The following is a 288,358-nucleotide window of genomic DNA, read 5'->3' as shown; positions in this document are numbered from 1 at the left end:
GGCACCAGCATCACTTACACACGGTGCAGGGCCCAGCTCCTCGCTCCGGCCCCTGTTGCACACGGTGTAGCCAGAAGAAGTGGCCCGAGGTACTTCTGTCTCCTGAGATGGCCGCAGCAGCCGCGGCGGCTGTTCTCCCTTCAAAGCCTGTGAGAGCAGGACCCAAGCCAGGGAGGCCTGGGGAGATCACCATCCTATCTGTCGGCAGGTAAGCAGTACTGAGACATGAAGAGGGCATGGGGTGGGGGGAAGAGTTTAGGAGATAAGGGTAGCAGAAAATGTTTTTTCCTCCTATTTTGTAACTATGTTCGTGGGGCACCTTTAGACTTTGGCTTTTCAAAAGGCATTTGACGTACTGTGTCCTAGCATGGCTTGATAGCTGCTTACAAATGCTGGAGAGTGCCTCCAGGGTCTCAACTGGGACCTGTGTTTAATGTAGTCGTAAATTGAATGTGATGCACACAGGGGAACATCACTGTACCAGTAAAATGACCACCGGAGGAAAAGATCTTGATGTCTTGAGGATAAGAATGTTTGTTTTCGGTCCAGTGTGCTGTGGCTACTGGAAAGGCAATCTGAATACTGGGAATTATCCAAAAAGGGGATGGAGAACAGTATGGCTTAGACTTCTGTATGTCCTTGGTGTGTCTACATCTTGAGTATTGGCTGCCCCATCTCAAAAGGGATATAGTAGCTAAGTAAGGTGACAAGGAGGACAGAGCACCTCCCTTATGAAGAGCCTAAACGGGTGAGAACCCTTCTCCAGCTTGGAGAGGAGACTTGAGGCCATGATTTATAAAATTGAGTTGGCGGTGGAACAGTTAAAGAGGGGATGTTTGAAACGCTGAAGTAATAAACAGCAGAATGAAAACAAATTGTGAACAGTTCATGCAGCACATAATTAATAAAACTCCTGGAGGAAAAGTCCAACAAACTATTTGCCTCAGACTTGGAGTCATTATCCCTGGGAACAAATCAAAATCTCTTTGGTCTTGGGGGGGGGGGGGTCTGTTATGTACTTGGAGACAAGTTGGTGGGCTCAATGGATCTGGTCTGACTCAACATGGTCAATGAGGAGTATGAGTATTGCATGAATATTTTGGCCAGAGGCTGAAGTCCAGTCAGTGAGGCCCATCTACAAATCATTGTAACTAAAGGGGTGAAGGGTTATGGATTTGATATACTGCATTCCTGAAGTACAGCCAGAATGGTTTACACTTATTATATACAGGTCCTTTCTCTGTCCATAGTGGACTCGCAATCTAAGTTGTTTTTTTTTGTACGTTGGGCAATAGAGGGTTAAATGACTTTTGATTTTCGGAGTGTTTATTCAGGTGATGGTTCTGTCAAAAATAGATTACTGCAATTCTCTCTATCTGGGTGTTCCAGAGCATAGGCTTAAAGCGTTACAAATTGCTCAGAATGCAGCTGCTAGACCAGTTGCTGGAATTTCAGAATTTGAGCATGAAACAACATCACTGGTTGCCTGTGAAATATATAGAGTACAGTATAAAACTTTGACCCTTATTTATCACTAGTAAAAAAAGGCCCATTTCTGACACGAATGAAACGGGCACTAGCAAGGTTTTCCTCAGCGTGTGTATGTTTGAGAGTGTGTGTCATAAGAGAATGAGAGAGACAGAGATAGTGTGTGTGTGTGTCAGAGAGTGTATGTGAGAGACAGTGAGTGTGAACCCCCACCTCTCTGGTCTCAGGATCCCCTACCCCGCCTCCAGCCATCCATGTCCAGCGACCCTCCCCCCCAGCACATCAAACCCCCTCGCTACCCGCAGCTGCCAGTGGTAACGGTGTCTGGCCGCTGCTGCTTCCCCTGTTGAGCAGCAGCGGCCGCTACAAAAAGAGAAGAAGCGATAAATGTTTTTAAACCCAGCCCAAATCATTCGCAAATGCCCGAGTCTTACAACGCAGTCTCTGCAGCCGCTCCTCCTCTCGCCTGTCAAGTCACTGCCCCTGGAGTAAAACCCCGGAGGAGCGCAGTGTTTCCCTACTCCGCCCCCTGCCTGGGAATCAGCTGTTAGTGATGTCATCCTGGCTACTGAGCCTAGCTCAGCCACTCCAGGAGCCACGGACACAGGCAGTCCCACATTAGAACGTTGGTGGCGAGAATTATTATATAGGAAGGTGGGGGGGTCATGAAAAAAAATGCCATAGTATTTTGGTAGGGTATGCAGTCTGTTCACTTCTGGAAGGTCTTTAAGATCTGACTTTACTAAATGTTTGGATTTGCATTTAGTGTCCTTGGTTCATTATGCTACTACTCGAGCTTCGGCATTCTCAATTACAGGACGCTTATGTGGAATGTTTTTTGCCTGACCAGTTGCGTAGAAGTACTAGCATTCAGCAATTTAAGAAAATGTTGAAAACGCAGCTTTTTTTTCTGATGGGCAATGTAGGGTTGGAGGGTTTGTGATGGCAGCACTTTGTGTACGTTAATTGAGGATTTGTTTGTTTTTATTTTGTATTTTAATATGTATGTTTGTTTTATGGAAACCGCTTGGCGTATAATTAGGTTTGGAAGTGTTCAAAATAAATACATGTATCTAGACTGATATGGGGGGGGGGGGGGGTTAAATATCCATGTACCCTTTTGTTTCCTGCATGCTAATGCTCTGCGCGTTTACAGGTTCCGAGTTGCTCGTATCCCTGAGCAGAAGACAAATCCCTGTGAAGTGAAAACTGTCTTGGAACCAGGTGGTGATGGATCAGACAGCCCCTGCAACAGTCCCACAGAGCAGAAAACCCTGCTGGGCGCTGGCACAAAGACCAAGTGGCTGAAGGCAGCAGACAATAAACCAGAGGTAGGTAAGGGAGGGGCCTGGGCTCATCCAACTGCGCCAAATTCTCTCTCTTCCTCTTTCAGAGCAGGGATTTATCATCCTGCCCTGGGGCTCTGTATCTGTTCCCAGGCCTGGCTGGGAGCAAAGCATTCATGGCTGAGGAAATTTAGAAAAATGTAGGCAGATATAGACCATAAGGCATATCTAGTCTGCCCATCCTTGCCATCTGTTCTCCCTATCACACCCTTATAGATCCTATGTACTTGTCCCAAGCTCTCTTGAATTCACACTTTTTTTTTTTTGTTACATTTGTATCCTGCGCTTTTTCCCACTCATGGCAGGCTCTATGCGGCAGGCAATGGAGGGTTAAGTGACTTGCCCAGAGTCACAAGGAACTGCCTGTGCCTGAAGTGGGAACCGAACTCAGTTCCCCAGGACCAAAGACCACCACCCTAACCACTAGGCCACTCCTCCACTGTTGCTACTATTTGAGATTCTACATGGAATGTTGCTATTCCACTAGCAACATTCCATGTAGAAGTCGGCCCTTGCAGATCACCAATGTGGCCGCGCAGGCTTCTGCTTCTGTGAGTCTGACGTCCTGCACGTATGTGCAGGACGTCAGACTTACAGAAACAGAAGCCTGCGCAGCCTTCTACATGGAATGTTGCTAGTGGAATAGCAACCTTCCATGTAGAATCTCCAATAGTATCTATTTTATTTTTGTTACATTTGTACCCTGCGCTTTCCCACTCATGGCAGGCTCAATGCGGCTTACATGGGGCAATGGAGGGTTAAATGACTTGCCCAGTCACAAGGAGCTGCCTGTGCCTGAAGTGGGAATCAAACTCAGTTCCCCAGGACCAAAGTCCACCACCCTAACCACGTTTTCATCTTCACCGCTTCCACCAGGATGGCGTTTCACAAATTCACCACCCTTTCTGTGAAAAGTATTTCCTCAGGTTACTTCTGAGTTTATCCCTTTTCACCTTCATCCTATGCCCCCTTGTTCTAGAGCTTCCTTTCAATTGACTCATCTCCTGTGCGTTTATGCCACACAGGTATTTAAATGTCTCTATCATATCTCCCACCTTTCCTGGTCCTGCCCTCATTTTCTGTTTCCGCAAGGGCAGGACCAGAGCTGAGAGAGAGAAGGGAAAACAACTAAGCGCCGAGCCTTTATGCCTTTTACCGCTGCTGCCGCCCTAACCCCGACGAGGTAAAATAGATGACTTTTAAAATTTGGAGGGAGGGGGCCTGGAACTCGATGGGAGGGAGGGAAGGAACGAACTTCCGGTGGGTGAAATATTGGGGGTGCTCGAGCACCCACGGAGTCGGCGCCTATGTGGAGCAGGGCAGTGGCAGGTGTTGAGTTTTTTAACTTTGAAAAAGTTGTCAACCCTAGGCGTACCATTCACGTAGCTGGTAGGGATCTCCAAGACATCTGCAGCCCACCAAACCCTCCCATCAAAAAAATCATGGCAGTCAGTGGTGCTGCTTCAAACTGCTGACACTGGCATCGTGTGCATACTCTGTTCTCATGCCTGCTCAATTCATCATGCGTGAGAACCGAGCGTGCCTGGGATGCTGAGGTCAGTGGCTTAGAGCACTGCCTTTGACTGCTGCACTTGCTAAACGAGGGTTAGTGGGTTGTGGATGTCTTCAGTTGGCAGGGTTGAAGATCTCCACTAGCTATGGGATTTAATTTTTAAAATTGGGGGGGGGGGGGGGGGGGGAGAGGAATTGCATGTCCGCCCAACCTACCTATTGGCTCGCCCAAAAATTGCCTTCTGGCTATGCCACTGCTGTTCACTGGTGATCGACGCCGATTTATGGCAACCTTCAACCTGAATAATTAGATAGTCTGTGGTGCACTCAAGAACCTTTAATCCAGATACTGGAGGGGAGCCCCTTGATGAGGGTTCCTCATGTTAGAGCCCTCTGGGGGTAGCATCTTTAAGACAAAATATAACAGGGCGTGACTTGGTGGAGGTTAGGAAGACTAAGTAGAACAGTTAATACACCTCTCCCTACTGTTGGAGGAGTGGCCTAGTGGTTAGGGTGGTGGACTTTGGTCCTGAGGAACTGAGTTCGATTCCCACTTCAGGCACAGGCAGCTCCTTGTGACTCTGGGCAAGTCACTGAACCCTCCATTGCCCCATGTAAGCCGCATTGAGCCTGCCACGAGTGGGAAAGCGCGGGGTACAAATGTAACAAAAACAAAACAACAGCACTGCTCGGTTATGTAGATAAAGGTCACCAGACAGGAAATGCTCTTGTCTTCCCAAGCTCTGCACCCTTCTGAATTGTGTGCCTTGTTCCTTCCAGGAAAACTTGTTTGCCCTTAAGCTGGGAGAGAGCAATCTCATTATCTGAAGGTAATTAACATTTCTTTTCCACAATGGCCATGGTGACTTTTGTTGCTTTTGGTGCTGAGGGTGTTAATGGCCTTCTGGTAGCCAGTTGGTGCTTTGGGGTACATGGGTCTGCTACTGCTTGTCAGCTTCTTCTCACCTTCTCCCTGGTGCTTCTATCTACCCACCTGAGAATCTATGCCTCATTGTTAGTGAGTGCGTGCCATGGGGAATACTTACAGGGGGCCTGCAAGCAGCAAGTTAGGTTGCATTTTGTTTAGAGCAGGGGTGAGCAACCACACTCCTTGAGGGCCACAATCCAGGTGGGTTTTCAAGATTTCTACAATGAGTATGCATGAGATTGATTTGCATTTCATTGTATTCAGAGACCTCCTGCGTATTCATTGTGGAAATCTTGGTTTGAGGCCCTTGAGGAGGGTGTTGTCCACCTTTTTTGGTTTAGGGGAGTGTGCTGGTCTTTGGCACAAGGGGGAGCGCCTCATTTTGGCATTCAGCACGTAGCTGGTCTGGGAAGAATCACTATGGCAAACAGCCTGCTAATAGCCAAGACAGACCTAGAGGAAACTGGACTGTTCTTGGACTGGGCCAGAATTGCCCAAACCCTTTCCTGAAACTTAGGGATCACAAGTACAGATAGGGGGGGGGGGGGGGCTACAGTCTGGAAAGTTCAAGTACCAGCTAACCTGCTAGTTCAGTGGCCATGCTGCTGTTCAAAAGGACCTGGGTTTGAGTCTTGCTCAGGGCTGAGGCTGCTTGCACGCCATGAGGGTGGAAGGGGGCCAGTCGTGCAGTGGCTGGATTTAGGAATCGTAACACATGCAGCTCTTGTAAGCTCCAAGCAACATCTGTGCTATTTAACATATTTATAAACGATATGGAAATGGGAACGACAAGTGAGGTGATTAAATCTGTAGACGATACAAAACTATTCAAGGCTGTTAAAACACGTGCGGACTGTGAAAAGTGGGCCATTAATAATTAAAACTATGGTGGCATATGTCTTACACGAGGACAGAAACCTGAAAAACAATCAACAGATCTACCAATATTTTTTATTTTATTTTTGTTACATTTGTACCCCGCGCTTTCCCACTCATGGCAGGCTCAATGCGGCTTACATGGGGCAATGGAGGGTTAAGTGACTTGCCCAGAGTCCCACCAGCAGCATTCCATGTAAAGGTCGGCCCTTGCAGATCACCAATGTGGCCGCGCAGGCTTCTGCTTCTGTGAGTCTGACGTCCTGCGCAGCCTTCTACATGGAATGTTGCTAGTGGAATAGCAACATTCCATGTAGCATCTCCAATAGTATCTATTTTATTTTTGTTACATTTGTACCCTGTGCTTTCCCACTCATGGCAGGCTCAATGCGGCTTACATGGGGCAATGGAGGGTTAAGTGACTTGCCCAGAGTCCCACCAGCAGCATTCCATGTAAAAGTCGGCCCTTGCAGATCACCAATGTGGCCGCGCAGGCTTCTGCTTCTGTGAGTCTGACGTCCTGCACGTACGTGCAGGACGTCAGACTCACAGAAACAGAAGCCTGCGCAGCCTTCTACATGGAATAGCAACATTCCAGGTAGAATCTCCAATAGTAGCAACAGAATCTCAATAGTAGCAACATTCCATCTAGAATCTCCAATAGTATCTATTTTATTTTTGTTACATTTGTACCCTGCGCTTTCCCACTCATGGCAGGCTCAATGCGGCTTACATGGGGCAATGGAGGGTTAAGTGACTTGCCCAGAGTCACAAGGAGCTGCCTGTGCCTGAAGTGGGAATCGAACTCAGTTCCTCAGGACCAAAGTCCACCACCCTAACCACTAGGCCACTCCTCCACTCACAACTCCTCCACATCTGTAACACTGAAGTCTACTCTCTAATATACGTTCACCATTCATGATGTATTGTAAGCCACGTTGAGCCTGCAAAGAGGTGGGAAAATGTGGGATACAAATGCAATAAATAAGTGAATTTTCCTCTTGATGATCCCTGGTTCTGTCCACGTTCCTTGCCAGGAGCCATCAGATCAAACATTGTGTTCAGCATCTGTCAGCAGGGATAGGGGGGCCTGCCAGGCAATCTGTTTTCACGTAGCCCTCTGCTGCAGGTAGCTCTGATTTTTGCCTCTGGGAATCATCCCGCATGTAGCTCTTGTAGGCTCCAGGCAGCAGAACTCGGTACAGTTCATAGCAAGCAGTTTTTCTAATTCAGCTAAACGGCAGCCCAGACGGAAGCTTTCATTGTCAAATGGGACCAAAACCGTTTACAGCTAAGGCCTGCAGTCACCCCTGGGAATGGCAGATCCAGCTGTACCTTTCTGACAGCCAGCCTGTAGAAACTCAGGGCGAGGTGGGAAGAATTTAATAAATAATTGTATTAATCTGAGGCACAGAGGGAAAGGATCTGCCGCATGAAGAAAGGGAGCCTTGCTCCTGAGGTTCTTTCTCCAACCTCCCACCTGTGCAGACTGTCTGCTTGTTTGTTAATAGGCTCTTTCTGGGCTCTTCAGCTTGTAGAAGAGATATGATAGAGGTTTATAATACTGAGTGAAGTGGAATGAGTAGATGTGAATCACTTGTTTACTCTTTTTCCAAAAATACTAGGACTAGGGGGCACGCAATGAAGCTTCTAAGTAGTAAACATAACAACAAGCCAGAGAAAATATTTCTTCACTCAGTGTGTAATTAAACTCTGGAATTCATTGCTAGAAAATGTGATAAAAGCGGTTAGCTTAGCAGGGTTTAAAAAAGGTTTGCATAATTTCCTAAAATAAAGTCCACAAGGCGTTAAGATGATTCCCTGCTTGCTTCTAGGATAAGCGGCATAAAATTGGTTCAGAGCTGCTTGTTTAGTTTGTCAAATCTTAACGGCTGACTGCTGAACTGCTGACTAAGACCACTTCGCTGCATTTGGTCCAATCTAACAGACTGAAAGAAGTGATGCTAGCATCACTGTTTCAATAGGAAGATTTTCAGCTCTTTTCCCTGTATTTGGAGTTAAAATATAGAACTCTCTACCTATTGCCATCGGAACAGAAAACAGCTACCTTAGCTTCAGGAAGAGGCTGAAAACCTTTCTCTTCCCAAAGACGGCTTCATAACAGTCCATTGACTTCTACCTCCTGGTATCATCCACTATCCCCTTCCTATAATGTTTTTGGTCTCGTGCATTACACCAGTGGTCTCTAATTGTTCTCAAACCTCACACTAACATTATCGGTTTTTGTCTCACCTAGAATGTAAACCGCACTGAACCCTGGAAAGATTTATTTGTTACATTTATATCCCACATTTTCCCACCTATTTGTAGGCTCAATGTGGCTTACATAGTACCGGAGAGGTGTTTGCCGACACCGATGTGAACAAACACAAAGTGATGTTGTGGTAGGTAAAGTTCGTGTGGCACAGCCACATTAGGGAATCGTACAACGGAAGAGTTTTGTTATGTCCATTACATACTTTGGTTTTGTTGTGTTGCAGAGATCAGGCATTTAAGTTGAATCGGTAGGGTATGCCTGTTTAAACAGGTTGGTTTTTAGTGATTTCCGGAAGTTTAGGTGGTTGTACGTTGTTTTCAAGGCTTTTGGTAATGCGTTCCACAGTTGCGTGCTTATGTAGGAAAAACTAGATGCGTAAGTTGTTTTGTATTTAAGTCCTTTGCAGCTTGGGTAGTGCAGATTTAGATAGGATCGTGTTGATTCGGATGTATTTCTGATTGGTAAGTCGATCAAGTCTGCTATGTATCTCGGGGCTTCTCTGTAGATGATTTTGTGAACCAGGGTACAGATTATGAAGGCGATGCGTGGGAGCCAGTGTAGTTTTTTTTGCAGAGGGGTTTTGCGCTTTCAAATTGCGTTTTACCAAATATAAGCCTAGCTGCTGTGTTTTGAGCGGTCTGAAGTTTCTTCAAGGTTTGTTCTTTACATCCCGCATAAATTCCATTGCAGTAATCCTAAGTGGCTTAGTACCAGTGATTGTATCAGGTTGTGAAATGTTTCCCTTGGGAAGAATTGCTTCACGCGTTTGAGTTTCCACATCGAGTGGAACATTTTCTATATTAGCAATATACAAGAATTGATTTGATTTTTATCTTGCCAGGCACCTGTCGCCTGGATTGGCCACGGTTGGAAACAGGATACTGGTCTTGATGGACCCTCTCTCTGTCCCAGTATGGCAATGCTTATGTTCTTACGGCTGCCACACAGTGGATGGTAGTGTGGGTGGGAGGGGGGGGGGGGTCTTTAAAATCTTCAGAATACAGCAGCTCAGATTGAAGTGGAGTCTGCTAGGAGGGGTTTCCTAATTAGGCTCTACTCTCAAGAAAGAGACCAAACGTTCTCGCAAGCCTTCTGATACTCTGGACAGCGCTGACGCAAATCTCTTTCAGCCTTGTGCCTCTCCTGCTTCCTGCACCTGTGCTGTCCTTGGAAAAAGTCACAGCCTCCATCTCGTAACCCAGCAGCTCACCTAGTGGAAAATGAGAATCAGCTATTTTGGGTCCAGCTGACTCATGCCCATTTGTCAGCATCCTGAACAAGGAGCACATGAGTCCTGTTCCGTTCCCTCGGCACTCAAGCGAGCAGGTCGGGCAAATTTGTAGTCAGCAGTTCTGATCTTGCTCGGGACTGCTTCTGTCTTGCCCTTTTTCTCTGTGAAACATAACTTCTGTATAGATTGAATGTGCTCAGGAGGCATCTGCCCGGGAGAGTTTTCCACTTTCTGGTGGATTGGGAAGTGTGTAAGTGAGCAGCTTAGACTGTGCAGGTCCCCGGTGTTGCTCAGGATATTAACTGAGGCCCAGGGACCAGCACAATGTGCAGAAATGAGATCCAAAGTGTCTTACCGTACAGAAAAACTGGCTTAACGTTGCAGTTATCAACACAGTTGATTTTAGCAGCAGAAGCTCTGAGTTACCAAAGCAGGGCAGACTTAACATCCCAGCTGCAACTTAGAGTAGTGAGTAAATAATAAGTGGAGGAGTGGCCTAGTGGTTAGGGTAGTGGACTTTGGTCCTGAGGAACTGAGTTCGATTCCCGCTTCAGGCACAGGCAGCTCCTTGTGACTCTGGGCAAGTCACTTAACCCTCCATTGCCCCATGTAAGTCACATTGAGCCTGCCATGAGTGGGAAAGCGCAGGGTACAAATGTAACAAAAATAAAATAGATACTATTGGAGATTCTACATGGAATGTTGCTATTCCACTAGCAACATTCCATGTAGAAGGCTGCGCAGGCTTCTGTTTCTGTGAGTCTGACGTCCTGCACATACGTGCAGGACGTCAGACTCGCAGAAGCCTGCGCAGCCACATTGGTGATCTGCAAGGGCCGACTTCTACATGGAATGTTGCTAGTGGAATAGCAACATTCCATGTAGAATCTCAAATAGTAGCAACAGTGGAGGAGTGGCCTAGTGGTTAGGGTGGTGGACTTTGGTCCTGGGGAACTGAGTTCGATTCCCACTTCAGGCACAGGCAGCTCCTTGTGACTCTGGGCAAGTCACTTAACCCTCCATTGCCCCATGTAAGCTGCATTGAGCCTGCCATGAGTGGGAAAGCGCAGGGTACAAATGTAACAAAAAAATATATATATATAACAGGCTCAGACAAGTGGTTTCTCCTTCCTATATCCATAGCACGGGTGGACTTTACCACCCAAGGATGACTCCTGCACCCTTTGGCTTTCACCCTCCGCCCATATGGAGGGAGGGAGGAAGGCTGCCCCCTCTAGAAATAAACAGGAGGGTTTTTCTTGTCCTGGCGTCTTGTATCCCCAGGGCTTTAACCTCATCCGGTGTTATACAGGTTCTTGATCTCAACCGGCAAGGCAGTAGCTCGGTCCTTGCATTTTGGTGTTAGCCCAAAGGAGACTGATGCATAGAACACCGTCCTCTCCCTTCCTGCCATGCTAGCCTTCTCTCCCAGTCATCCCTTTCGGGCTGCTTTCCTGCCAGTCATACTTCGTACCCACTCTGGTGTACTCAAGTCTTGCCCACCTCAGTCACTGTCACGTGATCTTCTGGTATATTTCTGCCGCTGTGGCTTTCCATTTCCTGTTTTGGGCCTTTTCATTAACTCTTCAAGTTTGAGATTGAGAACCAGGAGTAGGGGGCCCTGTTCCTTTGGATTTGAGACTGAATCTCCTGTTGCCCTTCTCCCTTTAGGTGGATTTAGCTTACCTGAGCTCTTAACTGAAGACAAGTGTATCTGACAGAGGGGGCACAGGATGCAGCATGACCGACCTTCTGCTCTCCGATAGCAAAAACACTTTGAGGGGTGTTCTTTAAACTTTTGAGTTTGCAAGTCTTCCTTCAGACTTCTGTACATTAAGCAGGTTATTTTTATAAAGGTTTTGTACCCGTGCCACATGTGAACAAATGGCCTCTTATTACACCACAATGATGTGGCGATGTGTATTGTGCCAGTTGGGGCCTGTACAGGGACGCTTTGGGTGGAGTTCTCAAGTACACATGTAGAGGATAAAATAGCCGGTGTTACCCATGTGCTCACATTGTTTAGGAGCAGATACTTAAACCTACTTAAGAGAAGGGTGTAGGTGTCAACACCTACAAGGTAGGCTTGATTTCTTCCACTTTTATAAAGGCAGTGAGACGCCTACTTGGCCTATTATATAAAATACCCTCTGGTCCTTAAAATTACATAACCTGAGAGCTGAGCATATTAGATCTATCTTGTCTTGGAACATTCTGGAAGTTTTTCCAAGTGCCCAGCTCCCTTGCACACAAACAAGCTTCCCCCCCCCCCCCCCCTTTATGGTACGTGGTTACCAGTGGCATAGCTATGAGTGGGGTGGGCCTGGGTGGGCATAAGCCCACAAGCAGAAGTACCACAGTGCTCTCTTCCTTCTCCTTCACGGTGTCCCGGCATCTGCGCTTGTGTCTCTGAATCCCTTCCCTCACCGGTGTCTGTATAAGCATCTTCGGCACCTACAGCGATTCATTCTCGCTGCTTGCACCAGGCCCCACAGACTTCATCTGCTGTGTTCTGCCAGACGGGAAATGGGCAATGACATCAGTGAGGGCAGAACATGGCAGATGGAAGCTTGTGCGACTGGCACAAGCAGCGAGAATGGGCTTCCTGCAGGCACCGAGGACGCCTGTACAGACACCGGGGAGAGACGGGGTTCAGAGACAGGAGCGCGCAGATGCCGGGACGCCATGGAGGGGATGTGGGGTAGGTGTGACAAAATAATCTGTGTTCTTTAAAGCTATTTGTGGTGTGGTGTGTGTGTGGGCGGTATGTGCGTGTGGAAGGCCTATCCAAAATTATGGAGTCCATGAAATGACGGTGCTGTATCTGGTGGTTATTTTTACAATTAAAATCAAAACTAAGTAAGCTCTAGTTATATCAAAAACTTCCTAAACAAGCAACTCATTTTAGCTGGCAGTTTTCAAACGATTTGGCATTGTTGTCCCCTCCACTGCATTTTAAAATATCCCTCAAAACCCCCCATTCACATCATAAAACCACTTCTGCAGCCACCAACCATACTAGGCCTAGCGCTTCTTATTTCTGTAAACCCTGGATCTCGGATTCTCACTCTGTACAAGTAAATAACCAGGTCTTTAATCCCTGTCAAGGTTTCGGCAGACCCAATCTCTTCAGGTGGACTGTTTTACCTGGCACTGCATAGGATAGGGCAGTAGTTCCCAAACCTGGTCCTGGAGGCACCCCAGCCAGTCGGGTTTTTTGAGAGATCCACAATGAATATTCATGAGAGATTTGCATGTACTGCCTCCACTGCATGCAAATCTCTCTCATGAATATTCATTGTGGATATCCCAAAAACCCGACTGGCTGGGGTGACTCCAGGACCAGGTTTGGGAACTACTGGGCTAGGGATTTATCTAACAAGTGTTCTGTTCAGGTGTGGATTCCTGGACTGGGTATATTTTTATAAGTATGACACCTGTCACTTTTTTAGAAGACCAATGTTGACCATACGGGAGAGGTTCCCAAACCTACATAAGTATTGCCATACTGGGACTGACCAAAGGTCCATCAAGCCCAGTATCCTGTTTCTAACAGTGGCCAATCCAGGTCACAAATACCTGGCAAGATCCCAAAAAAGTACAATAGGATATCCACAATGAATATTCATGAGAGAAATTTGCATGCAGTGGAGGCAGTGCTTGCAAATTGCACTCCTGAATATTCATTGTGGATATCCTGAAAACCTTTACAAATTTACTCAAATAGGGTGTGAAAATATCAAATTGCTGGAGTACGGAACCTCAAAAAATTCCCACAAACAGAAAAAATACTGATTTGGCTCTGTGAGTCCCAACAAATCTTAACCAAACAGCTTAGGACTGGACGGAAAAAGGCCTCAAAGAGCTCCAGGATAATGTATATCTTATAGAGCTAACTAGATCAACTTACATAGTAACATAACATAGTGGATGACGGCAGAAAAAGACCTGCACGGTCCATCCAGTCTGCCCAACAAGACAACTCATGTGTGCTACTTTTTGTGTATACCTTACTTTGATTTGTACTTGTGCTCTTCAGGGCACAGACCGTATAAGTCTGCCCAGCACTATCCCCGCCTCCCAACCACTGGCCCTGGCACAGACCGTATAAGTCTGCCCAGCACTATCCCCGCCTCCCAACCACCAGCCCCGCCTCCCACCACCGGCTCTGGCACAGACCATATAAGTCTGCCCAGCACTATCCCCGCCTCCCAACCACCAGCCCCGCCTCCCACCACCGGCTCTGGCACAGACCGTATAAGTCTGCCCAGCACCAGCCCCGCCTCCCAACCACCAGCCCCGCCTCCCACCACTGGCTCTGGCACAGATCATATAAGTCTGTCCAGCACTATCCCCGCCTCCCAACCACTGGCTCTGGCACAGACCGTATAAGTCTGCCCAGCACTATCCCTGCCTCCCAACCACCGGCTCTGGCACAGACCGTATAAGTCTGTCCAGCACTATCCCCGCCTCCCAACCACCAGCCCCGCCTCCCACCACTGGCTCTGGCACAGACCATATAAGTCTGCCCAGCACTATCCCCGCCTCCCAACCACCAGCCCCGCCTCCCACCACCGGCTCTGGCACAGACCGTATAAGTCTGCCCAGCACTATCCCTGCCTCCCAACCACCGGCTCTGGCACAGACCGTATAAGTCTGTCCAGCACTATCCCCGCCTCCCAACCACCAGCCCCGCCTCCCACCACCGGCTCTGGCACAGACCGTATAAGTCTGCCCAGCACTATCCCTGCCTCCCAACCACCGGCTCTGGCACAGACCGTATAAGTCTGCCCAGCACTATCCCCGCCTCCCAACCACCAGCCCCGCCTCCCACCACCGGCTCTGGCACAGACCATATAAGTCTGCCCAGCACTATCCCCGCCTCCCAACCACCGGCTCTGGCACAGACCGTATAAGTCTGCCCAGCACTATCCCTGCCTCTCAACCACCAGCCCCGCCTCCCAACCATCTTCTCTTCTCTTCATCATTGGCCATCAAAAAAACCTTCCAGATTTTCTCTAAGGTATTCAGCTGTTATTTATTATTTTTCTTTCTTTGCTTATCAATACTCTCGATGCTCATATACAGCTTAGGTATCCAATATACGGTAGCTTAACTCAAAACATACTGAAACCACGGGACCGCACTAGCGTGCCTTAATATTAGGTAGTAAGATACGGACACTTATCTTTTCAAAATCTTCCAAATTCAGTGTTTCTTATCAGACCTGGAACATCTTGTGCCATGTCAAGCTGTCTTCACCCTTTAACGCCCCCAAGCCGACGGTGGCCAGCGTTTCGCTCCGTTGCCGCTTCAGGGTCTTGGGCGACAGGGCTACTTTTGGAACAATCACAGGTTCTCTTCACAGTGCCTCACTCGAGGCCCGTAGCTTACTACCTAATATTAAGGCACTCTACTGCGGTCTCGTGGTTTCAGTATGTTTTTGAGTTAAGTTACCGTATATTGGATACCTAAGCTGTATACGAGCCCCAAGAGTATTGATAAGCAAAGAGAGAAAAATAATAAACAGCTGAATACCTTTAGAGGAAATCTGGAAGGTTTTTATGGCTAATGATGAAGAGAAGATCAAGTTGACCTACTTAGCTCTATAAGATATAAGCTCTCTCTATATAACTAATGAACATCTACCCTTCCGAAAGCTGCTGAAAACCTACCTCTTCAAACAAGCCTATCCCAATGACCCGACTTAATTTACGAAACTAATCCACACCACTAATAGTACCTATACCTCAATCCCCCGCTCCACATCTCTTCCTCTCGTCCTACACTATATAATCACACCATAACCCTTCTGTCCTTCAACTGTGTTATTTCTGTGATACTCTGTAACCCATAATTTGTAAGCCGCACTGAACCTGCTATTGAGCGGGAAAGAGCGGGGTATAAATGCAATAAATAAATACATTATCCTGGAGCTCTTTGAGGCCTTTTTCCGTCCGGTCCTAAGCTGTTTGGTTAAGATTTGTTGGGACTCACAGAGCCAAATCGGTACTTTTTATTTTGTTTGTGGGGAATTTTTTTGAGGTTCCGTACTCTATCCTGAAAACCTGACTGGCTGGGGTGCCTCCAGGACCAGGTTTGGGAACCACTGCCATACAGTGATCCATGTGGCCTTATCCTAAGTTAGGGGTTTTCAACCCAGTCCACTTAGCCAGTCATGTTTTCTGGATATCCGCAATGAACAATCACTCGTACTCAGCCACCTGGATTATTGCAACTCATTATACACAGGCTGTAAAGAACAAATACTAAGGAAACTTCAAACAGCCCAGAATACGACTCATCTTCGGAAAACCAAAATACGAAAGTGCAAAACCCTTACGGGAGAAACTACACTGGCTCCCACTCAAGGAACGTATCACTTTTAAAGTATGCACCTTAGTCCACAAAATCATTCACTGTGAAGCCCCTGCATACATGTCTGATTTAATAGACCTGCCGCCCAGAAACACCAAAAGATCGTCCCGAACCTTCCTCAATCGCCATTTCCCTATATGCAAAGGCATAAAATACTAAGTACTGCACGGATCAACCTTCGCCTACATGAGCACACAATTCTGGACTACACTACCACGCAACCTGAAAACGATCTACGAACTGACCGACTTCCGCAAACTACTGAGGACTTATCTATTTGAGAAAATCTACTGCAAGGATCAAAACACATGAGGTCCATACACACCAATAGATACGCATCAATACACTCTTCTGAATTCTCTTCCCCCGTATATGTTAGACCTCTGTATTCCCTTGATACTGTTTTTCCCCCTCCCAATTCCCCACCACTATACTCTGTTGTTCTATCCCATATGACATCCTGAATTTACTCTGTCTTCCCATAACTTTTCACAATGTAACCCATAATCTTACTGCAACTGATTGTATTTCCATCACTCATAATGTACTGGAAGCCACACTGAGCCCGCACATAGGTGGGAAAATGTGGGATATAAATGTGCACAACCTCCACTGTATACCTGCCTGCCTCGTATATATTCATTGTGGGTGTCCTGATAACATGACTGGCTAGGTATCTGAGAACTGGGTTAACACCTGACCTGGAGGTATAGCCACTGAGCTGAAATTGTGCCCTGTTCAACGCATCGTTCGCTGCCCACAGCACCATGGCCAAGAAAAATTATTATTATTATTAGCATTTGTGTAGCGCTACCGGACGCACGCAGCGCTGAACACCTGACACAGAGAGACAGTCCCTGCTCAATAGAGCTTACAATCTAAAATAACACAGACAGACAAGACAATTAAGGGCGAGGGAAGTACTGGGTGAGAAGGAACAAGGGGGGGGGGGGAGGGCAATTGAGTAGTGGCTAGGAGCCAAAAGCAGCGGTGAAATGGTGGGTTTTCAGCATAGATTTGAAAACAGGTAGAGATGGAGCTAGACGTATAGGTCCAGGAAGTCTATTCCAGGCATAAGGTGCCGCGAGAGAAAAGGAACGAAGCCTGGAGTTAGCAGTGGAGGAGAAGGGGGGGGGGCGACAAGAGAGGTTTGTCCAGTGACTGGACTGGAAGCAGTTTTGGAGGAGTTCACTACTCACACGGCCCTGGGTAGCGCGCATGAGGGACCACGGAACTTCAGGGTCTTCCCGTCGTGTTAGGCCGCAGTTCCTGGCCATGCTCCATTGATTTCTTTGGGACTGAAATGTAGTGGATTATATCGTAGTTCAGCTGAGTCCTGCATTCTAAGCTCTGTACCTGTAGTTCCTGAAAATGTGCTTTCTGGTTATTTCATTAGACTGTGGGGAGAAGGGGGGAATGCATGTACCTTTCTACGGTGCCGTGTTCAGAGTGATGCTCAACTTTTTCTTTTTGTTCTGGTTTACTGTAGGTTGTCAATTGAACCCTGTGTCAGCTGGGAAAAGCTGAAAATCAGTCACTTTTGAGGCAGCTGTTCCAGCGCTGAACTCGGACCTGCACAAGCCAAGGGAGGGACAAAACTGCGGTGGAAAATGGGACACATATTCCAAAGGAAGGTCACAGGAGGCGGCAAAACTGGAATACATGGCCTGTCCGGGCAGGAGTTAGCAAGCAATGCATTTCACATTTTAAAACAAAGTTGTTTTTTTTACTGAAAAATTAGGCTTCTATTTATTGCTGCAGAGGATAAAATTAAAATCCCCACACTGCGTTCTTATCCTGTGGTGGTTTTGCAGGGAATACTATTGTAAATTTATAAGAGGAGAAATGTCCCTTTTGTGGATGGATGAAAGAACTGAACATGCTCACACCTGCCACCCTTCCACTGGGGCAGGAAAACGAGGGGGCTAGACTTGGCCTCCTATGCTAGCTTGAAAACAGGACCCAGTGCCCTTCTGACAAGTGACTCCCAGCTTCAGCATTTCCCCAGATCTTTCCATGCTGAGGCAAAGACTTTTTTTTCTTAAATACCAGTGTCCTGTAGCCAAGAAGTAGCATTGGGATTCTGTTACTGGTTCCCTTTTCCATGGATTCTGTGTCTACCGTTTCTGCAGTATGTCTGGCTACGAATTATTCCAAGACTCGTGTCCTGTCATGGCGGAGAACAACCAGCAAGCCCCAGAACCTTGATTAAAAGCTACTGCTGCCCTAATGGACGTTTAAGCACAGATTAAACGAAGTTCAGGCTAAGTATATTGAACAAAGACGTCTTAAGATGCTCGGAAGACTGAAAGTTATGGACAAATGTATAATAAATTCAAACTCAAAAGTGCTGAGCCGTAATGATGGTTTTAGGCCATAAGATGCTCTGTTGCATGTAAGGTCATGGTTAAGGCCAGTAGAGCAAGTCTGAGCCTGGCCTACTTCCAGTCCTTGCACCTTGAACCAACTTGCTGTATTAAAGGGAGAAGTCACTTCTATTGATACAGAAAAGTGCAGCATCCCCTTATCTGGAGTCTGTTAGAAAAACACTCTTAACCCATACCGCACCGCAGTCCTGCCTCACTGAGTTGCCACCAGCATGAGTATTCGGCTCTCATGAGTGGGTTTTTGTCTCCCTGTCCATATTGACTTTTACCTCGTCACGCCCCGGCTCTCTCTATTATGCCCCATTCCTGGTATCTGCTCCCATTGAAAGCATTGGACCTGCGTCACTGCCTTCTGTGGGAGTCCGACTTGGGGGTCTGTGGGTGCTGAAGGGTTAGAGCAGAACTGGATCCAGACTTTGTACCTGTGGGCGGGAGGGCACATTCACAGCTCTGCTCTACTGAAACCCAACTCGCCTTTTAAATATTTGGATGAATAGGTCTGATTTTACTAGTGAATCTTTTTAGTGTGTTCCGTAAAGCCGAGGTGACTCTGAAAACCTGCACTAATAATGATTTTAAAAAGGACTGTGAAACTGCGGCACCCGTTTTCAAGCCGTTACCAGCCGGATTCGGGTCTTGCGAACAGGCTGAACCGGTTCTAGGTCTTGTCGCGTTGAGTACAACGCTGGAGTTGACAGTGTACCACAACCCTGGGACCGACTCAGCCTGTCTTGCCGATACGGGATTCGGAGGGAACCACAGAAGAGTTTAAACCAGTTATGTACTGTCCCTAGCCAGTCTGGATTTCATGAAAGCCAGACCAGCTCAGGGCCGCTCTGTGGAGTGAATGCATACAGGGCATGGGGAGGTGTAAGCCCTCTGACCCGGTATCGGGGTTGCTAGCCAGTTCTCGTTTGTCCAGTAGGTTGATCAGGTCTGTTTTACCCCACTACATGCAGGGAAATGTAACGCTGCTTTTCCTAAGGAAAATGAGTGCTGTTGACTGTAATTCTGTTGCACCAGCACTACGTCTTGACTGTAAGATTTCCAAGGGAAACTAGTGCCCCATGGAAGTGGGGCAGGATGGACACAGCTGAGAAGCCTAGTTAGTAACTACGTTCCAACTACCCCTTGGCTATGTGGATAGATCAGTATACAGGCATATTCTTAAACTCCAATCATTTAATGGAGAGCAACAACCCTTCCCCCCCCCCCTAACAAACAAAACTGCTCATCAGGGGAGACAAGGGGAGGGGGGAGGCCCCCATATCTTTAGCAATCGTATTAGGCTGCCCAACCTGGTGCTATGAGGCTGCAAGGCTCAGCTTCCATCCTCTGCCTCTTGATCTGGAGTACACCCACGGTGCTCGTCCGTGATCTTGGGCATCAGTTACGCTTGGGAGTACCAAGTACTGGAAAGGACAATTTATCCAACCTTCCTTCCACTACATTTTTAGTCTTTAATTTATTGATGTAAAGTTTACATTTTGTTTAGTGTTTACAGTGTAGCTTTTTTTTTTGTTTGTTTGTTTAATTTAAATATATTTATTTATGATCTTGTACACAACCCTGTCTTTTGGACAGATGAGTTTTTAACATCTAAAGCTGCTGTCTTGTCTTAAAAAAAATTTCATGAACTGTATTTATTTGGGTCATTGTGGCCTACGGCTCTTATTTCTGTATGTTGATAGATTAAAATTATGGAAATGGAATGCTTTGTGTTGGGTTTCCTCCCCCCCCCCCCCCCCCCCCCCCCAGGGTATTAAGCATTTTCTGTTGTCTTAAATTTCCTTCTTTCCACTTTGTGCCCTAAATGTATGTCTCCTGAGTTTAAAGTGACTTCCACAGTCCAATCTGGAACATCCTTGAGTTGGTCCTAGGGAATGATCATGCTAGAGTACTGTTACTGCCTCTCGGGGTGGGCCACCATGGTCCTCAAGGGCCACAAACGGGCTTTCAAGATTTCCACAATCACTATGCAGGGGATTTCTTTGCATGCATGTACTGCTTCCAATCTCCTGCATATTCATTGTGGAAATCTCGAAAACCAGACTGGGTTGTGGCCCTCAGACTGTGGTTGCTCACCTCTGCTCTACAGAGTACCGTTGCACTGCTCTAGGGTTCAGATGGTAGGTTCTGAACCCAGTCCTTGGGCCACACCTACCCAGTTGGGTTTTCAGGATACCCACAATGCATATGCAGGATGAGATCTATACACGTAGAATAGAAGCAGTACATGCAAGTTTCATGCATATGCATTATGGGTAGGGTTACCATATGTCCGGATTTAACGGGACATGTCCTCCTTTTTGAGGACATGTCCGGGAAACCGGGCGGGTTTTGCCAATCTGCCTGTTTGTCCGGATTTCTGGACAAACGGGCAGGCTGGTGGGCGGGCCGTATAGGGTGGTCCGCCCACCAGCCTGCCTGTTTGTCCAGAAATCCGGACAAACGGGCAGATTGCTAGCCTCCCCCTCCCCTTACTTACTACTGCCCTGGTGGTCTAGTGACCTCTTCCTCCTTCGGGGCAGGAAAGAGCCTCCTCTTTCCTGCCCGGAGCGCTGCCCTGCATGCATCCTTTCTGTTCCTGATCTCGCTGCTGATTCAAAATGGCCGCCGAGAGTTGAAGTGACCTTGTGAGACTTCAACTCTCGGTGGCCATTTTGAATCGGCGCCAAGATCAGCCACAGGAAGGATGCATGCAGGGCAGCGCTCCGGGCAGGAAAGAGGGGGCTCTTTCCTGCCCCGAAGAGGTCACTAGACCACCAGGGCAGTAGGACGGGGAGAGGGAGTGATGGGGAAAATGTGACAGGGGGCGGGGCATGTGTCCTCCTTTTTGGGGGACAAAATATGGTAACCCTAATTGTGGGTATCCTGAAAACCCTGCGGCCTGGGTTGAGAACCCCTGCTCTAGAAGTGGAGATCACTTATGACTCGGTATGTGGGAAGCTTCTAAAACTCTGAAGAGTCTTGGTTTGGTCTATCTATAGCTGAAGAATTTCCCCTTTTTTTTTTAAAGTTCTCTGAAGACTCTTACCCCAGAATTCTATCAAGGTGCCCGAATTTGAGCACGGATTCCAGATTCACATGCAAACTAATCAGTTTAATGAGCTATTAACAATTATTTGTTGGCACTAATTAGAATTCGTGAGCAGATCTGCCTATGCTCTAATCCAAGGGTTCCCAAACCTGGTCCTGGAGGCATCCCAGCCAGTCAGGTTTTCAGGATCCCCACAATGAATATTCATGAGAGATTTACATGCATTGCCTCCACCGTATGCAAATCTCTTTATTTTTGTTTTGCTGCACGTACAAAAAGTAAAGAGAAACTGGAAAACAGAACTTATCAGAGCACCAAATAAACCGAAAGTCTCTGTTTATTCACAAGCATATGCTATGCCTGGCTTGGAAGAGCTGGCTTTAAACCTTGACTGGTTCACCAGGTGACATAAAACTTACACTGCCTGTGCTCATACAAAACGGTGCCTTGACGTGAATGAAACCCATTAAAAGTGTACAAAAGTTGTTTAAAAAGAAAAACCTTCAAAATGCTCGTTTTTGAAAAAGGAAGACAAATTCTTGAAAGGCAAGCTGTCCCCAATAAGCACATATTTAAAAAAGGTGTACATTTGTGGGTGTTTTTTTTTTTTTTTAAGGATTTTATGGTCATGTTCTTGACATAGCAGCCATCTTTGTTTGCTGTTTTTAGTCATCAAAAAACATGCGCATTCAAAACTTTAAAAATATGTGCTTATTGGGGACCGCTTGCCCTCCTATAATTTTGTCTTCCTTTTTCAAAAATGAGCATGTCTAAGGTTTTTGAGGGTTTTTTTTTTACACAGCAGCCATTTTGAATTGTAGTTTTTTAATTTTTTTTTTTTTTTAGTTTCACTTTTATTTTTAACTGATGTGCTAGACAAGAGAAGATGTCCCTCAGAATATGAGGTTTTTATAAATTTTGTACACTGGTTAATGGGTTTTATTCACTTGGATTTTGCTCACACCTTTTTTAGTAGAAGATCAAGGTGATTTACATTCAGGTACACTGGGTAGTTCCCTGGAGGGCTCACAATCTAATTTTGTACCTGAGGCAATGGAGGGTTAAGTGCACTACATCCATACTCCAAAGAGCTTACAGGTTAAGTGGATACCTGAAAGTGTCTCATTCAGGATCACCCTGGCTCCCCTGTGTCTCAGCTTATTGACATACCCCTCAGGCTACCTCCAATTATGCACTTTTAGAAAATTGTTTAGGGAAGAGTGATATTGGGATGATCTGACTATTGACAGGGGAGGGGAGGGGTGCTTCTGAGCCTGAAAGTTAATTGAGGGGGTGTTCAAAGCTGAAGGTTTGCCTAGGGTGCCCAATACCCTTGCAGTGGCTGTGAACACTAAGCACTTCTATAGCAAAGTTGCCAGGCTGGAACAGTAGCAGTCAACCAGACACGAGTGGAGGAGTAGCCTATTGGTTAGTGCAGCACACTTTGATCCTGGGGACCTGGGTTCAGTTCCCACTGCAGCTCCTTGTGACTCTGGGCAAGTCACTTAACCCTCCATTGCCCCTGGTACAAAATAAGTACCTGTATATATGTAAACCGCTTTGAATGTAGTTGCAAAATACCACAAAGGCGGTATATCAAGTCCTAGTTCCCTATTTGAGATTCTACATGGAATGTTGTTGCTACTATTGGAGATTCTAGATGGAATGTTGCTACTATTTGAGATTCTACATGGAATGTTAATGTTGCTATTCCACTAGCAACATTCCATTTAGAAGCCTGCCCTTGCAGATCAGCAATGCGGCCACACAGGCTTCTGTTTCTGTGAGTCTGACATCCTGCATGATGTCAGACTCACAGAAACAGAAGCCTGTGTGGCCGCATTGCTGATCTGCAAGGGCAGGCTTCTACATGGAATGTTGCTAGTGGAGGAGTAGCCTAGTGGCTAGTGCAGCGGACTCTGATCCTGGGGAACTGAGTTCAATTCCCACTGCAGCTCCCTGTGACTCTGGGCAAGTCACTTAACCCTCCATTGCCCCAGGTACAAAATAAGTACCTGAATATATGTAAACCGCTTTAAATGTAGTTGCAAAAAGAACTCAGAAAGGTGGTATATCAAGTCCCATTTCCCTTTCCCTCACTCAAACAGCAACAACACTACCTATGAAAAGGCAGCACTGTAAACACTCTAAATATGCCCTAAATTGGAACTTCCTATGGGAAACTGTAGACTGGCAGAACAAGCAGGACTGCTGTCCAGTGGCACTGGCCCCCTCCAGAACTACAGCACCCCTTGGCTGGCAGGTATGCCAAAGCTCCATCAGCCCAAGATCTACACTTCTCCAGCTTTAATGAAGAAGTCAGGGGCTTGCCTCCAGTCACCGACTCCAGGACTCCCTGAGCATGCTGCACATGAAGGAGGGGAGCAGCTGGAGAACTGTATTTCTTCGGAGGGCAGGGCCTCGGCCAGCAAAGGAAGGTTGAGCATGGGGGGGGGGGGGGGGGAAGACGAAGTAATGAATTGACACCCCCCCCCCCCCCCCCCACCCTCAGTCCAACCCTGACCATCTCTAAAATTGGAGGGCTGGCTACACCCCTGCTGCTGTCTATTGCCAGAACGCCTCACCTCGGTCTCGGTCATGAATGCAGAATTAAAAAAAAAACAAAACACACAGTTCAGAAACAGATTTAAAAAAAACAAAAACTGAATGTGAAACCCCAGGAAACCAAACTCCATACATAATGCAACACCGCTTCCTCCTTTGCTGGGCAAAACACAAAGACAAAGGAGATGCAGGTTTCCCCTAAGTTGCTGAAGAGCATAAAAGATTTCCCCAGAAAAGAATGAGCAGGAAAACACTGTACAATCCTCAGAGACGTAAGTACAGCCCTAGAATCAGCATGTGTTATGTCCTGCCACTTGGCTAGAAATGTACTCTGCAGACCTGTCATTAGTTACCTGTAACCTGTTATTAAACTCAGCTACAAGGCCTGAGGATTGGAAGGCGGTTGGAGTAACCCTAGTTTTTAAACAGAGCCCCAGGGGTGATCTGGGAAACTATAGACCAGTAAGCCTGATGATGGTGCTGCTGGGCACAATGGCAGCAGGCTATTCTGAAAAACAATTTTTGGCCGCATGGATAAGCAGGCCTTAATAGGTCAGAGCCAACAGGTTTAGCAGAAGGCAGTCTGGCCTTACCAACCTTCTTAAAAGAATAGGGAGAGTTTTCAGGAGGCATCTCCTTCACAAGAGATCCTGCAGGAAATGTAAACATCACTGGACAGGAGGCGATGCCCTATTTTGGATTGGTAAATGATGAAAAGGTAGGAAACGAAGGGCCTGATGTACTGAGCTGTGCAATCCTTTAGCACAGCATTTACGCCTGCTTTTCCTGTGCTAATATTACGCCTGAAGCAGTAAGACATTTTACTGTGGGGAAAATAAGTGTGTGTGTGTGGGGGGGGGGGGGTTAACTTTTCTCTTAGTAACGAATCTTTACACTAGCTCATGGCTGAAGTGAAAATTAGAGCATGACATGGGGACAAAGTTTGTCCCTGTCCCATCCCCGTCCCCACAGCCCCTGACGCCATCTGCAAACGCCTCGAACACTTATGATTTTATATTTAAATCTTTTTATTGAAGTATAAAAAGGAACAATAGGCCGCACAACTGTTGTTTGTAAATCAGAAATCGAAAACAACAATACCGAGCAAATATAATAACCCACCACCACCCTCTACCCTTTCAACCTCAACAATAGCTGATTTCTACTAACCCAAGGAATCCTAATCCACCCTGTTAAAATGTCCAGGGGTACAAAATACAACCTGCTCTGTATCCCCTAGAGGGGAGAAATATACCCTATGAAGCACTGTTGTGATTTTTTAATCTGGGGGTGAATAAGAATTCATCAACAATCTCAGGATTCAGTCTAGCTCTCCTGACTTCCACAGTCCTTCCTGCAAAAGAAGATGTCTTCTTAGAAGATGTGCTGGTAACAGGATGTACAGGATCCCCCATGCAAATTTTGCTAGTTGTGGCCAGAATGTTCGCTTATTTTTCCAAAAAATCAAAATACTGTTGTCTCCATCACTCAAACATAAATAACCGTCCAGTTCATTAACAGGCTTCAAAGTAGAGCATGACACAGGAACAAAGGTCATTCCTTTTCCCACGGGCTCTGTCCCCATACCTGCCCCGTCCCCGTGTCATTCTCTAGTGAAGATGCAGCTTGGGAGCAAAAGGGTCATTCCCTGGTAGCCCAAGATGGTCCCTCAGTCTCCTACCCCCTCAAAGAGCTCCCTGGTGGGACAAATGGAGCCCCTGCCCCCCTCTCCACAGTGGCAGGCTGACCACTAGGGGTGTGTTCCAACACACTGCTAGGATTTTGGGCACTGCCATTCTGGAAAATGGCAACATTGGAAACAGGAGCGAGTGGGCATCGCTCCTACCTCCCAACTGTAGAGTCAGTGGGGGTCCAGTCCATTCTTAGATGTTCAGGCAAGGGCTGCTCAGGGGGTGGAGGGTCCAGGCCCACTGGGTCACCAGGGAAACTTTTGCAGGGTGGGGATAGAGGATGAAAGTAGAGATTGGGATCCAGGGAGCCCAGCAAGCTTGTTTTATTAATGTCAGTGTACAAACCAGTCCCCAAGCATGAGAAAGGGAAGGGGTTAGAAACCGCTTTGATCTATCTTGGTTGTAAGGTGGTAAATACAATTTTACAAAATAATCTTCCTCTCAGTGCAGCAATAATACTATGGGGGGGGGGGGGGGGTGGTGCTGGTTTTGTTTCCTGACAGACACCTTTCTAAAAATGGTTTATTGTTTTTATTAATATTTGGATTGGAATTCAACAGTAGTAAACTCAATCGTCACAAAAACATCATCCCGCTGTGTAATGGACACAATCATAATTGTAACTTCATTCCATCATTTTTATTTTTCCCACTGCCTCCCCTCCCAGACCACATCTTATGATACTGGAGGATCTGTGGTTATTCCTCTGGGGGAACTTGCTTGCCAACAGTTCACTGCATCTGAAGTACAATTTTTATATGTGTATATCATACATCAAAACGCTGCACCAAAAAGCTTGAGTGAAGGATCAGCCTAACGGGTAGTGCAGTGGACTGAAGTCGGAGAACTGGGTTGGATTCCCACTGCAGTTCCTTGTGACACTGGATAGGTCACTGAGGGGTCCTTTTACAAAGGCGTCTATGCATGTCAAATTGACACTACAGCCCAGCTACCGCGTGCCCAGGGCGTTAATTCAATTTTTAGTACACGCCCAAAACACATAGTAGAAAACATTTTCTATTTTCTATCACTTGGTGCTTACTCGGTGGTAATCGGCAGTTGATACACAGTGGACACCTACCACACCCGGTTAGCGCGTGAGACCTTACCGCTAAGTCAATGGCAGGCGGTAAGGACTCAGGCCGAAAATGGACACTCATTGGTTTTAATTTTGCCACACATCCATTTTCCGGCACAAAATGCTTTTTTTCCAGGCGCCCTGTGGAAATAGACCAGCGCGTGTCCAAAACATGCACCTACATCAGCGCAGGCCACTTTTAGGCGTAAAAGGGCCAGGGCCGCCGAGAGCGGGGACAGGGGGAACAAAATTCGCCAGGCCGCAGTCCCCTCCACCCGCCCCCCTCCATCCACCACTGGGCCGGGCCCCCCTGAATTTAAATCATAGCGCCTCACCTCGACCTCGCTCCATGTGAAAGAAGTGCAGCAGCGGCAGTCTGCAGATCGCCTCCCTTCAGGCCTTCCCTCCCTGTGTCCCGCCCTCGTCTGACGTAACTTGCGCGAGGGCGAGACACAGGGAGGGAAGGCCCGAAGGGAGGCGATCTGGTTTGAATTAAGGGGGGCCCGGCCTGGTGGTGGACAGAGGAGGGCAGGTGGAGGGGGGGTGGCGATGACGATGACCTCGTGGTGGGGCGGCCTTGCCCCGGGCCCGGCCTAGTCTCTCGGCAGCCCTGAAAAGGGCTTGTTAACCCTCCATCACCTCAGGTGCAAAATAAGTACCTGTATATAATAGGCAAACTGCTTTGATTGTAACCACAGAAAGGCAGTATATCAAATCCCTTTCCCTTTTAGAGCAGTGTCCTCACATGTTACGTTGAGGCCAGAGTATAATTTAATGATCAATGAGAAGGTCAAACATTAATTTTGTTTAGTCATCCAGGTTGTTTAGGGGATTTTTTTTTTTGTTTTATTTAGGTTTTTGCCACTTGGGGAGGAGGAGGGGGGCTAGTGCACCCAATTTAAATGTGGATTTAATGACCCCTTTCTATCCCTGTACACATGGTAACATTTTACTTATTTGTGCTTAGCTCACACCTTTTTTCAATGGTAGCTCAGGGTGAGTTATATTTAGTTACACTGGATGGCTCACAATCTAAGTTTGTACCTGAGGCAATGTAGGGTTAGGTGACTTGGCCAAGATCACAAGTGGGGATTTGAACTGGCCACCTCTGGATATCAAGACTGGTGCTCTAACGACTAGGCTACCCCTCCACTCCATCGGAGTGACACATTTCTTTCTTTCTTGTTTTTCCTTCAGCTTGAGATCATTTGAGCAATACAGGTTCTAGGATTGCAGTGCTAGAGACCTTTATCTATGTTTTTGTATAGATTTTATGAGCGTCCTTTCTGTACTCTGCATTCTTTTAAATACATTTTTTAAAATGCGCACTCTCTTATTTAATACGTGGAGGGACATTTTTGATATGACGTCTAAATCCAACTTTGGACGTTTCGTTGAAAATGCCCAAAAATCAAGTAGTGAAAATGACCATTTTCAAACCAGAAAAAAACATCTATCTTTTTTTTATTTGAAAATGACAATTTCCTTGATGTTGTTGTGCCTAGTACATTTATCTTTTTGGATCATTCCCCCCCCCCCCCCCCCCCCCAAAAAAAAAAAAAGTCCAAGTGAAAAATGCACAAAACCAAGCCATTGGGACATAGGAAGAGCCTGCTTTCCTAGTAGACTGGCCCCACAGGAATCCCAGCAGAGCGGTGGGGCACCCTAGGGGACACTGCAGTGGACTTCACATTAAAGCTCCCAGATACAAATCTCACTTTTACCCAGGGCCGTGCCGATGCGGTAAGCGAGGTAAGCATGGCAGGGGGGCGCCCTGCCGCACCATGCTTACCTCGCCCTCTTCTCCCCAGATCCTTTTTTTTTTTTTGTTTAAATTTACCTCTCCGGCGCGTGGCAGCGTAGGCAGCGTAAGTGAGAAGGAGGCGGCGCTCCCCCGGCCGCCCCGACGTGTCTTCCCTTCGCTCGGTTCCGCCTTCTTCTGACGTCATTTCTGACGTCAGAAGAAGGCGGGACACAGCGAAGGCAAGACACGTCTGGGCGGGAGACCGCTGCCTCCTTCTCACTAACGCTGCCACTTGCCGGAGAGGTAAATTTAAACAAAAAAAAAGGATCTGGGGAGAAGAGCGCGGGTAGTGTAGCGCTCGTTTTCGGGGGGGGGGCGCCGGAGAGGCCAACTGGGGGGGGGGGGGGCGCCAGAGAGGCCAACTGCAGGGGGGCGCCGGAGACCCTAGGCACGGCCCTGCTTTTACCCCCCCTTATATTGTATGGTGAGCCCTTTAAAACCCACAAAAAAAACCTTCTATACCCAACCATACACCTCTACAATAGCCCTTATGGCTGCAGTTATCACTTATACTAGTAAAAAAGGCCCATTTCGGTAGGCAATGAAACAGGCGCTAGCAAGGTAATCCCCCACCCTCCCTCGCTGTCTCGCTCTGTCCCCTCCGAAACCCGCGCCTCCCTCCCTCCCTTCCTTCTGAGTTCCAGACCCCCCTCCCTCCCTTCCAGTTCAAGGCCCCCTCACGCGCCTCCCACCGAGTTACAGACTCCCCCCTCCCTCCGATTTCAACCCCCCCCCGTTACTGACCCCTGGACCCCCCTGCCGCAACCCTCTCGACCCCCCTCTTTTCCGCCAAAAACCCTCCCCCGCCACCATCGCATACCTGTGCTGATGGGGGACCCCAACCCCCCAACAGCCGATGTCCTCTTCTCGTCTGCGCCGGCGTTGCTTGCTGAACGGTCTGATCAAGTTTCTGTGCGTGCGTCTGACATCAGACGCACGCCTAGAAACTTGATCATTCAGTAAGCAACGCCGCGGCAGCCGAGAAGAAGACTTCAGCTGTCGGTTGTTGGGGTCTCCCGTCAGCACAGGTACGCGACGGAGTTGTCTCGCGCTGCTATGTTGTGATTGGGCACTGTCGCTGCTGACACACCCGGAAGTGGGAGACGTCATCATTTCAGGAGATGGATACAGAAGCACGAATGCCTCAAGGCTTATGTCCACGCAGTCAGCTTCAGAACGTTGGAGGTGCGTTTTATTATATAGGATGAGTGGGTGCAGTAGGGTTTGAGTTTTTTTATGGGGGGGGGGGGGCTGACACTTTCCACCACAAATGTAATAGTTAGAGTGGATTATGGGCCTGAGTCACCTTCACTAAATGCACTGTACCGACCACTAGACTATTCCAAGGACCTGCTTGCTGCTATCATAGAGACCAGGGGCGTATCTGGACTCGGGCGGTAGGGGGGGCCAGAGCCAGAGGGAGGGGGCACATTTTAGCCCCCCCCCCCCCCGGCGCCACCGATCCCCCCCCCCCCGCCACCAATGACACCCTCCCCCGCTGCTGTCACTTACCTTTGCTGGCGGGGGACCCCAACCCCCCGCCAGCCGAGGTCCTCTCTTCCATGCAGGCTGCGCCACTGCAAGTTTCAACGCTTCCTGTTCTTCTGAGTCTGACGTCCTGCACGTACAACGCGCAGGACGTCAGACTGAATTCCAAATTCTGAGTCTGACGTTCTGTACGTTGTACGTGCAGGACGTCAGACTCAGAAGAACAGGAAGCGTTGAAACTTGCGTCCTGCACGGAAGAGAGGACTTCGGCTGGCGGGGGCTTGGGGTCCCCCGCCAGCAAAGATCGGCGACGGGTTGGTGGCGGGCGGGCGGGAGGGGGAGGTGGAGAGGGTCTGTGGTAGGGGGGTCCAGGGCGAAATCTGCGGGGGCCCAGGCCCCTGTGGCCCCACGCAGATACGCCCCTGATAGAGACTGGTATGTACAGTTGCATTTACATCTTTGGGGGGTGAGAGGGGAGTCAATGACCATTGAAGGACTAAGCGGATGTGATTCTTTTATTTCTGCAGTGGTCAACTGGTCATTTAGGGCACATTTTTGTGGCTTATTCGTTAATAAAACAGGTCTAGACCAAAACGGTCCAACTTACAGCCCTGGATATTTTTGTTTTGTTCCATTATGGCAGAAAAATGTCCACGTGTTAGGAACGCCCAGATCCCACCTTTAACACGCCCCTGACACCCCCCCCCCCCCCCCTTGTGATCTGAACACACTTCTGACGGACTTCGTAGAAATACATCTAAAAATTTGTTTTGGAAATACCAATCTGGACGTTTTTGTGAGAAATGGATCCAAATGTAGATTTCTGCCGCCTTTTGGACATTTTTTGTTTGAAAATGATCCCCAAAAACTCCCGTGTAACTTAGCAGAAATGAAATCCAGTACTCAAAAAAAGGGAAACTAGTCATTATAATACAACCTACTTCTTAAAACATTTCAATTCAGATCCATTCTATTAAGCCATTGTTAGAAGTGCCTTTAATGTGCACTATTAAACGACAAGGCACATTATTCGAGTGACAGTGCTCTGAGGACACGGGGAAAATAATTTCAGTTATGATGTTGCTTCACGTTAAAAATGATATCAAACAGAGAAAACATTTATAAATCATCTGAAGAAAAAAAAAGCAATGAGTGAGTGGATCAAATTTGCAGGTGTCTCAAAATAATTCAAAATTTGTTCAATCCCAAAAGAAGGAATTGATGAGATGGGTTATCACAATGGCAGATGATATTTTATGCGGACAAATGCAAAGTGATGCATATAGGGAACAATAATTCTATGTATAGGTGCACAATGAGAGGATCCGTGTCATGAGTCGCTATAGGCAGTATATTGAATACTTCGGCTCACTGTGCTGTGGCAATCAAAGCGTAAACAGAATGGGTAGGAATTATTAGGAAAGGAATTGAGAATACAATATACACTATCTGCCCCTCTCTTTCCATGGGGTGGCTACATGTTGAGCATTATACATAGTTCTGGTTGCCCCATCTCAAAAAGGAAATAGAACAAAAAGTTAAGAGAAGGGGGCAGGGGTGGACTGACCATTTGGGCGCCACTGGTGATCTAGTGAAGTCAGCGGGGGGAACATGTTCTTTCCCGCCCAACCCACTGGACTGCCGCTATTCCCCCCCCCCCCATCCGGCACCACCATATTTTAAAAGTGGCGGCCGCAACTGTCGAGACCCGCGAGACTCTCATGGGAAGTCTCGGCTGCCATTTTGAAAACACGGCAGCGCCGGCAGGTGGGGGAATAGCAGCAGCGCAGGGGAGAGGAAATAAAATTCCCCCCCCCCCCTCAGAGGCCACCAGACTACCAGGACCCCTCAGGTAGGAATGGGGCAGCAGAGGCGTCAGTTGCGTCAGGCTCATCTCTGAGCACTCTACCAGAACCCTTATCCACACTCTTATCACCTCTCGTCTTGATTATTGTAACCTGCTTCTCACTGGCCTCCCACTTAGCCATCTCTCTCCTCTTCAATCAGTCCAAAACTCTGCTGCGCGACTCATTTTCCACCAAAGTAGCTATGTTCACATTAGCCCTCTCCTTAAGTCACTTCACTGGCTCCCTATTCGTTTCCATATTCAGTTCAAGCTTCTCTTATTGACCTATAAGTGCATTCATTCTGCCGCTCCCCAGTACCTCTTCACTTTTGTCTCTCCCTACGCCCCCCCTTGGGTACTCCGTTCTGTTGATAAATCTCTCTTATCTGTCCCCTTCTCCTCTGCTGCTAATTCCAGACTCCGTTCCTTTTATCTCGCTGCACCTCACGCCTGGAATAGACTTCCCGAGCCTGCGCGTCTAGCCCCGTCTTTGGCCGTTTTCAAGTCCAAACTTAAAGCCCACCTCTTTACCAATGCTTTTGCCTCCTAAACAATACTCACTTGCCCTGTCCTTTATCCTCACCTATTTTTTTCCCTTACCCTTAATTGTTCTGTCCGTTTACCTGTCTTATCTAGATTGTAAGCTCTTTGAGCAGGGACTGTCTTTTTGTGTCTGGTGTACAGCGCTGCGTATGCCTTGTAGCACACTATAGAAATGATAAATAGTAGTAGTAAAGGGGAATGTCAGGCAGTGGCTGGGCAGGGAACCCAGACCACCCTCAGTACCCGGGGGCCGACCACCCTCAGTCCGCCCCTGGAAGGGAGAGAAAATGGTAGAGGGAATGGAATGTGTCTCTTATGAAGAGATATCCAGTTTCTTTAGCTTGGAGATAGTTACAAGAGGTAGGATAGAAGTCTAAAGGAAGCGGTGCATAAAGAATGATTATTTACCCATTCAAACAGTATTAACACTATGGATTCTGGGAAGGAAACATTCACACTTGCCCAGAGTTTTTTTTTTTTTCCTTTCTTTTTCTAGTTTCTTCTGGACTTTGAGAGAGAGGGTCCCAGTCTGCAGCTGTCAGGATGATGTCAAACCCATATGTGTGGCTGATTATATCCTGCTTGCCCATGTGGAAAGTATTTCTACTCAGCATACAATTGTGCTGTTGAATTTGTTGGCATAGGATGCGGTCAAGACGGTTTCATAATTAAGTTTAAAAGAGATTTAGACATGTTCCTGGAGGGAAATAAACCATTATTAACTGGGTAGATAAGGGAAAACTACTGCTTATCCCTGGGCTTAAGAAACAAGGAAGGGATCTATTCTTTGGGATCCTGCCAGGGGTGCTTGTGACTTGGATAGGTCTGACCCAGAAGGCTGCAGTTTATGTTCAGAATCTGACCAGGGGCAGAGTTCAAAGTTATTCAGTTAGTGGCAATATTCAGTCCATCCTAACAGAAAGTGAAAGTGCCTTGTTGCTTTGTAGCTTTTACTATATGAGACGTGGGGTAAGGAATAATAATATATTGTAGAGGAATATATTTGAGTTATTCCCCGAGTTTTCCACGTCATCACTGTGGCCCCTGACGCAGGTGCTAGTCACCGAAACACGGCCCGGGTCGGGTCTTTTTGTCAAGGCTCATTCATTAAAGAACTGTGTTCCATTTTTAAAGGCCCGTGGTGCTGTTTTTTTGTTTGGACTTTAGTTTGTACTTCGTTCCCTCTCTTTTGCTACATATTAGTATTATGCAGACATTGTATTATAGCTCTGTTATTTCAGTTTCAGTGCTGTTAATTGTGTATATTTTTGATCTTGTTTCATGGTAGTTCTATTATTAGGTTTCAATTTGCTGTTTTCAAGTTTACCTCATTTACTCTATTTATAGAAACACAGAAACATGACGGCAGATAAAGGCCACATGACCCATCCAGTCTGCCCATCCTCTGTAACCCCTAATTCTTCCTGTTCCTAAGCAATCCCACATGCTTATCCCATGCCTTTTTAAATTCTGGAACAGTCCTTGACTCCACCACGTCCACTGGGAGGCCATTCCACGCCTCCTCCACCACCCTTTCTCTTCGATCCCCATTTTGCCTGAACCTTAATCGACTACAACATCACCATGTATTTGTTTCTCTACCGGACTTGGCGAATGCCTTTACGGTTCTATGTAAGCCACATTGAGCCTGCAAATAGGTGGGAAAATGTGGGATACAAATGTAACAAATAAATAAATAATACCGCCTTAGGTTACTCCTAAGCAGTGGTGTGCTGGAGCCGGCTCGCAAGAGCCGGTTCTTACATTTTTAAAGATCTTGCGAGCCAGTTGTTCTGCAGGGCGAGCCGGCTCCGGTAAACAAGGTAAGCATGGCAGGAGGGCGCCACAAGCCATGCTTACCCCGTTTACCTCATCTCCCACCACTGCCCTTGTTTGCCTGCGCCGCCCTGGGGGGGGGGGGGGTTAAATCATTTTTATTACCTCCGTCGAAGCAGCCACATCATTGAAAGCCCTGCCCATCTCTAGCCTTCCTTTCATGAGTTCGTTCTGAGTCTCGCCTTCTGACATCATTTCCTCTTTCCATGAGGGCGGGTCTCTGAGGGAACGAACTCACGAAGGGAAGGCAAGAGACGGGCAGGGCTTTCAATGACGCAGCCACTTCGACGGAGGTAATCAGGGGAGAGAGGAGAATTGCTGGGTATGGATGGCTGGAGGGGGGCAGGGGAGAGAAGAGAATCGCTGGGTATGGATGGCTGGAGGGGGGGCAGGGGAGAGAAGAGAATTGCTGGGTATGGATGGCTGGAGGGGGGGGGGCAGGGGAAAGAAGAGAATTGCTGGGTATGGATGGCTGGAGGGGGGCAGGGGAAAGAAGAGAATTGCTGGGTATGGATGGCTGGAGGGGGGCAGGGGGAGAGAAGAGAATCTCTGGGTATGGATGGCTGGAGGGAGGCAGGGGAAAGAAGAGAATCGCTAGGTATGGATTGCTGGAGGGGGGGCAGGGGAGAGAAGAGAATCGCTGGGTATTCACTTTAAGGGGTGAAGTTGTTCAGATGACGTTTAATGTAAGCAAGCGCAAAGTGATGCATGTGGGAAAGAGGAACCCGAATTATAGCTACGTCATGCAAGGCTGTCTTCAAATCTAAGCTAAAAGCCCACCTTTTTGATGCTGCTTTTAACTCCTAACCCTTATTCACTTGTTCAGAACCCTTATTTTATCATCCTCACTTTAATATTCCCTTATCTCTTATTTGTCCTGTTTGTCTGTCCTAATTAGATTGTAAGCTCTGTAGAGCAGAGACTGTCTCTTCATGTTCAAGTGTACAGCGTTGCGTACGTCTAGTAGCGCTTTAGAAATGATAAGTAATAGTAGTAGTAGTAGTCTTTGGGATTCCGGAATCTTGCTAATATTTGGGTTCCAGAATTTTGCTACTCTTTGGGATTCTGCATGGAATCTTGCAACTCTTTGGGATTCCGGAATCTTGCTACTCTTTGTCCTTATCCCTTATTTGCCCTCTTCTCCGGCACGGCCGCGTTGCTGATCTGCAAGGGCAGGCTTCTGTTTCTGTGAGTCTGACGTCCTGCACGTACGTGCAGGACGTCAGACTCACAGAAACAGAAGCCTGCCCTTGCAAGCCCACCTTTTTGATGCTGCTTTTAACTCCTAACCCTTATTCACTTGTTTAGAACCCTTATTTTATCATCCTCACTTTAATATTCCCTTATCTCTTGTTTGTCTGTCCTAATTAGATTGTAAGCTCTGTGGAGCAGGGACTGTCTCTTCATGCTCAAGTGTACAGCGCTGCGTACCTCTAGTAGCGCTATAGAAATGACAAGTAGTAGTAGTATTCAAAACTTTCCAAACAGCACCAGATAGCCCCATAAAATTACAGGAAATCAAAGCCCACCTCCACACGCTAGAGCCCAAAACAAGAATTTGGACCTGATCAAGTGTTTGATAAAATGAACAGTGTACGAATTCCAGGAAGCAGCAGCGAAATAATTTATGATGATTCTTTCTGACCTTCTCCCTAAGACATGATCAGAGGATTTAATTGCCCAAATCTATAAACATGGGGATACCATTAATCCAATTAATTATAGAGGGATCTGTATCAACAGCAACATTAGTAAACTGCTCTGTGATGCCCTCAGCAAAAAGAAAAGTGCAAGGGGTTCCTATGAAACCGAAAAAGGTCTGGAGAGAGGTCAGATTACACTTCTCTCCAAGCACCAAACCATTAACCACATTTTAGCCTTACACAGACACTGGTTAATAAGTATGGGAAAACATAGCCCCACCCTGGTGAAAATATTTGCAGGTTTTATTACTTAAATGATAACTGCTGGTGCCATTGGGTACCTCGGGCCATGAAACTGTAATATAATTAACTCCAGGTTGTATGCATCCATCAGCTGTATGGTAAACAACCTGCAGACAGACAGATTCAGGCAGGAGTGGAAGTGAGACAGGGATGTGGTTTCAGCCCTAGGATCATATTTAACAGCTGCATTGTTGTCTGGCTGAAGGCAGCTGTTGGGTCTACCAGCATGAGGCAACCCCTAAAGAGAATATTTTAGAAATGCTCTAGTGGGTCATTTGGTGTTGAGGATGTCTTGTTAGTCTCAAGTTATTGGGTCTAGAAATGGGAAAGGTGTTAATTAAAAGGTATTCTGTGGGTAAAACAATGTTTTACTCAAGGAAAATGAAGCCTTTAGGTAATAGTGGGCATGTTTTTCAACAATGCATTTATTTTTAACCATGGACTGTAGAGGGGAATGGGACTTGATATACCGCCTGAGGTTTTTGCAACTACATTCAAAGCGGTTTCCATATATTCAGGTACTTATTTTGTACCAGGGGCAATGGAGGGTTAAGTGACTTGCCCAGAGTCACAAGGAGCTGCCGTGGGAATTGAACTCAGTTCCCCAGGATCAAAGTCCACTGCACTAACCACTAGGCTACTCCTCCACTGGAGCTGATACTGTGATGTCATAATGCCTCATTCCACCAATGCCTGAGCCAACCTCATCAGTGATGTCACAATGGCTTGATTGCCCGATACTTGGCTCACTTCTGATATTGTGATGTCATAAGGGAAAGGGGGAAAGGGAAATGGGACTTGATATACTGCCTTTCTGAGGTTTTTGCACCTACATTCAAAGCAGTTTACATATATTCAGGTACATATTTTGTACCAGGGGCAATGCAGGGTTAAGTGACTTGCCCAGAGTCACAAGGAGCTGCAGTGGGAATTGAACTCAGTACCCCAGAATCAAAGTCCGCTGCACTAACCACTAGGCTACTCCTCCACTAGCAACATTCCATGTAGAATCTCAAACAGTAGCAACAGAATCTCAATAGTAGCGACATTCCATCTAGAATCTCCAATAGGGAAAGGGAAATGGGACTTTATATACCGCCTTTCTGTGGTATTTTGCAACTACATTCAAAGCGGTTTCCATATATTCAGGTACTTATTTTGTACCAGGGGCAATGGAGGGTTAAGTGACTTGCCCAGAGTCACAAGGAGCTGCAGTGGGAATGGAACTCAGTTCCCCAGGATCAAAGTCCACTGCACTAACCACTAGGCTACTCCTCCACAGAGGTGGTCATGGAGTGGGGGAGGTCAGGAGATTGAACTACACATGCAATTTTGATTATTAAAAAATAACACGGGTAGTTTTGTGCTGGAAAAATTGCATGCAGAGAAAGCAGGTGCATATAATTTTCCCTTGGACATCAATCAAAGCGAAGTTACTGCTGTACGTTTGCTTTTTTTCTGCTGCAAACCCAGAGGGTAAAAAGAACCTTGGAGTTAGCATTAAGAAACACACTTTTCAATATTTTAGAGGTACAAACATTTAGCAAGAATAAAACATTTACTCTGAAAGAAATTTCAGATGCCTTAAAAACACAGAATATGACAGCAGAAAAGGCTTACTGATTATTATTGTTTAGGAAAAAAAACATTTGCTAAACCACCTGTCAAAAAAAGTCAAAGCAGTTTACAGACTAAAACGAATTGCATTCAATTAATATAAAACACATTAAAATGTAACTTTCAGGGAGTGGATTTGCTGCTCTTTGAAGTTGTTAGGATGCCGAAGAGGAGGAGAAAAGTAAGGGCTGCCTTGCTTATTACCCCCTCTCTGTTTCAGACCTCCATGTTTGGCAGATGACATTTAATGAGAGCAAGTGCAAAGTGATGCATGTGGGAAAGAGGAACCCGAATTATAGCTACGTCATGCAAGGTTCCACGTTAGGAGTCACCGCCCAGGAAAGGGATCTAGATGTCATAAGTACATAAGTATTGCCATACTGGGAAAGACCAAAGGTCCATCAAGCCCAGCATCCTGTTTCCAACAGTGGTCAATCCAGGTCACAAATACCTGGCAAGATCCCAAAAAAAGTACAAAACATTCTATACTGCTTATCCCAGAGAAAGTGGATTTTCCCCAAGTCCATTTAATAACGGTCTACGGACTTTTTCTTTAGGAAGCCGTCCACAACTTTTTAAAACTCCGCTAAGCTAATCGCCTTTACCACATTCTCTGGCAACGAATTCCAGAATTTAATTACATGTTGAGTGAAGAAAAATGTTCTCAGATCGTTTTAAATGTACAGCATTGTAGCTTCATCGCATGGAGAACAGAATTATAAACAAACATATGAATAATGATGAATGGATGATGGACGCCAACAGCCACAACAGAAGAGGTGTACCTCTTCTGTTGTGGCTGATGGCGTAACCAAGAGAGGTATAGCTGTATGGCTTCTAGAATGGAAAATCAAATTTGGATGAATAAAAACAAACTTGCTGCCTTTAATTTAGATAATGTAGAGGAAGGTGTTGAGGGACAGCATCAGATTTTAGTAGAGGTTTTGGATGAGGTGGCTTCTATTTGTGAGCATGTAATGAGGAAACATGTCCGAGCACCTTGGTATAATAAAGTTCTGTTAGAATTGAAGCAAAAGCTGCATCGTTCTGAAAGGCACTGGATGAATAGGAATGCAGAGGATTGAAAGATTTGCCTGATGAATCTTAAAGAGTATAAGAATATGGCTGATAAATGTAGAGCAGGATGATATGCAGTAGTCAAGATTTTAAAAAACCCCAAAACAAGCAGAGAGGTCATCCACTTAATTATAACTTTACAGGTGATGATTTTGCCTACTGTTTTGATTCAGAATGATTTATTCAGCTTCCATGTGTTTAGAATTTATGTGCTAAATGCTATATTTATTTATTTATTACATTTGTACCCCGCGCTTTCCCGCTCATCGCAGGCTCAATGCGGCTTACATGGAAACAAGAGAATACAATCTGTAGTATCAGAATCAACAAGGGAGGTGTGTGATAGGACAAATGAACAAGGAGTACATGGAATAGAATATGCAATACCTCATGCTTAATTAAATGCATGGAAGAAGGTAGGAAAGGGGAGGAGAGGGTTAAACTGTGTTTTGACTGTCTACAGGCTATTTCTGTGGAAAGTTTAACCACACCTCTAGGTTTGTCTTTATTTCTTTAATTTGAATTTGACTCACGCCTTTGTCAGCAGTAGCTCAAGGTGAGTTACATTAAAGTTCAGCAGACAGGTGTGTAGCTAACACTGTGGTTGTCATTGCAGAAAAAAAGTTATCATGCTGGCTGTTTCTGCCCATAAGCTGGGCTCTTCCCCTTTACCTAAAAATATTAGCACAGCGGGTTTGCCACTAACCCACGCTTAGTTTTTCAATTAAATGAGTTGATGGCAAAGTCTTTTCATGGGTTAGTAAACAGGTCCCATAATCACAGCATAAATTCACACAGTGATTTGCCATTAGCAGTAGCCACTGACAGCCGTATTAGTATTTATTACAAGGTCATTATGGAAATAAATACTGCTCCCTTGTGCCTGTGGTAATAACTGTAATGCCGGGAATGTTATACCTCTGTGTAGGTCACAAGCACAATTGCAGCTTCAGTATTCTGTGCAGTTCTGGTCGCCCATCTCGGTTCAGAGAAGGGTGACGATAACGGGGATAAACACCTCTGTTATGAAGCTAAGCAGGTTAGGACTCTTCAGTTTGCAGGAAAAAAAGGGGCGATATGCCAGTTTATAAAATCATGAGTAGGGCAGAAAAGTTAAATAGGGAACAGCTGTTTAACCTGTCAAACCGGATGACAGGAGCCACACTGTGACATTAATGCTGAGCAGATTGAAAGCAAATCATATGCAGATCTTTTTTAGGCTGTGAAATCTGTTGCCAGAGAATAGGATCAAGGTGACTAACTCAATGGGGTTCCAAAAACTGGGCAAGTTCTTGTAGGAAAAAATCATCCAACCTGGGCCACAAGGTTTAGCTAATCCACTGGCTGTCTATGGTTAGGATAATCATCATTCATTACTGTGCAGTAGGAATGGATCCTCAGAAGCTTAGCCAAAATTGGGTGGCAGAGCAGGTGGGGGAAGAGAGGTTGGTGGTTGGGAGGCGAGGATAGTGGAGGGCAGACTTATACGGTCTGTGCCAGAGCCGGTGATGGGAGGCGGGACTGGTGGTTGGGAGGCGGGAAATACTGCTGGGCAGACTTGTACGGTCTGTGCCCTGAAAAAGACAGGTACAAATCAAGGTAAGGTATACACATATGAATTTATCTTGTTGGGCAGACTGGATGGACCATGCAGGTCTTTTTCTGCCGTCATCTACTATGTTACTATTACTGACTGAGGGACAATGATAGGCATTGAATATTTGTGCCTAAACACTATCATATGCTTATTTAGTTTACATGTTTCTGGGCCACTGATCCTGAACGTTTTGCTCCTAGAATGTACCGGATGAAAACATGAACTACAGATACAAAAAAGGGGGAAGTTATCAACATTAAGACGTGTTATTTTACTGTTAATCTCAGATATTAGTAACTAGGTCTCATTGCATAAAATGGGACCTGTGCTAAAATAGTACATCTTAGTGGTAAAATAACATGTCTTCATAGTAGCCCACGTTGATAACTTCTCCCCTTAGTGTGAAGAATTTCAGTCTCTGGTAACCAGAGCTGAGACTGTGATGTCATAATGCCTCATTCCACCAATGCCTAAGAGCCAACCTCATCAGTGATGTCACAATGGCTTGATTGTCCTATACTTGGCTCACTTTTATTACATATAGCACTGATTAAACCAGAGCTGATATTGTGATGTCATAATGTCTCATTCCACCAATGCCTAAGAGTGATGTCACAATGACTTGACTGCCCTATACTTGGCTCACTTTTATTACATATAGCAGTGCTTTCAATTTCTAGAGACATTTCTTTTTTCTTTAATTAAGGGGGGAGTTTAAGTTATCAACGTGGGCTGCCATTAAGATGTGTTATTTTACTGTGAACCCCAGTTATTAGTAACTAAGTCTCATTGTATCCAATGGGACCTGTGCTAAAATAGGACAAGGTGTGGTAAAATAACACATCTTAACATTAGCCAACATTGAAAACTACAGCCCAAGACAGAAAGATAATTCACAATACATTAGAGGCCTAATCAAATGCCTGTAGAAAAAAAAAACCCTGTGTTTTCTTTCTGAACGTGTTCATAGAGATACAGTGTAACTATGGAAACAGACATTGATTCTCAGTCCACATGTCCCTACTGAGGTAACAATGCGCTAATTGAAATCAATCTGAAAAGTACTGGGACTATGGTAACACAGACCGCTGAGATTCAACAAACATTGCATTTACCTCTACTCCCTGGTCAGTTATGGTAACTACAATTATTTTTTAATCAGACGTCCTTTCAAAGGTCTTTAATGCATCTGGTCTCAGAGTGGCTGAGCATAAGGATGCAAATAGCCTGGCAGTGATATCTTGTTAGAGAGTCCCTTGCCTGTTTGCCTTCTCTGCTACTGGAAAGATCTCAGACTAATCACATAATCGGCACACTTAGCTAGACTATACTAGGATGGAAATTCTGGTATCATGGCAACTGAAAACCAGCTTTGTTAATAAGAAGTTAATGGAAGGAAGCACACATCTGAAAGGCTAAATATTGACTGTCATCTAAGTTCACCCCCCCCCCCCCTTGCATTCAGTTGATAAAGGGCTAATTGCAAATTTCCCCTGGTTCAGAGATTGAAGTCCTTGAATCTGCTGCAGAAATTTTTTTGCTAATGCCACAATTTTAGGTAGGGGTGAGCCAGGAGCCTGCAAGGTACAGAGGAACTTGGAAAGTCAAACTGTGTTGTAGCTTCTTTGCTGAGGACCAACGGGAAAGGAGAACCATAGGGAAAATCAGTCACCAGAACAGGCCAGATTTAGGCACAAACAGGGGCGTAGCCAGACTTCAGCAATGCAGCCGCTGGCTGATCTGAAAGGCTTCGTTTTGTTTCTGTGAGTGTGACGTCCTGCACGTACAACGTGCAGGACGTCAGACTCAGAAACAGGACGAAGCCTTGCGCCGGAAGAAGAGGACCTCGGCTGGCGGGGGTTGGAGTCCCCCGCCAGCAAAGGTAGCCCACGGTGACGGCGGTGAGGATTGGCGGCGGGGGGGGGGTCGAGAGGGTCGTCGGCAGGGGGGTCCAGGGCTAAATCTATGGGGGCCCAGGCCCCCGTGGCCCCACGTAGCTACGCCATTGCCCCTGGTACAAAATAAATACCTGAATATATGTGAACCGTGTTGAATGTCACTGCAAAAACCTCAGAAAGGCGGTATATCAAGTCCCATTTCCTTTTTCCTTTAACACCGGCTCTTCCTGGACTTCAATCTTTCTGTGTGAAGAGTGGTTCATGAGTAACCAGTGCACATCCAAAGGAATTCAAAGTAAAGCTTAGTCTCCATTCAAGAATGCACCACCCTTTTTTAAAAAGGAGATGGGAGGGGGTAGCACAGTGAGATCAGGGATCACTAATTATCTTTTTAATTTGTATAATGTTTTTGATGGAGTTTGTACATTTGTTTTATAATATTTTATATTCTACTCCTGTGGTGCTGTTATGATAATTATCAAACACAGTTTGGATATCAAATACTCTCCAAGGTACCCATAAATCCAGAGAAAAAGAACATATATCAGTGTGTTGGTTAATGCACCTCGGTAGTAACGCAGCGTGCAGTTATAAACTTATGCACAGTGACTTCCATACTCAAATCGTCATCGGTACAATAACCGCCACCGCCTTAAACACTTTTTAGTTATTAAACAAACGTTTTTAGAAGTAAATGGCTTAATGAACTGCTTTGTGCTACATTATACTGCTTAGTACTCATTTTTTAGATGTAACATTTGATATAATAGCTTAGAGGGACTTTTCTCCAACACGGCACGTGTTTCGCTGGAACGCTTTTTCAAGGATGTCCCTTAATATCTGCCACCCTTCATCCTGCCGACACTCGCTAAGCACGGCACAGTGCGTTACAACTGAGGTAAATTAACCAACAGTGGAGGAGTGGCCTAGTGGTTAGGGTGGTGGACTTTGGTCCTGAGGAACTGAGTTCAATTCCCACTTCAGGCACAGGCAGCTCCTTGTGACTCTGGGCAAGTCACTTAACCCTCCATTGCCCCATGTAAGCCGCATTGAGCCTGCCATGAGTGGGAAAGCGGGGGGTACAAATGTAACAAAAATAAAATAGATACTATTGGAGATTCTACATGGAATGTTGCTATTCCACTAGCAACATTCCATGTAGAAGGCTGCGCAGGCTTCTGTTTCTGTGAGTCTGACGTCCCACAGAAGCAGAAGCCTGCGCAGCCAAATTGGTGATCTGCAAGGGCTGACTTCTACATGGAATGTTGCTAGTGGAATAGCAACATTCCATGTAGAATCTCAAATAGTAGCAACAGTGGAGGAGTGGCCTAGTGGTTAGGGTGGTGGACTTTGGTCCTGGGGAACTGAGGAACTGAGTTTGATTCCCACTTCAGGCACAGGCAGCTCCTTGTGACTCTGGGCAAGTCACTTAACCCTCCATTGCCGCATTGAGCCTGCCATGAGTGGGAAAGCGCGGGGTACAAATGTAACAAAAAAAAAAAACCACATTGAGTTACGTTCTTTTTCTCTAGATTTGTGGGTATCTTGAAGAGTATTTGATATCCAAAGCATAGGAGCCAGATCTGTGGGTGCTTGAGCACCCCCAATATTGGCAAAACTTCTTGTCTGTATCTAGGGATGGGGTCAGTCCCATTGGGTTTAGCACCCCCAATCATTTTGAAAAGTTGGCACCTCTGATCCAAAGTGTGCTTGTTGAACACCACCAGGGCTCGGTTTAGAGGGAAGCCATATTTAAATTGGTTTATTAGACGGTTATTATAATTATTACACATCACTTTGTTGCTTTTATTGAAAGACATTCTATCAGGTTTTCAACCCAGTCCTTGGGGCACAGCCAGCCAGTCCAGGTTTTCAGGAATGGGGATATCGTGAAAACTCGGACTGGCTGGGTGTGCCCTGAGGACTGGGTTGAAAACCCTCTAGTTTGTAAGCAGAAAAGCCCAAAGGACAATGATATTCTGGCTGTAATCCAGCAGTTAGAGACGCTGGCATGTTACTTATTCTCAGCATCGCTCACATCTGCCTTTCCACGTTCAACACGAAAACAGATTAATGAATGTAAATCATTAAAACAATTTGGGAAGCTGTATTTATATTCTAAGACTAATGTGGCTTGTTTTTTAGTCATGTCTGCTTTAAGCAAAATACTCGTTTTACTCATTTCAAATAGATAACAATGAGGTGTCTGAAACCAATAATCAAACCTGCTTGGGAAGGATAATTTGTGGATTGCATGAGTCAGGAAAAAGACTTCAGTCTCCAAACAGATCACAAATCATAAATGTGGCAGGACCAGTGTGTGTGAGAGAGAGAGAGACGAGGAGGGGAATAGAACCCCTGCAGAATTCTCTGCTAAGACAGAGTCAGACTGGAGCAGCCAGAGGACTTTTGGCCAGTTCAATATTGGAAAAATGTCTGTGAAATGCAGGGAGTTTAAAGAGAAGCAACAACGTTTATAAAGGGACTACAACATTTGAAAACAATTAAAAGCACAATAAGGGGCCCACCGTAATTCCCCACACCCAGCAACACCACATAACCAATGATCGTACTGGACAATATACAATCTTCATTCCCTCCGACCATCATGGTGCCTGATACACACCGATCTCATTCGACCACAATATAACCTTGTATTTGTTATCAACTGAAATGGCGAACGCCTTCTTGGTGCTATGTAAGCCACATTGAGCCTGCAAGTGGGTGGGGAAATGTGGGGTACAAATGTAACAAATAAATAAATAAATACATCTATGCGTGCCTAATGCATGCCAAAATGGAGTTACTGCATGGCTACCGCGTGGGTCTTGCAGCAATTTCATTTTTGGCACGCATCCGAAAAATAATTTTTATTTTCGGATGCGTGCCAAGTGGCATTTGGCGTATGTAGGTTATTACTGTCCGTGGTAAGGTCGCAGACCCAAAATGGACATGCAGCAATTTTGATTTTGCCACACGTCCATTTTTGGCAAAAATTTTAGAAAGGCCTTTTTTACAGGCAAGCTAAAAAATGGATTGGCGCGTGCCCAAAACCCGCGTCTACACTACCACAAGCCATTTTTCAGTGCACCTTAGTAAAAGGACCCTTTAGTTAAGAAAGCATTTACCAATATTTAGGTTGAACTCTAGCCTTTCAAGACTCCAGGTATCTGAAGTGTGAAATTAATAGGTAGATTTTAATTTGTTTTGTCTGATTGTCTCCCCAAGTCCTTTATTAAATGGACTTGGGGAAAATCCACTATTTCTGGGATTAGCAGTATAGAATGCTTTGTACTTTTTTGGGATCTTGCCAGGTATTTGTGACCTAGATTGGCCACTGTTGGAAACAGGATGTTGGGCTTGATGGACCTTTGGTCTTTCCCAGTATGGCAATACTTATGTACTTATGATTTTATGTTAAGAATTTGTTGTATTGTATTGGTGTTTTATGTTATTGAAGAAGAACAAAAAAAAAAGCACACAAGGGCCTTCAAGACTGGGACAATAGAAGAAATGTATTCAAAATACGACCCAACACGGGCCGTGTTTCAGTGTGCGTCAGGGGTCAAACGTCTAAATAGTCTTAGTATTTTTTTTTTTCAAATAAATGGTGAAACTAAGTAAAAAAAAGACCAAACAAAACATCTGGTCTTACTGGAATCACAGGCGATGTCAACGCAGTATTGATGCTCAGTATATCAAAACAAACGCTGGCAGTAGGAAAATACCATCAGCCTTATAAAGAGGGCTTCTGTTTTTAGGTGTTTATGAATTGTAAACTTAGGTGCTTATTTTTCTGCTAGTTTGGGGGGGGGGGGGGAGATTAAGGATATTTTTACATCACAGGCGCTCTTCCTGGTACATTTTCTGCTGGAATCAAACCTGTGTGTCTGTGTCACTCAGAAGTCGTGGGTGCAGAAAAGGCCCAAAATCTGAGGGGTCGATTTTCAAAGCAATTTAAGTAGCCAGGAGAGGCTCCTGGTCAGCTCAATCACCCGTGCGGAGCTATCTGGGGATATTATTGCTGCACTTAACTGAGTGGAGGAGTAGCCTAGTGGAATGTTGCTACTATTTGAGATTCTACATGGAATGTTGCTACTATTGAGATTTTTTTGCTACTATTTGAGATTCTACATGGAATGTTGCTATTCCACTAGCAACATTCCATGTAGAAGCCTGCCCTTGCAGATCAGCAACGCGGCCGCGCAGGCTTCTGTTTCTGTGAGTCTGACGTCCTGCACGTACTAACGGAAGGGAAGCCAGCCAGGCCAGCCAGAAAACGATGAGGTGCAAAGGAAGAGAAAATCGCGGCACATTGAGGGGAGGGCAGGGCAGAGCAGAATCGATAGACATGGATGGGATGGGATGGGAGGAGAGGACAGGAGAGGAGAGAATCGCGGGACACAGATGGGAGGGCAGGGAAGAGGAGAACGCTAGACATGGAGGGGAGGGGATGGAAGGGAAGAATCGCTGGACATGGAGGGGAGGAGAGGGGAGGGCAGGGCAGGGGAGAAACAAAAAATCGTTTACAAGACAGCCTTTCTAGGGCCCGTTTCATTGTTGAAGAAACGGGCTGGGTTCCATTAGTCTGTTCATAAATAAATACATTTCTTCTCTTGGAAAGTACCTACCACTTGTTCCCTACTCAAGTTTAAATGCTACTCTAATTCTAATTTGCATTGTTTTTCTCTTGGTTGGTTGTACCAAAGTTTTCTGTAATGATGCTACTGCTTTTATCACTGTGTGAAATTATATATAGTAATTAAGCCGATGGCCAAATGGGATTTCTAAGCAGAATCCTGCCTGTAGAGAAAATAGTTTTTGTGGTCCACCTCAAAATGATTTCAAATGATAAGTTACAAGTCCTGGTCTGCTCTTAAGAGTTTTGAAATCATGTAAATATGTTTATGTTTACAGACATTAAAAAACTAGCATGCTATTGAAAGTTAATTATTTGAGGCGGCCAGGTAGGTTGACTGCACTGCCTTTGCGATGGAGATGAGTAACTTAGGAGCACGTGAGGAACTTCAGGGCTGGAGGCTTAGGAGCAAGCTCTGTGGGTGCTTGAGCACCCCCAATATTAAGTAAACTCCTTGTCTGTGTCCGGGGAAAGGTTAATTTGGGTTGGACTTGGCATCCTCAATCATTTTAAAAAGTTGGTTCTACGGCAGGAGGTGCAGCTAAGATGCTGATATCAAGGTGGCGAGTTTCCTGGATTTCAGAGATTAGCGATAAAATATGATCCCCAACGTCCCTCAGCTGTGATTCTCTTCCATGTCTGGAAAATGCCTCCTTCCACTGGCAGTCAAAGAACAAACCATGGGATACACCTCTACGACAGGAAACCACAGCAGACAAAAGTAGAGGCTAAACAAGGACAAATCCAACACTGGAGATGTTCTCCAACAGTCTTTAATTGATGCAGATAAAAAGGGACCCGACACGGTCCGTGTTTCGGCGTATATCTACGCCTACATCAGGGGTCAAATTACTAACTAGTTAAAAGTGCTGGTATTCAACTCTGCACAAATCGAAGAGTTTTGAAAAGGGTCAAGGTATTCGGAGCTCAATCGCACTGGTGGTCTACTTGCGATTGAGCTCCGACTAGCTTGACCCTTTTCAAAACTCTTCGATTCATGCAGAGTTGAATACCAGTACTTTTAACTAGAGTTAGTAATTTGACCCCTGATGTAGGCGTTGATATACGCCGAAACACGGACCGTGTTGGGTCCCTTTCTATCTCCTTCCACTGGCAGCCAGATATAGATGCATATTTTATTTGCATTTCAAAAAATGAAATAGGAAACGCCAAGTCAATTCCAATCTCCTTAGCTATTATAGATAAAAGCTCCAGCGGAGAAATGAGAAAAATCATGAAAGCTAAAAACCAGCAAAAAGGAAGAATGAATGAATTTACAGCTAGAGTTTTAATGCATGTTGCTGTGTTAGCACATGCTAAACGCCATTAATGCCTGTTATTAGAACTAAGTCCTGTTGCATACAATGGGATTTGTGGTAAAATATGGCATTAGCTAACACACATTTGTAACTCAAGCTGCTAGAGAAGTGTATATATATATATATATAGGCTGATCTGCTCACCTGCCTACCCCTGGGTTCTAAATAGCATGACTTAAGTTACACGCACAAAGCCGGTCATATTCTGGGTTTGCATGTGCAACTTAATTAGTTAACAGGCCAATCAATGCTGATAATTGCCACTTAAGCAATGATTGACATTAATTGGCGTTAATTAAACTTTACATGTACAACTGTCAAAGCATATTCAGCAAAGTGATGCGTGTAAATTCTAAGTTGCATGGTTGAAAAGGGGGTGTGGCCATGGGTGTTTCTCAAATCTATGCACGTTGTTATAGCCCAAAACACAGCTGCCAGACTGATATTCAACAAAAAAAAAGGTTTGATAGTTCTAAACCTCTTCGACTGTAACTACACTGGCTCCCTATCAAGGACCGCATTACTTTCAAAATTTGCTCTCTGGTCCACAAGATTATCTACGGTCTGGCCCCAGGATATATGATTGATTTAATAGATCTTCCAGCCAGAAACAGAATCAGTTCATCGCGTACTTATCTGAACCTTCATTATCCAAGCTGCATTGGACTCAGATACAAGTCAACCTACGCATCCAACTTTTCTTACTTAAGTACGCAAATGTGGAATGCATTACCAAAGAGAGAGAAAATAACGCACGCACATCAAGACTTTAAACGAACTTTAAAGACGTAACTGTTTCGCAAGGCCTACCCTATTGATCCTACTTAATTACCTCAACCCTACAATGCATCTACATATACATTGCAATGAATATTTTATTTTTAATCTCCTTGTCCCTTATTGTATCCATTTAACCCTACCTTACCTGACTCTTTTAATTATTGTATTTGTTTAAAACCTACCGTACTTGACGTCCACCATTACGGTATTTTGTAAGCCAAATTGAACCTGCTAATATGTGGGGAAAATGTGGGATACAAATGTTACAAATAAATAAATAGAATATACCCAGCCCATGCTAGTTTAAGTGTCGGGATTTACACCACACTTTACTTAGCGTAACTGCCTGCGACTAATTTAGTTGTGTGTTCGGGTGCTCAGCGTATTCTATAATCCACACATAAATTTAGGATTATTCTATAAAGCACGCCTAAATTAAGGCATACTTTATAGAATATGCCTAGGAGTATTTGTTTCAGTGCTGATTTCCAGCACTAAGTACATAAATATTCCCATACTGGGACAGACCGAAGGTCCATCAAGCCCAGCATCCTGTTTCCAACAGTGGCCAATCCAGGTCACAAATATCTGGCAAGATCCCAAATCAGTACAATACATTTTATGCTGCTTATCCAAAGAATAAGCAGTGGATTTTCCCCAAGTCCATTCTAATAATGGCTTATGGACTTTTCCTTTAGGAAGCTATCCAAACCTTTTTTTTTAACCCTGCTAAGCTAATTGCTTTTACCACGTTCTCTGGCAATGAATACCAGAGTTTAATTACACACTGACTGAAGAAATATTTTCTCACCTATTGAAAAAATATTTCCACAGGAGGTTACCTGGCGGTAATCAGGCATCACGCGCTACCCCTTACTGCCACCTCAATGGGTAGCAGTAAATTTGCTCCCCCCCTCCCCCACCCCCCAAAAATGGCCATGCAGCAAGTAGGAATTTACCACATGGCCATTTCATTTTTGGTTATTTTCACCTGCTGTGTTAAAAGGTGCCCCTTAGTGCCTAAATATCAAACTGAGCAAAGTAATCTCACCCCCTATATAGGTTCCTATCCCCTGCTGTTCCTTAGAGTCAAACTTATGGTACCACAAAAACTCTCTGATAACCATGGTTACCATAAAGGGTTTGCGCATTACCACTAAAAAACGAGGAAAGGCTATCGGTGAAAACCAACATGAAAAACGTGCCACCTACACCTCCATTAGATATGTCTGATAAATCTTGAGTCTTTATTTATTTATTACATTTGTATCCCACATTTTCCCACCTATTTGCAGGCTCAATGTGGCTTACATAGTACCGTAACGGTGTCTGCCATTTCCAGTATGAACAAATACAAGGTGATATTGTGATAGAATGTCATGTATCCCGGGGCTTCGCTGTAAATAATTTTATGAACTATTGTGCAGAATTTGAATGCAATACGTTCTTTGATTGGGAGCCAGTGCAGATTTTCTCGGAGGGTTTTGGAGCTTTCAAAATGCGTTTTTCCAAATATAAGCCTGGCTGCTGTGTTTTGGGCGGTTTGAAGTTTATGATTTGTTCTTTGCATCCTGCATAAATTCCATTGCAATAGTCTGCGTGAGATTCTGCTTGTCCATACTTTGTCACATCATCAAGCTTTCCTTGATGTGCATAAACGTGTTAACACCCTTTGCGTCAAATATGGTCATAATTGTAAGCTGATTTTCAATTCACTAACATATATTGTCCTCATTACTTTTGAGCATGCCACAATAATCTTTCGGCAGTAGTTTCATGGTAGAGTGAATACTCTACCACGAACCTTTGAGCATTGGCCTCAAAGTGAATAAAGCCTTCCTTGATTTCACACACACACACACACACACACACACACACACACACACACACACACACACACACACACACACACACACACCACACACACACACACACACACACACACACACACACACACACACACACACACACACACACACACACACACACACACACACACACAGTAAACCTTTCCTACAGGAAACTTCCTGGAATAAGGGTAGAGATAACAATCATAATGATAGATCAGTTATTAGGCCTGTGTCTAGTAAAAATCTGAAAACCTCTAAATGCATGTCTGTGTGGTCCGGGGGGGGGGGGGGGCAGGGAGAAAGAGGGTCAAGAAATCACAAATATTGATGCTGAATGAGCCCTGCAGTACAAGTTCTGCTCTTGGTAAAATTAAAGGCAGGAAAAATATTTTATAACCTACCACAATGTTGAAGAGGAAGGGGAAAATTCATACCTACCCCAAATTGTCCTCAGCACATTGATCTGATCCAATGGACTTGTTTGTGCAGCATTCATTGGGAAAGGGAGCCTCAGGACAGCTGGGAGGAAAGCCACAGACGAAGGAAGTGTTGGCGGCTTGTCTCATCCTCAAACTTTCCCGAGTTCTGATGGAAGAATTTTCCATCCACCCCACCACCGTATGTGGAAAGATGACATAAGGACAGAGACAGGTGGAGTTCTATGATTATTCCCAGAAACGCCAAAGAAAGACCATAATCAAGTATATAATATCACGTTCATTGTTGGTTTGATTATGAATTGATAATGAGCGTGACTACTGGGCAGACTGAACCATTCAGATTTTTATCTGCCGTCACTTAACTATGTTACTATTAATCCTGTCTGAGAGACAGAGAGCCAACATGAATTTTTTAAAAATGTATATATGTATATATATATATATATATATATATATATATATATATATATATATACATACATATAGTAACATAGTAAATGACGACAGATAAAGACCTATACGGTCCATCCAATCTGCCCAACAAGATAAACTCATTTTAAATGGTATGTGATATGTATACCATTAAATTCTTGCTGGGACGGGTGGGGATGGGTAAGATTCCAATGGGGATGGGGATGGACGTGTAAGATTTCTGTCCCTGTGCAATTCTCTAGTGTATACTTCGCTTATCAACCCTCTCTTAGCACAAGGATATCGGCGATAGGTTGGCAGATCCTGACTCTACTTGGAACACCCTAGAGGTCATTTCCGTTGTCTGCGTTGGTCCCAGACCTCTAATACCACAGTATCTGTTGATACTGTCTGCCTCTTCCCCAGCTGTTGGATGCTCTCGCCTTTCTGTTTTGCTGTATATATTTTCTTAATGAGTTCCCTTCCCCTGCAATGTTTTCCTTTTTCTTGTTTCCTTTGTCCCTCTGTTCTTGCTGTAGTCTCAGTTGTTTTTCTTCCTTTTATCCCCACTGGGGCAATCCAGTCTCCAACGGGCTTCCACCGCTGTGAAACATTAGTCATCTTTTCCACAGCTGGCAAGGCATCAGACTGCTTGAAAGCGTAACTCTGATCCTTCAGGGCCACAAAATGTCTAGATAACGAAGCTGTGCAAATTAACCTGGTTCTCAGACCAAATCTGTATAAATATTTTGGAGATCCTGTCTGCAGCCTTCAGAAATCACAGATAGGATTTATCTCTACGCAGCCTAGCATCCTTCTGACCACGGCCGTCGCCTTGTCACATTGTTTCTTCACCTTCAGATCCTCCGACACCAACACCCCAAGGTCTCTCTCCTGAGACGAGCTTACTAATCTCTCCCCTCCTATTTGGTATCTCTCTTTTGGGTTTCTGAACCCAAAAAGGTTCGAAGGTTCGTGGTGGTGAAGCCACCAAAATCGCTCCGGGCCCCGCCCTCGAGGGAGGAGCAATGGCAGAACAACCAAAGGGTTGGCAGGGAGGGAGGCAGGGAGGCGGGGGAGGGGTGGGTGGGAAATTGCTATGGGCCCCGCCCTCGAGGGCGGAGCAATGGCAGAACAACCAAGGGGTTGGCAGGGAGAGAGGGAGGCAGGGAGGCGGGGGGGTGGGAAATCGCTACGGGCCCCGCCCTCGCGTCAAACGTCATGACGTTGAGGGCGGAGCAATGCCAGAACAACGAAGGGGTTAGCAGGGGGGGGGGGTGTTGCCGACCAAAACCTTGCTAGCGCCCGTTTCATTTGCTCAGAAACGGGCCTCTTTTACTAGTATAATATAATAGTGCTCAGAAATAGGTGCATGAGATAAGCTATAGGGCAGCTTGTAACATCACCACCAGTACCACCATCATCGCACTATCAGGCCCTCCCTTCCTACCTAACAGGTGGAGCTAAGAAAGATCAAAGACTACAACCTGTAAGCCGTAGTTAATGTTAAGTAGTACTAATGTAGGTAATATATCTTAGACCCTACTGATACTTAGCTCCTCTGCAGCAATTGTGTTCACTTAAGGTGCTAGGTGCGTCCGGGGGTGAGTAAGCCCCTCATTTTTTTCTTAATCCTCATTACTTTTTTTCTTTTTCTTTGCTGGTGCTGTGATTCAGTGCTGATTAGCCCTTAGTGAATGCTTTTACGCTCTCAACATGCATAGCATGTTTCGCCCTCTGGCGTCCTCAGGAGAACGAAATCTAAGTGTAAAAATACAAAATATACATATTGTTCATTACTGTATTGCTTATTGCTCAGTTATCATTGACAATCAATTTTATAAACAAAGTTTTTACTTGCTTTTCACGGAGACTACCAAGTGACGAACAGTCAGCAGTCCCGTCTCAGATCGGCTAAACGCCGGTGCATAAGCAATCACCTGTTATATATCCACCATGATTGCACTTTCACATGTGAGTAACCGCCCACCAATCTATCGCTTTATTGAGTCCTATAGGGTGTGTGGTCTGCCAATTATAGATGTATTGCACCTCCCTCCTCAAGAGACTAGAGACAACATTACTGTTATGGTATAAGCCAATCATCAGAATTAAATGTGTAGCATGATATTTTGCTGGATTATATATACACCAATATATTTGTGCAGCTTTTATATATTTGACGCTGCAGCAGAGAGAATAGTTTCATTTCAAGCCCCTCTCTCCCCATCCCTTTTTCTGGGAACTTCTGATAGCAGGGATAGTTAATTACAAACATTTAACAAAGACAAAAGAGAGATATATAACTCTCTCTGCCCTCCCACCTAAAAAGACTGAACAAAAGCTTGACTAAGGTGGGTACCTGGACGCTCATCAGGACATCTCTGAAAACCAAAGACCCAAGAGACAGAAAGTCTGGAGAAGCCATTGAAGACAAAGAACTCAGAAGAAAAGCATAAACAGGACATTTGCTTGTCAAAGGTATACCTGCCCCTCCCATCAGCTTTCAGACATGTGCAGAAAGGAAGGACTTGTAATGTGTATCTGCTCCAGAGACTGAGCAGGAAGCCTTTTCACATCAAAAGACCATTTGTCAGCAAGATCCAGACAGCAAGTCTTGTGATGTCATAAGACATGAGACCAAGATACCACAATGCTTTGCAAATGCCCAAGGGTCGTGTGGAAACCAGGAAAAAGATCCACATGGCATATCCTTCTGCAGCTTGCAAGGTATAAAAGGACAAGCTGTTTCCCCAAGAAGGACTCTCTTCTCTCTTCAAGACTCTCCCTCCAGGAGATTCTCTCTCCAGCACCAATCCAGATGCCTTGCTCCTGATCTGCAGTCCACCTGCCTCATGGCTCTTCAATGGACCACAAAATGCTTTGCAACAGACTGCTTTGTAAGTTATAACTTTTGATCTAGACCTGCTACTCTACTTTACCTTACTTAAGCACAGATTATCTGTAAAGATCTCTTCAAACCTACCTCTCGTGTGCAATTGTATATTAAATCAACCTTTTTGAAGCTAAAAATACGGTCTCTTTGTGTTCTGAGTATATGGTATCTTTTATATATACTTAATTTATTTAATTTATTGCAATTATCACCTTTGGTGATTGGTGGAGAAATTAATATCCTAAAACTTATAAATACAGCACCTGCTCTTAAATTATAAACAGTAGCGAGTGCTCTAGAGCTCTTTCCCCCAAGATAAATCATTTCTTGTAACATTACCACCAAGCGGTTGCCGTAGATGAGATAGTACTACAAATCGCAGATCTTACTCATGGTGTCCCAACAGGTCCCAATGCCCCACTAGCGGTGCTTCCTTCTTGTGGGTGCAGAGGTTGCTAAGGTGTTCCCCTATGCGTTGTTGGATCTTCCTTTTAGTTTGCCCTATATACCACTTTGCACAAGGGCATTTGATGCCGTAGATGACTTGCGCAGTCTCACAGTCTGTCCGATCCCGCAGCTCTATTTTGCGATTGGTTACCGGATGTGTGATAGACTTGGTAACCCATGCATAATGGCAGTAAAGGCAACCGCTGCATTTGTAATGCCCCCCGTCATCATGGGGAACCAACCCTAGCCCACGATGTTTTAACAGTTCACCAAGATTACGTGATCCAGTGTACGCAAATCGAGGCATGGTGGGGATACCGTGCAATTGCATCATAGGCCAATGTGTCCTTATTATATTCTTGATCTGAGATACTCTTGTGGAGAAAGGCAGTACACAAGTAATAGTATCATTATCTGTGGATTTGTTATGACCGGGTGCTAGCAGCCACCGCCTATGGATATTGGCAGCCCTTTTGTGTGCTCTTTTAATGGCTTTCCTCGGGTATCCCCGCTGTGCAAATCTGTTTGTCATATCTTCTGCATGGTCGAGGAAACCACCTTTGGTGTCACATAGCTTTCCAACTCGTAGAAATTGACCAAAAGGGATAGCTTCTTTCTGAGATAAAGGGTGGAAGCCGGAGTAATGTAATATGGAGTTGGTATCAGTAGGTTTGCGATAAAGTTGAGTACTGAAGCGACCTTCCTGTCTTTCAATTTGGATATCCAAAAAGTTCACTTTATTAATACCTACATTGATCTCAAATTTAATGTTGTCGTTACAGCTGTTAAGATGATGACAGAAACCTCTGAGTTGTTCCAGGTCTCCCTTCCATATAAGGAAAACGTTGTTGATGTACCTCTTCCATTGTATAATATAAGGGGTAAATGCTGAACTGTATACGTGCTGTTCCTCATATTGTGCCATAGGCATGCTATGGTAGGGGCTACCGTAGCCCCCATAGCTACCCCTCGTGTCTGAAGAAAATAATGAATCCTCAAATTGAAAATAATTGTGCAAAACAACTCTCTCCGCCATCGCATTGAGCAGAGACAACTTGTGATGGGATATATCCAATTTCAACAGGTAGAGATCAATGAGTTCCAGAGCTGCGTGATGTGGAATCATGGTGTATAATGATCTGACATCCATCGTAACCAATATGAGCTGTGTACTGTCTAGGTCAACATCATTCAGCATCGACAACAGATGGGCTGCGTCTCTCACGTACGAAGGAATGTTTTCAATAGCGGTTGTAAATGAAAATCCAGATATTGTGATAGGGGCACATGGGGGGAACATCAGAGAGGACCATCGGGAGGGGCCGCCAGGGAAGTGAGCCTGGAGGAGCTGGAGAATGCCTTGGGTAAGGTTGCTGGTGTGAAGGGAAGTGTAGGTCTACGGGGTGGGGGGGGGGGATGTCAATGATTGAGGCTGTTTGATGTGCAGCTTTCTAATATTGTTGCTTTCTCTGGACATGGAGGAGTTGGGATATGTAGCCCTGCTCCTATTTTACAAGAGGCTGTAGGTCTGCCAGAGTCCCTTCCCTCTGCCTCTTAAAAGGATTCCAGCATGCCCATAAAGTTTGTTGTTCAGCTCCCACTGTGCAGATAACCATTGCTGGAACTGCAGAAATTGTATTGGTGCTTGGTTGTATGCACATACATGCGCCCTTATGCTGGAATGCTGTTCTGTGCATAAATATTCATATTGCAAAAGGTTCCACATTAGGAGTTACGGACCAAGAAAGGGATCTGGGTGTCGTTGTCGATAACACGCTGAAACCTTCTGCTCAGTGTGCTGCTGCGGCTAGGAAAGCGAATAGAATGTTGGGTATTATTAGGAAAGGTATGGAAAACAGGTGTGAGGATGTTATAATGCCGTTGTATCGCTCCATGGTGCGACCGCACCTTGAGTATTGTGTTCAATTCTGGTCGCCGCATCTCAAGATATAGTAGAATTGGAAAAGGTGCAGCGAAGGGCGACTAAAATGATAGCGGGGATGGGACGACTTCCCTATGAAGAAAGACTAAGGAGGCTAGGGCTAGGAGAAGAGACGGCTGAGGGGAGACATGATAGAGGTATATAAAATAATGAGTGGAGTGGAACAGGTGGATGTGAAGCATCTGTTCACGCTTTCCAAAAATACTAGGACTAGGGGGCATGCGATGAAACTACAGTGTAGTAAATTTAAAACAAATCGGAGAAAATGTTTCTTCACCCAATGCGTAATTAAACTCTGGAATTCGTTGCCGGAGAAAGTGGTGAAGGCGGTTAGCTTAGCAGAGGTTAAAAAGGGGTTGGACGGTTTCCTAAAGGACAAGTCCATAAACCGCTACTAAATGGACTTGGGAAAAATCCATAATTCCAGGAATAACATGTATATAATGTTTGTACGTTTGGGAAGCTTGGCAGGTGCCCTTGGCCTGGATTGGCCGCTGTCGTGGACAAGATGCTGGGCTCGATGGACCCTTGGTCTTTTCCCAGTATGGCATTACTTATGTACTTATGCATGCACAGAACAGTATTCCAGCACATGCACAGACTGGTGTGAGCACGCAGCTTGTGTGCTCTCCCGTATTAATGCACATAGGGGCCCCTTTTATACAGGCGGGTTAGGCTCTACACATGTGCAGTACGCGTCAAAATGAGACTTGGCGGTAATTTTAATTGGCCAGACGCGCATAACAACTGGATGATTTATTTCCTCCCATGCACAGCATTTCTGGCGGTTATCGGCAGTTGGTGCGCGCCGACCGGTCACCACACGTGTAGTGTGTCAGCCCTTATCACTAGATCAATGGGTGGCGTTAAGGGCTCAGGCCGGCCAGTTTTAAGCGCATGTTGGTTTCAGTTTTCCCACATGCCCTTTTCCTGTCCCATTTTTTTTGTCTTTTTTTTTTTCCGGCGCGGTAAAAACTGACCCAGCACGTCCCCAAAATACAAGCCTACACTACCGCAGGCCACTTTTTACTGCGGCTTAGTAAAGGACCCCATATTTTGTCCCTAGCCTATTTGCATACTGTTTACTTACAGTAAGGGGGAGCACTATTTTCTTTACGTTTGAGTTAGGAAGCTGTAGTGCCTGGCTCTAACGCCAAGGTTACTGTAACAATCCCTTAGACTGTAAACCCTCTGAGGCCAGGGAAATGTCTAAAGTACCTGAATGCAACTTACCTTGAGCTCTTAATGAAAGACATGAGTAAATCTAAACTAAAAAAAACCCACTATCTACTCAGCATGCTTCTTACTGTGCAAAGAGAACCCGGTCTGTCAACTCTTGTTGAAACTTTTAACACTTTGATCTCAGTGATGACTCAGTAGCACAAAATAAAAGACCCATTAATCCTGATTTTATTTTTCTGCATGGTAGATGAAATACCTGTTTGCCCATCAGATGTAGGGAGGAGACATTTCCGCAGCTGACAAGGGCTGAAGTTCAGAGTTATTTATGGAAGCTCCCCTTCCAGTGGAGAATGAAAATAATCTTTTATCTAATGGGCATCATTATGTATTTTGTTTATGCCACAGATGAATGACAGTCTGCTGTAAACAATGTTAAATTAACTCCTGCAATGCATGTCTGGGGCTGTTTTGGTTGGATCTATCTGTGGGAATGACTTTGTGATATCATTCACCATTGCGAGAATTGTTGACTCAGCAGAAAACAGTCCATTGCATCACTGCATTCTAGCTCCACCGCGGGGCTTAAACAAATGAAAGAATTTAAATAACATTTTCTTGAAGCTGAGGTAGTTTACGCTGTCGACAACAGGAGAGGATTTGGGCAATCAAATTAAAAAAAAAAAAATCTTAGACTTCAAGTGTTTAATAACATGTGTTAATCACCTTGATGAAGAGATTCACCCAAGCACGTTCAAAAGGTATAGCTTAATATACTACTTATCACTTCTATAACGCATATGCAGCGCTGTACACCATACATGAAAAGACAGTCTCTGCTCAAAGAGCTCACAATCTAAATAGGATAGGCAAACACACAGAACAACTAAGAGGTAAGGGAATTAAAGAGGTGGGGATAAAAGGGTACAGGGCAAGTGAGTAGTGGTTAGGAGTCAAAGGCAGCGTCAAAGAGGTGGACTTTTAGTCTGGATTTGAAAACAGCCAAGGACGGGGCTAGTCGTACAAGCTTGGGAAGTCTATTCCAGGCGTGAGGTGCAGCGAGATAAAAGGAACGGAGTCTGGAATTAGCCGTAGAGGAGAAGGGGACAGACAAGAGAGATTTATCCACAGAACGGAGTACCCGAGAGGGGACGTAGGGAGAGAGAAAAGTGGAGAGGTACTGGGGAGCAGTAGAGTGAATGCACTTATAGGTCAGTAAGAGAAGTTTGAATTGAATGCGGAAACGGATAGGGAGCCGGTGAAGTGACTTGAGGAGAGGGCTAATGTGAGCATAGCGACTTTGGCGGAAAATGAGTCGCGCAGCAGAGTTTTGGACTGATTGAAGAGGAGAGAGATGGCTAAGAGGGAGGCCGGTGAGAAGCAGGTTGCAATAGTCTAGGCGAGAGGTGATAAGAGTGTGGATGAGGGTTCTGGTAGAGTGCTCGGAGATGAAGGGACGGATTTTGCTGATGTTAAAGAGAAAGAAACGACAGGTTTTGGCAATCTGCTGAATATGAGCAGAGAAGGAGAGAGAGGAGTCGAAGATGACCCCAAGGTTACGAGCTGATGAGACAGGAAGAATGAGAGTGCCATCCACAGATATAGAGAAAGGGGGGAGAGGAAAGGTGGGTTTAGGGGGAAAGATGAGAAGCTCGGTTTTGGCCATGTTAAGTTTCAGATGACGTTGAGACATCCAGGCAGCAATGTCAGATAGGCAGCCTGAAACCTTGGTCTGGATGCTGGTTAAACAGCTGATATTGTGTTAAGCAGTATCACGATGGTAAAATGACCAAATGATGGTGTAAAATATAATTAAAATCAGGGGCGTAGCCAGACAACAGATTTTAGGTGGGTCTAGGCAAGAAGTGGGTGGGCACCAAGTGTTCTCCCCCCCCCCCCCCCCCCGTCCCAGCCACCAGCAAAAACAATACCTCAGCCTCTTGGGAAAATGCTTCTTTCCACCTTGGCAGCCTGCAGCAGGCATGCACTGAAAACAGAGCATGCGCAGGTGCCAGTATCGTGGGGAGTAGCGTTTTCGTTACCATCAGGGGACAGTCTTCAGCTGACCCAGCTTGGGATCCCCACCAGCTACCGCTAAATGTGTGCTACTGTTGGGTGGGCCTGAGCCCTAAATGGGTGGATTAAAATGCTGAGGTAAACTTGCAGATAGGCAAATTAAATCCTAGAAAAATAAACAATATGATACAGTGTCAGAAAGGGTTTGCGCCTCCTTTGTTTTTCCTCATATTATTTATTCAAACAGTATCCATATGTGTCCACGTTTCGCCCTCAGACTGCATCAGGGGTTATGACTGATAAAAAACAAACAACTCAATTAAAATCACTTAACAAAAAAAATGACAAAGCATAAGAAATAATAACTAAAACAACTTAATAAAACACATAGAGGGGCATTTTTGAAAAGTTTGGATTTGGATACTGAACATTGGTGGTGGTGGTGGTGGGGGGGGGGGGGGTTGAGGAAGATGAAATGCTGAATGGGAGGTAGGGAAGGGAAGAAGCTGGACCATGGTGGGAGGGAGGTAGAGCCTTGATCCACCCCTGGGGTGGGGTGCATGTGTTGATCCACCCCTGCAGCTGGATGGAGTGCACAGGGTTTGCCTAGGGCATCAGATACCCTTGAGTCAATCCTGAGTTTGAACCTGTGCAAGGTTACAGGATCATTGAACGAAAGTCCAAGCTCAGATAGTCTGCCTAGGAATCTCTTGTGTACCGAGGTTTTGCTGCCCTCTTCTGTATTTCTGAAGTTATAACAAGAACATAAGATGTGCCATGCTGAGTCAGACCAAAGGGCGAATGAACCCATCGTCCAACATGGCCAGTTTAGATGTTAGATGTTCCCTTTCAGGAATACTGTCCTCCAGAAACTTGACCAAACTTTAAAAAAAGGAAAATCATTCTGTGCCTCTTAACTTGGAATACACTGCCGAATACCTTGAAAACAACACACGACCTAGCAACTTTCCGGAGGTCATTGAAAACAAACTTATTCAACAAGATCTATAATAAGAATTCTTCATAAAAGACTCATTTCACATTTGTATTAGAACAATCAACACTGAATTCCTTAAATTGGTTACTTTAATCATATTGTCATTTTACTCTTTGCATATCTGTAATGTATTAATCATTTTCTTTATTTCTAATTTTCATGATATCCTATGGACCTTAACTGAAATAATACTTTGTTCTTCCTATTTCGCTAATGACGATTGTCATGGTGGCATAATGTAAGCCACATTGAGCCTGCAAAGAGGAGGGAAAATGTGGGATACAAATGCAGCAAATAAATAAATAAAGTTGGCATGATCAGAAATATTCAAATAATAATAATAAAGTTACAACAAAGGAATAAAATAATATATGCAAAATACATGTCACATATGGAGCCCCATTTTCCACAAAACATAGAGATTTGGAACATTTTCTAAAACTACCTGCCAGAATGCATTTGCCAGCACATACATCAGGAGCATCCATTTTTACAAAGGTACACACTGAAAAAAGTAATAAGACCTGGCAGCTTCCACAGGGAGCTATCAGCATTTACATGGAGAGGAGTGTGGTAGCCGTGTTAGTCCACTCTTAAGGTTATCAATAGAAATCAAACAAAATAAAACATGGAAAAGAAAATAAGATGATACCTTTTTTATTGGACATAACTTAATACATTTCTTGATTAGCTTTCGAAGGTTGCCCTTCTTCCTCAGATCGGAAATAAGCAAATGTGCTAGCTGACAGTGTATATAAGTGAAAACATTCAAGCATTACTATGACAGTAAAATAGATACTATTGGAGATTCTACATGGAATGTTGCGACTATTGGAGATTCTACATGGAATGTTGCTATTCCACTAGCAACATTCCATGTAGAAGGCTGCGCAGGCTTCTGTTTCTGTGAGTCTGACGTCCTGCACGTACGTGCAGGACGTCAGACTCACAGAAGCAGAAGCCTGCGCGGCCACATTGGTGATCCGCAAGGGCCGACTTCTACATGGAATGTTGCTAGTGAAATAGCAACATTCCATGTAGAATCTATAGAAATCAAACAAAATAAAACATGGAAAAGAAAATAAGATGATACCTTTTTTATTGGACATAACTTAATACATTTCTTGATTAGCTTTCGAAGGTTGCCCTTCTTCCTCAGATCGGAAATAAGCAAATGTGCTAGCTGACAGTGTATATAAGTGAAAACATTCAAGCATTACTATGACAGTCTGACAGGGTGGGAGGATGGGGGTGGGTCGGAGGTATGCATGGGGACATCAAAGCATATCATTGATATTCTAACAGGATGGGTGTGGATAGGTGAGGGGTGGGGTGATCAGCAGAGACATACAGCTTTATGGTTTATAATGGGCTTGGAACCCCAGATCCTTGATGTCCCCATGCATACCTCCTACCCACCCCCATCCTCCCACCCTGTCAGACTGTCATAGTAATGCTTGAATGTTTTCACTTATATACACTGTCAGCTAGCACATTTGCTTATTTCCGATCTGAGGAAGAAGGACAACCTTCGAAAGCTAATCAAGAAATGTATTAAGTTATGTCCAATAAAAAAGGTATCATCTTATTTTCTTTTCCATGTTTTATTTTGTTTGATTTCTATTGATAGCATTTACATGTGGAAGTGGTAACTTTCCATTTTCCATGTGTAAGTACTGCCAGTTAAATAGTGAGGCTGCAATTTTATCTTGGTTTCATTTTGGATTAAGAAAAATGACTCCCTTAATCCTTCCTGTAAAATCCTGGCTGAAGTCAGCACTTTTTAAAATTCTGTGCATGCCTTATATTTTTGAGGAAGAGGTGGAGAGGGGAGGAGGGATCCAGCACTGTCATTCAGTACAGTTGGAACTAGGGCAGGGATCTGGTGTCATTAGTCTGTTTTAGTTCCTACCTGAGGATTTGTTCCTCTGTTTTGTATCCTTTCATGACTCCCCTAGCCCATTCATTTTGGTCAGAGCCCTTGGTCAGGGGCCTTTTGGAACCCTGAAATCATGGGCCCAAGCTAGCCCCTATGTGTTGCCATCGCATGATGTCTAGGACGCCTTCTGCCCAGGATATTCTGCACAAATCCTTCCTTATTTATTTATTATCTCATTTGTACCCCCACAGTTTCCCAACAGTGTCAGGCTCAATGTGGCTTACAGCGCACCACAGAGGCAGATGCCAATGCAGTAAAATGAAGTTAATATAGCAGAAAACCTACAGAAGAGAGAATGGGGAGGAAGAGGAAGGGACGGAAGGGGTAGGGAAACCAGGAGAGAGGAGGAAAGGGGAATGTGTCCAAAATTGTCTCTAGATTGATGCGCACCCAACAGTGGAGACACATGCAGAGACCGTCATGTATCCTTGGAACAAATTAGGAAGAGGGTCCAACTCCTGACAGACATGAAGTCAGGGAGGTGGAGATACTGGATTGCTTGTAGCAGTTTGGGTAGAGACACATTACCATTAGTACATCACTGAAAAGAAAGATTAGAGATGGAGAAAAGGTAAGCGAGGGGAAAGGGAAATGGGACTTGATATACCACCTTTCAATGTGGTTTACATAGTATATATAGGTATTTATTTGTACCTGGGGCAATGGAGGGTTAAGTGACTTGCTCAGAGTCACCAGGTGCTGCAGAGGGAGTTGAACCCAGTTTCCCAGGATCAAAGTCCACTGCACTAACCACTAGGGTACTCTTCCACTAGCAACATTCCGTGTAGAATCTCCGATAGTAGCAACAGAATCTCAAATAGTAGCAACATTCTATGAATAATCTCAAATAGTAGCAACATTCAAAGTTTCATGTAGAAGTTCAACATTTCATGTAGAATCTCAGATAGGGAAAGGAAACTTGATATACCATGGTTTTTGCAACTACATTAAAAGCAGTTTACATATATATATATATATATACAGGTACTTATTTATACCTAGTGCAATGAAAGGTTAAGCGACTTGCCCAGAGTCACAAGGAGCTGCAGTGGGAATCGAACCCAGTTCCCTAGGATCAAAGCCTGCTGCAATTAACCACTAGGCTACTCCTCCACTAATGGGAAGGCAGAGAGGGGGCAAGAACCACTGGCTGCACAGAGCAAGTAATCCTTCAGATCCAGATGTGCCCTCAAATCAAACAGATTATTGGCAACCACACAATGAGGGACTCCCCACCCATCGTGGTTTTCTTGGCATGATACTGGAGTGCTTTGCCATCGCCGCCTTCTCCTGCACAGGTTGAGGCACCGTTATGTTGCTGCTGTCCAACAAAGAGGGGTATCACCCAGATTGGCAGTGCTGCCAGAATATATAAGTACGTAAGTATTGCCATACTGGGACAGACCAAAGGCCCATCAAGCCCAGTATTCTGTTTCCAACAGTGGCCAATCCAGGTCACAAGTACCCAATAGTAGCAACATTCCATGTAGAACCCCAAAGAATAGCAAGATTCTAGAATTCTAAAGAATAACAAGATTCCATGCAGAATTTCAAAGTGTAGCAACATTCCATGTGGAACCCCAAAGGGTAGCAAGATTCCATTCAGAATCCCAAGTACATAAGTACATAAAGTATTGCCATACTGGGACAGACCGAAGGTCCATCAAGCCCAGCATCCTGTTTCCAACAGTGGCCAATCCAGGTCACAAATACCTGGCAAGATCCCAAAAAAGCACAAAACATTTTATACTGCTTATCCCAGAAATAGTGGATTTTCCCCGTATAAAACCCAAGGTAATGAGACATTTTCAGTGACTCTTTGGCACCACCAGAAGTTGTAACAGCAAAGTTAAGTAATATATCCTTCATTTAAAGGTTGAAATATATTGAAAATATTGCTTTAAGATTCAAATATTGTTAATAGAGGAAGGTTTTTTTTAATGCTGATGATTTGAGCTCTTAGAAGCTTCTTCCTTCCTCTACTTTTGATTACAGTTTTCTTGATTGGGCTTTGAGAACTATATTTTGTTGGATATTATTATTACGTGTTTTCTCCTCAAACAATTGGTGGGGTTAAATAACTTGCCCAAGGTCACCAAGAGCTGCGGCAAGATTTGAATCTGGGTGTCCTGGTTCCCAGCCCACTGCTGAAAAGAATACCCTCTCTTTTTGGCCATGTTTTTCTAGAAGGCACAGCGAGAAACAGGTTTAATTTAGTTTTACCTTGGTCAGTCATTGTTAGGTACTAACAAGATCCTGGCCACAGGTTCAAGGATCCGCCTACCTGGATGCAGCTGCTGATAGGTTTACTTTGTTTTGGGTGTAGGAGGATGATGGCTGCGCAGCACAGGCAGGGCTGAGCCAGCTTCAACTTTTTTACATCCTGCCGTCTCCTATTTTCAATCTAACCTCCTTGGAGGGAGTGGAAAACATGAAAAAGGATCTGCGGAAACTAGAAGAATGGTCTAAGGTTTGGCAATTAAAATTCAATGCGAAGAAATGCAAAGTGATGCACTTAGGGAGTAGAAATCCACGGGAGAAGTATGTGTTAGGTGGGGAGAGTCTGATAGTTACGGATGGGGAGAGGGATCTTGGGGTGATAGTATCTGAGGATCTGAAGGCGACGAAACAGTGTGACAAGGCGGTGACCGTAGGCAGAAGGTTGCTAGGCTGTATAGAGAGAGGTGTGACCAGCAGAAGAAAAGAGGTGTTGATGCCCCTGTATAAGTCGTTGGTGAGGCCCCACCTGGAGTATTGTGTTCAGTTCTGGAGGCCGTACCTTGCTAAGGATGTAAAAAAAATGGAAGCGGTGCAAAGAAAAGCTACGAGAATGGTATGGGATTTGCTTTACAAGACGTATGAGGAGAGACTTGCGGACCTGAACATGTATACCCTGGAAGAAAGGAGAAACAGGGGTGATATGATACAGACGTTCAAATATTTGAAAGGTATTAATCCGCAAACTAACCTTTTCCGGATATGGGAGGGCGGTAGAACGAGAGGACATGATATGAGAGTGAAGGGGGGCAGACTCAAGAAAAATGTCAGGAAGTATTTTTTCACGGAGAGAGTGGTAGATACTTGGAATGCCCTCCCGTGGGAGGTGGTGGAGAGGAAAACGGTAGCGGAATTCAAGCATGCGTGGCATAAACATAAAGGAATCCTGTTCAGAAGGAATGGATCCTCAGAAGCTTAGCCGAGATTGGGAGGCGGGTCTGGTGTTTGGGTGGTGAGGCTAGTTCTGGGCAAGACGTCTACGGTCTGTGTCCTGAAAATGGGGCTAGTTCTGGGCAAGACTTCTACGGTCTGAGTCCTGAAAATGGCAGATACAAATCAAGGTAAGGTATACACAAGAAGTAGCACATATGAGTTTATCTTGTTGGGCAGACTAGATGGACCGTGCAGGTCTTTTTCTGCCGTCATCTACTATGTTACTATGGTTACAGACACTTTCTTGAGTATGCAGCCATCTGTAGGGATGGAGAGGGGGGGGGGGCACACAATCTTGCACTAGGCATGCTATTCTCAAATTCCACCAGGGCACAAGTCCAACCAGTGCACAGAAAAACAATCCACAATGTCAGACCCTAGTTCAGGATTCAAGGTATCATCGCTGCATACTCTTCCTCTCTCATGGTCAGACCATTTTTGTGTTTTATTTAAGATCTCTTATGTGCCTTCTACACTATCCACAACCTCCACAGGCTATCGGTCTAGACGTTTAAGTCTTATTGACTTGCTGTCTCTTCCCCTGTTACATGATTATATTTCCGGATGATTTCTTTGAGTTGGACATTGAGGACCAGGTGTCTTCATGGAATTCATCTCTTAAATCATGTCTGGATGCAGTAGTGCCTTTAAAATATATTCAAAAAGGTATTAGTAAGCATCAACCTCAGTTCTATCGTGGCCTCCATATCCTTAGACAACAAGTTAGAAGAGCAGAATGATTATGGTGCAGATGGAAATCTGATAAATTGCTTGCAAAGTGTTGGCAAATCCAGCAATACTATTCTTCCCAGATTCGTCTGACAAAAAGGAATTTTTTTGTAGACAAATCCAAGAGGCAGGGAATTCGATCAAACAGCTTTTTTTGTATTTTTAATAATCTGCAACTTTAAGTGAGAAAAAAAAAACCTGACTGTGACTATTCCATCAGAAGATCTAGCATTGTATTTTACTGCGAAAATAGAAAAAGCTTAGGGCTCCTTTTTTCTTATCAGCACAATCCACTTCTATTCATAGCCGGATTTCCTCAGTTACATCTGCTTCATGGTCATCATTTAATATTGCTACACCTACATTAGTCTCCCGGCTCTTGAACAGACTACATACGACTTTTTGTTCACTTGATCTTATCAGTATGGCTGAAACAGCAAACCTTGGGTGCGCTTCCATTTCTTCAGTCGATTATTGAACACAGTTTGACTGTAGGGACAGTACCATCATCATTAAAACATGAAATCATTAAACCTATTCTTAAAAAGCCTACACTGGATCCCTCTCAATCAATCAACTATCGTCCTGTATCTTTTTTTTTATTTTTTTTTATAAGTTTATTGAGTAGAAACTGAACATAGAAATAGAACTGCGGATATACAACATAATATTTTCCAAATACAAGTTTTAATCTCTTCTGCTTGACATGAACCCACTGTATGTTTCCCCCTTCCCCCCTCCTCCTCCCATTCTCCTAATTATTTAGCAAGGTAGAGTCAGCCTGCGCCAACCACTCTGTGTATGGATCCCAAACCTGATACATAGTAACATAGTAGATGACGGCAGAAAAAGACCTGCATGGTCCATCCAGTCTGCCCAACAAGATAAACTTGTGTATACCTTACCTTGATTTGTACTTGCCTTTTTCAGGGCACAGACCGTACAAGTCTGCCCAGCAGTATTTCCCACCTCCCAACCACCAGTCCCGCCTCCCATCACCGGCTCTGGCACGGACCGTATAAGTCTGCCCTCCACTATCCTCGCCTCCCAACCACCAACCTCTCTTCCCCCACCTGCCCCGCCACCCAATTTCGGCTAAGCTTCTGAGGATCCATTCCTGCTGCACAGGATTCCTTTATGCACATCCCACGCATGTTTGAATTCCGTTACCGTTTTCATCTCCACCACCTCCCGCGGGAGGGCATTCCAAGCATCCACCACCCTCTCCGTGAAAAAATACTTCCTGACATCTTTTTTGAGTCTCGTTCTACCGCCTTCCCATCTCCGGAAAAGATTTTTTTGCGGATTAATACCTTTCAAGTATTTGAACGTCTGTATCATATCACCCCTGTTCCTCCTTTCCTCCAGGGTGTACATGTTCAGGTCAGCAAGCCTCTCTTCATACGTCTTGGAACGTAAATCCCATACCATCCTCGTAGCTTTTCTTTGCACCGCTTCCATTTTTTTTTAACATCCTTCGCAAGGTACGGCCTCCAAAACTGAACACAATACTCCAGGTGGGGCCTCACCAACGACTTGTACAGGGGCATCAACATTGATGTAGATTCAAGATAAAGCTGAAGCTATTCAAAAACAACTGTCTTCAGTATTTTTGATTAAAAACAAAAAAAACAAAAAAAAGATACAGGACGGTGTGGAAAGCGATGGAGCAGTGTTGGTGTGACTCACACCCCTTGAAAGCCATACTGATGGTAGGAGATCAGACGGCCCAATCGCATTGCAGTCAGCTTAGACATCAACTGAATGTAGTCCAGTTTCCTCAGGACCGCCCGTAGCCCCGGCAAAATCTGTTGTTTCCATGCCGCTGCCAGCACCAATTTGCTGGCTACCAATATCTGTGTGGCCAGTTGAAACCCATATTTTTTTGCTTCCTTGAGGCCGCACATGCAAAAGGCAATGTTCAATTTTCATGGGAAAAACACTTTTTGTTATGCTAGTAATCAATTTCACAACTCTCGTCCAGTATTGTTGAGCCTGTGGACAAGCCCACCAGATGTGCGCCATATCCCCTTCCATGCTGCATTGATGCCAGCAGAGGGGAGACCCCCCTTTAAACATTTTAGCTAGTCTCTGTGGAGTGTAGTACCAGCAGTATAATATCTTATAGCCATTTTCTACCAAAGCATTAGAAACTGACACCTTAAGTAAGGATGCGAACACCCTTTCCCACATGCAGTATTCATATGCGCCCCCCCCCCCCCAATATGCTTTCCCACTTGTGTGTATAGTGTAGAATGGGCCGTGATTGTAGCAGGAGTGCCTTGTATAGCCTAGATATCCCGCCTCCACCACCTCCACTAGCCATTGCCCGCTCTAATTGTGTTTCCTCTAGGCACAACTCGTCTTTTGCTCGGCGCAAGAGAAAATCTCTTAATTGGCGATATTGGAAAGCATTGGAGGTCGGAATCCCATATTCCTCCTGCACTTCCCCGAAGGTGAGAAGTTCCCCCATCCTCCCACACCTGTCCTAGCTCCCATAAACCCTTCTGCTCCCAATTCCTAAAACATAAATCTGTGGCTCCTGGACCAAACCCTGGCGCGCAACGAATCGTCATATGTAAAACGTGTGCGTGCCCCCGGAAAAAAACTAGTGCGCACTGCACTCCAGGTTGTAAGTGGCCACCGAGCTATTGGAGGAACCTCCTTTATTATCTCTTTCAACGCTCGGTCAGGCAACCAGGGTATGGCTTTCAAGGGGTGTGAGTCACACCAACACTGCTCCATCGCTTTCCACACCGTCCTGTATCTTTTTTTGTTTTTTTTTTAATCAAAAATACTGAAAACAGTTGTTTTTTTTAATAGCTTCAGCTTTATATTGAAATTCAATATAATCTACAAATGCTTTGCACCCGTGCCAATCAGGATTCAGAACCGGGCACAGTACTGAAACAGTTGTAACAGCACTGTTAAGTGAAAGTTGGAACTTGGGAAAATTGCATTCCTTGTACCACTGGCTCTATCGGCAGCTTTTGATTCTATTGATCATTTTCTTCTTCTATCTCGGCTAACTCCCGGCTCCGTTCCTTCTATCTCGCTGCTCCCTATGCCTGGAATAGACTCCCTGAGCCAGTACGTCAGGCTCAGTCTCTGGCTGTCTTCAAGTCTAGGCTTAAAGCCCACCTCTTTGCTACTGCTTTCGACTCCTAACCATGACTCTCTTACTCAACACCCTCACTTATCACCCCTACCACTGCAATTTCCCCACCCTTAGCTGTCTGTTCGTCTGTCCAATTTAGATTGTAAGCTCTGTTGAGCAGGGACTGTCTTTTCATGTTAATTTGTACAGTGCTGCGTAAGTCTAGTAGCGCTATAGAAATGTTTAATAGTAGTAGTATGAGCCAAGTATAGGACAGTCAAGCCATTGTGACATCACTGATGAGGTTGGCTCTTAGGCATTGGTGGACTGAGGCATTATGACATCACAATGTCAGCTCTGGTTAAATCACCGCAGCTCCTCAGTACCTTTCCGCTCTCATCTCTCCCCGTGAACTCCGTTCGCTGGGTAAATGTCTCCTGTCGTCCCCCTTCTCCCCCACTGCTAACTCCCGGCTCCGTTCCTTCTACCTCGCTGCTCCCTATGCCTGGAATAGACTCCCTGAGCCAGTACGTCAGGCTCAGTCTCTGGCTGTCTTCAAGTCTAGGCTTAAAGCCCACCTCTTTGCTACTGCTTTCCACTCCTAACCATGACTCTCTTACTCAACACCCTCACTTATCACCCCTACCACTGCAATTTCCCCACCCCTAGCTGTCTGTTCGTCTGTCCAATTTAGATTGTAAGCTCTGTTGAGCAGGGACTGTCTTTTCATGTTAATTTGTACAGCGCTGCGTAAGTCTAGTAGCGCTATAGAAATGTTTAATAATAGTAGTAGTAGTAGTATCTCATTTTGCATCTTTGGGTATTTCAGGGATGGTGGTTCACCTCTTTTCTGGACAGCCTGTCTTTTACAGTAGTTCAACAAACATCTTTCTCGTTATCTCACTCACTGTCTTGTGGTGTTCCTCAGGCTTCAGTTCTCTCTCCCCCTTTCTTTAATCTTTTTGTAAGTCCTTTTGCACTTCTTATCCAAACTTGTGGTATTAGTGCATATTCTTAAGCCGATGATTTCCTTCTGGTACATTATCCAGCTTATTTTCGAAAGAGATCGCCGGCCATCTTCCGACATAAATCGGGAGATGGCCGGCGATCTCCTGAACCCGGCCAAATCGGTATAATCGAAAGCCGATTTAGGCCGGCGCCAACTGCTTTCCGTCGCGGAGCTGGCCAAACTTCAAAGCAGGGTACAGAAGGCGGGATGGGGGCGGGGCTACGAGATAGCCAGCTTCGCCCGATAATGGAAAAAAGCCAGCCTTGATGAGAATTTGGTCCGCTTTATTTGGTCCCTTTTTTTCAGGTCCAAGTCCCCAAAAAGTGCCCGAACTGACAAGATGACCACCGGAGGGAATCGGGGATCACCTCCCCTGACTCCCCCAGTGGTCACTAACCCCCTCCCACCCTCAAAAAAACAACTTTCAAAACTTTTTTTGCCAGCCTCTATGCCAGCCTCAAATGTCATACTCAGGTCCATCGCAGCAGTATGCAGGTCCCTGGAGCAGTTTTAGTGGGTGCAGTGGACTTCAGGCAGGCGGACCCAGACCCATCCCCCCCTACCTGTTACATTTGTGGTGGAAAATGGGAGCCCTCCAAAACCCACCCGAAACCCACTGTACCCACATCTAGGTGCCACCTTCCAGGGCAGTGCCTAGGGTCTCTGGTGCCCCCCTGCAGACTATCAGTTGGTGCCCCCCCCCCCCCCCCCCCCCCCCCCCCGTCTAGCATAAAATACCATAAATACCAAAATACCATACTGTGGAAAATATAAAAACAGCAGATGTAAATTTGAAAAAACTAACAAGTACCAATCACAACTTTACAAATTAACAAATAGAAATAAAAAAAATATCGAAAATAAAATAATACCATTTTATTGGACTAATACATTTAGCTTCCAGAGGCCAAAATCTCCTTCCTCGGGTCAGTACAGTATAGTGCTGTTACAGTATCCTAGCCTGACCTGAGGAAGGGGGTTTTGTTCTCCGAAAGTTAACCAAAATGTATTAAAATTAGTCCAATAAAAATATTAACATTTATTAACACAGCTACAATACTACTTTATCCTAAAGCAAAAAAATAAAAATATATATTTTATTTACAGTTTGTCGTCTCTGGTTTCTGCTTTCCTCATCTTCTTTTCGCTGTCTTCCTCTTCCATCCATCCAGGATCTGTTCCCTTTCTCTGCCCCTTTTTTTCAGCCCCCAGTTCCAGCCCCACTATCCCACCAGTCCCCAGTTTCTCCCTGTCCCCTTTTCAGCCCCCATAGCCTATGGTAGAGAAAGCAAAAGGTATCCAGGCAGGACACATCCTTAGAAAGTGGTACAGTACATTTACCTAAGAATAATGAGCGCCATTACAAAAGTTCGCTTTTCGATTAGAACGTGAATATAGTGATATCACAAAAGAAAAATACATTAAAATGACTGGATAAACGTATAATCTAAACGTCTGATATGATAAAAAGAACATAAGCGTCCCATTAAAGATATGAAAGGCACCATTTGAAAATGGATTTCATTGGAACCCTTTGCTTTCCAGTGCTTAAATTAATCTTGCTGTTACATTACTATAGTGCAACGATTATAATGCCTGATTTGATTTTATGATGGGTAGTATCATTTTGCCAAAAAAAAAAAAGGAAAGAAAGTTGTAGACAGCTCTTCTGCTTTTTTTCCTGGCAGCATGCTAGAAAGTAATAGATGCAGTTTATAAATGCTAAATTTCCCACATGGTCACCAAAACCCATTCAAAAATACAGAAGAAACCTGTCTTCGCAAACAACAACAGTGATCAAAAACAGCGAAGATGACGCAAAAAAAGAAAAAAATTAGAAAAAAAATATATCCAAAAAAACAAAAAAGAACAGTGGAAGATAAAGAATAAAAATAAAAATTAAAAACAAAAAATAAATAGAAGGAACTGCAAAAACCAGAACTATGGACAAATAGAAAAAATGAAAAAAAGGAAAAAAGGAAAAAAGACGACACCAATAGTAAAAAAAACTGAATGGATTTATTATGGTAATATGACTCGACACAGCTGTGTTTCGGCCCAACTGGCCTGCATCAGGAGTCTGTTACACCATGTATATATTTTCTGGTAATATCAGTATTTCTTTGAAGAGTGTTCTATTGACCAATCCTTTATTCGAAGTCACTCTACCTTTAAAAAGGCTGTGTGCACGATCTGACAAAAATCGTTGTAAAAGACTGTAGCTGTTGGCAACGTACGTTAAGCTGGTTTACAATTATTCCAGTGAGACACATTTTCTAGCTACAGTCTTTTACAACGATTTTTGTCAGATCGTGCACACAGCCTTTTTAAAGGTAGAGTGACTTCGAATAAAGGATTGGTCAATAGAACACTCTTCAAAGAAATACTGATATTACCAGAAAATACATGGTGTAACAGACTCCTGATGCAGGCCAGTTGGGCCGAAACACAGCTGTGTCGAGTCATATTACCATATTACCATAATAAATCCATTCAGTTTTTTTTACTATTGGTGTGTCGTCTTTTTTTCTTTTTTCCATTTTTTTCATTTTTTCTATCCGTCCACAGTTCTGTTTTTTGCAGTTCCTTCTATTTATTTTTTGTTTTTAATTTTTATTTTTATTCTTTATCTTCCACTGTTCTTTTTTGTTTTTTTGGATATATTTTTTTCTAATTTTTTTCTTTTTTTGCGTCATCTTCGCTGTTTTTGATCACCAAAACCCATTCTCCATATTTCGGCTCCTGCTAAAATTTAGTGTTCCACTGAATTTAATAGCTTTTCCTTAGCAACAGATATCCTATTGCTTTCTTTCCTTTTGCTTGGTTGCAAAGTGTTGCATTATAAAACAGTCTTTCATTTGGAAAAGATTAAAAAAAAAAAAAAAGATGCTCCCGATCTAATTACATTCTAGATTATAGGATTAATGTCTATTTGACTCCTGGTGCGTCTCATCAAGCGTTCACTGAGTATCTAATCCAAATTGAATGAACTTGTTTAATAGGCTTTCTTTTATAAACGACATACATTATCCACGGTTGGACCTTAAATATTGTTTATTTAACCCTTCATCTCTTCCCAGCAGGGGCGTAGCCAGACAACAGATTTTGGGTGGGCCTAGGCAAGAAGTGTTCTCCCTCCCCTCCACCAAAATTACCTTAGCTGGCAGAAAAAATGCTTCTTTCCAACTTGGCAGTCTGCAGCAGACATGCGCTGAAAACTGAGCATACGCAGAAGCCGGTATCATGAAGAGTAGCGTTTTCGTTAGTATCAGGGGGAAGTCTTCAGCTGGTGGAACCTAGGATCCCCACCAGCTACCATTAAACATGTGCTACTGTTGGGTGGGCCTGTGCCCTAAGTGGGTGGGTCCTGGCCCACCCAGGCCCACCTGTGGCTACGCCACTGCTTCCCAGGGACACTCTCTGTCCACGTGTGCAGTGTGCTCTTCACAGTTTATAAACAAACCAACCAGGCATTTCCCCTGCTCTATGCACGTGTGGTCAGACTTTACAAGGAGAGATATTAGTTTTTTTCAGTAGTCCAGCCAACTATGGACGTTTCCTTAACTCGGCAATCTACGGGCTACAGCTATGGTAAATACCACAAATGAAAGCTAGTACAACTGGCAACATACAACAAAAGGACAGAAGGGAAAGGTTCACAGGACACTGCACACTCAGATGGGAGAAGTGCAGGCTTACTGGAAAGTCGGGACACCGCAGTCCCCATCGTGCAAGTGCCTGTACTCAGTGATGAGACCATATTTCCGTTCCTTTCACCTGTCCATGTGAAAATTACGTTTCCTTAAGCAGCCCCGGCTGGGATGCGCGGTGTCTGGAACTGAGGAGCGAGGAATCCCACATGGCTGTGCTGCTCAGGAGAGGAGGCGCATGGTGGCGCTGAATGTGGCTTTCGATCAGCTGCGGAGCGTCATCCCTGCCTGGCGGGACGAGAGGTAGCTGACCAAGTCCGAGACCTTGCAAATGGCGAAGATCTACATTTCCATGCTGAACAAACTCCTGGGAGAAGGAGCGCCAACCTGCAAGGAAGAGGCGCCAAAACGAGGAGAACCCTGATCTGCGCCCAGGGGCACTCCCACAACTGGGAGATCCAGAGGAAGGAAACCGAGAGGACCTCCTGGGAACAGGGGCAAGCAGATCAGCCAGGACTGGGGGTGATGTTACCCAGAGTGGCCACCAAGCCCTCGTCGCAAGCCTGCCTTTGTATCAAAATGAAAGATTATTTCTTCCCAGAGCTGACTCCAAGAGCTATGGACCCCACAACACCCCTCTCCCCCCTCCCCTCCCCAACTGCCACCACCTTCACTGTGTCCCGCCCTCGCGGAAATAGGAAGTTACCTCAGAGGAGGGCGGGACACAGTGAGACCCGAAGAGGACGAAGAGAAGAGATTTACTTGTTTCACAAGCAGCCGGGCAGACGCGAGGCGCTGCCTGCAACTCGGCTTTACAAATCTTTTTTTAAAGGTAGGTGGGAGGCGGAGCAGCGGGAGCGGTATGGCAGGGCAGCACCGCAGCGGCACCCCTGCAAGGCAGGCGCCCCCCTGCGGCGCTTACCCCGCTTACCGTGTTGGCACAGCCCTGCCCCCTTCACCCCTTAGGGCTATGGTAGTGATGTACAGTTATGGGGAGTGGGTTTGGGGGGGTTTAGGGGGCTCAGCACCAAAGGTAAGGGAGCTATGCACCTGGGAGCAATTTCTGAAGTCCACTGTAGTGCCCCCTAGGGTGCCCGGTTGGTGTCCTGGCATGTCAGGGGGACAAGTACACTACGAATCCTGGCCCCTCCCATGACCAAATGCCTTGGATTTGGCCGGATTTGAGATCTGTCTTCGGTTTCCATTATGGGCAAAAACGGATGCTGGCCATCTCAGACCCAGCCATCTCTGACATTTGGCCGGCCCCAACCATATTATCGAAAAAAAGATGGCCGACCATCTTTTTCGAAAATACGGTTGGCTCCGCCCACTTGCGGAGCCGGCCCCGGAGATGGCCGGCGCCGTTCGATTATGCCTCTCTATACTTCACAGACATGTCCCGACATCAGTCCTCTCCAGGATTGCTTAGGAAAAGCTGCTACTTGACGTAAGGAACATCGTCTTATTCTCAACCCTGAAAAGACAACAGCACGATGGATCACAGGATCCTTCCTCTCACCTCATCTTTGGTACTGGTTTTATTTAACAGGCCAATCACCCCTGTTTTGTCATTTAGATACAGCCTTGACCTTTACTCCTCAAATATCACAAGTTGTAAAATCAGGCTTTTTTTTTTGTGTCATTTAACAGCGATTCATGACATCTTGGATCAGTCTTCTGTGTGTTCATTGCATTATGCTTACATCAACTCCTGGTATGACTATTGTAACTCTATCTGTGCAAGTGTTACTAAACCTAATCTCAAATGTTTACAAACATTACAAAATACCACAGAATGCATTATATGTACACTGGACTTTCACAATATCTAATTCTTTATTTTCTATTGCTCAGACTAATTTTGAAGTTTAATATATAAATTTTTTGTTACATTTGTACCCTGCGCTTTCCCACTCATGGCAGGCTCAATGCAGCTTACATGGGGCAATGGAGGGTTAAGTGACTTGCCCAGACTCACAAGGAGCTGCCTGTGCCTGAAGTGGGAATCGAACTCAGTCCCTCAGTTCCCCAGGACCAAAGTCCACCACCCTAACCACTAGGCCACTCCTCCACTGTTGCTACTATTTGAGATTCTACATGGAATGTTGCTATTCCACTAGCAACATTCCATGTACAAGTCGGTCCTTGCAGATCACCAATGTGGCCGCGCAGGCTTCTGCTTCTGTGAGTCTGACGTCCTGCACGTACGTGCAGGACGTCAGACTCACAGAAACAGAAGCCTGCGCAGCCTTCTACATGGAATGTTGCTAGTGGAATAGCAACATTCCATGTAGAATCTCCAATAGTATCTATTTTATTTTTGTTACATTTGTACCCCCATGCTTTCCCACTCATGGCAGGCTCAATGCGGCTTACATGGGGCAATGGAGGGTTAAGTGACTTGCCCAGAGTCACAAGGAGCTGTCTGTGCCTGAAGTGGGAATCGAACTCAGTTCCTCAGTTCCCCGGGACCAAAGTCCACCACCCTAACTACTAGGCCACTCCTCCACTCCACCTTGCTAGTCATACAATTCCCTATACGCCGTTTTGTATGCTTTTTCGCTCCTTGACAGATAACAGATTAATTCTTCCATCCCCATTAAGAGCATGTTGAGAATCAATACGTTTGGCTGCTTGTTTTCTTCTTGGCCCGGCCCTCTGGAACTCTCTCCCTCGGCACCTACGGCTCGCAGAGTCATATAAATCTTTGTTTCTTGCTGAAAACTTCTTTTTTTAACCTGGCTTTTGGACTTTAATTTTTCTACCATCTGGTTTATGGGATGTTCGGTCTAACTGGTTACACTTCTGCAACAGGAACTGGAAACTGTATTTAATTCAATTAATTGTGATAAGCCTCACAACGATGAAATCTGGATTTTAATTAGTTGTCTGGCAGTGGTTTGAATATGGGGTATGCCTGCATTATGATGATCGGTCTTGAGTGCATGAACTTTCCTAACAATTATGGATTTTCAATGTTTATAGGTTTTATGTATTATTTGTATTTTTTTGTTTATTGGTATATTGTAAACCGTTTTGGTTTGACTACAAGGAAAATGGTATATCAAGTGAAATAAATGATAAACAACATAGGAACCAGGCAGGGGGAGTAAGGCAGATTTCTTTTGCGGCAAGGTTGCATCTTTTTTTTTTTTTTCTAAAGATTCGCTGACCTCATGGCCCATTTGCTAGATGTGACCAGTGACAAAAGGTTATAGCTGGTCTAAAACACTCATGGCAACACTTGTGAATAATTCTTATGCCACTTCAATGCAAATGCTTAGAAAAAGAGCAGAAACAACCCCCAACCCACAAAACCTACAAGAACATGGTGGGAAAAACACTTCTCTGAATAGGGGAGCCAAGGGAATCATTTGAGAGCCATATGTAACCTTTAGGACTACCACAGAGAAATAACCACCAAGGTGCTGGACAGAAAACATCTGAAAACACCCAAATGCTATTCTGGGAATCCGCATGCAAACAGGAGCTAATTATCACACAGAGGTCAGAATGCTTAGGAGCAAGTGTTCAGTCCTTGCTTGTACAAGTAATTATGGTACAGTCACCCTTGGGCTGAGAAGTTAAGGAGACTGCTTTGTGCAACAGGCTGCCTGCAGGAGCAGTGGTTGGCAATTACAACTTGTTTCATAGAAATGATGTGGTAAAAACTGAAGCTAACTGAACACTAGGTAATTTATATTTTTGGATTCTGTTGTTAGAAATTATTATTTTCTTTTTTCAGTTTGGCGTAAACCTCAGAAGAGAGGGGTTAAAAATAAAACAATTGTCAGGGGTAGGGATGGGTCAAAGGACCGACAAAACTTGTTTAAATAAACAGAGCCTGGCACCTTCGGGTCAACAGTTTAAATCAGGGGAGGATTAAGGTACAGGCAAACCAGGCAAGTGCTTAGAATCCAGTTGTTTTGTTCAGAAGATGCCCTTTTTGAGGCAGGGGCGTAGCCAGACAACAGATTTTGGGTGGGCCTAGGCAAGAAGTGGGTGGGCATCAAATGTTCTCCCCCCCTCCCCCACCACCACCAAAAGATATCTCAGCTGGCAGGAAAATGCTTCTTTCCACCTTGGCAGTCTGCAGCAGGCATGAGCTGAAAACTGAACATGCACAGGTGCCAGTATCATGGAGAGTAGCGTTTTCATTACAATCAGGGGGAAGTCTTCAGCTGGCGGAGCTTGAGATCTCCACCAGCTACTGCTAAACATGTGCTACTGTTGGGTGGGCCTGAGCCCTAAGTGGGTGGGCCCTGGCCCACCCGTGGCTACGCCACTGTTTTGAGGTGCAGTTCCTAAAACTCTAGAGGCAGAACTTTGCCCTGGTAAATCAGCTGTTGGCATAACATAGGCAGCCGAGACCCCCTCGTGCCTGCCGAGTCATTGTGATGATGCAAGAAATTCAGGAGACAATGCGTTTATTATCATGGCACAACTTGGCCGCAGCTTTATTTTATCTTATACCATCAAATTTGCACTAGGTATACCCAAGCCAACCAAAACCTTCCGGCTTAACAGCCCACACAGTCCGCCGCCATTAGCAAGACTGACCAACCATATACAGAGCTCCCCGCCGCACAGCTCAACCGTAAGCGCAGCTGTCCCAGCTGCCTAGCTTACTCCAACAGGCTTGGGTACCCCGCCAAAGCTGCGACATACATACATGGGTGTTTGTATCTATCATTAGGAAGGGTGGGCGGGTGCAAGCCGATGCCCGGACGCTGAGAATCTATGGCGTCTGGGCTCAGCCTGGGAGCTATAAACCCCCTTTGCCCTGTCCCCTTCCATCCCAGCGGGGTACCAGGGGCTGGCGGGAAACCTTTCCCCTTTGCTCGGCCCCTCCTCCCCCCCCCCCCGCTGGGTCCGCTCGCACAGGCCCGCCGGGGCACGGTGCCATGTTATGTTCAGCTCCGTGCACCGGAGGGCACTACGCCTCGCTTGAAAGGGGAGAGGGCAGAACAAAGCCACGGCTGATTGCAAAGGTTTTTTTATTCCACTTGTCCTCAGTCTGTCCTCCAATTGGCAAGAGTTGGTGAGCAGCACTTACCTGTTTCTTCCTGTGCAGGGACGTAGCCAGACACCCAATTTTGGGTGGGTCTGGGCCCAGGATGTGTGGGCAGAAAAACTTTGCCCTGTCCCACAAGTGATTTGGTCTCTCCCTCTCTCGCCTGCATGCCATTTGGTCTCTCAAGCATCCTCCCTCCCTCGCATGCAGCAACTAATACACACTGCTCATGTTGGCCCCACAGCCTTCCCTCTGATGCAACTTCCTGTTTCCGCATAAGTGGGAATACATCAGACGGAAGGCTGTGGGGCTGGTGCGAATAGTATGTATCAGTCACTGCTCGCTGCAGGCGAAGATCTACTATTTACAAGGTATGCAGGAGGGACAGTTGTTGGAAGTTTTTGGCTGGTGAGGCTTAGGTCTCCCTGCCAACCACATCATAGGTGTGCTGCTACTGGGTGGGCCTGAGCCCAAAGTGGGTGGGCGTGGGCCCATCCAGGCCCACCCTTGGCTACCCCACTGGTGCAGTAAGAGCCATGCAGGACTCCGTTTGAAGGAGTTTTAAAATATATTTGTATTATGATGGGGTCCCGATTTGCTTGTTTGCCTAGGGCTCACCAAAGTGTTAATCCTGCCCTGGTTCGGCTCATAGGGTCCTAAAGCATGGGTGGCAAAATATGGTGGGGCACGGTATTCAGGAACAAAGGGCATTGCCCACCCTGTCCACAGAGTGCTAAAATCTAAGTTTGTTCTAGAGGCAATGGAGGATTCAGTGAGTAGCCACAGATTACAAGCAGCAGCAGTGGGATTTCCCAAGAACTCATGCTCCTTTTAGCAGGTCTCTGTTGAAGCAGGGCTCTACTGTGCCATAGTTACATCCCATGCCACTCACCCATTTCTCCACCATCAATGAGAGGAGATAGTGGGCTGGGAGCAAATTTTACACCCCTCCATATTTGCACTGCCCCTGCATGCAGTGGTTCTCTAGATGCTGGTTGCCATTGTGGAAAATATCCAGGAGGAGGTAGGAGGAAGAAAGGGTGGCATCTGGTCCAGGATGTGCTGCTGGTGCCCCAGAACGTGGTAGCCTGGACTGGGAAAAGGTAACAAGAATTGCAGCATGCTGATCTGGAGTTGCAGATGACGGCATGGGAAATTATTATTTGTTACATTTGTATCCCACATTTCCCCACCTATTTGCAGGCTCAATGTGGATTACATAGTACCGTAGCGGCGTTCGCCGGTTCCGGTCTGAACAAATACAAAGTGTGCACAAGTACAGGGTGTGGTTGTCGTAGAGTAGGGTCCATATATGATAGATACATTGGGGAACATTAAACACTTTAGCAACGTAAACTTTTTCAAGACATCTGGAGGAAACACCCGCCTTAAGTTTCCAAGAGCCTTGAGGCTGCTGTAGGCTACAGATAGTGGGACAAATGGTGCATGCAGCGGTTGGAGCCTTGAGAAAGCATCTGCAGCTGTGGGGAGGGCTGGTGGCCATTTTCAGCATTGCAGAGGTCTTTCTTAACACAGCTTGCAGCTCTCCCTTCCCCAAAGCTTCTGCTGCCTTTTGAAGTGATGGAGATGTGGAGAGATTATGATGGTGAGGCACAATCAGTGCCTTTGAAACCTGAGCACAACAGGGTCCCTCATGAAAACGTGCAACCTGTCTGCATAGACACAGTTGGACATAAATCCCTTCTGCTATTACATATAATGTGCATAAGGAGCGTAGGAGTAGGCTAATGGTTAGGGCAGCAGGCTGGGAATTGGAAGCCACAGGGTCAAATCTCATGACAGATTCTTGCGGCTTTCAGCAAGTCACTTAACCCTCCGTGGCTCAGGAGAAAGCAAACCATTCCTGTATCATGCCATGAAAACCACAAGGAAGGGGGGGAGGAGTCCCCCACTGCATGGTTTCCAGCAGTCGGCTCTGACTTACTATTACTACTTAACTTGAGGGCATATCTGGTTTTGAAATGTGCATAAAGGTAGGAATGAAGATGTATAGCATATCACCCCACAACTACCTTTAAAAAAAACAGAAATTCAAAAGGACAAAAGAAGAAGGGAAGGGTACTATAGGTTACTCTGGAATTCAGATAGCTGTAATTTATAGACCTTCAGTGTGGGCAGACATCAGTAAACATGTTATTGGGGACATCAATAAAAGAACAGATAGAAAAAGGTACTGCTAGTGGGAATTCCTTATGCCAGTGGTTCCCAAGCTTTTTTGGTGCACAGCACACTTTGTGTTCAAGCAATTTTTCACTCCCCCCCCCCCCCCCCAATGGCCACAAGTCTCCCTCCCCCAGCCATACAGATCTTCACCTTCCCCGGCCACACGTTTTTTTCCACTGCTCACCTTCACCTGGAGCAGCCGGGGGGGGGGGGGGGGGGGGGGGGTTCCTTTGCAGTCTTCAGCTCCACTTCAGGCTCCCTGTTGAGGAAACGCTTACATGACAGCCTTCCTAGGGCCCGTTTCATTGTTGAGGAAACGCTTACATGACAGCCTTCCTAGGGCCCGTTTCATTGTTGAGGAAACGCTTACATGACAGCCTTCCTAGGGCCCGTTTCATTGTTGAGGAAACGCTTACATGACAGCCTTCCTAAGGCCCGTTTCATTGTTGAGGAAACATGGGCCCATTTCATTGTTGAGGAAACGCTTACATGATAGCCTTCCTAGGGCCCGTTGCATTGTTGAGGAAACGGCCATGGTTCCACTAGTATTCTGTAATGGAATCTTAGCACCAAGCTGCTGTCATATAATTGGTGCTAAGCACAAGGCACTAAGGAGCCTAAATCTTGTCACAAGTTTATAGAATTGCCACCTATAAGTGTCAAGGGATTTCTATGCACAAAGAATCCCACCAGCTAGCTTTCAGCTATCCAAACGACATTGAAAATGACAGCATTATTTCACAAATTCTATATGGGAATGAAACCTGGATTCTGTACAAGATATAGCTAGCAGAATCCAGACATGCCAACGTATACCCCAAAGCACTGGTGGGAGTTATAGTCCCTGATTCCACTCACTGAAATCCATGCTGCAGGTCCCATAATGCATCAGTGTACAGTTGTCAGAAAACCAGAAATAGCCTAAAATTTCCCTGTTAAAACTGGGTAACTTGTCAGTCCTGGGAAACTCAGTATAAACCATGAATCTCCAGGTTTCTAATACACACAATCAGTTCCCAATAATGGAGCTAGGACCGTTCCTCATACAACCTCACCATACAAAAATATTAAACTGCAAAATATACAGAAAGTAAATGTAGATTTCTACTGTAAAAGTGACAGTTTCCATTTGCTAAAATTAAAAATAAGATTCTCTGTTCTACCTTTGTTCTCTCGTCATATTATTCTTGTTTGGCATGGTCTCCAGTTTCTGTGTCTTTTCTCAGCTCTCTTTCTAGGGTTTCCAGTCCATCTGCCATTTCTCTCCCTTCCTGTGTTCTTCCCCTCTTCTCCTATATGCAACTCTGATTTCAGTCTTTTCCTTTCAACTTTCTTTTTTTTATTTCTCTGCCTCTCAATCTGCTTAGATTTCATTTATTCTTACTTTCTTCAATCTTCCTCTTTTTCTGCTTCTACCTATAACTTTCCATTTCCATCACCCCAGCCTTCCCATTCTTCATTCTACGATTCCCCGTTTTTTTCTGCAAACACTTCCCCCTCTCTCTTCCACTCTGTACAGCACTCCTCTATTTTTACCTCCTCTGCCCAGCATCTATCATCTTCCCCTATTCAGCTTCTCTCTTTCCATCTCCATTCAGCATTTCCCCTTCACCCTACTCCCTGCCCATGTGCAGCATCTCCTTCCATTTCTCTCTCACTCTTGTGAGGTTCTCCCAATTCCACCCCCCTTGTCCAGCATCCCCCTCCCTGTCCATATTTCCCTGCAATATCCAGCATCTCCCCTTTTGTCTTCTGACTCCCTCTATGTCCAATGTCTCCTCTGTCTTCCTACTCACCTCATATCCAGCATTTCCCATCACCCTACAACCCTATGCCCAGCATTCACTTTCTTTATCCTCCATGTCCCTACCCAATCCAGCATGTCCTCTTTCCTTACTCTAAACCAGCATCTTCCCCATCCTGATTTAGTACCCACTCTCTTCCTCATCCCAATCTAGCATCTCCCTTGTCACCCTAGTCTTCCCATGTCTACCATCTCTCCTTCTCCCCTTGAGAAACATATTCCCTTTCTTCCATGATCCAGCAATGCCTCTTTCTGCCTCCCAACTTTTGTCTAGCATTTTGTGTCTCCCTCCTTCTCATGTTCAGCATGTTACCTGTCTCCCTATTGCCCCCCCCCCCCATCATCTCTCTTTCTGCACCTCACAGGATCCAGCATTCCCTTTTCAGTGGCATAGCCACCGAACCTGGGCCCACCCAATTTGGACTCAAGCCTACCCAAAATTGTGGCACTCTTGCTGTGACTGGCAAGGATCCCTAAACCCCGCCAGTTGAAGATTTTCTCCTCTTTGGGCAGACAGCAGTACTTCCTTGAACTGAGGCTGACACAGACACTGGACCCTCTGCACATGCTCAGTTTTCACCCATGCACAAGCACCGAGCATGTGCAGCCTGCCAGCAGTGGTGGCATCAACTTGAGGCAAGTCCTGCCAGCTGCTATTTCAAAGAGCGTTGACTGACGGAGGAAATCTTCAGCTGGTGGGATTTGGGGATCCCCGCCAGTTCAAGTATTTAATATTTTGGCTTAGTGAGCAGGCAGAAAGGGATGGAGAGCTGAGCCTGGGAGGAGGGGGACGCTCTTCCCACCCACATTGGGCTCAGGTCCACCTGAAATTGACTGTTTGACTACACCCATGCCCCCTTGTGTCCCTATTCCAACCCCCTCCACCCAACATCTCCTTTCTCGCTCTCCCTCCTATAGCCAGTGTTTTCCTTAGTGGGATGCACTAAAAAGGGTGCCACCATTTTGAGGAGGCGCCCACAGAGGAGGGAGTGCTAGTCCATCACTCCTCCTACTTTGAAGTAGGCTGCGGGGGTGCTGGTGAGGAGGGCTAGCGGTCCCACTGGACCATCAGGGTCTCTTCAGTGTTGGGGGTTGGGTCTAGGGTCCCCACCGGGCCACCAGGGTTTTTGTTTTTTTTTTAGTGTTTTGGGGGGGGGGGGGCAACAGGCTTAGGTTTGACAGGCCATGGAGAGAATCCTGGACCTGTCAAACCTCTTCAGCTGATCTCCCCCATTCCTCCCTTGCTCAGCAAGCCCTAAAGCCAGCTCCGGGCTGGCATAAGGTTTGTAGCAGGAGCAGTGCCCTGTTTGGCACGCTGCCCGCTGATCAAGGGAGGAATGAGGGAGACCCTCGTTTGCATGCATTTGCATGGAATTAGCAGTCAGACCCAGCGAGCTCGTTGTTTCACGTGCTTTCTGGCTCTGATCCTGGAGCGAAGGCAATCTCAGGTTCAGTGCTAACGGCCTCTAGTACCCGCCTTTGCTTCTGATCATCTGCCTGTGAGAGGATTAACACATCTTTCTGAATACTTCCAGAAAGATAATGGAACCCCAATAGTATTGAATTACCAAAACATTCTCCCTAAAAAAGAGAACAATACCACTAGGTGGATGCAGCTATGGAGAACTCAAGCATACAAAGAGGAACTATCAGGGAACAAGTGTCTAGCTGAGGAAGGCCAAAGAAGAGATGAACATTTACAATACATTAGATAAGTATTAACAGATGTGAATTTCTAAAGCTTCTCAATATCTTCTGAGAAGAATGCTCAGAATCCGCTCAATCTAGCCCTTGCAAACTGTAAGAGTGAACCTGAGCTAGAGAGGGGACATGAATTCAACATCATACGTAATATTGGCGGAGTTTCAATCCTGGCTTCACTGGCTCAAAGCCCAGTGAACTAACAATAAGACTGTTTCTCTACTACAGGCAGTGCCCCCCACTTTGCTAGAAGATCTAAGCTGAAAGGCAGTACAGCCCACCTGAAGAACAGGAGGGGATGAAATTCCACCACCTGCTACAGCAAAACCAGGTTGCAATCCTGCAGCTCTGAGCTTTACATATGAAATTTTTTTTTAATTTGAAAAGAGGTCTTTACTGACATAGTGAAAAGCAATTGCACACAATACTAAGTAACATTCGTAACACTGATCAGTGGCAAAACCACCCCCACTTTTAACAAGGTATAACCCCCTCCCCCCCAAAACAGCAAATTAAACAGCTCCAAAGCAAATCAAATTCAAATAGCATTGGCCACTCAAAACATCCAAATCACACAAAACTGCAAACTCAGTAAAAGAAAACAAACATTTATACCAACTGGTCCACGTGAAGAGCCACCCAGACCTTTTTATCACTTTGCTAAAGAATTCCTATGTGTCACAGTTAACTTCTCCATCCAATGAATATAGCTCAGTTTAGCTTTACATTTACAAAAGGGGGTAGAATTCCAGGGTCCTTTGAGGCAGGTCTTGGGTAGTAAGACCTGCCTCAAAGGACCCTGGAATTCTACCCCCTTTTGTACCCCGCATAGATCAAAGTTCAGTCTGGGGATCCTTTCCACTTTTGCTTTTGGCTGGTTGCTAAACCTCCACAGATTGCAACCGCCCACCTGGTCCTACTTGCCTGAAGAAGAAAAATCCTGGTGAGTTATTCTCTTCCACCAAGGCTTGCATCCAGAATTACAGTACAAAATTTGCAAATCCCCGCTGCCGCCACACTGCACAGCACTGGAACTTCTCTGCCATGGCTGCATGCCCCCTTTTTTTTCCCAACCGGCAGCCCACAGAAAATGAAGGGAAGGCAGCAACTAGCCGCGTGGAGAAGATAAAGAAAACTTAAACCGTGTAGACAAGCTCGTAGCAGAACTGCTTCGCTTGTTCTAATGTTTTTTTTAAATTAGGATAATGTGGCTGTCTCTCCCAGACACCCTTCCCATGAAGGAGCTGAAGCTACAGCAGCTGCTCAGGGCCAGATAAGCAAAGTCTGGCCTGCACAAATAACAATGGGAGGAAGGTTGGGGGAGGGACTGCCACTTCAATGTGGAAACCCCCCCCCCCCCCCCAGTATACTGGAGAGTCCCTGCGGGTCTCAGCCTGACTGCCAAGAAGAATGACACTGCACAGAGAAGCAGAAAAACCTAACAAGATAAAACTCCGTTCCTGTTAGTCCCTTTATTATTATTTTTTTTAAACAGAAAAAGGAAAGAAGAGAAAGAAAAAGAATGAGAATGACGGGCTCACCACCTTCCAACTGCTGGAGACTGAGAATACTGTGTCTAGCTCTAGCTGGCCAGGGCTCTTATTGGCTGTTACGAGAGTCAGAGCTCTGTCTCCACCTGCTGGAAGGTGTGCACAACCAGTCATTTTTTGAGCCAGTCTGGAGGGATGCTAAGGAACTACCTCAGGTATGTGGGTTGAGCCAGCAGAAAAGGCTGGTACTTCGCCCTAGTCACTCTGAAATAAGATCTGCTGATGTCCCAAACATATGGCCTCTCACAAAAGCACCCTCAGGATTATCTGAAAAAAATGGGAAATATCCCTCCCTGTGAAGTTAGCTGCAAATTCCCACCTGTTTCTATTACCAGTATTGTAGTCTGAAACAAACGCTACACAGTTTGCAGCTCTTCTAATGTTTGAGGTGAGGAAACAACTTCCCATCTAATTATTTAAACCCCTTCCAGGGGAAAAGAAGAAAACAGCTGTGAACAAGGAAGGGGTGGGGGGTGGGAGAACTTGGACTGCTCAAGAGTATAATCCCTGATCCAGATCCTTAAAAAAAAAATAATGTAATTTAAAATCTCAAATGAGGTCCCCCATCCTGAAGCCAAATTCTCCAACTGGATCAGGAGCTGCCTCAGTAACCAGTCCGGAAGATACCTTTCTGTATAGTTTTTTTTTTAAATGTATTGTTATGCAATTCATCCACCTCACCATGTATCTGTGTTATTGTGCTTTTGTTCTATGCCACTACTTGAATTTTATTGTAAACCGAGCCGAGGCACAAAGCTGCCAATACCGGAGAGAGCAGCACAGGGGGAGGGACCCGGCTAAGCAGGTTTGACACCCCAAGGGGGAAGACTGGGCCCCACACCCCCGAAGCACTTTTTTTTATAACCACACACAGGCTTCTGAACCAATTAACTGGAAATACTCCCTATTTATTCTTCTTCTACTTTTTTTTTTTTAAAGACCTCACCAGACTAGTAAGACTGCACAGGCTGTACTTCTACCCTCTGCTGGAGGCTGAGAAATACTGGCTAGTTGGGGTTCTGCACAGGTTATATATACAGTGCTCAAAGTTCAGTGTTTCTCAGTCTCCCTCTGCTGGTAGGAGTGCATAATCCAAGAATCTTGACTGGTCTGGAGGGTCACTGAGGAATGCCCAGTTCTCCATTCACCAGCCCAGAAACTCTATAATTTACTCAACATCTGGTGGAGACCCAAGAAATACTGAGCATTCTAAGTAGACCTGTACTGAATACAAATAATGGGCATCGAGCTTTAACATAACAAATAATAAAAATGTAACATGAAATCAGAGATCAAATGTGTATTTCAGTAGAATTTAGCACAGTAGAGCCCTGGATTATTTGTATTCGAATTTAAATCACTATTCGGCCAAATACGAATAATGTATTTGAGGCTGACTTGAATTGAATACGAATATTCAGTTCAGCCCCAATTCTAAGGATGCACGGTATCTTAAGGGGCAAATCACACAAAACTACTTTGTTTCTCTATCTCCATTAGCTGGTTGACGGACATAACCTACAAGTTCAACCAGTCTGGTACAAATGCTAAGGAAAGATGACCTAAAAACACAAATCTGTATACCGCTTTGGCCAACCATATTTTTGGACAGGAAGGTGGTTTGTAAGTATTAAAAAAAAAAAAAAAACCGGAACAAGCCAAATTTTTTTGGAAACATTTTAATATTTATCGAATGTTCTACATCTTACAGTAAATATCATACAGTTACAAACTCTTGGCTTAAATCTGTCAGAGAGATCACTAATTGATCTTCAGAAGAACAAAAACAGAATTACACTTCATAGTCACAAGCTGAGATTGTGGGACTTTCAGGATTCTTAAAAAGTTCAAGATTGAGTATCTCTGAAACACTTTTAATTCCTTAGTGTTAAAATTGGAAGACTTTATTAAAGTTCTATTAAACTTTTTTTAAAATGTAAAAAAATTGTTTTTGCTTTAGAGTTCCAATAAAATTTTTAAAATCAGGCAATCCAACTGTACTGTAATTAAAGAATTAAAAATCAAATACAAATTAAAAAAAAAAAAACCAAACCCTTACACATGATGGGAGCAAGATTTCCATATTATGTGCTATTGAATCTGAACACGGTTGGGGTAGTCTATAGATTGTTCCGGGGTGAGTTAAACGAAAATGCAGCTTTAATGTGTATTCTCTGCTGAGCTTCTAAGTGACAAAACCATGACAGTTTCATGGAGATGTCTTACTGGAAACAGTGGCCTATTTGAGGGAGCCTTGCATTTTCTGGTACCCTGGGAAATATCCAACAAGTTAGTCATATTTTGCTGATTTTATTCTAGCCAATATCAAAATCTCCCATGGAGATGAAGAGATAACATTTAATTCAGAGTAAAGTTTCGAAATTCTTGGCCTATTTACTGTCACTGAAGGCAACCACAGAGAGGAAAGGAGGAAGGAAAGTCACTGACCAGGCAGCAGCCAACTTTCACACGGACAATTCAAGCCACACTAGTGGAAGTTATCTCTACCTATTTCTACTTTTCTAGTATGTACTTTGAAATAAGATAGTTTGGTATTACAATTGTATAGGGGTGCCTAGCAATTTAGATTCTTATTTTATTTTCACTGAGAACTACATAGGTCAAACCAAAACGGTAAGTAACTTGACATGTAGCTATAAGTACCTTTTTATTTTTTTTAAGAATAAAAGATTACTACTTTTAAGTTACATAAAAGTTATTTTATGACCTAGATATATTACAAGGCTTGGATTTGGATAGTTAACTACCTCTGGTGCCAAATTCTGATAGATGCTGGAGCACTGCCTCTGATCCTGTGCCTCAATCAGGACCTGCTGCTATGGTGACACTGTCCTGTAAAGTACATGGGACTCTGAGCAGCAGCACCTCCGATGATAAAATTCAGCACAGGGCCTGGGAGGTCTTGTGTGCTAGCAGACCCTGCCTCCCCTCTTGCAAGGTTTCTGTGGTAACAGGAAACCCTATGAGCAGAAGGAAAGAACTACAGGGATTGATAGCCCATAAGGCATCCCAGGCCTTTACTGAATTTTGTTATTGGAGATGCTGCTGCTTGGGGACCAGGAGCAAGGTTGATGAGAAAGAGGTGACGACAGAGGATTCCTCTCTCCCCATTGGTTGCTTATGGGCACTAGATTTGAAATACAGGACTGTAAATTACTCAGTGCGACTAATCAGATATGGTAGTAAGTTGTAAAAAAAAAAAAAAAAAAAAAAAGGACATTTACTAATAACAAGTACGTTAGAGCTCTGGGGTCTTTTTACTAAGCTGCGGGGAAAAGGGCCTTGTAGTAATGGCGGGGGCTGGTTTTCCCATGCACCGGGGCCCTTTTTACCACAGCAGGTTAAAAAGTCCCCCCTCCAAAAATGGTGGGGAGCACTTATCGCCCACCCACTGAGGTGGTGGTAAGGGCTCCCATGGTAACCAGGCAGTATGCAGCGTTGCCTGATTACTGCTGGGTTAGCGCCGCGCTAGGGGAAACAAATTTCCTGGAGAGCCAGAAATGGCGCGCGCTACAGCTGGACCTACTGCCAGCAGCCACGTTGGGTCAGTAGTACTTCTGTTTTAGCATGCGGTAAGCCCATGTTGGGCTTACTGTCGAATTGTAAGAGACCCCCCCTCTGTTATTGCATATTATCTGTGGTTGATAATGTATACTAATTGTTAATAAATGACCCTCATTGTAATTTCATTGAAGGAGCACCAGAAAATACCCCTGCATCATTTTTAAATTCTACCTCGTAAGATATAAAGCCTGATGGATCATGTCACCAACTGAAGCTATACAAATGCTACTTTGAAAACAAGATTGAATAGCACATGGTACATGCACAATGGCCAGCATGCTCCCCCTCCCCAAATAAAAAAAAAGACCTAAAGGATGAGGCACAGCCCCCATTCATTTAAGCAATGATGAATGGTTACAGACCTTTAGCTATGGACCACTGAGGAATTCACTATATCAAGTCTTCAGTCTATGTCGTTAGATGTGCAATTTCCACACAGAATTCAGAGATAGAAAATAACTGTCCTCTAATCTGCTTTTTAATGAAACCATCACCAAATTGGGTACTCATGTGTCATAACTCAAAAATCCAAATGAATGCAGTTCTTGTTAAAATTTTATATAGAAAAAAATGAACCGGACTTGAAATCTGATCAGTATTGCTATAGAAAAAAAACAAAAAACAAGCTGAATCCACTTAACTTCCATGACTTGAACCAAGTACCCAATTTCAATACTGTAGATACCTTGATCCAACTAAGACAACTTATTTTATGTTTCTAAGTGAAACTGCTAACATATCCAGTTAGTCAAGCCACTGGGGTTTTAGAGCTGGGTCACAAACTATTTTCAGAAAAGCAGCACTTGGAATTATGCCACTTAAGAGGTTTCTCTTTTCTTCTGCTCTTTCCACATTCTCATCCCCCTGCCCAGATGAACCCTAGCCAACCTCAGGCCTGTCTCAACTGGCACCTCAGTTCAGGTGCTACAATGCTGGCCACTTAGCACCAAGTCTATAATGGCATCTTGGCGCTGACTCCATTATAGAATACTAGTGTAAGGTCAGCATGAGTAAGCTGGCACACCTAAGCATGCCAAGTGAAGCATAATTTATAATAATCTATAAACCATGCATGTAAATGGGAGACATGTCCATATGCCCTCTCCTTGCAGTTAGGTGCTATCTTATAAAATAGTGCTTAGTGCACATTAGTTTATAGAATTGCCCTGCATATGACTTGTTTGTAGAGGGCACCAATGTAACAGCACCAGTCTTCCTCCCACCTCTATAAGGCCCAAATATATCACTTTCAGGGCAAACACAAGAGTTTTATAGATTTGGTTTTTGCCAGCTCTGTTTTTCTTCACATTAGCCTCTCATATTCTGATGGTTGTTGCCTTGACCCTAACTTTGCAAAAATCAAGGCATGACCTTGAGTTTCCTCAGGAGAAGAGCTGGCCAAAAGAGTCACTGTATATGAGGCCATCTATGGATGTTACATCGTACACTTTGCTGACCTTCCAGTAGTGGGCCTGGACATGCATAATGGCACTATGACCTCTCAGAGGATTCATATACCTTATGTCGCTGGGCACCAATCTAAACCCTCTTTTTTTTTTTTTTTTTTAGAGGAACAATATGGAGCCTGTTACTGATTTGCTTTTGTATTTAAGACAATGAAATGGAGGATGGGCCTGGGTGTCCATCACTAACAGGTGGTGTTCCCATCTTGGTTTTGGAGGGGATTATAAAAAGCTCAGGACACAGGGGATTGCAGGATTTTGGATGGGAGCAGTTGCCTGCCAGAGAGTAAAGCTGAATGGGTTCTATGCTTTCTAAAAGCAGCAGGGAGCTTCCTCTCTCATCATGGCTGGCCAGCCTTAGTAAAAGACAACAATTTCCTGAGGCCAGCTAGGCCTCATCTGTAATAAGGAAAGAGAAGTGTAGAACTAGGGGACTCGATAAAGAAGTTCCAGCTGTGAACAGTGGAAAAAAGCAGGAAAAACCAAGAGACTCAGCTAGAGCCTCCCAAGGATAAAAAGTATTTGATATCTGTCCTTGAGAGGTTGGTGGCACTCAAGAGTGTATTCCACTTAACATCTTAAGACCAGACTGCAGTAAGCGAACAGTAGAGACAATTGTTTCACTGCTTTAAATTTAGAGACGTAGAAGCAATTTCCTCTGGTGCCTTTCTCCAAGGGTAACTACTTTTTATATATGAATTTTGGGTTTTGAAGTAGAAGGTGCATGGCATAGACACAAGTGCTTAAACCGAGTGCTATAAAGCCTCTGTGTTTGGCACGTATGTTGTAAGTGTCTTTCAGAGAACAAGTGAAGGAGTTTGCGGTACTTAGTTCAGGACCTACAGAAAAGGGGAGAATCGATAAGGTGGTGGTCAATCTGACTACATAAAGAGGAATGGGTTTCCCAGTCTGAAACAAGACTTTGAAAGAGGTTTTTAAAGTTACCAGCAAATGATTTCTTTACATGCCTTTTGAATCTTTTTGTTCTGTGCACAATAATTTGTTTCTGAGTGGAGTGATTTTCTGTAATTTCTTTAAAGTCACCTGGTGAAGGCTTTGGGGCATTTTGCCTCCCCCTGTTCATCAGGATCAAATTGCTAAGATATATAATTTTATTGTGTGTACCCCTTGAGTATGGCAGTCCCGCCTGCCCCCCCCCAATACACCCAGGTGACACTTAATTGCAAACCTCCATGAAATACTGCATGCTAAGCTAGGTGCCAGACTATGGTAGGGTTCCCGATTCAGTTGTCAAGACACACCAGACATTCTAGTTTTCAGAATAGCCACAATAAGTATGAATGAGATATACAATGGAGACAGCATATGCAAATCTTTCTCATGCATCATCATTGTGGCTATCCTGTCTGGGTACGTTCATAGGACCGGGTTCAGAACTACTCATCTATGGTGTAATAACTCAACTGGAGCATACATAAATACCAAAGCATAGGCAGGCATAGGTCAGTAAATTCTATTTTGATCTGTGCTTACAAATCTTGATATTATCCAGTTGACGCTTCATGTTAGGTAATTGTTTGCTAGTTTGGGAGAATCCCAACCAGGCCTCTCGACAAACAAAGTACATATTATTCACACCTGACCAGAGCTAATGGGTACACTGCATACATGTATTTAGCAGGTGAGAAAGTGAAAGCTTAAGGAGATTTCTGTGCCTTGATCCTTAGGTTTTTGTATGGCCTTGGAAATGTTGCCTGCTCCCACATAAAAAGAAAGCCCACAGACTTGTGTTCTGAAATGCTTCCTGTAGCTCAAAGAAGCATTCAACTTCAGTTCAACCAGAAAGTTCCTCTAGTTATTAAGAATAAACATCAATCATTAAAACAAAAACTTAAATAACACTTATGGTAAAAAGCGCTTAAATTACATATCAGAACTGCAAAAAAGAATTACTAGATTATTATTGTTCATAAAATACAGGCGCAAATACTTGGACACACAGTTCAATCTCTTGGGTAACTGTTTGCTTGTACTCCAAGGTACTTGGACATCAATTTGGGCCAGCGCAACTATTAATATGCATATTTTCAAGTCTTGCATTACAGTACGTTTTAAAGCAAAGATATATATGGGATTGGTTAATGGTCAAGTAAGTGTAACTTCAAACCAATAGAATTATTTTGCATTATATACTTTTACCCTTATTTATACTTTGGATTTATATTCTAATAGTACAGTATTTAATGCAAAAGAAAAAAAAAAGTAAACAGCCACAACACAGGCAAAGTTTAGTCTTCACGTGTGTGCATTTCTAGCCCCTTTCGCACAAGTCCAAGAATATTATTTAAAAAATACAAAGAATAACTGTCAGCAAAACTTTAAATATGATAAATGTAGTTAGATTTAGGACTTTCTTGTAGCTTAGGTAAGTAACTGCTTGATCCTATTTCCTCCTCTTCTCTCTCTCTTTTTCTCCACTCCTTATTTTTCTTTAGCCTTGCAAATCTGACTCATAATTACTACTGAGATTTCCGTCTCCACATAACAAGGTTCTTTGGGGGCTACCACCATAATTTAAACTACAAAACACATGACTCACAGAAGCCTCTGTTAGACCGATGTCATAATTGCATCAACCATGTGAAATCAAATGGACTAAAATCATGAAGCTGGAATGATGAGAGGGGAGAGGAATCCACTCCTAACACCGGAGACAAGGCCATAAAGAACAAGATGGTAGCTTTCTTTGCAAAATATAGTAGATGAAATAAGTCTGTGAGAAAGCAAGGTGCAGGTTATGACAGTATTATATAGCAGGACACACTATACTATGTGAGATCTGAAGAGAATGAACTCTACATAAAGACCAAAACAGGTGGCCTCAAAGATTTTGCCGCACTTCGCATACTATCTCCGTCACACTTGGTTGACATGCTATGCTTCCCATTTGCTACAGCAGCCCTTCCTATCTAATGTGTTTTATACATCGGAATCTCACCTATATGCAAACTGCTGGCTTCTCCAGGCAACGGAAAAAAATAAGGCAATTCTGGGAGGAGAAGATTGTGGGACTTGTTTTCAAGGTCTCATGCCCCTCTACAACTTTGGTTACACTTGTTTTCTAACCATCAACAGCAGTAAAACACTGACAGATGGGCAGAGTCCTGGGAGAAAAACAAATTACACTTGGAATGTTTCTTGAGCTTGCAATTCTCCAAACCTGCTTCTGTCAAACACTGCCACTGGAATGTTATTGGACTGCTCCAAATATAACACCGAGGTGTACAAGTACACAGGAGGAGAAACTGCAATTTGAGGCAACAGCCAAATGTGTTCAGATCCGAACAGACCACAGAAAGGCATGCACTGGGAAGAAAAAGTGGCACAGAACCGCACTGCTGTTTCACTCCATGCTTAAATCATTAAAAAAAAAATAAATAAAGTTAGTGCACCAGGCACCTATTCGTTAGCTTTCACTGAATATTTTCCTTTATTACCTTATGTAAATAAGATTAGTTTGGATAGTCAGAAAAAAGAGGAATCCCTTCTTTAAAGAAATCACTTTTCATTTATTGATGTATTTTAAAAGTCTTCTATCCCGTACCATCTACAAATCAGGGCAGTGTACAAAAAACAAACAAAAAAACCCAAATTGTGCTGCAGCCTGTTCCAATGTGAATGTACAGCAGGGGATGCACAGAACATGAAAAAAAAAAGGCAGGCGTGGAGAACTGTGCAATCTCGACCATGAAGCAAGATTTCAAGACCATTTCCTGGGAAAACAGACCAGGCAGCAGCTCTAAAGTGTAGGAGCACATCACTGTGAGTGCAAACAATCACATGCTCTACTGTGTATCCACTTCTTAACGAACTTCATTTTAAAACAAGATGCCTATGCGAGAAATCTAAAGACAGGATTGGCGCCTACCTAAAACAGATTCCCAGAACCAGCCTCAGTGGAACACAAATGCAAGTAAACACATTTACACCTGCACAGAATCAGGAATAAATGTGTGCATATATCTGCGTATTTGACCTAACATGCACGAATATCGAACCTCTACCTCCATTCTCCCTACATTACATCCCAGGGGACCCCATATGTGCAGGTCACATAAAACCAGGAGTACGCTTTACGACTTCATGTGCACTTGTGAGATTGCTATGAAACATTTGCCTGTGTAAGACTGTTTATTATTTTTTTCTTTTTCTTTATAATAAGGTTTCTACTTTTTGAAGTCAGTAAAAATTGAAATCAAATCCTCACAGAAAGAAGGTTGTGGCAAAGCAAGGTTGCTCCCCTCATAAAAACTAAACGCTCTTCCTCTCCCCGATCAGAAGGTGCTAAGAAGTTGGGAGTCTCTGCTAACGCCCTCTCTGCTATATGCGGCTCCGCCATGCTGTGACTCTATATCCCTTCTTCACACATGCTCTTCCTCCCTTTCTCTTTGCTGCTTTACTCATTTTTTTTCAAAGGAAATATGTTAGGGTTAGTGAAAGAACTTTATTTTATTTCTTTTAAAAGTGCTTTGATGCAGAGCTATTGAGGAGGAGGAGGAGGATTTCAAATGAGTAATTTTTTTTTTCCTCCTCCGTAACTTCTATATTGGTCAGTCCTTACAGAATTAAATAGTTACAACAAAGTTCACCATCTTCATCCATCTCCCCCTTTTCTCTCCGTTTTCCCCTCAAGAAAAAAGGGGCATGCATTTTGATTATTGTTCCATAATATATATGATACAGAAACAAACAATAGTGTTATACACAAAGGATCTTTTACACACACGCATATATATGTGTGTGTGTGTGTGGTGTATACATATATGTATATATATATATATAGATACACTTATCTATATATACAGGTTTACATAGACTAAAGGATGCATACATTTATTTCTGGTGCAGATATACCCCTCAGACTATGCAAGTTGCAGTACCTTTAACTTATTAGCATAGTATATGATATTCTACATGTTCAGTGCAACACAACTAAACACTGCTTACATAAGATCTTTGATATGTGGTCACTTTAGCATTAACCCTACAGGATATATTGGGAGTGAAAATGAAGAACTGCACATGATCTTAAATTCACCTGTTCTTTGCCCACATGTTATAATCAGTGCTTTCTTTCTTTTTTTTCCTTTGTACTAAGTCATCCTATAAAAACAGCTGGATAGTGAAGCTGTTTTAAGACCATTGTTTTTTCCTTAGAGACCTGGGACTGGCAGAAGAGGGACCTTACCAATTTTCGGCAGACTAACACTGTGAAAACTACTCATTCTCTCCTTATATTTTCAAAAAGTAGTAAGTGCAACTCTTGGGTGCCAGCCGAAGTGGAGGATTTTCAAAATTATGTTACTTTTGTTCTGAAAGGGAATACACTAATTACACTGTTGTTTGTTAACTTGGATGGTGAATTATTTGGCGTGTCCTTTCTGGAATGGAAGATGGGAGGAAATGCTCTATTTTACCGAAACGTATGTTGGAGCGTTGAGATGAAACAGTGATTAGTGACAAAATGTGTAAAGATACCGTTCTCTCATTAGTTTACCAGTGCTACTTTAGGAGCTGTGCTAAGAAGTGGGTTTCACAAGTTAATAAAATAACGTGTTGTAAAACACTTATGTTTGAAGATCCCTTAACACTGAATGAAACATGTAGAGGTTTCTTGATTTATTCAGCTAACTCTGAAATAAGGTCAAACAGCTGCCTGCCTAATTAGAAGGCTGCTAACAATCTGGCAACAAACAGAGAGAAAACAAGACTCACGCCTACACAACAGAGGTAAGGGCATGCTTTATTATTTAAGGAGGAAACCTGGAAAAGCTACAACCAAACGACCAGGTCACTCTATTTCAGGTTCTCTTAGCTTTCTTCCTGTGGTTCATTTATCTACGGGTTACATGCATATAGGTTGGTTTTGTTTTGATAGGCTCATCTTGAAGGTGCATATCACTGGAATGTTATATTGGCCTGGGGGAGGGAAGGTTTTTAACTGGATGTAGTATCATTGGGATCCCTGGTTTATGCAATCTGAGAACCTTCCTAAGGAGTGCGGTTAAGAGACAAGTGGAAAAGCTGACACAACGCTTGATGGTGATGAGTGTAGGCATTGTTGTCTTAGGGGAACTCAGTCCTATACCAGCCAAAATCATTACACATTATCCAAACTGATCAGTGTCAGAGCCCGACTGGCCAAAATTAATGTCTAGATGAACCTTATTTCACCAGTACAACTTGAGAAAATATTCATTCTTTGAAACTTGTATTAAATCAGCACTTTAATAAATGATGTGAGAACTAGTGTAGGGTACATTTTTAAACTGTGGCATTCCTCCCATCGAAGAAAATTATTATTGCTTTAAAGCTCCCACCTCTCATCATAAACCTGCCCCTGAACCTAGTGCATGTGCCTGCCTGTTTCTTCTGTATTTTACCCTAGGACTAAGAAAGCACCTCATCAACCTGTCACTGTTTCATGTTCCACCAGGGTGTGCAAGCTCCTTGCCTTTAATTTCTAAAGAACATTTAAAAAATTTGGTTGGTGTCCCTATTTTGGGTAATGTGCCTTTTAACTTTTAGGTCAACAATTTATTGCTATAGCTTTGCTTTATAGTCACCCCTTTAAATATTTTCCTCAAAGCACTACATATTCTGTTATTCTGTCCCGGTTTGTAACAATATGAATTATCCTATAAGTAGCATCTGATATGCTGTACAAATAAAGATCTCCCTGCAAAATTCACATCATCAGTTGGGTGCATGTTCAGTGGAAGGGCAGCGGCGGGAAACAGAAATTAAAGTACTTCCACTTGACTGGACTATGGATGCATTACACTCACATTTGATATAAAGGAGCTGAGATACGCTCTACTACATAATTTTTAACCCAGATTAAAACTATGCTACATAATCTATTTAGGTGAGTAGGCATTTAAAAAGTCTCCATGCACCTATCAGAGTCACAACCCTTCTCCCCCCCCCCCCCCCCCACCCAAATAACCCACTAACTGAACGCAGAGTGGATGCAGGGCAAAAATCACATGTAGGCTGTCTCTTGCATTACGTTCGACACACCTATAGATAGGTGGCAACAGTCTCGACACACTGCTACAGTCTTTCCTATGATATTCTAATACTACTTGCCTCTGCAGCAATGCAACATGCATTTGGTTTGTTGGTCTCAGTTCCCTACTTCACAGGAAGGAGCAGACTTTTTCTGAAATGATGAAACACTAGTTAGAATCACAGCGGTGATCCGACTCTTGTTGAGGAAATACTTCCGATGCTAACACACTGACTTCAGCTTTCTGTGGAAAATAACTAGTTTTAAACAGCTAGAAAAGCTTTCCCAGTGAACTAATCAATCACCAAATCTTCTTAATTCCTATGCCAAATGTGTTACATCAATGCTACCCATGCTAATTTACTAATTCTATAAAAGAGGGCTGACTTTAGCATTTCAGTGCAGAAAAGAAGAGAATTATGATTTTTTTTTTTAAAATCCCAACAGCAACTTGGAAGACTTTCTTTTTTCGTTTACATTGCCTTGTGGAAGATTCAGTCATGTCCGTTATTTTGAAAAATGTAAATAATCCAAATTGGAAGAAAATGTATCCGAGTTATGCATTAACATTCTATTCTACTATTCCCCTTTTTTTCCCTAGCAAAACAAAATCTAGTTTTTTTTTTTTTTTTTGGACAAAAAGTATAAATTAAAAGAAGCCAAAAAGCTCTTGGTTGTCACTTGAACTCTGATCTGGATCTCTTAAGAGTGAATACTTGGAACATTAACATTAGAGGAAAAGAAAGAGACCTTCTCCCGGTGCTTAGTGTGAGTCTGGCATCCTTGTGAAAGGGACACAATGTGTGTGTGCATGTGGAAAGGGAAGAGGCAGGAAGTTAGAAAAAGTAGCTTTTACAAAAACACTGAAGAATGCATAAAGTGACCCTTGCACTTGGTTCTTGTGTTTTGTTCTTGAGGCCTGGTGCCGCTGTACAGTTGCTTCAGCACCAATGTAAGACCTTGAGGTAGTTGCATACAATGTTTGACTCCAGATCGTTAAAATAAAAATGCGAAATTACATAAGAGAAGAACTAGGGGCAATACAACCTACATATCTGATTTCCTTTCTTTCATACAGGCAACTTATTAAATCCGAATAATAAATATAACCTGCTAAGCACTGCTCAATCTTGGAGGTTAGTTCTGCTGCTATAAAACTGCCCATTGTACAATTTAAATTAATGATTTACACAAACCTTGATTTTTAATTAAAGAGCTGCCTTTTAAAAAGGTCATGTAGATTCTGTTTAATTAATTCTGTTTGTGTGTGAGTATGACAAGTGCCATGCGTGCAAGTGTGAGAAAGGTTGCACAGGTTTATTATCATCCCTTTTGGGGAAAAGAAACAGTAAGTACCAACAGTTAATAGATCACTAATAATCTGTATTGTATGTTAGCAAATGGCTCAGGGTCCTTACAATCAAATATTACATGAAGACAGAACACTGCATTACATCTCATGAAATATACCTACTCCTGCATGTAGGGTTAAGAGAGATGGCATTGCCCTATCTGAAATACCGTTTCCTACCACTCACATGAACTGGCCGGCGAGTTTACCAGTGCGGAGGTACATAGCTGTAAGTGGGCGTTCCTTGAGCCTGTATGTTTGCGACAGGAAACTGGATGTGCACCAATTGCAGGGTGTTGTGGTGTTGTCAACAGGGTGCCTGGCGACATATGAAAGAAAGAAAGAAAAAAAGGGACCACCTTTTATTTTTTTTTCTATACAATACCTCCTGCAAAAACACAACTAAAAAAAGAAAACAAACTTGGGAGATAATACATTTTTTTTTCCAGCTAAGAAATAAAACACCATGTTCAACTTTGTATGTTAAAAAAAAATTTGCTCTTTGGCTAAGAAATATTTGTATGGTATTTTATAACACAATGAAGAGGATTTGTTAGGTAAAGGTATTCTGATTTTATCTGAAGTGTCTAGACGGCACTACCATTTTGGTCCGATGCATAGTAACAGACATATAGTAACACAGTAAATGACAGTAGATAGACCTGTATGGTCCATCCAGTCTGCCCAATAAGACAAACTCATTTACATGGTATGTGATACTTTATATGTATACCCGAGTTTGATTTGTCCTTGCCATTCTCTGGGCACAGACCGTTGCACTGTATCAGCTGGCAACATAGGGTCTCTAGCACAAGTCAGGCATAATCTGTCTTTGAAAAATGTCATGAGGTAGATATTTAAAAGAATTTAACAGAATAGGAAGGCTCCTACCTGGTTAAATCCTGCTGGCTAGCTCTGCTGCTGGCACTCAGAAGAACTTTACCAGACAGTGCCACTGAATATCAGCACAGACCAGACAGTGCCAGAGCTGTCTGAGGGTGGAGTGAGGGTGGAATTGGGACTTACCTGGCTAAAAGTGATTTTCAGTCTGCTAATGAGTAACTGCCCAGATAAAGTTAGGACAGCAAAAAGGCAGAGCTAACTTCACCCAAACAGTTATTCAGGTGCCGGTCCTGAATGTCGGCCAGGAGGACCCTGACAACTTCTGGGGGCCAGCCAGGTTGGATATTCAGTACCAGCTGCTGAATTAGGCCCAGCACTGAATATCCAGGTCATTTTCTGCCCACAGTGGTCAGCATATCTGTATTTAGATTGTGAGTCCTCTAGGGACAGAAAAATACCTACTGTACCTGAATGTACACTGCTTTGATAACTTTCAGGTGATATAAGAACATAAGAATAGCCATACTGGGTCAGACCAATGGATTATCTAGCCCAGTATCCTGCTTCCAACAGTGGCCTATTCAGGTCACAAGTATCTGGCATAAACCCAATTAGTAGCAACATTCCATGCTACCACTCCCAGGACAAGCAGTGACTTCCCCCATGTCAACCAACAGCTGGCATGGTTAAAAAGTGAGGTGAAGAAAGCTATTAGAGCTAAAAGAAAATCCTTCAGAAAATGGAAGAAGGATCAGACTAAGGGGTAAAAGGGGCACTTAGGAAAGACAAAACCATAGCGGAGAGAATAAATGAATTCTTTGCTTCAGTCTACACTGAGAAAGATTTGGAAGAGATACCGGTGCCAGAAATGGTACTCAAAGCTGACAAATCAAAGAAACTGAATGAAATCTCTATAAACCTGGTGGAATTAATGATGCAATTTTTACAAACTGAAGAGTAGTAAATTGCCTGGACTGGATGGTATTCATCCCAGAGTACTGATAGAACTGAAAAATGAACTTGCAAAACTATTGTTAGTAATATGCAATTTATCTTTAAAATCAAGAATGGTACAGAAGACAGGAGGGTGACCAATGTAACACCGATTTTTTAAAAAGTTCCAGAGGTGATCTGGGAAATTAAAGGCCGGCAAGCCTGATGTCGGTGCCAGGCAAAATGGTAAAGACTATTATACAGAACAAAATTACACAGAATATTCAAAGAATGGATTAATGAGACAAAGCCAACATGGATTTGTGAAAGGAAATCTTGCCTCACCAATCTATTACATTTCTTTGAAGGGGTGAACAACATGTGGATAAAGGTGAGCTGATCAATACTGTGTATCTGGATTTTCAAAAGGTGTTTGACAAAGTACCTCATGAAAGACTCCAGAGGAAACTGAAGAGTCATGGGATAGGAGGTAGTGTCCTGTTGTAGATTAAAAACTGATTAAAAGATAGAAAACAGAGAGTAGGGTCACATGGTCAGCATTCTCAATGGAGAAGGGTAGATAGTGGGGTTCGCCAGGGGTCTGTGGTGGGACTGCTGCTTTTTAACATATTTATAAATTATCTAGAGATGGGAGTAACTAGTGAGGTAATTAAATTTGCTGACGACACAAAGTTATTCAAAGTTGTTAAATCGCAAGGGAATTGTGAAAAATTACAAGAGGATCTTACGAGACTGGACATCTAAATGGCAGATGACGTTTAATGTGAGCAAGTGCAAAGTGATGCACGTGAGAAAGAGGAATCCGAATTATAGTTATGTAATGCAAGGTTCCACATTAGGAGTCACTGACTGGGAAAGGGATCTAGGCGCGCCTTTAAAGGTATGACCGGGGAGGGATGTAGTGTGTGGCGGGCACCCAGTAGCTCTAGCACCTGAATAGTCATTCGCATGGACTATAGAGCGCCTGCCTCCGAGGTGCTCTTCACCAGCCAATCGTTGAGATAAGGGAACACATGTACTCCCAGTCTGCGTAGTGACGCTGCTACTACCGCCAGACACTTTGTAAACACTCTGGGCGCAGACGCCAGACCAAAAGGCAATACACGGTACTGAAAGTGCTGAGTTCCCAGCCGAAATCGAAGATACTTCCTGTGAGCTGGAAGTATCGAGATATGTGTGCAAGCATCCCTTAACTCCAGAAAGCATAGCCAATCGTTCTCCTGAATCATGGGAAGAAGGGTGCCCAGGGAAACCATTCTGAACTTTTCTCAAACCAGATATTTGTTCAAGCCCCTTAGGTCTAGGATGGGACGAATCCCCCCCTGCCTTTTTTGCACAAGGAAGTACCTGGAATAGAATCCCAGCCCTTCTTCTCCTTTTGGAATGGGTTCGACCGCTTGAGCCTTTAGAAGGGCGGAGAGTTCCTCTGCAAGTACCTATTTGTGCTGGGAACTGTATGAATGAGCTCCTGGTGGGCAATTTGGAGGTTTGGATTCCAGATTGAGGGTGTATCCTAACCGGACTATTTGAAGGGGAAGGGAATAGCCGTAGCCATTTCCTGGACAAAAGAGGAAAAAGAACTCCGGTGGAGATAGTCTCCTCTCTGGCGGAGGGCAAGGATCAGTGTTGGATAAAACCTGTGTGAAGGTACTCTGACACTGAACCTGCTTCAACGCCGAGGAACGATGTCCTCTATGGCGATGTCGAGAGGCCGACGCCCGGTCTGACTGCGGCGAAGCTCCCTCCACCGACGTTGAAGGGGAGTCGACCTGGGTGGCAGCCGATGCCGAAGGCAGCACCGCAGTCAGAGACCTCACCGCAGGAGAAGGGCCAGACACCGCTGCAGCAGATGGTACAGAAGGTGCAAGCACCCCCGACACCAAAGCTGACTGACGTAACAGTCCCTCCAGAAGTTCTGGAAACAAGGCCTGGATGCGCTAATCGAGAGACACCATCGGAGAAGGCTGCAGGGTCAGTGGAACAGGCGGTGTCAGAATTTGTAGGAGGCTCGGGAGCAGGCATCGGGCTTGCTAGGCGACCGACACATCGGGATCTCCTGTATCGAGGGGGAGTGATCCTCTCGGCGCCGATGCTTCTCAGGTGTGATTCTCTCGATGCCCTGGAGCTCCCGGTACCATATGTCGAAGGAGAACGATGACGGCGCTTCTTCGCCTTCGCTCGACGCCTGTCATCGAGACTCCTCGGTACCAATGAGGACGTGGAATCCTCACGTATCCTCGGGGCCGGGTCCGATGAAGGTCGGTCTCGTGGGGCCTGCATAACAGGAGGCCTCGAGGCAGGTGGAGACCCACTCAACCTCACTGCTCCCAGTGCGAGTTGGTCTCTCAGCAGCCATTACCTCTGCTCCCGATGTTGACGCTCCTGTCGATGTCGACAACCTCGGTACCGATGTCGAAGGACCGGACCGAGCCCCAAAAGCTTTTCTCGGGCTTCTCGAGACACTTGGGTTCGTTTCTTCATACGAAGACACAGACCACAAGCGGCTGGGCTATGGTCGGGCCCAAGGCACTGGATACACCAGGCGTGGGTATCGGTACCTGATATGGTCCGGTTGCACCGAGTACAACGTTTGAAACCACTGGGTGTCTTCGATGACATGGAAGGAAAAACGGCCTCGGCGAAATCAAAAGATGCGATTACATAGTAACATAGTAGATGACGGCAGAAAAAGACCTGCACGGTCCATCCAGTCTGCCCAACAAGATAACTCATATTTGCTGCTTTTTGTGTATACCCTACTTTGATTTGTACCTGTGCTCTTCAGGGCACAGACCGTATAAGTCTGCCCCGCACTATCCCCGCCTCCCAACCACCAGCCCCACCTCCCAACCACCGGCTCTGGCACAGGCACAGACCGTATAAGTCTGCCCAGCACTATCCTCACCTCCCCACCACCAGCCCTGCCTCCCAACCACCGGCTCTGGCACAGACCGTACAAGTCTGTCCAGCACTATCCCCGCCTCCCAACCACCAGTCCCGCTTCCCACCACCGGCTCTGGTACAGACCGTATAAGTTTGCCCAGCCCTATCCCCGCCTCCCAACCACCAGCCCCGCCTCCCAATCTTGACTAAGCTCCTGAGGATCCATTCCTTCGGCAAAGGATTCCTTTATGCTTATCCCACGTATGTTTGAATTCCGTTACCGTTTTCATTTCCACCACCTCCCGCAGGAGGGCATTCCAAGCATCCACTACTCTCTCCGTGAAAAAATACTTCCTGACATTTTTCTTGAGTCTGCCCCCCCTTCAATCTCATTTCATGTCCTCTCGTTCTACCACCTTCCCATCTCCGGAAAAGGTTCGTTTGCGGATTGTGCCTATTAACAGAAAAAAGGCTAGAAAAAAGAAAGGGAGAATCCAACCACGTCAAAAAACAAAGGAAACTTTAAAAGGGGGGCTAAACTAAGAATTTAGCTTCGTGGAGTTTTTTTTTTTTTAAAGAAAAAAATGACAAGAAATAAAGAATGATAGAAACAAGTCGTCAGACTCTTTTCCTGGGCCTTACAAGGAACACAGAAAAAAACCTGTCACCTCATTCGCAGACAAGAAAAAAACTGAGGCACGCTCACGCGACGGGTGGGAAGCACTCGACCCATGTCCTCGAGAGCGGAGTTGAGAAATTGGCTCCTGTCTCAACTCCAGTGAAACTTCCTCCACTGACATCGAGGGGTGCCGGCCTGGCTGCCTGTTGACACCGGTGCCGGCCACAGCGGGAGGTATGGTAGGCGCAACCACCCCTGATACTGACACACATTGCTGCATAAGGCCATCCAGAACCTCAGGGAGCAAGGCCCGGATGCATTCATCGAGGGCCATCATCGGGAAAGACTGTTGCATTGGCTGAGCAGGCTGCAGAAATCGCTGGGGCTGGTGCAGTAGCAGGTTCTCGATTGCTTGGAGACACACATGTCGGCACCTCCTAGATAGAGGGGGAGTGGTCCTCCTGGCGTTGACGCTTCTTGGGTGCCGAATCCCTCAGCGCACCGGCAACATGTATTGAGGGAGATTGGTGATGCTGCTTCTTGGCCTTCGCCTAATGCATGTCACCCATGCTCCTCGGTGCCAACGAGACAACGTTGAATCCTCCCGTCACCTCAGTATTGGGTCCGACAATGAAAAGTCCCATGGGGCCTGCACAGAAGGCCTTGAGACAGGTGGAGATCCACTCGGTGCCTCACTGCTCCCAGTGTCACAGGGCCTTGAAGCAGCCATCCCTACCTGGACTCCCGATGTCGGTGCGACACTCAACGTCGATGCCAATGCCTCCAACCTCAATGCCGATGCCGAGAAAGTGGACCTGGCTCCAAAATTCTTTGCACATTGAGCCTCTCGGGAAACCTGAGTCCTCTTTTTCATATGAAGGCACAGTTGGCAGGGCTATGGTCGGACCCAAGGCATCCAAGACACCAACAATGGGCGTCCCTTCCCTGATATGGTCTTGCTGAACCAAGTACAGTGCTTGAAGTCTTTGTGGGCATGGAAAGGGAAAACCACACCAGCCAAATCAAAAGACGCGATGGTGCCTGAAAAAGGGGGAAAAGGCACAAAAGAAAGAAACCTGACCGGGCAGACCTAAAAACGGCCCACATCGAAAAATAAAGGATACTCATGGCAAAAACTAAAAAATAAAGGACTATTATTTTTCTGTTTGAAATGGCAAAAGGGAGAGGGTAGAAAACCACCGAAAGGCACTCAAAAACAAAGAAACGCTCTAACCGGGCGTGTGAGGAGCCACCACAAAAAGCAGCTGCTCCTCACGCGGAAAACGTAAAACTAAGGCAGGCATGTTCACGCAGCGGGCAGGAAGGCACTTGCATAAGCGCACTGGAGCATGGCTCGCACTCCTTAAAGCTCTAGTTTTTCTTCTATGGCAAGTTTGCTGGGCCAGGCGATGCGGGACAGCGTCAACCTACTTGTGAGAATAAGCAAGCCTGCTTGTCCTCAGAGAATGTTCAGAATTTTGTTCAAACTTTTAATTTTGATTCATCCAAGAGTTTATGTAAATGTTCCACTGTATTTCTGTGATGTTTTAAAAATGTATCTGCCTACTCGGTCCTTGCGGTCTGAAAAATCTAAACAGCTTTGTTTACCCTCAGCAACAGCATTTCATTATGCTGAACCCAGACTGCTGCCTTTTCTGCTGCCAGTCCTGGTTTATTGGATAGTTACAGTTTAAGTGCTTGTTGAAGATGTATTTTTTAAAGTTTTTTTTTAGAAGAATGAGCAGTATTTTGCATGTTCACATGTGGGTCTTAGTGATTTATCTCTGTGTATTACTTAAAGATAGTTTCTTGATGTTAGTTGTTTGATGTTGTATAATGTCACTTGATCCGGTGGTGGGAGGCGGGACTGGTGGTTGGGAGGCGGGGATAGTGCTGGGCAGACTTGTACGGTCTGTGCCCAAAAAAAAAACAGGTACAAATCAAGGTAAGGTATACACAAAAAGTAGCACATATGAGCTTATCTTGTTGGGCAGACTGGATGGACCGTGCAGGTCTTTTTCTGCTGTCATCTACTATGTTACTTTATTATGTCTGTTTGATTGTTACCCACTTTGGTTGAAAGCGGGATGCAAATGTGAAAAATAAATAAATAAAAATTAATAAATTCTCTCTCTATAACATCAGCAACACATATCTCTTCCTTTTTGAACACAACAGCAAAAATTTCATCATCGCCCAGTTTAGTCTATTGCAATATGCTCCCAACAGTCAGTGGCATAGGAAAGGGGGGGTGGGGGGGCGTCCGCCCCGGGTGCACGCCGCTGGGGGGGTGTCGTCTCCGTTGGTTCCTTGCTCTCTCTGCCCCGGAACAGGTTACTTCCCGTTCCGGGACAGAGAGAGCAAGGAACCAATGGAGCTGACGCAGCTCCCAGCGACGTGGACTCGGGGGCGGACGCCCCCCCCCCCACCCCCCCCTTCCTATGCCACTGACTGTTGGGAGCATATTACCCTCCCGCCCGCCCCTCGCTTCTAAACTAAGTAAGATTGCGCTCCGGGGGAGGGTGCGTGCTAGGGGGGGGGGGGGTGCGCAGCGGCGACCTGCCCCGGGTGTCAGCCGCCCTCGCTACGGCACTGCCAACAGTCTCCCACTGAACCATCTCTTTCACTTCTATCTATATAATACTCAGCTGCATGAGTTCCTTCAATAGTGTTACTACACTCACATTATCCCTCTTCTGAGGTCGCTTTACTTGCTTCCTTATTCTATTCTGCATACAGTTCAAACTTCTCGTACTTGCCTACAAGTGCGTTCATTCTGAAGCTCATTACCTCTCCTCTCTTATGTCTCCCTAAACTTCTCCTCAGGAGCTCTGCTTGTTGGATAAATTTCTCTTATCTGTTCCATTCTCTGCCATCACCAACTCTAGACTTCATTCTTTCCACCTGGCTGTGCCCTGCTGGCCCTATATAAACCAATCCTAAAAGCCCAATTTTTATGAGGCTGCTTTTAAACCTGAACTTCTTTTTCTTCTGTTATACCCATTTCCCATAATACATGAAACACCCTAATTGTCCTGTTTGTCTAGCTTGAGAAGACAGTAAGCTCTACAGAGTAAGACTGTCTCTTATGCATGCATGTTTAGTAGCATAACAAAAATGTTAATTAGTAGTAGTAGTAGTAGTAGTAAAAGAAAAGGTAAAAGTGAGTGTAAGAAGCAATCATGAAGGGCCAATTAAACAAAAAACCTTTCACATTTTAATCTAATCTTCACGTCTCATTTTGGCTCCTGCCAACAGGTTTGTTTAAAATATGGTGTCTGGAGTTGCTGCACGATCGAGAACATCTCATGAAATTATAGAAGAATTTTTTTACAGGAATCCTATTTGAAAAATGCCCCACAGAGAAGTGAACACTGTGTGATATATGAATGATTTTTTTGTGTGTGTGTGTGCTCCTTTTATTTCTTTGAATGCAAGAAATGACTAAGCCTGGCCTAGTGGGACCAATATTATGTTACGGGTTACGGGACTCACTAACATGTTTGCTTCAATTGCACACACAAACTACACTTCTCTCTAAATCCATACAATGAAACAAGAAAGGTATGCATAAACAAGAACTGAAAACCTATCCACTGAATAAACACAGCAAAACAGTCAATCAATGTTTTCCTCTATATACTTCAATTAAAAACCCTGGTGCTGACCTACAGTGTTTTCCACAATTCTCTATCTAGCTTCTAACTTCTATTTCCCCCCCTCAATCATCCTGGTCTATTGATATTCGCACTCACTCATATTTTTCTTGATATCTTCCATTAACTCATGACTTTCTAATCACTGCCATAGTAACATAGCAGCATACTAGATACTGACACAGGACCATTTGACCCACCCAGTCTGCTTGGTTGCCATTACCTATACTGCTCAAGCTAAGAATACCACCTTGTTGACAGCCATACAAGCTTGGCTGTTGCAGCTGTGGTCTTTCCATGCTCTGCACACTGCACCATTCATTGCATGAAGGATATTTTCCAACTGTCAGCTATATAGTTTTGACCACCTGCAGGAGATCATTCTTTATACCTCTGTGTCCTAAGCAGTACACTGTAGCCAGTTATACCTGTTGTCCTTATTAGGTGACCCAATACCTCCCTCTAATCATATCTGAAAATTTGCAAAAGCTTCACCCTTTTCTCTTTCAAAGAGAGATGGTTTCTACAACTCTCACCTGCTGACATTGCCATAGTGGTCCCAGCAACCATTCCCATGGTCACGCCGTTAGTCCTAGGGGCAGCAACTGGGGCTGGATAAATAGCAGATGGAATGCTGTTTGGCTGAACCACGGTAGTGTGGTGAATTACATGAGGCTGTGCCGCATACACAGGCTGTGTATAATAAGCCCCCTGTATAAAAGAACAAAATATTTGTGAAAACAACACATTTTTTTTATACAGATGATTTCTATGCTCTTCTATGAGATTGTGCTAATGAATATATTTGCCCCAACACAATATGTATCGCTTCAGACTGCACATTCAGTGAGAGGAGGAAAAGTCTCATGTCACCACGTTTTGTCCTGAAATACTCTTTTTTGTTCATGGACATTGAAAGCTCTTGTGACTATATATAATCACTGACGACTCCCAACCACCCATAGTTCAAAAATGAGGTGGTACTCTCGTTTTTTTGTTAATTTTATAATTTTTCTTCATTTTGTAATCGTATATGTATTTCTTCACTCTAATGTTCATTAATGTCTAGAGGCACAGTCTTATATTTTTAAAGCACTCATGTGCTGAAGGACAGTCAGTCACTTATCATAATTCATTTTTTAACTATAGGTGGTTGGGGGTCGTCAGTGATTATATATAGTCACAAGAGCTTTGAATGTCCATGAACAAAAAAAAAAAAAAAAAAAAAAAAGAGTTTTTCAGGACAACGCGTGGTGACATTATGAGCCTTTCCCCCTCTCACTGAATGTGCAGTCTGAAGCGATACATATAACTGCGTTTGACATATTGTGTTGAAGTTTGATACTTTGTGGAAACGTGAGCCAATTAGTTTTGTGAAGTAATTGGAATTACAATGAATATATTTGCCAGCACAAACAGCCAGTGAGAGAGAGAGCCTACATAAACCAACGAAAATAGCTCTGCGGCTATATGAAGAAAATTCTAATGCCTACTTTATTTTATTTTAATTTTGGTTACAGGCACACAATCTGCTGAACAGTTATCTGAGACATAATATTTAACACCAGTTAGCTCAGAGGAACATGTTTTTATTATTGCAGAGCTTAAGGTAAAAAATTAAACCCATTCACTTTATAGCGGCTAGAAAAGCTAAGGTACTTACCTGTAGCAGATGTACTCCGAGGACAGCAGGTTTTATATTCTCACAAGTGGCTGAAGCCAACCTGTGTCGCCTGGTCCGGAACTTATAACGAGTATAAGAACAGCTTTGTCGCACAAGACATGTGCCACCGTGCATGCGCGCGTCTTCCCACCCGCCGTGAGAACACATTATTCTCAGTTTAATACTACAGCAAAAATAAAGTAAAAATAACAAAGGAGACTCTTAGTGGAGTCTTTCCTGGAAGCCAGCAAGACCTGGGAGACACCCTTCAAAAGACCCAAGGATGCAAATTCTAGGCTCCCAACATCCAAGCTATGAGACACAGAGGGTGTGATCCGGTGCCCTCATTCTTATTGGTGTAATACATTGCAACCTGATTGTCTGTTTGAATGAGTTCAATTTGATGAGAGAGCCGATCTCTGAAAGCCTTTAGAGCGTGCCAGATCAACCGAAGCTCCAGGAGATTAATCTGAAGATTCGTTTCCTGGTTGGACACCTTGGGCATGATGCCCGTCTACATGAGCACCCCCATCCAAGGAGAGATGCATCCGTCGTCAGCACTTTTTGTGGCTGAGGAATTTGGAATGGAAGTCCCAGAGTCAAATTTGATCGAATTGATTACCACTGAAGAAAGTGTATGAGCTCTGGGGACACTTGGATGACATCTTCCAGGCTCTTCATGGCTTGATACCAATGAGAAGCGAGGGTCCATTCAGCTGATCTCATGTGAAGATGTGTCATGGGTGGAACATACACTGTGGAAGCCATGTGGCTCAACAATCTCAATATCTGCTGAGCTGTGACCTACTGAGAGGCTTGAATCTCCAAGTATCTGCTCTTGTCTCTGGAAGGTAGGCTGGAACCTTCTGTGTATTGAGAAGGTCTCCTATGAATTCCAATCACTGGACAGGGTGAAGATTGGACTTGGGGTAGTTTAAACAAACCCTAGTAGCTTGAGCATCAAAATAGTCATTAGCACAGACTCCTGAGCTCCATTTGTCGAGATATGGGAACACATGGACTCCCAGTTTGCGTAGCGATGCTGCAACTATCACTAGACATTTGGTGAAGACTCTGGGAGCTGACGTGAGGCCACAAGGCAATACGTGGTACTGAAAGTGATGTGTTCCCAGCCAAAACTGAAGATTCTTCCAGTGGACGAAGTATAGGGATGTGAGTATATGCATCCTTTAAGTCCAGAGAGCATAGCCAATCATTTTCCTGATTCATTGGGAGAAGGGTGCCCAGGAAAACAATCCTGAACTTTTATCGGACTAGGAATTTGTTCAGGGCCCTTAGGTCTAGGATGGGATGCATCCCCCCTTTTTTCGTCTGCACAAGGAAGTACCTGGAATAGAATCCCCGCCTTTCCTCCCCTATTGGAATGGGCTTTACCACATGGGCCTTCAGAAGGGCTGGGAGTTCCTCTGCAAGTACCTGCTTGTGATGAGAGCTGAACGAACGAGCTCTCGGTGGGCAATTTGGAGGTTTTTGATACCAATTGAACAAGTATCCAAAATGGACTATTTGACGAACCCACCGATCGGAGGTTATAAGGGGCCACCTTTGGTGGAAAAACTTCAGCCCCCCCCGACTGGCAAGTCAACGGGACGGATACTTTTATTGCGGCTATGCTCTGCTGGAGCCAGTCAAAAGCTCGTCCCTTAGGCGGAAGCTGTTGACGTGAATGAGCATGCTGGGGCTGAGTCTGAACAGGTTGACGAGTTAAGGGGTTGTACCTACATCTTTGATAGTGATAGGTACTCCTCCTTGGTTTGCCAAAAGTCCTCTTGGCTGAGAAGGTAGATGCAGAAGTCACCCGGCAAGAGAGAGAAGAGATGGTATCAGTAGGTTATTTGATTTGGTCAGTGACCTCCTCAACCTTCTCTCCAAAAAGGTTATCACCTTGGCATGGGGCATCCGCCATCCTCTGCTGAACAGAATGTTCCATGTCAGAAACACGCAGCCATGAGAGTCTGCACATTGCTATACTCTGAGTAGAGATCTTGGATGCCACATAAAAAGTGTCATAAGTGTCCCAGATCAAGAACTTTCGACACACCTTCTGCTGTTTGACCAACTGGCAAAGTGACTCGGCCTGTTCCAGAGGGAGTGTCTCAGCCAAGTCCGACAACTTGTGCACAGAGTTTTGCAAGTGGATGCTCGTGAAGAGCTGGTATGATTGTATCCAGGAAATGAGCACTGAAGCCTCGTACATCTTCCTTCCAAAATAATCAAGGGTTCTAGCCAGGGGTGGACTGAGGGTGGTCTGGGCTCCCTGCCTGGCCGCTGCCCAATAACCCCCCCCCCCCCCCAGCCACCCAGGTCCTATTTGAAGGGTCCTAGTAGTCTGCCGCTATTCCCCCGCCTGCCTGTGCCACCGTGTTTTCCAAATGACAGCTGAAACTTCCCACAGTAGTCTCACAGGTCTCGATAGTCTCGCAAGACTTCTGAACGGAGTCTCGGCTGCCATTTTTAAAATATGGTATTGTCAGGCGGGGTGGGGGTGGGGTGAGAATAGCAGCAGCCCAGCAGGCCGGGCAGGAAAAAACATGTTTTCCCCCTGAAGCCACTGAATCACAGGTGATGCACCGGGTATTCCGGGCAGAGCCTCTGGGCCCTCAGGCACTGCCCAGTTGCCCGAATGGTCAGTCCACCCCTGGTGGGGTGGGGGGTGAGAATAGCAGCAGCCCAGCAGGCCGGGCAGGAAAAAACATGTCCTCCCCCTGAAGCCACTAGATCACAGGTGATGCACCGGGTATTCCGGGCAGAGCCTCTAGGCCCTCAGGCACTGCCCAGTTGCCCGAATGGTCAGTCCACCCCTGGTTGTACCTTCTCTACCTGGGGGCACAGAGGCACAGTCCCTAGAGCTCCTGGCTCTTTGAGAGCAGATTCCACCACCATGGAATTGTGAGGCAACTGGGGCTTATCAAAACCAGGTGAACTGTGATCTGATACTGGGTGTCGATCTTCTTGGGAATGACTGGGACCGACAGAGGGGACCTCCCAGTTCCTAACGAGGACTTCCTGGAGTACCTCATGGAGAGGGATGGTCACAGCCTTCCTAGGAGGAGATGTGTGATCCAGGACCTCGAGCATCTTGGCCCTGGGCTTGTCCACCACTTCCAAAGGAAAGGGAATAGCCTCAGCTATTTCCTTAACAAAAGATGAGAATGAAAGGCCCTCCGGAGGAGACTTTCTCCTTTCAGGTGGAGGGGAGGGTTCAGAGGGAATTTCATAGGGCTCATCAGAGGAAAAGTACCTTGGATCCTCCTCTGAATTCCATGAGTGCTCCTCTTCGGTGTCAGACAACACCTTCTGATGGGAGTATGAAAACGAACCTGCTTCAACGTGGAAGAGCCATGTCCTCGAGAACGGTGTCAAGAAGTTGGCTCCCACTTTGACTCCAGCAAAGCTTCCTCCACTGACGTTGAGGAAGTGCCAGCTTGGGTTGCAGTTGAAACCAGTTGCATACAGTAACTAGTGTCAGAGGTTGTACCACAGGCTAAGGGCCAAGTGGGGTGACAAGGGTAGGCAGGGTAGGCCCATGCACCCCTGATGCCAATGCACCGTTACATTGTCATCCCAGTAGCTCAGGGAGAAAGGCCTGGATGTGCTCATTGAGGGCCAACACCAGGAAAGGCTGTGGTACTGGCTCAGGTGCAGGCTGCAAAACCGCTGGAGTCTTGGCTGCTGGGAGACTGATGCATCCGCACCTTCTGTATGGAGGAGGAGTGGTACGTGTCGAAGGCGACTGATAACGATGCTTCTTGGTCTTTGTCTGAAGTGTGTCACAGAGGCTCCTTGGTGCCAATGAGGACGATGTCGAATCCACACATTGCCTTGGGGTCGGGTCTGACGATGGACGGTCCCAAGGGCCCTGCACAACTGAAGTCTCGCAGGTGGAGACCCACTCGATGCTTCACTGCTCCCAGTGTCTAAGAATCTAGCAGCAGCCACACTTTCAAATGCTCCTGATGCCGGTGCGACACAACATTGATGCAGAGGAACTGGATTTGGCTCCAAAAATCTTCTCTCGTTGAGCCTCTCTGGAAATTTGAGTCCTCTACTGCATGCGAAGACAGAGAACACAGTTAGTGGGGCTATGGTCGGGCCCAAGACACTGTAGACACCAAGAATGGGTGTCCTTCCCAGAGATCATCCGACTTCACCGGGTACATAGCTTAAAGCCACTAGGAACTTTAGTGGACATGGAAGGAAAAACTTCCTCGGCTAAATTAAACAAAGCAATGGTGCCAGAAAAAGGGGCAAGGCATGGCAAAAAACAAAGGGAAAACCCCCGGCTGAAGTCAAGGACTAAAACGGGCTAAATAACAACGAAAAATAAAGGGAAAGACAAAAAAAAAGGGTTCCATAAAATGCTGGGTGTTTAGTGCTATTCTAAAATGGCATAAGTTGACATTTACATGCCTACATTTGGGTACAAGCATTCACACCTGGTCTAAGGCAGGGATAAATGCTGGTACCTAAATGGTGCACTTAAGCAGGTCTTATACCATTCTATAAGTTACACATGTAAGTGCTGGTCCTACCCAGGCCCCATCTATGTGCATGCCCACTTACAGTTACCTTATACAACAGCGCCTAGGTACAGTTATGTGTGGAACTGCCAATTTAGGTGCCATGTGGTACATAACTGCACTCATTGTGCCTAATTATAGAATGAGATGGTCTATGTTCAAATGCAGATCATACACTCTATGAAGCAGACTTTGTGACCATTATCTGGTACAGTCCTGGATGCACTGATGGTGATATTTAAATAAAAGATGATAGTCTTATTAAACAAACACACTACCACTGTATATGCTTACAATACAGTCCTTGTTTTGGTATGGTAGTGTCTCCCCCTTTCTTTGGGGTTCCAGTTCTAATTTGAATCGGTCTTTACAAAGGGCTACAGTGTTATGAACCTTCATATTCAACTATCTACGCTCTTCCTTCATTTTCAATCTTAGTTCTATCAGAGATAAGGGACTTATTGACTCATGCTGTCTGTTCTTTAGATCATCCCCTAATTACTCACAAATAACTAGAGGTCAGAGTCTGAAACCTGGAAGAGTTAAAGGATCATGGAATGACATCTGACCTTTTACCTATATGAGACTGGACAGTGATTAGAGGAAGGGTAATTATCAGTTGATATCTCTGTGCATGATATATTAAATTGTGCACAAGCAGAAAGCTATGAGAGCAACGTTACAATCCAAAGGGAGAAGGTGGCAGAAGTGAGACCACTAAGAATGTTGGACCTCGCTGTTAACGCTCACTTTCCTTCTTTATAGCCCAACTGTAGCAAATGCCTCTCTCTAGAAACCAATACGTTTGTATCTTGAGTTTCTTGGAGCACAGGGGATGATCATATCTGGTGATTTTAAGGTGGCCACATAGATAGACAAAGTGTTGGCAAAGCCAGGTGGATGTTTAGCTGCACAGACAGACATAGGACCCAGCTTTGTGGGTACTTGAGAACCTCCAATATTGAACAAACTCTTTGACTGTGTCCAAGGAGAGGTAATTTTTCAATAGGTTTAGTACCACCAATAATTCTGAAAAGTTGGCTTCTATGGGAGAGGAATGGCCAGCAGGAAAACGGAATTACTGCTATATTAGTCTCTGAGAATATTTTGAATACTTTGTAAAATTCTGGAGTTTGCACCGTCAAAGGCATATAAAATAGCTTGGAAAGTGGCTATAAAAGTGGTCAATTGTCTTCATCATAAAGCATATGGGGCCAGACTAACAGGGTCGGTACTAGGGTCTATGGCACCCCCTGCAAACTATCAGTTATCCCGCACAGGTCCAGACCAGCATTTCCTTTTTCTCTTCTCCCTGTCCCCTACTCCCACTTGCCCCCTTTTTCAGCCCCAGCTCCATTTTTTCACCCATCCATCCCCTGGATCAGCTCACACCTCCAGCTCTGCCTCTAGTCAAATGGCTCTGGCATGCCGGCAATGCATACTCCTCCAAGCCACAGATTAACTACTTCTGGTTTCACAAAACTGGAAGTAGTTAATTTTGTGGCTCAGATGATTAACAATGGTGCTGGCACACCAGGTTATTGACTACAGGCTGAGAGGCAACAGTGAAAAAGAGCAGGGCTGCTGCATACCCTGTTTACCGGCCCTGTGACTAAAAGATCAGGATAGGAAACAGACAATGAAGATGTTTCAATACTTCCACAGCAAAAATGCACAGGAGGCAAACCTCTTTCAATGGAAGAAAGATCCTGGAATGAGAATTATAGGAAGAGGAGTTATAGAAGCTACATGCAATCTAAGGAAAGATTTATTTATGGAAAGGGTGGTGGGTGCATGGAACAGTCTCCCAGTGAAGATGGTGCACACAAGGACAGTATTCAAATTCAAGAAAGCATGGGACAAGCAATAAGGATCTCTACAGGAGAAAAAGATGTTTAGCAGCAATATTCAGAGGCATATTTATCAACATGGGCTACTGTTGTGTTATTTTACAATTAGCTTGTGCTATTTTATCAGAGGTCCCATTTTAAGCAATGAGATCTAGTTACTAATAACTGGGGTTAAGAATAAAATAACAGGTTTTAACGATAGCCCACACTGATAACGTCCCCCCTTAGTTCACTAATGGGTAGCTATCTGTATTAAGTTAGAACAGCAAAAAGACTGTCTTAATTCTATCTGGATAATTATTAGGTACTGGTCTGAATATCACTGGTATCATGGCCAGTGGCCATGTTATACAGTACTTGAATACTGAGCACTGGTACCCAGATACAGCCCAACACTGAATATCTGGGTATAAAAATCCTGCAGTGGCTGCCATTTAAAACACTGTGGGCTGAATACTGGGATATATATATATATATATATATATGCATGCAAGGGTCTGGGACCAAAGAAATACATGCAGTTAACCGGAGCGTGCACTTAACCGTTGTGACCCAAAGAAGCTTGACATCTGATAAACTTATGTACAGTACTATTATACGTACTACAGTCAGTCATAGTCCTCTGTACACTGTGTCTGTGAGTTCCATAGACTACGTCTACCAGACGGTAAAAACTGTCACAGCACTGACATCCAGTGGCCTCCAGATAGGCCCGCACGGTGTGGAGACTCTACAGTGCTCTTGCAAAAGTGACAGGAGGTTGTTGAATTTCGTCAGCATGTGCCTCGCTGCTCATTTCATCATCTGTTTCATCATCAGCCGTTGCCTGCGTGTAGGCGCATATCTGGACATCAGTGCTGTCGTCAGCTGTTTGTGGATCGTAATCAACAGCTACTGAAACTCCTCTTCAGTAACACCGGCTGGGATGTCAATAGCCGGTACATCTGATGCGTTTGCAACAGCTGCATCTGTTTCGTCACTCTCCAAATCCCTAACAAACCTTGCCCGCTTGTAGCAGTTCACAATGGTTGCGTGTGTAACATGATTCCAGGCTTCTTTCTGCATATGTAGGGACTCCACGGTTCTTCGGAAGATAATTGTAGAAGAAAAGGGAACCATATCTGCCATGGCCAGTATGGTGTGATCAGAATCATGGTTCCGTGGTCCTGCTTGAGTTTCAACAAAGTTTTTCCCATTAGAGGTATTGAAGGATACGCATACAGAAGATCTGTCCCCTAATTGAGGAGGAAAGCATCCGACGCTAGGCTGTCGTGGGCCTGAAGCCTGGAACAGAATTCAGGGACCTTATGATTGATTTGAGTGGCAAAAAGATCCACCGAGAGGGGTGCCCCATGCTTGCAAGATCTTGCGGGCTATGTCCATATTGAGAGACCACTCGTGAGGTTGCATTATGCTGCTCAGCTGTTGGCCAGGGTATTGTTTTTGCCTGCCAGATAAGTGGCTCAAAGGAACATGCCATGTTGGCAAGCCCAACGACACATCCGGACGGCCTCCTGACAGAGAGGGTGTAATCTGGTGCTCTCCTGCTTGTTGGTGTAATACATTGCAACCTGATGGTCTGTTTGAATGAGAACAATTTGGTGAGAGAGCCGATCTCTGAAAGCCTTTACAGCATTCCAGATCGCCCAAAGCTCCAGAAGTTTAATCTGAAGATTTGTTTCCTGGAAGGACCAAGCACCTTGAGTGTGAAGCCCATCTACATGAGCCTCCCATCCCAGGAGAGATGCATCCATCATCAGCACTTTTTGTGGCCGAGGAATTTGGAATGGAAGTCCCAGAGTCAAATTGGATCAAATTGTCCACCACTGAAGAGAGCGTACAAGCTCTGGGGACACTGGGATGACATCTTCTAGACCCTCCATGGCTTGATACCACTGAGAAGCCAGGGTCCATTGAGATGATCTCAAGATATGGGAACACGGACTCCTAGTCTGCGTAGCGATACTGCAACCACTACTAGACACTTGGTGAAGATCCTGGGTGCTGATGCAAGGCCAAAAGGCAACACATGGTACTGAAAGTGATGTGTTCCCAGCTGAAATCGAAGATAGGTTCTCTGGAGGAGATTTTCTTCTTTCAGGTGGAGGGGAGGTTTCAGAGGGAATACTATAAGACTCGTGCGAGGAAAAGTACCTGGGATCCACCTCTGAATCTCATGAGCGCTCCTCTTTGGTATCAGATAATATCTCTCGATGGGTTTGTTGAGACTAAACTTGTCTTGGTGCCGACGACCCACGTCCTCGTGAGTGGCATCGACAAGTTTGACTCTTGTCGACTCCAGCAAACCTTCCTCCACTGACATAGAGGGAATGCTGGTTTGGGTGGCAGTTGACACGGGTGCCACGTCGCCAGAGGCCACACCGCGGGCTGAGGGCCAGACGAGGCCGCAACGGGAGGAAGGGTAGGCGCAAGCACCCCCGATGCAATGCACACTGTTGCATAAGTCCATCCAGCAGCTCAGGGAGCAAGGCCCAGATGCGCTCATCGAGGGCCAACACCTGGAAAAGCTGGGGTACTGGCTAAAGTGCAGGTTGCAGAACTGCTGGGGTCGATGTGGGAGCTGGATCTCGGCTGCTAGAAGACAGGCGCTTCAGTGCCTTCTGTATGGAGGGAGAGCGGTCCCCCCAGCACGGACACTTCTCAGGTGCCGAATCCTTCGACGCCCCGGAGCTCTCAGAACCATGCATCAAGGGTAACCAATGATGATGCTTCTTGGCCTTCACTGAAGCGTGCCACTAAGGCTCTTCGGTACCAACAAGGACGTTGAATCCTCACCTTGTCTTGGGGTCGGGTCCGATGATGGGACGGGTCTCAGGGAATCTACACAGCAGGAGTCCTCGAGGCAGGTAGAGACCCACTCGATGCTTCACTGCTTCCAGGATGTCGAGGAACTGGACTTGGCTCCAAAAATCCTCTGAGACTCTGGAAGCTGGGTCCTCTTCTTCATGCGAAGATAGAAAACACAGTCAGTGGAGCTATGGTTGGACCCAAGACACTGCAGACACCAAGAATGGGTGTCCTTCCCAGAGACTGTCCGAATGCACCGGGTACACCACTTGAAGCCACTGGGAATCTTCGTGGGCATGGATGGAAAAACTTCGACAGCTAAATTAAACAATGCAATGGTACTTAAAAAAAGGGGCAAAGGCACCCGTAAAGGAAAGGGGAAAACCCTGGATGAAGTCAGGGCCTAAAAATGACCTAATGATGTCAGAAAAATAAATGAAACTTAAAACCAGGCAAAAAAAAAAAAAAAACCTCTAAAGAAACTAAGGGAAGGAAAATAAAGTTCCAAGAACAGGAACACAATAGAAGAAATTGAAAAAAATAGCTGGAAGACACAAAAAATAGCTCTCTAAGACTGAGCGAATGAAGAGATGGTTAGAAAAAGCATCTGTTCCTCATGCGGAAAAAGAAGAACTGAGGAGACTGTTTGCGCAATGGGCGGGAAGGAACTTGTGCACGTGCGGTCTCCCACTTGTGAGAAAATAGAAGCCTGCTTGTCCTTGGAGAATTTTCATTCTAATTATCTCCAATGAAGCTTACTCATTAATAGAGAAAGTTAATGTGGTTGTGCAATTTAGTGAATCGGCCTCACAAGGCATTCAAAGAGGTCAAAGTTTATGTGGTTATACAGCACCATGCTAAACCTACCTGGGCATACAGGTTCTGCTGTGGGTAGGCACTTCTAATTGGGTACATGGCTGTTTGGTATGGATTTGGAGATGGAGAATAGGGTGGGGGTGCACTGTTACTCTGAGTAGGAGGGACCTTGTATGGTGTTCCAGCAGTGTACCCTGTAAAAAACAAAAAGGCAGCATAAGTAAAAGCAGTTCATGTTTTGTGGGATGCCTCTGAGTCATGAAACCGAGCCCATGCAGGAACAAATAAAATAACCTTTAAATGGATACTATCTCATATTGTAGGATTCATCTCTAAGAGTTCAGAAATAATCTAATTTAGCCCTCAATATTCAGTGCTGGTACCCCGACATGGCCTGTCACTGAATATTGGGGGTTAATCTGGCTGGCGACGATCAGCATTAAAAAAAAACCCCCACTGATCACTGCTGGCTGAATATTGGGGAAAAAACAACTAGGGGATTTACAGTCCTGTATTAATTTGGATGGTGCTGCTTCTACTATCAAGCTCCCAATAAACTTGAAACTAGAAAGTAGTGGAAAAAATAGTTCAGAGGGTTCGCCAACTACTGACCCTGTGACAATTCAACTGAATGAGCCCGAGACTTGGGTTGCCTGAAAGCCAATCTCCCTAGAGACGTTCACCTGATAATCAAAGGAAAACGGTCGCTAAAATGGCACTTAAGCGGCTAGCTGATGATTCAGTGCTGGATGGCTGGCTATCCGGCACTGAATATCACCGCTTAGCACTTTAAAGACAGTCAGTTATATCAGGTGATATAACCGGCTATCTGCCAATTTTTAAAGTGAGAGCAGTCAAGTTTCAATAGGTAGAACAACTGGATGGACTCACTTTAAGCAGCCAGTGCTGAATATCAGCATGGCCATTTAAAATATTCAATGCCGGTCACTGGAAACAGATCGGCATTGAATTTCCGGGTTTAGTGCTGACCGCATGAGTCAGCCTGGCTATCTCCCATGGTCTGAATATCAGGGCCATTGTGGCCTTTTTCTCTGATTATATGCTTAAATAATCAATCCTTGCTAAACCCAAAGCTTTGAATGGGATACATACCAGATTGCTATACATCAAATTGAAACAAATCTCTATAAACCTGGAAGATGTAATGGAGCAATTCAACAAACTGGCAGATAGTATACATCCCAGAGTACCAACAGAACTGAAAAATCAACTTGCTGAACTATTGTTAGTAATGTCTTACTGTGAATTAAAAACTGATTAAAAGACATAAAACAGAGAGTACAGTTAAATGGGTTAGTATTCTTAATGGAGAAGGGTACAGTGGGGTTTTCCAGGGCTCTGTGCTGGGACCGCTGATTTTTAACATATTTATAAATGATCTAGAGATGGGAATAGCTAGTTAAGTAATTAAATTAGCTGATAACACAAAGTTGTTGAATTGCAAGAGGACCTTACAAGGCTGGGAAACTGGCCATCCCAATGGCAGATGACATTTAATCTAAGTGCAAAGTGATGCATGTGAGAAAGAGAAACCCAAATTATAGCTATGTAATACAAGGTTTCACATTAGGAAACACCACCCAGGAAAAGGATCTAGGTGTCATCGTTGATGATATGTTGAAACCCTCTGTTCAGTGTGCAGCGGCAGCTAAGAAAGCAAATAGAATGTTAGAATTATTAGGAAAGAAATAGAAAACAAAAATGAGAATGTTTTAATGCCTTTGTAACACATCATAGCACACCTGCACCTTGAATACGAATACTGTGTGCAATTCTGGTCACTACATCTAAAAAAAGATATAGTGGAATTAGAAAAGGTACAGGGAAGGGTGACAAAAATGATAAAGGGGATGGAACGACTTCCCTATGAGGAAAGGCTAAAAGCAGCTAGGGCTCTTCAGGTTGCTGAAGAGATGGCTGAGGGGAGTTATGATAGAGGTCTATAAAATACTGAGTACAGGTAGATGCAAATCGCTTGTTTATGCTTTCCAAAACTACAAGGACTAGGGGGAATGCAATGAAGCTACTAAGTAGTAAAATTAAAACAAACTGGAGAAAATATTTCTTCACTCAATGTGTAAATAAACTCAGAGAATGTGGTAAAAGCAATTACTTAGCAGGATTTTAAAAAGGTTTGGATAATTTCCTAAATTCCAAAAGCCATTATTAAGATGAACTTGGGAAAATCTACTGCGTATTTCTAGGATAAGCAGCATAAAATCTGTTTTACTATTTTGGGATCTTGCTAGATACTTGTGACCTGGATTGATCACTGTGGAAAACAGGCTTGATGGACCTTTGATCTATCCCAGTATGGCAATGCTTATGTTCTTAAGATTGTTGAGTACCACTTTAAAGTGTAGAGAAGATTTGCAACCTTTAGCCCAGAAGCTCTAGGAACAGGGTATCAGATATAAATGGTAACACCCCTTTGCACTGGTTTTCTACAAAGAAGAAAACTATCATCAGAATAGATCGATCAAGGAGGTGCAAGAGGTGTTCTGACACTAGACCGAATGGAGCCACCTCAGCAACCCAACACCCCCCCCATTTGAAAGATTGGGCTTAAGGAGGCAAATCTATATATATAAAACTCACCCTCAACGTTCTGAAGACAGTGACGTCAGTGAAGCCAAGCCACTGACTTCCTTCAAAACGGTTCGAAGGTTCGTGGTGGTGAAGCCACCGAAATCGCTCCGGGCCCTGCTCTCGAGGGCGGAGCAATGGCAGAACAACAAAGGGGTTGGCAGGGAGGGAGGCAGGGAGGGGGGGCTGTTGGGAAATCGCTCCGGGCCCCACCCTTGTGTCAAACATCATGACGTTGAGGGCGGAGCAATGGCAGAACAACGAAGGGGTTGGCAGGGAGGGAGGGAGGCAGGGAGGGGGGGTGTTGGTGACGAAAACCTTGATGGCAGAACAATGAAGGGGTTGACAGGGAGGGAGGCGGGGGGGGGGGGGTTGGGAAATCGCTCCGGGCCCTGCCCTCGCATCAAACGTCATGCCGTTGAGGGCGGAGCAATGGCAGAACAACAAAGGGGTTGGGCAGGGGAGGGGGGGGGGGGGGTGTTGGCGACGAAAACCTTGCTAGCGCCCGTTTCATTTGCTCAGAAACGGGCCTCTTTTACTAGTATCTGATAATACAGTATCAGCTTCAGAGATTGCCTGAAAGTATAGAGATGTAACATAGTAACATACATAGTAGGTGACGGCAGAAAAAGACCAGTACGGTCCATCCAGTCTACCCAACAAGATAAAACTCGTATGCACTACTTTATATGTTTACCTGACCTTGATTTGTATCTACCATTTTCAGGGTAAAGACCGTAGAAGTCTGCCCAGTACCGTAGAAGTCTGCCCCGCCTCCCAACCACTAGCACTACCTCCCCACCACCGCTAAGATTCTGAGGATCCATTCCTTCTGAACAGGATTCCTTTATGTTTATCCCACGCATTTTTGAATTCAGTTACCGTCTTCATCTGCACCACCTCCCGTGGAAGGGCATTCCAAGTATCCACCACTGTCTCTGTGAAAAAATACTTCTGACATTTTTCTTGAGTCTGCCCCCTTCAACCTCATTTCATATCCCTCTAGTTCTACACCTTCCCATCTCCAGAACAGGTTCGTTTGCAGATTAATACCTTTCAAATATTTGAACATCTGTATCATATCACCCGTTTCTCCTTTCCTCCAGGGTATACATGTTCAGGTCAGCAAGTCTCTCCTTATACATTTTGTAACGCAAATTCCATACCATTTTTGTAGCTTTTCTTTGCACCGCTTCAATTTTTTAAATATCCTTAGAAACATAAGGCCTCCAAGACTGAACATAATACTCAGGTGGGGCCTTACCAACGACTTTCACAGGGGCATCAACACCTCCTTTCTTCTGCTGGTCACACCTCTGTCTATACAGCCTAGGAACCTTCTGGCTACGGCCACTGCCCTGTCACATTGTTTCATCACCTTCAGATCCTCAGATACTATCACCCCAAGATCCTTCTCCCTGTCTTGGAAGCAGAACACTATATCTCCAATGAGCAAAGTATTACAAAAGGATGACTAAGTTTTTCAAGTGTCTCATCTGACTGTCATATGTCAAAACCATCTGATTAAATTTCATATATTATGAGATGTTTATAACAAGTGGAAAGATCGACCCTCAGACAGGAGCAGTCAATAGATGGGCTAACAGATAGAGGAATACGAGTACTACTAGGATAATCAGATTAAAGATACTTAAACCATACCACTGCTTCTCCTAGGATGGGGAGGGGAAGGGGGGTTCAGTTGAGATTTACTGAATTGGTGTTCTGTAGCTGTCTTGTTTGATTTTTGTTATATTCTGAACTATCATCTAGATAAAAAGTTTTAAAAAACCACACACACATTATCTTCTTGATAAAGAAAGCCTCTTTAGCATCACTTTTACTTTGATAATACTGAGCAAAAAAGATATGATGCTGTTCTTTATCAATTTAGAGGCAATATGCTTTTTTCTGAGACAACAACAAGCAGACCCATCCTGGGGGCACCTACCTATGGTACAAAACAGCCACTTTTTCAAAGATAAATCACATTTAAAACCAGATGTGCACAAGTGGTTGAGTCTGAGTTTAATTAGGTTAGGGGAAAGGGGTTTGTGAGGCAATCTTAGTTTTGTGAGATTATTATACAAACAACAGTTTAACTGAAACTAAAGTATCTAGGCCAGCATAAAGACTTAGTGATAGGTCCTCCAAATGGCAGTATGCAGTGCTCTTGAGTTCAACTTACAAGCCTGCACTCTGTTCCCCTGACTGGGGATATTGCAAAGGGAGCATTCACAGTCACTGAGAAGGTGGCAGTCCCAGACATCTGACATTAGTGACTGGTCAGAGGACAGCAAAGGCATCAGCGAACAGAAGAGCTGCACCACAAAAAGGGAAGCAGCAAGCAGGGAAGTTGCATCCCTCTCTCCCTACCACAAGGAGGCCATTGCATACTATAAGGTGTGCACGTTGTCCATCAGGAAAAATGTAAGAACTAATTGCTGGGCCTAGGACTCATGATTGCAGGGTTCCAGAGTAAGCATGGTGACTTGCCAAGGACTGGATTACAGGGAGTTGGAAGAGGAATATAAAATATGGGTTAAAACTCCAGGTAGTTGTGAATAAAGACTTATGGCACCATAGCCCATCGCATGTCGATTTCAACTGAGCTGGAAGCCCCAAGAAACAGAAAGGGGAAGGAGAAGGCTTTTTGGGATTTAGCTCATACCTTTCTTCAGTTACAGTTCAAAGCAAGTTACATTCAGACACAGTGGGTATTTTCCTGTCCTCAGAGGCTTACACAAGTTTGAACCTGAGGCAACAGAGGGTTAAATGACTTGTCCAAGATCACAAGGAGCTGCAGTGGGATTTGAAATGGGCTTCGCAGATTCTCTGCTCACTGCTCTAACCATTAGGCTATTTCTCAACTGTTAACCCCATGACCACACCTCTCTCATCTATCTCCCAATAATGCACTACTTTAAGGGCAAAAATGTTCTAGTTGTCTTTAAAAAGATGGTATTGTTGGGATAGGAGGCTGAACTCTGCTCTGATAAGTTTAAGCTCAGCAAACTAGAACAGGTCTGCAGGGTTTGTGGCCTGACCATATGAACAAGATTTGTCCCCTGTACTCACAAAAGGGAATTTTTTTGCATCTTGAGGGCTACTGAGCAGAATGCAGGACGACTTGGCAGGAGATTTGTTAATGTTTGTTCGTTAACTAAGTTGTCTGTCTGTCTATTGGACTGGGTCGCTGGAGATACTGACCCTGGACTGAACCTGAGTACTGCATACTGAGATTTGTCTATGGCTGCTTGGAACCAAAACCTTTGTTGTGCAAATGTCTTTGGAACTAGAGGTACTGTGTTTGTAACCTGCTATATCTGTAAGCCAGGATATCATTACGATGTTACCATTCTGAATAAAGCCAATGTTGAACACTACAATCTTGTGGCTTGCAATTGCAGAGGCCCAAGATCTTATAATCACCCAACAATGATGTTAAAAATAGTTAAGCTGCAAACCATGAAGAGAACAATTTTGGGTAATCTAGCCGTTTGCCAACTACTCTCACTCAATCTGATTTAAAGCACATGTGAGCTTTGTTATCATCCTAATGTAACAAATGATGACAGAAAAAGACCAAATTGGCCCACTTTGGTTAGATAAGAATACAATATTCACGAATAGCTAATATCAGGTCCTCAACTCTACTCCCTCATGTTTTTCTATTTCATCCTTGAATTGTAAGCTTAGGACTACAGCAGTAGCCTAGTGTTTAAAGCAGTGGGTTGAGAACCAGGGGAAGCCATGGTTCAAGTTCCACTGATATTGCTTGTGATATTACTAATCATTTGTATAGTGCTACTACACATACACAGCACTGTACTCATTATATACAGGTACTTTTCTGTCCCTAGGGGGCTCACAATCTAAGCTTTTTGTACCTAGGGCAATGGAGGGTTAAGTGACATGCCCAAGGTCACAAGAAGCTGCAGTGGGAATCAAACCCAGGTTGCCAGGATCAAAGCCCAGTACACTAACCATACTCTGTACTTCTCATTCCGTTAATGGCGATCACCATTGTGGCATAATGTAAGCCACATTGAGCCTGCAAAGAGGTGGGAAAATGTGGGATACAAATGCTGCAAATAAATAAAAGTGTACTCTGACTTAGTTTTGAGATCGGAATCTGAAAGATGGAGGAGGTACTCTTTAAGGGTAGTCAGAGAGCGCCTAGCAGTGTTGAGTGCTCTTGCTGCACATCTGAGGGAAAACCTTTTCCACCTGAAATGGTAACATCTTTGCGTTGGTTTCCTAGAGGCTAGGAATATCCTAAAGACTCCTTCAAGAAGGTTTAAGGAATGTAAATCTACGTTGTGAGGAAACAACTGCCAAGGCTACAGAGAGTAAGGGTCTGGATGGAGGAGAGATTCCTCGTTCTGTGTTATTAGGGTTGGAAATGGATCTAACCTCAATGGGTCCTTGGACAATAATTCTAGAAGAGGGAACCGGATCTGACATGGCCATGAGGAATCAATTAGAATCATGGTCCATTGATCTTGATGCAGTTTGAGAAGAGATTTCCCTATGAGAGGCAGTGGAGGAAAGGCATAGAGAAGGTCTGTTCCCCAGTGGAGTAAGAAGGCATTAGGGGCTGTACAGTTGGGAGCATAAATCCTGGAACAAAAGCGAGGAACCTTGTTGTTCTGAGAAGTGAAGAGGTCTATCAATGGGGTCCCCCACTGCTGGAATATTCAACAAACTACAGAGGTGCTGAGAAACCATTCTTGAGGTTGAAGGACTCTGCTCAATTTACCTCCCACAGCACTCTGCCTGCTAGATAACCAGCTCTTGAAGAGATGTTTCGAGAAGCTGTCCAAGTCCATATCTGGATGCTTGCCAACAGATGTGGTAAGATCCTGTTCCTCCTTGCTTGTTCAGGTAATAGTGGCGAGGACATTGTGATGAAGAGAGGGCTGAAATGGAAGAGATTCTAGGATACCATCCACAACTGTAGAGAGTGGCGTAGCTGTGGAGTAACTTGAATATGGAATGAGAGAAACCCCGTGGCTTGGGATCACTGAGAGGAGAGTGTTCACTGTGGAATGCAGAAGTTGAGTTGAGCCAATGGTATTACATGGACTGTTGAAGCCATGTGACTGAGTAGGAAGAGCATCTGAAGAGCAGACACTTGGGTGGATTTGAACACTTGAGTGGTGAGATGCAGAATATTGTTTGCTCTCGGTTGAGGGAGGAAGATTCAGTCCTGAGCAGTGTCGAGGAGAGCCCTTATGAACTCTAAAGTCTGAACCGGTTGAAGATGTGATTTGGGGTAACTGATCACAAAACTGAGGAGTTCTAGGAGCTTTATGACAGATAGAATGGAGGTGTCTGCCACTTCCCAGGATTCTGCCTTGATCAACCAGTCACTGAGGTAGGAGAAGATGTGTATGCCCCACCTGTGAAGTGTTGCAGCTACCACTACGAGGAACTTCACAAACAATAAGGTCTTATTGTTCGGCTTGGCTTCAACTCCTCGAGTCTTCACAGAGTTGAAGCCAAGCCGAATAATAAGACCTTATATTGATAGTGCAGAGTTCACAGCAGAACTGGAGGAACTTTCTGTGTGCAGGAAGAATAAGTATGTGCACATATGCCTCCTTGAGATCTAGAGAGCAAAGCCAGTCATTGAGTTGTATCTTGGGATGTAGTGATCCCAGAAAAACCATGCTAAATATTTCTTCAAGTAGAAACTTAAGTCTCTTAGATTGAGAATTGGTTGTATTCCTCTCCTCCCCTGTCTTTTTTGGTATTAGAGAGTATCTGGAATAGAACCCTCGACACCGGTAGAGGAACTGGTTCTACTGCATTCTGCTGGAGGAGAGCAGAGAGCTCATCTTGAAGTAGTACCATTTGGAGGGAGTTGAAATGAGACTCTTGGTGGATGGTCAGGAAATCTTTTTCCCAGTACAAAGCGTAACCGTGCTGTATGGTGTGCAGCACCCAACGGTCAGAGGTTATGAGAGGCCACCTCTGATGAAAGAGGATGAGTCTCCTCCTGACCAGTAGGTCGCCTGGCATGGACAAACTGTATGACGGCAATGCTCTCTAGGAAGGAGTCAAAAACTGGGCTGTTTAGACAGAGGGTGTCTCGGATTTTTGACCCCACTGCTGTCTTGGACTTTACCATTGGGGTATAATCCTTCTAGGTGGAGCAGGAGGAGGAGTAGTGTAACAACGCTTAGACATATAGTAGCTGGAGTGCTGAAATCCTCCTGCAAATCTTCTAGAAAAATAGGTGGCATAAATCTGTGGCCTGGATAGAGTTTTTATAGTATCTATATGTTTTTTAATTAGGTTGGAATCTATAATATGGGTAAACTGTTATGCATTTGTAAATCGGAGGAAAAACCTCAAGAAGCTCCTTCCCCCCTAGATAAGCGGGTGAAAGGGCTAGGGCTTCTTCATCATCGGAAAAAACCTCCAAAACTTTAATTTCAAACACTAATCAAATTTTATATTTTTTTCAGTATGTCTTTAAACTTGCAGATGTTTGAAACATATCTACTGAAAACTCGAGAAGGTACTTCGCTTCTCTTAGGCTCCTCCGTGATTAGAACCGTGGTTAACGTTGGCCTCCGTTTCGCCACAGCTGCTTCAGAACCCCAGGTCTAATAATATTTCCGTTCAGACTGCCGATGGAAGCATGAAGGGCCCTTCAAAGTGAATTTCTTTTACCTCTATTATCTGTCATTCATCACTCAGTTTCTAGTCTACTACCTTTAAAACCTACTCCACTTTGCTCAGTTTGAATCTCTTGTGGGATGTAAATGGGATATATAAATTCAAGAATTAAAATAAGTAAATCAATACTGTCTCTCTGAAAATTAAGCACAAAGGTACTATCTAGGGACTATGAATGTAGGGTAAGCTGTTTAACATCAATCCATGTGATACTCTCATTCTCTCTTTAAAAAAACAGCTCAGAAAAGCTCACATTTCATTTGTTTTTTCTCAATAAAATTTCTTCCCTCCTGAATTCCAATAAAAATTAGTCTATGGAGAATGTGCCTAGAAAAAAATAATTCACCTCAACAAAATCATAAGGAAAGGCTCGATAAGAAGACCAACATTGCCCTCTACTGGCTCAATGTGTTGACTACGGTAAACATATAATATAAATACTACAGCACATATTGAACTCAATAAAAAAACATAATATCATTATCAGTAAGAAGGAAGATGTGTGTGTTCACTGTGCATGTATTTTTTTAAAATACAGATGCTATTTTGGGCCTTACATGATCACAGGAATAAGCGGCTCCATGACTGCAGTAGTAAAAAGTTTTTAGAATATATAAGGACAGGGAAATACCCAGTGTACCTGAATGTAACTCACCTTGAGCTACTACTGAAAAAGGTGTGAGCAAAATCCAAATAAATAAATAAATAAATAAATAGTAACATAGCAAGTGATGGCAGATCAAGACCTGAATAATCCATCCAGTCTGCCCAACTGTCACATTCATTCTCAATTCTAGATTAAATCAAGAATAAACGTGAATATATTATACTTGATCATAGTCTTTTATTGTTGTCTCTGGGACACAAACTGTGGAAGTCCGCCCCGCTCTCTCCTTATGTTCCAACTACTGGAGTTGCTGTCAAAGCCTATCCAAATCCGTCTTATTTGCGGGACACAGACCGTAAAAGTATGCCCGGCATTGTCTTCATGTTCCAAATTACTGGAGTTTCCACTGAAGCTCTGTACAGCCCATCCTAAAACAGACTGCTATATGCGGCACTCATACCGTACAAGCCAGCCCAGCACCGGCCTTGTTGATACAATGGGAAATGATTAGCACTTCACAATAGATGTTTTTAATTTTGTAAAAAGCATGATTAAGATTCTGGCAGTGAATCGCTAAAGTCTGTTGAATCTTAAAGTAACCCCTGAAGCCGCCCATGTGAGTGGTGAAACGGGCCCAGTTGGGTCCAGAACATTAAGATAAGTGATTCATCAGATGATATAAATGGACACTTAAAAAATATTAGAAATTTTTGCACTGAGAGAATGAGAATAGCATTGTTGAAATAAATACTGTTTTTTTAAAGAACCAATGAATGAGAAATGAACCAGTTTATGAATACACATTAAAAGTCTATGGATCTGTATTTTTTGGTTACTGAGATCCATGGAGGCACTCGAATCCCTTTCAAACAGCTCCCACCCAGTGAAGGAAGCCCCAGAAGTGGGCAAGTGCCTGACATATGGCTACCTTCCCAGGACACAAGGCCCTCAAACATTCCTTCAGCAGGCCCCCCACCCCTAGCCCCCTGACCTATTCCTTGGGATTATTGTGGGTTCCTAGTATCTAGTGTATGGAAGGGGGGAGGAGTGGTGCCCACTTGCTACTGCCTCATATCTTCGCTCAATCCAATTTGGCTGTCAGGACCCCTAGTGGAAGCCGGCATTGAGATGGAGAATTAATTGGGGGGGGGGGGGGAGCCATCATAGGGACCCTGGATTTTGGAGTTCACAGCTGCCCTTATAGGAGGAACTTAAGTCAGGCTAGGTGTAAATACTGACATCTCGGGTACCCCAAAGAGACATGGATTCCCTATGTTAAATAGGGAATGCAAGTCTGTGTTGTAGGCCCACACAGACCACTACCTCTCCCTGTTCCCTTAACAAATTCCCCACCATGCGAATAGGGAAAAAAACCCCTACCTTCTTATTGTTGGATTCTCCCTACAATCTTCCGTCTTGTATGGACCTTTATTAAGTTGGAAACTCCTTAAAGATTTTAACGGTAATTGTGACTAATAGGTTGTCATCAGAGGATCAGGTACACTCTGTAACTAAGATCTTTTGGATACCGCATAAGATTAGATGAATCAATTTCTTGAATATTATCAAATAATAATTTTATAATAAGTAATATAATAAAAAAAATACTACAGCAGGACATATTTATCTACTCCTACCCTAGCTAAGGTAATGTTCAAGCACCTTTCTGACCGCATTTGCAACTTTATTTAAATTAGTGCCTTATTTCCTTACTCCTGTTACACTATCTTATCTTACATTCCATATTTGCTTACACCCTATGCTACATAGTAGATGACGGCAGAAAAAGACCTGCACGGTCCATCCAGTCTGTCCTCTTCAGTGCACAGACCGTATAAGTCTGGCCAGCCCTATCCCTGCCTCCCAACCACCAACCCCGCCTCCCAACCACCAGCTCTGGCACAGACCGTATAAGTCTGCCCAGCACTATCCCTGCCTCCCACCACCGGCTCTGGCACAGACTGTATAAGTCTGCCCAGCACTATCCCCGCCACCCAACCACCAGCCCCGGCACAGACCGTATAAGTCTGCCCAGCACTAGTCCCGCCTCCCAACCACCAGCCCCAGCACAGACCATATATGTCTGCCCAGCACTAGCCCCGCCTCTCAACCACCAGCTCTGCCACCCATTCTAGGCTAAGTTCCTGAGGATCCCTTCCTTCTGCACAGGATTCCTTTATGTTTATCCCACACATGTTTGAATTCCGTTACTGTTTTCATCTCCACCACCTCCCGCGGGAGGGCATTCCAAGCATCCACCACCCTCTCCGTTAAAAAATACTTCCTGACATTCTTCTTGAGTGTGCCCCCCTTCAATCTCATTTCATGCCCTCTCGTTCTACCGCCTTCCCATCTCTGGAAAAGGTTTGTTTGTCGATTAATACCTTTCAAATATTTGAACGTCTGTATCATATCACCCCTGTTCCTCCTTTCCTCCAGGGTATACATGTTCAGGTCCGCAAGTCTCTCCTCATACGTCTTGTAACGCAAATCCCATACCATCCTTGTAGCTTTTCTTTGCACCGCTTCAATTCTTTTTACATCCTTAGCAAGATACGGCCTCCAAAACTGAACACAATACTCCAGGTGGGGCCTCACCAACGACTTGCACAGGGGCATCAACACCTCTTTTCTTCTGCTGGTCACACCTCTCTCTATACAGCCTAGTAACCTTCTAGCTACGGCCACCGCCTTGTCACACTGTTTCATCGCCTTCAGATCCTCAGATACTATCACCCCAAGATCCCTCTCCCCATCCGTACCTAGCAGACTCTCACCGCCTAACACATACGCCTCTCTTGGATTTCTACTCCCTAAGTGCATCACTTTGCAATGCTGTCTATTAAAATGTTTTAATGTGTATTGTGTTGACATTGTAATATAGCATACTATGCCATAATTTGTATTGTTGTTTGAATATTCTTACTGCTGTAATTGTCTACAGCTTATGTTTGAGTTGCTCTTGCTGTATAGTGCGCCTTGAGTAAATTCCTTCAAAAAGACAGTAGGTTGCACTAGTTGCCAGTATAGGCCAGAGCTATTTTGTAAGTTAAGTAAAATGCTTTTTACTATATTACATGGCAGGCTCCATTATATCATTTAATCATGTTCTCCAAAATGTGCATCAAATGTGCATGTGTAGGTGAATCTTCGAAAGAGAAGGACGCCCATCTTCCGACAAATCGGGCGATGGGTGTCCTTCTCTCAGGGTCGTCCAAATTGGCATAATGGAAAGCCGATTTTGGGCATCCTCAACTGCTTTCTGTTGCGGGGACGACCAAAATTCACAGGGGCGTGTCGGCACCGTACCGAAGGCAGGACTGGGGCGTGATTTAGAGATGGGCGTCCTCGGCCGATAATGGAAAAAAGAAGGGCGTCCCTGACGAGCATTTGGTCGACTTTACTTGGTCCATTTTTTTTCACGACCAAGCCTCGAAAAGGTGCCCGAACTGACCAGATGACCACCGGAGGGAATCGAGGATGACCTCCCCTTACTCCCCCAGTGGTCATCAACCCCCCTCCCACCCTAAAAAAATACTTAAAAAATATTTTTTGCCAGCTTCTATGCCAGCATCAAATGTCATACCCAGCTCCATCACAGCAGTATGCAAGTCCCTGGAGCAGTTTTTAGTGGGTGCAGTGCACTTCAGGCAGGCGGACCCAGGCCCATCCTCCCTCTACCTGTTACACTTGTGGTGGTAAATGTTGAGCCCTCCAAGCCCCCCCCAAAACCCACTGTACCCACATGTAGGTGTCCCCCTTCACCCCTTAGGGCTATGGTAGTATTGTACAGTTGTGGGGAGTGGGTTTCGGGGGCTCAGCACCGAAGGTAAGGGAGCTATGCACCTGGGAGCAATTTGTGGTCCACTGCAGTGCCCCCTAGGGTGCCCGGTTGGTGTCCTGGCATGTAAGGGGGACCAGAGCACTATGAATGCTGGCTCCTCCCACGACCAAATAGCTTGGATTTGGTCGTTTTTGAGATGGGCGTCTTCGGTTTCCATTATGGCTGAAAACCAGGGACGACCATCTCAAAAACGACCTAAGGATGACCATCTCTAAGGTCGACCTAAATTTCATGATTTGGGCGTCCCCGACCGTATTATCGAAGCGAAAGATGGACGCCCATCTCGTTTTGATAATACAGGTTTCCCCGCCCCTTTATGGGGCCATCCTGCGAGGACGCCCTCATGACAACTGTTCGATTATGCCCCTCCATGCCACTTAGGCAGAAAATATATCATTTTTTGAGTCCAAAAAAGGGTGAAATATAAATTGGTGCCATTTCAAAACTTTTGTGTACCAAGATGTCAAAATGTGGAATATATTGTCAGAAGTAATTAGATCTCTTCATAACTGTAAGATCTTTTGAAAATTATTGAATACATATTTATTCCAAATATGTACTACTTAGGTTTTAAAAATGCACTTTTTAAGTTTAAAATCTGTATAAGAATCGTGACAGGATGTAATTCCCCAGGTATGCCTGACTGCTCTTACTGAGAATCCACTATGAGCTGTAAAAGGTACATGTGGTATACAATAAATTTAGGGGCCCTTTTAGAAAGCTGAGGTAAGCACTAACGCAGCAAAAAATGGTGTCCTGCGGGATGAGCCGAGGCATCTTGCAGTAATTTTGCCATGTGCACATGCTACCCGCTTGCTAAAACATATTTTTTTGATGCAGGGGGCGTGTTCCTTGCTGATCAGTTAGTGCAGGCTTAGCACTTGAGTCCCTACTGCTGCTGGTAGGGACTCACATGTTAATGTGAATATTAGTGTGCGACCATTATTGAAAAATTCTGAAAATCTGCCATCTTACCCCAGCGGTGTAAAATGGCCATTGCGCGCAGGAATGACCTGCTTAAGGGTGTGCTACGGCCACTTTTTACCACTGTTTGGTAAAAGGACCCCTTGATATATAATATAATGTAAAAAAAACATGCTGTGCCTCCAGTTATATGGGTCATATATCATGGGTCTATAATCAAAATGTTACATATTCACCTGCTGCCAGTGAATATTTAACTTGTCTATCAATATATTTTTAAATTAATATATGGCTAATACTGGGCTGTTTAATCAGCAAATGGATGAATATTACCTGTATAAAAAGAGGTACAGCAAAGTTGATGTAAAAATTACTGGAGAGTGGCAACGTTCAGCTGCTATTCGGATAATGCTGTTGGCACAGTGTCTGCACTATCTGTAAATTTCAGCGTCATTACTAATGTGAGAGTGGCAGTGAATATATGGATTAAGCTAAGTTCCGCAGCCAGCATTTGACTTAAGCTGGTTACCACTGAAAATTGGCTCCTTGAGTTTACCAATATGTTGTTAGGTGCAGTAACTAATGTTTATCCTACTATAAGTTTTTATTAGTGGCTGAATCTGTCCCAATTTGAGATAGCTTTCATTTTATTTCCTGATATGGTGCTCCTCATTGTTACTATGGATCCTTTTTCTATATCTTAGGGAAACATATATTTAATATTATGTTGACCTTGGACTTGAAGATTTTAATTTGATTTTTTTTCTTTCAGAATATAATTCTACTCATATGTTACCCTTTTTCCTTAGAACTTTTAGCTTGTTCTATTCCTGAGGATGCATTGTAACTGTGAAAGCTCCTTCCACTTAAGTCACTCCCATTTTAAATGGAAGGGTTATAGGGGAGTACCTGCTGTGCTGATGATCTTAATTTGAAATTATTTAAAAAGGAGGAAATTCTATACTGGGGCATGGCTATGACAAACGTAATAAACTGACAGTCTGCTTTACTTCTGTATCTTGCTATCTGTTTCAGGCAATATGCGCAAAATCCATAAATAGAAGACCATCTGTTCCATAACTGTTTTCTTCCCCATTGCAACTTGGGCAAAGATCTGTGCCCCCCTGGGATAACACAAAAATGTTTAACCCTTGTGACCTTCATTTAACCTATTAGTGGGTAGCCCTCAGATCATGCTGCAAGCTGTAAGGAGATCATTGCCATGTTCAATGACCATGAAAAGTCTTAAGCATGGAGGAATCTCAGAGGGTCAGCACTTGTGCACTGTGTGGTCTAGAGAGGCCTTGCGATTTGATTCTACTGGATAACAAAATGACACCTTATGATGGTCTCTTGTGTAAAACAGAGTGGAAGTGTGCATATTTTATGGCTGGATAGCCTAGCCTGTATCTGTTAAGTTTTCTACCTCTCTCTGGTTCTTTAGTGAGAGCAGAGGACTGGATAGGTTATAGTAAGGCTTATTATTATGATTTGTTACTGTACTTAATGCTCATTATTATATTTTAAGACTGCCTTGGTTTTTTTTTATTTAATACTGCATTTATAATACACTAAGGGTATCTAAGAAGGGTGCTGCAGCTTCTAAAGCAATGATATCCAGATGGTTGAAAGAGGCAGTTTCTTCGGCATAACTGCTCAAGGGGCGTGAGGTGCCTTCGGTACTTAAGGCGCATTCTACTTGGGGGGTGGCTTCCTCCTGGGCTGAAAGTAGTTTGATTCCTCCTCAAGATATTTGCAGAGCGGCTGTCTGGTCCTCTCTGCATTCTTTTGTGAAGCATTATAGGATTGATGTGCAGGCTAGAAAGGATGCGAGTTTTGGTGCGGTAGTTCTGACTTCTGGTTTTTGGGGTTCCCGCCCTTAGACTATTTACTGCTTTGGTACTTCCCAAGCGTCTTGACTGGTCTGGAGGGTCGCTGAGGAAGGTGAAATTAGGCCTTACCTACTAATTTTCTTTCCTCTAGACCTCCAGACCGGTCAAGAACCCACCCGGTATGTTTTAGTCTAGTGTGGTCTGCAGACTGGTTTTGGTTTTGTGCCTCACGGTTGGTATGCTATGACAGGTCTTTAGTTCTGGACGTCTCGTTTTCTGAAGTTCAGTGGTAGTAGCCTCTGTGTTGTCAGGGGTGGACTGCAGCGCTTTGGCGTTCGGTCGAAAGAAGCACTTTTGTGTCTGTTTTGTATTATCTACCCTTCCGGAAATCAGTAAAAACTCAACTGTTCAAGCAAGCCTACCCAAATGATCCAGGTTAATCCTATGAACTCATCTACCCATTACATATCCAGGAGAAAGCGACATTGACCAAGACTACTTCTACCACCTAATTTCCCTACGCTTATCCCATGTCTCATCACCCTCCACCTCCTATACCCCTCCTCCAATGCTCACTTTCCCTTGCTCATACCTCTCCTACTCCTTTCACTTTCGCCCTTCTCTACCTACCTATTTCTTTTATTATTCTATTATACTTAACTTATATTTCTTCATCAAAACTCTGTAATCCCTGTTACTAAGGCGCATTGAACCTACTTTGAGTGGGAAAGCGCAGGTATAAATGTAATAAATAAATAATTGTAAAAATAAAAGTATTGATGTGTGACGTAATTCTACAAGGGGGCATCTCTTTTTAGGTGTGCCAATGCAGCTTAGGTTACAGCCTATGTTACAAAGGCATCTGGGTACCCAGATTCTGTTACAGAATACTATCATACCCTGGTATCTGTGTTTAACATTTGGGCACCCGCAGTTACCCCAGCCACAGATTTGGTGTAACTGTGGGTGCCTAAATACAGCATGGGTGTGAATAACTATCTGTAATCTGTAAGTTGTTTGTGTAAGTGGCAGCCCTCTTCATGCTCCACCAATGTGAACAACCCCTTGCATTTACAAAGCTAAGTCACTTACATGCACCCTTACAAAATGGTGCTCAGTTGATTTGCTGCTACTTATGCTCCTAAGTGCCGATTCTCCTGGGTAACTAACTGTAAGTGCCATCTTACAGAATTGCCCTTACTGCATACAAAAAGACTTGAACGAACTGAAACTCAACCGTTGCTAAGAAGGACTCTATTCATTACATCCTACCTAAATTCTAGTAAAAAGTAATGCCACTGGTAAGAACAATTTACATTTATATAATTTCCTTAATTTAAGCAGAATGAGCCTAACACCTTGAACGTTGCAAGACAGAACACAGGTGGACCCTACCCCCTCTACAAAAAGCCACATGGGTTCTGGTCTGCAGGTTGGTGGAGGCTGGACACTGTCTTTGTGGTACTATGATATTAAACTAGCCTAGAACTTGCTAATATTTTCTGCCATCTGTCCATATCCAGTTTATTATACAAAGCTTTGTAGTTAGATGAGGGAAAGTAGGTGTGCAGCGTGTGAATAGGAGATTACATATACCCAAGAAGGGAGCGTACAAAGCAGCAATATCAATCCTGGAGAAGGAGTGATATCATATAGGCAGTAATGTCATAGGGCTGGCAGCTGGAATGCATCCCTAGCAGTGTGGAGACGAATAACTGGGTAGAATGGACAGGTCAATTGCTGCTTTCCTGATATCATATACTTTGATACTATAATGTTTCTCAACCAAAATTACAGGACACAGAGCTAAGAACACTGCCCACTAAACCATCTTTTCCCTCACTCCTTGATATCACCTCTCTCTTCTCTTCCTCAAGGCCGCCTTCTGCCCTTCCTTTTCCTTACAGATACATCCTCCCCATCCCTCTCCTCCTCCTTCATATCCTTTATGACCTTTCCCCCCCCCCCCCCCCCACCCTTGCCTGTGGTCTTCTGTCTCTCTCATGTCCACTGAGTGTTGCCAGTCTTCTCAGCAGTAACAAGCCCCGTTGGTTCTGAAAACAAGCAGTGTAGTTCTTTTAATAGACTAATGTAATACAAAACAGTAGGAGAGGGGCCCTTTAACTGTGTTAGGTCTCTTAGGAAGCCTAGAATTGCTAGAAAATATTATGGGGCTGTGAGGGGCAATGTTAAAGCAGAAAGGATAGGTTTATAAGAGAAGCATTACAATTTGTGAAGCATAGAAGTGGAGTCTAACTTTTCTATGCTCTCCTTTAATAGGGGAGAATGTAATCTTGCTACTTAAGCCCCTGGAAACCCCACATAGCTCCCAACAAAACTACCAGCTAAAAGCTGAGCTAGAGGGATAGATACAAATGAGTCAAAGAACTTACAAAAAGAAAACCTAATACAGTAATGATAAAACAATAATGGTTTGACAGCATTAACCCTCATATGATTGACGTGAAGATGAAGCATTTATAAGAGAAGTTTCTCAAACCAGTCCTGTAGTAGACCCTAGCCACTCTGGTTTTCATGATATCCACAAAGAATATGCCTAAGATAGACTGGCATGGATTTCCTCTATGGCATTCCAATCCAATGCATATTCATTGAGGATATCCTGAAATCGGCTAGGCCAAGTTTTACTCCGGGACTGGCTTGAGAAACATCGATTTAGGGTGCTGATGGTTCTTTGCATTTGTATGGCCATCACAGCCTGTTGTGTTACCACTATTGCTGCTGCTGCTCTCAGCAGGTGCCACCCCGCGCTGTCTTATACTCCCCTATTGTAATGGCCTTGATTGCAAAAGCACCGAAGGGGGTACAGATTTTTTTTCCAACTAACATTAATAGAATGTATAAACTTTATAGGTAAATGGGCAGGAGGCAGCAGTGGAAAACTACCTTTTCCTTAGGCAACGCAACTTCACAGATGTTAAGCATATAGGACTGAGCTGTATTCCATGGTACAACACATACTAATTGTACTACAAAGCTTGCAGTTCAGCTATTTCATTTCTCATGAGACAGGAGCATATTCTAGGTGAAAAACCATGCATGAAAAGATTTCTAGACAATGGGGCCCTTTTACAAAGGCTTGTTGAAAAATGGCCTGCGGTAGTGTAGATGCGTGTTTTGGCGCACGCAGAATCATTTTTCAGCGCACCTGTAAAAAAATGTCTTTTTAAAATTTTTGCCAAAAATTGCCACGCGTCCATTTTGGGTCTGAGACCTTACTGCCAGCCATTGACCTAGCAGTAAAGGTAACCGCGAAGTAATGACCTAAGCACGTCAAATGCCACTTGGCGTGTGCCCAATACGTATGTCCGAAAATAAAAATTATTTTTCAGACGTGCACCAAAAATGAAATTACCGCAAGAGCCATGAGGTAGCCGGGCAGTAACTCCATTTTGGCACGCGTAGACGCTTATGTGGCATATTAAAAGGGCCCCAATGTTATTTTAGTAAAGTTTGTTCCCTGAAGTATACATGAAGAAGTGTTAATACACAGCAAAGCAGTCAAACAGTGCATTCTAGGCAGAAAGCCATCCTCACCCATCACACAAACATAGCACAAAGATATCCTCTGGCACAAACGACTTTCTATGTTCAGTGACAAATGTATGATATTTCTCCCTTGACACTTTTCAGGGTAAATGCTGCTGAATACAGTTTGCCTTACAAATGAGAAGAATTCTATAGGCTCTACTGGTTACTGTCATATATTTTGCCTAAGGGAGAAAATGCCTTACGGAAATCTGTTCTAAATATTAAACAGATTTGTGAAACATATGACATCTGTAAGAGCATGTGGAGGCCTCGAAAGAGAAGCCTTGCCCTCTTCTCTGACACAGAAAGATGCCAGAATGCTCTGCCTGGGGCTCAACTGATGTTTGTGCAAGATCGTGCTAGGGCTGGGAAGCAGGGTTGGCAGTAAAACGTTCTGACCCACACCGACAGGGTGACAGAACATTTAAGTGATCTGTTTTCCTCAGAACAATTCAACTCATGCATGTTTCTTTAGTTCACAATTCCACAAGTTTCTTTAGCTCCCAGTTCCAGACTGGCTATCATGTTTCTCTATTATTTCCCATCTTTCAGCATGTAAAAAAAAGATACAATTTTTTTGAGGGGGGGGGGGGGGGGGGGGAAGAGGAGAAGCAGCAGCAGCAGTTTAAAAAAAAAATATCACTGGCTATGATTATTATTTTGAATTCTTCTCCTCTTTTCCTTTCTCCCACCCCCAGCTGTTCTTCTATCTCAGGTCCTGCTGTTTCGGCACAGATTTAACATTTAGGACTGCCACAGTATGTTGTACTGGAATTGTTGTTGAACTATCTCTGCTGCACTTTAAATACTGCAGAGATAGTGTATCAAAAGGTTATTTTGGATCCCAATGAACACATGTAGGTTTGTTGTTTTGTTTTACATGTATTTTGTATTTTTGATAACTGGGTTAAAATTTTCAGGGTGAATGATTATAAAAGTGCCTCTCTCAGCCTTTTATTTAGGCTATAAGGACAGTCATCCAAATGATCATGTGCGCACTTCTATGACACCGATTTTAGATTGTAAGCTCCTTGAGCAGGGACTGTCCTTCCATGTTAAATTGTACAGCGCTGCGTAACCCTAGTAGCGCTTTAGAAATGTTAAGTAGTACTATTACTTTACTTGGATATATATATATATATATATATATATATATATATATATATATTGATGATTACTCTCCATTTTATTTTTATAAATCTTAATACAGATCAAAGCTAGGGATATCATGTCCAAGGCCTAGACAGTGCAGGTATTTCAGCTGAAGCTCTGTAGTCAACATCTTTCAGGCAAATATGAAGCTGCTGGCCCTGTTCTCTGACATAGTGAGAAAACTGATTTGAAAAGGCGAAATCAAGAGAGGCCGAACAAAGTCACTGGAAGGTGGCCTCACCAAGAATACTTGGACCAAGCACCTTCGATGAAAAAGAAATAATCTTATTAAGTGCAATATAAAGTTCTAAGGAGGCTAACAAGACTGGAAAAGAAAAGGAAAGTGAATGAAGAGGTGAAAAATCACAAAGATTTATTAAAACGAAGCATTGTGAAGAAACAGACTGAGGAGATCTACACAACAGTGGGCCCAGCAAGAAGTCTTGTGAGAAAAGCTTTTAAAGGTTTTCTAGAGCAGTCTAACAAATTCTTTTCATTGGTGTCAACGGATGACACCACCCACTTGTGTGGCTGATTTATCCTGCTTGTCGATGGAGAAATAAGTTAAGCCATATTGGTTTTTAGGGGTCTATTCTACTCCCTAGAATAACCTTTTTTTAAAACATCCACTGACCTAGAACCTTCAGAGTTGCACTGATGACTGCTGGAAGGATTCAAGGAGTTCACAGTATATATTATATTCATGCTCCCTGTCCAAATGGTTACATGTATAATTAATAAAAAAGATGCATTACTGAATGCTGCAGAGGAAGCCTGGTAGGTCCTGTTCTCAGTCCCAGTATCCACTGGGAGATGGAAGGTTCCCTCTGTGGCACAAGAGGAGGAAGTCTGAGGCCAGGCCTGCTTCATCAGCAGTGTAGCTATGGTGAAAAGAGAGAAAGAGTGGTGGGAGAAAGGGGTTATGCATAAAAAAAAAATCCCAAGGTTGCATAAACTGAAACAAATGAAGCATTCCTTTTCACAGGTTTCAATAAAAAATTGTCTAATTCATCATAAGAAAACTCTCAAAAAGGAATGTGTGTATTAAAGTTTTGCAGAATATCATTTTATTAACATTTCAGAATCTGTTAAAATAATATGGATATCTACAGATGTACCTACATATAGATATGTACATACCTGGCTCTCTATGTTTATAAGGCACAAGAACTCAACGATTATCATGTACAATGCATTATTTGAATACCTATTCTATAAACTTCCAGGAAACATTAAAACAAGAGTTTTCCTTTTTAGGAAACACAAAAAGTAGTTGGAATAGTACAAGCTTCAAACACGTGAGCAGTAGCATCTGCTGTCAATGCTTCAGCTTGATGACTAGTGCTACAAGTCACAAGTTTCAAACTTGCGCTAATTCAATTCTTTTTATGGGGTTTCATGTGTCCAAAGTATGCGTACATATTTTCCTTTTCCAGGCAGAGTGTGCTTGTATGCCAGTTCCCTTTTCTCACAGATCTCTCTATTACTGCATCCATTTTTCTCTGTTTCTCAGTCTGCCCTGGTGTGGAGTGGAGGAGTAGCCTAGTGGTTAGTGCAGTGGACAAACTAAGTTCAATTCTCACTGCAGCTCCTTGTGACTCTGGGGAAGTCACTTAACCCTCCATTGCCCCTGGTACAAAATAAGTACCTGAATATATGTAAACTACTTTGAAAGTAGTTGCAAAAACCTCAGAAAGGCAGTATATCAAGTCCCATTTCCCTTTCTCAAACAGGCAAAGCTCCCCCCACCCTGGTTAAAACAGATGTCAATCAAAATCACTGGCCAGTCTATCAAATTATTTAAAGTTCTTTCTTAGAAGAGACTTTAAGACAGTTGGGATAACGTGCCATACACACTTAATTCTTCCTATTACCCAACTCCACTTATATCTTTAAACAGTACTTATTACAATCTTTAAGGGACATAAAGACTAGGATCTATCAGATTCTCATGTCACCACCATTTTTGGCTTTAATTGTGAGCCATGCACTGTCTTATGGTGGGCATGTATTCGTCATTCGATCCATATTTTAAAACTTTTTTTTCCAAGACTTTCAATCAACTTAACTTAGTCCAATATTCAAACTTGCAAAATTGTACTTAGCTTAAAATGACCTCTTTTCTTCATATTTCTATAGTCTCATTCATAACGAACATTCATCTCAGAGACATATAATCCAACATGAATTCATGTTTCGCACCTAGTACTGTATAAAGGTTCTGTCTCCTCAATCGAAGCTAGAAACCTGTCCGTCGCTCTCTCAATGTTTCCGAATTGAATGACGAATACATGCCAACCATAAGACAGTGCATGGCTCACAATTAAAGCCAAAATGGTGGTGACATGAGAATCTGATAGATCCTAGTCTTTATGTCCCTTAAAGATTGTATAAGTACTGTTTAAAGATATAAGTGGAGTTGGGTAATAGGAAGAATTTACATGTCAGGAACCCCCTCCTAAGGATTTTTGGGATACTGTGGAAGTTGGATACACACTTAATTGCCATCACCTTGATATTTTTAAGGCATCACTATTTCTACAAATTAGGAAAATTTTCAGGATTCCTCCGCTGTCGTGAAGGCTTTCTCCTATGCTTTAACCTTCTGCTTTGGAGCAATTAACATATTGTGGTATGCCCTTTTAAGGTATCTGTAATACCTTTTGCTTTACAATGATATAATTATATCCTTGGAAATTTGGAACACACAGCTTTTCCACTATAAAAATCATATACACAGAAATGCAATGTTGCAACATGTATCGCTGCTGTGTTTATCCAGAGACATCATTAATCAATTTTGCATAAAGGGGGTAAATTTTATAAAGCATTTGCCAGATCTGAATCATGGGTTTGTTTTTTCTTAAATTTTCAATTGTCTGTATGGATTTGCTTTACTATACTTTTGTCTATTTTTTTTTAAAATTGTGGTACAGGAATCACATGGCTTGAAAACATCCGGTTAGAGGATTTGGACTCTGCAGGTGTGGCCTTTTTGTTGAGTTCTCGTCAGGCAAAGCAGACCAAGACAGATAGAATAATACATGTTGGTGAACAGATTGGATTAACTGTATCTAGCAAAAAGACAAAGTTTATGACTATAAACATAGCAGGTAACACAGTAATGAAATTAAAAGGGGGGCAGGGAAGGGAAAGGGGATTTGATACACCACCTTTCTGTGATTACAATCAAAGTGGTTTACATATTATGAGAACATAAGCATTGCCATACTGGGACAGATCGAAGGTCCATCGAACTCAGCATCCTGTTTTCAACAGTGGCTAATCTAGGTCACAAGTACCTGGCAAGATCCCAGAACAGCAAAACAGATTTTATGATGCTTTTCCTAGAATATGAGGATTTTTCCAAGTCCATCTAAATAATGGCTTATGGACTTTTCTTTTAGGAAATTAGCCAAAGCTTTTTTAAACCCTGCTAAGCTAACCACTTTTACCACATTCCCTGGCAAAGAATTCCAGAGTTTAGCTACTCATTGAGTGAAGAAATATTTTCTCTGATTCGTTTTAAATTTACTACTTAGTAGCTTCCTTGCGTACCCCCTAGTCTTAGTATTTTTGGAAAGAGTTAAAAAGTGATTCACATGTACCTCTTCCACTCCACTCAGTATTTTATAAACCTATATCATATCTCCCCTCTCCATGCTGAAGAGCCCTAGTTGCTTTAGCCTTTCCTCACAGGGAAGTCATCCCACCCCTTTATTATTTTTGTCACCCTTCTCCGTACATTTACTAATTCCACTATAACTTATTTGAGATGTGGTGACCAGAACTACACACAGTATTTGAGGTGCAGTCTCACAATGGAGCAATACAAAGGCTTTGTAACATTCTCATTTTATTTTCCATTCCTTTCCTAATAATTCCTAACATTCTATTTGCTTTCTTAGCCACCGATGCACACTGAGCAGAGGGTTTCAACGTATCATCAACAATGACATCTAGATCCTTTTCCTGGGCAGTGACTTCTAATGTGGAACCTTGCGTCACGTAACTATGGTTTGGGTTCCTCTTTCCCACATGCATCACTTTGTACTTGCTCACATTAAAAGTCATCTGCCATTTGGATGCCCAGTCTCCCAGTTTTTAAACGTCCTCTTGCAATTTTCCCATGTGTAGATCATTTATAAATATGTTAACAAGCAGCGGTCCCAGCACAGACCCCTGGGGAACCCCACTATCTACCCTTCTCCATTGACAATACTGACCATTTAATCAGTGGTATGCTGGTAAAATTTTTAACAACAGGCTCTCTCTCTCAAGCCCCCCCCCCCCCCCCAAAAAAAACAACAACAAAAAAACCCACTTGTTAGTATGTACATTACTGTATTATACATTCTATTGGTACAAATGATATACTCAGGCAACCAATTTACAAATATTAAAACATACAATATTCTTTACTGTAAATTCCAAATGGTCAATTGATTTTTGCAGAATGTTTTGGTTGATTTTTGCCACACTCTTGTTTCTGTAGCCAATCTATGTTTGTTATTCATCCTAATCTGCTAATTATTTTCAAAATACATTTATTGACATTAAATCTAACATATGATTTACTATCAGACTATTTCTCACCTTATATATCAATATACACACTAATTGGAAACTGGAACAAGCTAGACTGTTACAGATTCCTACACAGACACTACATGCCTGCAGAATCTTTCACCTCAGTCGCACATGCAGAACACGGACAAACCCTCAACTGATACAAAATAGGGGGCTACAAAAAACACGCAGTCAAAGACTGGAGACCTCCCCAAGAAAGCCACAAATGCAATTTCTTCCATATTCTGCTAAGTACAAAATTAGAAAAAACTTCCAGTAACTATGTCATGTTTTATAACTTATCTGTTTACTGATGTTGGTTTTATAGTTTATGATCAACCAAGCAAGCTACAGTTTTGGACAACTAATTTCCAAAGTCATATTGCAATAGACTTCCTAGACCTATACGTCTAGCTCCATCTCTACCTGTTTTTAAATCTAAGCTGAAAACCCACCTTTTCACTGCTGCTTTTTAGCTCCCATTACTTCCCTCACCCATAACTGTCTTGTCTGTCTGTATTATTTAGATTGTAAGCTCTTTTGAGCAGGGACTGTCTCTTTGTATCAGGTGTTCAGCGCTGCGTGCGTCTGGTAGCGCTATACAAATGCTAATAATAGTATCATTTATACTCAAAATGCTAACACTGCACCATTATTGTTTTTCCCACTACACCAGCAAGTTGTTAATGCACTCCTGGACTTCCATTGGAAAAATAATACTAAAAAAAAAAGTTAATTCTTGCACAAGGTGAACTGTACAAAAACCAAGAACAGCAGAGGCTTGACAAACTCTGCTTCTTAAAATTAGATTTCTACATAAAGAAAAAGAATTCCAGTATTTTCAGTTAGTCAACGTGTACCTCTACTACAATACATATCACAAAGCAGAATGGCACTAGACAGGTTAATAAAATAGCTTTTCCCAACAGGCTATAAAATATTAACACATAACATGAGCAATATTTGTAAGCCTTTAGCCTATATCTAGGTTTGTTGGTATCAGCAAAATCTTATATTATGAAAAAATGCATCAGAAACCTTGAAATTTCATACGATTACAATCATTGCACAACCGAATCCTAGACTACAGTAGTGAAAACTCTTGAGAAGAAAAATAAACAAAGAAATTAAACCTAACATGATGGAATACTTAATTCAAATGAGTTAATCGATGTTAACAAGCCCCCATAAGTCTTTTAGCTGCTAGAAAGTCAGTAAAATGCGAAGGTTCAAAAAACATATATTTAACAGACTGCTAATGAACTACACATTTACAGGGATATTGGAAGTAAAAAAACAGCACCAATCTGGAGCACCCCTGGTTTAAGTAAAAGAAACTGACAACTTCTGAGTGTCTGGATACATCTAGAAAAACTTGAATTTTAAAGACTAAAAATGTCAGAACAACTTCAATAACCAATCTTTATCTGGAGCTAAGGCCATCACAGCCAACAAAATTGATGCTATTGTCACCTTGGAATCCAAAGATTCTAGTAGAACCAATACATCTAGAGGAGAGTCATTTTGTTCTACATTCAACTGGCTTTTCAATGGCTTGCCAGGGAAGTAATATATTTGAGAAAAAGGAGGAACTAATTCCTCAGGCACATCAACATTTTCTTTACTATATCTTCTAACATTTCCCTAGGAGTAAGTTAAAAAAAAAAACTCTGAGAAAATGTATAAATCGTAAGTTATTACGTCTCAAGGAATTCTCAAAGTTTCAGCTTTTCTCCTCAAACTTACTACATCTTTAATCACAGTTGTTTGGATCTTTTGAGCAGTGTCCAGGTCTTTCTCTTGTTTCTCAGTTAATTTTTTTTAACACCAGAGTCAACATTTTGCATTTTCAACTTGAGAACTTGTGTTTCTTGCTTTAAAATCTGGACCCAGAGGCACAAAGCCTTACCCAGATTTACAATTAGAGCCCATAAATTATTAAGGGTTACCTCAGCCGGTTTTATCAGTAAAAAAGGAAGGAAAATTTATTTAAGATTTATTTACCGCCTTTTTGATGGAATTCACTCAAGGTAGCGTACAGTAAGAATAGATCAAACATGAATATGGAGAGGATACCTGCTAAACCAAAGAGGAAATCCGCCGCTCACCAACTGCAGCCAAAGGTTCACCCATAGGACAAGATGGACCCTCAGCAGTCGATTGGGAGTCCAGAGAAGCAGGGATTCCTAAGCCCGTTGCTGGATGTATAACCGCCTCACATCGATCCAGCAACGCAGCACTTCCTGGTTGTGGAGGAGGAGATGCCATCAGTGGCAAACTGGTGCTCTGTGGCTCTGGGGAAGGCGCTCTATGGTCAGGGCTCAAGGAGACATCATGCCCTAGCAAGGAAACGGGGTCTCCACTCACTCTTGTCGTTGCAAGCAGGCAGCTCTCCGAACTCAAGGGTACTCCAGCTTTCCGCAAAAAAAAGAGTCAAACATTCCAGCTGTTGGCGTGGCGGGCCGCTGAGAGGCTGCAGCAGATGGCCGAATTCTACATTTCGGCAGACAGAGGAAACTTCCACAAACACAAGCAGAGACTGAACATATGTCAGGTCATAGATTTACTCAACATTTTTCCTTTATCAGAAGATTTATGACTATAATATTTATGTACTAAATTGTCTGGATTGTAAGCTACATTGAACCTGAAACTCTGTGTGGGATACAAATGTCATTATAAATAAGAATAGGCTGGACTACCTCTTTATGCCTTAAAGTGCTCACAACTGATCCCATCCACAGCAGTTAAGTTACTCCACAATACTCATACAGTGTTATGCCCCTTCTGAAATCTAAACACTGGCTTCCCATCTCATCTCACATTAAATTAAGATTCTGACATAGCAGACTGTTGCACCTCCCTCTGCTTTCCTTGCTATGTCTGGATATTTCTTGTGAAACAGCCTTCATTTACATAGGTCCAAAACTCTGGAACTCCCTCCCATCCTACACATGGCAAGAACCATTGTATACTAAATTCAAACTTAAAACACAGCTCTTCCTTCAGCTAGGTCATAGCAGCTTAATTGCTCCTTCTTCTCCCTCTCTTCTTTCTTCCTCTCTCCCTTCCATTCATCTTTCTATCTCCTGCCCCTCCCTGCCTGTTTTAATTTGTAAAATTGTAACATTCATTAATCTGCACTTCCCCAACTGCAAAGGTCTAAAATACAAACTAATGCATGCGTCTAACTTTACCTACCTGAGCACACAGTTATGGAACGCATTACCGTGCAACCTAAAAACGATCTACAAACTAACCAACTTCCGCAAACTACTGAAGACCCATCTCTTTAATAAGGCATACCACAAAGATTAACAAATATGAACAAATACAACTCCTCCACATATATTCAGAACTGTCTTAATATATCTGCTTGCTATATTACTACGACATTTTTATTATAATGCTACCCAAGATCCTTCTGTACCATTAAATGTATATTTTCTAATTATATTTCCACCTATCATGATGTATTGTAAGCCACATTGAGCCTGCAAAGAGGTGGGAAAATGTGGGATACAAATGCAATAAATAAATAAATAAATAAATAAAATTGAATAGAAACTATCATTGTAGCCATCAGCAGTATATCAAGGTCCTGTAAATAAATAACATAAGACAGAGCCTACTACTACACAATATGCATGTAGGCATTTCTCAGGATATAGTTTTTGCAGATGAAAGGCAGAGTTACAAACATATAGTTATTTTATTAAATATGCACATAGATGAATAGAGTTTATGCACATATATGCACCTGCTTTGGAGCACATGTAGATTTTTGTACATGGAGTTAATTCTGGGAGCCTATTTTATAAAGGCATATTGATACCTAAGTTGCCTTTACAAAACACTTTTGTAGTAGAGATGATACTTCTACTTTTAGCCTGCCCCCATTCTTTCACACAGTGGTCCTCATAAAACAAGTTTATACTATATCCTTTCATAGTGCTGGTGGGCTGCAGCACATCTTTTTCAGCGAGTTTTAAAAGGTGGAAAAGAAAGATCAAAGTGAAAAGCTGTAAAATGGAACACACAAATTATTTCATCAGAGAGCAATGAATGAGTGACCATGTTTCAGCGGCAATGTTCTCAACTGTGTTAAATGGAATTGAGCTAAAGTAATACTAGGGGTTCAGAGGCTGAGTGAAAAGCACTGGTCTGTATCGGTATAATAAATTCATGTCTGTCCTGAAGCAATCTTAACATCAAACTGGGGGGGAAGGGAGGGAGACGGGAACAAACAATGCTGAGCTCTGTACAATGCAGTAAAAAGAATATATATTCAAAGAAACATAGAACCATGACAGCAGGTAAAGGCAAAATGGCCCATCCAGCCTGCCCATTCACACCATCCACTATCATCTCTGCTCCCCAAGAGGTTCCACACATTTTTTTTTTATTCAGAGGACTAGCTTTTATTTTTATAAAACTTATCTTTAGTTTCAAAGCGAAGCGAATCAGGCCCTTTTTTTTTCAATAGATGTTTCAGGTTACTTGTCCAGTCTCTAGTCTTGGCCCAATTTGATTACTGGTAGCAAAGACTGTGTTTTAAGGAAGCTTCAAACTGCTCAGAATACTACAGCCAGGTTAGTCCTGCATGTGCCACGCTTTGGAAGGGCTACTCCACTGCTGATTCAATTGCATTGCTCTGGGCTCTCATATTTCATATGGCACTGCTGATTATATGTTGTCTCTTGTCATTTTGCCTTCTCACAATGCTACCTATGGTGTGAGAGACTACCTGCATCTTCATTTTCCTACCTGAAAGAAAGTAGTCTAAGTGTCTATTTATTCTGCAACTTTTGGACGTCAGATTGAAGAAATAGCAACGATTTTCAGGGCTTAATCAATCCTGATGTGAGGAGCACTCACCACATGCGTCTGCTCAGGATGTTGACCAACCTCCACCCCCTCATTTCATTTTGATATTTCTGGACATTAAAGAGTTTACAGGAAATATACAATTATATGAGTGAAGTTTTTGATTACGTTCAAAAATGGATATGTAAGAACAGTTTGAAAAGGAATTAATTCTTATAAATTTATTCTTTAGCTGGGAGGGTGTAAGAGCAGGAAGTTCTGGGAGCAGATGAATTACCCCAAGGGGAACTGATTTTGGCAGGATCATCCATCTATTGATGCTGATTCCAGCCCCCCTTGAGTGCAGTGCTTTGCTGACTCACTTCTCCTTTTTCCCACAGCAGGTAGGCGTGCAGCTCAGTCGATTTCAGAGACAGTGTTGGGACCATGACACCAGGAAGAAATCGGTGAGAAGTTTTCCATCAGAGGAGCTTTGGAAGTAGTCTCTCCTCCTGTTAGCTCCGGATCAAGTCTGGTGAAGGGGCCAGTTTAGCCAGTCATAGGATGTAACCTGGTAAGGCCTATAACTATCTTTGGATGACCTGTGGATTTTAACTGTTTCACTTGGCCAGAGCTATCACAGCAGTTGAGGCAAAGTGCTGCTCAAGCTATTAAATTGGAAACTCACATGGATACTCATGAAACACTTTTGGCTGGGATAGATCATCTTGAAAAAATGGAAACTGGATTTACTAGAATATACACTCTTTGCTCAGCAGTTGTACAAGAAAATTCGTAAAATGTGAAAATTTTGAAAATTCAGTCAGACACAAAAATGTGTGTCCGATTTAATTGTATTAAAAAGCCTGGGGTTTCAGTACAAGAAATGTTTAAGAGGTTTGTGCTGGAGAATCTGCATATTCCTGTTCAATCATTACTGCCTGTTGCAAGAATTTTCTATCTTCCACTATATAAGAAAAAAAACAAACTGAAAATAATGGTCAAGATGTTTTAATGGCAATTTCTCAGGGCAGTCTAGACCTGATGGGATTTCTAGAGTCTTCAAGACAGCAGTTTATCAGTCACCCCGTGTCGTATTTCAGACCTGGTATAGCTGAACCCAAAGGTATTTTCACCAGATATGCAGCTCACAAGGTTAGAACAACAAAGTCTCTCGCTCACACTGAGCCTTCCAACCTTGCTGGGTTTCTTTCAGGTCTTCTCCATTCTCTTGTCCGTCCAAACTCTCTGATGGTCTCCGACTGACTGACTTTCTTCTGTTCCCGCTTTCTTAGTACCTCTCCATCAGGTGACAGTAGGGAACCAATCCTCTTCTTGTCCAGCTCACTCCCTGGGCAAGAAACGTCCTTTGTTTTGTGTGACCCTGAAAGTGTAACTTTCTGGTCTGCATCTCTGTCTCTAAACAGGCCTTTTTGGAGCCATGGGTCTCACTCCCCTTTCAGCTTCTCAGGGTGATAATAGGGGGTGGTTGTAATACAGAATGTCCTTGGATGGAACATGCCTGCCAATGATTTTCCACAGGATCTAGCTGACACAAAGATGTTCAGGTCAGAGGGTGTAGACTCCATCTTGATGTATTAGGATGAATTAGGCTTGTATGAACCAAGACCAGCTCAGGTGAGATCACAGGGAAATACCTCTACAGTTCCTTGTGGTGACACTTACATTAGACCCTGATAGGACTGGATTTGAGATTTTAAGAACATAAGAATATAAGTATTGCCATACTGGGACAGACCAAAGGTCCATCAAGCCCAGCATCCTGTTTCCAACAGTGGCCAATCCAGGTCACAAATACCTGGCAAGATAAAAAAAAAAAAAAGTACAAAAAAATTTATGCTGCTTATCCCAGAAATAAGAAGTGGATTTCCCCCAAGTCCATTTTATTAATGGTCTAAGGAGTTTTCCTTTAGAAAGCTGTCCAAACCTTTTTTAAACCCCACTAAGCTAACTGCCCATTAACACATTCTCTGGCAACAGATTTCAGAGAATGTTGCCTCTAGCCTTGCCTCTGTTTGTTCCTGTAGCCTTGCCTTGTCTTGTTCAGACTAGTCCAAGCCTCACTCTGATGTACCTGCATCCAAGCTTCACTCCAGAGTCTATCCAAGCCTCAGTCTGATGTCCCAATATCTTAGCCATGCTCTGGTGCCCTGCTATGTTTCTCAGTGTGTTCTAAGCCTCTTTCCAAGTTGTGATATCATCAGTAAGGACCTTTATAAGGAATCTTGAGACTTTCATGCTTTGCCTTCACAAGACGTCTTTTAGCCTTGTCTTCATGTTCCTGCTTTGTTCCAGTTTCTTCCTTCTTAGTTTCCCCTATTATTGCTTATTTGTAACACTGAGTGGTTTCTGATCTTTAAATAACTATATAATACTTTGTTCACATTTTATAGTATATTGTTGTATACCTGTTTACCAAATTCCTGCCTTATTCCTGAGTCTTGCTCCTGAAGCCTTATTCCTGTGAATTTTGATCCTGAAGATTTGTCCTTGAAGCCTTGCTCCTGTGTACTCTATTTCAGTCAAGCTCTATTCCTAGTTCCTGCTCCAGCCAAGCCCTGATCCTGATTTCTGTTTCAGTCAAGCTCTGTTCCTGATTCCTGCTACAGCCAAGTTCTGTACTTTGTTCCTGCTATATGCAAGCCTTGATCCTGATTCCTACTCCAGCCAAACCCAGATCCTGATTTATTTATTTTATTGCATTTGTATCCCACATTTTCCCACCTTTTTGCGGGTTCAGTGTGGCTTACAATAAGTTGTGAGTGATAGAAATACAATTTATTACTACTCGGTTATGGATTACATTGTGAGGAGTTAAGCGAGACAAACTCAGAGTATCAGTAAGGAATATAACAATGGAAAAGAGCATTGAAACATTGGGGGAACAACGGGAAACTAAAAGGGGCAGTACATAACAACAAGAAAGCATATGGTATACATTTTCTGTGAGTAGAAGTATGAGTATGGTGAGATTACAGAGGATGAGAATTCAGGGTGGCTGTATTGAAGCATTATTGAACCCTGGGTGTGGGCTTTATGTGTTTTGGTTCTTTCCGTAAGTATTTTCAAAAAGATGGGTCTTCAATAGTTTGCGGAAGGTGGCTTGCTCGTAGGTCGTTTTCAGGTTGCGTGGCAGTGAATTCCAGAATTGCGTGCTCATTTAAGAAAAGGTTGACGCGTGCAGCGCCTTGTATTTCAAGCCTTTGCAATTAGGGAAGTGGAGGTTGAGGAAAGTTCGGGATGATCTTTTAGCATTTCTGAGTGGTAGATCTATTAGATCAGACATTTAGGCTGGGGCTTCACCGTGAATGATTTTGTGGACTAATGTGCATGCTTTGAAAGTAATGCGTTCCTTAAGTGGGAGCCAGTGTAGCTTCTCTCGTAAGAGTTTTGCACTTTCAAATTTTGGTTTTCCGAAGATGAGTCTGGCTGCTGTGTTCTGGGCTGTTTGGAGTTTCCTCAGTATTTGCTCTTTGCAACCTGCGTATAGTGAGTTGCAGTAATCCAGATGGCTGAGTACGAGGGATTGCACTAGGCTGTGAAAGACAGATCTTGGGAAGAATGGTCTTATTCTCTTCAATTTCCACATGCAGTAGAATATCTTTTTGGTTGTGTTGTTTGCATGAGTTTCGAGTGTTAGGTGGCGGTCGATAGTGACTCCAAGGATTTTTAACGTTTCTGAGATTGGAAGGTTTAGTTTTGGTGTGTTCATAGCGGTGAATTCATTCGTGTTGTACTGGGAAGTGAGTATCAGGCATTGAGTTTTTTCTGTATTTAGTTTCAAGCGAAATGCATCTGCCCAGGTGTTCATGATGTGTAGACTTTGGTTAATTTCATTGAGGATTTCTTTAATGTCTTGTTTGAAAGGGATGTATATTGTTACATCATCGGCGTATATATATGGGTTGAGGTTATGATTTGATAGGAGTTTTGCCAAGGGGATCATTAGGTTGAAGATGGTTGGTGAGAGGAGTGATCCTTGTGGTACTCCACATTAAGGTGTCCATGCAGCAGACGTGGTTGAATTTGATGTGACTTGATATGACCGCTGGGTTAGAAATCCCTTGAACCAGTTTAGGACATGTCCTCCGATGCCGAAATATTCAAGTATGTGTAATAGGATTTCGTGGTCAACCATGTCGAAGGCACTTGACATGTCAAATTGCAGGAGGAGTATATTGTTGCCAGTTGCAATCATTTGTTTAAACTTAGTCACAAGGGTGATTAATACTGTTTCTGTGCTGTGGTTCGACCGGAATCCTGATTGGGCATCATGCAATACTGAGTGTTTATTTAGATAGTTTGTGAGTTGTTTAGTTACCATTCCTTCGGTTATTTTGGTTATTAGTGGTATGGATGCTACTGGTCTGTAATTGGTTATTTTGCTTGCGCTTTTCTTTGTATCTTTGGGTATTGGGGTGAGTAAAAATTTTCCTTTTTCTTTTGGGAAAAGTCCGTTTTGTAACATGAAGTTAACGTGGTTTGTTAGGTCTATTATGAATGGTTGAGGAGCTGATTTCATGAGGTTGTTTGGGCATGTGTCTAATTTGCAGTGGGATTTGGCAAATCTTTTAAGTGTTCCGGAGATGAGGTTTTCTGATAGTAGTTCGAATTCGGTCCAAGTTCTGTCTGCTGGGTATGTTCCGTCTTCTGGGTCTAGGCAATCTAGAAGTGTGGCGTAGTCAATAGGGCTGGCGGGTATTTTAGTTCGTAGTTGTATAATTTTCTCCTTGAAGTATTTCGCAAGGTTGTCAACATCTGGTATGTCTTTGCTGTTGTTTGTAACTGGTGTGGTGTCTAACAGTTTGTTCACAAGTAAGAAGAGTTTATGTGTGTCTTTGTAGTTTGGTCCTATTATTGTTTTGTAATGTAATCTTTTGGTCTGTTTTATGGTATATTTGTATTTCCTTCGAAGTTGCTTCCAGGCGTTTAGTGTTTGTTCGTCTTTCTTTTTGTTCCAAGCGCGTTCTAGTTTCCTGACTTGTGTTTTAATCTTTTTCAGCTCTTCGGTGAACCATGGGTTTGTTTTTTTCCTGTGCGATATTCTGGTTTGGATTGGGGCGATTTTGTCTAGTGTTGTTGTACATAACTCGTCCCATTCTTGGAGGAATTGGATGGTATTAGCATTTGTTGACCATGAGTCATTCCGTGTCAAGTGGACCAATTTTAAAGGTCGTCCCCACCTCACCATCTCAGATTTTGATGAAATTTGGTACATAGTTTCTTTATGATAAAAAACTAAGCTGTGCAAAATTTTAGTTCAAAAGACTAAAAATTGGAGGTTCTAGGGGACCTCAAGTAAAGGGTTGCAAAATGTCGCCTGAGCAAAAATGACATTTTGGGCCAACTTCCAGAAGCTGTAAAACTGGAAGTTTTAGTAGTACAAGGGGGATATTTGGAGAACCTGCACTACTTTTAGGGCTCAATGAACTGGCAAAACCCCATGTTCCTAGTCCTCTTACTTTTTGAATGGTTTAGGCTCAAACTTTGCCAAAAAAACGGCAAAAATCAATTTACAGCGATGTTGAGGCTGCTGTAGTTTCTAAACTAGTTGGCCTTTCAGGTTGATTTTTGGTAGGTGTACTAAATGCATGGCTGTAATGAGGCATTCCAATTTGCAGCACTTTCCTTCAAGTGGTTGAAAATTTATAAGCGTTCAAAGTTGGTATAAAAAGCATTTTTGCCCATTTTGGGCTATCTTTGATGCCCTTGATCTCCAGTGGGACAGCTTCAATATTCTTTCTTTTAGCACCATTAGAAAGAGCAGATTTCCTTCTATCAGAATATGTAGTTTTCAATTTGGAGTCTCTCCATATAAGGATTGCAAAAAAAGTGTTTTTTGGCCAGTATTGTTGAATGATAGATGAAACGGATATAGGGCCCATCGATGTTTCTAATTGCTGTATAAGTCACTCAGTTGCTTTTAGCATGCGTTGGTCCATGGTGGCTACGCCACTACCAATTCAATAGGAAGTGGCAACCTCATCGCCAAGAGGTCACGCCCGCTAGCCAGGCAAGTCCAGCCACTTGGCACAGGTTCCCAAGCCTGAAGGTGGGCATCTTACTTGAGGTTCCCAAGCCTCATTTGGTTGTCTTTGCCTAGTTTCTCAAGCCTAATGGGGGTGACTTAATGGTTCCCAAGTAAAACCTCAGTGCTGAAGTGACAAGAATTTTTCACTGATAAGTTTCACTGCTGTTTCTGGAAATGTATACTGTCGTCCAAGTGCTGTAGTTGCTGGTACTGGAAGAACTGCTAGAATATGCTGTTCAGAAATCCAACAAGAATCTCTTCTGCTAGGCCACTGAAATGATCGTGCAGGCCCTCATGGATGCATCAAGTTGACCAAGGCATCATGTTCTTCAAATGATATGTCACAGACATTGCCAATCCACCATTTGTTGTCATAAACGCAGGCAACATACTGCCCAGGCTGACGTTGAGACACATTTATGCCAGGTACACTCACTGGGTCATCTGACTGACAAAGTTTGACAACAAATGAGGAGGAATCATTTGACACTCTACTGACTGAAATTTGGTTCAAGTCAATGGGATTAAACTGGTGATTTTCACGAGTTACAGCAACTGTGGAAGCTTTACTGAATCTTTCCTCTTGTGCAGATCTTGAAGATTCAATTTCATCCTTGGAAACAAAAATGAACTTGATTTTATTTATTTTTTGATCACAAAATTCAAACAAGCCTTGTGCTGTGAGAATTTGGCTATTTTTAGGTCGTTGCAAACTAGCCTGAGCAGCTAGTCGCTTTGTTGTACCACCTATGGCATCACATGGTGACTTGCCATGGCTTGTGTCAAAGAAATTCCACTGTGCACTTATTCCAAATTCTGTTTGATGATAGCACGAGTTGGCAAAGTTTTTGAAGTTCTTGTATTGTGCAGCTGAGCCATCACTAAAGTATGTTACATATTTTATTTCTCCAATTTTGCTTTTCAAGAACGCGATTAATTTTTCCAAAAATGCATGTACAGCAATTGCATCATGCCGCAAGCTGTCACTTATTATGCAAACACTTATGCACTGAATTTCACTTGAAGCATCACGGAAGTACACAACAAATGGATGCAGTGTAGCTTGACTGTTTTCCCAGTGGAAACCTTGAACAGCATCTTGGACAATAAAGGAGTAGTTTTCAGCAAAGTCCAAGAGAACAACAATTTCACAAGGATTTAGGTTTTCTTTAACAGTTTTTAAGTATTGTGTCTGATGTTTGGAAATGTAATGGTGAATTGACAGGTTTGAAACTTTCAATGCAAGCTCAGATACAAAATCATCAACATACATCTGTTTGGTCTCCAGTGTGGTGCGATCTGTATGAACCCACTGCTTAAACTTGATTGTTTCACCTGGGTCATTATCACTGAACACTTCTGTCAGGTAATTTTCAAGCACATCTTTACCTGGACATATTTCACACCTGTGAAGCATGCATTCTTTGCATTCCAAATTGCACACAGTTTTAGCCATCACAGTGCTTTGTAATCTTCGTTCAGCAGATGGCTTCCAGCAAGCATAAGCTTCACATTTTGATGCACACTGAATGCATACCAGATGAGCCAACAGTGACACACCATTTTGGCCTTAGCTCACAAAATTTGGAAAAACCCACTTCTGGCCCATTTCGAGTATGATATGCAACATACATTTCTTTTAGATTGCTAAGCAGCAAGCACTTTTGCATTTGAATTTTTTCAGTGCCAGTTCTGACAGAGACAAAATCTTTTTTCCCTGGGCACAGTCTACTGAATTCATCATCTTCAAAAAAGCCAAGAATTTTTTTTTCTGTTTCTTCTGGTAAAACTTTACCTTTCTTCTTGTCTGGTTTTGCCAGAATTCCACAAACTGATTTCAGATTTCTTGCTTTTTTAACCATTCTAGTTGAAACCATGAATTCTGAGGCAGTTCTTTCAATAGACCAGCTGTTTGGTGCTAAAGTTAGTATTTGCAGTTTTTCTGCATGATTTGCTGAAACTTGGACTTTGTTTTTCAACTAGTTTAGCAGGTCATCATAATCAGAACATTTGTCACATTTCTGACTGGTAGAAGGTTGAGTTTCAAACTCATTTAGGTCTAAGCCACCAGCAACTGCAAGATGATGACTCAAAGTATTTTGCACTCGCCTGATTTTGCGCTTGGTGTAGCCTCGTACATCACGCTTGCTGACTTTTTTGAATTTTAATGGAGAAATACCAAGAGATGTCAAACTTGTGTTCAACTTGCCAGAAATGTCACTGTGTTCATCATCTGCTGTTGTTGATGATGATAAAGAATCAGCAGCTCTGTTACTGACGTCTTTTCGACAAGATGGACAGTTTCTGACCCGGCACAAATATTTTGCTTGTTAAGGCCTTTAGCTGGGCTGCTAGTGTGTCATCCAGCACTCTTAAGCCCCTTTTTGCATTATGACCACCTTTGGAAAATGGGTTACAGCAGGTTCTTTGCAAAAATTCAAACTTTTTCAACAGTAAGGATTCATGATGAAGGCAAATAGTTGATCCAGCATCGAAAAGTTGACCAGAACGCTCTTGTAACAACTTCTGTTGATCAGGCAGAAGCTCTTCAATTAATTTCAAACCTTTATTTTTATTGTATGTCAGTAAATGACACTCTGATGTACTTGAACAGCCAACTGAGCAAAGTGGAAATTCATCTGATCTTTCTGGATCCATTGATGACCATTAGCATCAGTTCAACAAACGCATTTATTCTTGCAATCAGGTTTTCAATGGGTAAAATTTTACTTCAGTCTAAAGTGATTAATATCTTCATTTGTGGCATTTAATTCAATATAAATGAGCCTGTCGGTGCAGGTGCGAGTTTCTTCAACAAGAAGTATGTATACAATGGTTTCCACCCTGTTTTTTAGTTTACTTGAACACAGTTTTATAACAATGTTTAAAGAAAACTTCTTTAGCCAGTTAGACTTGGCCAATTATGATTGGTGAACCCTGTTGCAAGGCAGAATTGTTTGTTTCATTGCCCAATTGTATGCTTCTGGTACCTCCTGGCTCCTGAGTGTCTGTTGCTAGGCTTACTTTGATGCCTACAGTTCACTAAGAGGTCAAACTGTAGCAAGGGTGAAGAAACACCAGCAACAGACACTCAGACGCCTTGCAACAGGGTCCACCAATCATAATTGGCCAAGTTGGTCATCCTAACTGCAGTTTTCTTTAAACCTGTTATGAAACCTGGCCTCATCCTTCCACATCCTAAAAAAAATTCCTGTTTTTTAGTTTTCTTGAATACAGTTTTATAACATAATGTGTTCTTTATTTTAAAAAATTGGTGCTTTTTGAAAGAAGAATCACTTTTACTACACTTGTATCAAGGGTGTAGTGAAGAAATCACAGGCTGCTGCCCGCAAACATTTGAGGACATTTTTGCAATCCTTATATGAAGACACTCCAAAATGAAAACTACATATTCTGATAGAAGGAAATCTGCTCTTTCTAATAGTGCTAAAAGAAAGAATATTGAAGCTGTCCCACTGGAGATCAAGGGCATCAAAGATAGCCCAAAATGGGCAAAAATGCTTTTTATACCAACTTTGAACGCTTATAAATTTTCAACCACTTGAAGGAAAGTGCTGCAAATTGGAATGCCTCATTACAGCCGTGCATTTAGTACACCTACCAAAAATCAACCTGAAAGGCCAACTAGTTTAGAAACTACAGCAGCCTCAACATCGCTGTAAATTGATTTTTGCCGTTTTTTTGGCAGAGTTTGAGCCTAAACCATTCAAAAAGTAAGAGGACTAGGAACATGGGGTTTTGCCAGTTCATTAAGCCCTAAAAGTAGTGCAGGTTCTCCAAATATCCCCCTTGTACTACTAAACCTTCCAGTTTTACAGCTTCTGGAAGTTGGCCCAAAATGTCATTTTTGCTCAGGCGACATTTTGCAACCCTTTACTTGAGGTCCCCTAGAACCTCCAATTTTTAGTCTTTTGAACTAAAGTTTTGCACAGCTTAGTTTTTTATCATAAAGAAACTATGTACCAAATTTCATCAAAATCTGAGATGGTGAGGTGGGGACCCCTGGTCCACTTGACACGGAATGACTCCCATTCGTTCTGGTAGATCTGTTGCTAGAATGTTGTGGGGTCTATTTTTCCTCTCGTGGTGTATGTTGTTCGCTCATGTTTATTGATTGTGTTTGTGTGTGTTTTTCGCCAGTAGAGAGAGACATTTGCTTTATGGTGGTCTGACCATAATGTAGGTGTCCATCTTGTGTCAGTGAGTAAGATAGTTGAGTTCGGGTCAAATGTGTGTGTTATGATGTCTAATGTATGTCCTTTTTTGTGTGTTGGCTGCTTGTTGGGTGCGTGCAGGTCCCAGAGTTTTAAGAATTCTTTGCACTCTCGTGTTCCTGTTGAGGTGTCGTCTTCAAGGTGGAGGTTGATGTCTCCTATTATGAGGATGTTTGAGGCAGATACACATTTCTGCTCCAGCCAAGTTGTTCCTGGTTCCTGCTCCAGCCAAGCCCTGTTCCTGGTTCCTGCTACAGCTAAGTTCTGTTCCTGGTTACTGCTGCAGTCAAGCACTGATCCTGATTTCTATTACAGCCAAGCTTTGTTCCTGGTTTCTGGTACAGTCAAGCCCTGTTTCCTGCTACAGCCAAATCCTGATCATGTTCCTGCTTTGTCTTCAGTCTTGCCTCAGTTTGTTCCTGCTTTGTCCTCAGTCTTGCCTCAACTTGTTTCTGATTTATCCTCAGCCTTGCCTTAGCTTATTCCTGCTTTGTCCTCTAGTCTTGTTTCTGTTTGTTCTTGTTGCCTCTAGCCTTGCCTCTGTTCTTGTAGCCTTACCTTGTCTTGTCAAGTCCAGTCCAGTCCTGTCTGAATCCAATCATTGCTTTGCCCTTGTCTTGCCTTTTCTGGACCTGGATATAACCTAGTTCCATGTCTTGCCTTGTTCTGCCTGCATTCCAGTTCTAGCTCTTTGCCTTGCTTTCCTTTTCTCATCTGGATCTGGTCCTTGTCTTGTCTTTGGTATCTTGCTACTTCTGCCATGCTTAGTTCAGCCTCGCTTAGCCCAGCCTTGTCTTGTCTGGTTTATTTTGGCCTTGTATTGTCTAGTCTTGTCTTGCCCTGCCTAGTCTTGTTTGGTTCTTGTTCTCACTCCTGCCCTGTGCCTGCCCAGGGGACTTTTCTGCTGCAGCTCTGGCTATGGTCTAAGAGCTCAACTACTTTGAATTTTTGACACCGCTAGTTCCAATCTCAAAATGGCTGTCATGGGACTGCCGCTGGAAGTCCTGGAAGCCATTTTGAAGCAAGAACCAGCCATGTAAAGGAATAAGTGGGGATTGCTCCTGTGCCAACTACCCACCAATGACAAAGTAGGCCCAGGAGAGGGCTTCCGATTTGTGAGGGAGCTGTCCCTGGGGGAGGAGAGGGGCTGCCATCAAGTGGTGGGTCCGTGAGGAGGGGTCTTTTGGTTGGGGGAAGGAGGGAGGGAGTGAGAGCTGCACATGGTTTCGATTCCAGCAAGTATTTTCAGCCAAAACCTAAAAAACAGATTTTGGTATTTGTTTTCATTTTTAATTTTGGATTTGGCTCACACTTTTTTCAGTAGTAGCTCAAGGTGAGTTACATTCAGCTACACTGAGTATTTTTCCTGTCCCTCAAGGGCTCACAATCTAAGCTTGTACCTGAGGCAATGGAGGGTTAAAAGTGACTTGCCCAAGATCACAAAGAGTAGCAGTGGGATATGAACTGGGCACCTCTGGATGTCAAGCCTGGTGCTCTAACCACTAGGCCACTCCTCCACTCTGTAAAGCTGTATGTCTCTGTTGATCACCCCACCCCTCACCTATCCACACCCATCCTGTTAGAATATCAATGATATGCTTTGATGTCCCCATGCATACCTCCTACCCACCCCCATCCTCCCACCCTGTCAGACTGTCATAGTAATGCTTGAATGTTTTCACTTATATACACTGTCAGCTAGCACATTTGCTTATTTCCGATGTGACGAAGAAGGGCAACCTTCAAAAGCTAATCAAGAAATGTATTAAGTTATGTCCAATAAAAAAGGTATCATCTTATTTTCTTTTCCATGTTTTATTTTGTTTGATTTCTATTGATAACCTGCCTATCAAAGTTGTGTTTAGGCAGTTTACAATCTAGAGGGGATAGAAAAACAATGAACTAAAAACATACTAAGACATCAAGAAGACTGACTGATACAATGGGGACAAGGGAGGAACTACAATAGCTGACAGGAAAGGAGAAGAAAGAAATCCAGTGGCCTAGGCTCATTCACCCAAACACGTTATCATACAATTCACTCAAGTACCCTTCAGACCAGCTCAGTCATACCACAGGAACTTTCTTTCTGTAAAAGAAATGTGGCTCTTTAGTTTGTTCTTCACACTCTATCTTACTCAAATTTTAAATCACCAACTCAGTATTAGACCTAAAAATGGACATTTACCACATTCAGGACCTTATTCTATAAAGATTATGCTCCTAAATTATAAGCGTAATTATTTTGGAGCATAGAGTATGCTCATAATTTAGGAGCATAACCTTTACAGAATAACCCCCACAATGTCTCAGACTATTCTAAATGGGTTTTCTCACACTTAGCCAATTAAGTCAGGCCCTTTTTCACACTTCTGCAGCCAGCACAGCACAGCACGTCTGGCTACTTCTGCTCTTCTAAGCAACAGTCAGGGAAGCTGATACCTAAACACTGCTTCGGCTGAGTCAATTGACTGAGCTCAGCCAATCGCATAGCCCTTCTTAGAACCTTCAGGGTTTTTTTTTTCTCTCCACATAGAATCTTTTTAAACTGAAGTAATCTCCATTTTGGTTTTTCCATAGGAAATAATGGAATGAATTCACTTTTACACATTTTTGAGGGGAAATAAACACTAAACACCCAATTTACAATATCACAATAACACAACTATACCAACATTTCAGTGTTTTTTAAATGTCAAAATACACATTTCCTAAAGACGTCTCTCAAAATTTCACAGTTCCTAGACACCCCTCAGAAAAATTAATATACCATCCCAGAAGCCTCCTCCATCAAGGAATTTTCAAAGGCATGCACCTCAGGCCTTACAAGCACTACCCTGGGGTTTTTCCACTAAAATGAATTTACCCCAAATTTTGCTCCCTAGCCCACCTCAAAAAGAAAGAAAATGATCAGGTAAGACATAATTTTTCCTTCCTTGTCATCAATACCAGACTAGTCCAGACCAATGGGATGTGGGAAAGGAACATCATGAACATGGGTTACTAATGTGTGATAATCGTAAGCAGACCCCAATAGATTGGTGCCGAAAAAGCCCAGGAGAACCTGGGACAGGTTTTGAGATAATTGCACATGTTTCGCTGTCTAGTCCATGATTCTCTTGACCTGACATGCAGCTGAAGAGATTGAGTATTTTGAGGGAGGCAGACATGCCTCTTTGTGCTGGAGACCAGGAGTAAAGCCATCTTGGTGAGCAGAGATTTTTTTTAAGGGGATTTATTTGGGGAACTTGTGCTTAGTGTGGACAGTGTGGTGTAGATTTTTTCTCTTGATTTTATTTCATTTGTATTGCATTTTTCTCTGTGCTCTCTGCCTCTAATCAGATGACATGCTGTGTACTTCAGGTTTCTCTTTTGACAGTGGGGTTGAGGGATTGGAACATATTGTCAGATTGAACCCTCTGGGTGGGAATGCTACAGGGGATGGAGGACATCTGTTTCTATGTTAGTAAGGTTGCCCCTGGGCAGGGCAATCCTTGTGAGACTAGCTGTCTCCTTTCCCTATGTTGATAGCACTTAGTCTGTTGCTATTCTAGTTTCTGTCCTTGAGAAGATGTATTTTGTTCCATCGGCTAGTGCTACTTTGTACGAATATTGCAAGAACTAGAGTACTGGTACTAAAGACCTTTCTGTCCAATGGCCAGTTTGGGCTCTTTAAGTAAGTCTAATTTGGTAGGCCTAAAGATTTGGATAGAAGCCAAGAAAAAGAAAGAGTAAATCAGGCAAAGGCATTTGGCTATTTTTAAGTTGTGGTATTCAGTAGCACAGAGACTGTGGTGTGTACATCAGACTGTATTAAGCAAGGAACCTCTAGCTTGCACTGTGTGCCTTAATGCTTCTCTTATAAAGAGGCAGGATCTGTATGTTCGGTATAGTATGATTCAGGACAGTGGCTCCTTATTGCTTGTGCCCTGTAAGATGCAACAGCAGTGATGGGATTATTGACGGATGTCAGCTAATAAATATTTCTTTTGGGACAGTGTTTTGCTGGCTTTAGTTCACTAGTGTGTTCGGTGGTGGTTAAGTGTACAAGAAAATGTTTCACAGAACTGCAATGATTGCAGTGAAGGATGTAGTTTTGATGGTTTAACCGGTAGAAGGAAAAGGATTATGTAAAGATGAAATAGGTATTGTTTAAGAGAATGATGTGTGCTTTTTTAAAATCAAGTAGGGCACTGCTGGAAAGCTTTGTCTTGTTGTTTAAAATACTTGGTTGTGCTTCCCAACCGAGATAGAAAGGAAATTTGTTACTGTATATTGTAGTATGAGAGCACTATTTGTTAATTTTATTATCTGTTGGAATATTAAGCCAAGGTGTAGGAGCGGTTGAATGTTTAGTAGATAATGTAGAGATAAGCTTGCAAACAATTTTGTTATGCATGGAATGTAAGACACAGCAAGAAACAGAGAATTTTATGTATATTTGTGTCACTAAATTAAGGAAGTAAAGTTTCTCTCTCCCCTTAACTGTCTGATCAGTAGAAACAGCAGTCTTCTGCTGTTAATATGTCTGCTTTGACTGGGTTACTACTACTACTACTTAACATTTCTAAAGCGCTACTAGGGTTACGCAGCGCTGTACAATTTAACATAGAAGGACAATCCCTGCTCAAAGAGCTTACAATCTAAAGGACGCGTGAACAGTCAGACTGATAGGGGCAGTCAAATTGGGCAGTCTGGAATTCCTGAAAGGTAAGAGTTAGGTGCCGAACACAGCATTGAAGAGGTGGGCTTTAAGCAAAGACTTGAAGATGGGCAGGGAGGGGGCTTGGCGTAAGGACTCGGGGAGGTTGTTCCAAGCTTAGGGTGAGGCGAGGCAGAATGAGCAGAGCCTGGTTAGCTTGCTCAAGACATGTATGTATCCATTCCTTAACTGAATTGCTTTGCTAGTATAAAAAAAGGCTTTATTTTTTTGTTTTGTCAGTGCTTTTTTCCCAGTTCTGAAATTAACATAGGGCTCAACTGAGGAAGTCTGCTTCCTTTCTCTCAAGGCTGTAAGACTTACTTCCTGCTTTAGTAACAGAAAAAAAGACAAGAGTATTGTTGGATTTTAGAAAATAAAATGTATCTAGTACTCACTTTTTGTACCCAGAGTCTATTTCTGCAATTAATCTTAATTCATAGATCTGAGCAACCCATTTGGCAATAGGATATGATGTGCTCATATGCTTATGCTTTCCGTTACGAGTTTTTTTTCTCCCTGTTGATGCACCTTTTTACCCCCTATGCTCAGCCCAATTAGCTGAGTGGCGGCATGTATCATTGCAGTATGGCACTGTGTGGCGGCTTGTATCCATTTCCTCCGATTCTGCATACATCACCAGTATATTAACTCCCTGCTTGACTTAGAAAGGCATGGAGGAGAGTCACAGTGACTATGGGAAGTTGTGGATCCCTAATTAATTTACTGCAATGTGTTAGTGTATGTTTTGTGTGCCCTTCTGCTTACATAGCACCTAGAGTTTGGTTGGTTTTTACACTTCTAGGTTACAAGCTGTGTTCTGAAAGTTCACATTGATTTTGCAGATATGCTGACACCGTGTGGGGACAAAGATATCTTCCGGTGCCTGCACGTCCTTGTTTTCAGCTCTTGTTCGGAGTTATTTCATAGGTTTGGAATCCTTCTAAAGGTCCACTCTGACGGAAGAACCCATTTCAGGATCAGCTTGATGCAGCAGCTAACAGAAATATTTATAATATTCATTTTGTTTTGAGTATACAGGTCCTGAAGTAAATGAAATTGTGGAAGGATGCCACAGACTCCTGAAGAGTTTAATTTGTCTTGGCTACAGGCAGTGCTGCTTGTATTGTTTTCCTTACAGGACACTCTATTGGCTCACTCGGATTAATCTTGCATCTGATAGTTTTTTGAAAGGTTTCCCATTACAACATTTGTCTTTAACTTTTGGTATCACTCTAATGACTCTAATGAAGGTTTCCCATTACAACATTTGTCTTTAACTTTTGGTATCACTCTAATGACCTCTTTTTAAATATTTTATAGCATTGTCTAGTGTCAGATTGTTCAGTGGGTGTGTTTGCATCATTCCTCAGACTTTCCTTCCCCAGTTATGGCCTACATTCTATTTATTTATTATATTTGTATCCCGCACTTTCCCACTAAAAGCAGGCTCAATGCGGCTTACATAGTAATAGGTAACAGAATTTTGTTATGTAAAGTAGGAAATTAAGTATAACATAATAGAAGGATGGATGGGTAGTAAATGGATGGGTAGGTAGGTAGAGACAGGTGATAGAGAGGGGAGGTAAGGTGGGAGATAGATTCTGGGTCAATGTCATTTTCTTTTCAGTATATGTAAGGTAGATGGGTTCATGAGATTAATCTGGGTCTTTTGGGTAGGCTTGTTTGAATAGATGGGTTTTTAGTGCTTTTCTGAATGGTAGGTGGTCATGGATTGCTCGGATAGGTCTAGGGAGAGTGTTCCATAGATGGCTGCCCAGGAAGGAGAAATTACAGCTGGGGTAGTGCAGGTTGAGGTACTTTCGTGAGGATACAGACATGTTTCTTGCTGGAAGGTCGACCAGATTTATCATATAGTTCGGAGATTCTCCGTGTATTATCTTGTGGATTAAAGTCTGGGCTTTGAAATCGATACGTTCTTTGATTGAGAGCCAGTGCAGTCTTGCATGGAGAGGAGTTGCACTCTCAAAACGTGATCTGCCAAAGATGAGTCTTGCTGCTGTATTTTATTTGCTTGCTGTATTCTAGAGATCGTGTGTATTATAAAAACACAAACAAACAAACAAACAAACAAACAAACCCAAAAGGGCTTCCAGCAGTGGTTGTCTCTCTATACAAGAGATCTTCAGTGGTGACACGGATATTGGTTAATGTCATCTTTCCATGATCCGACCCTTGCCCTGTGATTATTCCTGTAACCCAAGAGACATTTAGCTCACTTGTGATGATTATGGACACTGGACTGAACTCTGAGGCTCGCTGAGATTTATTAGTGCATCCTTTCCCTTAAATTCACCTTTATTTGTTTTCATTTCTCTCATTTTGTCTTTAGATCGCTAGTCTCCTCTGTGCACAGTCCTTTGTTCTTCTCCTGTACGTATCACCCAGAGTCATCTACTTTTTTTCTCATGTTTTAATCTGAAGACCTTTCGCACCTGTTTTTAGATATAGAATGTTTTCCTCTGTAGTATTTTCCCCTTTCTCTTTACTATTTGTCCTCCCTTCTAGTATGCCTTTCCATGTGTTACTCTGAGTAGTGGTACAGGGACACCTCTTGAGATCCCCGGACTTGGTAAAGGGCTCCTGCCATATATCTCATTTCTTAGCTATGATCTACCCTGCACTTCTTCATTTCCTTGTAAAACCCCCTGTTTCTAATTACCCGTCTCTTTCCTTCTCTGTTTCTATTTGACATGAACGGGACAAATAATGGGAAGCCATCCCTACTGTGTTTGTTCTATTCCTTTTCCTACCTTGTTTAATGTCATATTTATTGATATTTCCTGCCAGTATGGAATTCATAGCAATGAGCAACTTCCTATTCAGATCTAAAATCAAATCCAAGCCCCCATCTGCTGCATTCTGGAGGCTAACCAAGACAACAGTAGGATTTCAGTCCCTTAACTCCTTCAAAAACTTGACTGAAAACGATGGAACATTTTAGACTGGCCAAGATAATCATATATTGTCCAATCAATTTTCCCAATATGAGAAACAGGTCAGTAACTCTCCTGGCAGTTATGGTCTAAGTCTCCCTCATAATGATGGGCTTCATAATGCCCTCTTCAAAGGGTTTGGGGCGGGCGAGAGTGGAATCCATAGTTGTCATAAGCTGGGCAAGAGAGTTACTGTCCAGTTAGGGTCTAGTTCACAAGTGCCCCAATGAGTTGCTGAATCCCTAATATGTGAATATTAATCAAGTGGGAGAGGCACAATAAAGTTAAATTAAAGAGATGGTTGAGATGATCTACTGATAAAATACCATCTGAAAAAGAATGAGAAGAAAAAAAAATCAACTGTCTCTTCTGCCATCCCCAAGATCTTTTCAACAAAATATTACAGAACTAAAACCTTAAGGTACAATAATCTTGGGATATAGATCAGAAGTAGTAAAAGCTGTCTAGAGGGTTTGATTCTAGTTGCCAATTGTATAGACACAAGGAGGGTAATTTTATAACAGGCACCTAGGCTATAAGGAAAAGAGTACTTATTTTAGCCTATTTTATAAAGACACATAAGCCCCTATGTGTCTTTATAAAATACTAGCACAGGTCCTACAGAAATAGTACCAAGGCTGTGGGTGTGGACATTTACACCTGCTTGGAAGCACACAAATGTTAGTGCATAAAATATGCATAAAAACATCACAACTCCAGCCACACACCTCCACTGAAAATGTGTACTCTAAAGCTGTATACAAGAATACACCTAACTCCATGTGCACATTTATGTATGACTTAATTTTATAATACTCAGTTGAATCAATCATAGATCTTAAAAAAAAAAAAACCACACAAAAAATACTTCTTGCTTTAATTTGTCAGTATATGATTGATTCAGCTGAGCTTTATCACTGTGAAATCACAAGTAATTTGCTGTGTGGCACCAGTGGCGTTCCTAGGAGGGGGGGGGGGGGGGCGGTGGGTGCGGTCCGCCCTGGGTGCACACCGCTGGGGGGTGCTGCGCGTGCCTGTCCGACATTCGTTCCATGCTCCCTCTGCCCCGGAACAGGTTACTTCCTGTTCTGGGGCAGAGCAGAAGCATGAAACAAACGAAGGACAGGCGCGCGCGGGCCCCCCCCCCCCCAGCGGCGTGCACCCGGGGGGGGGGGGGGGGCACATCAGCGATCCGCCCCAGGTGTCAGCCCCCCTAGGAATGCCACTGTGTGGCACAGATCTTTTTTTCTCCTTGCACTGTTTCTTTCTTTATGGTGTTTTGGGTTTCAGGACTGTCCTTCTTTAACAAAATTTTGTGTGTGTAGGTATGTATATTGTTAAATTTATAATAGACCTTCTGCATGTGTAACTCAGCATTTTATATATAAAACACTTTTATAAAAGTTACAACCAAACTGTATTTTTGGCAGATGTAATAGCCAACCTATATATCCCCCCAGTAAGTCTTACATCTTGCTAAGTTTACCTTAGATGGAAACCTTCACTAATTCCTTTGAAAGCACTTCAGAAGATAAAAGTCTTCAGAAAACCATAGTGAAAAATGAGGTATTTTGCCTACAAAGTGTATGTAAGGCTGTTACCTTATTTATATATTTAAAAGGCTTGATATACTGATAATAACAAATAAGTACCAAACCAGTTTTCAATAAAAATAGGCAAGAACAAAAAAAAAATCAAAATAACGTCATCTGCATCACTGAAACATAAATAACAGTCCAGTTTATTGACAGGATTCAAAGTATAGAATGACATGGGGACAAAGTTTGTCCCGGTCCCCACGAGCTCTGTCCCCATCCCCACCCTGACCCCGTGGGATCTGTCCCTGTCCGTCCCCGGAGGCTCTGTTCCTCATCTCCACGAGTCCCCGTCCCTGTACAAACCCAGAGAATCACATTGTCGGATAATCCAAAGAAGTAATCTGTAGGTTAGTCAAGATATTCTTAGAGGCCAAATTTTTCCTTAAACTTAAATCATCAATGGATGGTCAGATCAGGATATAGATTTTTTTTATATCTGTTAACAGTTGTTTTCTGTAGACAGCAGAATTGATGAGCAGAATTGATGGGTGACATCTCACAGCTCTAGGATGAGAAGCTGTCCCAGAGCTCAGAACTAGTGTGGTCTGTGTACAGTGGTCTGCTCAGTCACTGACTGGAGAAGATATGACTACCTTTGATAACAACTTAGGATGAGTATGAAGCACTAATTGTGATGAAATTGAACATGGCTCATAGGTAATCAAGGTTTGTTCATTCCCAAATTGAGACCAGGGGGAAGAGGGATTTTTTTCTGCACTGCTACTGTATATGGTGGGATAGATTTCTTTCATATGTGGGGTGTTAGTTTAATTGAGTGTGGTGCTACTGTGTGGGAGTGTGTCTGCTGTGTCCATGCTTTGGAGGCATAGCCTAATGGTTAGTACAGTGGGCTGAGATCCTGGGGAACTGGGTTCAATTCCCAAGGCAGTCCCTTAACCCTACATTGCCCCAGGTACAAAACTTAGATTGTGAGTCCACTAGGGACAGAGAAAACACCTGCATATAATGGGTACAGTGCTGCGTATGTCTAGTGGAACTACAGAAATATGTAGTCGTATTTTTCTATCTAATTGTTGGTATTCCTTTCACTTTCTTTATTCCTTATTGACAATAAGCCACCATGAGCCATATTAGATCTGGCGGTATATCAAATGTGGATTACATGATAACATTATTCTTCTAGCTCAAATAACTACTATAAAAAAGCACTTTTCAAGCGACATGCTTGAGTTAAGTGAAATTCACTAGCTTAAAAGGGGATAGAGATGCTAAAAGTAGTGTACAACGGCATCAGAGAACACTGAATGGGATCATGACCAGTTGTGAAACACTAGATTTATTTATTTCATGCAATTTGTTATACCGCATTTCAAAGGCACCATCAATGCAGTGTACAAAATATTCTGAAAAACTGTAAACATCCTATATAATAATTTGCACCTCCATCTGGATGCCTGGGTTCATAACACAGTTCCCATTGGTCCACCCTGGGGATGACGTCACAGGGCGGACCAATGGGAAGTGAGAGGGAAGGGAACCCAGCACCAGCCACTGGAGATGAGTAAAGAATTCCCCCCCCCCCCCCCAAGTTCCATGACCCCCTACCTCCTTCCCTCCCTCCACTCCCGTCCGTCTGAGTTCCACGGGCCCACTCCCGTCCAAGATTTACGCCCCCCCCCCTCTGATTTCCACCGCCCAGAACCTCCCTCCCTCTCTCTCTATGGCCTCCGACTGCAAGCAGGACGTGTGCGGCTGCCCCTACCCTTCATAAGTTCCGGCTGTTCTTTAAAACATTTAACCTCCTGCTCCGCCGGCAACAGTGAAGTCCAGCACGCACGGACGCCGCTTCAGACTGCCTTCACTCTTGCTTCTGTTTCAGCTGTGCCTCTGGTCCCGCCCTTCTGCAAACAGGAAATGAGGACAGGACCAGAGGCACAGCTGAAACAGAAGCGAAAGCAAAGACAGTCTGAAACGGCGTTCGTGTGTGCTGGACTTCACTGTTGCCAGCCGAGCAGGAGGTAAAAAGTTTTAAAGAACAGCCGGCACTTACGAAGGGCAGGGGCGGCAGCACACATCCTGCTTGCACTCGGAGGCCACAGAGAGAGAGGGAGGGAGCCGCGGGGTTGTGGAACTCAAACAACAGTGGGTGCATGGAACTCGGAGGGCACGGGACGAGAGAGGGGGGAAGGGGGTCCTGGGACGAGAAAGGGGGGGGGAGGGGGTCCTGGAAGGGGAGGGGCGGTCCTGGAAGTTGAACAGGAGGTGGGGGCCTGTAACTCCAACGGGAGGGGGGGGGGCCTGAAACTCGAAGGGGAGGGGCGCCTGGAACACAGAGGACAGGGAGCGAGAAAGGGGGCATGGAACTCTGAGGGGAAGGGGGCTCGAACTCTGAGGACAGAGAGGGACGGACGAACAGGGGTGTGGAACTCCAAAGACAGGGGTGCAGGGAACTCCAGGGGTGGGGGGGGGAGCCCTTGCTAGCGCCCGTTTTATTTCACACAGAAACGGGCTTCTTTTACTAGTAAAACAATAAAATACAAATTAAGACAACCAAATCCCAACAATACACAAAGACAGACAGGTAGAACAGGAAAGGGAGCGAGCAACAATCTGATGGTAGAGAATTGCAGAGTACTGGGGCTATACAGCAACTCCGGCCACAACCTCATATAAGAAGCAACTATTTGATAGTTAGCTTGTGAAGATCACAAACTCCATGAAGGCCAGTAAGGAAGAAGAGCATGCAAATAAGATGGCATTGGTATGTAAAAGGTCCAATGGCCATTATAAGGATCTTATATTCAATTCTTGGCAGAATAGGCAACCAATGTTCTTCTTGTAACAAAGGAGTTTCATGATCAAAGTTCTTTGCAACATAAAGCAATTTTATAGCTGTATTTTGAATCAATTGCAAGTGCTTTATTTGGTATTGTGGACATCGTATAAGGAATGAATTACAATAGTTGATTCTACTAATTACAAACCAATGCAATACGATTTATTTGCCTTCTGGTAAAGAGGTAAGTTTAATGATCAAGTTTGTCTCTAATAGTAAAAAGAACTTTTTATTATCTTTGAGATATGAGTAAATGCCAATTTAGAGTCCCCATAACACCCAATAATGGAAAATCTCTTAAACTTAAAGGTGTAAATACTCATGGTAGATGGTTTTCTTCCAGGAACTAGTAAATCCTGTATAAGCCTTAGGAGGACCAGAATAGCAGCTGAATGTTGCTTAATTTAGACATGGTCAGGGCTAGTGATTCGAGATCTGGATGTAGAAGGGAGCTTATGTTCTGAGTGATTAGTGATGGAAATATTTAGAAACCAGCATGGAAGAAGAACTGAGAATCTTTTGAGAAGATGGCACCAATTCTGATGAGATCAGTGGGGTGCTATAGGAATCATTGTGCTGGACACTCTTCTGAAAGTTGTGCAAGGTCTTCACTACGAGAGGAATGGGGAATAAGCATAAAGGAGGGGAAAACACCAATTTATGGCCAGTGCATCCCTTACCAGCCAACTCAGAAATGAGAACAGTGAACAACAGAGGGGGTCATTTTGCATTCTTGCTCCTATCAAAGAGGTCTATTTGGTAGATTCCACAGGTCTGAAAGATGTTCTTCAAGGTTTGCTGGTCCAAAGACCACTTGTGAGGTTGAAGAACTCTGCTGAGCCTGTTGGCTATCTGGATTTAAATGCCCAGGATGTAAGCAGCCTGAATTTGCATATGATTGAAGACTGCAAACTCCCAAATTCTTGCTGCTTCCTGAAGGGAACCGGTTTCTCTTTGTTTGTTGACATAAAATATGGCAACTTGACTGTCAGTCTGAACTAGCATTGAGAGATTGCGAAGAAAATGTAAAACACTTGGAGCTCCAGATCATTGGTGTTGTGAAGTCTTTTGACCTGTGATCAGGTTTGCTGAGTTACAGCCATCTTGATGTACTATGACATTATGGGCAGTTTGATGAAGGTTTCAGGAGAAATAAGGCTAGCAGAGATCTGCTGAACTACAAAACCTTCATACTACTTTTATTTTTTTAGCAGCAAAACCTGAAAACTAGGCAAAATGCCAGGAAAAGCAGAAAGGCTACGGAAGAATCTATAGCCAACATCTCTGGTGGACAAGAAGAAACAGAACAAAGCTGAGATGCTACAGCACAGCAGAAACACCTGTGCATAAGCAGTAAAGATCTATAGACTTTTCATTTCATGAAACTCTGGAAGAATTATCCATTTGGTGCTGAGCACAATCACGATTAACTTTGTGTGACTAAATGAATCTAGATTGTCTTTTTGAGAATATGTAAGAGACATGAACTGAGTTGAATGATGGTAAAAGGGATTTTATGACTATTATAAAAGAAAATATGACGCTAGATCCGTGAGAGAACACACATCACCAATTTATCCTCTTATGATTTGTCATATTAAGAACTGCCATAATGGGACAGACCAAAAGTTCATCAAGTCCAGAATCCTGTTTCTGATGGTGGCCAATCCAGGTCACAAGTACCCGGCAGGATATCAAAATGTAGGTACATTTCATGCTCTTACACTCTGGGATAGGTAGTGGTTTTCTCTAGGTCTTTATCTCAAGGAACTTGTTCAAACCTTATTCAAACCTAGTTACACTAACGGCTTACCCTGAGCCCAAACTACTAAGGCTAAGAAGGCGGTGCTCTGTTAGTGTGAACATCCAAGAAAATGGCTACAATATTTTCTATTGCTGGCACGACTCCCCAGAGTGGTTATATAAGACGTGCTAGTGCCTGTCCCTCTCCTATTGGAGGAATGTTGAGAACTTTCATATCTGGTGGGTCAGCCTGCTTATTCAGAGTTTTTGGACCAAAGTTATTTCCTGGATATATAGAATCACTTCTAATTGATTATCGAATAGCCTCAATGTGTTGCTGCTGGACGATGGGTTAGAACAAACAGACCATGCGCTCGCAGAGGCACATATTTTCTAGTTGCTGCTGTCTTATCTTGTATGGCAATAATATTGACTGCCTCAAGCACAGATGTAAGGTGCTAGAGGAGCAGCATAAGGACTTGGAGAACTGAAATCATCATAATAACTTGTAGATAGGGGGTTTACTGGAAAAAAAAATCAGAAGGCACTAATCAAGATGGCTGTCACGGCACTCTTACTTGAAGTAAAGAGGAACTTTTTAAAAATCAACCAAGCTCATCATGTTCTTGCATTGACTCAACGCCCTAACAGTAGGCTCAGACACCTCAGAAACAACAGAATCTTTATATTTCATGAGTTTTCTCAGGTGCTTCAGAAAATCAAGAATATTGCTAAGCTGATCATTTTTGCAAATCAACAAGAAATACAATGTTACTCAGCCTTTGGACCACTTGAGGCTATCTGACCTCTGTTTTGGAATCAGCTTTTGACACTTGCATTTCTGAGCTGCTGAGACATGCCACCTAGCATCCCCATCCTACCCACTGCACTGTGGCTATCACAGGAAGATAGTGGAGAGGGAGCAAGTTTTGTACACCCCTCTCCCCTTTGATGCTGCACTGCTCACACAGCCCTTGGGATGATTCTGCTCCAAGTCACGGAAGAGTATGAGGATTCCACAGCAAAGATGTTTGTGTTCCTCTTTCTTCTGTTCTTTTCTATAATTTGATGCTCCCTATTCCCAGAAATGGCCCCGCATTGAATTTCCATGTATAATGCCAGCACAGGTCAGCAAAATGCTGTTCACCACCGGCTGAATATTGAGCTTTACTTACCTACATGCCAAATCCAGTCTGCCAGAGCCTACATTTGTCCCATCCCACACTACCACTTTCTATACATCCTCAGCCTACTGACCCTTACCCGATACTTTTCTCAGCCAATGTCATCACCTACAGCCAAGCATGTCCACCTTTCGGTGATAGTGAATATTAGCATATCTTTAAAGATGGATCTGAGTTGATCTCTGCATTCATTCTCTGCAGGTTGGTGTGCTAATCAGTCTCCTGCGGCTCGCCAGATGGTGCCCGGTTCAAACCCCACTGACTGCTCCTTGTGATCTTGGACAAGTCACTTAATCCTCCACTGCCTCAGATAAAAACTTAGATTGTGAATCCTTCTGGGACAAGGAAATACCCAGTGTACCTGAATGTACCTCACCTTGATCTACTACTGAAAAAGGTGCGAGCAAAATCCAAATAAATAAAATAGGAAGGAAAACGAGCAAAATCTGTGGGGTTTCAGCAGTGAGAGATATGCAGCTGGCTAGTCAATTTGATAAAGATCTTTGTGATATCACACTTCATAACCTGCTAGGATCAAAAGCTATTCAGGGTGACACTGTAGCTGTTCTTTTCATACAGTAAGCTAGTGCTGTCTTACAACTCAGCACGTGTAGGGATTGCTCACCTGTGTGGAAACAAGACCTTGTAAAGAAAATGGGAAATACTATGGAACGATTTATGTGAAAGTCTGATACCATCTTTGGCAAGAACACTGGGCGTGTACAATGTACTAGCCTATTGTGGAAAACTTATAGATATGGAGAATAAGAAATGTTTATGTTTATTTCAGAATTTAATGAATCGCCAGTCTACAGAATTCCAAATCTAGGCCATTTACAAACATTATTAACAAAAGAAAAGTAACTCCATTCCAGTGCTTGCCGGCTCTGACCGTTAATTGCATACAAATGCATGCAATGAATCTCCCATATTCCTCCCCTATGATCAGCGCGGGGGGGGGGGGGGGGGGGGGGGGGAAGGGGGGGGGGCAACATGCCAAACAAGGGTGCTGCTCCTGCTGCAAACTCTAACGCCAGATCGGAGCTAATGTTAGGGTTTGCCGAGCAAGGAAGGAATGGGGGGGTACCTGAAAGAGGTTTGACAGGTTCAGGATTTTCTCCTAGACCTGTCAAACCTAAGCCCACCCCCCAAATACAAGGCCTGGAAGTCCAGTCCCCCCCCACCCCCCAAACACTAAAAGACCTTGGTGGTCCAGTGGGCTGGGTTAGATGCTGTCGTTTGAAGTTACGGTTGTGGGGGGGGGGGGGGGGGGGGTTCAGGGCTGCTACACCTCCGGGATGGGGGTGCTAGATCTCCAGCCCTTTTTTCTGTCAGGGGTGGGGAGTCAGGGCAAGGGGGCTCTAAACCAATCAGGGCGGGGCTGGAGGTCCAGTCTTCACTTCTGGCGGGGGGGGGGGGGGGGGGGGGGGCGGTTGGGTCAGGTCTGTCTGGGCTCTGGAGGTCCTCCAGCCCCTTGGAATGTTTAATATGTCCGGGCTTTTTTTTTTTTTGGACAGCCCAGACCTGTCAAACAACTTTTGTAGGAGGATTGTGCATTGGGCGCATGCCCAGGCACAGTCCTCCAACAGAAGTATTCCAATGATCAGAGCTAATAGCGTGCATGAATTTGCATGCTACTAGCTTTAAATCATAGGGGCGTTATTGCCCCACACATTTCTGGTGCGAATTTTACAGCGCTGTTCGGAACAGTGTGAGGTTTTTGATCATCTGCACCTTAATGTTTTGGCTGAAGTCACTTTTTACGATGAATATTTTGAGTCTGCTGAATTCATAGGCTTAAATGGAGATTTCATGATCTGAGTCAGAATTACAGTGAGATCCTATAGGACTCACGGTTAACGTCATGAACCTGGCCTGCACAGGTACATTACTACTGAACTGAAATTCACATTTATAAGGTATGAAGGGCAGATGATGAAAAATGCAATAGATACTAAAGCAGGCTTCAGGTGAGCAGGTAAAGAGGTTCAGATTTTGCTGCATACAGAAAGTCTCATTTCCTCTTAAAGCTATAAGATTTTCTTATGCAGTGTTTCCATGAAGCTATCAGAATGTCTTCCATTTCCTGAGAAACATAGAGAGACTATATTTAGGTGAGTTGAACATCCAGGCTATGAAAGCTATCACGTGGATGTTTGGGTGTAGAATTTTGCATTGATTCTTGGTAAACAAAAAAGGGAGATCCAACAGACATATTGGCATCCTGATAACAGATGGTATAGTCAAAGAAAACTGGTTTGATGAGGCCAGGTAATGTTTGGGCTATGAAGATTACCAAGACCTTATTTTATTTATCTGTAAAGCTTTTGCTATTAAAATAAGGAAGAAAGGCATAAATGGCCTTGTTCCATTTATGCTGTCACTTGGTTTCCCGAAGTAGAAAGATGAAAGGTCTTTTTTTTCAGACTCTCCAAAGGTGAAAAATGTTCTCTAGTACATCCAAACTGGGTAACAGCTGAGCTGATCTGCAATGATTTTCTATACTACAAGAAGGTATGTCTCCAAGGGGCACATCCTTTCCAATAACTCAGTTCCAGATCTTTAGTATTTTCTTGCAGATGTCATCATATCCTTATCTGCTTATACAGAATATATTTATTTATTATTAGGATTTATTTACTGCCCTTTTTGAAGGAATTCACTCAAGGTGAGAGAAAACTAACAACTTATAGCAGCAGCTTCAGAGAGCATTTTCCATCTCACAGATAGGCTGCAGAGAATACCTTCTCCTGCTTTAGACTTAGCCTGGCCTCAGAATGACATCCTATAGTATATCTCCTATCAAACTGAGCTCTCTTTTTCATCAAGCACTGCCATTTCCTCCCCTCACCCTCCCCACTGACAGTTTGAACTTCGTGGGTGTGGCTTGGATCTCTTTCAGGGAGAGAAAACTAACAACTTATAGCAGCAGCTTCAGAGAGCATTTTCCATCTCACAGATAGGCTGCAGAGAATACCTTCTCCTGCTTTAGACTTAGCCTGGCCTCAGAATGACATCCTATAGTATATCTCCTATCAAACTGAGCTCTCTTTTTCATCAAGCACTGCCATTTCCTCCCCTCACCCTCCCCACTGACAGTTTGAACTTCGTGGGTGTGGCTTGGATCTCTTTCAGGGAGAGAAAACTAACAACTTATAGCAGCAGCTTCAGAGAGCATTTTCCATCTCACAGATAGGCTGCAGAGAATACCTTCTCCTGCTTCCACCCACCCTACCCCTCTACCCACCCACCCCTAGAGTGACATGTCTTATATAACCTCCCTATCAACCCACTCATTACTTTACCTCACCCATTTCTATTCTTCTATCACCTTCTCCCACTACTCCAACCAGAGTTACACCTAATCACACTGACCACCCTTCACATCTTCTGTCCTTCTGTGACTGTTCTCTTGTGCTTGACTGCTTAAATATTTTAAATTTAAATGCTTTACTTTTTGTCTATTAGATTGTAAGCTCTTTGAGCAGGGACTGTCTTTCTTCTGTGTTTGTACAGCGCTGCGTACACTTTGTAGCGCTCTAGAAATGTTAAATAGTAGTAGTAGTAGTAAGGTGGTGTACAGTAAGAATAGATCAAACACGAGCAATAGGCAATTACAGCAGTAAAAATATTCGAACAACAATACAAATTATGGCAAAGTATAGTCATTTGAAGGTCTATCTGAACTAAGACTGTCATGCCAGACAATATTGCGACAAAACTTCAAGAGCAGTGAAGTCTGCTCTGAGCTCTAAAGTTTGATTTCATTATATTTTCTTAGTCCTTGTGTGTGAAGGGACAGTGTGTGAGCTTCCTATCTTGCACTGGATATGTCCATGGTTAACACCACATGAAGTGAACTTGAAGGAATGGGAGTCCTTTGACAAAGATGTTCACCAACAGAGGGACAAATAATCCAGTCGAGTATCGTTAATAGCTGGGCCAACTGATCTCACTGGAATTGTGTTCCTCAATGTACCTGATGCATGAAGACACAGGATTACATTGACAATGGATATGATGTGACTGAGGAGAACTGCAAGACTGAGCTGAGAAACCTGATGTGTGCAAAAAGGTTTGGGTGATCCCAGAGTCTCTGCTCTTGTTTGGGATAACTGTTTTCCCCAGCTGGTTATCTATTAAACCTCTGATACACTGAAGCTTTTGATTTTACAAAGTTTATGAGGAACTCCAGAGACTAGAGCAGATGGGTGACTGTTTTGAAGTCACTGACTGGCTACTTAGGGACAGGAGCACTATATGAAAAATTAAGCTGTCTTCTTTCTTGAAGTGAGCTGTTACCAACCCCTGGCATTTGGTAAACACTCTTGGGGCTACAGAAAACCTGAAAGAATTTGTAGTGCCAGTGAATACTCTGCAATATGAAACAAAGGTATTTCCTATGCAGGGCTTGAATTAGTATGCAAGTAAAAGCATTTTTGAGATCTAGGGGACATAGCTAATCCTTCAGATCCAGAAGTAGGACGACTGTATTTAGGGTTCATCTTACACTTTTTTTTTTTCCAAAGAAGGAACTTGAGTCCTCTTAGATCTAGAATGGGTGTTAAATATTTTGATTTTTTTCAGATAATATCTGGAGTAGAATTACATGCATGTGAATGTCCCAGTCCTATTATAAGACTGTTAGTTGTTTGAGAAAAGGTTTCTTTTTATCTACTGTACTGGTATAACAACTATTCATTTTTCATTCTTTATCTTTTACAGTGCTGTACACTATCAGCATAATATAAAAAAAATAAAATAGGCAATGCTACTTCACTCTTATAATCATTGTAAACAGTGCACAAATGAACAACTATAGAGTTCTTTTCTTTCAAAATTATTTGATCAAGTGGGATGCTGCATGATAAAACAATTTTGTTTCTTCTTTATTCCATCAAGTAGCAGAAGAAAGCAAATGTGAATCATCACGTTTAATAAACTGAGAAGAGATCTGGCAAGAATAATTAGCATGCAGTTTTCTGTAGCTGTATTCGTAAAGGGTTTCTAGTTAGAACATGAACTTACCTGGGGCATAGCCAGGGCTGCTGGTAGGGTACATGTTAGGATTGTAGGCAGGGGCAGTAGGTGGATAACCAGCAGGATACCCTACAGAGAAAAAAGAACAATTGCAAAGTCAATCTTATGATACAAAAGCATAAGCATTCCAGGGAAGAAAATGGAAACAGCAGAAATTTGAAAACAGAAAAATTTAACTGGAAATGGTTGAGTTACAAACTTAGGGGCTGATGCAAAAAGCTACTGCAGGCAGAAGAACATGGCTAACAAGCAGTTTACTTGCTCGATACTGGCCATTGAATGTGGAAAATGTTTCTACACTGTAGTTAACCCACACGGTAGACATTGGCGCACAGCATATTAAAACATATAGTGGTAAGTAGCCTTTTACCTAACCTGCAGAAATACAGAGCTGTGCACTGACATCCATAGAGTAGGCACAATGTGAGAAACTCACTGCCAAGTCTGAGGCAGCATAGAAAGCCATTGAAGTCTATATTGGCCCCATTCTTCATTCTCCCCCCCCCCCCCCCATTCCGAGAACACACACCTACCCCCAATATATTCCCTGGTGTCTAGTGGCACCCTTGAGCCCCTGATATGATCCTCCTCTCCCACGGACTCAAAAACTAAACTAAAAATTCCTAGCGTTTGCCACTAGGACACCCTTACATATTAATCAGAGAATAGACCTGTTTTCCTTGCCTATTTTTGGATGCCATTAGAACATCAGAGAATTTTTAAGTCACATAAGGGAGACGGGTGGGTGCCATTAGATAACAGAGCTTTCTTAAAGCCAAGGGGAAGGAGGAAGAAGGGTCGGTCATGTCGGGGGAGGGGGGGGGATTTGTCATTACAGTACTGATAGAATTGAAAAATGAACTTGCAGAACTATTGTTAGTAATATATAATTTATCTTTAAAATCAAGCATGGTACAAAGTACCTCATGAAAGACTCCAGAGGAAACTGGAGAGTCATGGGATAGGAGATAGTGTTCTGTTGTGGATTAAGAACTGGTTAAAGATAGAAAACAGAGAGTAGGGTTAAACGGCCAGCATTCTCAATGGAGAAGAGTAGATAGTGGGGTTCCCCAGGGGTCTGTGTTGGGACCGCTACTTTTTAACATATTTATAAATGATCTAGAGATGGGTGTAAATAGTGAGGTAATTAAATTTGTTGACGACAACATAGTACATGACGGCAGAAAAAGACCTGCACGGTCCATCCAGTCTGCCCAACAAGATAAACTCATATGTGCTACTTTTTGTGTATACCTTACCTTGATTTGTACCTGTCCTTTTCAGGGCACAGACCGTGTAAGTCTGCCCAGCACTATCCCCGCCTCCCAACCAGTGGCTCTGGCACAGGACCGTACAAGTCTGCCCATCACTATCCCTGCCTCCCAACCACCAGCCCTGCCTCCCACCACCGGCTCTGGCACAGACCGTATAAGTCTGCCCAGCACTAACCCCGCCTCCCAACCACCAGCCTGCCCTGCCTCCCACCACCAGCTCTGGCACAGACCGTATAAGTCTGCCCAGCACTATCCCTGCCTCCCACCACCGGCTCTGGCACAGACCGTATAAGTCTGCCCAGCACTATCCCCACCTCCCACCACCAGCTCTGGCACTGACCGTATAAGTCTGCCCAGCACTGTCCCCGTTATTCAAGGTTGTTAAGTCGTAAGAGAATTGTGAAAAATACAAGAGGACCTTACGACACGACTTATTAGCAATGTTGCACTTGTGTTCTTCCTCTGTACCAGTGTTTTGCCAAGTCAGTCCTGGAGTACCGCTTTGCCAGTAAGGTTTTCAGGTTATCCACAATGAATATGCATGAAAGGGATTTGCAGACAATGGAGGCAATATATGTATATCAATCTCATGCATATTCATTGTGGATATATTGAAAACCTGACTGTCAAGAGGGTACTCCAGGACCAACTTGGGACATGCTGCTCTATACCACTATATCCAATTTTGTTGCATCAAACTTTTTTCATTTGTAATGGAAATGTCACAGATGATCACAGCTTCTGTATACTCCATAGTTCTCTTAGGGTTGTGATACCAATGGTTTTTGTTGTGTTTTTTTGTTATAGATAGGTAATAGTGTTTGCACAGTTTCTAGTGGTATTGTCTTATTGTTCTAATGCCAGGAGACGTGTATGCAGGCAGGCATATCACAAGCAGCAATGAGATGTGTAACCATTTCCAGTTCTGTTTTATAGAATCTGATTTTGTCTATTTTATCATTTTTCTTTCATATGCTGATTGTGAACCATCACAGTGATTTCAGAGTCTTCCTGTAAGATTATAAATACCATATAATTTGTTTTAATTTAATAAGGGATCAATGCAGAAAGCGGTATATTAGAGCCACTAACCGCATGGCTCTATCATGAAACTCTCACAAAAAAGTTACCACCAGGATGCAATAATCAATGAGCGTGCAAATTACTGCCATTTTTAAAATCGCAGCAATAATCCAAAGCTTATTGCAAAATGTCCCACTTCCTGTCAGTGCATGAATGGTGATTGGCTCTCACACTGACAGGAAGGGAAAAGTTTTTAATAAATTCCTGGCAGTCTTCATTGGCCCTGTCTTCCCTCCCTCCAGCAGTCTCCATTTCTGGTACTCTATCAGCCCTACTTGTCTCTCCTGCCCACAATAATAAAATAAATTTAAAAAGTGTCCGTCCGTCCCCGACATAATCGACCCCAATCCCTAACATAAGTATTGCCATACTGGGACAGACCAAAGATCCATGAAGCCCAACATCCTGTTTCTAACAGTGGCCAATCCAGGTCACAAGTACCCGGCAAGATCCCAGAACAGTACAATATGTTTTATGCTGCTTATCCTAGAAATAAGCAGTAGATTTTTCCCAAGTCCATTTTAATAATGGTTTATGGACTTTGCTTTTAGGAAGTATCCAAACCTTTTTAAAACCCCGCTAAGCTAACTGCTTTTACTACATTCTCTGGTAAGGAATTCCAGAGTTTAATTACACGTTGAGTGAAGAAATATTTTCTCAGATTAGTTTTAAATTTACTACTTTGTAACTTCATTGTGTGCCCCATAGTCCTAGTATTTTTTGGTAAGAGTAAACAAACTATTCACGTCTACCTGTTCCACTCCACTCATTATTTTATAGACCTCTATCATATGTCCCTCAGCCGGTCCTTTTCTCCAAGCTAAAGAGCCCTAGCCACTTTAGCCTTTCCTCATAAGGAAGTAGTCTCATCCCCTTTACCATTTTCAACACCCTTCTCTGTACCTTTTCTAATTCCACTGTATCTTATTTGAGATATGGTGACCATAATTGCTCAGAATATTCGAGGTGTGGTTGCACCATGGAGCAATACAAAGGCGCGCTATAACATTATAACATTCTAATTTTTGTTTTCCATTCCTTTCCTAATAATATCTAACATTCTATGTGCTTTCTTGGCCGCCGCCGCACACTGAGCAGAGGGTTTCAACGTATCATCAACAATGAAGCCTAGATCCCTTTCCTGATTGGTGACTCCCAATGTGTAACCTTGCATTACGTAACTATAGATCGAGTTTCTCTTTCCCACGTGCATCACTTTGCACTTACTCACATTAAACATCATCTGCCCAATCTCGTAAGGTCCTCTTGTATTTTTCACAATTCTCTTACGACTTAACAACTTTGAATAACTTCGTCGTCAGCAAATTTAATTACCTCACTATTTACTCCCATCTCTAGATCATTTATAAATATGTTAAAAATTAGCGGTCCCAGCACAGACCCCTGGGGAACCCCACTATCTACTCTTCTCCATTGACAATGCTGGCCGTGTAACCCTACTCTCTGTTTTCTATCTTTAACCAGTTCTTAATCCACAATAGAACACTATCTCCTATCCCATGACTCTCCAGTTTCCTCTGGAGTCTTTCATGAGGTACTACTTTGTACCATGCTTGATTTTAAAGATAAATTATATATTACTAACAATAGTTCTGCAAGTTCATTTTTCAATTCTATCAGTACTGTAGTGACAAATCCCCCCCCCCCCCCCCCCCCCCCCCCGACATGACCGACCCTTCTTCCTCCTTCCCCCCTTGGCTTTAAGAAAGCTCTGTTATCTAATGGCACCCACCCGTCTCAGTGTTCTCTGAACGCAAAGGTTGAGATGGACCCACATCGTTGTAATTTGGAGTGAGCGTAGTATGAAGAGTCATGATACAGTCCTTGATGACCAATCAACAACAATTTGAACTTTATGCGATAAGCCACTGGCAACAAACGCAACATCTTCAAATAGGGAGTAAAATGTTCATTTTTAAACAATACATACAAAAAGGCAAACTGCAGAATTTTGTGCAATCTGCACTGGGAAGCAGGCAACCCAAACACGCAATGTTAAAATAATCCAAACCACTTATATTACATGATCACATCTATATGCATTATACAGAAGTTTAAGGTACATATTTGTACTACTTGGAGTTGCTTCACAGACGAAAGTCTATTGTTCTCTGGGTTCAGATGCGAGTGTTGGGGCTAGGAAATGCTTTGTAGGTGCTGCAGCTCCCAATAAAATCTGTAGGACGGTGTTAAAAATGGAAGACACTGGGGATACATCAGTAGCGCACAGAGCAATGCATCTTGCAAGACACTGTCTTCCCTCCATTTCAGGTATAAGAACCTGCATGTAATATTTGTATTTGTGCTCAGAGTGAATTTATTTTCTATTGGGACCTCTCTATGGCCAAAACATAAAGAGGGAGCATCACACATATGTAACACCTTCCTGCCTGGATCAGTTTTACATGAAATATTTTATTTTGTTGGTAGGTCCCAGGTTGGACTAGTAATCACTGGGGGATGCATTTGGCAAAACAATCCATACTTCATTTGCATACAATAACTCAGTCTGGGCCAGAATTTGGGTTCTGAACCAGCGTTTACTTAAAGTAGAGTCATTAAGCAAAAGGAATTAAAAAAAATCACAACAGCAAAAACTAAAGGCAGAGGCAGAAAACAAAATTAACAGACATTTACATTCTCTTATTTGTTTCTTTGGGACTCTCCACTTCTGAGAGACTCCTCTTATCTCTTTACTCCAAATGGGAGCACCACTATCAGCCTTCTTTTCTTGCAGGTCCCTCGGATATCCTCTGTGTCCCATTCCACTTCTCAGATTGCTCTTCAAGTGCTCCTTCTCAGAAGTGGTGGCGGGCTAGTTCTCTGTTCCAGCTGCTACCTTCAGACAAGTTGCAGAAGTCTCAGTTACCCTGTTATTGCTAATCTCTTCTTTACTCCATTTGGCACAACGGCTAGGATAGCCAAGTTCTCAATCCCCTCCAGAATTTGGTCAATGTCTGGGGATTCGAGAGCCAAAATCACTCCTTTCACTCTGTGGTATGACGGCTGGGGAAGCAGGAGCCAAAGACAAAGAACTCAAACAGTGTAATAAAGGAGACCGTTTTTGGAGGGAAACTGTGATTATACCAGTCACAGTTTCCCTCCAAAATTGGTCTCCTTTATTACATCCCCTTGTTCTGGAATCTGCAGGGGTATTTATAATTCAAAGTACAGTACTTTAGTAAAACCACTAGAGGGTCTCCCTATCCACAAAATACGAAAAGAGGTCTGTATAAATAGCAATGCTAAGACGGTAGAAAACACAGATATAAACGTGGATCATGCAAGAAGGGCAAACAAATTTATCATTTAAATCAAGAACTATACTCATTACAAAAAGAAAATAAAAATGTATAATTTCTCAATATTTACAACATCCCAGAAGTTGTGTTGGAATAAATAAGCCTCTTGAGGAATTCCAAAGCATCTTTAAATACCATTCAGTCAAAGATTACACACAATATTTATATAAAGTGGGAGTAAAATAGATGTTGAAAATTAAAGAACTTGAAATACTATCAGACAAACTGTTTCCTACTTATATTATTTAAAACACAGTACAGAACTAGACACAAGGTAAAATTATGTCTTACCTGATAATTTTCTTCAACGCAGCAGATGAATCCAGGAACTAGTGGGGTGTCTGCCTACCAGCAGGTGGAGATAGAGATAACAAACTAAAGGCAGTGATGCCAGACGCCAGCTCCTTCCTCAGTTAGTATGTCCATTCGTAAGCATTTGCCAAGGCCAAAAATATGAAACCAATAACAACCAGAAACCATCCTCACTATGAAAAACAGAGAACCAAAGAAGAACTTCGAAATAACTGCAACTTGATCCAGAAGTCGGAATCCTTTCCGTGTTCCCATATCTGTCTGAACTCTGCAAAAGAGAACCCGGAAGGAAAAAATAGCCACACTGCGCGGAAAATAAAAAAAACTGTCGGCTGAACTAGGGAGGGATCCGGATTAATCTGCTGCGTTAAAGGAAAGAAAATTATCAGGTAAGACATAATTTTACCTTCCTTGTCAACCTGCAGCAGATGAATCCAGGAACTAGTGGGATGTACCAAAGCATTCCTTAAGTAGGGTGAGAAGCCGACGCTCCTCGCGCCAACACTCCCACCCCAAAACTCGCATCCTCCTGAGCAGACACGTCTAGCCTGTGATGCTTCGCAAAAGCATGACGGGACGCTCAAGTAGGCCGCCCGACAAATCTTTCCAGAGATAAGGCCAACGTCTCCGCCCAAGAAAGCCGCTCTGTCAGAGTAGAATGCCCCTTCAGGGCCACTGGAGATGCCCGCCCTTGTAGCAGATACGCCGCTCCAATGGCTTCCCTAATCCAGTGAGCAATGGAAGCCTTAGAAGCCGCCTCACCTCTTTTCGATCTGACAAGAGCACAAAGAGATGATCCGAGCGTCAAAAACTCGTTAAGAGATCTGCAAGTACCGAAACAGGCTCTCTGCACGTCCAGGAAAACGTAGCGAGGCAAACTCCCCCGGATAACCCTCTCTTCGAAACGACGGAAGATAAACGCCTGATTGACATGGGAAAGCCGAAAACCACTTAGGTAGAAACGACGGCACCGTCTGGATCGACACCCGTGCTTCAGAAAACTGCAAAAAAAGATCTCTGGAAGACAAAAAGCCTGAATTTCAGAAAACCTCCTAGCCGAAGCAATGGCCATCAAAAAACACTGTCTTAAGTGGTTTGAGCCGTTGAATAAGGTTTCTGAGAAGGATCTAACGGTGGGGCCTGGAGGGCCTTGCAGTACCACATTCAAATGGCACGGCTGCCACAGAGGAGGCCGAAGCCGAAGAGCCCCGCGTAGGGAAACTGACCAACATCAGAGTGAGCTGCTAAAGAGGAACTGTCCAGTTTGCCCCTAAAACAAGCTAGCATGGCCACCTGCACTCAAAGGGAATTATATGCCAATCCCTTTGAAGACCATCCTGAAGAAACTCCAGAATAACTGGAATGACCCGCCCGAAAAGGCGATTCAGCATGCAAAGCACACCACGCCGAGAACGCTTTCCACACTGCTGAAGTAGACTGCTTCCGTTCCCCCTAAAGAGTGGCAATGACTGGTCCTGAAAATCCCTTTCTTCCTCAGCTGCCGCCTCTCAATAGCCAGGCCATAAGACCAAAGCGGGAGGGATTTTCCATCTGAACTGGCCCTTGATGCAGCAGATCGGGAGTCACCGGAAGTCGCAATGGTGGCTCTGAGAGTGCTCGAACGAGATCCGCAAAACCACGGCCGTCGGGGCCAGTCTGGGGCCACTAGAACGACCGGCCCCCGATGCCGCCCTATGTGGCAAAGAACTCTCCCTATCAGAAGCCACGGAGAAAAAACATACAGTAGCTGTTGTTCCGGCCATGGCTGGAGAAGAGCGTCCAATCTTGCGGATCCTGGCTGCTGTTTCCGGGCTGAAGAGCTGGGGAACTTTGGCATTGCAAGCCATGGCCATGAGATCATTACTGGTCTTCCCCAACGTTGACAGATCAGCTGAAAAGCTGAGTCCGACAGCGTCCATTCCATAGCGTCCAAAAGAGTCCGGCTGAGAAAATCTGCTTGAACATTGTCTTGACCCGCAATGTGCGCTGCCGACAGACTCTGAACATGCGCTTCCACCCATACTAAAAGATGAAATGCTTCCACTGCCAAGGGAAGACTGCGAGTGCCCCCCTGCCGATTGATGTAGGCCACTGTCGTGGTGTTGTCCGAGAATACACGAACCGCCTGCCCCTGCAGAAGGTCCTGAAAACTCCGCAGCGCATTCACGACTGCTCGCAACTCCCAGACGATTATCAGCCAAGTCGCAAACCTGCTCTCAGCAAAAACACACTTCCATGTGCTTCTGTGTTTCTCTTTTAAATAAATTCTATGGTTCTCTTTTTTTTTTTTTTTTTAGTGAGGAGGCAGAAACAAACAGGAAGGAAAGGAATAGCAAAAGCCTGTTCAGAGGGAATTTGAGGGGCAGCAGGGACCCAGCAACTTCGTATGCTGCCAAAGGGGACACCACCAGTCCACCATCCCGGCTCAAACTGGCCACCGGCCCAGGAGCAACCCTCAGAGCCTCGGGCCCAGGAGATGGAGGAAAAAGCCGTCCACCACCTGCTGAGATAGAGACATACTAACTGAGGAAGGAGCTGGCCGTCTGGCATCACTGCCTTTAGTTTGTTACTTCTATCTCCACCTGCTGGTAGGCGTACTTAACCCCACTAGTTCCTGGATTCATCTGCTGCAAGTGACAAGGAAATGACATTACATTTGCTTATGTAACATTTCTGAAAATTTATATCCATTCAACTAAATTCTACTTCCAACATACTTACTAATCTAGGACTCAAGTACAGAAACCTGACTTTTGAAGATCTATTTTGTGCCAACATTTGAAAACTGGGATACTGTTTTTGAAAATGTATCCGTAATCAAATACTAAAGAAACTAATTCAACTTACAACAATATAATCATGATAACTTGACTAGGAGGCAATTTTTGTGTGTGCCAAAAATTAGACAAGTGGCTTCCAAACTTGTCCTGAAGGAGCCAAAACCACAAGGAAACGTCTGTGCTAAATTTGCATGCAGTAAGAGCAGGTACTGAAATTTAAATCATGCTATTTACTGCAGGTATCCTGACTGGCTAGGGATCGTCTTGGAGAAGTTAGAGAACTATTGACGTAGGCCAAGAATTAGCTAAAAACTGACAATATAGTGTCTAGACAGCCGGAAAGCACTAAGGGAATTTGTAATCTTAAATAGGGAAATGAACAGTAGGGGGAAAGGCGGTCCGCCAAATTACTCTTTTCAAAGTTTGGTGCACCATCTTGGAAATAGGTGTAGAACTTTGGTGCTTCCTGCCTAACCTATACAAATATGACTGAAAACCTTTGAAATACTGCAAGAAGATTCAGCTTACTGCCTTTTTGACAGTAGTTCAAGGCTTGTTTACATTTAGGTAGACAACGTATTTCCCTGTCCCTCGATGGCTTAATAATCTAATTTTGTACCGAGGCAATCAATTGCCCAAAATCACACACAGTGTCAGTGGAATTTGAACTCTTGCCTCTCTGGTTCTCAGCCCACTGCTCTATCCAATAGGCCAGCGCTTTTCAATCCTCTCCTGGAGGTACACCTAGCCAGTTGGGTTTTCAGGATCACCACAATGAATAGGCACGAGATAAATCTTTCATTGGGTAATACAGAAACTGAATGGCTTGGTGTTCTTCCAGGAGAATTGAAAAGAACTGCATTAGGCTACTCTCCCACCATAAGGTTGCATGGGCGCAAGTACAGAGCTCCTCTGCCCTCTCCTGGAGGTACACCTAAGCCAGTTGGATTCTCAAGGTGAGTTACATTCAGGTACTGTCCCTAAAGGGTTTACAATCTGAGGGACGAATGCAGAAAGTACCCTGGGCAAACATGTGTGGTTAATGAATAGTCTACGTGTTTGCTACTGTCCGCACAATACTGAAAGCAGCTGAGTGGAGGGGTTTACTTCTGTGGTAAATATGGCTGGCACACTTGTTAAAAGAATAGTAATACTATTAACTGTCTCTACCATGAGGTCAGTAATTTACAATAATGCAAGCAGCAACATAATTAAGAATTCCATTCATCCCAGTGTCAGAATAAAATAAACAAACAGTAATAAACTTACGGGCCCTTTTATTGACCCCTAAGTTTGTACCCAAGGCAATAGGGGGTTAAAAACCTGCCCAGGAGAAAAACTGCTACCATCTAAAACCTTTACTAATACGAGGAACACAATATGTAATATCTATGCATATTTCATCCCTTTATGAAAAGGATAGATAAATGTATACAAGATACTGTTCAAGAAAGATAAGACCAGAGAGTATAGTTTAAAACTGACTGCTTGTAGTGCGGATGATAAGCAACCTTCAAGAATACCATGTGGAAGCTCACCACAGACAAACTTAAGAGAAACTTCAATATGCAGCGATTAACAGAACTGCCTGAAGTCGGTTGATCCAAGATGTGCCAAAAAGATGGAATGGTACCTTTGATATGTGGGAACGCCTGCTGAAACACAAGGAGCCAGTAATGTCAATTTTGGCAGAGCAAAAAAAAAAAACTCACCCGCACTCTTAAAGGCAGAATGGGAGAAGATTGAAAAACTTTGTAAAGTGCTCGAACCATAACATTTGCCACAGAACACTTTGGTGGTGAGAAATATGTATCCTGTTTAGTTGTTCTACCTATTATTTGCCATTTGATGTGTGAGTTTACCATATCTGATGATGATCCTGCATACATAATTCGCTTTAAGGAGACATTTTGTGCAGAGCTTAGAAGGCACAAGCAGAGTTTCAGTGCTAAGTTTTTGTCCATAGCATGTGCTTTGGATGTGCACTTCAAGCAGTTGACATTTCTCACGCATACAGAATGTGAAGATGATACTTGGGTTTCCATCAAACAATTGCTTGCTGCGGAAACTTCAAGCCTTAGACCTTTACTTCCATCTCCCAAGAAACAACAACAGAAGAAAATGAAATTATTTAATTTATTTATTTATTGCACTTGTATCCCACATTTTCCCACCTATTTGCAGGCTCAATGTGGCTTACAAAGATCTGTTATGGCATCGCCATTCCAGGGTAGAGATACAATTGGTGTTACAAAGAGATCGAGGATGACAAAAAGAGCTAGGCAAACAGTGTAGAAGGAAGACGTTCAGAAAAGGGAAAAGTGGTGAAGTGTTATAATTAAGCTATGGATTCTCGTGGTAGGCCTTGTTGAAGAGATTTGCGAAAGTGAATTATATCGTTAATTGTTTTCAAGTTAGTTGGTAGTGCATTCCACAGCTGCGTGCTCATGTAGGAAAAGCTGGATGCATGTGTTAGTCTTTATTTTAAACCTTTACAGTTGGGGAAGTGTAGATTAAGAAACGTGCTGGCAGATCTTTTTTGCATTTCTGGGAGGTAGGTCCACAAGATCTAGCATGTAGGTCGGGGCGTCTCCGTAAATGATTTTATGAACAATCGTGCAGATCTTGAATGCAGTACGTTCTTTAAGTGGGAGCCAGTGCAGTTTCTCTCTTAGGGGTTTTGCACTTTCATATTTTGTTTTTCCAAATACGAGTCTGGCTGCGGTATTCTGGGCTGTCTGAAGTTTCTTGATGGTCTGTTCTTTACAAGCCGACGTAGAGTGCGTTGCAATAGTCCAGGAGACTTAGTACCATTGACTGTACCAGGTTGCGAAAAATGGCTCTTGGGAAGAAAGGTTTTACTCTTTTGAGTTTCCACATGGAGTAGAACATCTTCTTCGTTGCATTCTTCATGTGGTTTTCGAGTGTGAGATTTCGATCAATGGTAACTCCAAGAATTTTCAAAGTGTTTGAGACGGGAAGGGAAAAGTTAGGTATATTTTTGGTGGTGAATTTACTTGTGTTATGTTGTGAGGTGAGTATAAGACATTGTGTTTTTTCTGCGTTAAGTTTTAGCTGAAATGCATCAGCCCAGGAGTGCATGATTTGGAAACTTTGATTGACGTCGTTGGTGATTTCTTTTAGATCATGTTTGAACGGCATGTAGATCGTGACATCATCTGCATATATGTATGGATTGAGGTTTTGATCGGCTAGTAGCTTGGCTAAGGGTGTCATCATTAGGTTGAAGAGGGTTGGTGAGAGGGGGGGATCCTTGAGGGACTCCACATTCAGGTGTCCATGGGCCAGATATTGCCGCATTAGTTGTTACTTGGTATGATCTTGTGGTCCGGAATCCTTGAAACCAGTTGAGAACGTTACCTCCGACTCCAAAGTATTCTAGGATATGTAGTAATATCCCATGGTTGACCATGTCGAAGGCACTGGACGTGTCAAATTGTAAGAGAAGTATGTTGTTGCCAGTTGCATTTGTTTGTTTAATTGTTTCAGTGCTGTGGTTCGACCGAAACCTGACTGAGATTTGTGAAGAATTGAGAATTTATTTAAGTAGTTAGTGAGCTGTGTTGTCACCAAGCCCTCCATAAGTTTGGTTATCAGTGGGATAGATGCTACTGGACGATAGTTGGTTAAGTCATTTGTATTTTTCTTTGCGTCTTTGGGTAGGAGTAAGCAAAATATTTCCTTTATCCTTTGGGAAGAGACCATTTTGCAGCATGTTCAGGTGACTCGTGAGGTCTGTTTTGAGTTGTTGTGGGGCAGATCTTATGAGGTTATTAGGGCAGATGTCTAATTTGCATTGCGATTTGGCGGTATCTTCCAAGCGCTTAGGAGATGTTATCGATTGAGAGTGTGTCAAAATTGGTCCATGATCGGTCTGCTGGAAATTCCCTAGGTATTGGATCTAAACACTCAAGAAGGTTTACATAGTCAGTTACGTTGGTGGGTATCATGAGTCGTAGTTTTATGATTTTCTCTTTGAAGTAATTCGCAAGATTGTTTGCTGATGGGGTGTCTATGTTGTTAGAGGTAATCGGTGTGGTATTTAGTAGTTTGTTTACGAGTTGGAAGAGTTTATGTGTATCCTTGTAGTCTGGTCCGATTTTGGTTTTATAATAGATATTTTAGTTTGTCTGATGGTATATTTGTTTTTTTGTAGTTGTTTCCAGTCGCTGAGTGTAGAATCACTCTTTTCTTATTCCAGGCTCGTTCTAATCTTCTGACTTGTGTTTTAATTCTTTCAGTTCTTCATTAAACCATGGTATTGAGTTTTTTCTGTGTGATGTTCTGGTTTGAAGTGGTGCTATGTTGTCCAATATGATTCTGCATCTGTTGTCCCATTCATGAGAAATTGGGGCGAGTCTGTTGGTGATGTCCATTCGTTGTTATAGAATTGTTGCCAAAATGTTAGCGGGTCTATTTTGCCTCTCGTGGTGTAGGTTAGTTGCTCTTGTTTATGTTGTGAGTCTTTTGTTCGCCAGTGGAGGGAAAGGTTTGCTTTGTAGTGATCGGACCATGGTATAGCTGTTTTGTGTCTGTTAGTGCGAGATTTAGTTCTGATGAGAATTTGTATGTAATGATTTCTAATGTGTGTCCTTTAATATGGGTGGGTTGCATATTCGGCCAGTGAAGCTCCCATAGTTGGAGGAAGTCCTTGCATTCACATACGTTTGTTAGGTTAGTATCCTCAAGGTGCAGGTTGATGTCTCCTGCTATAAGGTGGTTTTGGGTAGAAACACATGTGTCTCACCTGGCCCCAAACCTCTAACAGGGAGTTCTGTAGCTTTGTGGAGGGGTAGACTAGTGGTTACAGTACCAGGCTGACAACCAGCAAAGCCAGCTTCAAATCTTGCTGCTGGTCCCTGTGATTTTGGGGAAGTCACTTAACCTTCCATTGCCACAAGTACAAAATTAGATCTGAATGTGTGAAGTGTAATGTGTTGGTATGCTGGCATATATGTTAGTGGAAAAGTCCATAGTCTGCTATTGAGACAAACAGTGGGAAGCAATTGCTTGCCCTGGGATTGGTAGCATGAATTTGCCACGATTAGGGGTGTGCTGCCAGGTACTTGTGCCTGGCTTGGCCACTGTTAGAAACAGATATACTGGGTTAGATGGATCCATTGGTCTGACCCAGTATGGCTCTTTTGTCTTATGTTTCATTGGCTGTGGTTTTCATAGCTCCCAATGGTATCCCAATAAAAATTACTGGGGCCAAGAATAAACAAAATTTGATTATAATTCACCTGAGGACAAGGGAAATACCTAGTGTACCTGAATGTAGCTCACCTACAGCTACTACTGTCAGCTAAATCCAGAAAAAACATATTCAAGGCAGCCACTTTTGGTGCTTAATTGACACACGTGTCTCTATGTACAAGCTTATAGAACTACCTTTCACATGCTTGAAGAAACTGTGTTCTTTTAAGGAACCTGGAATCAAAGTTATTATGTTTAGGATCAATAAAAAATGTAAACAACTATGTGCACATGCTACATTTAGTTTACACTTGGACCATGTGATCAACCACACGCCCCCCAAAAATTCCCAACCACGTGATTAAAATTTTAATTGTGCCCCACTATATGATTGAACATTTTAATTTGAACAGCCCTAGTCTGATGCCACCCTTATGATATGAGACATAATTGATCAATCACCATGCATTGCAGTTCTTGAAATACATGCTTACGCTGCAAGCAGTGCCGCAAAAATGCTCCTCTATTTTCCCTGAGGTAACAGTGCCGATGCTCAATAATCCTGGTCTTAAATGCATAGGAAGTTTGCCCCACATACTAAATGTCACGGGCAATGAATAATGTAGATGACATACAGAGGAACAGGTTATCCAACAAGTAATCGTCATACTTTTTGTGGATTTGTCATATTGAAATGAAGTCCCCTCTGAGTTATCCAAACAGATAAAACACAAACACAGTAAAATGACCTCGCAGACCTACAGACTGCAGACATCAGATAGTAACATTGTAAATGTTGGGCAGATAAAGACCTGTACGGTCCCTCCAGTTTTGCCCCAACAAATAAATATGTCGTATCTAACCATGTAAATGAGTTTATCTGCAAGATTAGCGTTGCATGAAAAACAATCATACACCGTCTCAGGTGAAGCATTCATGTATTTTCGCCCTTCCCATGTTTTACTGATAAATTTAGTGCTCTTAGCAGATGCTTGAGTGAATTGGGTAGACACAAGACACTCTCTGCCATGATTCTTGCAGCTTAGTTGAAGTAGCCAGGTCCCTACTGTTGTACAATGTTTGCTTAAAAGCTTTCTTTACTGAATTATTTAGATAACCTCTCTCAACAAATATATGCTTCAATTCTCCCACCATGCTCTTATATGTAGAAGGCAGAGTTGCAAATGTATCTTTATCTATAGAAATTGGGAGAAGGGCAAGCTGTTTCTCATGGGATATGGGAGCATGCTCTTCTTACAAACTTTATGCTTCAATTCTCCCACAATGCTTTATATGTAGAAGCAGAGGTTGCAAACACATCTATATCTAGGAAACTAGGAGAAGGGCAAGCTTTTTCTCATGTGATATGAGAGCATGCTCTTACTACACAATAAAGTATTTCTGTCTCCAGGTTTGAAGTAAACTGAAGTAGAAAACCCTCCATCCTTAACCGCATTTTAACATACCAAAAATGTGATTTCATAAGCACGATTCATGCATTAAATCTGATAGTAGGGTGACACTGATTCGAAGAGGTTATAAACTTCCGTAGTTTGTAAGGGGTAACTGTCTATATAGGAAAATGTATTTATACCAGCAATGCACATGCTGAAATCTGGATTAAGACGGACCCAAACCGCTTTTCAGAACCAGCCATGTACAGGTTAGTTATGGAGGGAGCAAAAGAAGCCCTCGTAGCTACTCCTGACAACTGAAGATAGATCTACCAAAAATAAAATATTATTACATGAGGCAAGCTTTATTAATGCCATTAAAAAAAACAACAGAACCTGCAACGGACAGAGGGGGCAAGCCATCCAATATTTCAAGCAAAGCTTCCTGTTGAGGAATCAATGTACATAATGATTGAAAATCCAAAGTAACTAGTAAAAAAGGATCTGACTGGCAGAACGCAATCTCCGTGCTCGCAACCGTGCATCGTCAAGTCTGGCTGCACTTCGCTATGCTGCTTCCTTGGCACATATTGAGTCATTCTTTGTCTGTTTCGCTAGTTCCTTGATGGCCGTTCTTCCTCAGTTTGATTTGCAATTACTGTCGCACTGCTTCCGCTCCGAGAGTACGACAGCGTGACATCTATATAATAGTAGGTATATAAAAACATGCGTGGTATTCGAATGCAACGTTGTGTCCAAATTTGAAAGCAATCGGTGAAGAACTTTCGGAGATTTAAGATTTTGAACAAATGAACGTTTACATTTTATTTATATAGATATCAGTGTTGCCAAGGTTTCCATATATGTGTATGTAGTTTATGTTGATGCAGGACAGACTGGTTACTTAGAACATCTGATATCAAGTGGCTCTAAGGCATTATTTAGGAGTATACCAAGCACTATTCAAGGATCAAGGAGGGGTCCAGAATCAAGGGAGAGAGGCATTGAAACTCCGCCTGCAGGGCAGGCCGGCCAATCAAGCACCCCTCTGTCTGTCAGGATTGGGTGATTGGCTCCTCTTCCGGGGGGGGGGGGGGGCGGATTGGCGCAAGTTTTAAACGGAGGAACTGGAGGATTCCAGTGCTTCCGTTTCTTTTGTCAGAAGCCGACGCAGTGGATCTCGGAGGGTTGGTTCTTCAGAGATTGTGTTCCTTTTCAGTGCTAGCCGTCCTTGCTAGCCACCTTCAGAGACTGAGTCCATCTTCAGTGCTAGCCGTCCTTGCTAGCCACCTTCAGAGGCTGAGTCCATCTTCAGTGCTAGCCGTCCTTGCTAGCTGTCTTCAGAGACTGTGTCCTCTTCAGTGCTAGCCGTCCTTGCTAGCTGTCTTCAGAGACTGTGTCCTCTTCAGTGCTAGCCGTCCTTGCTAGCTGCCCTTCAGAGACTGAGTTGCTGACTACCAGCCAGGCCGGCCGTCACCCCGCGGTTCCAGCAGTCCTGCTGGCCGCCTGCAGCTGGGGGCTCAACCCTTGGTGAACGGCGGTCGCCGCGGGTGAAGATTCGGGGTGCGCGGCTGTCCTCTGAGGTCTTGCGGGGCCTCAGGGAACCTAAGGGCTCACCTATAGCAGAAACAGGACACTTACAATCCTTATGCCCCAGTCCCTTGCAATCCCCCTTACTCTTTCGCTTGGCCATTGCCCTCCCATGCATTTGCTCACCTTGCCGTCCCCATCCACTCTATCATTCTCCTCTTGCCCATCATCCACTTAGTTGCTCATCCTCCTAGTAACCACATTTCCTGACTTTCTCTCCTTTGCCCCTTCCTCCAGAAGCAGGAAGTAGTGGCCAATGGCAAAATCACCAATTCAGAGAAAACCGAACACTAAGCACAGCATAGAATCCTTCTATCTATCTCATACTATGCTTCACCATGTATTAGACGATATGAATACTAGCCTCCAAGTTTATCCTTCCAATTATATGTATCATCACAGAAAAATTATAAATCAAGAAGATAACATAAGGCTTCGATAGTCTTGGGTTAAACTTACCGATTTCCAAATAACCATGCTTGAAGTGGAAAATTCTTCACATATGTGAAAATAGAACTAATTTTCACTCACACCTTCTGTCAGTATTCCTGCAAAGTTCTATGAGACTAGCAGTGAGAGAGGTACCTCCTAAGTTACCAAACCAGCAATTCACTAAAATGACATGTTCAATTTACTATGTGATATGAAGCATGATGTCTGTGTTAAGGATGCTGATGAGGAGCCTTAAGCAGGCAATTCCCCCCCCCCTCCGTGCTACGGCCCCTCGAACCCCCCCTTCCGTGAACCTGTCGATCCCACCCCCCCCCCCCGTGGTCGGCGAAAAACTGCCACACCCCGCAGCCGTTGTGCTACCTGTGCTTCCAGCCGAAGTGTTGTTCTGCCCTTCGCGTAGGTTCCTCAATCTCTTGTCTGGAAGTTCCTTGCTTGCGTCTGACGTCAGACGCACGCAGATAAACTTTCTGAGAAGATGATTGAGGAACCTATGCAAAGGGCAGAACAACACTTCGGCTGTCAGCACAGGTAGTGCACAACAGCGGCGGAGGGGGGGGGGGGGGCCGGTTTTCGGCGTTCTGGGGGGGGGGGGGGTGAGGCCGGTTTTCGGCGTTCCGGGGGGGGGGGGGGGGTCGACAGATTCGTGGAAAGGGGGGGTTTCGAGGGGCCGTAGCGCGGGGGTTGACAGATGATTCCGGGCGTAGGAGAAGTAGGGAAACACGCTGTGTGTGTTTCCCTACTCCTCCCCTTGCCTTGGAATCAGCTGTCTTGATGTCAGTGACGTCCGTGCGTGTCTGCCTCGCAGGACAACCCTCCAGCCCAGGGCGCCACAGTCCCAAGCACAGACGCTGGAGGTAAGAATTATTATATAGGATGATACTCATTCTTCCAAACCTTTTTCAGTACCAACAAACCTAACCAACCTTTGGTCTGTCTTGGACTTTGGCTTCCATTAGTATCTATGTGCTGGTTTAAGAGTACTTCTTTTCACCCTGACTAATGATGTGCAGGAATCTATGATGTGAGGACGGATCAGATTATACACTTTCAAACATTGGAGAAACTGGATCATACCTTGCATATTAGCGGGAGACAGAATCTGAGATTATCATAATACGTTTTTTGACCATAGAAACCACAGATAAAAAAATAATCCACACTGAGTAATCTATTTTATAAATGACTTGCAATTTCACTGAAGTCTGAGAATTCTTTGCACCAGGTGGTGTGTAGGAGTACTTCCTAGGAATATTGTAAACCTATGCAGCATTTGAGTCATCCAGTTTTTACTACAAGCTTAAAGGAGAACTACTGTCAAACTGCTTTCTTTTTATTATTTTTACTGTCCCCCCTCCCCTGAAATCCCCAAACAGTTTCAATCCTAAATGTGTAGAGTACAAAAGATAACTTATTCATTTGATAAATTTAGCAGCAACAGCAGCTGGAATGCAAATGAACTGTGAAGCACACTTTGGATAGCTCAGAGGGAATGCATAGGTATGAGAAAACTGGAAAAAATGGAAATACAGGGAATGAGTTCAGAATAAAGATCTTTATAGAACGTACAAATTAAATGCATGTATAGAGGTTAAGAATTCATAAGTCAAGTACTTATGAGAGGGACATTTCTCAACATAGCTGTAAGGAAGAGAAAGATAAGAATTTTAGAACTTTATACATAGCTACAGGATTATCATAAGAGTTTAGGCCGTAAAAGGGTCTACGCATAGCTTTGAATTTCAAAAACAAAGCAGTGTAGTCTAAAGATCTATTTAATGTTGTTAACTAAAAGAGAAATTACTTAGAAAGTGGAGGTAAGGCTAAAAAAACCGCAATTGTTGAAAAGGGATACACACTAATTGAATGCAATTCCAATACACATAACTGTCCACATATTATTATTTTATTATTTATTGTTTGTTGCACTTGTATCCCACATTTTCCCACCTATTTGCAGGCTCAATGTGGCTTACATTGTACCGTAATGGCGATCGCCAGTTCCGGATCAAGAAATACATAGTGGTATTATAGTAAAGTTTGTACAAGTGAATTAAGCAGTCAATCGTTAAAGATTTTTCCGGGGTAAGAGGTCAACTGGTAGTGCGTTAAAGTTCAGTAATTGACAATGTAGGTGGGGTATTCAAGTGTTTAAAATTCATTTTGTCTATTCCTACTATCGGTTTCCTTGTCTGGTAATTAGGATGGATCAATTGTGGTATGCCTTTTTGAACAGGTTGGTTTTTAGTGATTTTCGGAAGTTTGTTTGTTCATGCATTGATTTTATGGCGTTTGGTAGTGCATTCCATAATTGCGTGCTTATGTATGAGAAGCTGGATGAATATGTTGATTTATATTTTAGTCCTTTGCAGCTAAGGTAGTGGAGGTTCAGGAATGTTCGTGCTGAATACGCTGCCGCCAATCCCAAAGTATTCTAGTATGTTCAGTAGTATTTTGTGGTTTACCATGTCAAACGCGCTGGACATGTCAAATTGTAGGAGGAGTATATTGCTACCAGTAGCAATTGCTTGTTTGAATTTTGTTAAGAGAGTGATCAGTACTGTTTCAGTGCTGTGGTTGGCTCGGAATCCTGATTGTGATTCATGTAGTATTTCAAATTTCAGTATTTGGTAAGTTGTTTGGTAACCATGCTTTCCATTAGTTTGACTATCAGAGGGATGGATGCTACCGGGTGGTAGTTGGCGATATCATTTGTTTTTTTCTTTGTATCCTTAGGTATTGGGGTGAGTAGTATGTTTCCTTTATCCTCAGGGAATAGACCATGTAGTAACATGTGGTTTAAGTGTGATGTGAGGTCTGCTATGAAGCGCTGGGGGGGGGGGGGTAGATTTTATTAGGTTATTAGGACATATGTCTAGTTTGCAGCGGGATTTGGCGAACCTGCTGATCACTTGGGCAACGATTTCATCGGTAAGTATAGCGAAGTTTGTCCAAATTCGATCTGTTGGGTATTCATCTGTGATTGGGTCTAGGCATTCAAATAATTTTTCGTGGTCAGTGATGTTGGATGGTAGGGTGGTTTGAAGCTTTATGGTTTTCTCGTTGAAGTATTTGGCAAGGTTGTCTGCTGATGGGGTGTCTGTGTTGGTTGTGGTAACTGGTGTGGTGTAGTTGGTGATTCGATCATTAGGCATATAGATAGCTGGGTGGCTGGTGGACATGAGGATCGCCTGGTGACTTGCCTGCTGGTGCGAAGGTGGCGGACCTCACGCGTCACCTAGATAGGATTTTAGATAGTGCTGGGCAGGAGTGCGGCTGTCTTGTACATGGTGGTACCAATGACATAGGAAAATGTGGGAGAGAGGTTCTGGAACCAAATTAGGCTCTTAGGTAGAAAGCTCAAATCCAGATCCTCTAGGGTAGCATTTTCTGAAATGCTACCTGTTCCACACGCAGGGCCAAAGAGACAGGCAGAGCTCCGGAGTTCTCAATGCGTGCATGAGACGATGGTGCAGGGGAGGAGGTTTTAGATTTGTTAGGAACTGCGCAGCATTCTGGGGAAGGGGGAGCCTATTCAAAAGGATGGACTCCACCTTAACCAGGGTGGGACCAGGCTGCTGGCATTGGCCTTTTAAAAAGGAGATAGAGCAGCTTTTAAACTAGAAATGGGGGAAGGCCAACAGTCTCTCAAAAGCACATGGTTCGGGATAAGGTATCTTACAAGGATACCTCACAAACAGGAAGATAGGGTTTCTGGATAGTGTGGTTGCACAACAGACCGTGGTAGGCCAGGTGCCCTTAATACAACCAAAGATCAGACAAAGATTGGCAAAATCATTAGTGTCAAGTACTAAGCATCATTGCAACTAGGAACAACAAACATACTCTGAAATGTCTATATGCAAATGCTAGGAGTCTAAGAAATAGATGGGAGAGTTGGAATATATTGCACTAAATGAAAATTGGATATAATAGGCATTATGAGACCTGGTGGAAGGAGGAAACCAGTGGGACACTGTCATACCGGGTACAAAGTATATCGTAGTGATAGGATGACCGACAGTTGGAGGGGTAGCATTGTATATTACGAGAGCCTTGACTCAGATAGATTCCAAATCAGCAGGACACAAATCACACCTTGAATCATTGTGGGTTGAAATTCCATGTATAAAAGGGAAAAGGACGGTGATAGGAGTGTACTACCGTCCGCCTCGCCAGGATGAGCAGGTAGACGCAGAAATGATAAAAGAAATCAGAGGACGCAAACAAAATGGGCAATGTAATGGAATGTAACAGTAACGGAATTCAACATGCGTGGGAAAACATAAAGGAATCTGTTCAGAAGGAACGATCCTAAGGAGCTTAGCCGAGATTGGTGGCAGAGCCGGTGGCGGGAGGCGGGGATGTGCTGGGGCAGACTTATACGGTCTGTGCCAGAGCCGGTGGTGGGAGGCGGGACTGGTGGTTGGGAGGCGGGGATAGTGCTGGGCAGACTTATACGGTCTGTGCCAGAACCGGTGAATTCGTTTCCGGAGAACGTGGTGAAGGCGGTTAGCTTAGCAGAGTTTTAAAAGGGGTTAGACGGTTTCCTAAAGGACAAGTCCATAAACCACTACTAAATGGACTTGGGAAAAATCCACAATTCCAGGAATAACATGTATAGAATGTTTGTACGTTTGGAAAGCTCGCCAGGTGCCCTTGGCCTGGATTGGCCACGGTTGTGGACAGGATGCTGGGGTCGATGGACCCTTGGTCTTTACCCAGTGTGGCATTATTTATGTACTTATGTACTTAGTAGTTTGTTTACAAGCTGGAAAAGTTTATGCGTGTTTTTTTAGTCTGGTCCTATTTTGGTTTTGTAGTATGACCTTTTGGTTTGTCTTATTGTTTCCACGCGTTAAGTGTGTGTTCATCTTTTATTTTATTCCATGCTCGTTCAAGCCTTTAAGGAAGAACTGAAAAAACTAAAAACACAAGTTAGAAGGTTTAATGAACCATGGTATCGAACTGTGTCTTCGTGAGGTTTTTGTTTGTATTGGTGCTATTCTGTCTAGTACACTTCTGCATTTGTTGTTCCAGTCCTGGAGATAGTGTCTTGATTCCGTTTGTGCTGTCCATTCGTTCGTGTAGATCTGTTGCCAGAATGCTGCAGGGTCAATTTGGCCTCTCGTGGTGTAGGCCATGCGTTCTAGTTTGTGGTGTGAGTCTTTTGTTCGGCATTGTAGGCATAGGTTAAGTTTGTGGTGGTCTGACCAGGGTGTGTCAGTCCATTTTGTATTCGATACTATTAGGTTTAGATCAGGGGACAGTTTGTGTGCAATAAGGTCGAGTGTGTGACCTTTGACATGAGCTGCTTGTATGTTTGGCCAATTGAGGTTCCATAGTTGGAGGAATTCCTTGCATTCATGTGCATTGGTTGAATTAGGGTCTTCTAGGTGTAGGTTTATGTCCCCTATTTTAAGTAAATTGGGGTTCAATACACAGGTATTTGATGTGAAATCCATGAAGTGAGATTGGCAATCGTGCCAGTTACCTGGAGGGTCTATAAAACAAGACCACATTTAGGTGGTCACGTAAGGAGGTATGGTGGATTCTAACTGAGGCGATTTCAAGTTGGGGTGTTATGGACTCAGCTGCTGTTACTATGAAGTGGAATTTATGGATTAGTGCTATGCCTCCTCCTCTTTTTCCTTTTCTTGTCCAGTGAGTAATTTGTAGCCTGGTGGGCATAGATCTAGAATTATAGGGTCATTTTGGTTGTGGATCCAAATTTCGGTGATTAAAAGTAAATCAAGGTTTTCTGATGTGATCCAGTCTATTATTGTTGCTTTATTAATAACAGATCTAGTGTTAGAGTAACACACTTGAATGTTTAGGTATGAGGCTTCAGTGTTTGGTGATGCTTGGATTTTTGTTAGTTGTCGTTCTCTGGTTGTTGTGTGTTTGATGTGCTCTTGCTTTCCTTTTTGTTGGTGTTGTCCATATGTAGATACTTCCCTTCTATGTTGGTGAGTTTTGGTTTGGTGAGGTGTGGAGGGTCTGATTAATCTTTGGTGATTCTGTAAAATAGGTATGATGGTTTTTTTTTTTTGCAAGTGGGATGGATAGTGTTAGGTAAATCAGTGATAGGAGTAAATGCTAGGAGTGATGTGGTGGTATTCATGTGGGATTTGTTTGGCGATAGTTAGGGTACTCACAGTTAGATGGTCAGGAGTGACGTCCTGAGGCGTAAGGCTCTGTGGTAATGTGTGCTGTGTTGTTGGGTCTAGGAGGTTAACAGAGACTTGGTTGGCTTGTCCGATGTGTTGTTCATTTGGGGGATGGATTAGTGAAGTTGCTTCAGGATGCAGGCTCTCCTAGTCTCCTAGGGCTAGAGTGATGGTGATGTACTTGGTAGATTTTTATAAGAACCTTGTGGCAAGAGAACCATTTAGGGGATGCAGCATCACAGGTGACAGCCCTTGTCCAGTAGCTCTCTGTCTCCGGTTGGCTCCAATCCCTCCTTGACGGTGGTACAGCCTGCTTCTGTTTGCTGTCCACCACATGTTATGCGGGGCAGTATCGTCTGGCTATGAGCCACTTCAACCCAGTCTCGAGTTCCTCCGGGTCTCGCTTGTCCGCCCCGTATTGTGCGGGGCAATGCCGCCCGGTTTCGAGTTGGTCTGAACTCCGCCACGAGTTGTTCCACGCTGCGGTCGTCCACTAGGTGTCGTGCAGGTCAGTGCCGCCCGGCCACTAGCCTCTCCGAGCCCAGTCATGAGCCGTTCCGAGCTGCGCCCACGTGTCGTCAACGGCACGTCTCTCCGGCTGCTCGGGCCTCCCACCTGCAGTTTGTCCATGTCCTCCGCTCCTCTGCAGAGTCTGTGTGGTGTCTCCTATCTGGAGGAAAGGGACCTCAGAAAGTGCAAAGAGTTTTTGTGCCCATGTGGCTTGAAATAACTACTTTTAGCAACAATTGAATCAATGATCCCGGAAAACCTCCTATCAGCCTGTAACTTTATTTAACGTCTTGCTGGCCTCATTGTTATTACATTAAAATATTATTTCAACTTTTTGCTGGTCTCCCACTAAAAGTCGCCACCATTTTTTTGTATATGGGAGATGATCAGCAGCACTACATTGACAGCTATTTTCCCCCGATGAAACCTTGGTGAAAGGGGTGCCTGTTGGGATTCTTATTACTGCTAAGATAAGTGTCACCAGTTAATCTATTGAGTCATTGCTGCTTTGGAAGTGTTCAGAGTGATAATGGCGTGCAATTAGCTTGAGTAAGGACATATAGAGGGGTATTCTTGAAAGAAACGTCCAAGTTGTGATTTGGACGTCTTTGCAAAACGTCGAAATCCGGGGGCAGGGAAAACCGTATTTTTGAAAAAAGACGGACATCCTTCTTTCATTTGAAAAATACCGTCAAGAGACGTCCAAATCCAAGGACGTTCTTAGATTTGGACGTCTTTGACTTTCAGCGATTTTCAAAACCAAAGTCGTCCGAGTCAAAAACATCCAAATGCAAGCCATTTGGATGTGGGAGGAGCCAGCATTTCTAGTGCACTGGTCCCCCTGACATGCCAGGACACCAACCGGGCACCCTAGGGGGCACTGCAGTGGACTTCATAAAGGGAAGGGAAAGGGAAATGGGACTTGATATACCGCCTTTCTGAGGTTTTGTTTGCAACTACATTCAAAGCGGTTTACATATATTCAAGTACTTATTTTGTACCAGGGGCAATAGAGGGTTAAGTGACTTGCCCAGAGTCACAAGGAGCTGCAGTGGGACTCAAACTCAGTTCCCCAGGATCAAAGTCCAATGCACTAACCACTAGACTACTCCTCCATGCTCCCAGGAACATAGCTCCCTTACCTTGTGTGCTGAGCCCCCCAAAACCCACTACCCCCAACTGTACACCACTACCATAGCCCTTATGGGTGATGGGGGGCACCTATATATGGGTACAGTGGGTTTTGGAGAGCTTGCTGTTTCCTCAACAAATGTAACAGGTAAGGGGGGTATGGGCCTGGGTCCGCCTGTCTGAAGTGCACTGCAGTACTGACTAAAACTGCTCCTGGGACCTTCATGCGCTATCATGGAACTGAGTATGACATCTGAGGCTGGCACAAAATATTTTTAAAGATGTTTTTTGAGGGTGGGAGGGGGTTAGTGACCACTGAGGGAGTAATAGGAGGTCGTCCCCGATTCCTTCTGGTGGTCATCTGGTCATTTCGGGTACCTTTTTGTTCCTTATTCGTAAAAAAAACACGTCTGGGTGAAAACATCCAAGTGTTCGTCATGGACGTCCTTGCTTTTTTCAATTATTCTGCGAGGGTGGGACACTGAGAGGGAACGAAGGGAAGGCTGGAGGAGGCGAGCCTGGTCCTTTCACTAACACTGGCGCTGCGACTTCAGGTGAAAAAAAAAAAGATTTAAACGCGTCGTGGGGCAGCAGGAACAGAAAAGACAGCTGGGGAGCTAAGGGCGGGCAGGTTGGGTGGGGTACTGGAACTCAATTTGGGCTTAAAAGGGGGGCAGGTGTAGGCTGGGGTGAGTTACTGGACATGGAGGGGAGGATAGGGGGCAAAGGAGAATCGCTGGACATGGATGGGAGGGGAGAGCAGAGGAGAGAGGAGAAATCGCTGGACATAGATGGGAGGGGAGGGCAGAGGAGAATCGTTGGACATGGTTGGGAGGGGAGGGCAGGGGAGAGAGCAGAATCACTGGACATGGCTGGGAGGGGAGGATAGGGGCAGAGGAGAATCTGGACACGGACGGGAAGGAAGGGCAGGGGAGAGAGCAAAGTTGCTGGACATGGATGGATGGCGGGAAGGGCATGAGAAACGCTGGACATGGATGGAGGAGAGGGAAGACAGGAAGAAGATACACATGGATGGAGGGGAGAGAAAAGAAATGCTGGAAATGGATGGAGTGGAGGGTAGGGAAGAGAGGAGAAATGTTGGAGGGAAGGAAAGACACACACAGTTGGAGGGGAAGGGAGAAAGGAGAAATACTGGACATGTATGGAGGGGAGGGAAGACAGAGGAAGTAGAAGCACATGGATGGAGTGGAGGGGGAGAGGAGAAATGCTGGACATGGAAGGAGGGGAGGGAAGACAGAGGAGGAGATGCACATGGATTTAGGGTAGAGGAGAAATGCTGGACATGGAAGGAGGGGAGGGGAGACAGAGGAGGAGATGCACATGGATTTAGGGGAGAGAGGAGAAATTCTGGAAATGGATGGAGGGGAGAGAGTTGAAATGCTGGACATGGGTGGAGGGGAGGAAAGAGAGAGGAAGTGAGATTAACATGGATGAAGGGGAGGCGAGAGGAGAAATGCTAGACATGGATGGAGGGGAGGCGAGAGGAGAAATGCTAGACATGGATGGAGGGGAGGCGAGAGGAGAAATGCTAGACATGGATGGAGGGGAGGCGAGAGGAGAAATGCTAGACATGGATGGAAGGGAGGAGAAATGCTAGACATGGATGGAGGGGAGGAGAAATGCTAGACATGGATGGAGGGGGAGAGGAAAAATGCTGGACGTGGTTGGAAAGTGGAAGGAGATGCATACTGACAAGATGAGGGAAAGGGAAAAGAGGAGAAAAACTGCATATGGATGAATAAAATAGGCAAATGCTGGGTCCACTCTATACCTCTTCCAGTCAAGTCCATAGAGGACCCAGCTTTTACCTATGGATGTAGGGTAAGAAATGAAGAAGAAAGGAGGAAAGTAAAGAAATAAATGGAAAGAAAGCCCTGGAAACGGAGTTAAGGGAACAGATAGAGAGCAGCAGAATCAGAGATTGGGACCAACATGATCAGAAAAACAAATTCACCAGACAACAAAGGTAGAAAAAAATCATTTTATTTTCATTTTAGTGTTTGGAAGATGCCCAATTTGAGAATTCATATCTGCTGTCTTATTTTGCACTGTGTATACTAGAGCTGTAACAGCTTATAGAAATTACATATAATACATAGTAGATGAATTATAAGTAATTTCTATAAGCTGTTACAGGTCTAGTATACACAGTTATTTTTTTCTCCTATACTGGTATAGTATTTTCAATGATATTGCTTATATGCGCCATGGCTGGTATAAGGGGTGTGGCTACTGTGGGTGTGGCTACCATATGGGTGGGGCCATGGATGGTGACCCCACCCACACTGAGTACTGGTACCTTTTTTCCTACAAAAAAAGCACTGCCCAGGGTACACCGGTTGCAGCAGAGTCAACCCCATCCAAGTAGCTCCATAAGAAGGCAAAGCTGCTGTAAATCCTGTTTCTCCTTTTTTTTTTTATTTTTTCTAACTCTGTGAAGGAGAAAGGAGAAAGTGACTGGATGGGGGCAGGGGAGAGACAAAGCATCACCAGGTGCACCCCCTAAAGCCAACACCGCTTAGCCTAAGCACTGCCAGGCTCAAGTGAACCGAGAAACCCAGAACAGGAGCCATAGGCGGTCGGTGGCCCAACTGTTTGGGGAGGCTAAAGAGGGAGGGGTTAGGGGTGGGGCCAGGGGTGGGGCTTAAATCCATAATTGTCTGATCACACACAGACTAAAAAAAATAAATAAATGTCACAATTAATACCTTTTATTAAATTTAGATATTAGCTATGTATCATATGTCAAAGAATAAAGTGGTTGCTCAAAGCATATACTAACCACAATCGCTCAACTGCAAAACACTATGCACAACTTTGTGCAAAAACACACTCTGAACCTTACTGTACCATAAATATTACACTGGGCAGAACCTAATACACCAATATACCACCCATACGGAAAATGTAGACCGTCAACAATATGAAACAAGGGATCATAATATCACAATTCTCAAGTAGAGCCACAAAACATCCTAATTCATGTTTAATGTGGGATAAAATGTCATAAATAAGTAAATAAACTTTTAATGTTGAGCACCTAGTTCTCAAAGTGGACATATTCCAAAAACTATAATGAAAATAAAATGATCTTTTCTACCTCTGTTGTCTGGTGACTTTGTTTTTCTGATTGTGCTGGCCCAGTATCCGATTCTGCTGCTATCTGTCCTCTTAACTCCGCTTCCAGGCCTTCCTTTCCATTTATTTGTTTACTTTCCGCCTTTCTTCTTCATTTCTTGTCCTACATCCATAAGTAAAAGCTGGGTCCTCCGCAAACTTGACTGTCCAGTGGATCCAGCTTTTGACTATTTTCTTCATCCATGTGCAGTTTTTCTACTCTCTTCCTTTTCTGTTATCTCATCTCCTTCCTCACTCCTCCCTCCCCCTCCATGTCCAGCAACCCTCCTCTCCCCCCTACCCTCCCCTCCATCCACCCATGTCCAGCAACTCTCCTCTCCCCTTCCCTCCATCCAGCAACCCTCCTCTCCCCTGCCCTCTCCTCTCCCCTTCTTCCATCATGTCCAGCAACCCTCCTCTCCCCTTCCCTCCATCCAGCAACCCTCCTCTCCCCTTCTTCCACCATGTCCAGCAACCCTCCTCTCCCCTTCCCTCCATCCAGCAACCCTCCTCTCCCCTGCCCTCTCCTCTCCCCTTCTTCCACCATGTCCAGCAACCCTCCTCTCCCCTTCCCTCCATCCAGCAACCCTCCTCTCCCCTTCCTTCCACCATATCCAGCAACCCTCCTCTCCCCTTCTTCCACCATGTCCAGCAACCATCCTCTCCCTTCCCTCCATCCAGCAACCCTCCTCTCCCCTTCTTCCACCATGTCCAGCAACCCTCCTCTCCCCTTCCCTCCATCCAGCAACCCTCCTCTCCCCTTCTTCCACCATGTCCAGCAACCGTCCTCTCCCCTTCCCTCCATCCAGCAACCCTCCTCTCCCCTTCTTCCACCATGTCCAGCAACCGTCCTCTCCCCTTCCCTCCATCCAGCAACCCTCCTCTCCCCTTCTTCCACCATGTCCAGCAACCCTCCTCTCCCCTTCCCTCCATCCAGCAACCCTCCTCTCCCCTTCTTCCACCATGTGCAGCAACCCTCCTCTCCCGTCTGCCCTGTTTCCTTCCTGCCCCCCCCCCGCCGTACCTTTAAATATTATACTTTTGCTGGAGTCGCTGGCAGCCGGCATTGAAGACATCGGCAGGCTTACGCCGGTTCCAGCAGCCTTCCCTTCCCTCGTTGCAAGTCGGATGATGGCTCCGCCCTCGTAGAAACAGGAAATACGTCAGAAGAGGGCGGAGCCATCATCCGACTTGCAACGAGGGAAGGGAAGGCTGCTGGAACCGGCGTAAGCCTGCCGATGTCTTCAATGCCGGCTGCCCGCGACTCCAGCAAAACTATAATATTTAAAGGTATGGCGGGCGGCGGGGCAGTGGCGGGCTGGGGAGGCTTAGCCTCCCCAAGCCTCTTATACAGGGCGCCTATGACAGGAGCCACAACACAGATGAAACCAGGAGCCTGCAACTGAGTGTCCACTGTCTGCTGGAGATAGAAACATACTAACCAAGGAGCATACCATCCTACAAGACAGTGCTCTCTACCTCCACCAGCTGATAGATGGTCACAACCCACAAGTCTCTGGATCTGCTGAAGGTGCTAAGAAATGCTGTAGATTCTTTTCTGGGACATGAGAGATCTTCCTTTTCAGCAGTACCCCCTAACTGCAGCAATGACCATTCAGATCATGCATTTATACTCGTGTATGAATTTCTTGTCATTTTCTAAAATACACTACTGTTTAAAATTCTTCATACAGCAGTTTAGCAAAATCTGTGCAAAACACATTGCTGCAACATTTTGTTTTGCCAGTCAAGTAGGTAAAAACAAGAATTTTCAAAGATTGCAGCTAGTCAAGGAGAAAAAAAGGAGGTAACACTAAGAGTCTTTAAGGACTCATTTATTTGAACAGTGCCAAGCAAACTCACCAAGGTAATATTTTCTTCCTGTGTTCAGAGCCACAGCTTTGGGATCTAATAAATCATCTCTGGCTGCAGAGACATTAAAATTCTAGGCCAGTACTCTGCTAGATGAAATGAGGCCGAATGCTGGCGAGTGAAGAGAGAAATACTTTGAGTGTGCCTGTCTGTGTGTACATACATCTTTCTCTATTACCCATAACTGCATCAAATCCATACTATACCACCTAACTCACAGATAGAAAACATATGGCCAATAATGATAAACAATCTGTCTTAAATTCTATCAAGTCACACTTATAATAATAAAATAAATTGGGCATAAAATTGATCATAAAAGAAGAATGACTGCTAGAATAGCACTTTTAGTAAACACTAACTCATGAGGTTTGTGGCTATCTAGGTCCAAGAAATAGCATATTTCTAAGTTAATTAAAATTATTCTTCTCAAGGAAAGGGAAAACAAATTTAAGTGTATAAAATATTGTTTTGCTTTATACCAAGTACTAATAAAACAGAAATGTTTGTTGAAGTCATGAAGACGGTATGTTGTGATGACAAGATGCAACACAAAAGTAGAGGGTGACTCATGACGAGAACAGTCTATCAAGGCACCAAAGTAAGACCAGACACCGGTCTGTGTTTCGGCGGACTTGCCACCTGCCTCAGGGGTCACAGGACTGTATAAAAACATATCTAAAATACATTAAACTGTGGTAAAACAATACAAAATACTACTACTACTACTACTATTTAACATTTCTAGAGCGCTACAAAGTGTACGCAGCGCTGTACAAACACAGAAGAAAGACAGTCCCTGCTCAAAGAGCTTACAATCTAATAGACAAAAAGTAAAGCATTTAAATTTAAATATGAATGCATAATGAGAAAAATACAAAAAATACATAAGGTTAAAGAGATGGACTACATAACATAAGAACTTGGACTGCACTACTTAAAATATAATCCAGTAAAACAATGAAATAACAATGAACAAAACAATATCACCAGAATGGATTGGTACTGCCATATTCTAAATATATATACATTAAGAATGATAAAACTGCTAAAAACACAAACAGTACTAGCACATACAGCTCATGGTACAAAATGCTCAAGAACCCACCTTGGTTGAGCCACTGTTCTGTGTATGGTATATTATGTAATGTGTGTGTAAGAGTATATACAGTAAAAAGGGTTTTGCCAGCTGCAAAAAAAAAAAAAAAAAAACAGAAATAAGAATAAGTAAGAAAAAAAAAACTTCTCTCATTGGCTTGTATAGCAAGCATTGCACTATAAAAGAGGGGAGGTATAAAACCAGCAGGCATGTATGTGATAACTGGTTTAAAAACTGAACTGTGTGGTTAAAAATATCTTACAAAACTAAAGGTATAAAAAAGTAGTGTCTTGCACACCATTTTCCATTTGTTTAATATTTTACAGCATTTTTTAAATTTAATTTTATTTTTTATAGTAGTGACTCTGCTTTTTTCAGATTTCTTCTTTTCTTGCAGCTGGCAGTACCCTTTTGCTGTGTATACTCTTACACACACATTAAGTAAGGTACCATACACAGAACAGTGGCTCAACCAAGGTGGGTTCTTGAGCATTGTGCACCATCAGCTCTATGTGCTGGTAGTGTGCTTAGTGTTTTTAGCAGTTTCATTGCTCTTTAATGTATATATATTTAGAATATGGCAGCACCAATCCATACTGTTGATATTTCTTTTTGGATGTTGTGATGACAGCCATGAATCAGAATACAGAAAGAACACTAACTTTTTTTTGTTTAACTTCCACGGTAATTCTTCATGTGCTATACAGCCTCTGGCATTCTCCCTTTTTCTGCCACATCTTCTACAATAAACTCATGCAGTGCACCTTTTCCTCAGGTCTATAAGTACTACTTTGAAGTAAATCTAAGGCTTTTCCTGAATGTTATGACAGTACAGCATGTACCTTGTGTAGTTAACAGAAGTTCAGTGCCGTCAAACAGTGAAGCTGGAAAACACAAACGTTGATTAAAAAAAAAAAACCAGAACCACTTGGTCAACCAGTCTGCCTCCCATGCTGTCACAGGTCTTACTTGGTCTTTGGTCTTCTCCCTTTGCCACTAAGGTTCCTTTGTGTCTAATTCTATTGTACTTGAAATGTACCGCCAGTTTTGTTGCTATAGCTATTAAAAAAGTCTGTTGGGCAACATGGCGACCTGGTAGGATGTACATAAGTACATAAGTAATGCCATACTGGGAAAAGACCAAGGGTCCATCGAGCCCAGCATCTTGTCCACGACAGCGGCCAATCCAGGCCAAGGGCACCTGCCAAGCTTCCCAAACGTACAAACATTCTATACATGTTATTCCTGGGATTTTGGATTTTTCCAAGTCCGTTTAGTAGCGGTTTATGGACTTGTCCTTTAGGAAACCGTCCAACCCCTTTTTAAACTCTGCTAAGATAACCGCCTTCACCACATTTTCCGGCAATGAATTCCAGAGTTTAATTACACGTTGGGTGAAGAAAATGTTTCTCCGATTTGTTTTAAATTTACTACACTGTAGTTTAATCGCATGCCCCCTAGTCCTAGTATTTTTGGAAAGCGTGAACAGACGCTTCACATACACCTGTTCCACTCCACTCATTATTTTATATACCTCTATCATGTCTCCCCTCAGCCGTCTCTTCTCCAAGCTGAAAAGCCCTAGCCTCCTTAGTCTTTCTTCATAGGGAAGTCGTCCCATCCCCGCTATCATTTTAGTCGCCCTTCGCTGCACCTTTTCCAATTCTACTATATCTTTCTTGAGATGCGGCAACCAGAATTGAACACAATACTCAAGGTGCGGTCACACCATGGAGCGATACAACGGCATTATAACATCCTCACACCTGTTTTCCATACCTTTCCTAATAATACCCAACATTCTATTTGCTTTCCTAGCCGCAGCAGCACACTGAGCAGAAGGTTTCAGCGTGTTATCGACGACGACGACACCCAGATCCCTTTCTTGGTCTGTAACTCCTAACGTGGAACCTTGCATGACATGGCTATAATTCGGGTTCTTTTTTCCCACATGCATCACCTTGCACTTGCTCACATTAAACGTCATCTGCCATTTAGCCGCCCAGTCTCTCAGTCTCGTAAGGTCCTCTTGTAATTTTTCACAATCCTGTCGCGAGTTAACGACTTTGAATAACTTTGTGTCATCAGCAAATTCAATTACCTCGCTAGTTACTCCCATCTCTAAATCATTTATAAATATATTAAAAAGCAGCGGTCCTAGCACAGACCCCTGAGGAACCCCACTAACTACCCTTCTCCATTGTGAATACTGCCCATTTAACCCCACTCTCTGTTTCCTATCCTTCAACCAGTTTTTAATCCACAATAGGACATTTCCTCCTATCCCATGACCCTCCAATTTCCTCTGTAGCCTTTCATGAGGTACCTTGTCAAACGCCTTTTGAAAATACAGATACACAATATCAACCGGCTCCCCTTTGTCCACATGTTTGTTTACTCCTTCAAAGAATTGAAGTAAATTGGTCAGGCAAGATTTCCCCACACAAAAGCCGTGCTGACTCGGTCTCAGTAATCCATGTCCTCGGATGTGCTCTGTAATTTTGTTTTTAATAATAGCCTCTACCATTTTCCCCTGCACCGACGTCAGACTCACCGGTCTATAATTTCCCGGATCTCCTCTGGAGCCTTTTTTAAAAATGGGCGTTACATTGGCCACCCTCCAATCTTCCAGTACCAAGCTCGATTTTAAGGATAAGTTGCATATCACTAGCAGTAGCTCCGCAAGCTCATTTTTCAGTTCTATCAGTACTCTAGGATGAATACCATACGGTCCAGGAGATTTGCTACTCTTCAGTTTGCCGAACTGCCCCATTACGTCCTCCAGGTTTACCGTGAAGTCAGTAAGTTTCTCCGACTCGTCCGCTTGAAATACCATTTCCGACACCGGTATCCCACCCAAATCTTCCTCGGTGAAGACCGAAGCAAAGTCATTAAACACGGCTGATCGCTCCTCTCTCCCACCCTTACGTCCAGAAGTTTACGTTGTTTTTTTCTTTAATTCGATGCCTTAACGAAGGGGGAAACAGAGAGCTTACCATGCAGCTCCTGTTGGACCATTTGGGATCTTGCCAGGTATTTGTGATCTGGATTGGCCACTGTTGGAAACAGGATGCTGGGCTTGATGGACCTTTGGTCTTTCTCAGTATGGTAATACTTATGCACCTATGTACCTTCGGTGGGACTGATGGATCGCTTCCCGGTCCCAAGCATGATGCCGGAGCTGGCACCTTTGCTGCAGATCATAGCAGTGGGTGCTATCTCCGCTTAAGGCAGATATCTCATGCAATCCGGAGATTCGGAGCCCCCCCCCCCCCCCCCGACGATGCCAGCAGTCATGCTTGAAGGTCTTCCTGGGTCAGTGTGCCCCAAAGAGGGTTTGCCAATCCTAGGAGCAGGGGTAGACCAAAGTAATCAACTGCCGAGTGTAGCAGCGCAAGGAAGCGCTGCTAGAGATTCTGTTGGAGTTTCTGGAGCAAATGTAAAGGAGGCGTCTGAGAAAAACAGCGAAAGTATTCAGTGTATGTCTTCACTACCTGCAAAACCGGCTGTGATTACACTGGAATCAATATGGGAAGACCTGGTGAGTCTAGAGACTTCTTTTTCAACTAAAATTTCAGCTTTAGTGACTCAAACCCAATTACTATCTGGTAAAGTAGTGGATTTGTATTGTTCATACCTTGTATTTGTTTCAGATCGGAATTGGCTAACACTGTTAACGGTACTATGTAAGCCACATTGAGCCTGCAAAAAGGTGGGAAATGTGTAATACAAATGAAACAAACAAATAAAGGTACAGGTGTGGAGACTTTTGGCTCATCTACTAAGTGTGATATTGGGAAACTTCAGGAGGGACAATGTGCATTGATTAAGGAGAATTTAGTAGTGCAAAGGAAAATAGAAAACCTGGAGAACCAGCAAAGATTGAAGATATTGCGCTTTATTAATTTTCCCAAGTTATCTGCCATTGCCCCTTTAATTACTTAAATACCAGAACAACCATACCCTCTATATCTAGAATATATTATTTGTTGCCTTATATAAAGAAAACCGGATCAGGTGATAACAGAGGGGTCTGAGGTACCTTTTGGTAATCTAAATTTGACAGATGATAGAGGATGAAACCACTGGAATCGAGGCTGCTACTTTGATTATAAATTTTGTGCTGCAAGCAGACTGTGATTGGATTTTGAAAATGATCTATTTTTGCATTATAAGATCAGAGTTTTTCCCAATGTCTCCAGATAAACCCAGCAATCTTTCCTGAAATTACATCCACCTGTTTTGCAGTTAGGAGGCATATTTTGGCTTAATTTTCCCTTTAAATGTGTGATTAAAATTCAGTCATTTAAATATGTTTTCTTTCATCTGGTCCATTTACAGGCTTATTTTCGAAAGTGACAGCCGGCCATCTTCCGACATAAATAGGGAGATGGCCGGTGATCTCGCAAAAGCGGCGAAATCGATATAATTGAAAGCAGCGTTTTTGACACTATCGCAGCGCCGGCGAAAGTTCAAGGGGGCGTGGCGGCAGCAAAGCGAAGGCGGGACATGGGCAGGCATGGGGGTGGCTACCAGATGGCCAGCTTTTGCGGATAATGGAAAAAAAAAAGTGGCGTTAATCAGTATTTCGCCGGGTTTTCTTGGTCCTTTAATTTTCACGACCAAGCCTCAAAAAGGTGCCCCCCGGAGGAAATGGGGCATGACCTCCCCAAACTCCCCCAGTGGTCACCAACCCCCTCCCACACTAAAAAAAATAAAAAAAACACTTTTTTGCCAGCCTCTATGCCAGCCTCAAATGTCATACCCAGCTCCCTGACAGCTGTATGCAAGTCCTTGGAGCAGTTTTTAATGGGTGCAGTGCATTTCAGGCAGGCAGACCCAGGTCCATCCCCCCCCCCCCCCACCTGTTACACATGTGGTGCTAAGTGTTCAGCCCTTCAAACCCCCCCCCAAAACCCACTGTACCCACATGTAGGTGCCCCCCTTCACCCATAAGGGCTATGGTAATGGTGGAGAGTTGTGGGGAGTGGGTTTGGGGGGGGGATTTGGGGGGGCTCAGCACCCAAGGTAAGGGAGCTATGCACCTGTGAGCTATTTGTGTATTTTTAAAACATTTTTTGAAGTGCCCCCTAGGGTGCCCTGGCATGTCAGGGGGACCAGTGCACTACAAATGCTGGTTCCTCCCATGACCAAATGCCTTGGATTTTGCTGGGTTTGAGATGGCCGGCATTTTTTTCCATTATCGCTGAAAAACAAAACCGGCGATCACAAACCCGGCGAACTCTGACATTTGGCCGGGCTAAACCATATTATCGAAAAAAAAGATGGCCGGCCCATCTTTTTCGAAAATACGGTTCCGGCCAGCTGTTGCGCCGCCGCCAAAATAGATCGCCGGCGACCTATTTCTCTGGCAACATTCGATTATGCCCCTCTAAGTGACCTTTTTGGACTCTAAGCCGACCTCTACTCCCCCCTCCCTTTGCTTCGGCACCTATTACATCTACTCAGTGCATATTTTCCAGCGAAAAAGGTGCCGGTACTCAAATGGCAGGCCACCCTTCAGGGGTTGGAGTGATCATTGAGGGACCCACCCCACAATAGCCAGGCCCCCTGCAACCAGTAACAGAACCTATGATAAGGCAGAATTGTTGTGTAGAGCCTGAGCTCTTTCATTAAAACTTGGAGACCATGGGTCAATTTTAGCAGACAATGGAAAAGGTGCCGGTACTCAGTACCCCCAAGTACCCCCTCAAAAAAGCCCTGCATCTACTCCATAATGTATAATTAACTTGGACTGGGCTTTCTGCTTCTTTGTTTTTGTTAACAATTGAATTGTACCTTGCTCTCTGCTAATTATGGACTTTAGATAGAATTCTCTTTTTGAAGAGTTTCTTAGTTCTTATTTTGATATATAAGGAGGAGGTAGTTGGATTTGTATTAGATATATTTTTCCTGTATGAGGCTTCTTATTCCTTATTAATGAGATACTGTATCTTTCAAGAGTTTTCTTGTAAACTTTGGAAATTATTTATAAATCAAAATTTTAAAAAAGTCTGCTCTCAAAGAAAGTATTTTCTTATAATTATTTTTAACATTCCTGTCTTTGGCTTGATATAAAGCTCTGTCCTTCAGCTTTTTAATCTATGTAAAATGCTGACTCTTGGTACTTTATTGAAGCCTACTAGATATTTGAATACATGCATTATGTTGTTCCCTTCTCGTCCTTCTTCTAGAAAGCACATCTTTAGCACCTTTGGTTTATTTTTGGGTCAGCATCCCCATATGGGTTGGTTTTGTGCATACAAATTTAAAAGCATCTTAACCAAGTAATCACAACACAATGGAAGTCATCACAATCCTAGGCAGGAAACTAACTACAATAGGATAAGTATGGAACATCACTCCATTATGAAGAAATTTAGTACAAGGTAGATAAATTACTATAGTATGGGAGTCATCAAATATAAAATGCAATCTCCTAGGTAAGGTATTTTATTGCACCACGGGGTCAATGTAAGCTTTCACTGGTTACCAGTAGAGGCCCAGATATCCTTTAAAGTATGCTGTTTTATTTTTAACTTTAACCTGGGTTTTGCACCAACATACTTATATACTTTGATCACACTGATATCAAAATACAATACTCGGAATTATCTGCATTGACTTATGCCTTCATTTAAAGGAATATGCTGTAAGAAATTGTTTTCTAATCTTTTTTTCTTACCAAGCTCCTAAAATTGGAAAATTTATACCAGCTTCAATTATTACTCTTTCTTCCTATTTGTCTTTTCGTAAACTTCTCAAGGCAGTCTTATTTAGGAAAGACGTAAATTTAGGTTAACCTTGGTTGCTGTATTTGTTGTTGACTTTGTAAATTTTTGTTGTAGCTCCCAGTTAATTGTACTCTTTCCACTGATGACGTAATCTGCTCCAAACCATTTTTTGGTGTGAGTAGAAAAGAACTCCTTGACAATGTAGTGTAATGTAATATTAACAGCTGTTCAAATAAGGTTAGATCTGTATAATTAAAACTAAGGACTGTACTGAAATAGGAATACCTTCTAGATAAAGGTAAGCACCAATCACATAGATGAACACTAACAAAGCTGGTTTTGAAACAAGGGTTTCCTTTACGTGGGATGTATTCAAGGTACTTTTGTTTGGAGCAGGAAAAGGGATTTGGGACAAAAGAGGCCACTATGAAATAATTATAGAAAGTTAATATAATCTCTAAAAATTGCGATGACAAACATGTACTTTATTATGCTCTAAGAGCTCCTTTAACAAAGTGGCAGTACCGATTAGCATGCGCTGAATGCAAAGAAGCCCATGGGAATTGAATGGGCTTCTTTGAACTCAGCACCGCTTTTGTACAAGGAGCCCTAAATTCATAAAAACTGAAAAGCAAAATCTGATAAAACTTGTAATGCTGAACCCAAAAGGGGTTAATTTTATAAAACCTTTTATATATATATATATATATATATATATATATATATATATATATATTCATTCATATATACATACATGCATACACACATATGAGCGCTGCCACATATAGACATTCCTAGGGGCATAGGTTGGGAAGAGCTGCAGTGTTTATGCACATTTTATATAAAAATTAAATACATGTGAATACGCCAACGCCACCGACCTACCTATGTTGATTTAGAAGGACCGGACTGAGCCCCCAAAAGCTTTTCTCGTTGGGCTTCTCAAGACACTTTAGTCTATTTCTTCTTATGAAGACATGGACTACAAGTGGCTGGGCTATGGTCGGGCCCAAAGCACTGGATACACCACACGTGAGTATCAGTACCTGAGTACAACAATTGAAGCCGCTGGGTGTCTTTGATGACATGAGAGGAAAAACGGCTTTGGAGAAAGCAAAGGACATGATTGTGCCTAAATAAGAAAAAAGGCACAAAAAAAGGGAAGAACCCTGCTGCGTCGAAAAACAAAGAAAACTTAGAAGAAAAACTAAGAAGAAAAAACTACGGAAACTATTTAAAAAAAAAAAAAACAAGTGAAAAAACTCGCAACCAAATCAGTGAAAGAAAACTCTTTCCTGGGCCTCAATGAGGAGCGCAGAACGATACTTGCCGCACCTCAACATGGCGAAAAAGAAACTGAGTTGCGCTCATGCGACGGGCGGGAAATCAGTCCGCGCAAGAGCAGTGCGCACTGCATACAGCCAGAAGACTCTGGGCAAAACTTTAAAAATATTTTGTTTGCAAAATGCCGGTTCCTGGGCCAACGCGGACGTCAGCCCACATGTGAGAACAAGCAGCCTGCTTGTCCTCGGAGAACAGTTTTTCCAGCATTATTAAGGTTAAGATCACACAAAAGATGTGCTCTGTTATATGAGTGTATTACATATAAGTCAGACTGACAGATATTTGCATGGTTATAGATGCTAAACAGACATGGGGACTGATGTATTTTCAAACAAAAGCTAGTAAAAAGAAGTAAAATACAGGTAAAGTGTGCTGAATGGACAAAGCACCTTTCCATAACTGCCTATCACGCTAAGCTATCTCAGAATCAGTGCAGTGTCAAACCTTTATTCATTAGGAAGAACACAGAGCTTCAGCATGAATTTCTTAGTGCTGGTCATATTTATTCTTCACTGACACCTTGCGACATAGGTTCATACTCCATTCTACTGAAGGGATGAATCACTACTACTACTATTTATCATTTCTATAGCTCTACTAGATGTACGCAGTGCTGTACACTTGAACATGACGAGACAGTCCCTGCTTGACAGAGCTTACAATCTAATTAGGACAAACAGGACAAAAGAGATAAAGGAATATTAAGGTGAGGATGATAAAATAAGGGTTCTGAACAAGTAAATAAGGGTTAGGAGTTAAAAGCAGCATCAAAAAGGTGGGCTTTTAGCTTAGATTTGAAGACGGCCAGAAATGGAGCTTGACGTACCGGCTCAGGAAGTCTACTCCAGGCATATGGTGCAGCAAGATAAAAGGAACGGAGTCTGGAGTTAGCGGTGGAGGAGAAGGGTGCAGATAAGAGAGATTTACCCAGTGAACGGAGTTCCCGGGGAGGAATGTAGGGAGAGATGAGAGTGAAGAGGTACTGAGGAGCTGCAGAGTGAATGCACCTGCCATTTCAACTGTCTGAATGCTATGACTTCCTTTCAAGGAAACATGATAATCAGCTTTTTAAATCATTTTTGGCTCATACCAGCCATGAATTTAAAGATTTTCACCAAAACACTGTATTTTACAACCCTCCCTGCCACCCTCCACGGAACCAGCTATACATATGAGTTCTCCTGAAATTAGCAAACCATATTTTTAAATCAATCACAGAAAAACAGCAAGATATTGAGAAGCTCCTCAAAAAGCCAACACAAAAAAGAGCATTTATTATGAAGCATAAACAATGTGATAACTGGCCTGTTTAGATTAGAACAATAAAATTTCCTTCTAGTTCACTAAACTGATTTTCTGGTAATAAAAGCTCCTATTTTAGGTTTAGAATCTGTAATAAAAATTACAGTGCCAATTTCTGTCACTTTAAGACTGGAAAACAATTGAATGTGACAAAACTACTATTACTAAAATCAGAGGTGACAAACCTTTTAGAAAATTAAAAAAAAAACAGAGTACAGTTCACAGAAAATAAATATCATATTTCCCGGCAGTGTTAAAATGTAAACTTCATTGTCTGTCTATAAATCAAATCACAACCCCCCCTTTTTTTTAATATTATTCAAGCCTATGACTTCCAGCCAGTACTGAAGGTGCCCATTTTTCCAACATTGTCGACAGTCAAAAAAGTGAAGATACATACCTGCAGCAGGTATTCTCTGAGGACAGCAGGCTGATTGTTCTCACGATTGGGTCGATGTCCACGTCGGCCCAGGATCGGAAGTTTTTGCTAGCAAAATCTAAAAAAAAAATCATCCACAGTCTTCTGGTGCGCGAGCGGCGTGCAATGCGCATGCGCGGACCGATTTCCCGCCCATCCAAAACAACTCCAAAGGGGCGGATGGCGGGTTTGTGAGAACAATCAGCCTGCTGTCCTCGGAGAATACCTGCTACAGGTATGTATCTTCACTTTCTCGGAGGACAAGCAGGCTGCTTGTTCTCACGATTGGGGTATCCCTAGCACCCAGGCTCACTCAAAACAATGAACATTGGTCAATTGGGCCTCGCAATGGCGAGGACATAACAGAGATTGACCTGAAAAGAAACACAACTAAGTGAGAGTGCAGCCTGGAACAGAACAGAAATGGGCCTAGGAGGGTGGAGTTGGATTCTAAACCCCAAACAGATTCTGCAGCACCAACTGCCCAAACCGACTGTCGCATCAGGTATCCTGCTGAAAGCAGTAGTGAGATGTGAATGTGTGGACTGATGACCACGTTGCAGCCTTGCAAATCTCTTCAATAGAAACTGACTTCAAGTGAGCCACTGACGCAGCCATGGCTCTGACATTATGAGCCGTGGCATGACCCTCTTGAATCAGCCCAGCTTGGGCATAAGTAAGGATATGCAATCCACTAGCCAATTAGAGATTGTGCGTTTTCCGATGGCGACTCCCCTCTTGTTGGGATCAAAAGAAACAAACAACTGGGCGGACTGTCTGTAGGGCTTTGTCCGCTCCACGTAAAAGGCCAGTGCTCTCTTACAGTCCAAGGTATGCAACTTGTCTTCATCAGGGCGGGTATGACGGGGAAAGAATGTTGGCAAGACAATTGACTGGTTCAGATGGAACTCCACCTTCGGCAAGAAATTAGGGTGAGTGTGGAGGACTACTCTGTTATGATGAAACTTAATATAAGGTGCATGCACTACCATGGCTTGGAGCTCACTGACTCTAAGAGCTGAAGTAACAGCCACCAAGAAAATGACCTTCCAGGTCAAGTACTTCAGATGGCAGGAATTCAGTGGCTCAAAAGGAGCTTTCATCAGGTGGGTGATAACGACGTTGAGATCCCTTAACACTGGTGGAGGTTTGACAGGGGGCTTTGACAAAAGCAAACATCTCATGAAGCGAACAACTAAAGGCTGTCCAGAGATAGGCTTACCCTCTACACGTTGATAAGCACTAATTGCACTAAGCTGAACTCTTACGGAGTTGGTCTTGAGACCAGACTCTGATTATTTTATTTACTGCACTTGTATCCCACATTTTCCCACCTATTTGCAGGCTCAATGTGGCTTACAGAGGTCTGTTATGGTATTACCATACCAGGATGTCAGATACAATTGTTGATGCAAAGAGATCAAGGATGGAAAGAAGTATTAATAAAATAGTTATAGAAAGATGATTTCCGGATTAGAGTGGATTGGAGGTCATACAGGTGCCAGCTCTGTGAGTTCAGGGCTACTTGAGCACCCTTAATATTGAGCAAACTCCTTTACTCTGTCTAGGCAGAATAATTTGTTTTGAATTTAGAACCCCTAGTAATTCTGAAAAGTTGGCTCCTATTGAAAGCGGTATAAAAGCCAAACACAGAACTAGGAAGCAATGAATATAGCCAGTTAAGTCTCAAAGCTGAAAGACCAGAAATTAAGGGGCCCTTTTACAAAGTTGCATTGAAAAATGGCCTGTGGTAGTGTAGACATGTGTTTTGGGTGTGTGCAGAATCATTTCTCAACGCACCTGTAAAAAAATGCCTTTTTTAAAATTTTTGCTGAAAATGGACGTGCAGCAAAATGAAAATTGCCGTGCGTCCATTTTGGGTCTGAGACCTTACTGCCAGCCACTGACCTATCGGTAAAGTCTCACGTGGTAACTGGGATTGGAGAACGGCTCTCTTGAGCAGGGACTGTCCTTCCCCATGTTTAAACTTGTACAGCGCTGCGTAACCCTGGCAGCGCTATAGAAATGCTAAGTAGTAGTAGTAGTAGATAAAAATTACTTTTCGGATGTGCGCAAAAAATGAAATTACCGCAACAGCCACATGGTAGACAGGCAGTAACTCCATTTTGGCGCACGCTGGACGCACGTAGACGCTTACGCTGCTTAGTAAAAGGGCCCTTAAGAGCTTAGCCTTCAGACTTTTTATTTAAAGTTACTCAATATGCAGAATTTCTGCTAAATGAAGAAACTTTCTTACACAGAACCTATTTAAATAACACTAGGAATCAAAGATATGGCTTACCAATTGTAAAAACAGAGCACCAACTTACTTTAGAGTGCATATGCATGGATTCTGTCACTCAATCATGGACTGACTGCTTTTAATTTCCAAGAAGTCCAATCAAATTTGTTGATTAACAACTTGAAGTAGGCATATTAATTTTCTTATAACTATATACAGGGGTAACGCCATTTCTCATCCTTCCATTCTCCTAAACAGAGAATTTCTTTTAATATAAAAGTGTGAGCAGAATATAGCACACACCATCAAGCAAACTGATTGACAGGTAAGTTAAGCATGATGTCAGCTATCAGCATTCACGTCTGTTAAGCCACATCCACAATCCACCCATGTCTCAATCCCTCCCATAGAATGAAATGGGAGTAGTTCTGTCCAAGTCCCATCCATACCACATACCCACTCCCATCCCTAACTACACGCCCTACCACAAAATGGACCGCGTCACTTTCAATAATGTCACAAGAAATAGACACTGGTCACTTTTGATGACATCACCAGAAATAGGGTTTCTGACTACTGAAATCCAAGTTATCACTACCGAGTTACATGCGACACAGAAGGGACAATTTAAGCCTTTTCAAGCTGCACTTGTCACAGAACAGTGACAGAAACACATCCTCCCTCTCTTCTTAGCAGGGTGGTTTCAGTGAAAATGTGTATTTATTGACCTGTCTGCCTAGCCAGCTTTCTGAGTCACTTTTAGCAAAATAAAAGAATGCTGTAGGACTTAAATGCCTATTAACTGGTGGGGGATACTTGCAAAGCAAATATTAACCATGCATGAGAGCTTGTTAAAGAGCATTTACTACAATCCAAAAGCAATAGGGAACTTTGGGGGAATAAATCCTGTTCTTCAGGCTGCTAAAAGGCATAATAAAATGTGAAAATTCAACATAAAAAAAAAAAAGAAATAACAGCCTTATATCCTCTTGATGATTTTACTAAAACTGATTCAAAAAGTTGGTTGCGCAGACAGCTCAATAAATAATACATTTTTACTAAACCCATCCTGCTGGGATAGGGTGGGGGTTTCCTCACACTTCTGTGTGACAAGCACAGATTGAAAGGCCAGAATATTCTGGGCAAGTCACTTAACCCTCCATTGCCCCATGTAAGCCGCATTGAGCCTGCCATGAGTGGGAAAGCACGGGCTACAAATGTAACAAAAAAAAAAATATGTCCGTGCTATGTCACATATAACCTGGTACCACTAACTTGGATTTCCAGGGTCAGAAACCTGTTTCCAGAGATGTCATCAAAAATTACTTCTGTCCATCTCTAGTGACATCATTGAAGGTCATGGGACCCATTTCTGATGACACTGGAGGGAAGATGGTGGTGTGGCAGGGCAGGGCATGAGTGCAGTTTGGGTTTGGTATAACCAGATGTGACCACTGACTGGTTGGTGGCATCCCTACGTCACCTGTCAATCAGTTTGATTGATGTATACTCTATATTCTTTTTTATTTGCAAGAAGTCTTTATTATCAGTGAACTTGAACAAAGTTAACATAATACAAGCAACAGGCAAGCACTTCTGCTTTACATATACAAGAAGTCTAATAGTACTGCCTATATTGTAACGAGTAACAGTATCAACTGGCCTACAAGTACATTACCAAACTTCAGTAATTTTTTAGAGTTTTTTTTTTTTTTTTTTTTTTTTACAGAGTATAATAATTCCCCGTCCAATCCCTGCCCCCTCCCACCCCCCACTCTCTCCCAAAAGACACGGCTAGCTATGACCATGCAGAACACTCTCTGAGCATATAGATCATAGTTACAGAGCGTCAGGAGGGATATATTGCCATACCGATTGCCAAGTACCCAACTGGTGCTTGCGCTCAGCAATCAATCTCTCCATCTCTCTCACATACCTCAATTTATGGAGCCATTTTGTTATTGGGGGCACCCCCTCTCTCCGCCAATGGGAAGCCACTACCACCCTGGCAGGGCCCACCACCTGGTTTACCAATGACTGTTGGGCAGATGAGAGACCAGCAATCCTGGCTGAAAACAGGAACACCAATGGACTCAGTGGCACCCTGCACCCCAGCCATTTCTGCAGCCGAAAATGAATCGCCCTCCAGTAGGCATTAATTTTTTTGCAGCTCCACCACACGTGACCCATTGTACCCTTTTGACCACAGCTTCGCCAACACCCATCCAACGCATCTGGAAAGATCCTCTGCAACCGGGCCGGTGTGAGGTACCACCTATACAGTACCTTCACTGCATTCTCCTGCATGGGGACATGAGTCGATAGCCTCACTACTTTTCTCTCAATACTCTCCCACTCGGACTCCTCCAAATGTATACCTAGTTCCCTCTCCCAGCCTCTTCTGTGTACTCCATTATAAGATGAATGATGACTTATGTTTTGATACAGATAACCAATCAGGCCACGGGAGGACGTAAGTTTCCCACATATCTCCTCCAGACCAAGTTTCTTTCGCGACATCACCTCTCGCACCGCTTTAGTTTGCAAGAAGTGGGCCACTTGGCAATAGGCGAATTCATCTCCCTCTACCTCAGGGTATCTATCCTTCAGAGCCTTAAAAGACAGCACTGAGTCATCTTCAAACATCTGTCCCCAGGTCCGCACCCCGGCTCTGTGCCATTTTGTGAATGCCCCCTTTATAGTACCGGGCAAGAATAATGGGTTATATGCTATTGGGGTATTCTGGGTTAGGATGTATTGTTTCTTGGGAAACATTCTGTCCCAATAGTGAAGTGTTACCTCCACTGAGGAGCAAGTTCCCTCTCCCATACATCTAAATGGCCTAGGTAACCATATTAATGCGCTCAACGGTGTGTCACCCAGTGAGTGTTGTTCTATTTGTACCCATTGTCTATCTGGGTATTCTTGGTGCCATTCTAGTGCTGCCTTCCCCTGTGCCGCTCTATAGTACCAAGCGAGACTGGGTACCCCCAGCCCACCTCTTTTCCTATCCCTGTATAGCAGTGATCTCGCTAGTCTTGGACGCTTTCCTGCCCAGACGAACTGCACAAGTGTGTCTTGTAAGGATGCTATAAATCGTCTGGGCATCATCACAGGCAGCACCTGGAAAAGATATAGCAACCGAGGCAGAATATTCATTTTAAGAATAGCTATTCTCCCAAACCATGAAAATTGCATGTCTCCCCAGCGCTCTAAATCAGCCCTGATAATTTTGCCTAGCCCCTTATAATTTGCATTAAACAGCTCAGAGAATGTCCTAGTCAAATTCACCCCCAAGTATCTAAGTTGTTTATGAGCCCATCAAAAGGGAGAAGAGATCTTTAAAGAACCCACCACCTCCTCTGGAAGGGTTACATTTAGGGCTTCAGATTTAGCCATGTTGACTTTAAAGCCAGACACAGCAGAGTATTCATCTATCAATCGCTCTAAATGCGGGAATGTGGTCAGTGGGCGAGTAACAAACAGTAGGACATCATCCGCAAAAAGGGCCAGTTTATGGATTCTGTCTGCCACTCTAACTCCTGAGATATTGGGGTCCAGGCGCAACCGAGCCGCAAAGGGCTCCATCACCTTAGCCAACAACAAAGGTGAAAGAGGGCATCCCTGCCTAGTTCCTCTATAGAGCGTAAATAAGTCTGAATTGCTTCCGTTGACCCGGACACATGCCTTTGGGGAATCATAAAAAGCCTGAATTCATCTCCTAAACTGTAATCCAAACCCCATCGTCTCAAGGACTCTAAGCATGAAGGGCCAGTGAACCCGGTCAAAGGCTTTTTCTGCGTCCAGACTTAGAAGACATAACTGTTTCTGGGTTCTTTTTCCCAGGTACATAAGGTCTACCGCCCTCCTGATATTGTCCATTGCTTTCCGGTATGAGACAAAGCCCACCTGATCTGGATGGATGAGCACTGGTAGAACTGGTGCCACTCGATTGGCTAATACCTTAGCCAAGATTTTTACGTCAGCATTTAACACTGATATAGGTCTATAAGATCCACAGTCCATATGATCTTTTCCAGGCTTAGGTAGTACTGCTATCCAAGCCTCCTTCATGGACAGAGGCAAGGACCCGTCTTTTCCCACCTGATTAAACAAGTCAGCTAAGAGAGGGGCTAACTCGGGTGCGAACTGCTTATAGAACTCATTGGGCAATCCATCCAGACCAGGCGACTTGCTTGATGGTAAGCTTCTAATAGCCTCTTGAATTTCCTTAGGGGTAACCGGCTCATTTAACAGTCACTGCTGCTGGTGACTCAGGGAGGACAACTCGCTATCTCGTAAGTATTGATCTACTGATTCCATAGATGGATTGAGTTCCCTAGCGTATAAGGCCTGGTAGAATTCCCCAAATCTCCTACGTATGTCCTCAGATTTATCAAGATCTTTCCCAACCCTGTCCCTGATCTTTAACATAGTTTTGTCTACTTTTTGCCTACGCATCTTTATAGCTAAAAGACTCCCTGCTTTGTTGGCGAACTCGTAAGAGCCCAGCCTGCTCTTTGCATATAACATGCTAAGTTGCTCAGAATATATAGAGTCGAGCATTAATCTTTGATCACTTAGTTCTTTCAGGGTCTGTGAGGACCCACTTGCCTTATGCTGCGCTTCTAGTGAACGAATATTCTCCAAACAGCTTGCTACCTGTGCCTTACGGGCTTTTGCTTTCTTACTGGCCAGTTGCAAAAAATAGCCACGAGATACTGCCTTCATGGTATCCCAGATTGTGCTGAGTGAAGGCCCAGAATTCAAATTAAACTCAAAATATTCTTTCAACATTTTTTTATATCCCACCACAGCTGCCTCATCTTGCAGAATATTAACGTTTAATGCCCATCTTTTGTCCTTGCTCTCAGTCCTAATATTGGGTAAAGTTACCCATATCGGGGCATGATCAGACAGAGTCATACTGCCTATTCCTGCTTCCGGGCCTCTCTCCGCTAAGGCAACATCCACTAGGATATAATCTATGCGGGAATAGGAGTGGTGTACTGGGGAATAGAACGTATAATCTCGCACCCTCTGATTATGAACCCTCCACAGATCTACCGTGCCTAAAGATTGAGTTAAAGATCTCAGTGCTTGCGTGTCCCTCTGTCCCTCCGTTCTAGAGGCTCCAGAGCGATCTATGCCCGGGTTCATCACTGTATTAAAGTCCCCCCCTATAAGTAGGGAGCCCTGTGCAAAGGAGGCCAAGGAATTTTTAACTTTCTCAATAAAACCTGCTTGCCCTAAATTCGGGGCATAGATAGAGGCGATAGTGAGATCCACCTGGTCAATTTTAACATGCAGAAAAATATAGCGTCCTCCCGGGTCCCTCTTGATCTTAAGCACCTGCGCCCCAACTGTGGAGTGTATCAAAATCGCTACTCCCCCCCTTCTGGGCCCTGCTGCAGAGGCGAAATGTGCCACCGGGTAGTCCGAGCAGGAGAGAAGTCTTTCGTGCCTTTCTTGAAGAAGAGCCACATGTGGCCTAAGCTGTCCCAATTCTTTATAAAACTTCTGCCGTTTCTGAGGCATGTTAAGGCCTTTTACATTATAAGATAAGATCTTTAAACCTGTACCCGTCATTAAATGGGTTATCGTTCTTAAGTAGCTTCATCCCTCCAAGACCACTCTGTATAGTATCGTAGAGTGTATAATCTTAAATGCCAGCCATGTCCTTCCCTACCCCCTTCCTCCCTCCCTCCCCTAGCCACTCCCCCCCACTGAAATCCCTCCCCTATCCCGTCCTTTTTCACCAATTGAAAGACCACGTCCTCCAAGTGGGAGTCGAGGAAGTTCCCCACCCTTCACACAGTACCGAACCACACATCCACCCCCCCAACCCTACCTTATCAAATCAAACAACTAACTCTCCCGTCAGCGTTCCATCCTTCTGCTAGTCCCATTTAACAACCAGTTAACAATTAGCCCTCCACCATAACCAGTACATCCAACCATAAACATTGAAATTCTTTTTTTTTTTTTTTTTTACTATGAGCGGAACCCTCACCCGCATTCACAATATGCAGTTCAAAATAGGTACCTCTGCCAGGCCAGAGTAGTGTATTTTCCCTACACCATGTCCCTGGTGACCTGGTCTTATGGAGTCAGTCCAACCTACTCAGTCCATCTCAGCGCTTCTGAGTACCACGCTTTGTCGATTCTGGGATTCTTTGCCACCGTTGAAGCTTCGCTCGGGTGGTAGGCGCTACTGCCCCAGGTGGAGACTTAACAGAAACCAGTTCCGCAGCATATAGGGCCTCCCAAGCCTCCTGTAGAGTTTGCACCTTCTGTTTGTTACCCTTCAGGGTAAAAAGGAGAGCGAAGGGAAATCCCCATCTGTAAGGTATTTTATGTTTGTTCAAGGACTCCAGCACTGGTCTCATCTGTCTTCTTAATTGCAATGTATATTGCGATAAATCCTGGTAAACCTGAATGCGGGTCCCACCACAGTCCAGACGCTCAGTCGTTCTGGCGGCCGCCAGAATTTTTTCCTTAATTTCGTATTTGTGGAAACGCACGATTATATCGCGGGTCTGCTGTTCTTTACGCGCCCCCAGCGCTCTGTGGGCTCTATCCAGCTCACATCGCATTTCACCCGCTTCAGGACCGAGCAGAGTTGAGCACAAAGTTTGCACTATTTCAGCCACGTTCTCTGTGTCACCGCCTTCAGGTACACCACAGAAACAGAGGTTATTCCTCCGTATACTCTATATTCTACAAATGTATTACAGCAAAATAAAACAAGATTAACACACCACATTTAAAAGTCCAGTGAAGACAGTGCACATTATGCTGAAAGTGCACTGTTATCAGTATTCACACATGATACCTAAAAACTGTTCAGTAAAGGAAAAATGTGCCGAACACACACCGGTAAAAACTGAAGTGTCTTAAAACTTTATTTTCAAAATTCACAAGCAGTAATCCACAAAACAGTGAAAGGATAAACTAGGTGACCTTACACAGGCCATATTTCAGCTCAAAGCCTTCCTCAGGGGTTGCTGAAGACAGATCAAAATGCTTCACAGCATGCTTTCTTTCTAGTTTGGAGTTTTCCGATTCATTTGGTTCAAATTTATCCACAAGCTGTGAAGAATTTTGATCTATTTTCAATGACCCCTGAGGAAGGCTTCGAGCTGAAACACAGCCCATGTAGAGTGGAAAAAAGGATAAGATAATCAGGCGAAGAGCGACAGCTAAAAACAATCAAATGTTACTATTGGAGGCTGTCTGAAGTCATGAGACTGGCTACACAAAGCTGGATTTTCAAGGAATCCTAAGAGAATCAACAAACCATCTAAGCTAATTTCTCAAGAAAAATAAAGAGTTCTGGAATTCTTATACACCATTAGAATGGATTCACACAATTTTAATCTGTAATACATGCAATCAACTTCTTATTAAGGGATTTGCAACACTACTGATTTCTCATGAAGGAACTTGCCAGTAGCACTATGATAGATCATGATCTTCAAATAATTTAGTAAGGATCTCAAAAGACTCTCCTCTAGCGATCTACTTCTGAATCCTACCAACACCCATTCTGTTAGAATATCAATGAAATGCTTTGATGTTCCCATGCATACCCCCACCCTCCCACTCTGTCAGACAGTCAAAGTAATGCTTTGATGTTTCTCTCATATATACTATCTGCTACCTCATTTGCTTATTTTCGATCTGAGGAAGAAGGGCAACCTTCGAAAGCTAATCAAGAAATGTATTAAGTTATGTCCAATAAAAAAAGGTATCATCTTATTTTCTTTTCCATGTTTTATTTTGTTTGATTTCTATTGATAACCTTCTGAATCCATATAGCAAACAATTTCAGCATGCAATATCCAGAGTAAACTTACCAGTGTAGGCCATATTTTTAGGGTTTGCGTAGGGAGCCCCTGGTTGAACAGGGCTGTAAACGGGATTCATGGTGGAAGACAGAGAATTCTGGAAAAAAAGCAATAAAAAAAACATTTAGCACATTATTCTTTCCAAAAATAATTTTCTGTAATATTATTTATCAATTTGTGTCCACATATTTTTATTTACATCACAATAATTACTTTAATACAGTTATTCAGTGAATATCACATACAACACAAAAAGCACCATTTTAGGTAGAATGTAGAAGCAGAAACTGAAACATACAGGTTGGGGACATGTCGATTTCTGCTGGTATTTTAGAAACAGATCTGTAGACAGTGTGTCAACGTGACTGCGTGTTTTTTTTATCCTTAATGTAATATCTTCCCCGCAGCAGTTTTTGCCAGTTGGATAAGAGAAATTATCAGTGTTAAATTATATGAGCAGCATGTTTCAATTTCCTATTTAGAAAGCTATTTGAAAATGAGATCATCAGTGGCCTGGAGGACTGAGTTATTGGGCTATAGCAATGTAGGCATCTCCTCGGTTACTAGTCGACATCTGCAGTCAGCAATTGGGCCCTCAATGGCACCATATCTTGGGCACATGGCCGCAGTCGTGCCCCCTGGGAGCCCTTATGAAGCCAGGTGAAGGGGATTATTGGTAACCATACCCGAACGGGAAAGAGGAATGGTTGTGCTAAAAAAAAAAAAATCAGTATGTGAAGGTACTGTACTACCAAATCCTCTACATTCTCGAACTTAAAATGGAATCTCCCCAGTGGAAGTCTCCTTGTCTTCAGTCAGGGGGATGCCACCTCTTCAGCCACGTTCTCCATCGGTAATAGAAGCTGTACCCCCTCCAGGGGGCAGGAGGTAAAGCTTGTTCCCAATACATTTCTTAGACTGGACTCTAAAGTTTATAGATCAGAAAAAGATATTGTAATGCTTGTTTGAGGTCACGAAGTTTGAACTGACCTTGAATTTGGGTAATAAGATTAGAAATTCTAAGTGGATAATTTGCTATGCTTTTCTTTGAAGTAGTCTTATAAGAATCTTATCTCCTAAGTTTATAACGGCTCCTACTCCCCAATTATGGTGGTCTAATGTAAGTTATACATATTTTCTTGATGTAAAATTTCTTTAACATATTCTGTTTTTCTTATTCAAGTTATAATACTTGTGAATTTATGTAAAATGATAAATAAAAAATTAAAAAAATAAAGTTGTAATTTCAAATAGTGCTACTAGTACTGAGCAGTTGTACCTTTTACTGAACTGGTGCAGTTTTCAGTTAAAGACACAGCTGATTCAATTAATCCTTCCTCGAAGTCTCAAGTATCTTTGGAACTGATTGGCAAATGGTAACATGTACTAACGATTTTACACAGCAAGTTTTGCTACAAATTTCTTAATTACTGTGAAAAAAATAAAGTATTTTGATGGCAGACAATTTCCTTGAAAACTCACAGCAAAAGCTTGATCATTCAATTACCAGATTGCATTCAGCTACTGCATCGAATTTGAAGGAGAGTTTGAGGATTCATTATCTAATAGAATCTTTAGAAAATACTTTAAATTTACATTTCCTTAATTTCCCCCTCATCCATTATCTGTCTCCTCTAGAATTATTTCCAAATAACAAAACCTGAAGGCTAAACTATAAATAAAATTCCTCCTATACAATGTCTAAGTACTCTAAATTCATAGTGAAAGGTGCTCAGATTTTGTAGTGAGGACGAGATCTCATGAGAGTGAAGTTATCCACTCTAGCGCTTCTGAATTTTTGTTAATACCTCACTCCTGAAGACACAAAGGCGAAACATGGGACCATGTTGAGTAAGATTGACTTAATGGAGCATTTGGACTGAAGGATTCTGAAGAATTCAATAACTACATTCGAACCTTCGGACTTTGGATTTTTTTGGTTGAGTAATATAACATTTGGAATAAACATTTTTGGACATTTAGGGCCCTGTTTACGTGCGTTAACCATGTGCATTCCTACAATATCCTTATAGGCGCCTACACTGTTAACATTTTTAACGCACCTACAATTAGTGCATGTTCTAACGTGCCTTAGTAAACATGGCCCTTAGTGGTTTTAACACGGATTCACTTTCAGTTTCTACTGGGGGAACTACTCAGGATTTGCTGTTCATCTACAGTACAGAAGAAAAGAGGTAAGATAGGTGAAAACTTTACTTCTTGATAAGTTATTTTGTAATAATCGCAACTATTATCAAGGTGTGATGATCGATTTTGAGTAGTAGCCCCCCAGTGGCATGAATGAACATTTTCTGAACACCTTTCACTATTAAGTTAGAGTATTTAGACATTACATAGGAGGAATTTTTATTTATAGTTTAGCCCTTAGGTATTGTTATTTTGATTAAATTTTAGTAGAGGCTTATATTTATTGATTTGATACCCAAGGTTTATTTATTTAACTCTAGAATTATTTAAGATGTACCTCAGAGATTTTAAAATATTCTGAAGGTGACTATTTCTCTTGCTAATATATATATTGCCTTCCTAGAGGAGTCAAAAGATTAGGGGAAGAGGGGAATCTAGATCAGCTGGCATCTCCTGATAGTCTTGGTATTTCACAATTTTTAGAATTACCTAAGAATGTTTTAAGAAAACATGTTACATTATTGGTGGTATTTCATACTGAGAATGATTTTAAAAAATTATGAAATTATACTTTGCTAATGAACAACCTGCTTTCTGTAGTCAACATTTGGAATTTGCTCACACCTTTTTCATTAGTAGCTCAAGGTGAGGTACATTCAGGTACACTGGATATCTCTCGGTCCCAGAAGGGCTCACAATCTAAGCTTGTACCTGAGGCAGTGGAGGGTTAAGTACTTTGTATGTTTTTAATGTTATTTGTACATTATTTTGTGAATGTTTTTTATTTTTAGGGAGGGTAGAAGTTTTAAAATAAATAAAAAACAAAATAAATTCAGATTGGTTAGTGCTAGAAAGGTGCATGAAACAAAAATTTCAGATCTATTTTACTTACAGTTAAGTTTGCTACAGCAAAAGCACAGATAATATTATATAACTACATAAAAAATCTTCACAATGCTAGAAACAGAGCAACCTGGCAATCTAGAGAGCAACTCAGCAATATCCAGTGAAAGAGTAATTGTATTTAAGACTAATTTCAGATAAGAATTGCATAAAAGCAGACACTTCAGATTCATGAGTAGTTCTGTTTATAAGTATAGAGGAGGGGGAAAATCTGCCTTTCATCAACTAAAATATCGGCAATGGTTATTTTGAAAAGTTTGCACCCCATGTAACGTTACAGCAACATAGGAAAGGGAAACTAAAGTACACTCACACAGGAGCAAGAACAAAAGCACAAGGAGTCTTCAGGAATAGGGGCGTCAACTCAAAATTTATTGGACGGTCTGTATTTCGGCAAAGCTGCCTGCGAGGAGGGTCTTGCAAAGGTCACAATATTCAAACTGTGTTTTTTGATGCTTATCAAGCCACAAGTTGTAATTCGCTGTTTGCTTGGCATCTTACAGTGTTCAGAGATTTGGCAATTTCGATTGTCTTTTGCACTCTTTGAATATTGTGACCTTTGCAAGACCCATGACTCAGGCAGCTTTTCTGAAACACGGACCGGAGTCTGGTCTGTGCAATAAATTTTGAGCTGATGTCCCTTGTGCTTCTGTTCTTACTTCATGTAATGTTATCAGACACTAATATGGAATGGCTAGGCATTGTATGTATGAGTTCTTTAAAAACTAAGAGGTCCTTTTACTAAGCTGCAATAGGTGCTACAATGCATTGAAAAAAAAAGTCTTCATGCAGGACACACTAAAGTGCCCCGCATTAGCTTTGGCAGGTGTACGCACTAATCATGGATTAATTTTATCTTTTTAATTTTCTTGAGGTCGTGTCAGGGGTAGAGAGTGGGCATTCCTGTACTAACCAGTTAGTGCATGTACATGATCGCATGCTAACTGGTTAGCACACACTTAACACAGGAGCCCTTATTGCCACTTAAATAAGTGATGGTAAGTGCTCACATGGTAATTTTTTTTAAATGGCTACGCCTTAGGGTGAAATGGGAAGCCCGGTGGAATTGATTAAGGTAAGTGTCTGAAGTTCTAATAACAACTGGTTTTGCTGAAGACAGACTGCTAGATACCATTATGAAAATGATGCTTTATTGAAATATTTTTTAGTATAACAAATTTTTATAAAAAATGAAAAAAAAAAAAAAGTCAACTTTACATAATAAAAAAATGATTTAATAATTATATATTTAGGGAGTTTATGGAGGAATTTGGCCGATTATGATAATGTCTGTTGAGACTACAATCATCCACAACAGATAGAAGTCCACGGACATCTTCTGAGATCTTCTCCTCCCTTTGAAGAATTTAAAACATATTTGTGGTTTTTTTGCTAAGCACTATATTCATTCTATCTTTCTGGAGTTAGTGTGCACTAATGGTAACATTAGTGCACGGCCACTAATAAAAAGAGAAAAAAATCTTTTTGCTGGCTGTGGTAAAAATAGCCTTAGCGCACAGGAAAGCCATGTGTAAGGGTGCACTGAGGTTGATTCTTACTGTAGTTTTGTAAAAGGACTCCTAAATTCATTTTTAAAAACCCCTGAGACCAAAATGATATGTTTACTGCCCGATTATGGATATGAATATTTTACAGATATAGATCTGAAACTTTGGAATCCTAGTCATGTAATTTATATTAGCTTACTCAAAAGTTCAGCAGTACTTGAATTCTCTCTCATCATTGTCCTATGTTAGATTTTATAGTGATTAAAAGTAATAAGGACTTGAATTATAAGCAGATAAGTCTATCGCTGTGCATCCCTGTAACTTCTATTGCTTTCTCTTCTCATGGTGCACCTACTGCTCAGTGCCTGAGGTTTTAAGTTTGAGTCTTTCTAAGGCAGCTGGAGGAGGATGAATTTCATGGGGCACATCATGTTGAGTACTTACCATGAAAATATTCTCCAGGGATACCTTTTTACTGTCATCTGCTGTCTGTGTGCCTTCTAAATCTGTACCATGGAAGCACATGGCATGTTTCTGTCACATTGGGAAATGTATTTAGGTGCAGTGTTACTCTATTAATATAATACACCAAAGGCCAGGCAATGAAAAGGAATCTACATCACTAACAGATAAAGTGCCAGTCAACAGCCCTGACTCCAGCTGGGGCCTCTCAAGTAGTTGTACAACTAACTCTAACTTGGTTTCTTGGAAATAATTCAGTCTAACTCAACCCCTGTCGCTCAAAGAGATGCTTCAACCTTGAGCTTTGCAAAAAGATTCTGCCTTCTTTGCAACCTGTAAATGTAACAATCGCCCTCCATTTTATTCTGTAATACAAAATCTCTATGATCCAGGACACAAGAGAACCTTACAGAAGAGTTGTACATGTGGTTACTAAGCAACAGACTGCGCACCACGCAAAGCAGAAATCCCTTCCTCCGTGGTGCATGCTAAGCTTGTATATTTTATACTGCAGATTGGTTAAGTTACTCTCTGGTGCCCTGATCTTACTGAGCAAAAAGTGGCCTTGAAATGAAGAGGGAAATATATGAAAGGCATAGTACATTGTTACATTGATTAAAAAAAACAAAAAACAAAAAAAACGTAACAGCAGCACAATACCAAAATCACATTCATCCATGTATCCTCTCGGTTACCTGATCACCTTCACTCTTCTTCACCCCCCCCCCCCCCAGCCCAACATTAACCACTACTTCCAGGAATCTCCAGGCTATTGACCCTTCCACCTTATCCTCTAGTATTTCTTATCTCCTCCCCTCCATCATGTCCTCCGAGTCTGTCGACAAGGCTGTCTCCGCTTACAATGCCACTCTCTCCTCTGCTCTGGACACCCTCGCGCCATCCATCTCCCGCCCCACAAGGCGTACTAATCCCCAGCCCTGGTTGACCCCTTGCATCCGCTACCTTCGCCATGAGTGGGAAAGCGCGGGGTACAAATGTAACAAAAAAAATCATAGTGCATAAATTAAATGTTATATATTGAGTTCAAAAATGGGCCAAATCAGACCTGGGAATCCAGGGAAATAACCTCCCCCCTCCCTCAAAAAATATGGCTTACTGCATTTCTATAAGAGGAGGAGAATATACAATGAAAATAGCAGTTAAGGAATTCCTTCTTTCAAACTGTCTCACTCTCTGTATTTCCAAGATGGCTTTACACTCTGCAGATGCTACCTTGAAAATTTTTAAAAAAAGGATCTTAGGGTGCTCCATAAGCTATTGACCAAATTCTGTTGGGGGTGGACAGGAAACCGAAACCCCCGTTTAAAATGTTAGTAGGCCCCTGAAGAGCTGGGGGCTTGGGCTTACCTGATCTCAGAAAATATAATCAAGCTTCCATAGCGTCAGCAGCAGATGAATCCAGAAACTGGTGGGTTATATCCATCTACCAGCAGGTGGAGATAGAGAACACTGAAAGAAGACAGTGATCCTGGACATCCAGCCCCTTTCTAATCCTTTCAACCCCTCTGTTAGATCCCTAGAGGATTATCTTACACTCGTCTTGGACTCGCTTACCAGGCACAAATTGGTGTTAAACAAGGGCAAAATGCTCACAAAATGGTTTACTGGTGGGCTGTCTACACCATCTATCTCCTTGGATCTTTTTTGCAGGCACCTATGCCCTGTAGAATTATTTCAGTACCTCAGTGTCGTTTTTTTATTCTCGCCTCAATTTTGTCCCTCAAATTTCCAATGTCTGCAAAACCAGGTTTTTTGTTCTTCGACAGCTTCGTACAATCAGCTGCTACTATAGTCCTGATGTTTTTCATTCACTGATCCTCATATGACTGACCATTAGACTAGATTATTGCAATATCATTTATCGGGGATCCACTCAATCTAACATCAAGAAACTGCATTTTATTCAGAACACCACTATTCGCTTACTATGTCATTTTCAATACCGTGATCATGTTTCGCCTCTATTATAGAAATTCCGTTGGTTACCTATCAAACAATGTTTCCTCTTCAAACTTCTCACCCTTACATTCAAGGCCTTAAGACTTGGTCTTCCACACTCTTTTTTTCACTCACCATTCCATAGACACTGGCCTGTCTCCTCCATTCTCTTTATTGCAATTTGGTTCTCTCTGCACCCAGATTCACCCAGTTAGAATTCACCAGACATCACATTTTTATTTGCAGCCCTATCTTTTTGGAATTCAGTCTCTGGAAATCCGTACTGACTCCTCTTTTAAAAGCTTTAGAACCAAACTAAAGACCTGACTTTTTTTTTTTAACAGAGCTTTGGTCCCCCTTAGCTTAAATCTGATATGGTCTGCAGCCATTCTCCATAGCCCTCCCCTCCCTAGCTTTCTTCTCTTGCTACAATTGTTCGCTATTGATTGGTCTGAGTGCTCTATTGGCTGTGACAGGTATACTTTCCTGTCAATTATTGCAGTTCCTTTCTATTTTCTCTTGCATTTTTTGGATTAATGTACACCACCTAGATCTTCAAGTTAGCCATGGCAGTATAGCAAATCTTAAAAAAATAAAAATTGAGGTCTGGAAGGAATTTTTTCATCACTGTAGAATTAGTGACAATTATGGGTTTTTCTGTTATTTTATGATGTACTACAGAACTATTAAGCAATTGAAAGCAAGTGAACTAATGGACCATCTCTCTTCACTGACAGTGATGATTTGAAACAACTAAAGCAACAATATAGTACAGGGGTAGGCAACGCCGGTCCTCGAGAGCCGCAGGCAGGTCAGGTTTTCAAGATATCCACAATAAATATGCAGGAGATAGATTTGCAAGCACTGCCTCCATGGTATGCAAATCTATCTCATGCATATTCATTGTGGATATCCTGAAAACCTGACCTGCCTGCGGCTCTCGAGGACCACAGTTGCCTACCCCCTGGCCTACACTACATGCAAATTTCTCATATGAATATTCATTGCAGATATCCTGAAAAGTTGACTGGCTGGCGTGCCCCTAGAACCAGGTTTGGGGAGCACTGGGTTAAGGAATATATGACTTATAAGCATTATATTGGTTTTCCCATATGCCAAGTTTCATCCCACTTCATCTTAAGTAGAGGAGTGTGGTAGCCATGTTAGTCCACTCTTAAGGTTATCAATAGATCTGGAGTTCCTAGCCCATTATAAACCATAAAGCTGTATGTCTCTGTTGATCACCCACCCCTATCCACACCCATCCTGTTAGAATATAAATGATATGCTTTGATGTCCCCATGCATACCTCCTACCACCCCCATCCTCCCACCCTGTCAGACTGTCATAGTAATGCTTGAATGTTTTCACTTATATACACTGTCAGCTAGCACATTTGCTTATTTCCGATCTGACGAAGAAGGGCAACCTTCGAAAGCTAATCAAGAAATGTATTAAGTTATGTCCAATAAAAAAGGTATCATCTTATTTTCTTTTCCATGTTTTATTTTGTTTGATTTCTATTGATATCCCACTTCATTAAATTTTGCCCCCATACAGATCTCTCTCAAACTCTTTTGTATAATTCTTTCCAACTTCCATTGGCTTGGAAAGAATAAAAAGGTCAAACTGAGCCAGTCGAAAATCTATTTTAATTTTCATTGCACGCAATGACTTACATCTTCAGTATCAAATGCATCCCTAATAGGACTGCTAAAAACTGGGAGGGTATAAAAGCAAATGGATGCAAACACTATTTTTAATATAATTTCTCTCCACACCTGCTGCTTGCCACTGTCAGACACTGGACTAAATGGCGCATTAATCCGACCCATTTTGTACATTTTTACATTGGTTACCAGACAGCAGCACACACACCTAACAAATCAACTTTCATCCTTAACTCGCAACCTTCCTGTAGTTGCTGATGCTGTATGAGGTAAAATCTTGGTCAAGTCCCTGGTGGCCCACCTATTCCACTGCCTATGGGTTAAAGCAAGCACAAGTTACTACTACTACTACTACTATTTAGCATTTCTATAGCGCTACAAGGCATACGCTGCGCTGCACAAACATAGAAGAAAGACAGTCCCTGCTCAAAGAGCTTACAATCTAATAGACAAAAAATAAATAAAGTAAGCAAATCAAATCAATTAATGTGAACGGGAAGGAAGAGAGGAGGGTAGGTGGAGGCGAGTGGTTACGAGTCAAAAGCAATGTTAAAGAGGTGGGCTTTCAGTCTAGATTTAAAGGTGGCCAAGGATGGGGCAAGACGTAGGGGCTCAGGAAGTTTATTCCAGGCGTATGGTGCAGCGAGACAGAAGGCGCGAAGTCTGGAGTTGGCAGTAGTGGAGAAGGGAACAGATAAGAAGGATTTATCCATGGAACGGAGTGCACGGGAAGGGGTGTAGGGAAGGACGAGTGTGGAGAGATACTGGGGAGCAGCAGAGTGAATACATTTATAGGTTAGTAGAAGAAGTTTGAACAGGATGCGAAAATGGATAGGGAGCCAGTGAAGGGTCTTGAGGAGAGGGGTAGTATGAGTAAAGCAACCCTGGCAGAAGATGAGACGGGCAGCAGAGTTTTGAACCGACTGGAGAGGGGAGAGGTGACTAAGTGGGAGGCCAGCAAGAAGCAGATTGCAGTAGTCTAAACGAGAGGTGACAAGGGTGTGGATGAGGGTTTTGGTAGAGTGCTCGGAAAGAAAGGGGCGGATTTTACGGATGTTGTAAAGAAAGAAACGACAGGTCTTGGCGGTCTGCTGGATATGAGCAGAGAAGGAGAGAGAAGAGTCAAAGATGACCCCAAGGTTTCGAGCTGAGGAGACAGGGAGAATGAGAGAGCCATCAACAGAAATAGAAAACGGGGGGAGCGGGGAGGTGGGTTTGGGGGGGGAAAATGAGAAGCTCGGTTTTGGTCATATTTAATTTCAGGTGGCGTTGAGACATCCAGGCAGCAATGTCAGACAAGCACGCTGAAACTTTGGTTTGGATGCAAGGTGAGATATCAGGGGTAGAAAGGTAGATTTGGGAGTCATCAGCATAGAGATGGTAGGAAAAGCCATGGGATGAGATTAATGAACCAAGGGAAGAAGTGTAGATAGAAAAGAGGAGGGGACCAAGAACAGAACCCTGAGGTACGCCGACAGGCAGAGGGATAGAAGTAGAAGAGGATCCACCAGAGTGAACACTAAAGGTGCGGAGGGAGAGATAGGAAGAGAACCAGGAAAGGACAGAGCCCTGCAATCCAAGTGAGGACAGGGTAGTTCAAACAGAAGGTCTAAAATAACAGAAAGCCTTCTGTATGAAGGAAATATGTAATCATAACCTATAAATCTCTACCATATCGGAGATTTATACGGTATAATTACATATTTCCTTTGCTAATGTTACTGTTGGTTCACCACAATTTTGTTTCATTTCTGGTCTCCTCAAATCTTTACAGTTATAATCTTCAGTTAATTCTTCTGGAGCACATAATATGGTCTTTGGAGCAATTCTCAAAGATAAAAGTGAACAAAAAGCCTGGGTTAAGTGCACAGTATATTTAGGAGACATTCTTTTGGATGTATTTATAAAGATAACATTTGGAGCTCTAAGAACAAACTCAAATTCTCTTTGAATCTCTAAAGAATCCTATACACACTACATGAAAAATGATTTAGCATACAGGATAGCAAAACTTCTACTTTCTTCTGTGGTTTTAAGGATATCAAACTAACTCTCCACAGCCACAAAGCAAGTTCCCTTTTCTATCTCCTCAAGAATCATAATTTAGTAATATATATTCCTAGCACTGAACAATCTAAATGTCATGATTTAGAGAACACCTAACTTGTGCACATACTTTTCCTTTGAAAATAACATGATGGGGTTTTAATTTTAACTACATATATAGGCAGAACAAGCAGATAAATCAGGAAAACGTTCATTTTATCATTTGAGAAATGTATGTTAATTTTATACAAATAAAAATATGCACACCAAAAAGCAGAGGAATAGAGAATCTATGTAAAATAAAAAAGGCTCAGGAAAGCCCTATATAGAAATTTTAAAAACTTGTGACAAAAATGCATCAATATAAAATAATATACTTGCATGTGTACATCATAAATAATTATAAGCTCAACATGATTTGGGAAATTCCTGACTTGACTGTAATAACACTGATTCACATCAGCGACCAGCAACAAAAGGTACAGCAGGAGAAAAACATATAAACCTAGAGAAAAAAAAGAACACAAATAGGAGCAATGTTGCAATAAACAGGGAAACACCAGGTACTAATTTATTTTCAATTTAGTGATCAGAATGTGTCAGGTTTTTGAAATTTATATATGCTATCTTTATTTTTGCACAGTACAGTGGGAAGGCACCTCTTTTTATTTCTCTGGTGTTGAACTGCGTTCACAATTTGATTTCAGTTCAATTTTTATCTACATATTTCTATTGTTAGTTTGTAGTCATTTATTCTGTACTTGGTAAGGGTCTATCTATATTCTGAATGAGTGATGGAGGCCAGGTATACTGCTTGCATGGAGTTTCTATGTAGGGATCAGTACTGTAGTAATCCGATTTGTTCAGTTTTCCCAACAGCTGTATGAAATATTTATAGTGCTTCTTTTTTCTGGGTAGATTCCTTGTGGGAAGGTTCCTTGTGTGAGAATTGGTAGCTAGCGCTATTATGGATTGGTAGATTTGATTCATAGGTCCTCAACCATTTTTGTAGGGTTTTATATGTGTCTGGAATATCTGGTACCAGCGAGGGTTTATGCTGCTGATGTTTTTCTTTGCCTTTTTTTTGGTACGATGAGTTCTGTGGGAAAATGGCCCAGTTCTGTTCTGCATCCATTGTTGTGGGAGGGGTTTCTCTGGATACAACATATATATATTCAAAAAGAAAAGGCGAGAACCATACTACATTTTATAACAGCAAAATAAAACGTGTTAATTTAATGTTGGTGTTATAAATTGTGATTCTTCTTTTTTCTTTGTTTCTTGGTATGTGAATAACTAGCATTTTTTTTTTTTAAAGAACATTTACTTTATTACCATGTTGAGGTGTGAGGTGTTGGGGGTTAGGCCACAAAGCTCTTGGTATTTTTGCTAGTGTGGGAGGTATGGTGTTGGGGCCACCAAGCCCCTTGTTTTTGTCAGAGTGGGTGGTATGGTTTTGGGACCGCCAAGCCACTCTTGTTGTTTTTGTGGAGGTGTGATATTTGTGCTGATGCTGTTGAGCACATCTTGTTGCCTGGCAAATTTACAGAATCCCCTACTGTAAATGCCATTACAAACCACTGGAAATTATATATCAAGTTTATAAACTGCTATCCTGCCCATCAGCAATGCCAGCTGAGCGGCTTACAGATCATGGAAAGATAGAAAAGGAGAAAGAATTAAGGTGAAAACAGATAAGACACACAATGCTCTGTCTTCCAAAGGAAAGGTAATGGTTCAAAGAAAGTCCGTGCGAGTAGGATGTGGTAAAAACTATATAACCATCCCAACAATATGACTAAAAATGTTACAACAGAAATCAAAAGAGTTGGAACAAAGCCAAACACAATGAACTTCATCCTTTTATTCAAAAACTACAGGACTTGAATCTTAAAGATGAAACAGTATAAAAAGGTGGGTTTTTTTGTAATCTATACGTAAAAGCAGTGGTTCCCAAAACTGGTCCTGGAGGCTCCTCAGCCAGTCAGGTTTTCAAGATACCCACAATGAATATTCATGAGAGAGGTTTACATGGAGTGGAGGTAGTGAATGCAGATCTCTCTATTGAATATTCATTATAGGTATCCTGAAAACCTGACTGGCTGGGGTGCCTCTTGTACCAGGTTTGGGAACCACTGAGTAAAAGACTGGGTATATGTTCATAGCATCAGAAAGCAACGTTAAATACCAGTAATAAAAGTTCAGTATAAATCTCTCTGCCAGTTAATTCATTTTTAGAAAATACCTTTATTATTTGCTTACAAAACCTAATACCTTAACATATCATTCCTTCATACACACTCACTTACAAATGTACTCTCATACACATTTCACAATAAAACCTTAATAGAGCAAACCCACTAATACATGTTATATCCTAACTGTTCAAAATGCCCAGTATCCTGCTGAGGTTACTGGGCATTTTGAACAGTTAGGATATTACATGTATTAGTGGGTTTGCTCCATTAAGGTTTTATTGTGAAATGTGTATGAGAGTACATTTGTAAGTGAGTGTGCATGAGTGTGTATGAAGGAATGATATGTTAAGGTATTAGGTTTTGTAAGCAAATAAATAATAAAGGTATTTTCTAAAAATGAATTAACTGGCAGAGAGATTTCTACTGTTAGTATTGTTGGTTCAGTTAGCAAGTAGGGTATAGCCCAGTATTATAAGGTGGTTAATAATAAAAGTTCGAGATACTCCAATAATTTATTAGCTTGACTGAAATAAATTGATCTCTACAAACAGGTTTTCAGTGCAGTATTTTCATAGATTTTCCAACAGTTCAGCCTGCAAAGACTACTTATCATTTCTATAGTGTTACTAGACGTACACAGCCCCGTACAATGGATATGAAGTGACAGTTCCTGCTCGACAGAGCTTACAAACTAATTAGGACAAATAAGGAATAAGGAAATTAATAAAGAGCCCGAAAATTATACTATAAATTTAACTCAAAAGACAATGCCAGCCAGGAAACACTAATCAATCACATCTGAAGAAATATATTTAGTAAAACAGTGATGTTGCACAGGAGGCCCAAGTTTAGATCGGAGAATAACTACAGGCATGTCGGAGAAATGCTGTGCCTAGGGATCTCAGAGAGAATTACCAGATGTATGTAGTAACCCCTGCTGGTAAAAAAGAGTGGCAATGAACAGGTCAGTCATAACAGTAAGCTATCCTTCACATCTTCTGCCATCTGGGGCTTTTGGATCCCCCACTGTATGGAAATAGATTAAGGAAGAAAGGAAAATCAAATGTTTTCTTCCTTTTGCAACAGTTATCCTAACCAAATAGATATGCAATAATCTGGTACCTTATTTCACTCCAAACAAGTAATATCTACCTGGCCTTCCAAAGTTTCCCTTCTACAACTATATTCATTCAATCAATCTATATTGTAAGTCACATTGAACTCAACACTTTTTGGGACAATATCTATATATATAAAAGGCACCTCTAACGTTCCAATGAAGCCTCAAGCCAGAAACTTGAGGCACCCGAGATATCCGGTTTGGCCTGCAGTCAGTGTAGCTCCGCCCTCGCGTCAAAATGTGTTGACGCAGAGGGCGGGACGGGCCTGCAGTCAGTGTAACTCCGCCCTCGCGTCAAAACGCGATAACGTAGAGGGCGGGGAACGCACGAGTTCCACAGATTCAGTGACAGCAGCAGGGAGTCCTGTCCCACACATCAGTGGCAGCAGCGGGGACAGCGCTGCGAACTTTAATCACAAACTCGCAACCAAGTGACTGAGGGACGGAGGGAGGGAGAGGAGGATGTGAAACTCGGAAGGGAGGGGGGGGGGTCTGGAACTCGGAAGGGAGGGAGGGAGGATGGTGGCTGGGAAATTACCTTGCTAGCGCCCGTTTCATTTTTTTCCGAAACGGGCATTTCTTACTAGTGGGATATAAATGTCACAAATAAATAACTGAATGAATGAACCATATCTGAAAACCACAAACAACGAAGTTCAAATTGTTCAGTGGAATAGTAGCAAATTTAATGTACCATATATTTATTTGAAAGAAACATTTCTGCACCCAGCTGAGCCCCGCCCCCCTCCAAAAATCAAAAGAATTGTAAAAATTCTATAGGAAACAAAGATCAGTTTACTTATTGATAAATGTTTCTTGTAATCAATTCAAGTCATAGTTTGATTCACTTTTCCTTGTTTTGAATTCTTTTGATTTACTTTGACTCCCTTCTATAGAGCTGGATCGTCAAAAGTTTGGAAATTATTGGCATCAGTGAAAATATTTGAGGATTTCTGGAAACAATGAAATTATGGAAGGCAAAGCCAATGCATAATGGGAATGAATTAGGCAAGGTCAGAATAAAAAAAAGTGAATCATTTAAGGCAATTAATTATCACTAAGGTTCCCATTGATAAGGCTTTTAAATAAGGCAAAGCCTGGCTACCAATTGCCAAAACAAGGTTAAAAAAAACCAAAACTCTCACTTTTCTTTTACATGGATGACCTGAATTTAGATGCTAAATCAAAACCCAAAATAGAATCATTAATAATACTGTTCATATATTTAAAGATGATGTATTGTAATTTGGACTTAATAAATATGTAGTTGCTGAAAAAACAAAGGGGAAAAAAATCACTAAAATATAAGATTGCAACAACCAAAGGTTTAGCACCTGAGGAAGCTTATAAGTATTTGGGTATCCTGGAAGCATCATATTTTGGACAATCTAATGAAAAAAACATAAGAAATGTTGCAAGTGATTAAGGAAAATCCTGAAGTTATTGCTAGCTCTCAGAAAATGGGTCTGTTCTCTTGAGGCCTGAGTAACAGACGTAGAAGAGCTCAGAGAGACCATAAAACAAAACGTCCAAATCACAAAACCTTGTTCAAAACAGTATTTTTTGGGGGAAAAAAAAAGATAGAAGTTTTTCTTTTTTTGAAAATGACCTTCTTTCCTATTCACATTTTGGACGCTTTTTGTAAAACGTCATATCAAAAATGCCCTTCTATATCTAATTGTAATGCTAGCACAAGATAAAAATGTTGTTATATGGGCATGAAGCAAACAAAGTTTTTAAAATGCATGAATAAATCAAATGAAGCTGCTATTTAATTCACAAACCCATCATTCACATTAGTCTCCTTTTGGAAGATTTCACAGAGAGAGAGCAGAGGATTAAAATTACTTTCAAGTCTATCTTGCTAACAAGATAACTATCAGTATTTCTTTGAAGGTAATCCTAGTCCGAAGAGAAGAGCTTGAATTTGTTTCATACAATGCCTTAGTTTCACGTTATGGGGTAGTCTAGTGGTACTCAGTGCTAAAAGTTTTTGTTTCGTTTTATAAATTACTCTGATTTTTTTTTTAACATTATGCAAGGGCAATATTAATAAGCTATTTCAAAACTTTCATTCATTCTGCTGTCGCAGCTCAGAACCTATCCACAAAATCTTCCTGCTTACATGCTGTGAAATGTTGAAAATAATTAAACAGTAAGAATGGCTCTACTATAGAACTATTGAAAATGAGTGGCAGGCTAAGGCACTACACAAACACATAATGAAAGGAACAGTGTTGTTTAATACCTATGTGACAAAGTTTTATCAAATTTGCAATCTGAGTACTCACTGCACAGATTCAACTAATTCATACATTTAAGAACTTTCTAATTTAAACAGTTTGCATTTTTTAAAATTCTTACTGAATTTGCCTTCATTTCTTCACCAGTACATCAAATTTCATTGCTTTCATAAAAAAAAAAAAAAAAAAAAGTCACTTTGTACAACCCTTTACTCTTCATTAGACACAGAATATGACAGGTCATAGACTAAGAATGAACAGTGAACTTCTTCACAACTTAAGGATTGGAATTTGACATTATTGTCATTTAAGGATGAATACTTAGAAGCGGATTGTACCTTGCTTGTGAACAGAAACAGCCATTTTTAGTTTCCAAATAAACGAGTCCCTTAAAAGTAAACAATACTCCAAATGAATAACGATATACAGAAAGTAAAGCAAAGTTGCTTATTCACAACAGGAGTTGTACATACGGTAGATAGCAGGAAAAATAAGAGACACAAGTGGATAACATCCAACAGCACTGAGACTAAGTAGCTTTCTTGGAGTTCAGAAATTATACGCTGAGCATGCGCACTGGTATGCCCATTCATTGCTCTCCCTGTACTTGTACCTCAATTATTAATTCTTCCTTAAATTCATATATCCTGCGCCCTATCTCTAATTCTAGGCAGTTCATAGCAAAACAAGCCTAATTATAAATACAGCAGGTCAATTATATATGTAGCTTAGAATTAACTTTTAGGAAGGTGGTTGGAATGTGTCCAATTTATTCTACTGTCTAAAAAAACTCCCATTATAGGTAAGTAACGTTGCTTTCTCCATCAACAAACAGAATCAAATCAGCCACACAAGAGGGGAAAGGGTGTCTCCTAGTTGTGGGCTGCTGTGAATCACATGAGATATTCTGTAGACAGAGCTGTTTTGAACATGATCCGTAACATTAGTAGTTCTGAGCAAGAACAATCCAACCATGTCTTTTTTCTTGCAGGAGTAAACAATTCTTCTAATTCTGTTTGACCCAAAACACTGTCTGTCTTAGAAGCATGGCCTGGAATAAAACTGTGTAGTCAAGACTATGTTATGCTTTGCAGATGTCTTCTACTGAAGTTTTTAAATGAGCTACTGAGGCTGCTACTGCCCTTATCTGGTGAGCCTTTACCCTATTTTAAAAGGCAGACTGCTGGCAGCAAAACTGAATACATTCCACCAACCAACTGGCTACTCTCCTCTGTCTGTACTAAGTGTCTTGTCCCTGTTGATTTGCAAACCTTCTCAATGCATTATATATCACAAATCAACTCCAGCTGACTGATGTGGAAAACCTTTTCTTGAGTAGCACTCTTTTGATTATGTTAGTAAAAATGTGCTCCCAATTCAATTTGAGTGCATCTGTTAGGATGCATTGATCTTCAAGCTGTTAAAAGTGGAGACCCTTCAATATGTTTGGGGGAAAGTGTACCAGCTGAGTGTGCTTATTAGCCACGTAGAAGTTCTAATTCTGAATGGAAGGGAAGAAAGGGAGGAACGGAACTATGGTTACTACTTCTTTAAGAGCCTCTACATTTCAAAAGACCATGGCCCCAATGTACAAAGACAGCCATAAAATACGGCTGCCACACTAAAATTTAGCAAATTGCTAACAGCCAGTGATGCACAAAGGGGATCGCATGCAAATGAGCTGCATGGATCCTCCTTTGTGCATTCTCGCTATCTACGAGTTCCAGCTGTCAAATCCATTTGACACCTCTGATGCACTAGACCTCCTCGACCCACTTTTATTTTTTTTTATTTACCCTGGTGGTCCAATGGACCCTGACCACCCCAATCTTTTTTTCCAGTGGATCATGACCTCCCCCCGCATCCCCACAAATCTTTTTTTTTTTCTTTTTTAATTTCCATGGTGGTCCAGTGGACAGAACCCCTTCTGGTGGTCCTGTGGACTGCAATCCCCCCTCCCACGACTCCAGAACCTTCTAAAAACATTTTCCCTGGTGGTCCAGTGGATCAAACTCTTTCCCCTTTGTGTGCACACATACCCCCCTCTCATACCTGACCCCCCACCCTGACTCTCCCTGTACAATGGCAACAAGGTGGAGGCAGAGGACAGGAGCAGCCCCACATCTCCCTTAAGCCTGAGGACCTCTGGCTGCAAGTGCAGTAGGCAGAGGTTCTGCTTCCAATGAGGTCAATACATGGAGGGAGTAGGGAGAAGTAGAGGACTATTAGATGCTGCCATTTGGATGCCTAAAATTCCAGCGCCCAAACAGCGGTGCCCAAAAGTCATGGGCGCCCAAATTTTGGCCCATGTGATGGTGCCAAAAGCTCATATACCCCTCTGAAGCAGTGAGATGACCTCCAAGCACTGCCTGATTCTTGTAGCTCCATCAGCTCTAGACTCAAGGATCTTTCAGCCTTCAGGCCTTTCTTCCTCTTGCTTGAACCTTCTTCTGTACAGATCTCTGAGTTTTGGAAACCACTGGGTCCAAGAGTTCTTTGCCCCAACCAGGGTCAAAATTTCAATTTCAGACTTCTTTTGCGAGGATGATTTTGTTTTCTACTTGTGCCCAAGCTCAACACTAGAAACTCTGAGCTTTTGGCTTTAGCTCCTTCAAGCCCTTGGCAACATCCTATTTCAACTACAGCTGCTCTTCATGTCAGGGAAAAAGCCCAAGCAGAAACCCCAAATCTATGTTCCTCAGGTAGCTCCATTTTCCTGTCATAGGTTGTTTTTCTGCCAATATGGCGGACAAAGCAACAGCCAGTTAAAAAAAAAAAAGGTTGTTACATAAAACATGAAGCTAATTGATTTAAAAAAATGTGTGGGCATAAAACAAAATAACTTTCATATCTGGTCTGATGAGCAGAAGGAAAGAAGCCGTGGTACTTGAGCAGGGGTGGCAACATGCAGGAAGAGCCACAAATGCCAGATGCTTTATGTTAAATCAGAGCTCTTAGAAGGCTCAGTGCCATCAAATGATGTCACCGCCCACTTGTATGACTGATTCACTTTGCTTTTTGTAGAACACTGAACGTATATCAATTAACATCTGTACTCCCATCATTCTCCACACATTTCTTTAAACAGCCCCCAGGAATAGCCAAGTTAATACTGTCTCTTCATGTTCAAGTGTACAGCGCTGCGTACGTCTAGTAGCGCTTTAGAAATGATAAGTAGTAGTAGTTAATAGGAAAATAGGAACAACAAAGTATAGGAAAATATAGTCCCCCCCTTAAGCACACCCCCTCACAGGGCCATGTTAACAAGCCCAGGCAACTCAGCCAGAAGTGCAGGGTTCAGCTAGAGGAAATAAAAGCCTAGGGCTGGGGAAAGACGGAGATCCATAGCAGGAAGAAGAAGACCTCCAGAGTAGAGAATGACACAGGGACAAAGTCTGTCCCCGTCCCATTCCCAAGGGCCCTTTCTCTGCCCCGTCCCATCTCCACAGGCCCTGTCCCCATCCCCATCGGCTCTCTTCATCTGCAGAAGCCTCAAACATTTTACATTTAAATCTTTTTATTAAAAAGTATAAAAAGGAACAATATGCTATGCAATTGTTTATAAATTACAAATAGAAAACAATAACAACAACGAGCAACTATAATAACCCCCTTCACCACCACCATCTACCCTTCCAACCCTAACACTAGATGACTTCTACTACTCAAAGGAGTCCTAATCCACCCTGTTAAAATATCCAGGATGTAGCAAAACTAGAAGAAATTCAGACAAGGTTGATAAAAATCATAAAGGGGATAGGAACACCTCCCTGATCAGGAAAGATTAAATAGTTTAGGGCTCTTCAGCTTGGAGAAAAGACAACTGAGAGGGCATATGATAGAAATTAATAAAGTCATGAGTTGGGTGGATAGGGAATGGTTGTTTTAACCTTTCAATCAAACAATGGAAAAACAAAGACTCTATGAAACTGATGACCCGCAGATTAAAAACAAATCCTAGATTTTTTTGGTTTATGCACTGCATATCAAATTTACCTCATTGAGTGCACGTCGGATAAACGTTTTCAGCAACAAAGTCATCAGCGTCTTGTTTTTCACCATGCTGTTTCTTGAATTTTATGCTGTTCCTATCCTTCCATCTTTCCAACCATCCAAAAGTGGCTTTGAATTCAGTTAGTCCAAGACTTTCAGCTAGCTGATTAGCTTTCTCCATAAGCAGTCGACCACTGACAGGAAACTTGTCTGAATTTCTTCTAGTTTTGCTACATCCTTTTGGAGATGGGGCTACCACAACTGCACATAAAACTTAAGGTATGGTTGCACCAGGGACCAATACAGAGGCACAATGATATCCTCAGTTTTATTCTCCATTTCTTTCCAAATAATCCCAGGTGCACCTCTTGTGATACCTATAACAACATACTGGGGTATGGGCTTTGATTGTAGAAAGTTATAACTAAAGGTAAAATTAGTCCTTATCTGATAATTTTCTTTCCATTAGTTCCAACAGATCAATCCAGAGACGAGTGGTTTATGCCCCTCTACCAGCAGGTGGAGATAGAGAGAACTCCAGAGCTCTGCCATAAAGGATACTATGCAGCAGCCTCACTTTCAGTATGTTCGATACCAAAGAAGTAAGGAGAATATAAATCCGTGAAGTACACTCCTGCCTCTGTATCAACCAGGGAGAGAGACAGCGACCCTTTCTGCAACGACCATTGCCTTCTTCCCATCCTATCCTTGGAGATAACCAAGGCCATCCATGCGGTACAGATTGAAGACAGAGCTGTGAGGAAGGGAATGATCCAGACAACATGTTCTAGACAAGTACAAGAAAGGGTGGGCCTCTGGATTGATCTGTTGGGACTAATGGAAAGAAAATTATCAGGTAAGGACTAATTTTACCTTCCACAGCGTCCCACAGATCAATCCAGAGATGAGTTGGATGTACCAAAGCAGTCCACAAGTGGGGTGGGACCGCAAAGCTAGATGCAGCCTTCAAAGGCATCGTCGACACCAGACACTGGAAAAAAAAGGCAAAACAAGGAATAAGACCGCGTGCAATCAGACCCCTCGAGGCTATGCAAGAAAGGCCTAAAGAACTAAGGGAAGCAGCACCACCCAGAGTACTAAGAAGACCTGTAAAGCAGGCAAAAAGGATACTTGAACCAACAAGGCCCTAGTACAAAGACATCTGACACCCGCAGAGAAAGAAAATGACGACCACTTGACCAACTGAGGAGCCTTGACAAAGAGAGCAGTCTGGCAACTAGAGGCAGAGCAGTCTGGCAACTAGAGGCAGAACAGCCATGCCAGGCATCAAGAAGCCCACTTCGGCAGCCAGAAATAACCCAAGGTTCGACAAACCCGAGAGCCGGCTATGGAGCTAAACCCAACCTACATGGGTAGCCCCTGTCGTACCCGCCATAGACCAGGAAAGACACAGTACCCCAGAGTCGAAACAATGATTGACCTGTATAAAACTGGAAAGGCTATGTGGATACAGAAGGGTGAAAACTAGAGTAAAGAATCATCTCACCCCACTTAAAAAGGAGCAAAGCTAGGCAGCAGAGCTGGTTCACAGCCCGACCACCAGGGAGAAGACCAATGCCCGACAATCTGAGAGAGAGCCAGGGGACCACTGGCGATGGACTCTAGCTCAGCTATCCATAGGGAAGTGAGGCTTGGTTTCCAGAGCAGGAGTAAGACTCCAGAGCCAGAAGCAGACCCCCCCAAGGAGGAGCCAGTTAAAACAGCAAGAGACAGCCCCAGACTCAACCTCCCAAGGTAAGACCTCCCTGAACACAGAGAAGCCAAATCCTGTCATATATATATATATATATATATATATATATATATATATATATATATATATATATATATTGTAGAAGAGAAACTTAACAGAGTGACGTAGAACATCAAGGTACCTATTGTATAACAGGTCAATCATATCATACACTCTCTTATGCTAAGTTTATGCAGAATAAGCCAGAGCTCACATGTTAGGTAACGGACTACAGAACACCAACCTTTGCTCTGGTAAAGAAGATAAAACACAGTGGCATTTGATCTACCATGCAGGGGTGCATCAGTTTGAATCAGACTCACTGACTGAGATACAAACCTGCCTTGTGGTGTTGACTATCTACTTAATCCTTCATCTGAATGCTATTTGTGTGGAAGGTTATGCAGTTCAAAAGTTAGCTTATATTTAAATAAAAAGCATCAGCACTGATGAGATCTGTCACTTAACAGCATGGTCTAAGAAGTGTATGAATAGGACACTGCTGCAATATAAACCAACATGATTAAGGGCTTTAAAAATAAAAAGAAAGCAAGGGGAAACTTCCTATAGCATGACTGTGCCTAACAGTTGTAGGGCTATACTTAGACTGAAGAATCCTAAGGGCAACTACAGAAAATAAATTCTTTTTTTTTTTTTTTTTTTTCTTTTTTGTTTGCTGTGAGTGTACAGGATTACCAGTACCTACACAATTTTTAAATGACACAACAGGTACAGATTATGAGCCCTGTTTACTAAGCCACACTGTAGACGTGCTAGTGTTTTAGCGTATGCTAATGCTAGAGACACCCAGGGGTACACTTCATGACTATTTTTCTTGCCATATTCAGCTTTACCAGCTTTCTAAGCTCCTCTATACTTCTGAAAATTTATCTTTATGCCCTTTTAAAGCTGCCTCTTCAGAAAACCATGCTGGTCTCTTTCTACTTTTATGTCTGCTACCCTTACTGTAGCTTCTTTTAACATAGTAACATAGTAACATAGTAGATGACGGCAGAAAAAGACCTGCACGGTCCATCTAGTCTGCCCACGATAAACTCATATGTGTATACCTTACCTTGATTTGTACCTGTCTTTTTCAGGCACAGACCGTATAAATCTGTGCAGCAGTATTTCCCGCCTCCCAACCACCAGTCCCGCCTCCCATCACCGGCTCCGGCACAGACCCCGTATAAAAATCTGCCCTCCCCCATCCTAGCCTCTCAACCACCAACCCCTCTTCCCCCTGCCACCCAATTTCAGCTAAGCTTCTGTGGATCCATTCCGATTTACACAAGCCACAGCCTTGGCGTAAATGTGCGCACCTACATTTAATCACACCAGTACCAATGTATGCTAGTATTCTAAAAAAAAAAAACACTTGTGCATACAAATGTTCTTATAGAATAGCTTCACAGCCTGCAGAAATTTGATGTCTAAATCAGTGTTTCCCAACTTCTTCAAGTCAAGTACCCCCCTAAGTCGAACAAATTTCAACCAAGTACCCTGAGCTCTGAGCAGCAGAGATTTTGAAATTGGCATTTTATTGTTAAACAGTTAACTAACTAGGCAACATACATAACAAATACAGGTCACTGCAACTGGCATACAGACCAAGACCACAGTTGGCATTATCTGTTATATTTCACTTTCATATAAACTGTTTGGCCCCTTGATAGGTAGTGTGTTATTCTTACAAACTGAATAAAAATAAACAAGGACACTTAGACGGGGCCTATTTTCAAGAACAGGAGAAAAGAAACCTCTCCACAAAAATTCCCAATAGTGGCCTATCCAGTTTCATTTCTCTGGGAAAATGAAACAAGAAATCTGACTGGTCACTACGGACAAATTCTCCACTTTTGTGAAGGACTTTCTTTTGCTTTGTTTTTTTTTTAATAAATAGGTCCTCATGAAACTAAAGCAGCTTACTATGCACATATCAAATTAAAAATAAACAGAATAAAGCAATCACACAGAATAAGAAACTGTATTCAGAACATACAAGGAATGCAACCACAGCCAGCAAGTTCTGGATATGCTGCTACTCAAAGATTATAGTTTTCAATCAAACCTATACAACTACTACAACTTTGCCCTTCAAGCATCAGAAATAAGTGAGCAGAACCCCAGGTAACCTTCCATGTTTACAGCAACAGCCAGCTACAAACCCTGTTGATGACTATTCTAACTTACTTAAGGCTGTTCAGCTGTTTGCACTGCATAAACTATACAAGTAAAAAAAACAAACAAACCTACAACCCACAGAAATAACCATTTCCCCCCCTTTCAGGTAGCACTGATAGAGAAATTGTATATTAGACCAATATAAAAAGGGGTATCTGGCAGAAAAATCAGCAATGTTCTGCTAAACTGCAAATTATTGCCTACATTGTTGTGTTAACACATCTGCTTCACTACCTTCCTTGGTTTCCATAAGGACATGGGGCTGGTTTTCATTATGAGATTATATTTAATCCTTGTAAGAAGGTGAAAAGAAAATGAAACACACAATTTGGCGAAAGAAATCTTTAATAACCGAGCAAAAGAAAGGAAACTTAAGCTGTTGAAAAACTAAATCATTGGCTGTCCCTATCCCACAACATGCCTATGGTAGAGAATACATGTTCATCTATCCCCACAGAAGACAAATTAAACAATCATTTTAATAAACCTACTATACTGGAATGTAACTCTCTTTGAATAACCAAATGAAAAGATTGTGAGCTAAATCTAAAAAAACATGCAGTAGATCTGTTTTGTTAACATTATAACTATGGTTTCCTGAGGCAGTTCAGGGAGTAGAATCTGCAGCTAAAGCTAAGAGTTTGGCAGCAAAGTTTCTGAAATTCTGCGCAACTCTGCAGCACATTTGCATACTGGACCAACTATAAGACAAGAGGAGTAGCCTAGTGGTGAGAGAACCTGGCTGACAAGAAGGAAACCAAGTTCAAATCCTACTGCTGCAGGTCACTTAAACCTCTACTGCCTCAGGTACAAAATTAAATTTTATTCTATAGCTGACAGGAAGCTAATAATAGTGACATAAAAGAAGAGAGGCTAGGTCTGTTCTCTGTCTATGACTTAAAAATCTTACAGCTGCATTTTACAAAGTTTGTAGCTTCTTAAGGTTTGATTAGGTGGTGCCTGAATGGACTATATTACAATAGTCCAATCATAAAACAAAAAAGCATGTAATAAAGAACGCATAGTAGCATCATCAAAACAATTGCTAATAGATCAAAGTTGATGCATATAAAACCTTGCCTGAACCAAACAAGAAGTTTGAGGCCCAAAAGATAATTTTGAATCAAAAATGATTCCAAGATATATAAAGAGTCCAAAACTTGGAATACAAATTAGAATAGTGTTGGTTTAACTGTACATATTGGTAAGTGACCTGTTTGCCAGCATATTGTTTTCCCAGGGTTCAAAACAAGTCAACGTTCTTTTAACCAATTTGCTACCACTGCTAAACATTCTTGCAAAAGAATATGGCTGAACAAAGTTTGTATGATATAGTAATATGTCATCTGCACTTCAATGCGTAACACTAGTCCTTTCAACTCCCCCTCCCCCCCCTCAGCTCTTCACTCTCCTCTTCCTCCCAACACCACCCCCTAGGTGTGGTCTGAACCTCTCCATTTTGACTCAGTCTGCTTTGTCTCTCTCCTCTGAGCCTGATCCCCTTTGCATTCTCCCTATCTGTCCCCTCTACCCCAGACCCGATTCCTTCCCTGGTGTTTGACATCCTTCAGGTCCATGCTCTGACTCACTTTCTGCACTCATTAATCCTCAATCCCTTTCATGCACCTACTTGTTTCCTACCCTCTACCTCTTACTCATTCCCTATAACTCTTAAACCCAGGGCCAAGCTCAAGCTCCTTTTTTCTCCCACCTACTCCTTCTTCCCTCTAGCCCCCAGATCTGTCTATCCCACTACATCGAGGTCTGATCCCATATACTCTCTCTCTCATCCCAATTACCTAGGTCTCATCCCATATACTCTCTCTCTCATCCCAATTACCTAGGTCTCATCCCCCTTCCATTTACTCTTTCTCCCACATTCCCAATACCTGACACCTCATTAGCGGTCTCCTTCTGAGATACAGATGCGGCCTCTCTCTCATCCAGTCAGCTTTCAATGTTTGAACACATGGACCAACAGAAGCAGCTGACTCCCTCCCTTTACTTGGCTGTTCACCCAGCTGGCAGATGTGGCTTGGCGTCTCTGTTTGGCTGCCCCCATGGCAAACAGATGTGGTCTAATCCCACCCACATGTTGCTGCTGAAGCAGCCTGGCCCTATCAGGTTACCTTTTCCTTTCCTCAGAAAATGACACTTAGCTGCCCGGAGATGAGGCTTAGGCTTGTGATCAGGTAGCCGCTAGATCTTGGAATCTCCCAGGTCTTTAACAATCTTCTCCAAATCTGCACCAAACAGTAGTTTTTCCCAAAAAGGCAACTTCGCCAGATGAGATTTGGATATTACATCAGCGCCTCAAACACAGCCACCATCACGCCGAAACAGCAAAGGCCATACTCTTAGCTGACGCTCGGAGAATATCATAAACAGCAACTGATAAATAGGACAACCCTGCCTCTAGGGTAGGGGAGAAAGTCTGGAAGCGAGTACAATATTGACAATTGTTGAATCCACAATAAAGAAACTCTGGCTATAAAAGAAGAGATTGCTGCCTGAGAATTTAATGCAGCTAGCTGAAAGGCAAGCTTCAAGGAAGCCTCAAACGTGCGGTCATGCATATCCTTTAATGCAGTGCCGCCTTCAACGGAGATAGTGGTACATTTTGTAACCTCCTTTATAAGGGCATCCACCTTAGGCAGAGCAAACTGTTCTAAATCAGATGGCAGAAGGGGATATAATTTGGACATGGCGCAAGCCACCCGAGGTTTGACTTAGGGGTCTCCATCTGAGCTGCAATAAGCTCCTGCATAGCCTCATGAATATGGAAAGATACAGGAGGTCTCTTAGTACCCGACATAATAGATGGAGCAGGAACAGAAGGAGGAGGAGTGGCCTAGTGGTTAGGGTGGTGGACTTTGGTCCTGGGGAACTGAGGAACTGAGTTCGATTCCCACTTCAGGCACAGACAGCTTTGTGACTCTGGGCAAGTCACTTAACCTTCCATTGCCCCATGTAAGCCGCATTGAGCCTGCCATGAGTGGGAAAGCGCAGGGTACAAATGTAACAAAAAAAAACAACGACAAAAAAAAAAAAGATTGAGAAGCAGGGGAAAAATGTTTAAAGCCTCCATAGAATTTTGTGATCAACAGGGGCAACTCTGCTCTCAACAACAGCCTAGCTACAGTAGGATCATCACCCCGTCTGCCTCTGAAATGTCCAAGTCAGGGCCATCCGCAGAACTAGGACAGTCAGAATACACAGATAAGACTTCCTCTGAGTCCTGAGGAGGAACGTTCTTCTCCCAATCCTGTGAAACTGGTTTCTTAGGAAGCTGCTCTCAAAAGCAATGTGAGGGGAAGAAGAAGAGGCAGCTGACTTTAAAGAACAAATTCGGTGAAAATGGCAGGGCAGAGACTTCTATCTCCACAAAACCAACACCCCGGGACACGGTAGCGGGCGAGGAGTCCGCTGACAAAATAGCTGCCAAAACCTCACAGAACACAGGAGCTGTTGCTACTGAGACCACCAAAACCACCACTGGAGCAGGGCTGGACTGAACTCCTGGAGGTGGAATACTGACGGCCAAAGTAGGCAAAAGCAGCATATCCACAGTAAAGCAAAGCATAGCCGAGAGCTTACTGCTGCAGCATGCGCAAGACTTAATAGGCTCAGACATAGAGAATAATAAATATACTCACAGAAAACAGCCAGTCTCGTGACCTCCAAGGCACTGAAGCCCCACAAACTTCCCACGGCACAAGCAATCTCAAGAAGAACCGCAGTGGATGCTTTATTTTTATTTTTTAGAGGCAGGAGAAAAAGAAAAGGAAGACTGAGATAAAGAGGTACAAAGTGGCAAAGGGGGAGCCGGGAGGGACCTAGACCACTAGGTTTACACCTGAGGCACAGGATAATCTCAATCCCAAACGCAACTGAACCTGCAAGCAGGACAGGAGGCCACACAGAAGCCACCACACCACACAGGAGCTGTTATCTTGCCTGCTGGAGATAGAGAATACTGGTTTGATTGCTAAGCACAGGAGCTTATGAAGCACAATTCATTAGAATTCTCTATCTCCACCTGATGGCGGATGGTCACAACCCATTTGTCTGGACTGATCCTTGGGACGTAATGGAATACATGTTGATTTCCCAGTCCATTCAGAAGCAAACATTTTATTAAAATACATATAGAAAAAAAAGAGCAGTATCACTAAGCAACATCTGTGTATAAGCACCGATAGCTTCCTAAAAGAAAAGTCCATAAGCCATTATAAAAATGGACTTGGAGAAAATCCACTGCTTATTTCTAGAATAAACAGCATAAAACGTATTGTGCTGTTCTGGGATCCTGCCAGGTACTTGTAACCTGGATTGGCCACTACTGGAAACAGGATGTTGGGCTTCATGAACCTTCGGTCTATCCCAGTATGGTAATACTTATGTACTTATGATTATATGTAGATGATTTACCTTTTTCAGTAGTAGCTCAAGGTGAGTTACATTCAGGTACACTGGGTATTTCCCTGTCCCTGGAGGGCTCACAATCTAATGCCCAGATGATAGAAAGCCCTGCGCTGTTCCAAACTGCGTTCTAAAAATAGCGCTGGAACAGCAGAGGGCTTTACCGCCCCTATGAACAGAGATAAGAGCATGCAAATTTATGTGCGCCATTATCTCTGATCATAGGGTAAAGTGTGGGAGGATTGTGCCTGAGCAATCCTCCCACACTTGTTTGACAGGTCTTGGCTGTCAAAAGCCCAGAACTGTCAAACATAGGGGCTGGAGGTCTGTGGGAAGAGCATGGCCCTGGTGGCCTAGTACCCCCACCCCAATCCAGCGACACAGGGGCTGGAGGTCCACGGACCTCCAGTCCCAACATATTCGGGGGGGGGGGGGGGCTGGAGATACAGTGGGTCTCAAGACCCCCTAACCCTCTCTAGCATCCCCCAAGTAAAGCCCTGGTGGCCCAGTGGACCGCAAATCAACACCCCCCCCCCCCGAACTGGTAGTCTAGTGGCCCTCTTCCCTTCCTCCCCAATGGTCTGCAAACCCTAATGCCAGCTCCGAGCTGGCGTAGGGTTTGCCGCGGACAGCGCCAATATTTGGAATGCTGCTGTTATAATTGGGGTCTGAACCCCTCTCAAACTTACCTCTTTCCTGGGGGTCAGCTTCTTAGCTGGCTTCTGTTTCTTTTCTCTGTCCTTTCTGAGCTGGCTCTGTCTCTCTGTGCTGGCAGCTTCCAGCAGCATGGCTCTAATTGTTTCACTATACTGCACCTGGGTGTGTGTTGCCTGAGTTGCTCTACCTCTCTTTGGGTGTACTGGCTTCAAGTGCTTCAGGGTTTTGCATTGGTGTGGGTTGGGCCTCTCTGGGTCAGTGTGCTTTTGCCTAGGTCTAGGGAGTGCGACATCATCAGGGAGGGCCTTGATAAGGAAGTGGTGTTGTTTCCTTCAGTGCCTTTGCAACAGTGGTGTTTGCTTTAGGTAGGGTGGTGCAGTGTGCACTTCTGACGTTGTGTCTAGTTTCCCTGCTTGCTTTTGCTAAGGTCCAGGATAGTGTTAGTGCAGTGTGCACTGGTGACTGTGTTTAGCTTTCCTGCTTTTCCCTTATGGTTCCCCTGCTTTTCCCTCTTGGTTTTGGAAGCATTGCTGTGTGTAGGGCTTTGGAAGCTCTGTTGTTGATAGAAGTACTTCAGGGTTTGGTGTTGTTAGGAACACTGCAGAGTTTGCTGTTAGAAGTACTTCTGGGTTTGTGCTATTGGGAGCACTGCAGTCTTTGCTGTTGGTGTTTGGTGCTTTAGAAGCACTTTTGGCTTATGTGTTAGCTTCCCTGTTTTTTCCTTGTGGCTCCCCTGTCTTCCCTTTTAGTGCTAGGAGCTCTTCTGGTTGCTTACCAGAGTAGTGCTTAGGAAGCACCTTGTTAGTTGTTTCTAGCTTGCTAGAGCAGTGCTTAGGTAGCTGGTTAGTTCTGTGTTTAGCTTATTAGTGTAAAGCTCTGCTTGTAGCTTGGTGCTTAGTAGCACCTGTGTTAGCTTTGTGTTTAGTTCCCTGCTCTGTTAGCTAGGGCTGAGGAAGTCCCTTTCTTGAGCAGGGATTAGGAGCTCCTGTTTAGTATAGGGCTTAGGAAGTCCTTTTGTCAGTTTACGGTTAGGAACACTCCTGCTGGTTTAGGGCTTGGGAGCACGTAGATCAGTTTAGGGTTAGGAGCACTTCTGTTTCCAGTCCTGGTCCCTATGTCATCCGGTATCCAGTAAGTCCTGTCGGCTACTCGAACCCAGGAGCTCAACTCTTGGGGGGCTTAGTAGCTAAGTACAGGTGAAGCTGTTGGACCAGTCCAGTGTGCTCCAGTCCCGTGTTCCGGTCCTGTGTCCTCCAGTCCGGGGGACCAGTCCAGGGTGTTCCAGTCTGGTGTGCTCCAGTCCAGTGTGTTCCGGTCCGGTGTGTGTTCCAGTCCTGTGTCCTCCAGTCCGGGGGATTCCAGTCCATGTGTTCCGGTTCGCTGGGCAGTGCCTGCAGTCCCTGCCGGTGTGCTTACCCAGTGTTGGTTGGTGGGTTTTGCCTGCTGCTGTCGCTCCTCGTCAGCAGCCCAAGGGCTCACGTTTGCTCCAGAGCCCGGCCCCGCGGGCTCTGAACCTGAGAACCTGACAGCTGCTCACTGATCATTGGGGTGGAATATGTTTAGCATGTATTTGCTTGCTACTTGTGCTAAGAGCTGGCGTAGCGTTTGCCGCAGACATTGGCGCGCTGCTTGCTGATCATTGAGGAAGAATGCATTTGCATGCTAGTTGCATTCAGAGCCTGCGAGCGAGTTGTTTCATGCGCTCGGGGAATCCGATCATAGGGCTGTAGCAAATGCAGGTGCTAGTATGGCACTAATAGCCTCTAGCACCTGCATTTGCGTCTGATCATCGGCCCATAAGTCTGTACCTGAGGCGATGGCGGGTTAAATGACTTGCCTAAGATCACAAGGAGCAGTGGTGGGATTTGAACTAGTCAAGACTGGTGCTCTAACCACTAGGCCACTCCTCCACTGTATGTGTTAGTGATTTTTTTTTTTTGTTACATTTGTACCCTGCGCTTTCCCACTCATGGCAGGCTCAATGCGGCTTACATGGGGCAATGGAGGGTTAAGTGACTTGCCCAGAGTCACAAAGAGCTGCCTGTGCCTGAAGTGGGAATCGAACTCAGTTCCTCAGGACCAAAGTCCACCACCCTAACCACTAGGCCACTCCTCCACTAGAAGTGATGACAATTAACCAGCAAAGCCCCCTCCCCCCCCCCCCAAAAAAAAAAAGAGTTATTTTGTTTTTTTGGAGGTTTTATTAATTTAGAGGCAAAAATTTAAAAAACAAAAAAACAGGAAATTAAGGAAAATTATGACTGGAATGAGCATGGTTATGAAACCTATGCCTGGGGCATAAGTGATTGAGGACAGTTTTAAAATATACTTTTATTGCCATTGTAAAATGGAAAACATGTACACATTTTTGGCCTACACAAAACATACCCCCTTGAAATTTCTGCATAACCAGCAGCTTTTTGAAACTGCCTTTTCTACATGTACACAATCTACATGTAGAAATACTACTATTTACAAATGCAGATGCTTCTAAAATTATTATTATATTATTACATTTATATCCCACATTTTCCCACTGATTGCAGGCTCAAAGTGGCTTACATAAATCTGTAGTAAGGCTACAGTGCAAGAAAAAACAGTTATACAAATTGATAATATGATAGGAAATAACAATTAAACAGCAATAGGCAAGAGATAATAGCAGTAATTAGTGTCCTTGAATCTTATTAATAGTAGGAGTTAATTCATATTAAGTTTAACCTGGGGAATAAGCCTTCTTAAACAATACTGATTTCAGTAATGACCTCCTATATGTAATAATTCCCTCTAAGAACAGATCCACAAGACAGAAGTTATGCCATCACAGTTTATATACCACAGATGAACGGAACAGAGGTATGTTTTAACAAGCAGTATATACTAATCAAATCACCATTAATCTGCTTGTTTAATAAGATATTTATATGTATGGCCCTCAGTCTGGGTGCTGGCGCCGAAAAGATTAAATATGGAATTAGAATGGTCTTTCCTCATTTAAATAAAGTTAAAATAGCCTTCCATGCGGGATCCCAATAGGTTTACGTCAATATTAGCAGCACTTTAAAAGTAGGAGTTTAAACGTTTGGTCACCATCTTGACGACGCTTAGATCTATACTAGTCGGCATGTATGGCAGATATTAAATAGCAGTGAGTAATGATAATACCTTTAAACTTAATATTTTAAATTGTTATTTGAATTTAGAGGTATAATTTTGATTTTCTCATGTAGGAGGACTATCCTTAAAAAAGCCACTTGTTAGCGAAACATGTTGGATTAAAGAACCCTCTGCAGCCAACTCTACCAAACATGAGCTAAGTAACTTATATTCATTAAAACTATCGTTGTTTCAATTAAAGTTAGGTGAATGATAATAGATCACTTGGTGAATGAAATAGATTACTAATGTAAGGTAATAAAAATAAAAAATAAAAAGCATATTAAGGACCGGTGACGACACTGGGGAAGCTGTAGCGGCATCTGAAATTTACTGAATGCGCCAGCTCCCAGACTGAGGGCCATACATATAAATATCTTATTAAACAGATTAATGGTGATTTGATTACAGTTTATATAACATTACAGGCATAGTACTGAAGCAGAAGTCAGGATGAAAATCTAAAAGGACTCGTTGGTTCAGAAAAGATACCATGATAACCTCAACACAGAAACTAGATTTTAATGGCTGAATACTTTAGAAAACAAGTTATCCAATCACTTATCCCCCCCACTCCCCATTTACTAAGCCACGCAGCAATGCCGATACAGCCCATTCAAAGTGAATGGGCTGTGTAGGTGCTAACGCGGCGGTTAATTAGGTGATATGGAATAGACTATTAGACTGTCACGCTTATAAGATGTAAAGGACTAAAATACAAGCTGATGCACGCCACCACCTTCTCTTACATGAGCACGCAGTTATGGAATGCATTACCCACAGACCTGAAAACAATCAACAAAACAACTATCTTTCGCAAATCTCTGAAGACATATTTCTTCAACAAGGCCTACAATGAGAACCTATAGCCTCACTAATCCACTTCACCAACCCATTCAGTTATGAAAGCCCACCTTCTATAATTACCCTAATAAATCCCTTCCTTATTCTTTCTTCCCTTAATTAATCTCTACACAATACTAACTGTACCTGATATACTGGAATAACTATGTTAACAATACTATGTAAGCCACATTGAGCCTGCAAATAGGTGGGAAAATGTGGGATATAAATAAATAAATAAGCAAGCTGTCTACTATACATCTCTTCTCATGACGTAATTCTATTTTCCTGTTTTTGAACAGTTATAATTTCAACATTAGCATAAGGCAGCTTTTGACCCCCTTTATTCTGTTTCCTCTTCAAAACTGTGCTGGAATGCTGAGCTGTTTTCAGCAGTACTATTGCTCAATTCCTTCCGGAAGCCTTGATGTAATTCAGTTACGAATCACTGCTTCATTTGTCCTGTCAGGCTGAAGCAGGATGGTTTAAAGTACTTTTGCTTGGCAATAATTTGAGGCATTCCGCCAGGTCTTTCAACTGTTGTCAGAGACAGTGGTAGCTGCAGCTGATGTGATAACACACAGTCTGACTGCAGATTATTTTACCGACTGCAGCAAAACCGCTCATTTTCAATGTGCTGCAGACAAGAAGGTAATTAACACTCACATGAGTCTGCGGTTTATCCCCGAGGATTATGGCAGAAAAGAGGAAACGAAAAGACATTAGAACATTTCATTTTGAATTCTTTGTGTTTTAAATTAGATTTTCTTTTCCTATATGCTAATTTATAATTGTAATAATCCCTGTGTTGGAGAACATCAGCAAAATATTTATCTGAAGTGTGAACGAATACTCTGTCACACTAAAAATATCTAGGCTGTATATTCAGCAATGTCTGGAATTATGGAACTACCCATAGTATGAGAAATAAGATTTTGACTCTAGAGGCTGTGACTGGAAGAGGCTGATTTGGATTTAGTGGTGGTCACAGAGACACGGTTCACAGAGAACCTTGACTGGGATATAGTTATACCAGGATATAATCTGCTCAGCAAAGAGTAGGAAGAAAGGGAGGGGGGAGCAGCATAATATTTATTTATTTATTTATTTTTATTTATTACTTTGTATCCCACATTTCCCCACCTATTTGCAGGCTCAATGTGGCTTACATAGTACCGTTACGGCGTTTGCCAGTTCCGGCATGAACAAATACAAGGTGATATTATGGTAGAATAAGGTTCAAGTATGGTAAATACAATGGGGGAACTCAGAGAAGGAAGAGGAAGGGTTACAAATGTCCATTTTGGTCTTTGGTTTCGTTGTGTTGCAGGTGTCCAGGTTTTTATGTTGGGTTGGTGGGGTATGCCTTTCTGAACAGGTTTGTTTTTAGTAGTTTTCGGAAATTTAGGTGGTCGAGCGTAGTTTTTACTGCTTATATGTTAAAGATAATATTTAAGCTACACAACTGCAGGATCTACAGGGTAAGGAAGGGCACTGTGGGTCAATCTGGGAAGAGGGAATGTAAAATGTATTTACATTGATGTGATATACAGGCCTCCTCCACAGACAGAAGAAATGGACAGATTTCATTGACGACATTCATAATATAACTGTGAAAGGGAAAGAATTACTGATAAGTGATTTTAATGTGTCAGATGTTGATTAGGGTATCCCTGTTGCGAGGTCTTCTAAAAGTAGGGAGACCCTGGATTCTCTAAGGGGGGGGGGGAACTAGTCCAGCAGTTGTTAAAGGAATTCACATGGGACGGGGCCATACTGGACACAGTGCATTATGAATGGGGAGTATTTCTGATGTTATAGTGGGTGATCATCGGATGGTGTGGTTTAATATTAAGACAGGTGTGGAGAGGGTTCATTCAAAAGTGAAGGTTCTAGACTTCAAAAAAGCTACCGTATTTTTCGGACTATAAGACGCACTTTTTTCCCCCAAAATTTGGGAGGAAAATGGGGGGTGCGTCTTATAGTCCGAAGGTAGCGTTTTTGGACCGCCGTCCCGTACTTACACGATTCCATGTTCCCTGGTGGTCTAGTGACGTCGGGGCAGGAAAGAGCCCCCTCTTTCCTGCCCATCGCGCTGCTCTCCGTGCTCCTCACTGCTTTCTGACGGTCTCGGCGAAATTCAAAATGGCCGCCGAGATTCTCGGCGGCCATTTTGAATCTCGCCGAGACCGTCAGAAAGCAGTGAGGAGCACGGAGAGCAGCGCGATGGGCAGGAAAGAGGGGGCTCTTTCCTGCCCCGACGTCACTAGACCACCAGGGAACATGGAATCGTGTAAGTACGGGACGGCGGTCCAAAACTCAGACAAGATGCACCGGAGCACCTAGGTTTTAGAGGAGGGAAAAAGGAAAATTTTTTTTTCCTATTTCCCTCCTCTAAAACCTAGGTGCGTCTTATGGTCCGGTGCGTCTTATAGTCCGAAAAATACGGTAACTTTGTTCAGATGGGGGATTACCTCAAGGAATTGTCTGGATGGGAACAACTGGAAGAAGTAGAAAAGCAGTGGGAAAACAAAGAGCTATTGTAAGGGCAGCAAACCTTTTACTTAAGAAAGTAAATATAAGTAAGAGAAAAAGAAGGCTGCTTTAGTTTTCAAAAGCAGTAGCTGAAAAGATAAGGACAAACGAGGTTAACCTTCATACAAAAGATCGCTGAAAGAGGAAGACGTGACAATTTAGATGGAAAAAGTAAAAAAAAATATCTGGTAGTGTAGTCAGGAATGCAAAGATGCAAATGGAAGAAAAATAGTCAATATGGTAAAATGGGGGGGGGGGGGGAGACAATTTTTTTTTTTTTTTTTAGAAATATTAGTGATAGGAGGAAGTGCAAAAGTGGCATTATGAGACTCAAAGGTGACGGTGAAGAATGCATAGAAGCTGATAAAGATAAGGCAGAATTGTTTAATATTTCTGTTCTGTGTTCACAGCTGAAAGGCCAGGAATAGTACCGCAGAAGACAAATACAAATAGGAATGGAGGCGTGATAGTCCCTGAACGATTTTCAGAGGATTATGTTGTGAGGAGCTAGCTAAACTAAAGGTGGACAAAGAGATGTGCCCGGATGGCATACATCACTCTGCAGCTGACCCTTTTCAATGCTCCACTAGAGTCAGAAGTAGTTATAGAGAACTGGAAGTCGGCATATGTAGTCCCTCTCCACAAAAGCGGAAGGGAGAGGTTGGGAACTACAGACTGGTAATTCTGAACTCTGTGGTAAGTAAATCCCATCCCCTTTATCATTTTTGTCGCCTTTCTCTGCACCTTTTCTAATTCCACTATACCTTTTTTGAGATGTGGCGACCAGAACTGAATACAATATTTATTTATTTGTTGCATTTGTATCCCACATTTTCCCACCTAATTGCAGATTCAATGTAGCTTACAATAATACATCATAGCAAGCGTCAATCAAGAGTACATAAATAATTGGTTCCATAAAGAACAGGTGTAACATAATGGATATAATCAATTCAAAAAACATATCAGAAAACAGTTAGATTATCAAGTAATTGGTGATGTGTTAGAGTTCCTATTGTTGATCATTATGGTAAGTCATGTTAAAAAGAAAAGATTTTAGTGATTTTCGAAAGTTGATGAGGTCATGAATAGTTTTCAGATGATGTGGCAATGCATTCCACAGCTGTGCGCCAATGTAGGAAAAGCAGGACGCATGTACTAGTTTGTATTTTAGACCTTTACAGCTAGGGAAGTGAAGTCCCAGGAATGTGCGTGCTGATCTTTTAGCATTCCTGGGTGATAAATCAATAAGGTCTGACATGTATACTGGAGCGTTTCCTTGAATGACCTTATGAACCAGAGTGCAAACTTTGAAAACAGAACGTTCCTTAACTGGGAAGCCAGTGGAGCTTCTCTCTTAGGGGTTTTGCACTTTCGTATTTTGACTTTCCAAATATGAGTCTAGCTGTGGTGTTCTGGGCTGTCTGAAGTTTCTTGATGATATATTCTTTACAACCAGCATATAGCGCATTGCAATAATCTAGATGACTCAACATCATCGATTGTACCAGGTTGCGAAAGATGCCTCTTGGGAAGAAAGGTTTTAGTCTTCTGAGTTTCCACATTGATTGAAACATCTTCCTAGTTGTATTCTTAACATGGCATTCAAGTGTAAGATTACGATCATTGGTTACTCCAAGAATCTTTAAGGTGTCTGAGATAGGAAGGGAAAAGTTTGGAGTTGTTATGGAGGTGAATTTGCTTGTGTTATATTGTGATGTAAGTATAAGGCACTGCGTTTTTTTCAGCGTTAAGTTTTAATTGAAAAGCATTCACCCATGAATGCTTAATTTGGAAGCTTTGGTTGATATCATCCATAATTTCCAATAGATTATGTTTGAACGCGATGTAGATCATTACATCATCCGCATATATGTACGGATTAAAGCCTTGACTATATATCTTGGCCAGGGGTGTCATCATTAAGTTGAAAAAGGTCGGGGAGAGTGGACATCCCTGGGGAACTGCAGTCTGGTGTCCATAGAGCTGATGTATTTGAGTTAAATTTTACTTGGTAAGATCTTGTAGTTAAAAAACCTCTAAACCAATTGAGAACGTTACCTCCAATTCCGTAGTAATCCAGAATATTTAATAAACTTTTATGGCTTATCATATCAAATGCACTGGACATGTCAAACTGTAGGAGGAGTATATTCGAGGTGCGGTCGCACCATGGAACGATACAAAGGCATTATAACATTCTCATTTTTGTTTTCCATTCCTTTCCTAATAATACCTAACATTCTATTTGCTTTCTTAGCCACAGCAGCACACTAAGCAGAAGGTTTCAACATATCATCAACGGCAACACCTAGATCCCTTTCTTGGTCCATGACTCCTAACGTGGAACCTTGCATGATGTAGCTATAATTCGGGTTCCTCTTTCCCACATGCATCACTTTGCACTTGCTCACATTAGCGGTCCAACCGATTCTTTTGCTGGCTTCCTGCTTTTAATATACCTAAAAAAATTTTTACTATGTGTTTGTGCCTCCAACATAATCTTTTTTTCAAAGTTCCTCTTAGCCTTCCTTATCAGCACTTTGCATTTGACTTGAAATTCCTTATGCTGTTTCTTATTATTTTCAGTTGGTTCCTTCTTCCATTTTCTGAAGGATTTTCTTTTAGCTCTAATAGCTTCCTTCACCTCACTTTTTAACCATATCAGCTGTCGTTTGGTCTTCTGTCCTCCTTTTTTAATACGCAGAATATATTTGGCCTGGGCTTCCAGGATGGTGTTTTTGAACAGCATCCACACCTGATGTAAATTTTTGACCCTCGCAGTCGCTCCTCTAAGTTTTTTTTTCACCGTTCTTCTCATTTTATCATAGTCTCCTAGATCCTGCAGTGCCTGCTAGATTCTGTTAATGCTGTGGTACAAAGTTTTTAAAACTAAGTGGAAAAGACTAAGGAGATTAGTTGATAAAAATTGCTTTTTATATCTTTTTATTTTGCCTACCACTAACCTACAATTCCTGATTTAAACCCCAATCTTTAAGTTCCCAAAGCACAAAGCAAAATAGCATTCACTTACCAGAAAAATGTCCTCTTCTCTTGGAACTTCTCAGAAAAATGTCTTGTCCCCCAATCTTACCGTATCGGCTATCTTTTCCTCCATTTGTTTCTTTGCTTTCCTGATAGCTTTTCCAGCTTCTCTTAGCTTTTACAGGTATTTTTGCCTGTCTTCCTCTTTCTGCGTCTTCCTGTAACTTGTGAAGGCTAATTTTTGCCTGTCCTCTTCTCACTGGGTCCTCTTCTAACTTATAAAGGCTAATCTTCTTTTCCTTACCTTTTCAGCTACTGCGTTCAAGAACCAGAGCATCCTTTTCCTCTTACTCTCATGTAATTTTCTGACATAAAGATTAGTCATCTTTAAAACAGCTCCTTTCAGTTTTGTCCACTGCTGTTCTACTTCCTTCAGCTGTTCCCATCCAACCAACTCTTCCTTGAGAAATTCTCCCACCTCAGCAAAGCTAGTTCTCTTGAAATCTAGGACTTTCGATGTCGAATAAGCCCTCTCCCTCTTTATCTTAATACGGAGCCATACCATTTGAAATATCCATACCATTCAAGGTATGGGTGGGCCATATGGCCCTTTTCTGCCATCATTTTCTCTGTTTCTATGCTGATTAAGCATATAGTTTGCTACTAAGTTCATAGATGAGCTCCTGTTCTATAAAAGTAATCAAAATGGCTGCCTCCTTGTGTCAGGAATAGCCAACACATGCTAACTATGGGGCCCTTTTACAATGTTGCGGTAGGGCTACCACATGCAATCAGCCCTACTGCCAGGGTAGCATTGGAGACTGGTGGCAATTCCGAAGATGTCACACCACCGTTTACCGCAGTAGACAATTTCTATTTTCTACCACTGGGGGGGGTGTTCCTGCAAGTAGTCGGCAGCACAGCCACATTGCCGCGTGCTGCCGATTGCAGCAGGGTTAGCATGTGAGCCCTTCTGCCAAGTAAATAGAAGGCAGTAAGGGCTCATGCAGTAAATGGCCAAGCACTAATTTTGGACATAGCGCCTACCATTATTATCGAAAACAAATTCAGCTTTTTGGCAAACATGCTAAGAGGTGGCCTGAGCATGCGGGGAAAATCACCTGCTAAAGTAGCACAGGCCACTTTTTAGTGCACATTTGTAAAAGGGCCCCTATCAGCCTTATTTTTGAAAGTGATGGGCGCCCATATTTCAACCCAAATCGGGAGATGGGCGGCCATCTCGCAAAGGCGCCCAAATTGGAATAATTGAAAGCCAATTTTAGGCGCCTGCAACCGCTGTCACGGGAACTAACAAAGTTGACGGGAGTGTGTCAGAGGCGAGGTGAAGGCGGGACTGGGCATGTTTATCGGCCAAGGAGAGATGGGCGCCTTCGGCCGATAATCGAAAAAAATGGCCGGTTTTAGCGAGAATTTAGGTCACTTCTTTTTCACGAACAAGTCCCAAAAAAGTGCCCTAAATGACCAGATGACCACCGGAGGGAATCAGGGATGACCACCGGAGGGAATCGGGGATGACCACCCCTGAATCCCCCAGTGGTCACTAACCCCCCTCCCACCAAAAAAAAAAAAAAACAACAACTTTTTTTTCCCAGCCTGTATGCCAGCTCTATCACAGCAGTATGCAGATCCTGGAGCAGTTGTTAGTGGGTGCAGTGGACGTCAGCCAGGTGGACCCAGGTCCACCCCCCCCCCCCCCCACCTTACACTTGTGATGGTAAATGGGAGCGCTCCAACCACCCCCAAAACCCACTGTACCCCACCTAGGTGCCCCCCTTCAGCCATAAGGGCTCTGGTAATGGTGTAGAGTTGTGGGCAGTGGGTTTTGTGGGGGGGAAGGGAGCTATGGATTTGGGAGATATTTAACTTTTTTTTTTTACTTGTTACAAGTGCCCCCTAGGGTGCCCGGTGGTGTCCGGCATGTGAGGGGGACCAGTGCACTACGAATCCTGGCCCCCTCCCATGACCCAATGCCTTGGATTTATTCGTTTTTTGAGCTGGGCGCCTTCGTTTTCCATTATCGCTGAAAAAACAAAACTGCCCAGCTCAAATCCGCACATATCCGATGCATTTGCCCGGCACAAACCATATTATAAAAAAAAAAAGATGGGCGCCCATTTTTTTCGAAAATACAGTCTGTCCCGCCCCGTACCCGTTCTCGGACATAGACGCCCATGGAGATGGGCGTTCGCGTTCGATTATGACCCTCCTTGTTTACTATCTTCCCACATCTTGCCTAGTCACGTTGTACCTCAAATGGGTTCACTATTATTCCACATTAAAATTCCAGAATTAAAATATAGGGCCTTCCACGTTCAGATTAGCACTTTGAAAACACTTTATGCTGTCACCTCATATGCCAATAGCATTTACCTCGTTTTGATCTATCTTTCATATAACCAAAAAGCCAAAATTCAGCCCATATCCAAAAATGGTAATATTTGGGGATTTTTACTCCTTTTGCTCTGTTTGGTCCATCAGAAAACATGTTCTGGTTTGGTATCCAATGTATCACAGCAAACTCACTGCAGCATGTTTTCCTTTGTGGCTACAGCCTTGTCTTAAATATACTCTGAACCTACATTAAGCAAGAAATATTTATTAAACTAAATACCAGCATACTCTAAAAGCTGATGTTGCAGAATCAGTGAAGAAACTGAAGAAGCTGACTAGAGAGATAAGTTAGCAAGACAATGATCCAAAACTTATCTCAAAACCAACCAAGTAGCACTTACAGGAAAAAGGTTTTGGAATGACCGTTACAATCCCCAGAACTTACGCGTGCAATGCATGCTAAGAATCCTAAAAATATTTCTAAACTAGAAGAGAGAACTCAAGCATACAATGAATTCTAAGAGTCCTAAAAAATATTTCTAAACTAGAAAAGTTCTACAAGGAAGAGTGTAAAAAAAATAAATAAATCCAAAATAAAGAACAGAAAGACTCATAACAGCTTCCCAATGTTTCCAGCTATTTCTGCCAAATGGGGCATTACATAGAATACTGACTAAAAGACTCCAAACTTTTTGCACCTAACATATTTATTTTTATTTCTTATTTTGAACCTGCAAAAAGCTAGAAATGAAAAGTAATAATGTTTTAAGATGTGAAGATGACAAGTTTAACTCTGTACCATAGAGAGAAATGTGTCAATTTCTGTTCAATTACGAGTTCACTTGAAACATTTTGTTTGCTGTGGGATGCTTAACTTTTGCAAACAACTGTACCTCTCATTCAGGAGTCCTTTTACAAAGGTGTGCTAGAGTTTTTAGCATGCGCTAAATGCTTGAGATACCCACATATTTCTATGGGTGTCTCTAGCAATTAGCGTGCACTAAAAACACCACCACGATTTTATAAAAGGACCCCTCAATGAACTCTTTCCAAAAATACTAGGATTAGGGGGGCATGCAATGAAGGTACTAAGTAGTACATTTAAAACAAGCCGGAGGACATATTTCTTCACTCAATGTATAATTAAGCTCTGGAATTCACTGTCAGAGAATGTAGCAAAAGCAGTTAGCTTAGCAGGGTTTAAAAAAGGTTTGGATAATTTCCAAAAGGAAAAGTCCATAAACCATTATTAAGATAATGGCAGAGCTGGTGGTTGGGAGGCGGGCTAGTGCTGGGCAGATTATACGGTCTGTGCCGGGGCTGGTGGTTGGGAGGCGGGACTAGTGCTGGGCAGACTTATACGGTCTGTGCCGGGGCTGGTGGTTGGGCGGCGGGGATAGTGCTGGGCAGACTTATACGGTCTGTGCCAGAGCCGCTGGTGGGAGGCGGGACTGGTAGTTGGGAGGCGAGGATAGTGCTGGGCAGACTTATACGGTCTGTGCCCTGAAGAGGACAGTACAAATAAAAAAGTAGCACATATGAATTTATCTTCTTGGGCAGACTAGATGGACCGTGCAGGTCTTTTTCTGCCGTCATCTATTATGTTTACTATGTTTTAGATGAACTTGGGGAAATCCACTGTTCATTTCTACGATAAGCAGCATAAAATCTGTTTTACTGTTCTGGTATCTTGCCAGGTACATGTAACCTGGATTGGCTATTGTTGGAAACAGGATACTAGGCTTGATGGACCTTTGGTCTCTCCCAGTATGGCAACATGTAGGTTGTTATTAGTTACTGGGTTTGTCAGAATAGTACTTAATTTTTTAGATACATTTTGTATTATGTTTGTAGAGTTATTATAAATGTTATTGACATGTAAAAAAGAGCAGTATATAACATCTTTTAAAATAAATACGAGTGCTCATTCTGAAGAAATAGAATATTCTCTGTCTAGCCTTCTGTCATGGTTAATTGAATCTAAACTTGTTTGAGCTTCTGAGCTTTAATAAGAGACGTGCAACAGGAGTAAATAGAATAAAACTAAACTTTATTTATTGAATTTTGACAATGTATGGAACTTGAGAGTTCTCCTAATGCCAGTTTCATAGATCTCTCAGAAGAAACATTAGGACAGAAAACTGACAGCATGTGTGGGTTATCATTAAAAAAAAAATAGCATTGTTCCTCCAACAATTTATACTGAAGAACAGAAGCACTATGGGACGGGAGGAAAACTGACTTTATCCTCAGGAAGCTGAAACAGAAATCAAGGAGGCTTCTGTTCTGACCAAGAGGAAAATACAATATAACAAAGGTTGAAAAGAATAAAGTCTTCACAGTGGTGACTGATTTGGCTCTAGAAACTGCTGCTGCCAACATGTCTACAGAAAGATACCTCTAGTAGGTAACATTCAAGATTTTCTTTTGATGAAACCATAATAGCTTATATAACTTAAAAAGCACTTTCACAAGATTGTTAACAATATATCAGTAACCACACTATCCAAGAGAAAAATCAAAGATAAGGACTCGTATATGGGGAAATGATTTTAGTACTCATAAGTACTTACACTGTCGAATGCACTACAAGGACCAGACTAGGCATGTTGCCAGGGGAAGGGATTGGGGGGGGGGGGGGGTGGAGGAAGGAACCCTAGGTAGCTACAAATGAAGGCTCAGGACATTTGAGGGGGAAAGCATGCAGAACATAGCTCATGGAATTCTTTCCAAATGCTCTGCATGCAAGGTAGCATTTTCGTTAACTGAAGCTTTTGCATGCATTGAAACAGCTTGAAGGTTGGTGAGGCAGTCGCAAGGTAGTTTTTGTGGATGGGGCAATTTAAGGGGTGGTGGGACAGTTGCAAGAAGTAGTTTTTTGGGTGGGGCAGTTTGGGAAGAGTGTTCTTATGATGAATATTTTAGATTATTGGCTCAATCTCATTTTGACATACATGGATTATTGCAATTCACTGTGTATCAGCACTAACAACTTGCTGATGAATCAACTGCAGGTTTTGAAGAATACTGCAGCAAAACTAATAGCTAAAGCAAAGAAATACAGTAAAATGTCCCTAACTCTGTATGATTATCTTGGCTCCCAATAAAAACTCAAATTTACATAGTAGCATACATAGAGGCTTATTTTCAAAGCACTTAGCCTCCCAAAGTTCCATAGAAACCTATGGAACTTAGCCTCCTAAAGTGCTTTGAAAATATGCCTCATAGTAACATAGTAGATGACAGCAGAAAAAGACCTGCACGGTCCATCTAGTCTGCCCAAGATAAACTCATATGTGCTACTTCTTGTGTATACCTTACCTTGATTTGTATCTGCCATTTTCAGGGCACAGACCATAGAAGTCTTTCCCAGAACTAGCCCCATTTTCAGGACACAGACCATAGAAGTCTTGTCCAGAACTAGCCACATTTTCAGGACACAGACCGTAGAAGTCTTGCCCAGAACTAGCCCCACCACCCAAACAAATTTGATTTAAACTACTTTGTTTTGTTTTAAAAATACTGAAGGTGCACTCAGGGAAATCTATCTACTTTCCATCTAGTAAGATTTAAAAGAGTTTTCAAAGTGTCTTTCCGTTCTACTTCAGCTATATAGTTGAATCAATTACCAACTAATTTGATATCATTGTTGAATTACGGTCTCTTTAGGAGAGAATTAAAAACTTATCTTTTTAACAATATATTTAGGTCCTGACTGAAGATAATTATGTTATTGTTTTTATTATATGTTGTTCAACCATCTGGGCTTTTTCTTAATTTGAAATCAACACTGTACCCAAAATAGAGGTGGTGACATGAACCAGCAGCCAGGAATGGAGTCTTCAGCAATACAGCCACAAAAAAGGAATGAAAGCAAAACATAAAAACTTTATTTGTATTTCCACATATGCCAGCCTGTTTAGCTCATAGACTGGATAGTGTCTCTGTTCCTGAAAGAGATATTCCCATCCCCACCAGTACTGGCCTTCCGACAGCCACCCAATTTAAAACACAAGCTAATCAGAAGTAAACTTCCATCACAGACTGAAAAGGAACAGAAGGGCACACTTCCCTGTAATTTATCCAGTTGCAAACTATGCCAAAATATTTCACAGGACCCCAAAGTCATCCACAAAGGAAAGATATTCAACATAAAGGGATCTTTCACTTGCTCATCTTCCAATGTGGTATATATCATTCAGTGTAAAAAATGTAACGAAGGATGCTATATTTGAGAAACAGGCCAGATGCTTAAGACAAGATTCAATTTACATAGACATCATATGAACAATACTGGTGCCAGCAGGGTTCCCACGCCTGTTGGTCAACATTTTACAGGACCAGGACACTGTACCAGTGACTTCACAGTGAGAATCCTGAAAGGTAACTTTAAAACCATACAAGAACGTAAGACCTTTGAAGTCAGAATGATTGAATACTTTAACACTCAACAGAAAGGACTTAACAAGGATCTGGGGTTCCTAGCCCATTATAAAACATAAAGCTGTATGTCTCTGTTGATCACCCCACCCCTCACCTATCCACACCCATCCTGTTAGAATATCAATGATATGCTTTGATGTCCCCATGCATACCTCCTACCCACCCCAATCCTCCCACCCTGTCAGACTGTCATAGTAATGCTTGAATGTTTTCACTTATATACACTGTCAGCACATTTGCTTATTTCCGATCTGACGAAGAAGGGCAACCTTCGAAAGCTAATCAAGAAATGTATTAAGTTATGTCCAAAAAAAAGGTATCATCTTATTTTCTTTTCCATGTTTTATTTTGTTTGATTTCTATTGATAACCTTAAGAGTGGACTAACACGGCTACCACACTCCTCTGTTCCTGCAGTAATCCTAAAGTCCTGTCCCTTAACAGGTTCCACAGTCTTCAATATATATCACATCCAAGCCGGCCTCTCGTTTGGCCTCAAGGGTTATCAATTCAAAGGGTTTCCAGGTAAACCTTCTCCTACCTGGAATAAGCTTCTGTTGCTTACAGCTGGGTGATGCAGGCTTCTGCTAAGGGCCACCCTGCTACCCACACTCTTAGGTACTGCAGCCTCAGCATGGAATACCCACAGAGAATCCTTTCCTCTTGCTCGGGGCCTCCCCGTTCTATTCCAGTCTAGGGCTTTTAACTTCCTTTGGGCCTCTGCTCTGCTCTGCCTTAAGGTAGCCAAGTGTACTCAAAGAACTCAAGCATGAAATTTCTGATCTGCTGTTAGTAATATGTAACCTGTCGTTAAAATCGTCCGTAGTACCTGGAGGGTGGCCAATGTGATGCCAATTTTTAAAAAGAGTTCTAGGGGTGATCCAGGAAATAATAGACCGGTAAGCCTGACATCGGTGCCGGGCAAAATAGTGGAAACTATTATAAAGAATAAAATTATAGAACACGTACACAAACATGGTTTAATGGGTTCAGCTGAGGGAAGTCTTGCCTCACCAATTTGTTCCATTTCTTTGAAGGTGTGAATAAACTTGTGGATAAAGGTGAGCCTGCTGATGTAGTATATCTAGATTTTCAGAAAGCTTTTGATAAAGTTCCTCAAGAGAGACTCCTGAGAAAATTAAAGAGTCATGGGATAGGAGGCAATGTTCTGGTGTGGATCAGAAATTGCTTACTGGACAGAAAACAGAAGGTAGGGATAAATGGTCTCTAAATGGAGGAGGGTGAACGGTGGAATGCTGCAGAGATCCGCACTGGGACCGACCCTATTTAATTTAACATATTTATAAACAACTAGTGGAACCCAGGCAGTTTCCTCAACAATGAAACGGGCCCTAGAAAGGTTCTTTTGTAAGCGATTTTTTCGTCTCTCCCCTGCCCTCCTGTCCATGTCCAGCAATTCTTCCCTTCCCTCCACTCCCCTCCATGTCCAGCGATTCTCTTCTTCCCTGCCCTCCCATCCGTGTCCCGTGATTCTCTTCTCTCCTGTCCTCTCCTCCCATCCATGTCCATCGATTCTGTTCTCCCCTCGATGTGCCGCAATTTTCTCTTTCTTTGTACCTCATCGTTTTCTGGCTGGTGCCCCTTCCGTTGGTAACATCCTGATGTCAGCTCGCCTCCAGCGTTCCCTGCCCTCTCACTGTTCCGCCCTCTGACCTCATTACGTTTTGATGCGAGGGCGGGACAGTGAGGGGGAATGGAACGCTGGAGGCTGGCTGATGTCATGAGATGTTACGAACCCAGGCAGCCAGACAGCGATGGAACGTTGGATGTGCAAATTATTATATAGGATGTAGAAATTGGGACGAGTGAGATGATCAAATTTGCAGATGATACAAAACTATTCAAGGTTGTTAAAACACGTGCGGACTGTGAAATATTGCAGGAAGACCTTAGAAAATTGGAAGACTGGGCATCCAAATGGCAGATGAAATTTAATGTGAACAAATGCAAGGTGATGCACATTGGAAAGAATAATCCAAATCATAGTTACCTGATGCTAGAGTCCAACTTGGGTGTCAGCGCTCAAGAAAAACATCTGGGTGTCATTGTAGATAAAACACTGAAATCTTCTGCTCAGTGTGTGACAGCAGCCAAAAAAGAAAAACAGGATGCTAGGAATTATTAAGAAAGGGATGGTGAATAACACTGAAAATACTATAATGCTTTTGCATCACTCTATGGTGCGTCCGCACCTTGAGTAATGCATTCAGATCTGGTCGCCGTATCTCAAAAAAGATACAGCAGAATTAGAAAAGGTTTAAAGAAGAGTGACCAAAATGATAAAGAGGATTGAACTCCTCTCATATGAGGAAAGGCTAAAGAGGTTAGGGCTCTTCAGCTTGGAAGAGACAGAGGGGAGCTATGATTGATGACTACAAAATCCTGCGTGATGTAGAATAAGTATAAGTAAACTGATTTTTTTACTCGTTCTAAAAGTACAAAGACTGGGGAACACTCAAGGAAGTTACATAGAAATACTTTTAAAACAAATAGGAGGAAATATTTTTTTCACTCAACAAATAGTTATGCTCTGAAACTCTTTGCCGGAGGATGTGATAACAGCGGTTAATGTATCTGGATTTTAAAAAAGGTTTAGACAAATTCCTGGAGGAAAAGTCCATAGTCTGCTATGGAGACAGACATGAGAAGCAATATCTGCCCTGGGATTTGTAATATGAACAGTTGCCACAATTTGAGTTTCTGCCAGGTACTTGTGACCTGGCTTGGCCACTGTTTGGAAAACAGGATACTGGGCTAGATAGACCATTGGTCTGATCCAGTATGGCTATCTAGTCATTAGGGCCAGACAGCGGGGTTCTGGATGCAGGAGGGACTCATTGTTCTATTATCAGGGTTGGAAAGGGATCTAACCTCAATGATTCCTTGGAGGAGAAGAGGGAATAAAATCTGATGTGGCCAGTAGGGTACAATTAGGATCATGGTACCTTGGACTTGACTCAGCTTAAGAAGTTTTTTCCCCAAAGCGAGTCAGTGTGAGAAAACGTATAGAAGATATATTCTCAAATGAAGTAGGAAGGCATTCATGGCTACATGGTTGGGGGCATAGATTCTGGAACAGAAGTGGGAAAGCTTATTCTGAGAGAAACGAAGAGGTCTATTGCTGAGGCTCCCCACTGCTGGAAGGTTCAACGAGTAACAGACATGCTGAGGGACCACTCATGAATCTGAAGGACTCTGCTCAATTTACCTGACACAGCATTCTGCTTGTCTGCTAGAAAAATGTTTCAAGAAGTTGCCCAAGTCTGTATCTGGATTGCTTATTGACAGAGGAGATAAGAACCTGCTCCTCTTGTTTGCAGAGGTAATATATCACAACCTAGTTGTCCGTGTGCAAATGAGAACTATCTGATTGAGGAAGCGGTCCTGGAAAATTCTGAGAGCGTTCCAGACCACTTGTAACTCCAGGAGACTGATATGCTACTGTTTCTCTTGATGGACCGAGAACCCGGTGTATGAAAACCATTGAAATGAGCACAAAAATCGTACAATGGAGGCATCCGTGGTGAGAACTTTGTAAAGTGGAGTGGCTAAAACAGAAGTCTCTGGGGAGATTCTGTGGAACCATCCAACGCTGTAAAGAGTAGCGCAGTTCTGAAGTAACTCGAATACAAGCTGAGAACAGCCCCATGGCTTGAGATCAATGAGATGAGAGAATCCATTGAGGTACTTGGAAGTGGAGCCGAGCCAATGGTGTTACATGGACTGTTGAAGCCATGTGGCCAAGTAGACAGAGCATCTGACGAGCAGAAACTTGGTTGGAACTGAAAATTTGAATGGAGAAACACTATACGGTCTACTCTTAGTTATGGGAGAAAGGCTCAACACAAAACAGTGCCCAGGAAAGCCGTGATGAACTGCAAAGTCTGAACCGGTTGAAGATGTGATTTAGGGTAATTCATTACAAATCTGAGGAGCTCCAGGAGACTATGGCAGAAAGAATGGAAGTCTGCTCCGAATGTTGGGAGGCTGCTTTGATCAACCTGTCATCATGGTAGGGGAAGACAAGTATGCCCCACCTGCGAGTGTTGCAGCTACCATTACCAGGCATTTTGTGAAAACACGAAGAGCTGAGGCAAAGCTGAACAGCAAGACTGTGTTGAAAATGCAGAGTTTCACGGCGGAAATGAAGAAACTTCTTGTTAACAGTAAGAATGGATACGTGGGTGTATGCCTCCTTTAGATCTAGGCAGCAAAGCTAGTCTGAGTTGGACCATGGGGACAAGTGATCCTAGGGAAACCTTGCAAAATTTTTCTTTGAGTGGGTATTTGCTCAAAACCCAGAGGTCAAGAATCAGTCAAACTCCCCCTGTCTTTTTTGGTATCAGAAAGTAATTGGGAGCAAAACCCTCGACCCTTCTCTGGCAGAGAAACTGGTTGTATTGCATTTGCCGGAGGAGGGCTGATAGCTCCTCCCAGAGTACCATCATTTGGAGGGTGTTGAAATGACCCAACGGCAGCACACCTTGGAACACAGCGCTAATGTTCTGGGGCTTCAACAGCAACCAATAAGGTACATCACGAAAGGCTCCTCTCAGTGTTTTCCACTCAAACACCATACGGCTCCCAGTGTTCAGGCTCTCCCCCTTTCTTACACACTTAGCAAGATAAGGTCTCCAAAATTGAACACAATACTAAAGGTGGGGCCTCACCAATGACTTGTACAGGGGCATCAACACCTCCTTTCTTCTGCTAATTACACCTCTCTTGATACAACCTAATATCCTTCTGGCTACAGATACTGCTTTGCCACTCTGTTTGTTACTTTAAGATCCTCAGATACTATCACCCGAAGGTCCCTCTCCCTGTCTGTATATATCATCCTCTCACCTCCTAGGGCATATAGCTCCCTTGGATTTCTACTCCCCAAATGCATCACTATGCACTTCTTTGAATTAAATTTTAACTACCAAACATTGGACCATTCTTCTAACTTTTGCAGCCTTTTTCATGTTTTCCACTCCCTCCGGGGTGTCCACTCTATTAAAAATCTTGGTATAATCTGCAAAAATGCAAATCTTATCTTTTAATCCTTTGGCAACGTCGCTCACAAATATATAGAACAGAATCGGCCCCAGAACCTGCACCCCTCTGGCCTCTGTCAACCAGTTTCTAATCCAGTTCACCAATTTGGGTCCTAACTTCAGCCTGTCAAGTTTATTCAAGATCTTCCCACGAGGAACCGTGTCAAAGCCTTTGCTAAAATCCAAGTAGATTACATCCAGTGCATGGCTGTGATCCAATTCTCTGGTCGCCCAGAGAACATGCAGAAATTTGTAGAATTTAAACTGATTTTTTTGGGCATAATTCTCCCAGGAATAAAGATAAGCTAGATGGCCTACTGTTGACCTAGTTTGGTAACTCTACACATGGAAAAATTATTTTTATTGGGAGAGGCAATTCATGTTGTTCCACTATTGTATATAAAGTTATATCAATGTACTCAGTGCTATTTACATATAGGGAGAAAGATATAAGCTATATGACATAAAGAAGATACACAAAATAAAAGAGAAGCAGGTACAGAAATTCCTTATGCTAAATGTTTTTATACAATAATATAAATGCACATACAGCTGCAAAACAAAACCAATTAGAGAGAAAGCTTTCAGTATACAGGACAAAAATAAAAAAAACTTAGCTCCATTTCCAATTAATGCTTTTATTGTCAGGTTGGCCCTTTTGATAATATAAATCACAAAATGCCTTTGTACACTAGTTATAAATAGGATTTATAACCACAGCTTTTTCACCCTAACTTGCAAATGAACTCTGTAATAAACAGGTTTGTTAAGAATTATTATGTTAGATCTTCCACACTCTGTGGGCTGCACAGACAGCATGCATTTATTAATATAAACAAAGCAAAAAGTACCAGGAAGAACTGATAAATTATGCATCAGTAGGAAAGGCCACTGCCTCCTGCCAAGCTTTCTAAAGAAACATCTATGTAGGACATGCTCCATATGATACCACTATCATAAGGTCACAGCACCTACTCCTATGCACACAGAGGCTACAGGCACTGGAAATAACTATGCCATTTTATTAAAACAGAGTCAGCATGACTCCAACCATTTCCAACACAGCTCAGAGTCGTAATTTTCTTTATCGGAGGGAAGAGGGAATTAAAATCTTGTACTAACAGCCATTTATGGAAAAATTCATTCTTACCTGATAATTTTCTTTCCATTAGTCCCAACAGATCAATCCAGAGACTTGTGGGTTGTGTCCCTTTACCAGCAGGTGGAGATAGAGAGAGAACCTCCAAGGTTTGCTATATGTGGACCTGTGCAGCCAAGCAAACCTCAGTATGAACAATACCAAAACAGTGGAATGGAAACAATTGAAAACTCTCCTGACATTGTCAGACCAAATGCCCAACATATTTCCACCACTTCTAAATTTATTTCTTTTTATTATTTAATCAAACGAAGGAACATTCAGAACAACGAAACCCAAAAAAACTAACCAACCGAAACAAAACTGCAGACAGTAAATCCAGGAGGGGCCTGGACGAGCCAAACACCGCATCTTGACAAGCTGCCACATCCACCTGATAATGACGAGTGAATGTATGGACCGAAGCCCATGTAGCTGCTCTGCAGATATCTTCCAGACAAACCAAACGGGACTCTGCATAGGAGGAAGCCTGAGTTCGTGTAGAATGAGCACGAATTTGCGCAGGGGCTTGCTTGCCCAATGCCACGTAGGCCAAAGTGATGGCCTCCTGCACCCAACGGGCTATGCTGGACTTGGAAGCCATATGACACTTCTTACTGCCTCCAAAAAGGACGAAGAGATGGTCAGAAAGACAAAATTCATTTGTCACTTCCAAATACATAAGAAGAGCCAGTCTCACGTTGAGGCATTGAAGAGCCTGGAATTGCTCGGGGTAATCTTCCCGGTGAAAAGCCGGCAAATGCAGGGACTGCCCCAAGTGGAAACAGAAACCACCTTGGGCAAAAATGAAGGAAGTGTCCTAATCAATACCCAACGCCTCTGTAAAATGCAGGAATGGGTCTCTGCAAGAAAGAGCCTGTAACTCTGAAATTCTCCGAGCCAAAAATGGCTACTAGGAAAATAGCCTTCAAGCAACCGAGCACCTACTGGAACAGGAGGTTGGACCTGCAAACCTTCATTGCTGAGGATGGGAAGAAGCTGAGAAGGAGGCTCCTGTCTCTCGACCACCTCTTCAACTGCCGCGAAAGGAATGGGTCCTCTGGGAAAACCTAGAACGTTGAACTGGAACTGCCTTGCCAGGTCTAAAACGTCGAAAATCCCGGCCTCTAGCACGGACTGAAAAACCAACACGTCTAGCCCCTCTGAGACAATCTTCAGGAAGCCTGGGAACCTTAGTGTCCCCAAGGCTGCGGACCAGCTTATCTAACATCACCAAACAGTAAATAACCTTTAAAAGGAAATTTACTAAGCTTGGAGTTAGAAGCCGCATCCGCCGACCAACCGCAAAGCCAAAGAGAGCGACAAGTCGCCACAGATAAAGCCATAGACTTAGAAGAGGCTCACAGTAAATCATAAAGAGCATCCGCTAAAAATGCTGATCCCATCTCCAATTTTGCCACTTCGGCATCTATTGCAGAAAGATCATCAGAATTACGATCTAAAACTTTCTCCGACCAACGAAAACAGGCCCTCGCCACCAAAGAACCACCAACAGCTGCCTGTACTGCCAGAGCAGAGACATCAAATGTATGTTTTAACAAGGACTCTATACAGCGATCCTGGACATCCTTAAGAGCGGTATCACCATCTATGGGAACCGTATTACGCTTGGTGATCGCGGAGACGACCGCATCCACAACCAGAGAGCACAAAAGCTCTTTGTCTGAATCTGGGGCCGGATAAAGACATACCATAGATCTAACAAGGCGAAAGGCAGAATCAGGCACCTCCCACTGCGCTTGAACGATATCCCTAATATCCTGATGCATTGGGAAGGTCCTACCTGGTCGCTGAATACCTTTCACTGACAAACGGAACAGCGACGGAGCTTTTCCTGCTTTTCAGTCATCGCACCCAAAGAGCCCCTGCCCCGTGATGCAACGAACACTGAGGCACTGAAAACAAGAAGAGATCAGCCACAGCAGGGAAGACCGGGAGCTGTCTTGCCCGTAGAAAATGCAGAGCAACAGAGGCTTAGAGAAAAAAACGCTCCCCCTTAGAATTTTTTTCTTTTTTTTTTTTTTTTTAAATTTTAAAGCGGCTGCCACGTCCAGCCTCTAAAGCTCTTCCCCCGAAGAGCTTGAGGAAACTTTCCATCTAAGCAGAGCTTTGCTGAAACGGCTGAATAAATCTGTGGAGGGGGGAGGTTCTCAATTACACACAGAAGACAAGGGAGGACATGGGGGGGGAGAGACTCAGCCACCTGAGTTTAACACCCCCCGAGGCGGTAAGAGACCCCCATGAGCCTCTGCCTCTACTAACAGGCTTCTTTTTAATTATTTATTTTTTTAAGGATGCACAGAACATCATGAAAGGAAAAAAAAACACCTAAAAACCAGCAAACAACCAAAGAAAGAGAATAATAGTAAAGAGACTGAAGGGCTCACCACCTTCCACCTGCTGGAGACTGAGATTACTGGATCTCTCTCAGTTGGCAAGGGCTCTTACTGGCTCTCTAGAGAGTCACAGTTTTTTTTTCTCAGTCTCCACCTGCTGGAAGGCGTGCACAACCCATCAATCACATTCTGGGCCGGTCAGGAAGATGCTAAGGAAGGTATGTATTTATTTAATTTCGTTCCCAAATGCAGCTCCTTGTGCAAGTCATTTAAACCTCCACTGCTCAGAGACACAAGGAGCTGCAGTGAGAACAAAAATAAATAACATACCATTAACTGTATGATTAATTGTGATTACAAACTATAATCAAAATGCGGCCCTAAAAAAATTAAAGAATAAAAAGTAGTGAAAAAATAAGTGTATTGTTCCAGGCAGCCTATCACTGTGAATCTACCTCACTCCCAGAATGATTAGCATACAGTTTAACCCCAATATTGTAACCATACATCACCACCAAATAGAGTCTCTATTCTTAAGCAAATTTTCTTTAATGTAGCAACTCGAACAAGAAGAAAATAACTTACAATGTGTTGCTTGAAAAGTATGTAGTATCTGCTACTAGAGTCCACTTTCAACCAGTCTACCCCAGACTCAGGGACTGGGAGAGTGAATTTAGCACAGGCTGCGAGATAATGCTGTATAGCTTACAGCACTGTAGTAGGAGTGGTAAAATGACTTGATGGAATTAGTGATTTTGGAGGCATGTCACTGCTTGCTAAGG

General features: G+C 43.2%; 2 protein-coding genes across 3 annotated transcripts in view; one reads left to right on the top strand and one right to left on the bottom strand.

The window, feature by feature from the left end:
* RELT (RELT TNF receptor) overlaps positions 1 to 20,109 on the top strand; it is an 81,700-nt gene extending 61,591 nt beyond the window's left edge. Inside the window, exons 9-12 of one of the 2 annotated variants that reach the window (XM_030200024.1) lie at positions 1 to 208; positions 2,645 to 2,819; positions 5,127 to 5,176; positions 17,527 to 20,109. The exon at positions 1 to 208 is cut by the window's left edge and continues 35 nt beyond it. In XM_030200024.1, the coding sequence (XP_030055884.1) occupies positions 1 to 208; positions 2,645 to 2,819; positions 5,127 to 5,174 (431 nt within the window). In that variant the 3' untranslated portion in view covers positions 5,175 to 5,176; positions 17,527 to 20,109. The remainder of the gene's footprint in view (positions 209 to 2,644; positions 2,820 to 5,126; positions 5,177 to 17,526) is intronic. The other variant, XM_030200025.1, reaches the window with a different exon arrangement.
* Positions 20,110 to 99,950: 79,841 nt separating this feature from the next.
* On the bottom strand, positions 99,951 to 233,532 carry FAM168A (family with sequence similarity 168 member A). Its single transcript, XM_030200023.1, is given in 8 exon segments — positions 99,951 to 100,328; positions 100,873 to 100,950; positions 100,952 to 101,004; positions 110,177 to 110,351; positions 121,370 to 121,512; positions 143,282 to 143,407; positions 182,195 to 182,275; positions 233,449 to 233,532. Coding segments are annotated over 7 exon segments (708 nt in total). The 5' UTR covers positions 233,519 to 233,532; the 3' UTR covers positions 99,951 to 100,328; positions 100,873 to 100,890.
* Positions 233,533 to 288,358: the final 54,826 nt, after the last annotated feature.

The sequence above is a fragment of the Microcaecilia unicolor genome, chromosome 4 (genome assembly GCF_901765095.1).
Source record: "Microcaecilia unicolor chromosome 4, aMicUni1.1, whole genome shotgun sequence".
Lineage (NCBI taxonomy): Eukaryota > Metazoa > Chordata > Amphibia > Gymnophiona > Siphonopidae > Microcaecilia > Microcaecilia unicolor.
The sequence above is the reverse complement of the archived record's forward strand: the minus strand, read 5'-3'. Positions and strand labels throughout refer to the sequence as shown.